This window comes from Toxotes jaculatrix, chromosome 4, assembly GCF_017976425.1.
Source record: "Toxotes jaculatrix isolate fToxJac2 chromosome 4, fToxJac2.pri, whole genome shotgun sequence".
NCBI classification, from domain to species: Eukaryota; Metazoa; Chordata; class Actinopteri; family Toxotidae; genus Toxotes; species Toxotes jaculatrix.
The window spans coordinates 24,727,431-24,949,470 of record NC_054397.1 but is presented as its reverse complement, the minus strand read 5'-3'; the positions used below and the strand labels follow the sequence as shown (position 1 = coordinate 24,949,470).

The window sequence follows — 222,040 nt, the reverse complement described above, 5'->3', positions numbered from 1 at the left end:
TGAGCTGATGTTCAGAGTCAGAGCCCGAAGGGGAGAGGGAACAGGCAATGTTTGATATGAATATTCCCGAGCAGATTTCTACTGGAGGGGAATCTGTGCAGGATCGAATCAATCAGTTTTCCCACAGGAGAAAAAAAAAGCACATGTAGAGGACAAAAGTTAGAAATATACCGCAGTAGATGTGTATGCGTGTGTTGTATGTGAGAGGAAAGAAGAGACAGGAGTGCTGCAGTATGTGTGTGTGTGTGTAAAGGAAGGACAGAGACGCTGCAGTGGATATGTATGCATACAGTATGTGTTTGTGTGGACAGAAAACAGGCTGAGTACCTGTTTAAGAGCCTGTGAGATGTGGAACAGAAGGGAAACGTTTGTGTATGTGTGTATGAAATAGCAGGAGGGTGTATCTGCAGGGTGTTGTCAGACCAGGCCAGAGCTGGAGCCCTGAGTGTGTGCACGTGCTCGTGCGTGTGTGTGTATATGTGTATAAATGCTCTATTTCTGGGCCAATTATTTATCTTAATTGGCCCAGATCTGCCATTCACTGAGGCTGGTTTCTCGCCCCTCTGTGTGGCCTCCAGGGAGAGAAGGAACATAAGTGACATATTAAGCTAGTACTCTTTCTCACACACACACACACACACTAACACACACAGTGACACACCTGCACACTCACCTTACCTCTATTTGGGAAGACTGCCAATGGATGTGCAAAGTAATTGGGTCAGCTGAGAATTGTTTAGCGCATATTCGCAGGTATACAGTATACACACACATACACACACACCTTCATGACATAACATTTTACCTGAATGCCTTTGAAACCATTTATTTGACTGCATGAATTTTCCATGATGGAAGTCAGAGGATAAAAACTTCATTGACAGTGAAGACAAATGATCGACGGTGTGTGGGACTCTTTGGTTTCATCACAGACACAGTCGTACACACCTGTCAGTAAGACTTAATGGTGTGGTGAGAACTTTGTCAGAATTGTCACCTGCATACATTGAAAATGAACTGTACATACATTCAATTCAAATCATGAACGCACAAACTTTCTCTCTCTCACACACTATGAGCTGTAAGCACTAGAAGCTGTACTTACACAATGGAAAGAAGACAAAGTATTGCCACAAATATTTTAAAAATTGCTCCACAAATTTACTATCACACCTGCATAAAACTGGAGGCCTTGCAAGAGAAAGCAGATCACACAGTGTGAAATAGGAGAGAATCTTGGTTCTGTCTCTGATTGTGTGACTGATGCCTGGTAAACAGCACTACAAAGAAATTAAACACACAATATCTACTCGCATCATCCATCTGCACATCAGTATGTTAACATCCTTACAATGACAATGCTAACATGCTGATGTTGAGCAGATGTGATGTTCAGCATGTTCACTGTTTTAGTTTAGCATGTTAGCATGTACCATTTGCTGTTTAGCACTAAAAAAAAGTACAGCAAAGGTTGATGGGGATGTCATTAGCTTTGGTATATGGATAAACAAAAGTATTGGACAAATTAAAATGTTTGACCTAATGATGGTGCTAGATGAAAAGTTAAGGGATCACCAAAGCTATTACAATTCTTCCTGGAGGGAACACAAATGTCTATACTAATAGTTGTTGAGATATTACAGTCTGGCTGTAGTATCCGAACATTTAAAAACTTTAATTTGCCTTTTTTCACTACACATCCCAGTTGGCTGGTTGTAAACGCAGGTTGCAGAAACAGTCACATTGAAAAAATTTGATGCTACTTTCTGGCACTGAAATTACTTTGAAACAGTCTTTTGTTGCCAAAGCTCTAAATCAGCCTCTGGACATGTCTCTCAGCGCATTCTAGGACTTCATTTGGACTGATGACCAAATATTTCACCCAGTTTCTTTAACAAATGAGCACTATTCCAAAAAATGGGTCCTGCATTTCCCATGACAGCTCAATAGCTTTTCTTAGTTAGACCCTCCCTACTTGTTAAACAGGCAGTGTCTTTCAAACACCATGTCCCCAGTCTGTCAGGCAGTCTCTCTCTTATGAATCTGTAGTTTAAGAGACGAAGATGAGAAAATAACCCTGATGACATCATCGGGGTTGTTTTCTATTTTTCTTATGCAAATCCAGTTTGGCCATTTAAACTGAACAGACGGTGCAGCATTTAACTGTGCAGCAACATCACGGCTGCAGATGCAACTCTAAATCAGACAGCTGTTGCTTTTAAATGGTGATGCAGAGCCAACAATTAGGGAAATGAAAGCAAAATCTCAGCCGCTGAATGAGCTTTGCTAAAAATTCTAACTGCATACTAGCAAGTTAAATCAAGTAAGCAAGAGCCAAGAGAGCTAGCTAGCACGCCAGTGTGGTAATAATGCTTAACTAAAGCCCTATTGTAATAACCAACACGATGCCGCTCATTAGTCGTGACAACTGCTTGGTTCAACATGATTCATCTCTGCATAAAGCCTTACTGGCAACGGTATTGTTTTGAGTGTTGCTACTGCAGCAAAAAAACATTACATAATATAACATATAAATAAGTTGGAATTACATAAGCAAGCACAGAGCAACTTTTTCTTGGATCAGCGGCTGGGGACTGAGAGCTGGCAGATGATGGAGGGAAACAGACAGAAAGAAGAGAATCAAAGCGATGATTCAGCAACTGAGTGAAAGCCAAGCAGAAGCCATGTGGTTGTGAAGCTCACGATGACAAGGCAGAGGGAGAACAGACTTCAAATGCAACCAGGAAGAAAGGACCCGGGTTCACCTCAGATAGATGGGTTTTGTGCTGAGAGGCTGATAGAACATGAGAGGACAGAAAATTAGGAGAAATGCAGAGATAAGGAAATGGGAGAAAAGAGCAGAGTCAGAGAAGGAGAATATGGGACGAGATAATCCATACTGATGGGTTTCTAATATCATGTGCTCACCTATGCATACTGTTCTGTAAACATTGTTGTTGCTGTCACATGGATGACAAGTTGATTTTGGGCAGAGGGAGGAAAGGGAAATAATTACAGGTTTTACAGTGAAGTCTCCTCCACTCCCTTACTTCTTCACAGATACACCACTGTAAGCTAAAGCATACTGTTTTCAAGAAGCTTGTGCCGTCCAGTCATTTATATTTATTATTTTTCCCGCATCTTTCAAAGCATTTCACAGCACTCACTCAGTTTTAATCTAAGTCTGATTATCACATCATGTTCTGCTTATTGTCAACAAATTACAGCAAAAGACCAAAACAATGAATTGATCGTGTTTTTATAAGCACTAACAAACCAGATATGTCTTATTCCTCTGTGCCATAGAGCTCCACTGTCCAAAAACTATTAAAAACTCTTCAGTGAGTCACACTGCTGCACTGGGAGACATGTTCCTAAACATGGGCATCGGAGTTCGAGTGAATCCCACATACACCAGCCTACTACTGTAAAAACCCACTAAAGAATCAAATGGACATTAATTTGAGTCTGAAGATAGTCCCAACAAATTCACTGTACTTCAAAGAAGACAGAGAACATGAAGAAGACAAAGAAAAAGCAGCTTGCACAAGGGCACCTCAGCTGTGGATGTTGTTCACGCCCCCCCCCCCCCCCCCCACGATCTTTCCTCCTGCTGGTCCAGGAATTCAAAGGGGTGACCTTTAGGCCCCAGGTCTGCTTCTCTAATCTCTAGTGATGTTTGCTAAAAACCCCAGAGCCCAACTATTTTTAGAAATCCTCTCGGCTTTTCTGAAAATTAAACTATAATGAAACTAACCATCTTGACCATTGTGGGCTGTGGGCTCAGTCAGAGTCAGAAGGGACTGGGAATATTACAGCTGTTGTAAGAAGCACATTCAAAACTGGACCCAGAACCCAGACACACAGGTAGGCTGACACAGGGAAGCTGTTTATAATGAAGAAATAACTTTACTGGCAGATGAGATGGCAAGATGGCAGGTAGGTATCCAGGAAGAAAGAAACAACAGGGAAATAAACACAGATTGCAGGTACAGAGGAAAACTCCATACAACACAGGAGGATCCTGAGGGGTCATAAACAGACAAACTGACGAGAGTGAGGGGAACACAGAGGCTACACAAGGACAGGAAGGGTAACTGGGAACAGGTGAATGTAAGTGGGGTGGGACAGACAATTAGAGAGGGAGGAATCATACAAAAGCAGGAAGTAAAACAACTTGTGATGCAAGCATTCGGTTCAGATTAAAAAGAAGTGGAATAATAAAAATGAGGAAAAACAGGCAGTCATGTTGCAGTTGTCCTTCAGGGAAAATGGAAGTGTTTTGATGCTGTGCAGCTGAATATGACCTCGTGAACTGGACACAGCTCCACGCGGAGTAAAGGCCGCCCAATTCCCCGTCAGTTTATCCCAGTCCCCCTTACCAATTACTGCCCTGATGTCCCAAGGAAAGACAACTTGAGCCCTACGCACACTGCAGAAATCCCTCGCCTCCCTCTAACCACACACAGGTAGCTCACAGACTCATTAAAAATCCTTCTCTCATGTGTAGGTCTCCCCTAAGAGACTTCTGAGAATCTCTTCTTGTCTCTTTTCCACTTAACTGGGCCTCAGACTGGCCGCTCACATAGATGAACAAGCAAAGAAGTGTCCTTATGAAGGTGTTCACCACCATTCCAGACACATTTTGTCATGTACTCTCTTGGCAGTGAAAATGTACTTTGCAACTGAATGCACTCTTTTGGAAAAATGAGCATGATCACCAAGAAAGAGAAACAGTATTAAAAAGTAATATGTGAAATAAGAAACCAAGATGAAAACTTGGCCAAAAATTTTCTGAATTTTCGATTTCATTTCAATAAAATCTCGCTCTGCTCTTTAATAATGGCCCAAAAAAAAACAAGCATCAGTGACAGATCTTTTACACAGCAGACATTTGTTGCTGTGACATATTATAGCAAGAAAAAAAAACATTAACATCAACTGTATTTCATTTATGTGAGTCATCTCTATGGTCCTAGTGTAGAGTATGCTTGCACCTTGTAATGACTTTCAAGGAGACATCACGGAGCAGAGCCATTGTTAATGTGATTAGTTACATTCATGCTTTCTCTGCTGTGACAAGTCAAATGTCTCCTGTGAACAAGGCTGTTGAATCAGGGTTTTACCTCAAAATGGTTTTCATAAGAAAAATAACAGCAATAGAGGCTTAACACATAACGACAAACCGAAAACTTGTTTTTAGAACCTTTTACAAATTTATCAAAAATCAAAAACTGAATAATCTCATTTACAGAATTACTGAGACCCTTCATTCAGTACTTTGTAGAAGAACCTTTGGCAGCAGTTACAGCTTTGAGTCTTCTTGGCTAAGTCTCTACAAGCTTTACTCACCTGGATTTGGGCAGTTTATCAAACTCTTCCTGGCAGATCCTCTCAGGCTCTGTTGGACTGAGTGGGAAGCCAGTTTCAGGTCCCTCCACGGATTCTCTATGGGGTTTAAGTTTGGGTTTCAGCTGGGCCACTCAAGGACGGTCACTGTCCAGTCAGGCTGTCATATGCCTTTTACTCAAAGTGGCTTCCATCAAGCCTCTCTGCCATAAAGGCTGATCTCTGCATTTACAACAAAAAATAAAGTGTGCAAAAAGTGAAGGGGTCTGAATATTTTCTGAAGCCACTGTACGATATGACTGAGGTTAGGGAAAGTTCATAATGAATGAACTGTGGGCAAGTTTAGGGAACTGTTCTTAGTAAAAGGGACAGCATGTAGGATTTAGGGGGATTTAGTGGCAGCAATAGAGGCATATAATGTTCATATTGTTTTGTATAATCAGCTGAAACTAAGAATCACTGTGTTTTCATTAGCTCTACATAGAGACCAGGTCCTCTTCCACGGACCCATCATATTGCACAGACAAATTTCTAGAGTAGCTCAGAACAGAAAACACAGTGGTTATGGAAACAAAAAGAACTGCAGGGTTGTGACAGTACACAAACTCAGGTGTTGTACAGGGCCTCATACAACCCTGACCTCCACACTCTTACCTTCACTACATAAGGGACACACAGCTTCCTTCCTTGGCACTTAATATTGGCATTGGCAAATCATGAGCTACAGAATTCAATATGGATGTAATTTCTAGTGATACTGGGCACGGAAAACAACACTGTCCTTCCAAAAGAGGCATCGGGCATCAGAGGGTAATTCCAAATGACGAGGACTTGTTGATTGCTTCTGTGGGTCAGAGGTCACTTTTAATGATGAAACAATGATGAATCATGAAAATCAATAATAAAAGATGATTTCCACATTCCAGTTCTGTTTGATTATCATTAAAATATCACTCTGTGAGACACAACTTACAAGTAAACAGCAGCATGGCAGCTCCACAGAGGTGAAAGAGGGGACACCACGAGACGGGACAAGGAGAGGACAGCGTCGGCCCGATGCAGATGAAACTCCTCACCAACACTGAAATTCCTGAAAGGACTTCTGCACGATTCCTTAGGGGATTCTCAACTGCTGCCAGCACACACACTAATACAAACAAACACATATTGACCTGTATGTATATGAGCACACAGTGTTACCTTCCGTCAGGAAGGCACAAAAGCGAGGAGGTGTGTTCTGTTCATCTTCTGTGTAGCTCTGTATGACGTGATTTCTGTCTTGGTCCCTTTAATCTGCAGCCAGCTGAAAACCACCACGAGGCCCAGGTATACTGTAGCTGCTCCAGGAGGAAGACACAGACAGATAGTTAATATTTTATGTCTGCAGAGATTTTCAGCTCAAGAAGAGCTGGGGACCACATGAAACACTGTTTGATGGTCAAACTAAGAAGTGAGAAATCAGCTGGATGAAACCCCCAGGATAAAAGGGACTGAAAGCACTTTATCTCTTCTTTCTCTTGGAAGTCATTCATCTGAGAGAATTGAAGATCGTTTTGGACCACAGAAAAAGCAAAGTGTAAATCTGTACCCGGTCCCTGTGATTCTGTGCAGGCGAATGTCTGTGACAGTGACAGCGAATCTGTCTACATACTCAGCTACGTATCAAGGCTGCCCTGTTTGTTTGTGTATATGAAACTTTTCAAACACGTAAATCTATGTCGGCTGCACAATGTAAAAGGCCTGGATATTTAGCAACGTGCTAAACAGAAGCAGAGATCTGAGACTCAGACTTGAGTTAAATTTCATTCACAAAAGTGAGGGTTTGAGACCTGACTGGGGTTTTACTGCTCAGAGACCTGAGTTGCCTCAGCTTAGACTTTTTAAGGACTTTACGTGACAGCAGAAACATCAAGCTCCATGTTTTGATCTAGTAAAATCTTGGAACGAGGCCTGTCTGACCTACATAGCCACATGGCTTGAATATTATTGAGCTCTTTCAGTACAGTAGGCCTATACTGTACTGAAAGAGCTCGGTCATAGCTGCACTAGCTGCTTTGATCACCGTCATTCAGAGTTTTAAAGAACTGCATGTTGACCTGTAGCTTACTTATGTAGACTTGTGATTTGACTTGGACGTGGGACCTTGGACAAACTCCTTCAAGCTTGGTTTGAATGACTTAGACCTGGACTTAAGTTGGACTAGCTTCAAATGACTTGAGACTTGGACTAGTCTTGAACAACTTGATTGTCTAAACTGATTTGGGACCTGATCTTGTGTCAGCTGATGTGGGACTTGACATGAACTGATGTTATTTGGAAGAAGATTTGATTGTAACTGGACTTGAACTTAAATCCTTCCGGACATATGCAAGAAAGTGTAAGAAAGCACAGACTGGTGTAGAAATAGATGAGACAAGTTAATACACAAAGAAAGTGAACTGCAACATTGATTACAAAGTACCTTCACTAACTCACTCCTCTGGAGGATTTGCTTTAAGCTCTCCTCCGTGTCTCTACATTATTGTTCTCTCTCTCTTCAAAGAGCCAAAGAAATTCATCAGCCTGCTGCCGACGCCTCTGCAGACCCTGGAACTCATCCACTCCACTCAAAAGAGAACTGAACATTTTGCTCTTCTCTTTACATCCTGCCACAGCGCTCACCACTGTCTCGCTCACCGTCCTTTGTTTGACTTCGCTGCAGCTCTGTTGAGAGAAATGTCTCAAGGGCAGCCATGTTTCTGGACACCTTCTCATTTGTCCTGGTCAGAATGTCAAGAGTTCGACAGATTGATTTTTTTTTTTTAAAGCTTTTCTCTGATTGTTGTTTCAGGCTTTCACAGATAGTTTCCATCATGATGTAAAGAATGACACAGAGAATACTGCTCCCCACTTTACAGACAATTATGGTGCCTTTCTGCACTGTTTTCTATCATTTCTTCTCCATGTCTTTTTTCTTACTCTTTTTTTTTTAAAAGTACACTTCATTATGTTTTTTTACTTGTTTTGCCATCTTTTGTTTTGTCTTAATGTCAATCACGTATCCTAACGAAGAGGACCCTATACAAACAGAGATAATTTAGCACTGAAAAATTAAGTTTACTAAGGATTTAGGATTATTTTATATTGTTGGCCTTTACTGTTTCGCTAATTTATTTTAGAAATAGAAATATCTGTGATTTCAACTCCAAACCCCAGCAACTAAAACTCTATTAAATGACTCTCAGTCTATTTTACATAAAGTTACAGAGATCAGGGGCACAGCCTTGTAAAACATGACATTGGAAATTATCAGCCACTAAAGTCTGAAAATTTCATTTTTCAACACCAACTGAAACGCAGGGAAAATGACAAGACAATTATAAAGCTGAGAAAAACCTTTAAAAATGTGAACAAGAAGATAAAAGGAGGTCATAGTTGATGGTGAGCCAAAACAAGCCAGCTTTTCTCCAAAAAGAACAAGGAAGAGAATGGAAGAGACGGAGGCCGCTGAGAGAACAGTGGCAGAACTGTCAGAGGAGGACAGCAGGACCGCTGCCTTCTGTCAGAGTCTTCAGGCTCTAAATAACCAAAAAGCAAAGATGTCCGCCAAAGTTTCAACTGCTCAGGGCTTCTGAAACTTAGAGAGCGAGAGGGGAGATGGAAGAAATATGTAGGGATTGCAGGCGGGAAAACTGCAGAGGAGGAAACTGTCAGATTGTCAGTTGCTCATGGACCAGAGAAGTTCATAATTAAAACAGAGATCCAAGTGAAAGGTCTAATGAAGGGATAGTATATCACAATTTAAATTTTAAATCCCGGAGCATTAATACTGATGAGCATGATGAGCTTTTTAAAACTTTTTGAAAACCTTTGAGAAAGAATGCTGAAGTAGTTTCAGTTGAAAATTTGAGCAGGTCTATTTGAGAAGTCTACAAGATCAGTGGTTACTGGCTAGAAATCAGATGCCTGCTTTTGTCTCTGTCTGTGGACGTAACAGTGAGGGAAAAAAATCATGCATCAGCTAAAGTACGGCTCACTCCTTTTGTGTGTAAAACCAGATTACAATGTTGGGTATTGGCTTTAAGCAAATAGGCCTTTAACATGTTTTCAACTGTCGATCAGAGCAAGAGAAACTGATCAGAGTATTCACTCCTTTCCACTTCATCAGTCACCAAACGTCTCATGTGACTCCATCACACTGTTTTATGGAGTGAGTGAGTGAGTGAGTGAGTGAGTGAGTGAGTGAGTGAGTGAGTAATGGCCTGCACTCTTTCCTCAGTTGTCACAGCCTGTCCATACTGTATCTGCAGTGTTTGCCCAGTGTCCTACACTCTGTACATCTCTCTGACGTGGGATCAGGCTGCGGTCTCCACCGGCTGATCCTCTGACCTCTCCTGCTGATCAATACTGCCCCATCTGACCAGTTCTATTTCTGGCCACCATCCCTGCAGAGTCAGCCCCCTTCCCCCTGCCCTTCTTTTCCGCTCGCCTCGCTGGGACCAGCCTGGCACAGCGGTGCCCGCTGCCAAGTCTGACTCATTTAAAGAGAGACACTCAGCGACAACACATTATACACAAGGCCTATGACTGTTTTTGTGTAACAGTATTTGCTGTTCCCATGTGCAGCCATATGGGAACAGCTCACTGTATTATTCAACATACAGCACAATTCACGCACCTCACAGATATTTACTGATGACCAGCACTCTGAAGAAGATCAGGGACATTTATGATTTATTTACAAGGCTCCCAGTGTAAAAAAGCTGAGTGACCCAAAATGTAATGAGAACAGTATATAAAAAGAACCAGTCTGACCCATATCCACTTTAAATATGGGGCGCGTGCATAAAAAGATACAGTTAATCTGACGGTGTCTTCTTGGCCCAGGCTAAAACAGCTGTGCTTTTAAAAGCACATGAAAGTTGATTTAGGGGCCTCCTGTACTGCTGGTGTTCAGCGTTCCTGAGGTCCTTTCTGGCATCATTCGCAACCTGAAGCAAGAGAAGAAGAGACAAAGAACAAACCTTTTATTGCAATAAAAATAACACAAAACCTATTTTACTGTGTCACCAGGGTTGAAAGACTAAAAGCAGCCACACTGCAAAGCTTTAAAGCATTTAAGTCAGAGTCATTTAGCATTCAGCAGCTGCTAAAAACACCAGGGATACACAAAGTCCAGTCTGAGTCTGTATTTATCAGGCATCTCAGAGTCACTCCTAGGAGTTGTGTTGAAAGTTACCCTAGGACTAACAACACTCCTACCTCAGAGTGTTATTTATGAGGTGTCCTACACTTACTGTCAGCAAGGAGAAGGACTGCTCCTCAGAGAGAGTATGACAGTGCTGTTTTACAACACTCAGAGCGGCAAAGTAGAAATTACGATGATGTGTTGTTCTCCGACAGTTGTGGTTTGAAATATTAGACGGTGCAAGAATTCAGACAATAAGGCAGTAAGATAATAAACACCCTTTTTATTATGTGTAGGTTTTACATGTACAGGTAAATCACTCGGGTAGCTTACCAAGGTTATATATACAAAAATGTAACGACAAAAGAATGACAAGTAAGTGTTGTCTATTGTGGAAATTAGAACAGCTAATTTGACTCAGCTGTGTGAAATCAGCCCCATCCAACCACACATTTCCAATAAGAGTATCTTATATAGCATCTTACACATTGTGCTACATTCCACAGGCACATTTTGCAAATCCTCTGTGAACTGTGACGCACCGCTCCATGAAGAACATCTCCTCCTCTGCTGTCCAATTCCTCTCTCAGCTACACCCGTTTTTAACTGTGTGCCCTACATGTACATGAGGACAACGTTACACAAGATATATGAAAATATTTTTTCAGTCACCTGTCACTAAGGACCAGTGCCGTGCACATTATCTTTAGGACATGCATTAGCATGACCATAACTGTGGCTATGATAGAATCATCACTGCAGTCGCACACCTGCATTTTCCCTGTTACAATAATGTGTAACATCGTGAGGACATGGGTTTCTGCAGGGACAGCATTCAGTCTCAAATATTATTCAGTTTTTTTCAATATACTCATAGTCACTGAGCATCCTCAAAAGTATCTCTCCTCTCATAGACTCCCTCTCTCTGCAGGAACACAATGTCCTGCCATCTCCCACCAGGTTAGGAAACCTCTGGAACACTCCTCAATATCAGCAGAGAGTCATTTTCTAAGTTAGGAAAATTTGTAAAACCCTTTTACTCCTGTTCTAAAAGTAGGACCAAAAATGTATCACTGACAATTTTTGGCTCGTTGATCTCTTTAGAGTGAGCTTCTCTAATACTACAGTATTAGTAAATACAGACCCCGATCAGTTACTGTGAATGCATTCAGGTGGTTCTGAAAAGGTGATAATTTACAGGTGAGTTTACACCGAGGGGGCTTCATCACACTGTATCGAACACATTACACTATCATGCCACTATTTCTGTGCTGTAACAGCAAAAACTGGAGCCTTGCGGTGAGACCCATTAGCAGACTCCGTCATTATTTTTCCCCCAAACAGTGGAGGCCTCAGCCTGCCTCCCCAGTCCAGTTAGTTTGGGCCCTAAAGCAACACAACATGAAGCAATTTGCTGTGAATATCCACCCAGGACATTTTCAGTGCATTACAGAGGCAATCAGCATCAGCAAGTAAACTAGAGGAGAATGGCACTGAGCGACAGAGCAGTGGAGAGAAAGGAGGATCAGAGACTGTGGGAGAACGACTGATAAAGAAAAAGAAGAAAACAAAAGAGAGCCAGATGGAGGAGAGAGAGAGAGAGAGAGAGAGAGAGAGAGAGAGAGACAGAGCTGTTATCATGTTACAGGCGGCCACAGTGCCGGTCAAGGTGCTGAATGGGCAATAAAAGGGCAACATAATGGAGTTGTAATGGCAAGAGAGCAGACACTACATAAAGCTGACCCAGGGTCAGTGTTAGAAGAAAGAAGAAGAGGACTCCTCTGAGTCACAGCAGCCAGAAGGTGGCTGTCAGTGGACCTGATGCTAACATACAGCAACCATATAGTTTTCTGTTAAATCATCTTTGCAGGTTGATGTCTATCAAACACACTCAGCACCACTGAGTACACAACAGGAAGTAGCAGGACTTGTTTCTCCTCTTTTGTTGCAACTAGAAGCTTTGCAGAGAAAAATATTATGTACAAGTATTATAATTAGTATTGTTCCATCTTGTATACCATGCAGGTCAGTAGGTAGGTCTGGGTACTATCAGGATTACAGGATGATTTCAGTTTACTGCAACCTGGGTCTTATTTTTGTAGCTCTGACCATCATTTGTATCAGTAATAAAAAAACACTGTACTCATCAAGGTAATTGCTGAGAATGTGGAAATCAGATGAGACCAAACACACGAGCAGACGTTCAGACAGATTTAAAACTGAACACAGGTTTGAGAAGCATCTGAACAAATGGAATAAATTGGATTTCTCAGCATGAAGACAGTAAAAAAAAAAAAAAAAAAAAAAAAAATTCTAAATCATCTTGTTTTGAGCAAAACATGAACACAACATTTTCTGCCAAAGTTAGAAAAGTTCTGGGTAGATATTTGGTGTATTTATGTATTTATTTATTTATTTTGTTTGATTTAGGTACTGAAGTTAGGCCACATATAAATACGTTTAATGATATTAAAAGATATATGTAATATTTGAAACAAAGTTTTCAGGGACCTTAATATAGAAATTAACAGCTTTCAGAGCTTATTAATAATTATGTAATGTAGTAACAGAAGTGAATTACTGTGTTACAGTTCCCCAAAAGCTTCCTGCAGGAGAGCAAAGAGGAAAACAAAGAAAAAGCCATCACTTGCTGCTCTTCTTCTACAGAGTATCAACCCAACAATGAGCGTGGATCATACAGAAAAGGACGTGTTTAGAGATGTGTCATTGAGGAACAGCATTTCTTGATTTGTTTTTCTACTCAGTAGGTTGTAACAGGTGTAAAGTGGACTTGTAAAGTCAGACGTGCTGTGCTGCAAATCTCTGCTTTTATTTATTATTTATTTTATTAAATGTGAGGCGCAGACAATGTCAGATTGACCCTGAAAAGCGGAAAACTATTTTTTAATTTTCCCACTGTCCCATCTGGTCTTTCTTAAAATACACACTACTAACAGAAAAAATATCCCCACTGTCGAGTGTGGCCTCATTCTCCCTTAGACACGTGCTTACGGAAACACACTTTGACTTTGCATGTGTTTCTGCAAAAAAGGTCATTGTTAATAAAAGACACATGATGAGTGTTGTTTTGTGGACACAAACACCTTTTTAAAGTGCACAGTAGGGCTTTGATAGCTTATGGCTCAGGCAATTAGAGTTGGGGAGTGTTACTCTAATAGGCTATTATGCATCTTTTCTAATTAGATATAAGACATGATGATACATGAGGGGATTTTACAGGGATGCAGCTCTAATTATAAACAGGGAACATTTTAATTTATATAAATATATCCAAGGAGTGTGTATTTACAAACACACAAACATGAATTTTAGTTACTTTGAGAGGTTTTTTTCAGTCCTAATGGAGGACTGCGGTCCAAAATCCATGTTTTGTAGGAGTGTGCAGGCTCAGATTCAGCTAGCAGCCTTAGGTTTCTTCACTCCCTGCTCTGCTGTCAGACACACCATGAACTGTGTGTCGTGCAATACTGTACCCATCCTTCAAAAAGGAAAGCCTCAGGTTCTTTGAAGGATGAAGGAACTGGAAATCTTGTGAGTCCAAAATTATTGATGCTACAGGTAACCTCTGAAATTAAACTGAAAAATAGCAAACAGCTGGAACACATTGTCCTGGCAGAGCACCCCCTTTAATGCAAAAATCACTCTGAATCTGATCGTCTTCAACCTGCAGCTTTGTTATGGTTTATTCATATGCAATAAAGCAAAGAGCTGAACCATATGGTCTCAGTGTTCTCTGCCTAACAAGTTAAAAAGAGCACAATCACCAGTACCAATGCCAAGCTCCATCTGAAATGTTGACACAGACTTATACAAAAGGAAAATGTTTTCTTTACCCCTGAGTCTCGACTGGAACTCCACCATCAAACTTGGTGACTTCCATTCTGATAAATATGACATGTTATACAATGGGGGGTTGCACAGGGATCCATTCTTAGCCCACTTCTGTTCAGCTGTTTACCTTTGATGGTAAACAATGAACAAAGTGATATTTTTTATTGAGACTTTTGATCATTTTGGTAAATGCTGTGTCTGCACTGAAAAAGCAGCCACAGCCTCACAGTCTGTGTCCTGCTCTGGCAAGATTCTCACCTTTTCCCACCTCCGCAGCTTCTATACATTACCAAACTAAGATATGCTGATTGAAATGGAAACATAACAACCTTAAACATTATTAAAAACTCACTTGAGCACTGTGTGAAAAAAGTTTAGCTTGCATTAAGTAGGGTGGGTGGAGACTGACAGACACATTCTTCCCTTTAGCCTTTTAGTGATATGCACTTGCTGCTGAGATCAGTCAGCACTACAAACCCGTACTCTTGACTGGACTCGGCTGCTGCTGATTACTGCCCTCGACACCTCCTGTACATGTTAAACTGCTGTCAGTATGCAGAAGAATATCTGCTGCATGAAAAACTCGAAAGTTTGAAGCCTAACCTTCCTATTTTCCAGCACTTATTTGTACGTGCTAATCCCTGGATACCTTCCTAATGCTGACAACATCCAACTTTTCATTAAACTCCTAATCATAAGAATCCAAAGAAACTCTGATCAGCTGCTAACACATCTGTAGTTGTGGTTACAGAGACTCAATGACAGCGAACATAGTGAAGTAAAATGACCAGTTTAAACATTTCGGGGTTGTTGATGTGAACTTTCATGAACACATTACAGCATCACTGCAAAGAAGATCAGAGGTTTTCAGGTTTTACATCCTAGTCTGACTATGAAACCTCTTACACGCCTATTATGAATAAGCTGGAGTACTGCATTTCCCCCTTAATTGGATTTCCTACTAAAACCACTCATGGGCTGCAGCTCATTTCGACCTATCCTCAGATACCTGTCTTGGCTATTTGTTACCCTCAGTATTCAGAATTCAATTCAATTCAAGATCCTCTTTGCTGTCTCCAAACCTCTTAACAGCTTGTCTCTACACCACATATCAGACATGCTTTTAGTTAAAACCTGCCAGACCTCTCAGGTCTCAAGCCACGTGTGTCCTTCATTTTCCCAGAGCTTTCTCCAAATCAGGAGAGAACATTTAGCATTTATGCATCTAAAACAGTGAGCCTGCTGATCTGATGCTTCGACAGGCACTGTTAAAATGCCTGATACGTCTAACATTTTCTCACAGAGAGCAGTTTCAAAGGCTCAGCTTGGTTCTTTTCAATTCTCTGTGTGAAGAGTTTGAGTTTCTCCCCTGTGGATGGAGTTTTAGACCATAAAAGGCTAGTTTGTATGTACAGTGTTTATTTTTATTTTTTCTTATGTTGACGCTGTGTTCCTTTTTAACTAAATTCGTTGTCCTCATAAAGTGCTGTAAGCATTTTTGTCCATGTATATCATGTTTCTGATGCCTGTGCTCTCCTCTCCTTTTCCACTTTTTTCCAGTCTTTTATTGCTCTCTAATGCATTTGTATTATGTTGCCTTAAAAATAAACTCCAACAAGGACTCAATCTTAAATTAAAGGGTAGTGTTAAACCAGGCCAGGAGAGTTTCAGATACTTGGGGGGATTAGAGCTAACTTTTATGAAGCAATTCTGGAGCTTTACAGAGGGAGAGGAAGAGATGAAAGGGTTGGCCTTCGACCTGCAGTAGCTTTGACCACCATCATATCTGCCCACCTGTCTGACCTGTGTGTTTGTGCTGGACAGTCAGCAGCCTGCCACATTCAAACTGTCTGTCAGACACACAACATGGACATAAAACAGAGAGAGAGAGAGAGAGAGAAGCAGGAAGCGAGGGAGGATCTGTGTGTGTCACTGAAAGCTGATGGAAAAAGTTTTATATGGATGTTACACACAAACTTTTTCTTTAAGACTTTAAAACGCTTTTCTTTAATTTGATCTGACAACACTTCGATAAAACATGTGTAGCCATCTTTAATCTTTATCCTGGAGTGTGGATGTAGGGATGCAAATGTCCGTCAGTTGGTCCACCACTTTGGTCCAGACTAAAATACAGTGGAGACGCTACAGGATAAACTGACACCAAACACAGTGCAGACATTCATGGCTCCCAAAGGATGAAGCCGATTAACTTTGACGATCATCTAACTGTTCCTCTCTAGCACCACCATGAGGTGGACATTTTTGGATTTATACTTCTGTATTAAAGCTGCTTGTGTTTTCACCTACATGTTTCTGATGCTGGTGGATTAAAGTGAAGTTAAACAAAGACTCAGTAGTCTCCTTTTTTCGGTAACAGGCGTCTAACAAAGCGATTACACTGCAGACCTTCTGCTCACTGTGACAGCTACTCTGTATGAATGAAAGAACAAACGTACACACAGCAGTGGTAGCCTCCTGTACAGTGACGACACACAGTGAAATAACACTGTAAGTTAACTATATGTAACTACAGTCACTGTGGCTCTGTATCACAGAGCAAACAAGCGAATGTAAAACTGTGAGGAATATAAAGCACAATACAGCCTGATCATACAACAACACAACAACATGAACTCCAATGCTCAACCATAAATCAAAACCGACAGTGGGACTCCCATTAACCCCTTCTGTTTAACCTCTGAGTCATGGCTGTGGACTCTTAGTCTTGTTTTTATTTTTTTCATCTTTAGTTACTTAATAGATTTTATCTTTTTTTTTTTTTTTATCTTTTGATATGTGGTTGCTTTGATACAGATCTATTAAACAATTCACAAATTTCACAGCCAAATTCAAATCTCACTATGCTGCTTAGAATAAAGGGATGTTATATTCATTCAAACAGGATTTCATTACGACTTCCACACATTTTGGTGCTTTAGCTGCATCAGATTTCATCTTTAAGAATTTATGCAAATCAGATTTTGACATTAACGCCCTCAGAGAGAGGACACTGCACATCCCTTCTTGCTCCATTTACATGCACACACTGCAATCACAGCAACTGATCTGAGCACTTGTTCAATATCTTTATGCTAATTTAAGGGGATTGGTGAACTGAGTGCAGTCTCGATATAGATGCCCCTACCCTGCAACTCATTAGGAAATAATGAGACTGACCTATAATTTACATGATATGTGCTAATAGGTTTTCATTTAGACTAGCATATTAGTCAGCTTCCCTCTCACTTAGCAGAGTTACTGATCAGAGCAGCATTATGATTGTGCCTCTTTGGAACTATACTTTTAACAGGCCTCAGTCTGAGTTTGGTCAGAACAGAAGAAGTGAAGCCAAGAAACAGACAGAGAAGAAGAAAGAAACATAAAGAAACACTGTACAGCCTTCAACAACAGCTGACTCCTGGATTTATTGATGTGCAAAAATAAATTTACACATGATGACACACCCATGGCGACACAACACACACACACACACACACACACACACACACACACACACACACACACACACACACACACACACACACACACACACACATCTATAAATAAAGACACACACACACACACACACACACACACACACACACACACACACACACACACACACACACACACACACACACACACACAGGTACTCCTGCAAATGCATGCATACAGAAACATTTGCACACGAAACCACCTGAAGTCAGCACATTTCTAGATGGTAAACAAGCCTGGGAGCTGCTTAGCCATGCTGGTCAGGCTTCAGGCATTACTAGTGCACATAACATGAACCCACACACACCACACACACACACACACACATACACTCAGGGCTGTAAACATTAGCAATATTTTCCCATTTCCTCTGCAGGGCAGACGGGAGAGCAGTAGATCTTCAGGGGGGCTGAGCCCTTCACTAGTAATAATCTCCTTTACACTTCACACTGCCAGGGAGATGAATCATGGTGGATGGGGTCACTGCGTGTGAGAGAGGGAAGGGGGCCCTGATGTGCCATGGGAAGGCTGGCTGTGTGTGTGTGTGTGTGTGTGTGTGTGTGTGTGTGTGTGTGTGTGTGTGTGTGTGTGTGTGTATTCAGAGGGGCAGAGGGAGGCCAAGGATCCTGGTCACATATTGTCAGCAGAGAACAGGTAAAGGGCTGTTTTCAATGATGCGGGTTGCCTGGATTCACAGAGTATGACCATGAAGAGAAGGAATACCACAAAAACAATCACACTCTTATTTGTTTAACAGCTTTTCTCACTTTTTCAGGCTGACAAACACTGTACTTTTCTCATAAAGGACATTAAGTGTGGACATATGTCTCTGGAAATACAGTATTTTAAAGAATCTGAAGGTTATGAGATAAAAATATTGATCTCCCTCACTGAGATGCATATAGATACAACAGATACTGCATATAAACTTAAAGTATATCGCTGGCTGCTGGCATAATTACATTTACATTACACTGTGTTTTGTTGTCGTTATGCGTTTTTGAGGCCTCTGCCACCCACACATCTTTCCCTTTTCTGGAGCAGATGATATACAGAAATCATATTAGCTATCTCTGGGGGACAGAACTCATCTGAACTGCTGAAAAGAACAGTTTGACATTTTGGGAAATATGCTGATTTGCTTTTTTTTTTTGCTGAGAGTTAGATGAGAATATTGATATCACTCTCATATCACTCTCATATCTGCACAGTGCCCTCACATTATTGCATGTTTTGTGTCTGTGATGTATCTGTATGGCCGCCACAACCCAGAAGCTAAAATAACATATATTAACCTCCTCTTAGGGAACTGGACCAGTCTAAGCAGCAGAAATTAACCTCTGTCAGGACAATTAAAAGTATTAAAGAGCTAGGCATGTTGAAAATATAGATGCATGTGTTCCATCATAAAGAAAATCGATAACAAATCCAGCTGAATCCCTTTAGACTGGAACTGTGAGTTGCATTTACCTGAGAGCTCAATATTCAATATCAATAAACACTGTTATTACTATCGTCTTACTGCTCGTGTTGCATTTCCTGTGAGGAGCATGACGATTTTAACTACACGGGACATTCAATAAGAGTCAGATATGATAAAACAGAATTTGCCGCATATGAGCTGTTGCAGTATCGGAGCTTCACCGTGTGGCGTTAGCAGTGACCTGACTGATGAGGACATGGCAGTGTGACAGAGAGATAGAGGCACCTGGCACCAAGCTGGTCCCTAGGAGATGCTCACTACCTACGTAAACCGCTGACCGACTTGTGGACCAAAAAAAAAAACAGAAACACCTAAATTTATGTGGGCGACATCTGCGGTGCAGTGACAGGCCACAAGTCAAGATCAGAGGCTGAGGGTCTAAGAACTTGTACCGTCATGATTCAAAATGACATCCACAACATATTTCACAGGAGGTGACATTTTTGCCAAATACTTATGACAGACACTTGTAGACGCAGTAACACAAGTGGTAGCAACAGATGTAAGTACACAAAAAGCAGGAGGTACTTGTAATTTACCTGAGTATTTAGCATTTATTTTATGCTACTTTACAGTTTTAGTCCACTGCAAGTGTTTGACAGATACAGTATAGTTACTAGTTATTTTGTAGATTTGGCTGAAACTTATTTAGTGAAGTGCTTGATTTTAAAGTCATCTTAAAGGCTGTAATTTGAGCTGCTGTTGGACTGTATTGCATTGAACTGTGAGCTGTTTCTAATATTTAGTCAGCCCTCACTGATACAAATGAGGTGGCCAAAATATTAAAGAGACTACAAAAGAGTGCATGTTACATGTGCATGAGAAACAAATCCTATAATATAATTCATAGTTTGTAACACCCTGAGGACATGCTGGTACACACTTCAGTACATTTTACTGATAATACTATAACTGAAGTCAATCTGACTGAAGGATTTAACAGAGAATCTGACACGGTGGTTGTGTTGCTCCTGAATTAAAGGCTCTCAGTTCTTCTTACAAAGGGTCTTACAGTTAATCCTGTGGAGAACATAAACGTGTGCACCAAAGTTCACAGCAACATATTACTCAACAACACTTATTGAGATATTTCACAGCAAAATTATCAATCTCAAGGTGGAAAAAGAGAAAAAGTCAGAGGATCAGAGTCTGGCTTTACTCTTGAAAACAAAACGATGCCTCGCATTGGACTCATCACAAGAAGATTTGCTCAATAGTAGTCGGTACAATAACATGCTACTGATACAATAGCAGAATCAGTGAGGGATAGACAGTAAAGGTAATAATAATGCATAGACTTCACAGGAGAAAAGCATGACTGCACAGTATTTCATACTAATTCACCAAACTCAAAGTCAGCAGCAGAGACTGGATTTTGCAGTGTTAACATCAACAGCTTGGCCTTTGAAGTGCACTACATCCTTGGATCATGGATGTTCATGGAGGTTCATACTATTTCAACCTTGATCTGAATCTTTACAGAGGGACCTGGATGACTGAGAATCTTCACAGATGTATTCCCCTGCTCTAAAACCTTCGTCAGAGTCATTTCTCTAATGGTATCCACGCACTTCACACCTACCCTGCCTCATTTGAGTGAACGGCCCCTTTAAAAACACCTACAGCATCCTGACTAATCAGGAATTCCAAGCAGAGAAAAAAATCAGTGAGCAGTGAGAAGTTCAGTCCCTGTTGCCTCTCGGGTGTCTATCTATATATCTGTCTCTTTCTCTCTGTCTGTCTGTCTGTCTCTCCCTGGTTTCTGCTCCAGAGCAGCTGCTTACCAATAGCCGACAATCACTTTGAAGAGATACCCACTCAAACTGAATTCTGAATGGGTCAGTGCGATACGATTCACTGCCATGTCTGACAGCTGTGTACCAGAGTGAGAAGTTGATGGAGGGGAGGCAAAGATGGAGAGACGGCCTGGGCGGGAGAGATGAGAAAAGAGGGAGGCAGAGGCAGATGAACAGAAAAGAGGAAAGAAGAGCGAGAACAGAAAACAGTGCACAGAAGTGGAGGAAGAAAGGAAACTGGAAAAGGGATGCTCAGAGAAAGAGGGGGGGCAAAGGGGGAGATGTAGAAAGAGAAAGACGGGCTGTTCGAAGCTGCCTGTCTGACTTTAAAGTACAGGGTTTATAAGGCAGTTGTGCCTTGATATGGAAGGATAGGATGAGGAGGAGCAGGAGCAGGAGGAGGAGGAGGAGGAGGAGGAGGAGGAGGAGGAGGAGGAGTGAAGGGTCTCTCTCTTACACCCCGTCGATGAAAAGAACTGACATAACAAATTGTACAATCTGTGCATCTAACAATCTGCACCCCTGCCTTTCAGCAGCCATGATTTAGCACCACGTACAGTATGTGCTACATGCTCTGTAAGTATGTAGCATTATACCAGCGTGTCATTCATAAATTTATGAACACAGCAGATGTTTGCATGCACAGAGAGAAAAAAAACACATTTGTGTGACATTTGAGTTTGAAGTCAAATATCAACATCATTGATTCACTGCTCATCTCTCCTACAAATCACACTCTCACCTCGCCTGTAGTAAAACACCATATTACTCTGATGCAAATGAGCTGTAGTGGGCGCGATGCATGGAAGTGGATGTAGAGGAAAGTCTCAGGCGATACAAGCGGCCACCACTCATGTTGATCTACTCCACACCAACACGTACATTACGACTTATGAATGGCCCGGGAGACGAGGTTTTACGGTGGGCTGTGGTGAAAGAGCCCAGAGGCCACGGGTTCTTCATAGTGAGTAATGATGTGTGCGAACAAGGGGAGGAGGTGTGCGTTTGTGTGTGTGTGTGTACGCAGAGCAGCCTCTGGTTTTCCCACAGTAACGACTGAGCATTATGGTATATTACAGGAAACAAAAAAAGAAAACAACACATACTCGTGAGCACAAACAAACATGAAGAGAGCATCTCAGGGGAAGCAGAGTGAAATGTGAGCGAATAAGCACACATGTGTGAGAGGGATAATGACACTGGAGCTCCTGATGAGACGTCAGGGCTCAGATGAGAGGCTGATGCTGCAGATCAGCATGCGATTATTTCAGGGGCTTGAACCTGTGAGCTGCATCCATAATTTCCTCAGGGGTTGGGATGAGTGTATGTGAGCGTAAGTGTGTGTGGACGAGTAACAGGAAGAGAGAGCGCATACAGTAAAGTGTGTGGGTGTATCTGTGAATTAACACGACAGACAGTCAGACAGAATGGCCGGACAGCGAGAATAACTGACAACTGACAAATGACAACGCTGTGGCTGGGTTTTCTTCTGAGTCAACAATGCACTGCTCCCCTGAAAGGTCCTGATCCGACACTAAAAATAACGTATCAATGTTCAAATTATTTGGACTCTATTCAAGTTGCCTGTTCCAGGATAAAATTTTATTGTAATTTTTATTTTTTACATCTTCACCACACTGTCACACTGAAATAAAATCCTGGGAAGGAATTCCCAGGCTGTCCTCAGTCCATACGTATATTTCATATACATAGAATCAATATAGCTAACCATGTATTACTGCTGCTGTATGATGTCCTCAGTAGTAGCTATGACCTGACAGTTTACTAGAAATATAGCTAGACCGGTGGAAGAGTTCCTGCAGAGAGCGGGTGTCGTGCCGTCATGTCCGGGCTGGACTCTTGACGCACCAGCTTCTGCAGGACAATGTCTCATTCAGTCATTCAGCATTTCTTTCATCAGCCTGCATTTTTATCTAAAGGCTAAATTTACTGGCCACTGTGGTCAGTAGGACATGCAACAGGTCAAGCTGACAGTATCTTTTAATAGAGCCCCCTACTGGACCCCAGAGCAAATTACCTTGGTATGTTTATCTTCAGTAAATTTTGAATTCCAACAGGTCATTGAATTTATTTTGAATTCAGATGAAACCTTAGTGATTTAACTGCTTTTCAAAAACACTGTACACTTTTCAGTCATTTCTGTCCTCCTGTCATCACAGACATGTCCGTAGCAGTCAACTGACTCATGGAGTTAAACCCTTACTGCACTGACAGAAAGACAGAAATCTCAGCAGCTAGAAGAACAGACAGACAGATCCTCGTTCGGTGAGTAATGCTTGGCTGAGTTTATTGTGATGAGGTGCACTGAAGTGCTCTGAGCGGTGTCTATCCAATCCTCTCAGCAGGATTATTCATTTTGGCATCATCCAACTCTGATCAATTGCACAAAGACACAAAGACGCTCACACGGACGTATATGCACAGTTAAACAAACAAAAGACATTAATCTTTCCAGGTATTATTCCTCAAGATCTCAGGACAGCAGCGATGTGAAAGAGCCCACACTCTGCCTGTGAGTCTCAAAGATAAGCTGATTACTTTTCCTGGAGAAAAAACAGAGTAAACAGGGCTTTGAAGAAGCCTGAGCCATCGTAATGGAACATGTTGTCTGGTTATTTTGAAAGGTGTACACTGGAATATTAAAGTAGTTTGAGGGAGCGAGGGTGAAAGACTGAAAGGGTGAAAGCTACATGTCAGAGTATACTTACTATACAACCCCTCTACCTTTGAGCCTTACAAGTAATGAAAAATTACAAGGTTTTCCTGAGGTGATAATGAGTTTTGCTGCTGCTGACGGAGCTGCACAGAGAGGGGAGGGTTAGTAGGAACCTGGCAGTTCATTTTCTCAGCCCCTAATGGGCTAATCCAGCCATGGGGACATTTTTATCTCTGAACCAAAGTACTGAACATTTGGACTCATCGCTGTTGGGCCAACAGACCGCGTATACAACAGGCAGTGAAGTTAACTTTCTGATCAGGGATACCGCAGACATCTGGCAAAGATCTCCTGAATAGTTTAACACACAGTTCAATGTTACACAACAAAGCTAAGGTGGGAATCTCATTAATGTCTAAAACCTCCAGTCAGTGGAAAGGGCTTCTGAGAGCGTTAATCCCACTCCTGAAGAAGTCGAGCATCGCTGCTGACTGAAGCACCTTACAAGCGGGAGCGCAGCGGCCCACTGGCAGCGACGATTGAGTTACTAAGCAGGGGTGGACTTCATATAACAGCCACTCAATGAAAACAAAAGCCCTGGCCCCGTCTGCTGAGCCTCTCTCTTCCCCTAGTCAGGAAAATCTAATAACCGATGTTCGCAGCATCTCCTCTGCCTCGTCCAAGGCTGACGCGTCCTTATTACAATAGATTGGCCTCAATTGATTTGTCTTTAGAAGCCTCAGGGAAAAAAAAAAACAAAAAAAAACGCCCAATTGATTTTCTTGGTTTACAGCTGGGGCATGTGAGAAGTTTGCGCTTTTGATGAGGTGGATGGCAAGACACCTGGACAGCTGGTGTACACATGCATGCAGTGTGTGTGTAAAGGTGTGGATACACAGGTGAGTAGGTGGGGTGCTGGTGTGAGTGGGTGTGGGTGAGCTTAATACCACGGCTTCTACTGCAGATAAACAAGGCCATTTGTCTGATACTGCAGCAGCTCACCTGTCAGTTTAACTCAAGTGTCAGGCGACGTTGGTTCAATCACTCACACACGCACACGGACACACACACACACACACTAACATCAGGATGCCACAACAGAACAACAGGCCGCTGGACACATAACAATCAAGCCACTACTGCATACAAGCAAATTCAATTTCTTCGTTCATGTTGCCTGTAGTTGTGTTTACATGTAAATGTTTGAACAAGCTTTACTGTGAGCAAATTTCAGAAATGTATGCAAAATGTGAATCGGTGCATTTCCATCAATCCATAACCAGTCACATTCCCTTGACGCTTCACACCTCAGACAACATTTATGCTTTTTCTAATGCTTTTTCAGTCCATGTGTTGCTTTTGTCAGCAGAGACAGGTACGTCAACGTGTATTTGAAAAACCTGGCCCTCCTTTATCACTTCTTCTTTATTCCTATATGCTATTTTTTTCCACCTCAGCCAGGTGTAAAAACTTTTTTTGCAATATTCTAGTTTTTCCCCTGAGTTTCTGTGGTCTGTATTCAGGTTTATTTCATGGACAAACTGAAAATGTGCATGAAGACAGGTCAGTAGCAACATGTGTGATGGAAAGATGCTCTTGCCTTCATGCAGTATACGTCCACCTTCAACCTTCTTTCCACGCAGTGATTTGTAAGAGTGGTTCATCAGTGTATAAACTCCCAGACTAACTATGGTTACTTCTCACTGACATCATCCACCAGGAGAAGAAACAGTTGCAGGAAAAGGTCAAAGCATGATGGGAGCAAAGAGAAGCAGACAAGCGAATATTCCATTGATTAACTCGTCTATATGTCTTCCCACAGCTTTGAGTTACCTCCAGACCTTTCTCCCGCTCCAGTATCCTCTGAACACAGCAGTATCCTGCATCAATCTATGGCGTGACTCAACCCCTCCGACTCAACTGCCTCAGGCTGTGATTTACGGTCACACAGCTGCTGGAAATGACAGTATCGTTACGACAGGGTGTTGGTGAGTATCTAAATCGTTGTTTGTGAGCCTCCTGATGTAGTGACACTGTTAAAATTCACAGCTGCCGAGCAGCTAAAGGGATTTTTTGCCACTCCTGCTCTCCACCTTTTTCATTCCTGTGCGTCACTGTGTTCCTGGGTTGACTGAAATCATCCCGAAGCCATGAAAGTATCTGCTGTGGATTCAGAACAGTCAGTAAACTGAAAACGTGCACATTGTTTTAACCAAACTAAATCAAAACCAGTTGCAAAGAGCAACAGTGGTTTTCACTTTGTTCAACTAAAATAAAACGGAGCTCTTGCTCTTCAGCACACACTGATTTCTTGTCACTGGCGAGCTCTGTCCCTACCTGCCTGTCAAGAACTAAATGAAGCGATGTTTGCTGCCGCTTGTTTTCTTCATCTGCCCCCACCCCGGACCCCACCCACTTATCCCCCCTGCTCATTTGCCCTTTCCCTCTGTCTGCCCATCTCTCATTCCTGGGGCTCAGCGTTTGTTCTTGTTATCGCTGAGGAGTGCACAGGGGTTTTGTGTCAGTGTGTTTGACGATGAGGTGGCGGTGGTGAAAAATGAGGCAGGTGGTGGCAATTTATCAACACTCGAGCAGCACATGGCGGCATCCTGGCAGAGGGAGGCGAGGCGGCGCAAAACGCGGCACTGAGGGTTTTTCTGTGTGAGGCCGGGCATGATGAAATGGATGCGGTTTCTCCTCTGCTGCATCACACAGACAGGGGGGAGGATGGATAAAGAGAGGAAGAGGGAGAGGGAGGGGGGAGGGAAGAGGGAAGGGTCTTTCCTCTATCTGCAGGCTTCCACTCCCACATCAAGCATCGGCTTTTCTCCCTCAGCAACTCCCTCCACATCATCCCCATCACCACCCTCTTCCTCTCAGCCCAGGGAGTCCGTCTTCAAGGGTTTGATCTACAAATATGCAACGCGCATTTTTTTTCTTTCCTATGCAATTTGTATCTCTGTTGGCGTGGAAACAGATGACAGAATACCAACAGAAACAGGGAGTGAACAGGGAGAGAAACTCTTTCACAGTCCAGTGATGCCATGTCAACTCTCCCTCTTGCTCCTACCCAGCCTTTAACTTTCAAACCATCTCTTGATTTATCTCCCTCCCTGTCATCTCTCTCTCTCTCTCTCTCAACCACCTAAATCAGCATGTAAACACACACACACACACGAACACACACACACACACACACACACACACACACACACACACACACACACACACACACACACACACACACACCCTTGGTATTATTACACTTTCTGACCTTTTTGCAATTTTCTTCCCTATCTTATCTTCCCATAATGCTCCACTTCAATGCATAAACACACAAGTACACGCAGATACTGTACACACACACAGTTAGTGTACTACGTTGGCCCCGCTCAATGCCTGCAGCTGCCTCAGGCACACTGTGCAATCTCACTGGGAGGGATGCAGGGAGGGAAAGACGCATCGAGGTGATGGAGGGTCAAGTGATAAAAAGCAGCAGAAACAGACAGCAAACACTGGAGAGTCAATTAACAAAAAAAAAAAAATCTTGGCTGAAGGTTGTCCTTCACTTGTTCAAAATTACTAATGACTCCATCTGTTAATATCTCAACAAAAAGCAGAATGTGCCAGTGATTTCATCTTCCTGCCAGATAAGGGAGGAGTCACACAAAACAGATTAGAGAGAGCTGAATTTATACGAAGCACAAACAAATTTTCATGAAGCCGAGCCAGCGAAAGTAGAACAAATGAGGAAACAATATGTGGGGATGGTGAAACAAGGACAAATAAGAGGAAACAAGAGAGCAATAGAAGAAACGCCTTCGGGAATTCTTAAATGGAGAAAAATAGCTTTATCATAACTCCGGCTTCGATTTCGACATCAAATTGAACAGAGAGCATTTTCTGTTTTATGTTCATACTTCATGCACACAAAGGCAGAGAGAGGGCGAAGACAAACTGTGGAAGAAACAGTGCAGCAAACAGCAGTGACGCAGAGACATTTGAATTACTTTGCTCTATCACATGCTGTTTGCACAAACAGCATGTGATAAAAATGTTTTTTGATGCAATAATTCAGAGGATACGGCAAACACCTGCTGCTACTGGCCAAAAGTACTGATCTACAACAATCAGGAACTGCCACTAAACAAGCTTCAGTAGCTGCACAACAATCACACACATCTTACATAAGAAGGTGTTAGCCAACAGCTGTCTATTTACACATCGAGCAGGAGCTGTTTCTGACCAGCTGACAAATTTAAGTCCAATATTCACAATCTTTTCATATATAAATACAAATACAACACACTCACATGTGTGTGTGTGTGTGTAGCTTTAAAGGATAAATCTGATTTTAGCTCTTGCTGCACTCATCAAAATAACTGCTAAGATGTGGGACTGTGGCACTACAATGAGCTCTAACAGGGAAAGTGACATAAGCAGATATACAACGAGACAGGTAATAAACAAGTCAACTGTTTAGTCAAACTACCAGACACCTGAAATAATGGCAATAACTCCCAGCTGCACCTGAAAACTGTGCATGGATGCTAAATCATTCTGGCTGGTCTGGGGGTTTTGTTTCAAACCTGCCTCCTTGCCCAACTGCTTGCGTTTCTTGCCCCCACTTCATTTTGCCATGTTCCCAAAACTCAGCTGTTAACATAGTGTTATCCTTTAATTAGAATAAATAGGAGGCAAAGTCACACAGGTCAGTGTGTACCACTGTAAATGGAGTGGCAGATAGAGGGCAGTGTGCTTTGTCCTCATATTTCTCCACCCTCTAACAATCAATTCATCTTAATTCTCTACATTAACATAACTGATTTTCTGAATTCACTGTGTGTGTGTGTGTGTGTGTGTGAGAGAGAGAGAGAGAGAGAGAGGGAGATAAAGAACAAGAGAGAGACACGGAGCCAGAGACAGACGGAGAGAAAAAAAATATCATTAAAGCTTTGTGCCCCTGACTCACCTTAACATGTTTTATTTACTGTCCCTTAGAAGCAGAGTTGGCATGAGAACTGTTTGCTGCACGGTCTGGGTCAGATTGGGCCGAGCACCTGATACACACAGCCACAGGCTACAGTCCTTCAGGACACACTTGAGTCACACATGCACACACACACACACACAGACAGACACAGACGTACTTGTCCTTCTGTCCTTGTGAGGACCAGTTTGAGATATAGACCTTCTGGAGAGAATACACTTTCTCTGGTCCTCACTTTCTGACACACCGTCCAAGGGCTATCTGAGGATTAAGACTTGGTTTTACAGTTCAGATTAGAACTGGTTCAGGTTGTGGTGAGGGGCTAAGGAATTCATTATGTCAATGAGTGTCCTCACAGAGACAGCAGTACCAGTATGTGTGCACACACACACTGATTGAGCAAACTTTGGGATGTTATGTTGACTTACAGACAGATGCAAGCAAATGAGAAATAACACATTTCTCCTCTTACAAAACAAAAGTTGAACATATAAGCAATAAAACGTGCCCTTACTCAAATCAATACACTCAGGGCTTTTGCTGCTACAGCCTTACTTTGTCTCATATGACCAGCGATAACTGTAACTAACACTGCTGAGTCAGTTCTCTGACTTCATGACTCTTCTCTTCTTGTGCTAATGTCTGAACTACATTTTAGCTTTTGGCATCATCCTGCTTGCCACTTGTTGCCACCTGCCCGTTTTTGACAGGTGTCAAACTGGGGACATGAACTTAATTCTTGACTGAACGAGCCACCTGAAGTCCAAACCATCACGACCGATGACAGGAACACGTGCACACACAGCACCACACACAGACGCCCAATTTGTCCATAGATCACCCTTTAAAAGTTCATCTGAATCTGTCGGGTGAGGTGGGATAATGGTGTTTAAAAAATGTCAGGCCCACAGTCAGTGATATACAGTGGAACTGCTGTTTCTGAGAGGACGAATGAGGCGAAGGGGGGTGATGAAACATTGACTGCCTCTGCAGCTCAGTCCTCCAGTTAATACTGACGCTGAATGGTACCTCCAGCAACAAGCTGTGTCCTTGTACCAGTATAACTTTTTAATGAGAGCGGCTGCTCCCAGCAGAGCGCATTGGTCCGAGCTTGGGCCGACTGTCTCCACAACATTTTCCATGACATTTTAGAAATGCGTTTGAAAAGGGCAGTAAAGTTTGCATAACAGCGTGAAGTTGATTGAAACAATCTCCATAACTGAAACTGAACGGTTTCCTGATGACTTATTGATGATTTGGGACTACGGCGTTACAACGGTATTAAAAGATCTGAGACAATAAACCATAAATATAACTCACACATAGAAGCATTGATAATTATTTAAAAAGCAGTAATTACAGTTATTGTCTTCAGTAGGGATCTTGCATATCAGCAGGACCATGCTCCGCTCCCTGTTTCAAACTGCAAACATCAGCTGGTTCCAGCTTCTCATGTGCGGATTTGATGCTTTTCTCTGTTTTCTATCCCTGTAAACAGAATATCTTCGAAAGTAAGTGTGATTTGCAAAACCAGCCACAATAACTCTCATCAAACTGATTAACCATTAAACCCAGTGTGACATGAAAGGACATGAAAATCAGAGTAAAAGTGGAAATAAAGAGATGAATTAAGTACTGGCCTTCTATAGTTCAGACATAAGTTCTACTGCCATACAGCAATGAAATCAACAGCAGAACACACAAGGAGTTAAATCCAGAAACAACCAAGCTGTCACTCTGTCACTCTAACCACTGATAAGTTTTTATCCTCTTGCTTAGACTTCTTTCTTTTCTTTCTTTTTCTGTCTTACACAGCCATTGATTTCCCCCCCCCACACCCCTGTTGTTTCCCTCCTCTGTTCGGATCTCTTCATCTCCTCTCCTGCCACTCCATCTTTCATGTCTCTCTCCTCTTTCTTTGAGAGAAACAGAAACTCTATTTCTCTTGCTCTGCCACCCAGGGACAAAGACCACAGCCTGCTGTCGAGCCGCTGGCTGCCTGAGCCTGAGCCTGTCTGCAGGTGAACGCTGGAAGCAGCTCAGCCGTGTACTGGAGAGCTCGGAGCTAAAGGCTAATTTTCAACCTTCTCATTCTTGACAAGGGTATGTGTCTTAAATCAGACAGAGCTACTAACCTGCTTTCACACTGTGTCCAAAACCAGAGACTCATTTCAAACTATCTTGAAGACAAAAGATAAACAAAACAGACTGATGGTGTATTGGACACATTAACAGTTATTACCTGGCTGCATAAAGAGAGCTGAAGAGGAATTTTCTCACCTTTCAAACTGTTTAAGCAACTATTTTTCAGACCATTAAAACAGGTTCATATCTTCCATCAGAAACATTTTACTGTTGCTGTTTCAGACTTAGTGTCTTCAGGTGCTAGAGACTTGAACATCTCAAACATTATGTGAAAACTAAAAAGCCCTCAGAGAGTACACACTTGGTGGTACACCATCAAGGCCACATAGCACACAAGTAATTTTAATAACAGAAAATGTTGAGCAACACTGAATCTGTAAGTGATGAATGGATCTGCATTGAAATATATTCAGTGACAGACAAACATACTCATAATGTGATGTTCAGGGATTTTGCTGCATTCAAGTCACATCTCACTGATCGCAGAGGGAAAGCTGTTTGTCATCCTCCCTCTGTGTCCAAGCTATCACAAATTTCTCACAACTGTAAAATCTGTCATATGTATACAGTATATATTCAAAATGCAGGATCCCATTGCACTTAGAGACCTTTAGTCCAGCCATGATTTTTACCCTGAGACAGACCCTCTTTCCTCAGAATAACAATCTGACTTCTGTCACTTTCACTTAGTTGTAATGCCATTTTTCCACTATCACAAAGCTGCTTCGTGAGCAATGATCTGTGGCCTTATTGGCCTTATTTATAACAGGTGAAAAATGACACTGGTCTAAGACCCAAATTAGCTTCAGTCTGTTTGCTGAATTAGAAAAGAACAGAATCTTAAATGTTTCTTTTTTATATATATATATTTATTTATTTATTAACATTTTATATGACATAACTTCTTGTGTTTCTGAATCCTCAAACTCTCTGATTGTTTCAGAATGTTGGTATTATTTCACATGTTGGTACTACCTGAAAACAACAATACCCACATTTAATGACATCGTCTTTGGCTCATGGCCACTTTCCACTACCCATCAAATCTCAAAGCAAACAGCAGTGATGCTCAGATACAAATTATAGCCCTGCTAAAACGTAATTATGAGAAATTATGGGATCACGTGCCTGAAGCCACACAGCTCACCAGCTCTAGCTGCTTATGTACAGTGTGTCTGATTAAATGTGCCTGCAGCCTGTTGAGTGAGTGAGAGGGTAAAGCTGGGTTAAGGCCTCGAGGAACCTGCTACAGCCCTGCCTACTCAGCACAAACCCTCTCTCCCTGTCTCAGTCTCTTTATAGAGAGGCTGATCAAAGACAGGAGCGCACTCAGAGGATTCACCACGTCAGGGAGCTTCTGAGCGGATCAACACGGACACCCCATTATGTTTCCCAGTGGGATACACCGAGCGATGTGAGAGCCGCACACACCCTCGTGCGGCTGCGGGTGAGCAGCTGTGGATGAACATATGAGAGCGAGCTCACAGGAGCAGCTGCACTTGGGTGCCGAATGTTCAATTCTGTGCATGTTTGAAAATACTTTCGGGGGAGAAGGGGAATGAAGATCGAGTTCTTGAAGCATCTGAGCGTGCTAACGGTCTGCAGCTTTGATCGGTAATGAGGAAGACGGGGCCGGACTGAGCAGCGCAGCCTGTAATTTTAGATGAGAATCACAGGATCAAAGGCTTTTTCTCTCCTCATCGTTGCCTCTCTGCCTTATGTGTCTCTGCTTAACCTCAGGCGTCCTTGGCTCACCTCTGCCCCATCCACACCCCTCTGAAAACCCAGAGAACCTGTCAAAGGCTCTTAAGCTCTTACATTTTCCACGTCTTCTTGCAGCAGAACCCAGCTGTGCACTGTCACAGAGACAGGGCACCTCAGTTCAAGCTCCCATCTTAAAGCAAAACAATGAATCCCTACCAGCTACAGGAGTGTTTCCATGTGACCTCTGACCTCCTTGCTGACGGGGGGGGCATACAGCTAAAAAATGCCCATGCCAGCATGCCATGTAGGCTACAATATTTTCATGGGTTTGGTTTAAACTCTCTTTTCATCCTTCCTTTGTCCCCTACTGTAGCCCTGCTAATGAGGCAGAAAGATGATATTTAGATTAAAAAATGATTTTCTAGGAAATTATGCAAGAATCTTTCTTTATTAATCAGTTATCTGAAGATGCCAGAGTATTTATCCTCCTCGGCAATAAATTTTCTTAAACAGCAAATTAGATGAGAATGATTAAGTTTTCTACCAACAAACTTGGCTTTGCTTTAGGATTTGGGGAAATTCCTCAATGAGCCGCTTGCTGTGGCTTTTAATCCTATTTTAAGACTGTGTGGATCACTCTTCTCACCGTGTCCCAACATACCACACGAACAAGCTATTTGTGTAGTTGTATGTGTTAATGTGTGCACTGAACTGTGAGACCGCAAACTTGTATGATGAGTATTTTGTCACTTACCTCATTCTTTGATTCCCGCACTTTCAGCTGGGAAGTGTTTGCGAAGGTATTCTCTGGAGCGACAGTCGGCCTGTGGATGAGGACAGGAAGAACAGAGGTGGCGGGAGAGAGACAGAAAGAAAGCAAGAGACAGGGGGAGAGAGAGAGAAAGAGGGAGAGAGATTCCACATTTCACAAGTTGTCACAAACTGTTTTCAGTTGCTGAGCTGCGATCAGAGGTGAGCGGGAACGCCCTCACACACCGAACACGTTCTTCTGCGGTTTGAAATTAAAATGAAGTGCCTTGATGCTGACTTTACACAGAGCAAACTGAGCCCTTGTGTTCGCTGCCAAATCTGACAATATAAGTCAATAACTAACACAGTTAGGTGTTTGTACAAATGTCTCAGAGCATCTCCATCTAAACATCATTAGGATATTATAGAGCCACTACACAGGTTTTTTATGATGTCCTCTTAAGATCCACAAAGAGACAAAAATCCAACATTTATTTATTGAAGTGATGCTGTGGGTTACTCTCTCCACATAGCAGCTCCCATAACAAACCAGATCTCATCCTGTGAAGATGAAGAGGATCCGTACATTCAAGATGACATGAAAGTTGAGCTGGTGACCCACGCGTCAAAATGTGAGTTAAGTTCAATAAGGGAGACGACTCACAAATTCACCCTTCACCTGTTCATTTGGTGCTTATGATCCAATCAGCTGACGCCTCAAGAAGTTGCCACAACTTTAGTTTGTATCATCATTCAGGGACTATGGAACATGAGCGTCAGGATATTAGTGGTGTGCCTCGAGGCTAAATATTAGGGCTTTAGATAAATGATATGGCAGATGCAGCAGGGCCATTCCTGGACATTTTGATGCCGCAGGCCTGCGGACATCCACTGCTGCCTCTGAGGGAGCAGATCCTTTTATTGCCATATAATAACAGTTCACTTTATTTTAACTTTATTCAGCTTCACTCAGCTTCACTCAGCTTATCCTGATTTTAAGCATGGCTACATTTCACAAATCCAATATTTTATGCAAGTCTATTTAAATTACACATCTTCCAGTGTAGTCTGCATTAGGCTCGCAACAGTAGTGAAGCAACTTGGATTTTTGACAGCTTAATAGCTCTGCATTAAGAAAAATTAGCCCACATCACAGCTTTTCTTTGATGGTTTCCTTTAATATTTTGTATCATGACCTGCCACTCAATCTTATTGGCAACTAAGAGGAAGTTGCAAAGGAAAAATTGTGTGTCACAGAATTGAAATTGTATCCCACACATCAGTCACATGTTTAGGAATAATACAGCACCAGTCACTCTGGTTTGACTCTGTTGTTGCAGTAAGGTTTCCACAGAATTTCACCGTTCTTCAACCTAATCATTGACAAAATGATAAACTTTCTGACTGACAGCAGCTGATTAGACGTGTGGTTCACCTGCAAAATGTCACTAAAAGCACAAAGAGATGCAAAACAACTGTTTTGGAAACTCAAAGCAACTCTGCTGGCATGACTCGTGTCATTAATTGTGATACCATTAACAGAATTTGCTGGCTGCACCTTTACTTTACAAGTTGCGGTTCACTCCCTCACTGCTTGGTCAATGTTTTAACAGAGCACAAGTGGATGCTGTCGACAGCTGTCAGTCCAGGATCTGGCTTTCCATCAGCTGGAGGCGCCGTAGGCAACTGCCTGGCTCAACAATGCCTAAAAACGCCCTGAACTGCAGTTGAATGAGAGCTTCTGCTCTATGGCTTCTGTTACCACTTTCTGGGAAAGATATCAATGAGACTGGGATGTGTAAGAGAGCAGCTCATAGATAATCTGTTTTCAGCACATTTGAGTATAACTGACTTAGTCATATTTGCAATTAAGAGGAAGCTGCAAAGGACGAACATTAAAAAATGTGAGGCACAGAAATGAAATAAATTGTATCTCTGTTATTCCTGATCTGCTGGTGTGACCATCTAAATGCAGGTAAAATCACTTTCCTGGTCATTTACTGAATGCATCTCCTCAAGCTCGTGCTGGTAGTGATGAAGCGAGAAGTGTGGCCTGTACAGCTCTGGGCAGAACAACCGAAGCTGCATCATATGTACAATATCATCAGTGGGCCGAATATTTGCATTGCACAGAAAACAACGGGCCATACTCTGACACCAGGACCAGTGTGTGTTCATGTATACTGCCTCCACTAAATACTGTAGCCACGCTACTGTAGTAACGCTCTTTCTGTATACTGGTGCCATACTGTGGCAAAAATAAAGAGGGACAGCTCAGAGCTTATTTATGGAGTAGGGTGAAATTCATGAAATGTATGTTACATGTTTTACATGTCTGACTGTTGATCGTGTTACAAATAAATGTTCTCACTTTAGCAAATATCCCTTGGATTTGTGTGTTTTGTAGATCCATAAATAAATAAATAAATCACATCTCTGCTCGCTGGAGGAAGGAGACACTCTGCTACTATTAATTGTCATTATGACAAAAACTAGAAGAAATAAGACCCAGTGTGATTATTTTTGGCCAATTTGTGCTGGCACCAACTTCTGATCAATGCTTTGAAAGCATCCGCTCTTCTCTGACTGGAAATATTGAATTATATTCATTATGCTACCTATTTCTTGTAAGCTTCTTGCCATAAAGTGCCTGTGGGGATCTGAATTAGTGTGGAAAACCATGTTAAATCTGCAATGGCTAACAAGCTAAGCCGCTGTACTGGGGTTTTTTTGTGTCCCTGCATCGCAGCTCCCTGCCTAGTGGGTAAAAATACTCTAAGTTGAGAGGCAGATTCAGGCAAAAGCTATAGCTGGAGAAATGTTGAAAACCCCAAAACAGAACAGAACAGAACAGCAGGTTTGAGACTCCTCATTTACATAGAGCCATAAAAAAAAATTCCCCATAACTGCTTGAGCTGTGCTTATATGCAGACACACACAAACAGAGCAACAACAGTAAAACAGGGCCATCCACCTCATCATTAGGTCTACTGGATGGATCACCATGACAGTCTGTACAGACATTCATGTTCCCCTCAGGACTGTAACAAGCTCAGTGACCCCTTAACTTCTCGTTTAACACCTTTATCAGGTCAGATGTTTAATTTGTCTTTGGTTTATGACCCAACACTAAAAACTAATGCCACATTAAATGTCTTTGTGTACTTTGCTGTACTTTGTGTTTACTGCTATTTAGAAAACCTCAACATGCTACAATTATGACTGTAATGTTTCTAAAGCCCCACCCTGCAATTTTAGTCCACTTCTGGTTCAGTGCGTCAATCATAGAGCCAGATAAGAGACTGATGGGCCACTGTGACTTGCAAGGTTAGCTGAAGGCATTAGTAGGCTCTTAATTCTTTCTCTTACAAATGAAAAATTGAGCCCTTGAATGATTAAACACACACTTGCTCAATTCAGCTTGGATTTTGCTGCCACAGCCTTCCTTGGTCTGGTACGACCAGTAGCTTATGCAGGCTAATGTTAGCAAACCATAGCTCCATACTGTTGTGTAACAGTGAGTAAAATCACCAACTTAACAATTCTCTCTTCTTGTGTTATACATTATTTTACATGATGTTTTTACATTTACCATTATCTCATAACTGTCACATGAAGCCACAGTGGCCACAGAGTTACACAGTCTCATTTTCATGTGTGAAAGTGGTTTAAAAACCTTCTGCAAGAAAGCAAAGAAGCCCATTTCCCACAATGTCAGACTATTCATTTAAAGCAAGAGGGAATGTCATTGAAGACACTGCAAAAGAGGAACCTAATATTTAAAACCCAAACTTTTAGACTGGCAAGCTGACAAAAATCTGTCCTATAAACCAGCCAGTTCTTAGCTCCTGCAACATTTATTTGCAAACTTGGTTTGGTTGTAATTAGGCAGCATGAAGCCAAACAAACTTTATAAAAATGCAACAGAAAAGAAATTTTCTCACTCCTGTTTTGTAGCACCATAAATTATCACACTGTGTGTACCTGACAGAGAGGAAAGTGGAGGGAAAGTAACTGTGGTAAACTGAAGAGAATGTGACAGCTGCGCTGTTGCAGAGCAAAGAAAACCCTCGGCTGAATTCTCATCCATTCAGAGCTGGTTTCCTCTGGCCACAGTCCATGGCAGGGTGGGAATGCACAGGTGAACAGATGTGGACTGCTGGCTCTCTGCTGGGTTTTTGGTACATTCAGGCCACACACACACACATGCACGCACGCACGCACGCATGCACGCACACACACACACACACACAGAGGTGTCTGAGTCCTGGCTTTGGTCCAGTGGCCTGGGGCAGGTCTTTATCCTCCAGCACCCCCAAAGCCCCTTAAGCCCTGCAGCTATGCCAGCCTGCTCTACCCCTTCTTCCTTTCTATATCTCACCTTCCCTTTCCAAAAATGTATATATTTCTCCTTCTAGCTGGAATCCAACTTCCCTTGCTTACTTTTCCAAGACAAATCCCATTCATCACTCTAATCATTACACTTTTTCCTCCAGATCTCCCTCCTTCCTTTTCTCTCCCCCTTCCTCAGACCTCTGCCTCACCTCTCATCTACACCTCCTTCTCATATCCAGCCCAGGGCTGCTCTTTCGTCTCTCTCCAACCTTCCTCCAATCCCTCTGTGGAGGTCCAGAGTCCAGTGGCTGCAGCACCAGACAGAATGTCAGACAGCCATATATTAACATTTAGACAGCCTCTGGGCCCAAAGGGGAGCTCCACTTTAATTCAGTCACATCCTCTCAGCACATCCAGAAAAGTTCCACAGACCTACTGGTACAGCTGGCACCAGCAGAGTGCTGCTGTCAATCTTCACAGATGTTTTACCCTTTTAGTTGTTCAACATGACTGTTTTATGGCTGTGTAAGTTTCTCTTTCTCACACAAAGCTCAACTATTCCCTTCAAATTCCACTAAACACTGTGTAGTGGTGCCAAAGGTGATATCCTCCGATTGCTTGTTTTGTCTGACCAACCGTCCAAAAACCCAAAGATGTTCAATTAAAAAAAGAGAAAACATAAAAGAGAAAATATAAAAAAGAGAAACCCCTACATTCTCACATTTGAGAGCCCAGGGCAATGTCAGTCAGTCAAATTCTCAGTCCACCACCATGGTCCAGAGTGAAATATCTCCATAAATATTGGATGAAATTTGGTGCACAGAAGATGAATCATAATGACTTTGGTGATCTCCAGACCTTTCTGCTCTTGCTTCCAGCAGATCAAAATCCCAGTTTTGTCCAATACTTTCGTTTATAGCCAAAGACTTACAAAACTAATGACACTCCCATCAGCCTCGGCTGTACTGTGTTAGTGCCCATTACAAATTGTTAGTTTGCTAACTATTGGTAAACTAAGATGGTGAACACGGTAGACATTTTAGCTGCTAAACATCAGCATGTTAACATTGTCATTATGAACATTTGCCATGCCAACGTTCTCTCTTTGAAAATTGAATCGAAGGCAACTGGACATGTTTGTCTGGGAAGACGTTTCGCCTCTTATCCAAGGGGCTTCATCAGTTCATACGCATCGGTCTATCTAGTCCGCACTAGTCTGACCTCAGACTCGATTCAATTTTCAAAGAGAGAACTATGACCTGGATGAATGAGAACATTCACAGACATGCCAACGTTAGCATGTAGCTGAAAGTTTAAAGTGCTACTAGTGAGGAATTTGTTGTTTGCTAGTTGACAAACCAAAAAATCAGGTATCAAAACTGTCATTGATTAATCACCAGTCGACCAAACTTTGGCCAAAGACTCATTACATATTTCCAACACATGAACTGTTCTGGAGATATTTTTGTCAGCTTTGTATATCCTGTGTAGATAACTTATAATTTCATTACTTTATGAAGAAGCCAATCATTGATTCCTGGCCTAAAGGCTCTGCTGTTTCTGAACACATCAGGCAGCTGCTTTTGCTTAAACAAATAAGCTCTGATAAACTGACTGTGTGTTATTTGCCCTGTATCAAACTAAAGAGATTAGTTAGCTGGTTAGTTAGTGACTACCTGGTGAAGTATAGTGGATCATTTAGCTGCTTAAGACTAAGGTATGTTTCTCAGCAGTTGGTGGAGACCAAAACTAAACTAAAAGGAAGGTGAATATTGGATGTACATATCTCATGACAACCAATAATACAACTTCAAATGAATGAAATTGTTGCTGTGTGTGTTCTGGAATACATTTGCTATCACAGCTTTATTAGGTGATGTCAGTGTTGTGTTTTCAGATTATTCTGCTGTCCCCAAGTGGCCCCAAAAAAAATCCATTAATGACTTAATGCAGCTTTAAGAGAAGCATTTGTTGATGCCTGATGGCCAGTGGATGCAGTGGAGCCTGGGGGTTTTCTATACTAAAATGTTTTTAGCGTTGTCTACAGATTCAAAACTGGCCTTTAACTAGTATGTAAATGTGCTGCTGTCTTCAGCAGATTTTACAGGCTGCTTAATGTTAGATTCTCGATCTCAATGGGAATAATGAAGATAAATAATGATTAAATTAATAAAAACCAGAGTGTGGCTCATAATGACTCGCAAATTTATTCCAGGAACTGCCTAAACACAAAAGTCAGCACAGAGGGATCCATGTGACCCACAATAAGGACTGGAAGTCACGTCTTCCCTCACACGTTACTCTGCAGACAAACTTTGTGTAATTCTGGAAGAAATGAGGCATTTTACTAGTCATTGCTGGGATAGCAGCGCAGAGACGGGGAGGACCACAGTGATGGTGTGAAATCCCTGTAAGGATAATTCTTGGTAGTTAGTCTCGGCAGCCTCACTGACTCTGGTACTTTTCTGTTGCTGTCGGCAGCTTTGTTTTGCGTGAATCTGCATGTGTGTGTGTGTGTGTGTGCGTGCGCTGGCAGGTCTGCATGCATGTGTGTGTACGTGCTCATTGGTATGGGTGGTGTTTGCGTTGCTGCAGAGGTGACAACAACCAAAAATACACTAGCTCTGCAGGCCTGAATTATTCAAGGAATGGAGATGGAGCAGCAGGGGGTGGGGTGGAGATAGATGGATGGATGAGAGACGGCGGCGAGAGAAGAGAAAAACAGTACAGTGAGGACGAACAAAGTCCGGGAGAAGAAGGAGGTGAGAGGAAGTTGAAAAAGTGGGGACAGCAAAAGCCATACGCACCAGACTCACACAAGCTGGTGACATGAGAGAGAACACACACACACACACACATACAGAAAAACAAACATTTTGTTAAGGCCTGCTGGGGTTCAGGATATATTCCTGCATCTGAAGAATGTTGCACCAAAATAAATAAATAAACAAACAAATAAACATATCCTAGTCTTCAATATCTGCACACAAAACACACATCAGCGATATCTCTCTCCCAAGCACACACAAACACAAACACGCTGCAATCCTTCTCCTCCATACCCACATACACAATGCATTCCTCAATCTCTTCTATTCTATGCATGCAGGCTCCCCATCGCCTTTCACTCACATTGAAATTCCATCTGTTTTCGCAATCTGGGAGTGCAGCTGTGGAGCCTTCACATTTCCCGTCTTCCTGCCCAGCACAGGGAGGGGAATGCATGGAAACCCAAAATGGAGCCTGAAGTGTGGAGCCACATTTCTTGCCTCTTAGCAGAGAAACTGAATACATCCGATATCCAAAGAGCCTTCCAGTGGTGTAAAGGAGGATGCTTTTAGCACTGGTGGCTCTGCAGGGAGATTGTTTCATGTAGCGACGGAGAAATGTCACAAACACAGAAATGCAAGTTAAACCCCTCTGATACTTCCAGGAAACAGTTTGCTCGACAAACTTTAGACAGCGACTTTTTACAGTCATAAATGAACTGATTTCATGGAAGTGAAAGGCACACAGGACAGCACTGAGAGAGTCAGCAGTGAACAGGTGACTGCTGTAGAAGGACGTAATTAGTGACTTCCGCTCAGTGCAAAGCACTCAGACAGAGAGGAGAGGTCTGGAAATAAGCTGTAACTGTACGTCTCAGCCAGCTCCTCAGAGTCCCATTACCAGTGGATGTCTTCCCATCAGAGTATGTGGAGGAGGAGGAGGAGGGGGATGTTGGGTGGGGGGGGGCAGGCTGGCTAGTAATGGATTTTAGCCTGGAGTGAACGACTGATGGACCAAATGTGGGCCAAGACTACACACATGACACAACAGTGTACACAATCCTACTGAGCGAAAACCCGCATCACACTTGTCCATGAGGTTTCTCAGTCAATCAGATGAGAAGATGTATAGAAGTAATGAGATTTACTGTTGTAGTCCTGATGGTGTTTTCCACTCATCAAAGAAGCCTTATCAATTCTTCAACATGTTGAAGCTTCTGGGACAAATGACGAAATGTCTTTACATTTAAAGGTTTCTGAGATGTTTTTCATGCACACTGACTCTTTTTTTTCCAAGTCCAGTGAATGCTCAATTCAGTATGAAAGTATGAAGACTCAAAGTGAAAGTATTTGCACTACAAAATAAAATGTGCCCTCAAATAGTGAGGATTCTGTCATTTGGCAGATTTGAAACTGTAACCCTTCACGACCGTGCTCTATTGGCCATATTTCTCTCTACCTGTCTCCTCAAGAGCCAACAGACAGGCCTGCTAATCCTGACAGGATACCAGTGTGTTTGTCAAGGAACATTAGCTTGAGAAAAATTAGGTTTCAGTTCTACTGCTGTCCATTAGAGCTTTTAACTGACTGCTGAAGGAGAGGAAGGAAGGAGCTGTAGATGTGCCTGTGTGTCTGTATGTGTGTGTGCACTGTGTGTGTACTGTGTGTACACCGTGCTACAGTGTGTGTGAGCTGAGAGGTCAGAAGAGTGAGCCTCTGGCCAAAGAGCTGCATGTTTCAAAGTCGAACATGTGGGAGGGAAAAGTGAAAAGTTACTCTGCTGATCACGTTTTATTTTAGCCATCATTTCCATCCGTTATTTCCAGATAATGTTGTGAAAATTCCCTGAAAAGTGTGTAATTTGGTGCTAATTAAAAGGAGAAATAAAGAGGCTTTTATGTAGTTTAGTTGTGTTGAGTTTACAGGCAGGAATTCTCTTACGAAACTAAAATAATAATTAAAAAAAAGAAAAACATGAATGTGTGACAGGTCTGAGGACAGTGCAACTCATATAAAAGTGAAAAAAAAATTCTGTCTACACAACCTTCATAAAGTATATGACTAAGCATTACAACTGTCCCTTATATAAACACAGATGCTACACAGAAATTACCTTGGTGAATGAAACACCTTGAGTGAACACACAAATGATCGTAAATAGGTGAACAGTTTTCTTTAAAAAATGATCTATGAAACATCAAACTGAAAAGGCTGGAAAAGCACAAACTGAAAAAATGTTCCTCATACACAAACAGAGCTTTATAACAGTGTCCACAGAACCACATCCAAACCTCAAAGAATCAGAAAAAAAACACAAGGTCCCTGACAACAAATGGACACTATTTAATTTATTCATCTATTAATGAATGGATGTTTTCTTCTCTTCCACAAAATTATCTCAACAGGACCAGGATTATTACCTCCACCAAGGAGGTTATGTTCTGTTTGTTGGTTGGTTTGTTTATTTGTCAGCACAATTCCACAAACAGTACTGAACCAACTGACACCAACTGGGTGGAGGGATGGGACGTGGGCCAGGGAAGAACCCATTAAAGTTTGGTGGGGAACCAGTTAACAAGGTGGATCCATCACTCCAGTTATACTTGCTGTCAGTTGTCAGATCTTGATGTAAAGAATCAAACATATTTATTGTTTTGAGATCTATGAGTTTGTATAATTCAGTGCTGATCATGACAATAGATCTGTTGCAAGAAAATTCTCAATCATCATGAACATGTTTATATTCATCATCATTCATATTATCAGACTACTTGCTTTTTCCTTTTATTATTTTATTAAAAAAGTCAGACAGACGTGTAGGCTTGTTTGGCCTTGGTGGCAGTATGAGATCTAAAGAGTGTCACAGCTTTTTATTATGCATTAATAATTTATTATTAAGAAGATTTTTCTCTCCATAAATGCTTTAGTCCATAAAATGTCAGTGACAAGTATCTATCATTTCCTCAGAGCCCAGTGTCTGTCCAACCAGACCCAGAGATATTCAGTTTACAATGATATAAAACCGAGAAGACGAGCGATGTGCTGGAATTTGAAGCAATTTGAAATTGAAAATTATTTAAACATTTGATCTACAGTATCATCAAAGCAGCTGACAGCTCTCTCTGTTGACTGACTTATCATTTCAACTCTAAACTCCACACTTTACAAAGGCAGAGAAAATTGGAACATTTCATCGTCCTCTCATTAGATAAATTTATCCAGCATCTATCTGTCCAGTACATAAGGATCTCCTGTGATGCTTGTCAGTTTTTGTTTTTCACTTTGACTGAGATGAATTTCTGTTCATGTAAAAAGTTATTCATGATTAATTTCTCTTTGGAAATATTATCCCTCATATATGTTGAACTTCATACATTCCTACAGACAAACATTTTGTCCATGTTCAACTGATTGGCTGTGCATCGACTATAAAGCACTCTGGGTTACACTAGATTAATAGTTCACTGGAATCAAGCCAAAGTGTGTGTTACATAGCTCTTTCCACAACACTTGACCAACAACACAACCCCCCAGCTTTTGTCATATGGAGGCAGCTAGGAATATGAGGTACTGTAACACTGTGCCAAGCTTTAAGTCAACTCTTCAAATTAGAATTAACACATCAACACAAGAGTCAGTCCCACCTCAGGTGATGGCAACATAGTTTCTATGGGAAAATGAAAAGTTCCTACAGGGATGAGATCAGTGAGTTTTTGGTCTGGTCGCTGATGTAACATCCCTCTGGTGCGTCAGCTTCCTGTCTCTGACCGCTACTTGTCAGTCTCTCACTGTCACATTGACCGCAGAGTAAAGAGAGAGAGGAGAGGTGAGGCAGGTGTCTGCTTCCCTTCTACTTCCCATCACATGTTCTCTTAGGCTTCATCAAGTGAAGCGTGGGATACAGAAGGAGTGTGAGAATTTAATGGTGTTATGGAGCAAGACTGAGATGGGGCGTGAATTAGACTGAGCTCCTGTGTGCGTGTGTGTGTGTGTGTGTGTGTGTTCTAGTTTTTCATTGTGGTACATTTGTGGTAAGATTGTGCTGCAGTGCATTCACACATCAGCCCTCACTGCAGAGTCCAACCATGATGTCATCTTTCTCTTTCATCTTTCTCTCTCTGAAGCTCTCAGGCTGTGGAAGGAGGGGTTTCTTTGAGCCATGATGTAAGGTGAGAGGATCTTATTAGATGGTGGAGAGAAGGGCGGAGAATAAGGGGGAAAGGAAACAGCAGAGGAAAGGGGTTCATTTATAGATTTAGGACATGGACACCCAGCGGAAGGGTGAGGAAGCAGTTGATCACTCTCCCTCTGTCCGTCACAGTGACTGAGTATTAAAACTGTAAGTAACATCTGACACTCTGCACTAATCCAAAACATAACTTATCTTCTACAAAATCTAATTGGATTTTGCTCATTTTCAGCTGAAATGTAATAAATCTCCACCATGGTTGAATATTAAGAACAAGGTCTTCTCTGAAACAATTAGTGCTGAAAGAATTATTTAGCTAACTGATGAACTGATCAATGAAAAACACTGATAATGGATTAATGGAGTTTCTCATTTGTCATTTTTCAGATTTTTGTTTCCAGTTTGTCAAATATAAGGATTTGCTTTCTTCCATGTTAATGATCATTTAATATGAATAAAAAAATTGGCTTTATTGGTGGCGTTTCATCTTTAAATCTCAATCAGGTAAACATCACATAGATAAACACTGCTGGTAACATATACAATATATGGAATACATGGAAACACACTTGATGAATTTCACAATAAAGGTCTGTGGAGAAAAGCTCATTAATAGGATGAGTTTAAGTTTAAATTCTAAGAATAACTTTAGGTTTTGATAGAGTAGCTGGTGATGACCATTTGACATCCTTATGGACATTTTTTACACTTCAGGGATTAACTAATTAAAGGGGGACTCCTGCGTTAGTATTATACTTCCATTAAGTTGGAGGACTCAAGAGACAGATTAAACTAAAAGAGGATCAAAACTGATGCAGCAGACAGAGGCAGAGATATTCCAATTTTTAGTCAAAATCCTCCACTTCTCCTAACCACCAACTGGTGTAGTATGTTTTCCTTAAGCTCTGGACTCTCCAGGATTTAAAATGTCAACGTTTCGAGGTGATCAGAGGATCAGTAAAAACGGACAAATACCACTTTTGAACAAACTGTCTGAACTTATTGTGCAATTAGCAAGCTCGTTAGCTCGCAGAGCTTTATTTTTCCTATTAAGCTTTTTATTGAACAAAATGCCAGGGGAAGTAAAGAGATCAGCAGAGAGAGAAAACAGAGTGAAGCTCTGGGAGCTGTAGTGACTGACTAGTGCCAGCCCGGGGCTGAGTTGGCTAGCAGGTTAATGGTGAGATAACCAGGGTCCAGCTGATCATTAACTAGCCTGGGACATCACCAAGATTCCTGCTGTGGTTATTTTGTGTGGACGAGCAAATATCACACTGCAGTGTGTCCACACTCAGAGCTCAGTCTGAGATGATGACGTTATCTGACCTAACCTTTACATGTAAAATAAGTGGCGTGCCCCTTTAATCTGAACACTCACTGGTCCAATAGAAAAACTGAAAAACAAATGCACCAGGAACAAGTCAGAGAAATGGAACAATTTCCCTTAATAATGAGCATGCTATGCATGGTTCTTGGCTTCGATTTAATACACACACAGTACTATTTAATACATACAATCTGTTTTCTCTGTTTTCTCTGTTTCTGTTTCATACAGATGGATGAGCTCAGATGAAGCCTACATTCAAAACAACACCTAAATCTGCTAAACTAGATGATGAAAGAGACAAGTGATAAATCCACAGAAAAAAAACCCAGAAAAACAAAAAACATCGGCAAACCAAACATAACAAATGCAGATGTGTCTATACAGGACACGAGGGCTCACTGAACTGTTTGATGAGAGTGATGTGAATTATTTATGTACTTTGGCCGACGCACTCACCAGATCTCTTCCTAGTTGAATGACTGACTGATGGGCTCTCTACTTCCATCACCACAACACTGAATGAGCAAATACCTTTCAGGAAAATGCTGCTCATCCCTTCAGAGGTTTGGTATATCCATGGAAGGAGCACTGAAGCTACAGGTATCAGCATCAGCTGTACTATTCTCTTTATATTTCTACCTCTGTCTCTCCATGTTATCTCCATATCTGCTACACAACCTTTTCCTCCAGCCTCCCGTTGAAGCCATTTAACACTCACAGTGTTTCTCTCCTGAATACATAAACTGTTTCTGTGCCTTTTTCTGACAAACCCCATCCCTGCCCTGCGAGTACCCCGGCGGTGAACCACAACTAAACACAAACCACAACACAGTGTCTGCCACAGAGACCCCGGCAACCTTTAGCTGCTGAGTCCAGTCAAGTGTGTCCGAGGGTACGTGTGTGTGTGTACAACTGACACAGAGATATTTTTGTCTGAGTGTGGACAATTATATACTTGCATATATATAATCTGTCTGGCTTGTTCCTGTCCTTGTCCATGATGAGTGGAAGATACCAGACGGAGGGGAAGATACCGCAGCCCGTCTCTCACTGTCTTCAAAGTTCAAAAAGACAGCTGTTACATAATTCAGAGAGTCTACCTGTCAGATTTACAGCTTTTTGGTATTTTTCTCCACAAAATGTGACTGAGGTTTCAGAGGCCTGAGGGACGTGAGTCTCGCTCTGCCCACGAAAGTGCAACGTAAACACAGAGCTGAACTCTGAATATGACACTCACCAGAACGGATCTGGATCTGGATTTTTTTTTTCCTGTGATGTCAGTAATAAAGAGAATAGAAAATGTCTGTGAGACAGACAGAGACAGAGAGAGACAGAAAGAGACAGACAGAAAAAAGGGAATGTTGACGTCAGAGAAAGAAAAACAGTTGGACAGAGAGAAAGATAAAGACAGAGGTGGACACAGGAAGGTGAGAGTGTCCCTGGTTCCCTCTGATGTCCACATTCAGTCCCTGCTGCCTCCTCCTCCTCCTCCTCCTCCTCCCACCAGCCAAACACATCGCACTCACACTTTGATGAAATAAACACACACACAGGAGGGGATGGGTAAGCCGCTGCTACCGCAGCTCCCTTGGTGAAAAACTGATTTTGAGATGTGTGTGTGCGTGTGTATGAGTGTGTGTTTCCTGTGCAGTGGAAGTAAAAGCATGTTGAAGAGCAGAAGCACAGCACAGCCTAGTGGCAGAAAGAAAAAAAAAGCCTGAGGGAGGAGGAGGACGGATCAGTTAAGGTCAGGTTTTTCTTTTTCTTTCTTCCCCAAAATGACAGTCAGTGGGTGTTTTTATGTTTTAAGATGAAAACTTAGACGAAACTTTTTATGAGCTTTTTTTTTTTTAAATAAAATACAAAATGTTGCCCAATGTTACTTATCTGACAGGACTAGTGAAAGCTGTAAAATTACCCCCTAAGACATTAGTTTTTTATGCCACCTTATCCTGTTAACAACCTTAAGATGCACTTGGAAGGAGGAGTACATTTGATTTATCCGATTTCTCACAGAGGGCTTTATACAACATTTTTCACATGTGCAGTATAACTAACCAAAACCTGGAAAGACATTTGAATGTACATTCACTTTAAGACGTGTACGCATGATTAGGGATTAGGGACCCCGATTGTAAAAAGGAGTCACAGCGGAGAGGAAGTGACAGTCTAAAGCTTGGCTTCATTTCCCAAAGAAAGATGACTGTTAAAACTAGTGAAAGTAAAACACAACTTTTCTCAACAGCTACAGAACTGTAGGAGCTGTCACAGACACCAAGCAGTACCCAAGGCAAATGAATAACTGGGGATTTTGTCTTTTCCTGATCAATAGCTGCTACAATTGTGCAAAAAATATAGATAGTTAAAAAAAAATTAAAATAAATCTGAACGTTTTCTCCAATTAGCTCAACAGTTCCAAACCTTCACTCGTCTAAGTGTGACAGCAGCAGCAGCAGCAGCAGCAGCATGGGTAATATACCCCTCAGCAGAAAAAAACTGTGTTTGGCTGCTTTGGAGCTAAAAAAAAAAAAATCTTCATTGTCACACTGCATCTTGGACCAGTCCTTAAAAGTTGGCATCCTATTGTTGTCTGAAACTGTTTGTATAGTTATCAACACAGGTTCTCAAAGAAAAAGAAACAAAAAGCTCCCAAAAAATAGGATCATCCCTCATTTGGCTGCATATGTTATTCCCTCCATTTATCCCAGGCCCTTCTGTGCACAGCGTGACGATCACACCTCCCCGTCTCACAGCAGGACGGTGTTACACAAGTGATGAGCGTTGCTCGCTCTCCAACACAGTGCTCTGCCTCGCAGCTGAGGAGTTCAACTTTTGTTTCATCTGATCACAAAATCTTTTGAATTTGCCTTTTTTCCAAGACAAGCTTCCTTTCAGCTGCTCTGCTGCAGAGTCCAGATTGGTGCAGTCACTGTTGACTGGAAGTGTGTGTGTGTGTGTGTGCATGTACCTGTCTGATGGGCTCGGGGACCCGGTAGCGGCAGCAGGTGTGTGTGAGGCGTACAGCTGTGTCCAGACTGATCTTGTGGCCCACGGACACGTACACCGGCTTAGAGCTCTGGTCAGAGCTACGCAGCGCCTGGACACAAAGAGTTTCACGTAACTTCTCAAGATTCACCTCGCTCCCTGATTGTGCACGTCATGCACTTTTTGTGGAGCTGGACTTTTAGCTGGGTGTGTGTTCTTTGAAGTCGGCAGCAACAAAACAACACCTTTGTGAAAACTGTTTGTTTCTATTTTGTGCATGTGTCCTTTGCCGCACCTTTCCGAGCACTTTGCCTGAGGCGGCTGTGAGTGGGAAGCTGTCTCCTCCTTTCTGCAGAGCAGCTATCTGCGGAGGCAAGGAAACAAAAATCAAAGTCAAAAAAAGGTGAACAGCACGGCAGAGCAAACAGCAGCAAGCTGAAACAAACTATTAACCTGCCGGAGAGGCTTCACACTCTCTTTTCTTTCTCTTTAACCTCTGTGTGTCTTCACTTTCATGTCCAATTGCAGTTCTGTTTCAAACTTCTAAACTGGGAACAAACTAGGCTTTTTAAAAAATGGTGTCTTCTTCCACTGACAAAATCCAAACAGTCACATTCACGGTCTGAATACATTCAAAATTCTTACTGAAATTATTCCAAGGATAAAGTCAGAATGTTGTTAAGCTGGTGGAAACGTTGCACAAAAACTTCTCTCCGTGTGAGTCAGTGTTTTTTGTCCCCTCTATTTCAAGATTTTTGTTAAAAAAAAAAAAAAGAAAGAAAGAAAAAGATTTTTAGACAAAATGGGTTTTTTGTCAAAACAAAATTTTGGGAATAAAATAATTATTAACAAAAAACCTTCTGTTCATGCTGACAGAAACATCAATGTCTTACATTAAACAAGAAGCCTAATACAATCATTTAAACACTGAATAAACCAGCTGCACCCTTAAGCAGAGCAAAGGTACTCCAATTAATAATGATCCATACAGTTAGTACCATGTGGTATAACTTCTGTGGTACTGAATCACTGAAATTACAGGATGTGTCTTCCCATGAGATCCAGAAGTTTGTTTACTGGGAAATATTACAGCTGCTGGTGTACGAGTAAGAAACATTAAAAAAAAAGTTTATAGAAACAGCTTCACTAGAAAGAGCACAGGAATGACATGGAGGTGAGATTCCCATCTCCTTATAATGCCATGGTTTTTTGGAAATGAATAAAAATGAATGAGAGGTTACGCACCACCTGAAAAGGCCATGCAGCCTCTCACAAAGGGATACAACATATTTGTAAAAATATGGCAGCTTTATCTGAACAATGCAGACACACTGCCAATGTCAGTGTCAGATCTGATGCTAAACTATGATTTCTAATAATTCAAGATTATCCTCATCGATCCCTGAGAGGTTTTTTTTTCGGTTGTTTTTTCATGGTAATGATTTCATATTCCTCTGGTATAAAATCAATCATACAAAGAAAAAACAAACTAATCTTTGATATTTAATAACAGCCCAAACTAGACAAGACACAGTGTTTAAAATCCTTTTAAAAACGACCTCTTTGTTTTCTTCTATAGGAACTAAAGTTTCTCTCTCACAGTCAAAGAGACAGTGCAAAGTCAGACACAGTGATGTGGGCTGCTGTTGACAGGTGTGCTGTGGGTTATGGGCCAGAGCCATGAAGGGAGCTTAGCCTCCATGATGGATGGGGTGTCCACTCCTCTATGACTGATTACACCAAGCAGCCAGCGGGGAGACAGGAGGGGCCACACGCGGCCTCCGATCCCAGCTGGGATGAGGCCAACGGTGTGTGAGAGTGTGTGTGTGTGTGTGTGTGTGTGTGTGTGTGTGTGTGTGTGCGCATGTTTGTACGGGAGGAAGAGATTTGGCTCCTACGAAGCAAGTGTAGGGACTACAGCCAGAACAGCAGAAAGACAGAGCAAGTCATCAATAACACACCAGTTTGAGTTACAGCCAGTCTATCAGAGACAAAGAGAGACAGAGAGGGGGAAAAAGAAAAAGAGATGAGATGGGAGGAAAATAAAGTGAGAGGAGGAAAGAGGATGGAGTCGGAGAGGAGGAGAGCCACACTGCAGGTAAAAAGAGAGGTAAGATCAGAAGGACGCTGAGCAACAAGGACATCATTCTCCATCCAGAAGTGAATTAAGGACAAAAGGGAAGAAAGGAAACATTTTCTCTCCTCTTTCATCCGTTCTGTTTTGTCTGAGCCTCAGCACAGACAAAAACACACTGCACTCCCTCGTCTCTGTTCACACACGGACACATTACATTTACATCTTGTGGGAACTCAGCTGCAAGTAACACAGAGCGACGAGAGAGCAGGTAGAGATGAAGGGTTTTGTTCAAGGACACTTCAACAGGAGGCATGTATGTCCTCTAATGGACACGCTGGCTGGGGGGACGACACTGCAAAGGGTCTCCATCTGAACAAGTCATTTGGTCCATTATTTAGTGGTAAAGAAAAAAGAAAAATCCATTTTCATCTAACTGGAATAACTGTGTGTTCTCAAACTACTGCTTGTTTGTTTTTGTTTTTTTGCTTTTTTTTAACGATTTAAAAGAATACTTCAACTTCTTGGAAAATTCACTTTTTGTTTTTTTTTTTTGTTTTTTTCCAGAGTGAGAAGAGAAGATCGATACTTCTCTGCCGTTAATGCTGTATTCGTGTCACTGTTTAAACCGTAATAAAGAACAACCTGAACTGGGAAAACCGTTCATGTCAGTCTGCCAGTGATTTCTGACAGTTACTGCAATTCCCACATGGTGAGAAGAGTGTCAACAAAATGGTGGCACAACGGCCTCAAAGCCTCCATCCCTGGCAGCTAAACACACTCAGTGTTATCATTTCACTCCTGGAACTAAAGGACATAAGCATAAGCACATGTTTTAGTATTAGTCTGTGTTTATGTACAATGGAAAACCTCAGTGTGACAGCAAGACTTCACAAAGTCTTCACCAACTGCCAGTCACCTCCAGGCTCCAGCTCTGTAATAATGATGCTCTAATATCAGACTGATATTGAACTTCTCACTCTCACTGTCGATAAAGAATAAAGTATATTTTCAAAATCTTGAGCTATTTCTTAAAGAACCTCTTAAAAGCTTAATATGACAATGAACTTGATATCAAGATAAACCTGTTATACAATATACGTGTTACGTTACGGACGCAGGACAATGTCTCTAACCACAGGACCATCCTTTATTTGTACTAAACAACCACACAGCTTTAAAGTATTTTATTTTCACATCAGTTCCTTCAGGGACCTGTGCACCTGTGTCTTATAAAGACACACACACACACACACACACACATACTTTACTCTGTAGGCCCACACATTTAATTACTGCGACAGAGAGGAAGTTCTGTGTGGACCCATCAGAGACACTCCTCAGACTGAATATTGGTTTTTAGAAAACTCTCAATGTGCTGGAAATGTTTTTGGATACGCTCTGTGGCATCTAATTGAGCATGGCGGCGTATCACTTGTCAGTGGTATGCGGCAGTGTGCGTGTAGACCCAGTAATGACTAATCTTTTTTTTTTTAAACAGCTAATTTTCTGAAATTTAGTAAGGAGCCTGATATGGCTTGCATTTCACAGATTACTTCAAAGCTAATTTCCCACCAAGCGATCAAACAGCAAATCTGGTATTGACTCGAGGTGTCGCAATTCTGCGCGTGCCTGTAGACAAATCAGACGGAGCCCCAGAGATCGGCAATTACATCAATATGGACGGGAAGGGAGCTCTAACATTTCATGCACAGCATATGATCCAAAGTTAATTGCTTGAGCCCAAAGACGCAGCATGGGCGTGTAATGCAGATGCTACCTGATACCTAAAGCGAACATATCCGAGCCAGATCGTATCAGTGGATGTGTGCCACTGCATACTCAGAGGTGACCGTGCTCTGTGTAAACAAAGAGATCGGATTCCTTCCCACAGCAGAGACAAACCAACATCTTCTGACGCCAAAGCCACTAGTGCTAATTGAGGGAGATGGCTACACTCCTGCAGAGAATTGAATTAGCATGTTACAGCACTACATGAAGACTTTTGGGGTTATAAACAGAGTGTGCAGTGCCTGCTAATTGAGTTAGCAGTGGATCAGATGATTGCCAGAGCGGTCCACTCTGGCTCCCTTTAGAAAACCACTTGTCATCAGCATTACAGGAAATGGCCATCACTGCTCTGCTACGGACTGAAAGCATCTACAAAGAATCTGCATAGAAATGTTCCTCATGGAGAACGACTGAGCTCACTTATTATCACTGCCACATCAGAGAGAGAAAGAAAAAAAAAAGAAAGACCCTCTTAATGAGAGTTTGCATGTTCTTGCCATGTTTGGGATGTTATGTAGGTTGTGTGTCTGGTTACACAGCCTCAGGTCCCACTTTTAACCATCATCCAGAGCAGAGGTTTTACACACGGCTGATTTTTATGTCTATAGTAAAGACAAAGGTGAAAAACAATCCAGTCACACTTCATAACATTCTGGATGCAGGTTTATTTTTTATAATGTGATTTTTCTGTTTGTTTGTTTTTTCACAACAGGATATTTCTCCTAAACCCTCCTAAAATATTTACTATGTTTATCTTACAATATTAGCCAATATTTCAGACAGCAGCCAGACGCCTGTTCATCAGGTAGAAGTAACTTTTTTTGTTGTTGTTGTTGTTCTTTCCTCAGCAGGTCACTGAGGCTTCAGGCTGAAACAAAGTGAACATTTGCATATTAATGAAATCCAGATTTTTCTGTCCCACAGGTATACTTTGACCAACAGGTGTTTGTTCCAGCTTGATTTGTATTCAAATAGTCACATTAGCATTGGCAACACAAGGAGGCCTTGGCTTTGCAGTAAAAGTCACACTGTCAAAACGAGGTACACACCAACACACACACTTGCATGCGTGTGCAGACGTGTGAGTTCACATGCACACACACACACACAAGCCGACACAAGATTGGAGAAAAAAGTGATTACACTTTGAAAACTTAAATAATTCATCCGTTGACTCTTGTCAAGGTTGGTGGCTTTTTTTTTGGTTACAGGAGAGGCATTTGTACACATCTAACAGAAACATTAAATATGAAGCAGCACAACAGCTTTTCAGCATCTTTGTTATACTGATGTGAAGACAAACCACAGAGCGACAAACCTCCACAGCACAGAAAGGAGCTGGAATTACTGCCTCACGGTTGTTTGGCACCACCAACCAAACAGGTTGCAGTTTGCAGACTCATATGATATATGAAGTGAAGACTATTGCTGGCACAGAGGTATATGTAAGATATGTAAGTGTAAGTAAGGTTATAAGTGGTCTAACATTAAAGAGGTGACAGTCTCTCACCTGTGACTGGTGCTCCTCACTCTTGTACACGCCTTGCACCTGCAGCAGGTTCTTGGCCACGCCCACACACGGCAGCCCTGACAGCACTCCCAGGTGACACGCCAGGCCGAACTCTGCAGGGTCCAGACAGTGATCAGAACAAAAACTGAGTCAACACTGGTATAAAACAGATTAGAGTCCAGTCACAGTTCATCCAGTCTCATAATAAAATTAGACAGCTTGCAAAACTGATCCAACACAACTCCATATGGGCTCACTTTTTCTTTTTAAAACAGCTGGAGTGGACCTGAATTTAAATATAAGATTTAATGAAATTACATCACTGCACAGACAGACAAAATATTTGTCAGGTCTCTCCTGCAGATGTTTTGAAAATAAGGTGAGCCTGACTTGGCCTTGTCCCTCCCTCTCCAAGTCCCTGCTATGAAACTGCTTAAAGAAACAGTGCAACATTTATGAGAAACATGTTCACTTAATGAAAGTTACCAGTAAATCCTATGAAAAGACAAAAACCAACACTGCACTACTCTGTCTCTGAATACTTCCTTCATTTCACCCTCAGCCCTAAGTCCACTGGTCCCTATGGAAGTATATAGTTTAATTTGTTCGAAAATAAATGGAACTGAAATTCCCTAACAGGTGTGGACCGTGGTTTTAACAAGAATTACTCAAACAGAAATACTTAGTACATTTTGGGGACTAATTTCAGCTGCGGCTGAATACACATTTGGTGCTCTGGTGAGTATCTCTGGCACAAGGATGGTGCATGAGGGACTGACTCAAAATAAACTACAATGTGTGTGTGTGTGTGTGTGTGTGTGTGTCAGCCAGTGTGGCTCCCTGATATGTTTTTAATATTTTAAGACAATAATGGAGCTCTACAGCACAGAGCTGTCTCAGGCTTTAGATACACAGGCAGTAGTAGTTAGTATCAGTTTACAGTTGCTTTTGGTCAAAACAGAATATCACCAGCCTTAATTATTTAAACACAGAGCTCAAGTCAGGACACAGTTAGCTTAGACTGGCACAAAGACTGGAAACAGGGAGAACTGAAAAAATATGGCTATCAAAACTAAAGCTGACTCGACGTATTATATCTTGTTTGTTAACTCTTAAAGAGAAATGTAGCCATATGGAACTGTAGAGGGAGCTGAAGTGTGTGACTTTAAGCTAAGTAACTCCAGCTCTGTACTTAACACACAGACATGAGATTCATATTGATCTTTTCATTCAACTCCTGCAAAGAAAGCAAATGAGCGTATTTTTTCAAAATAAGACTGTTTAGGCCACTAAGGTTGTTAACACAATGTGAACATCTTTCTCAGATGACTCTGGAGCTCTGATAGCAACAGATCTTTCTCACAGCAGACATTTTGACTCGTCAGAGCAGGAAAAGCCAGTGTAATTAAGTTTATTAATTATAGCTCAGTTCCATTAAGTGTTCTTGTAAGACATTACAGTGAGCCAACAGACTTACAGATGTTCAGGAAATGGCGACTGCAGAAATGGAACGCAGTTCTTATTTATGTTATTAGTTACTCCTGAGCTTATCTTGCCATGAAAGGTCAAAACGTCTGTTACAGTATAGGCCAGCTTGACTTACCTCTGTAGTGGAAGAGTCCATTCCCATCCACAAACACCACCTGCTGACAGGACACACACCACACACACAACTGAAATTCATTTATCTATAGCACCAAACATCATAAATCACCATGAACAGAAAGTAAAACACGAGCTGTTGTGCCTCGGTTCAGGCAGTTTTTCATGCACACGCTGTTCCAGGGTTGTAGGCCTTTTGTACAGCAGACATTTGACACGTCATAGCAGGAAATGCACAAGTGTCTCTTCAGTGGAGCAGAGGCATTGTTAATGTTATTAGGTCCACCTGTTCTCCCTCTGATATTACAAGTTAAAATGCTTGCAGAGAAACTTTTTCTCTGTTAATCTATATTCTTTGGTCACAACTGCAATGACTGTCTGATACAGTGTCAGGTGTAGAGTGAGAAAGCAGAGTGTCTTCATCCTGGACTTCAAAAGTTAAAAGTTGCTCAGACACAAGATCCTCAAACGCTCCGACACACCACTGAACTCTTGAAGTCAAAGCTGATTCTGCAGACTTTTTTTTTTTCCTGCAGTGAATCGTAAGTCACAGGAAAAACTTCAAAGGTTGCAGATAAAGGGACTGTAGTGGAGGTAAAACTGATTATGTGCCTGTGTGTGTGTGTATGTGTGCGTGTGGTGGGCAAAAGTGTGTATGTGTCTGCACACCTGTGTGTGTGGGACGGAGAGGCAGAGTGGGAGTGAGTGGGGGGGGCGGCATACGGGCTACAACAAACACAACTGAGTGGGTGGAGATGAATTAGAGGTGATGGAGAACAGAGGAGCTTCATCATAGTAACTGGAAACGTATTCAGTGTGTGTGTAATGAGCATGAAGTAAGGTAAGATCTACACCATTAAAACACGCTCAGAGACGTCAGAGAGATGTCAGCTTTGTTGGGTGTGTAACTACGGACGTATGTGACAACAGATACCAGGTTGGACAGAACACCGGCCCTCTCTGTGTACCTGTCATTAGGTGTACACATGAAAGCCAGTGAGCCCAGTCTTGGTACATGTGCCTACAAGACTGGGCTCACTGGTCATTCCAGCCACTGCTAGTGGAGCTGCAGACTTTCAGGAACTGGTTTAACACAAGTAAAAGGAAAGAATTAAAAATGAAGAAAGCTGCACACCAAAACCTGACTGAAGAACACAGGGGGGAGCATCTTTCACGTGTGATTCAAGGACTCACATAGGGAACAAATGATAGGTGTAATATAGAGGACACAAATCATGACTAATACCTCACAATATTTACAACTATATCAACTACTTGAAGTCAATTATTTTTTTAAGAAACAACAAAGTATGTACACAGAAGCTGACCTGAGGGAGAAGTCCAGGCCAGTTCCTCTGTAGCCGCTGCAGAGCCTCCAGGAGGAAGGGGGTTTCTCTGAAGGCCAGGAAGCCAGCTATGTAGGGGGCTGTCAGGGCCACCATCTGACTGTCCTCATACAGCACCTGGGAGGAGGGGGAACAAAAAAAACAATGGTTTTGTTTCTGACTTTTCTTTAAGGCAGCATGGTGGCTGAGCAGCTGTAGACTCTCTGGTCTTCAAAAACTTTCTTCACGTGTCCTTCTGCATCCATTTATGTCCTGTAAACTGTACTGGTATCACTGGTTCACTCACTGTGATTCACCCTTTGTAACTGAGACAGTTCACTGTAAGAGCAGCTCTGGGTCTGGATACAGAAATCTGTGGTCCTGACTGGAGCTCAGACAGCGACACTGTCAGGGATCAGGTGCTGCATGCTTCGGACAAATGCGTGCACCCCAGTGTGAGTGTGTTAGGGCAAGTCCACAGACACACTCACAAGCTGTGCAAGATGATCACTAACATCCCCCATCTGGCACAAAACGAAACATCTGTTACTTCTTGTTGATTAAATGCTGCAAACATATTTTGAACATCAGACAAAGTTATTCTATTTACTTCTACATATCTGCTTCTATTTCTGTGTTCAGAAGATGAGACTGTACAGCTTTAAACTTAAACTGAAATGAAACTGCATGGTTTTGTCTGCTGCAGCATACATGTCTCCTCATCTACAAGCACACACGTCTCAAGTTGCATCTCAGCCTGCTGAACTAGCTCCCGAACAAACATCAACCTGAGCGAGGCAGGCTAGTTCGCTAACAAGCTAACTAACGGGTCCAACATCACTGTCTGTCCTGAGTTTGATTACACTGTGTCTCCATGCTGCTGACTGTGGTCAATCAAACAGGACAAAAAGGAGCATTTCTAATATTTATGTTCATTTTTTCCTTTAATGGATGAGGTCTGAACTCAAAGACACTAAACTGGTTGGGGATATATATAAAAAGCTGTTAAACAAAAATACTATGGCCATTTTCTAAGCCTACAATCAGACTGCCAAATTGTTAAGACTCTATCCCTTGCTACCATTTACTCATGTCTTTACAACCTACAGTCTTCTGGCTGAAAACAGACTGAACAGAGCAAACGCCAACACAATCCATGTATGTCAGTATGTACATGCATTTTGTAAGATATTGACCAGAGTAAACAGCTTTTTGTAAATTAGTGAAAACCAGCTTGCTATGAAGTTAAGGTAACGTCTCTCCAACTGAGTCTTTGAACTCAGCTTTTAAAATAATAATAGGGTTCAGGAGAGCAGAAGCTGCAACGCTCTGGTGCTCAAGTTGCCCAATTACTTTCTGACCAGTGTGAAAATTTTTTCTGCTCACAGTGAGAGGACAAGGTCTCAGACGCTGTAACATTAAACACAAACACCCTCTGTCAAGGCTTAGAGCAGCGGCTGCAAATGAAACATGCAAAAGCTCACGACTGTGCACAGCGACAAGCTCACGGAGCCTTGACACAAGGGTGCTTGGATGTTTTCTGAATAGACTTCGCTATCAGAAATGTCAGCTACCTTTCAGGATATGCCTGTGTTGTATTTTTGACAGCAGTGACCTTCATCCCCTTTTGAAAAAGAGCGGTGATAAAACGTTGCCTCTTGGTGCGCTGGAAAGTGTTGTTGACAAGAATTTCAATAACCAGGGCTGTTTGTGTGGAAAGGATATTTATTCTAATTTACAGTTTAAAAAAAGTGAGAAAACTTTTGCCTTTTCTCTGTAAGATAATCAGCAGCAGTGGACACACTGTGCATTGAGTTATTGGTATCACTTTGTGTCACAGACGGCCGTAGGTGGCAGTGTTAGAGTAAATTAAAAGCAAGCAGGAAACATAATCACATTATTGGACAGCATTTCTGAGCAGCGTTTCATTAGCCTTATTAAGCCCATGTATCAACAACGTACAGCAACAAATGTCATTAATTATAACGGGTTATATAACGGGAAGGTGCCAGTAGGCCTCGTTAATGCACAGATACACAGCAGGAAAGAGGAGCAGCGTTTGTCAAAGGCTGCCCAGAGAAGTAAATGAAATGAAAATTAGGATCACCAAGGTCACTGTAACAACACCTGGTTTAACAAGACACAACCTTGAGCTGTTGTGTATTTTAAACCAAAGCTCTGCTGCGTTGCTTTCTCTGTTTGACAAGTCTACCTTAAGTGCTCGGGTTGACTTGAAAATTTTAATTTAAATTGGACATCCACCACATTATTAGTAAAGAATATTAAAATCCTTTGTACTCAGAGGAGGCACAGGTCAAGTCATTAAAAGATAGTTTTACAAAATGAATCAAGAAGTCCCTTTTCAGTTTGGCTGTTTTTTTTTGTTTTTGTTTTTTTTGATCCTAGGTGATGATATTGTAGGGAACATTTAGTATTACTGTATATTTTTACTGTATTTCTTTAGCATTATACTACAACCAACAGTCACTATCTGTTAAGACCAGAACACTTGTCTTGATTTTATATTGCTGATCCTCCTCTTCTCCTCATACAATGGCCAAAATACAACTTATACAAGATGGAAAAATAACGCAAATATGGGTTAAATGTAAAGCTGCTTTTAATCAATGGATCAGATGACCAGGCATAATGTGACAGCTGTCACTGGATGTTGCTTAAGGACGTCTGGAAGTAAATGAAGCTGACAGGATTAATTATCTAAGGCAGGGATGTAGGTTTGGTTTGATCTTTGGTAGTGACATTTTTTGTCAGTTGGCCAAAAAAACATACACACTTGTTCTTCGTCTGTCTTTTCTCATTCATATGCAGCATGTGCACACACACATACTCACATAAGGAGCCTGACTCTGCAGAAAGTTTACTTGAATTGAATAAATATTGGCTGATGCAACTTGCCTGGAACTGAACCTGTAACATTTATTTTTCTTTGATATTAAACAAACACAAACACTTTTTTAAATAAACAGAAATCTTGACATGATAGATTTTCAAGAAATAAACCCTGCAGGTGGTGTGCCTCTCTGTTTGAACCAACTCTGAGAGCCATTTTCACATCTCAGACTCTGTGGCTCTGTCCTTTATTCACTTTGTTGACACAACTCAAGAGCTTCGGGACAGAGTCACAGCGATGCGATCTTTCAAATTATTTTTCATTCAGCTCCTGAACTTGCCAGACATTAACAAACAAATCAGTCAAACAAGCTGTGGATAATTTACCTTATAAATAATATTCATGTCTTAATGACCCTCACGAAGTAAGAACTCTGCTCCCCTCATGGAAAGAGGGAGGCATTAAATAGTACATGTTTTTCCAGTTCATTTCAAAGAAGATAAATGTTTGATCACAGAACTGTCTTATTAGCTTTTAGAGAAAATCCACAAATCTGGCAACCCATAGTTGCTGCATAGATCTTACTGGTAACACAGAGCTGAGTTGAAATGGAAAGATTGTTTGAGATGGGTCAGAATATTGACAGGGACAATTCAGCAACACCTTGGCATTGATAGAGTCCTGCTGTCCATATACAAATCTACACCTATGATCTAAGGTGATGACATTTAACATCATTTCAGTCGTTGCTAAAAGCAAACACAGCCTTGGTGAAAGGACAACTATTTTGCTGAAGTCAGTTCATACTCCACATGAAGAATCATAAAAAAGCAGTGAACTTAGCAAAGCACCTACTGAGACCTTGTATTCAACTGTTCAAAGTTAGTGAGGCTACATTTAAGGGATGATAACTGTCTTCAGACAACTGTCTTCTCCTTTTTTACTCTATGATGTGTTACATTTTCATTATATGTGTGCGTTTAATACATTCAGCTGACTTTTTCTGGTGAGAGGCTGTGCCAAAGACCTGTGTTCTGTTGCTGCTTTTCCCCACTTTCACCACTAAAGGTCGACAAAGCTCACAGATTCCTGAGTTCATCTGTAATTACTGGGTGCAGAGAGGCGACAGCTCACCTCCAGGTCGGGGTAGCTGAGCACCACAAGCTGGGCACAGGCGTTGATGTCATCCCCTTTAATGAAGGAGAGGTCCACTCCACCAACTCTCTCCAGGCCCGAGAAGTCTGGACTCATCTGCCAGTCTTCAGTGTCCTCCTCCACCACCTGCTGCCTCAGACGGGCCTGCTCACTGCACAATGAGCAGTAGTATTAGTGTAGTCAGTGAGTCTAGTTGTGCAGCCACACAATCAGGTACAAATACACACACATGCTAAATATACCCCTTTGATTACATTAGTGATATCAGTAAGAGTCAACCACAGAAATATTATTTTTAATTATGATCCACTGGAAGACACATCACAGGTAGATGTTTCATTATTAAGACAGGAGCTATCATTCAGAACTCCAAGGACATGTCCTCTGTGATATTTAAGAGAATTTGTGTGTGTAATTATGTGAAGAGGAGCTTATATTCTAACCTTACACTTACTGTGTTTGTTTTTTCAACTAAATGTGACAATTTTTAGACCAAACAATTACATAGATTAACTACTACATAAACAAAAAGTATTCAGTATTTTATTCATCACAATTCCATATCTGGCTCTACACCATAATGTAGACAGACAGCTATGATAAAGATGTAATTTAAAACTGAATTTAAAAAATAAGTAACAATTAAAAAAAAAACTGAGACTGAACAGCCTGTAAAATAAACTAAGCTCAGGGCTCACACACAAAAGATACTTCTCTCAGTTGGACTTTAGCAGTTACCCACACACACACACACACACACAAATCTGAGCTGGAGATAGCAGGCGGGATAAGGACACAATACGGAATCATGGTGTTATCACTGGCCTTGTCATTACAAACTCACAAATCAATGGCTGCTGAGGAGTAGTGATGGCACAGGTCCAGAGCTGCTGGCAGGCAGAGTTACAACAGGACACAGACTAATGCAGTAACATCTGTCAGCACCTTATGGACCATGGTTTGTTTTTTTAACGAGCTCCTACTTCAAGCTAGCAAATAATAACAAGTGGCTGCGCTGTTGAGAATAAGTGCCGCTCATATTAAATGGACTGTGAGTAGTTAGCTGATTATAGTTCAGGTTTATAAATGACAGCAACGTCTGACCTTTCCCACTCTTTGATCAGATCTTCAGGAGGAGGAGGAGGAGCAGACATCTGTGTGTGAGCCTGACGGACTCACTCCGATGTTTCCTGAAGCGAAATTAAACTAACAGAAAAAACGTGAGGACCAAACAGGCTGCTACTTCCGTGTACTGGCGTCACGGGGAGGGCGGGGCCTGCGTGCAGCGTCAGTGTGGTGTCAGCTGTTATGCGGGTGAATGCTGACATCTAGTGGTTCAAAGGGCGAATGACACGTCGATCTGGATCAGGACCAGAGGTCAGGCCCAGTAAGACTCCAAAATGTGATCCTTGGACTGATCTGGGACAAGGAGAATATAGTGACATACAGATAAATGATCACTGCGGTTTGCCATCAGAGACAGATGACATAACTAAAATAAATAATCAGACAATAACAGGACATTTACTTTTCAGTGGAACATGTTACACTTGACTCCACTGCAAGTAAAATCCCCAGATGGATGATCCATAGTGTCTTAGAAAATCAGTAGGACTGCCCTTTTCCCACCTGTAACCTGAGAGAAAAATACAGACTGGAAAACTAGTTTGCAAAAAGGAAATTAAGGTCAGTGGGGATAGATCATTGTTGGAAGTCAGTGATGTAGCAAACATGAAACTCATTTTTTTAAAAAGATGAAGGCAGCCGGTGGCACAGTCATTACTAAGTGTAGAGACAATGACACAATTTTGTGCAATATACTGCATGTCATCAGACAATGCACACAACAAAAGAGTCCAGGTTTGGTAATGGGTGCATCGTGTTATTTTTAGTCAAAGTTAAGCAGGAAGTAACACATAATCAGAAGCAGTCATTTTATACTATACTCATCTGAAAGATAATATGCAGGCTACACTACTTCATGATCACATAATGAAAACTAGCAAAGTCACAGTGCAAATGGAAATGAATTTGACACACACAGGTATTTTCTCATAATTCAAGTTTAATGTTTTCAAAACATGTAAAGGCGCCGTATTCTCATTAATCCAAACATGTACTTTTATACATAATTTCTCACATCAAGGTAAAGAAAGATATGCAACGATGTCAGAAAAGGAAGCAGTGAGACAGACAAATGTGTTGAACGGTCAAGACAAACAGTTATAGCCCTCATTTCTCAATGAGATCTTGATGAAACGTGTTCAGTATTTATGCCTATGGCTTCAGTCAAAGGTCCACTCTGCTTTCTAAGAAATACACAAGGAAAAGTGCTTGAAAGCAAAACTGCAAAAATGGAGTGTACAAGTGACAAAGAGCAGACAGAGAGAAAGAGAGAGAGAAAGAAAAGGAAATATAAGAGGAGTTCGGTCCAAACTAATGCTGCGTGTTGTTTCACCAGTTGAACCACTGAAGAAATGGAAATCAAGTTTCCTGAAGAAATAAACAGGGGAGGGAAGGTTAGCTGTGTGGTTCGAGACATGCTTCAGAGGGTGAGAGGAGGCTGGGTAGAGAAACACACCTGCCCTACAGGTCAGAGGGAGTGTTTACACACATTTTACAGGCATTTCTTTTATGCCACTGTTCCTAACATTCATTCGTTTACACCATCATACACACCTAACAATAACACCCCCGTCTGAGGAGGTCCTTTTTTTTTTTTTAAATCAGTAAAGCATTTCATGTTATTGCAGTTAATGACATATATTTACCACACGTTAAACCTTGACCTTTCATTTACAGTTAAAAACAGTTTCATGTATCAAAAACAACAACAGGCAAGGGCCAGTATTTTCATCTAGACCTGTTTTTTTTTTTTTTTTAAGTTTCTCTCTGCTGTCAGCTGCACTCGGTTACCATGGCAACAGCACCCAACGACTCTTGGCAACAGTGATCATTTCTGCCCTCTGCAAGGGAGTCTGATCTGTGTGAAGTCATCAGTGCTTATTAACCAAATAAACTGTATTTAAAAAGTTGCATGGATGTGTTGCATTTAGAAATGTTCATTCAGTTCACAATCGCTCCTCTATTACAGTGGTGACCTTTAATTAAAAAAAAAAAAAAAAAAAAAAAAAAAGCAGGTACGATTCTAAGTGAGGCTTACAAATGCTAAAATGGTATTTATTGACACATGGCTCTTAGAATGGCTATTTCTTAATCATTAAATAATCTGTAAGCCCAATCACCACATGAGCATGCAGCAACACACCACACGGCTTCACCCCATCAAGCACTCATCTTCAGAAAAAAAAAAAAACAGTAACAAACTCCAGCCAACACTAGCAACATGTACAGTTTCAACATGTGGTCTACTGGCGTGCCGTCAAATGATAATCACAAAGTAACATTCATCCCTAATGCACACTGAAATCTACGTCACTCTGAAAAAGAAGTCCAGAATGATGGCAGCTCTGCCCGATTACACCACAACCCTCCAAATTCAGGCATTTCATTGGTTAAGCGAGCGCTAACCAATCAGTAGCACATTCACAAATCAGTGACAAGGCATCTCCTTGACGACTTGATTTTGACTTGAGTTCCTCAATCGTGCAGACGCTGGACATGAAGCAAACTAACTGTGGTCATCTGTTGTCATGATTACTGAGTTTTTTCGGTGTATGAGGATAATAAACCGTGCTGAGGAGAAAATCTGGTGAGTTATTTTTGTTTCTCTCCAAACATAATGGTAACAGAGACAGTAACTGATAATGTTGATGCCACAGAGTTTAGCGGTTTACTGGCTCAGTTTGCCTGTCTGCCTGTACACAACAAAAACGTCACCTGCAATCAGCACCCACGATCCTCCGCATACATCTTCATGATAAATAGAAATATTTCACACAGTAGAAAGTCAAACTTGTGTTATTGCTTCTAGCGGAGTTCTTCACTAAGAGTCGGACCCAGGTCAAATGGTCAAATGCTTTTCAAGGTGTGATAAAGCCCTCGTGAGACAGACGGGTGGGCTTTGCCACTTAAGACAGCAAAATGAATGCCGGAAAGCTCCCACAGACACAGAGCAGCTCAATTTTCCTGTCACCTGGCACCTTTGCTAACACCACCTGTATTGTCATGATTCAGTGAGCTCCACCCACACCACTGACTCCATACAGTTTGGAGGAAAAAAAACAAAAAACATTTGACCCAGGTCTACTTAAGAGTTTACCCCACCTACCCACACTTGACCTATAAACAGTTCACCAGACTGAACAAACCACTCTGGTAACAATATGGCAAACACTGTAAATTTTTGCAAGTCATCAAACGTCCGTGTGCATGTTCGTGTGTTGTTGTGTGTTTTCTGTATGTAACAGCTCATCCAGTCTTTTCAGCCAACGCACGTGAATGAGGTATGCATCGACTTAGTACTACGGATGTGAGTGTACATGTAAATGCATATACGTAACAGCGCCTCCAGTGTGGTCATCCAGTCCCGTCGCTCCGAGAATGAGGATATTGCTTTCTTTCAGCTTCCGGTGCCACAAAAAGGCACCTCAACCCAACTCTCGACCTTTAACCTTTCCAGCCTGCACATGACATGATGCAAACAAACATTCAGCTAATGTTCTGATTCAAACTGCTGCCTAGCACAGATGCCAGACATGAGAAATATATGACCTTTGTGCAAAAATCAGCCCTTTAAATTGTCTCAGTTTTTTTTCCTTTTTGCCTCAGATTTTTTTTAATTCTTTGTCTTCTGTTTGTGTGCATGCTTCAGTTCCATAGAGACTGGCTGTGCAATAGGAACAGAGTCCAGAGACAAGGGGGCGGGGGGGTAGGGGGGTAGGAGAAGAGCTGACTTCAGTGTTGATGGTAAGGGTAGTGGCGTTGGAGGTTGTGGGGACTGAAGTCCTCTGCTTCCATTCTCTACCTGGAGATCATTGAGCTGGACTGTGATTGGCTAGAGGAGGTGGTGGCGGCGCTGAGCTGAGAGAAGCCGCTGTGGCTCGACTCCAGGCTGGTCATCGAACCCCTGAGAGAAAGAACAGAGATAAACGTGTGAGGGGACACACACTTGTGATGATTTGTATGCAACACCTGAGCAACCCCAGTCTGCCGACAAACTGAATGCGCTCTGTGTGCACAACTCGTGCTCATGATGCAGAACCATGCAGCCAAACCAAACCTACTGGAGGGAAAATAATTCACACTGTGTGGCACATCTCTGCTCTGCCATAGGCTGCAACAACCAACAGTGTCCAGAAAAGAGAATGACAGTATGTGTGAGAGGACAGAAAAATGCAAACTACTTTGCTTCTTCGAGTTGAGTATTTTTTTTTCAAGAACACTTTCTGGGAAAAGGGTTCTCACTGAAGTTCAGGGTGTTTTGTTGAGGACAGAAGCAGATTCACTCTGTCTCACATGCTGTTATGGCTGCCTTGCACGTTTGAAGGCTTGGCTGCCTATGGCAAAGCATGAACTATTTTCTTTTTTGTGTCTTTGTACATGAACTTCTGAATGAATAAGTAAAAACAAGTTTTATCAAAGTAGTAGGAGGCTGCTTGGTGCATCTGCTTGAATCAAAAAGTCAATGTGAAGTCAACATGTACATTTTACCAATACTTTCTATGAATCCCATGTCTACAACGTATCATATACAATCAGTTGGCAGTTTATTAGGTACACCTAACTAAAACAAATGCAGTGTAATACTACAGTCCTGCTGCACTTTGTAGTGCTGTTGAATTGCGCTTACACGGACAAATGTTTGTTTTTTGCCCCCCCCCACCCCCCTTTATGTAAGTGAGGGTAAGAGAACAAGAAAACTGCAATACAGTTCACAGCAGCACAAACTGCTGAATCAGCATCTCACTAAAACAATCCCAATAAAAACTGAACATTATAACTTTCATGGAAGAAGGATTTCTTGCAGGATTGTTGTATTAGACTAGATTTGTTTTAGCTAAGTGTACCTAATAAACTGCCAACTGGGTGTAAACCTACATAACGCATGAGAACAGAGTATAATGCATCAGGATTTCTCGTATTAACAATAGAAAGGAAAGAGAAATGTACTTATAATACTTCAAAAAGTCAAATATGGCAGTATTTATAATATATTTTATATTATCATAGCATAATAACTTTCGTCATTTTGTATTAAAGGTTGTTAAGTCTCACAGGAGAGCAGTATAAGAAGCTATATTCCCACTCTCATTATATTTAAAGAAAGCACCATGATGTTGGTAAGACTTTCTAATCTTGAAAGTAAACAGCTTAAGTGATTATGTGTAACTGTGATACTTAACCTTGGAAAAGGCCATGTAGAGCGGCAACTACATTTATATTGGAATTATCAGTCGTAATTGAATGAGTCAATAAATTATCAGAAAATAGTACATTTAAAAAAAAATCCACTGAATGTTTAAACAGTACAAAACTTTAAATTCGAAATTATATAAAACCACAAAAACAATATCAGTAGACCATCACACCTGAGGAGCCAGAACCATAAATGACTTAAATGATTACGTGTTTCTGGGAACTCAATTTCAGTCATATGACTCATCATTTCAGGAGCAGTATTATGATCATACTTGTAATTCTTTGTTGTTATTAGCCATCCTGTTAGAGCGGTTCTGACCTGGGGGCAAGGAGCCAGTATGGGGTTACCAGTTGCTTATTACATAATCAAAATCTTGTTTTTTAAATTGGGTAACACTTAATACTTTTACCTCTTTGTGATTCTCAAAATCCTTCAAATCTAACAGGTCATTACAGTTCAAAGGTTCTTAACTATGTCCATACTAATGCAATGTGGACACCTTAAATGAAGTTTTAAGGAGTCACAAGCAAAACCAATCCCATTGCATTACAAATGCCTGGCATGTGTTAGGTTATATATAGGTTGGTATGTAGATACCTATAATACATTACAGACATGGCAAAAGAAAGCTACATACATCTGATGTTTACTTAGTTTGGGTTGGTGTTTCAGATACTTGAATGTCAACCAAATGTGTAAACCACTGGTAAATCATCCTGTTAAATACTGCTAGAATGAGTTAGATGGTGACCTCAAGTCTGTTTTAGAAAGCAAAGTAAAATGACACAGCAGATAAACTGAAAGCAGAGTGAGATTCAGTAGGTTGGTAGTAAAACAAGTATGAATGCCAGGAAATGCCTTTGCATGTGGGTAAACAAGTGCATGTGTTGGTGTGTGTGTGTGTGTGTGTGTGTGTGTGTGTGTGTGTATGTGTGTGTGTTTTGATGTACAGAAGTTGACCACAAGTGTGCTGAACATAATCCAATCTAAGATTCCTATTATTGTTACTCATGCAAGCAGGGTGACTGAAGCCAGCCAAGTTAGACTGCAGTCTCAGTGCAAGGACACTTTCTTCAGAGTGAATAAAGCAGCGTACTGTTAGCCAACGCTAAAAACTGGAAATTGAGAGTGAGAACAGATGCAAACAAGTATCTCTCTGCTGCATCAAAAGCATGACTGCCATGGGCTTCTCCATGTATGCTTTTTGCATTAAGCAGCCGAAAGCAGTGATGATAATGAGCTAGTGCTAAAGGAAAAGGGGCAAACACTGAGCCACTTACAAACTCTGCACATCACAGCAAGCGGTTCTTCACAGGAAGAAGACAGAGCGGGAGGAGGAGGAGGAGGAGGAGGAGGAGAAGGAGGGGGTTGTGAGAGATAGAACAGGAGCGGGTAGGACAGAAAAAGTTGGATTAAAGGAGTTTCCAAGGAAGGGAAGCATCCTCATTTCAAAACTCTGGGCCTAAAAAAAAAAAACTCATGATGCTCTTAAGGCATTTCATACGATCATTTTAGCAACATTACAGACTTCATCATACGTCATACGTGTCACTATGTGGTAGGTTGTAGAGGGGGAAAACTGAAAGAAGACAGGAGCGAAAAAAATGAGCAATCATGAAGGAATAATGTTTGAAATTAAAACTATCACATCATGGTAAAACACCTTAACAGCAAAAAATATGGACACATACACACACTACGCTTGTATAGCATGGACACAAATGTATGTAAATCTTTCACTTGCACTCAAACAGCCCTTTAAAGTTGTAAGGACAGACCAAAATGTCCCCATTTTCCTAAAATGTCCTCACGCCGCAAGGCTTGTTTTTGGTCCTCACAAAGATAAATGTACAAGTACACACACACACACACACACACACACACACACACGCTCAAGAGTTACCAACCTGAAGTCCTCAGAGCCCAACACCTCGGTGTAGTACATGACTTTACACTTGTGCGAGGAGACCTGCAGAGTGGCCAGCACGTCGTCCACTCGGGGCAGGTTGGTGGCTGAGCAGGCTGGCATGTTGTGGAACTTCCACTGGAGGATGTAGAAACCTGGCCATCGTGTTATATGGGAGCCCTGAGGTGAGGATATCAACGAAGTCGATGACTGACAAGCCTTGGCGTTAAACATATTTTAATAAAATTAATGTTGTTCACCATCCTTGGTGCTTACCTGCACGCTCTCTCCCTCCTTGCAGGTGAGTGGGGACTCCACCATACTGTAATCTTGCCCCAGCGTCCATGACTTGTCGATAAGCTGGACGTTGTTACCGCCGGGAGACGTGATGCCGTGGGCTCCCAGGGGGTCTTTGCGCGGCGGCTGGGGGGCGCGCTTGGAGTGGTAGATGTTGAAAACAACGTCACCTTTGCACACATCAAAGTCCCAGGTGATAACTGAAGAGGCATCGATGATTTCTATCAACAGCTGGTTGGAGGAAAGAGGAGAGGGAGGGAAGACAGCAACTGTAATTAAGAGATGCTTCAGAAGACAAAGACAAGAACCAAACAAAAGTAGGACATTTTAGAGAGACATTTTACCACTCTCCACTGTTCTCTGCTGTTGTTTTCATTGTTTCTTTGACAGGAATAATGCCAAAGAACAATGGCGATGAACCTTGAACTCTTTGTTACTGCCGTTAATACCACTGGTGTACTGGAAGAAATAAAACTCCTATTGTTCTATTCTTTTCATGTTGCTGTATATCTGCAAAGCAGCTAAATGTGGCAAACCAGAGAAATCAGTGAGAAAGCTGTGAACATCTGTTTGTGATGGTTACAGGCTCACGACCATGAAATCCAAACTGCTCCCAGAAGGAGGATGATGTATGAGGATGCATCTCTCCCCTCGGTATAGATTGTGTAACATGACAGTAACAGCAGATTATGTTTCAAAGCCGTGCAACATTTGGTCCACATCTGAGCTCAGAAATCATTCAGACGTCATCGACATGCTACAACCACTAGGTGGCAGAGCTTTCAACAAAGATTCCATCAGAGACACCATGCAGCTCTCTGTTGTCCTGCCCTACATTCATGTAAGACATCACCACAGGTTTATCATCTCTACTTCTCACCTCGTGTGGAGCTCCCTTGAAGATGCTGGCGCTTTGATAGATTGTCTCTGTCCACAGGCGGACGTCCTCATTCTCGAGCTCCTCGGCTGTGCGGTACATCGACTTGGGAACCAGGCCGCCTTCTGGCACCTCACACTGCAGAGATAAAGTATGCATGTGTATTCATGCGCAGAGGCAAAAACACACATGGAATTGGGTCAGTAAAGGAGATACCAGTGTAGGTGGTGGTGTGACCTAGAAAGAATTAAATTATTATAAGATGTGTAAATCTTCATCAGACACTCACCATACACTCTCCTCCCAGGAAGTCAGGGATGATCTCCTTGTCGATGTAGTCCACCAGACCTCCAGGACCCTGGTAGTCATTGCCTGCATAGATGAGGAACTTCTTGCGGGTGTTTTCATCTATGAAAGGACTCACCTAAGGCCAGAGGCAGAAATGGATATGGGTCATGGACACATGGACACAAAAATATGTCCTTTTACAGCAAAAACGAGAGCAGAGCAGAAAGCGTTTGTGTGTTTGAACGCAGAGTTACCAGCTTTTGAAGCTTGTGTTTGGTAACAGAGACATGGCTCTTTTTAAGGCAACAGGGCTGTTATAGTGTGCTGTGATGTGGGGATGTTCATGGCGTTCTCCATGTAAGAAAACACAGTACTGTGAGAGGAGAGCAACATATTGTTTGATCTATCGCTCCTCTGTATCCCTCCTGGTTCTCACCAGTGTCCAGAGGACAGGGAAGACTCTGGGGGCTCTCAGGATAAGCAGCCGTCCCAGAGTCTCTGGGTAGTTGGCCTCCACGACCTCGATGATCCTCAGCAGTGCCTTCACTCCTGGTCGCCACAGGTGACGCATGTTCAGCCCCTCCAGATCTACCAGACATGTCCAACAGCTACAGAAGAGGAAGCGAGAAGATTAGCGTGTGGATAAAGGCACGCCACAAACACACACTCACACTCACACACACACACACACACACACACACACAACTGGGCTACAGCCTTTTCTCTGACCACTTAGCACCTGTCACCCTGAAGTGAAGCTTAAGTGGTGAATGCAATTCTTGCTAATTCTGGATCCCCCCCACCCCCCCGCCCCAGCCATTCATAGCTCACATGCCTTCCTGCGTGGCTCTTATCCCAGCCACCTCCTCCTGTGTGAGCGGGCTGACAGATGACAGATTCCATCTCCGTTCCCTCTCTCTCACCCTCTCCATCACCATCTGAATCAGTGCACTCACAAACTAACCTCGTGCATACTTTCCATTCTGGGGGAGATAACACTCTTCCGGACTCACTCATGGTGTGTGGGGGTGTTTGAGTGAACCTGTGTCCAGGCTACGACCACTGAACTGAATCCAAATAGCGAGTATGCTATGCAAGCTTATAATCTATTTTAACTGATATTTATTAAGTTATTAGATATAGTAACAAATCCCCAAATCTGAGAAAGAGGAACTAGAGAATGTGAACATTTTTGATTGATAAATGACTGGACTGATGAACAGATTATCAAAATTGCTGCAAACTAATTTTCTGTCGATTCCCTGACTCCTTTCCTTTTCCAGCTTTTTTATATCTGTGTTGAAGGTTTACCTGATGGGTCGACCAAACACCTTGGTGTTCTCCTCGCAGCGTCTCAGACCCTCCTCATTGATAGACAGCACCTAAAAATGACACCATATAAACTCAGTGGTCTATTGTGTTTTTACATTTCAGGAATTTGGCTCTGACACCTGAGAGTGCAGCAGCGTAAATAAGCAGACTATTTATACATTGCCTGCATGTTATATATCCTGGTGTTAATACACAAGTGAGGACATGCCACTGAACATTAACTCCCAAACCTGTAATCCAACCTCTAACTGCCTGACCTATAAACGTATTAACCCAAACTGATACATGCAAACTTAAAGTGCAGCTTGTGTTACGCACATGTCTTAGCAGAGACTCCTCTCCAAGAGCACGGACCAGTCCTTTGGTGTCCATCTGGCCCAGCCTCAGGATGTACAAAGGACGACCGTCTAAAGGAATAAAACAAATATTTACATGATTTATCACACTGTTTACATTCTGCAAGTCTGCATGATAAGTGGAAAGGCCTGCATTATTTGCCTGCCTGTTATTATGTTGTGTAAGACAATGAGTGAATGTGTGCACAAAGAAATGCTTTCATGTTTTGTTCCTGTTGATGCCGTACAAACACTGAAATATAAAATAAAACACAGACTGAAATGAGAAGATTAACTGTTCACTGATGTGGGAACATAAAAGCCACTTAAATATGATTTATACTGTCAAAAGTCTGTTGTAAATAAGCAATCCACAGGAAACACCCAAATGAAGAATGTGACTGTGTGTGAGTGTGTATACAAAATATCTGTGTAACCAAAGAGTGCCAGCAAATTGGCCTCATGTGTAATTCATGTCCATGGCTGAAGGCTGTGGGCTGCTAAGAATGACTTTGGTGTGTTTATATGTATGTGCGTCTGTGTGTGTGTGTGTTTGTGTGTGTAACTTGAGAATTGAAGAAACTGGAGAACTGGGATCTCCTTCTAGTTAACAGTGCAACCATATCCAGCTCCAAGATGGATGTGTTTTTGCATGTGTATGCACACGTTAGCAGGCAGCATGTTTTCTTGAATGTGGTTGCAGATACAAACCTACCTCTGTCATGGTGGTGCCAGCCCCCGGTGTAGTAGTCCTGGAGGACCTGCGGTGAACTCCAGGTCTCCAGCAGGTAGTCCACCTGGTGCTGCTTCCTCCAGGTCAGTGACTGACACAGGATCTCACGGGCCTTGTCCATGTTGAAGTCCCTGGCCCTCAAGAAGCGCAGGATGTGCTCGTCCTTAGGGATCTGGGTGGTAAAGAAGAAAAAAACCATTCGCACGTAAAAAGGTAGCTGGTAGCTGTCAGACTAGAGTATGAGTCAAAATCTACAACTTTATTCTATACCTCTGCAGATGTCCCTGACAAAGATAAAACTCTGGAGGTTAAAAAATGGGGCATCACCTTTCCCTTGTGCGTCTCCTGCAGCCATTTGCGAAGTCTGATCAGACAGCTCTCCTGCAGGGGGGTCAGGTCGCCTAGGTAACGTTTGATATAGTCGGCATCCAGCTTGTCTGCAACACAAAAATATAACACCTCCAATATAAAATAATTCAGGCAAACGCAGTAAATTGACCCCACCGTCAAATCATACGCCAACCACCTTTACTGAAACCAAAACCCAATAATATCTTGTCAATTCTATGCACATTTCCTCAACGGTTTTTTTTATTACTTTCTAAATTTGCTTTGCTGCCAAGATTGTGACTATTATAAAAAAAGTAATAACAAGTGCTGGCATCCATTGTTCAATCATCTGTAGGAACAGACCTTCAGGTGTACCAGCCAGGATCTCAGTTAGGCTGTCTGCCTGAAGAGCACTGCTGTCCTGCTTGGCATCCTGAGAGATGCTGTCCTTGGCGTTGGCGGGCAGTGGAACAGAAACGGCAGGTGTGACCGTGAGCTCGGGGAGGTCAGGTGGGCTGGTGGAGAGGCTGGTGGGCCTGGGGGGAGGCAGGGAAAGTGAGGAAGGAGTCCAGCGGGGTACGTGGGTGATCCCCTCGTTTTCTAGCTCCCTCAGGTAGTACTCAATGATTTCTTTTCCCTGTGAGGAACACACATGAAGAAAAGAGGTGTGAGAATCACGGCGAGAAAAGGAGAAGAGACTGTGAATTCAATGTGATTTAACAGAGGAGTTCGGAATGAGGCTTTGCATATTCAATCAATATTTCCAACTGAAGAATCATGAGATGGAAACAGAGGAGAGAAATAAAAGCTATGCATTGATACTAAATGAAGGCAGATGACTCACTGGGTTCACAACAGAAGACCCCTGTCCACTCTACGAGATTATACAAGCTCATTTCTGCAATTACAGCTTGTGATGGACTGACTGACTCATGCTCCAGAAACCTCTTTACACCAAACTTCACATAATAAATTAATGAGAGTTCTGTATTATCCAAACAGCACAGTGGGTGCTGCATCTTCCAATGAGCTGTTGTGAACTTATGTTTCTGTGCATACAAAGAAAGCAAAAAGGAAATATGTACATGTTATTATTAGACGTATGATGCCCTTATAAGATGTAACACACACACACACACACACCTTGTTGATACTGCTGGCATATTGCTTCATTGCAATCTTTTCCACCGTGCTCTCAAAGCCGAAGAATGACTTGATGTCAAGGCTGGCAGACTGCTCGAAGCACGTCCAGGCCTCATTCTCCGGGTGAACCTGTACCAACACAAGCAGGCACATACTGTAGTTTATACTGTATACATACGCAGAAACAGGATGACCATGTTACTATGGCAACCACACACCCAGTTTCACTAGATGATGACGCACACAGAAAGCAATCTTCACACTGTGCACTGTCGGTGGGAGTGTGTGTGTGTGTGTGTGTGTCAGTCTGTCCTTATAAAATTAGCCAGCCCTTTACACATCAACAGTATGGAGTAAAAATAACAGCATGCGAACATACATGTAACACACATTTGTGGGGGTGCGATGTAAAGGTTATGAAAGGCAATCTGAAACACACTTTCAGATAGAACTGGAGGAAATCGTCAGCATTTGCTGGTCAGTATCCTGCACTGTGAGGCACAACTATTTTCCATCTATGATTCTAGCCCTTCTGTGGCAGCTCTACAAGGGTGGTGCTTGAGATGAAAAAAAAAAAAACACCATAGAAACACTTCAACTATCATTTTGGTATATTTAGTGTTTATCTTAACAAACTGTGAAAGTTAAATTCATTTTGATTCAGGCTGCAGCGTTTGGGACGAAGTCGAGAGCTTCCTGAAGGCAGTGTTCTGGTAGCTTTGTTACCCATGGCTACCAAAATATTTCAGCTTTAGCCAGGTCCATTAGCTCAGTCTAACTGAGCTGTCCACCCCCGTTACTGTTAGCACAGTGCGCTAAAGCACACAATAAGAACCTCTGTGCGGCCTCGGACCTAAAATTAGCACACTAGTTGGTTGGAGGCTAATACAATGTGCTTGACCTCATTAACTCAGAGCACATTCGCTCATGTACAGGCAGATCTGGATGCAGTGCACAGACGCGGAGCCGGTAAAAAGAGGAAGACATGCTGGTTTCAGATCAGTATTTGAGAGCGTTCAGCCAGAATGTAGAGGACTGAATAATTCACACAGAGATATGGGCTGCAATAGCTAGCAACATGCTGAGTGCTAGTCTAAACATGGCTTTCTTTCTGCTGGGAAGCAGGGAAGAGATTAGAGGAAGCACAAACATTCACATGAGTGTGATGGCAGCTGCTTGCCATTCAGCAGGTGAACAACAGCTTTACAGAACGCGTGCGTGTTTGCTTGTTTGTCGGTGTAGATAAGTGATCCTGTATAACACAAGGGGTTGAGCATGTTACAGGATCAGGGTTTGATTTTCTCTCTAGGGCCACCGGTGCTAAAAATATACACACTTCTGCACTGTAATCTGCTTTTGAATAACAGCGCAGCGGTGTGTATGCTACTCACCGAATAGCAGCAGGTCTCATGGATGATGACCCTGTTGGAGAAGGTCTCATTATGGGATTCAATGTGCAGCGTCCTCTCCTTACGGTTCAGTGTGTTTTTCTGGATGAAGTAGACGTAGTCGACACCAGCAATCTGTGAACCACACACACACACACACAACCCATGTTACAAGAAATGAGACAGCAAATTTATACGTAAGGTTTCAGATTAACAAATGAATAAAAAATAAAATTTAATTTAATACTCTCAAGCTGTGAGGAGGAGCTGGTAAAAATCCCAACAACCACAATCCATTGTACTTTTACATGCACATTCAATCTGATGCACAACGCACCCTTTTGAGCAGGCGTGGGGCGTCCACATCCAAGGCACAGCGGCGCTCGATCCTGTGGGTGGATCCGTCTTCGCTGGTCTCCTCATCCACCACGTCACTCGCCACAAACATGGGGATGAGGTGACAGGTAGGGAATCTGCGCTCGTAGGCCTGAAAAGGAAATAGAAACATAGCTGTCAGTTTACACTTTCAGTCTGAGAAGATATCTTTGACGTTTCAGGTTTCATTCTAGTGAATTAAACCGGAGGAAAAGAATAGAAATTTTTTTTAAAATTCCAGTGTCAGTTCTCTGCATGCTGTGCAACAGGCAGACAATGAAAATCTGAAGGAAGTGGTTGAGACAACAGCGTTATTACAAAGGGCTTACTGTGTGTTGTCTTCAGTAGATGAATGGGTTTTAAATAAAGCATGCAGCTAAATGTTTCCATGTTTTCTCCAGTGTCACAGTAGTTATCACATTTCTCCAGGAAAGTTACCTTTAACATAATGAGAAAATGCTTGGCTGAAAACCAAACTAGCTGGCTGGTGACAGACATCATATTGTGTCCCATTAAAACTATACACTTTTTTGAAGGAGTTGTTGAAGGGAGCAGAGTTTTGTTGAATCCTAAACATGATATCCCTGTGTAGGGCTCTGACATTTTCAGTATTTGGGAAAAGTTTAATTTAGAAACACTGATGTTATTTTCAATAAACATGACAAAGGCTCAGAATAAATGCAATACCACAATGCTACAAGGGGCCTTGTACTTCCAGCTTATATAAAATTCATTAGAAAAGAGTTAAGAATGTAAGTACTGAGCTATGAGGGCCTGAAGAATAAGAGAATCAGAGAACAGCTCTGTGAAGCAAACAAGTGCGAGGCCAAACAAAAGCTCCTTAAACTTTGCACTGATGAAAACTTCTCACTTGAGTTAAGCTGCAGCAGAAGCACTTTTAAATTCCTTTACAACAAAGGGCTCAATACACAATAACAGACTCTGTGCCCAAGGGCAACACTGTCTCCAAATTATGTGTTCTCATAAATGCAAAACACAGGCAAACTCAGCTCTTGTACAGAGGCCAGCCAGCAGTTATGCAACTGGGCTGTGGCTGGCACAGCAGCAGCACCTATTTGTTCCTTTTCTTTATCGCCATCGTTCTCCCATCTGGGATCTGACTGGCGTGGCTGCATAACTTGCAAGTCTAAACAGACTGATGTTCACGATAAAGTTAGTCATAACACTGAGCCAGTCTGAGACTGTTATGTCATGTATCCTTGCTGCATAAACCAGAAGGATATTTCCTCATTTTAATAGCTTATGAAAATCCACCCTAAAGCTTAGTAAGTATCCAGGATACGAAGGAAAGCATTTATCTGTGAGGGAATGAGCACATGAGTGAAGGACAGAGATTATAAAAAAAAGGATCAGGGAAGCAAAGATGGACATAAAGAAAGACAATAAAGATAAGATGTACTGTAGGAAATGCTGCATCGCAGACCTAGCATCTCCGAATCTACCACTTCATCTGAGGCTGAGATTTAAGCGTGAGTGGGGACAGACTGTGCAACTCAAAGAGCGGGTGCTTCTCACGAGACTTTTCGAGTTGGCCGGGTTAGTGTCAGCTGAGCCTTGTTGATAAAGGAACTGTGTTCTGTGGAGCGTAGGACAACTCATATGTCCTTGTCCAAACCCAGAGATCAGTGCGAGAGAAAAAAAAAATTTAAACAAAATCTGAACACAAACTTTTCTTCTTTCTTTCTATGTTCTTGCCCACAGCCTTTTGTGATGACTGATCCATTTGCAAGTCACTGTTAATATAAATGTTTCATCTTCAGGACCAGTTCAAACACAATTGCCTTGTTCAGAACATTTCCACACAAAGAAACAAACACAAGAGTAGGTTTAGACCGTTTGCTGTGCTGAGCAGCAGCAGCCATTGTTTTGTGTCAGAGTAGGCGGTCAGTAGGGTTCAGCGGCTCCTGGCATTCTGCTGTCAGGGGCTGCTGAGCCACTCGGCTGCCTACTGTCCACTGACTGAGTGAATTCTGAGCTCTGTTTTCCAGCCCTGATGCTCTGGAACACTGGGTGCAGGCTTTGTACTGCCGTCAGCACAACAGCCCTGACAGTAAACATTACTTTCACCCATTAACAACAACCAGACGTCAACAAAAAAAAAAAAACTCAACCACAAATGCCACGTCAAAAACACCACTACTTTTCACTCAAACAACAGGCGCACATACTGTATAAAAACACATGGTTTACTTTACAGTAGTTAGAAACAGCCAAGAGGAACAAAAACCGTCTGCCAGAGCCTTCTTCTGCTTCATGAAAACACACAAAACTAAACAAACAGCACCACTTCTATCACACCCCTGTGCATAGAAAATCTGACTGTTTTGGTATTAAAAACAGGAAATGGGAAGGTCATGAAACGAGGTTATACTTGAAAGAGGGAACGTGTGGGAATGCTGCTTGGTTTTTTAAAATACACAGAGATCCAATCTGCTCACATCTGATCATCTGACTAGCTCCCACTCTTACCAATAAACTATTATCATACTGAACATTTTGAACATTATGGGAACAAAACATCAATTCAGGAAGTTTTCATGTGAATAAATTGTGGGTTTCAAGTTTATAATCTATTCATTGCGATTAGAGTCACAACCATACATACAATAAATGACTTTTGTACCAAATATGATACTAATATTGAAACCTAACTACAATAATTGAAAAATCATGCCTGTTAACAAACATACATTGTCACATCAATGTCTGAAATTCTTCTTCAACCTTAGCAACCAAATACCAGTATGTGAGTGGCTGTTTGCATAAGGCCTTGCTTTAGTTAACAAACCCTGAAGCTTGTCTTTCCAGGATGTGTCAACTCGCCTCCAACAGGATCCCATCTACATTCATACGTTGATACTGTATAATGACCCTCCTTCTCTCGTCATGTTATGAAGTGTTCTGGAGATATGACCCACAACACACAGTTAGACACAAGTAAAACAACTCTGAGTCAATATTCAGGTCTTTTGGCATTTATCCAGACAATTACTTAAGTCTATACTGACCTACAACTGAACGCTGGCAAACTGTGTGTCAGTGTCTAACACTTACAGAGTATTCAATTAGGATATCTTTTCATTATTTTCTCCTCTTCCACACTATTATAGAAGAGGAGTGGTGCTAGTAACTGGGAAGACAGCATACAGCCCTCAAACCTGCTGCTGCTGCTATTGAATTCAACAACAGACAATAGATCCAACCTTACAAGCCAGGTGTGCCTAAAATACACAATACGCTGTATAGCTGACATCTGCAATGCTCTATTCACTTCCATCTATCATTTAAACCAGATTTCTGGGTAACTTCTAAGTAAGCAGCAGTTTAACAACAAACATTCATGGTTATACATAACACCACCCTTTCATGTAGACAGTCTTTGGGATAAGGAACAGGCATTGATGACATATCAGCTCAAACAACCATGGCAACCAAACTCCACCACAGTAAATAGTCATTTGTCCCTCGCTTCAACTCTTTCCTGGAACGTTTTAGCACACTGAGACAATAAAAAAGGAATACAGCAAAAGAAAAGCTATCCCAGTTTCCAGACTAGCTAAAAAAAAAAACAAAAAAAAAAAAAAAACCAAACAGTGCGTGTGTAAAGACTGGGAGAACATCGTCTTCCAGTCTCCATGGTGCTAGGATATGTTCGGACACACCTTAAATGGCCAAGTCATGAGTAACGGTTTCTGGAATTTGGCTGGAGATTTTATGTGCTTTCCAGGAGCGTATGAGAGAAAATATAAAAACAATGCATGGGTCCTTAAACCCTTCCTGCATACACAGAAAACCCTTTCCCTTTGGAAAACAGGCAGTGTGGAAAAGGGCACGGGTATGGAAAACAAGACTTGTTCTGCTCAGGAAGGGAGATTCAGGAAATCCAGTAGTTCCGATGGGATGCACTGTCACTACAAAGGGCCGCACTGTGCACGTATACATGTATAACGTGCTACAGGGCAAGAAAACAAGAGTACTGGCAAGCAGCCCAGCCATTATCTGGCCTGAACTTCTGGCAGAAAAAACAAACTTAAATATAGCTGCAAGCACAATCCAAACAAATACAGGAAAAAGAGCTCTCTGGGACATACCAAGCTTTTTTTAATCTAACTTTTTTTAAAAGTTTGACTGTCATATCTCAACAGCAATCACAACTTCAAATTCATACAAATTAAGTACCTGACAATCTAAGCAGACGTGAAAAATTAGTAAATTAAATGATTAGACAATTGAAAGTAAATTAACCTGAAGCTATATTTATGATCATTTAAAACATTTTTCTAGGACAAAAGCCAAACGCTCCCTAGTTACAGCATCTGGTTTTGTTAAGAAGGTTTGAGAATGAAAATGGCTGAGACACTCTAATATCACGTTGCAAGATCGCTCCATTTATCAAGTGAAGTCAATGTACAGAAATAATGACAACGATGCAGAGTCAATAACCACAACACAATAACAGTCAGTTCAGTCATTCAATGCACAGGAACCAACATTTACGGAAAATAAGAAGAGCAACATTTGCTGTAAAATACATGGAGCACTCTGTCGCTGCACATTGAGGTGTTAAAACAAAGAACATGACTGTGGTTAGAGAAGGGAGGTGGTGTAAGCCCACCAATGTACTTCAACACGTTAACACAAAGTAGTCGTACTGGACTGGATAGAAAATAAACAAACCCCAAAGGCTAGGCTGTTGTAACATAGCAGCAGCTCTGATGCAACATTTCCAGCTGTTCTCAAGAACTAGAGGGAGCTGCAACTTGCAGAAGACATGAACTGACTTGATGAAATTTTTTCTAATAGGTCTAGGTTTTAATCTGCCCTCAAAACTTCAGTTAAACAGCTAAGGACAAAATGCCACAAACGCCACTGCCAAACAACAGGAGGCTTTAAAAAACCTTTAGTTCCACTTCTTGGGTTTATTACATGTTAGATAAAGCCATTTGCTTATATAGTCAATCCTCAAAGTGAGAGACGGGTTCCTCTGCTCCGGGTGAGATGAAAATCCTTGGCCTATAGGTCTCCTGGGTGCAACACTCTGACTGGAGAACACTTCCGACTCCCTCAGTAGCGGTGTCACATCTCTGCAGCTTATGAAAATGGTTGTGTAATAGAGACGACCATCGCCCAGAGGTCAACCTCTGCTATTTTTATCAGCTGGCTTTTCTGGTGGCTGGGAAAATGGGAACATTTTGGTCGGGGGCACTTTTAAGATTAAGATACTCAATGGGGACGGCTTAGAGATGAAGTGAAAACACACAAGTACACAAAGGCTCAGACGCAACAGTCAATCTGGATGTATTTTCTAAGTACTCATGGGAAATTCACAAGAAGGACAAGTGGTCAACTGCAGCATGATTTAAGAAACAGTTGACATGTTCTATTGATGAGTTTATTTATTCTAATGTATAAATAGCAAATTATGCCTGTTGTTTCTCTTTTAATAAACAAATGAGTAGCATGACTTGCACATTTGGTCTCAGTTATAAACCAGCAGCATACATGTACTGTATAGCAGGATAACCAGCATGTGTCAGCAAGTGCTTCCTAAGACACTAAAAGGTTTCCTCTATCATTTCAGCGTCCCACGCCCTGATAAATGGGGCCCAGTGTCAGACCGCTAACAACAGGCTACAGTATTGAGAGTGCTGCCACGCTTCAGTCTTTCTCTGAAGCTGCTCTCCTTTGTTTCCTCTTAAAAGACCCAATACATATTGTTTAATGACTACACACCACGTTTGACGTCAACCAAACACAGCTCTGAGGGATGGTCACTGGCAGGGGTGTGGCGTCATTTAGCCAATGTTTGGTGGCAAAAATCATTACGAGTTCCCACCCACCACCCAGGGCAATCCTAGGTCCTGACCAGTTGGGGACGTCATCACAGGGGTTAAGATCTATCCATCATGTGCACAGCGATAATTAACTGACCTGACTGGGTCACATTTGATGTTGATCGCAAAGAGGAGTTAGGATGCTGTCTGGTGGACAGCTGGGGTCACAAAAACTGTGCAGCTGTTAGGCCTACAGATTAGAGATTCACTCTGATGGCCTGATAAGAAAATGTTTTGCCAAGCTTTGGCTTTGTGTTTTTGCAATTTTGGCTTTGGCAAGACATAATTTGTCCCTGTAGTTGTTCTCATATGGTGAGACTGTCTATCTCTCACCAAATGGAGTCAGTCATAATAGCTTGTAGTTGTTTCTTATGATGTATATTGCAACATCCAGTCAAAAGGCTTTTGTTAATGGTGTCATTCACAGTCAACCACCCCAGAGTACTATGTAATTCAGTCACTGGGGTGTCATACGCACAACTCAAAAAAATCCTATCCTTATTCTGTGCCTTTTAGAGCCAGCTTCATTGACTCAGTAGCTGACTTCACTGCCAATTAAGTGCTTGGGTTTACTGTTTCAGTACCTCCATAGGCAAATAGCCAGCTATCTGTCAAATCACACACAATGTGCTAGTGATCTTTTTTTGATGAGTGACTAATATTATGAAGAGTCCATGATAAATGATTAGCTAAATGAATGCCCTAAAGTTTAATAACTCAAATCTGTTCAATGAGTTCCCCCCTCAGAAAATACCTATCTATTCAAGCCCCTTTCCCCAAGCACCAAAGGTTTGGTCTTCCTGGCATCCAGGACAAGTTTGTTGCTACAGACACAGTATGTAATATTTATTTATTTATATATTTAATATTATTATTTCTATTTTCAGAAATGACAAGTCAGTTGAGCGTACCGCTTTCCTACTTGACTTTGACATCATGAGTCCAGAGCTAAAACCAATCCTCACTGATCTAGAATAATCACAGAGTAACTCCCGAGTCCCTATACAACTGGTTGTTTATTTTCAACTGTTCATAAATTGCCACACAGCAGATTCACAATCTGTTGGTGTCTTCTGGGAGAGTATCCAGAGAACACAATACTGTCTCTTATGGAGCAGCACTGAAGGTCCAGCTGGGTTTCTCTTAGCTGCTAGTTCTCCATTTCAACAGGAGCTACTTTATTCTCAACAGTCAGCATTGAGCCTTGTAGCACCACATTATTACATTATTACATTATGATTTCAGTTATGATAGGCTAAACAGGTTTTTCTGGGCACCAGTGATGATCAGGAAGAATGAAATATCATCCTTAGTGGCACAATAGTGAAACCAAGAAGAGAGAAATCCGAGACTGGATTTTATTTCCTTATATTACATTTAGGTGATTACTACAAGTTCTCCAGAGATGTCTGGGTAATCTGACTCTAACACCAAAACCACTGCAATGATTGTAATTAAGATATTTATTCCTAATACATTCTTAGAGAATGAAATACTTCTCTTGCAAAACCAAGTTTGGCTATATGTTTTTTTGAATGTCAGTGTCAGTCACTTATTACATTTTTGATGAGGAAAATCATTAACCATGATGAACTGACACATTTATCCATGCCACAGTCTTTAGGATCCAAACAATGGTGGTAAAACATTGGTTTGGTCCAACAGGGTTTTCAACGAGACCGGTTTCACTATGACTCATCTCACCTTTTGAATCAATGCACAGACACTGAGCATTTGAATAGGTGAAACCCCTCTTTGGAAAAGATCCTGCAGCGTATCAAGATCTTCCCATGCTCTCCATGGCAGGGCCAACCAGTTAAACAGCTTTACACTGTAATGCTACAGGGATGCTGTGGACACAGCCTCCTGTGTTGGTATACTCCTAATACTGCTTAATACAGTATTTCCTGTATTCTAACAGAGGAGTTTAAAGATTTTGAGCCACTGTCATTTCTAAAGATAGACAACTCGAGATGTAGGAGAGTGTGATGTAAAATGTTCCTCAGGGCTAACCAAGTGTAATCACAAAATTATCAAAAGACAGCCAAGAATACAATAAGAGTTTCTCCACCCATCAGGTCCAAAAGAATCCGAGCTTAGGTGTAGACTGGATGTGGAGTAGGAGAGAGAACAATCTCCTGATTGAAAAGATTCAACAATAGAGCCTTTGGTCTCTGCATGCCATACCACCCACTTCTCTCCTTCCACTGATCTCACAGTGTGCATTGTAATGGCAGAACTGCCTGGAACGACCAACTCGTAGGGAGGAGGGGGACAATCTGCCAAGTACACAGACCTTATATAAATGTCAGGTCCTAAATATTTGGTAGGCCGTGCAAAATGCTAAACTGTATTGCTAGGTTATGCACGCATGACTGGATATATGTGTGCACCAGGGAACAGAAAGCAGCAGGACGGCCATCTGTCGGCCATCAAAAAGTCATCGCAGTAAGAGCGAGAAATGCTGGACTACACACATTTCCACCGGCGTAAGGCTGACTGAGACATAACTCTGTCAAAGTAAGCTCCAGCTCTGTCAGCTCATTAAAAAAAAACACACAGAAACTGCTGAGACGACGATTCTCCAACATGATGCAATGGACCAATTTCTGAGGACACATTTTAGTGGGAGTAAGTTGCATTAAAAACAAAAGATTAACAGGGATAAAACTGCACACCACAAGTTAGGGTCTTAGTGAATTCTGACTACAACAGGAAATTACGCAATAAAACTGTTAAGACTGAGTGATAGCATCTCGGCCTTTTGCGAGACGTGTTAACCATTTTGACAGCCCCTGTCAACACCCTGACTGTTCTCTACACGTAAACCATTGCATGTACAGCTAGGTCTCTGAGGATTCCTCATGAGCAACAAGTTACCGGAAATTGTTCAATTATTAATATGCTACTTTACAGTAAAGAGAAGTGCTGGCAAGGCACATTCACTGCCTGCTCGGCCACCGCTATTACAAGATGGTAACAGTAAGTACTGTTGGAGCTTCCTGACCATCTGAGTTCTTCCAGCTGACAGCTGAGGGGAGAGAGGGCACACAGTGACTGGTGATTTCTGATCACTGCTCTTTAGAGATTAATGGACTCTTGTGTGTGTGTGAGTACGGGATGTTAGAATGCATAAGTAGTTTGTTGTCCACCATTCACACAGAGTCGTATCAAAGATCTGAGAGCAGAATGATCCATTCTTTTTGCCACTAATTGCACTCAGGCCAACAGGCCAATCTGGCCCTGCTACACAGCTCACATACTTAAGCTGATGGTGAGAATAAAGAGGCCAGTTCAAAACACGACCACATGCTGCCAGAAAAACGTGGTGGCAAACATTCACATGAAGGCAGAGGACTGTCACAATATACTGTATACATTCCTATTAACGTCACATAGCTGCTGCATAGATCTGAGTCACTATCCACCACCCCACTGTAGCATGACTGCAGAGCAAAATACGCTAAAGGGTCATTGTGTAAGAGTATGTGCGTACACATTCATCTGTGTCTAGCAGAGCGAAGCAGAGCGGGGGGAGGGGAGCTACTGGGGCAGCATCTCGACCTTGCAGCAGCAAAGAGGGTGAATGAGTGTCCTGGTGATCAGTGAATGAAATCAGCTCCAGAGTTTTCTCATAGGTTCCCACAGTCACGTGGTGCTGGCGGCAGAGTCCTCCGTTTGAAGCAGCAATCCGGTCGATAAGCTCCTCTCCCCAAGGCAGCCCATAACTCTTCATTGTTTTTGGCAAACAGCATCTAGCCGAGTAAGTGAATTAGACACTGCAGGCAAAGCTCTGACAGATTCATTCAGAAGAGTGGACGGGAATCCTCTGAATCAGAACAGACAGGTGCAATGCAGGGAAAAGCTAATGAGAAAAGAATACATTAACAGCCAGATCAGCAAACTCTGATCTCACTGAAGCGGGCATACTAAATTTCCTTCCTGACATTAAATCGCCCCTGAGGAGCTCAGACTGAATAACTAGTATGAATGAAGTGGAATCAGGTTTCATTCTATTTGTCTGTGCTCTCTATTTCAATGGACCACATTTCCATTATAAAAAAGACTATGTGAATTAATAAAATGACCCAGTTCCTCTTAAGGAGACTCTTTGCTAGTATTAGTTGACGCTTGTAGACCTCACACCACTAAGTGATATGACAGACAGACAAGCCAGCAGCTCGCAGACGGATTACAACAACACAGTAAAGCCTGGGATACTCTGGTGCAAGAGAATTGGGCTGCAAAAGCCTTAACCAGACCTGACCATAAGTGGGTCAGGACATGGTGGGACAGGATGTCATCCTGGTAGGGCTGCTTTGCACTGAGCCAGGCTAGACACAGAGAGAAGGGGGACAGCAGAATGAGCCAAGTTTAGAAACACTGGCCCGGCAGTAAACAGGCACAAAAACAATGTGCTGGCAGCCTGACGCTTGGAAAAACGTGCGAGGGATGACCCACATTTAGACAGTTACAGGAGGCTCAAAGTAGTTCTCTCTTTGCAGAAAACCAGACCTGGTAACACAAAACATTTCATGACCAACAGTGTCTCTTCTCTTCAATTCTTTACTCTTTGCAGCATGAACAATGTGAGCTCTGTTATCTAAAAGACCTGGGTTTTTGGTGCACTTATCTCACTAACCAACAGGCAAAATAGACTCTGATAGGACAGCACTGCTGATAGGAATCAAACGCAAAACTGGTAATACTGTATGTCTGCCACTCAGAGCTGGTGATGCACAGTGAGGCCCCCTGCCAACTACCACAGGCATCCACGGGAGGAGGACTCATCAGATTAGGCAGGCCAAACCTGTTCAAACACTTAAATGGGTTGCAGTGCTGGTCCCATTTCATTCACCTGCAAAAAAACCCATGTATGTCAGTCATACACTGAGGGCCTCATTTAATGAGCCTCTGAAACAACGTGGTACAGAACAAACAAGGGCCAGTCTAATTCTGTGAAATGATATGTCTGAGCAGGAGTTGTGTGCAGTGCAATCGTTTGCACCCTTTGCTCTCAGCGGAGTGTGTGGGCCCTACAGAAAGGAAAGCGAAACTCTGAAAACTGAATTTGAAAGGTTGTAGTCTACATAAGAAGCAGCTACCACAGTCTGGGTCAATCTGTCTCTCCCTTTCATTCTCTTCCCCTTTGTCTGTCTTCTTGCGGCATTTCTGTTTAGACCCATAAGTTCTACTGAACACAGCTCTGTTTCCTCATCTTTTAGCCAGTTCCTTTTATTAGTGTTCTCTGGTTACTGCACTGAAAATCCAGTTTTCTTCTGAAACTCAGTCTGTTGCCTAGCAAACATTTACTATCTGAAGTGTACAGTATTTGTTTGTTTTGCTGCCCCTGATTAAAAAAAAAGGATTTAGTCACAAAGAAGAAAATGTCCCCTGACATTGATGGTGCCGACAAGTCCAGCGGGCATTACGCTAGCATGGCACATCCTGTTCCTTCCTCTGTAGAAACTCTACTGGGACAGGGGCAGGACCAAAGAGCTTTGTCCTCATGGATTAGCTACAGACCCATACGTTTCCATGGAGCAGGTTAGGCTTTGACTCGCTTAATACCCTCTCTCTGTAGCATTAGAACTAATCTGAGAGTCCAGAGATTTTAGGGATAGTTATTGTCTTTTAAGATCAACTATAACAGACATAATCAAGTTAGCAGTTATTTACTATTCCAGCTTCAACCAGGTTTTTATTCCTTATGTGGCTACAGAAGTCATTCTTCATCGTTGGATGTTCGCCAGATGCAACTGTCCCTTCAGGCCTGAAACAACAGCGAGAGCGGTATTGTGTTGTGCTTTAGACATTCCTCTTTGACTCCCTGAGGACAGACTAGAGGCTCTGAGACTGGACTGCTGCGATAAGAGCAGCAACAGCATCAACTACGTTTCCTGTTATTTATATGCAGCCACAGACTCAAGGGACCACTGTGTTTGAAGGTGATTTCAGAAGAAAAAGGAACTGGCGTCTTTTCTTCGGTGATACTGCCAAATGCCACCCACCCCCCCAAAAAAAGAAGAAGCAAACTTTGTGGAGTGATAAGAAGGCTATCAAGGTCAAAGCTAATACACATCAGTGTTTGTGTTCTTTTGGGCAACATAAACAAACCCCGGTCAGCTGTTGTTGGTACAAAACAACCCATGGGCAAGGCTTTCAGAAGGATGAGAGCGTTGTTGACTGAGTTTACTTATCTTACTTACAGTTTATCTACAAGCGAAGTTCAGAGTTTCCTTTCAGGGCACATACTGAAGATGCTGTGGTGTACGTTTCACTCTGGCGCCGTCCTAATCTAGTCAGTACTTTCAGGCGCTGGTCTCTGTGACAAGCAATCCTCAACATAGTAGCTGCAAAAAAATCACTCAGTGAAACATTACAGCACTGTCTTCAATTAAGTGTCAAGTCTAGTCCTGTCAGATTTACTTGTGCAGCTCTTCATTAGAGTTGCAATCTCAAAGGGCTTCACAATACCCTCAAGCCAAAGTCCAAACAAGTAAAACAACAACACCCAACAATACACAATATTACACTAACATTTTTCTTGGTATTGATGGCCAGATTTCAGTATGTGTGAGTGACTTCATTCTTAAAAACAAATTTAATTACCATTAAGCTCAGTGCTGTATTGGTACATTCTGTTCTAGGCCATGTATGTTATAATCGTTGGAGTAAAGGGTGCAGACTGTAAAACCATCAGATTGGACCTTCAACTGCCAATTTAATGAGAGGAGTGTCAAATCTGCCAAAAAGCTGTCAACACCAGGAATACTGAAAATACTACATTCAAAGCTGGGTACAGTAACCGCTGCAGAACAAAAACAGCTGAGGGGGATCTGAGATCCAGGCCTGCCTTATGCAACAGCACATTCAAGCCACAGAAGTGCTAGCCAGAGGTCGAAATACTTTGATAGCACCTGCCTCAAGGCCAAGCGAGGAGAGGCTGTATTTCATCTAGACTAAAGGAATGCATTTAAAAGCTTTAACAGAGGAATGTAGAGCCTTGGTTTTTACTCTCACAAGAGCAGATGGGTATTTCAAAGAACTGACAGTATCCAAACAACAGAGTGGAGAAGAAAGAGTACACCAAATTCCTCAAAAGAAAATGTAAAATATAATCCCCTCACAGGCGAAAGGGAGATGCCTTTACTGGCAAATATTTCAGATGCCTCTGACTGAAGAACTCCAGAGAGAAATAACAAGAACTAAAGCTGTGGCCCACTTCAGCAGTGTGTGTATTATTCTGAAGTGCTCTGCATAATGCCTAGCCCAGCCTGCACAATATGTGCACCTAATACACACCGAAAAGCAAAAGTACCTGACATAAAGAAATAAAGAAGCTGATTCTTGTTGACGTAGTAGATAAACAGCCCACTGTTCCAATGCTTCGTGACAATTTCCCACTGACGCAAGATGTTGTTATACGTTACCAAGCTGCAATGGTGACAACCCTGCTATAGAGGAAGTGAGAGGGAAGAGATTTCAATGAATTTTCAATAAAAAGAGCCAGCGAGTGTTGTGACGCACCATTAGGCCTGCTCTGCAGTGTCTGCAAAAATACTCACTGCAGAGACAAGGGACAAAAAGGGAAAAGGATCCGAATGCACCAAACTCAGCTGCAAACAGATTTAAATGTACATTTTAGCCACTTACTGACTCAAATATTCACTACAGATTCTGACCACATTGCTGGCATCTTAACCATTATATCATAGAATATGAAGCAAGCAAATGTGGCCTAGTTTAAATGCACCCAGGGCAGCTCCATTAGTTTTCCAAAGGTAAGCCTGTCCCATCGGCAGGAAGCCCACGAGGTGGGTCATCTCCAGCTTACAAATCACTTTAAGTCTGCTTTGCCATTATTACTATTGGCGACTTTGGCTGCATGTGTAGACCCAGGTGTAGATACCAGCCCTCTATTTATAGCCATCTGTTTGCCCGGTGCTCAATCCAGTCTGTGCTAAGGAGATTTAGTCTTCCTGCATCCTCCTTCATGCCGGTGTAGAAAGCTGATTTCCATTTAAAGAAAACAGCACCTGTCTGGAACTCGATGCACAAAAAAGACGACAGGCTGTGAAAAGAAAGTAATTCCCAGCTAACTTCCTGTCATTTAAATGAGTGAAGCAGGAACACAGTGCAGAAATGATCAGCTCAGCAATAAAGCATCTGGGACTAGTTCAACTGTTTGGCTGAAATTGACAGTTGTATAATCAGGCCAGGACTGTGCAGGAGTGCGCTAACACCACATCACTGACAAACAGCAGCTGAGGTCAAAACATGGCTGAGTAAACCGTCCATCCAGTGTGTGATTACAGGCCTCAGTGTAGAATGCTTCAGCTTCTTTTTCTACCACTGTTTTTATAAGAGAAAATAGATTTCACTATTTATCAATACAGAGACACTACACTACGTGGAATCAATCAGTTAGTGTTTTCCATGCACTGGCTGCTGAAGGATTTAGCGAGTGCATCTTCTCTGACTTCCACCCACCCCCATTCCTGCAGCACAGAGGTACAGGCTGACTGGCAGCCACACATGGAAAACTAGGTACAGAAAAAGGGAAATTAACCCATATTCCAAAATTTACAGACAGAAAACACAGATGGCACCAGGAATGCTTCTGGGAAGTCCACTTAAAACATGCAAATCCACACTTTCTCTGCACTCAACACGGGCACTCAAGCTTGAAAGAGAGCGAAAACATACAGTCAGACAGTCGCTTACTAAAAGCCTTGCTAAGCACTGAATTTTTTACAGTGCAAATGTACCTACTACCGCCAGGTCTGTGATGGAGCCTCTGTTTGACACAGCAGTGCAGCTATGTTGTATATTCAGATGCTGACTGTGTGGATGTAGAGCACAATGGCTCAACACCACATACCCCAGCGCCAGTTCGGAGCCAGTGCCTAATCTCGAACCAGTTCTACGTGTTTCACCAGCCAAAGAACTGGCTCTCAGTCAGGAAAACTGGTTCCAGAACGGCTCCAAATCTTTGCCGGTCTAGAACTAAGAACCACCAACAACACCAATTATTGCCAAACATTGTGACCATCATTTTTTAAAAAAAACAAGAGCTAGTGTAGTGTCTAGTGTGCCTAACCCGAAGAAGAAGAAGAAAAAAACATATGGACATGAAACTGAAGCAAAACACTTGTAAAGAGACAGTGTAGTCCACTATACAGATGTACACAGTGACATAAGGACGTGGCTGTACAGTGGCCCTCTAACCTGTAGAAAAGCAAACCGGTTCTTCGAAGGTTCCCAAGTTGAAACAAGTTGCACCGACTTTGAGCCAGCACTAGCACCAGCTCACAACTAGCACTAGGTTCATGCAACAGGAAGCTAGATGGAGAAGGTCAGTGGTTTCAGTAGCCCACGTGACATGAGTGTCTGTAGTATGTTGCAAAGGTATAACCTGATTCCAGTGAATAAACCACTGGTTTTAGGCTATTCCCAGTGTATTCACACAGTAAGCAGTGAACAGTAAACAATTCAGCTTCAGCTCTGTTTCTACAACAAAGCACATTAGCAGTGAAGGGTGTTTTATCTGACACACGTTTATGCTGTCACCGCTGGTCGGAAACCTCTCTCATTGTGTAATGGTGATGTGGGAACATGAAGTAAACTGTGTGCGCTGCCGTCTACCTTTAGCAACAGCATTTGAATCTGTGAGAAAACAACATGCAAGGTGGGTAATTCAATGACTACCCTCTGAGGGTGACCTCAAAGCGCCCACCCACCAGCATTACATAACTCTGCATCTGTGGCATGCAATTTTCATGTGGACAGAGGGCTGACTGCAACTACAGGTAAAAACACTTACCGCCATCACCAGCTCAAAGGGATGCTTGTACACCCGCACAGGTGACTGGTACTTCTGCACCATGATGGGGATTACAGTAACACCAACAACCTGAAGAACAAACCAATCAGAAAAGGAAGAGTAAGCTATGATCACAGGCATTTGTGAAAGAAAGAATATAGGGCTGCATTTCATTCCTTCTTGGCATCATCACAATTACTGAGCTGAGTGTCAAAATTACACCATTATGGCAGCATCTGGCCTTACAACAGGAGACTTGGCATGTAATTCAGTAAAGGTGTGTTTTGGCCGACTTGAAGCTTGTGTGCGCCTTGTGTGTTGGCAAGCAGCCCCAAGCTAGGAACTAAAACTCATGAAAATCATGTATAGAGATGGAGTGCAGAAGGGAACTCTCCAGAGCCTTGACTGAGGATCTCTGTGATGAGTGGATGCAGCATTTCCTGCTCATTTATCAAACAGAGACCACTGCAATGGTTTTTCACTGTAAACTATTGGGGATATAACTAAGCTAAGTCCAACTACTGTCTCTGCAGAAGCTCAGGTCTCAGCTATATACGTCACTTCACCTAACAATGAAAAACACTGGAGCATTTCACAAGAAGCTAGGAAACAGGATGAGACTGAGGGAAACCATATCAACAATAAAATGAATGTAGTCACTTGAAAATTACCAGCAGCAGTAAAAGGCATTAGTTTTCATAAACCAAACAAACTGTGATGCAAAACTGTTTACTCCTGGTCATTTCGCAGAAGTGCCATGTGTGGCTTGAACTTCACGTTCTGTTAGTTCAGCATGTGGATACACGTTTCTAACTCCTGCTACGCTGTGATGGGAACATAGCTGCGAGGAGGGGTGTAAGCTGAAGTCCCAGCGCTACTTTCAGAGGGATCAGGACAGGCAGACTAATAATAACCGGGCTAGGGCAGACAGAGCACAAACAGGTCGCCACAGTATGGCTCTCTACACAACACGATTGCTATTGCCATGTATAATTACCGTCATGCTTCAGGATCGGTCAGCAACTTCAAAGACACGTCAAAACAAAACATTAACATGTTTTATTAAGAGACTTCAGATGACACACTTACAAACTCAGAATAGCAACATTTATATTTAATCGTTTGGCAGCTGCTATTTAAGACTCAAGTCTAATCGTCTTCTCAAATGTCTGTGTATAACGGGTGTTATTTGTGTGCACTTTCACATGTTTTCGTTTTGGATCACTTAGCTAACACCTCGTATTTTGCTTTGGTTTATTTTATTTTATGTTATTAATTAATTAATTTATTTCTTATTTGTTTTAGTCTTGTGAATCGCTTTGATTTCTCTGTAACAGGATGTCGGCTTTAACGTCAACGTTTGACAGTTTAAACGGAGCCACACCTGGACAAAGAAGATGTTTTGAATCACCAAATGTTACGTTCCGAGTTAAAAATAAAATGTAAACTAAGACTCAATCGCAGGTTTTGTTATTTCAACACAATCGCCTCGATGGTGTGTAAAATATGCCACGCCAACTTGTTAGCGTTAGCTTACACCACAGAGGTGGCTAACTGAGACCAGCTTGGATGATAGCGCTAACTTTACAAATCGCTGTTAACTTGACATAAACCTTATAACTGGTACTTACCGGTGACTCAGAGAACTAAAGAAATCTGGTCTCGATGGGTCTGGTTAGTAGCTGTTTCTTCTGAAGAGGCTATCCGGGCGAACTCTTGCCATTCCCCTCCTCGGCTCTTTACTTTGCCGGGTCCGTGTATTGAGCTGAAGCCAGCAGCTAACAATAGTTAGCTTTATTGTGCTAGCTGGCCATGTAGCCGAAGTAAGCAGCCAACAAGCTAACCGTCGGACAAGTCTCACAGACCGGCACTCATGGGCATAGTAAGAGCGACGAACTGAATATCGTAGACAGTCCCCAGCGTAATCGCGGATACACAGATGAAGTGTGGACAGAGGAGGACTGTATCCCTCTCTCAGTCATCTCCTCCTCTCTCGGTCATGCCTGTGATGCCGTCGCTCCTCCCCCTAAGCCCAGTTTTTTTCCACCTCTCAGAGAAACGCAGTGCTGCGTTCATAAAAACCCACCGCCTGACCACATCTGTTCAAGGGAAGGACAAACACCGGAGCACAGTCATCTGTGAGCAATGCGGATAATTACGCCACAACAAAATTTAGTGCTGAAGTCGTGGCATCGTTGTTTTATTTCAAAGAACTGGCCATGAATTACACCGCAGTCATAAGTGACACAATGCACAGCTTTTATGCAACCAGCTCAGCAATGGTTATCAGATTAGTACCGTATGTGCCCAGTGCAGTGTTGTGTGTGTGTGTGTGTGTGTGTTATGCGTTAGGTAACAGATTCATGTGTAGCCAACATTTTTCTATTGTCAACGAGGATAAAATATATTAAGAATGACATTTAACCAAAAGGATCTATACACTATCAGGCTGTGGCTTAATAGTAGGTTGGGGATGACTTGAAGTTGACCAGCTTACTTAAAGGATACTGCAGTAGTATAGTATGGTCCTTCTATAAAGTTGGGAGACTCATAAGATAAGATAAGATAAGATAAGATAAGATAAGATAGACTTTATTCATCCCACAACGGGGAAATTCAATTGTTACAGCAGCATATAGAAAAAGGTAGAAACGGCAGTAAAAGAAAATATAAAAAATAACAATATACAATCCAAAACACAATGGAGAAAAACAAAGGCAAAAGTACTCAGATTATAAATATTATATACTATATACAAAAGGTGCTTGAGTCTTTATAGTGAAAGTGACTGGTGATACATGTATGTAAACATAAAAACAGAATTATGGCAGTGCTGAGCAGTAGTAATATGTAACGTTGTTTCATTATGTGTTGGCATTGTACAAAGAGTCATATTTTGGAAAGACTGGCCCAAATTGAAGCATCAGAGACCAAAATATACAGAATTTGAGATGGGAGTGTGGGGATAGCTCCCCTGATGACACCATGAGGGTTAATTCCTCACACATGTGAAAAGCTCCTACAGAGCCACAGAGCATATTATTATGACTGGTATACTGTGTGGAAATTGATGTACAACAAAACAATACAAAACACTGAACCCACTGAAGTGCTTCACTCGTTAGTGATCAATTATACAATGTACTTACCATTACAAGTACATAATTTATGTTTCACTGAAACATTTGTTGAAAAATTACCTTCATTTCAAGCTCATGTGTTTCATACACGAGTTTCTTTCCTCAGTTAAGCACAAATATGTCTGGACTGTGGCCTGTGAGCTTCTGTTTAGAGTTAAATACACTCACATCCTAATTATGTAAGAGGTTTAGCAGCCATGGTGGTGGATGATTGCATTAAGGCGATTGTGTTTCAAAGGGCAGGCTAGTTGAGTTACACCAAGGTCTGCCCCTACACCAAATGTTAAAGAACAAGTAATTATACTAAAAAAGACTAAAAAAAATATTGTATGGCCTCATAATGTTTGGCTGCAGAATTTGTTTGGGGGGAATGTGGTCCATTGTGAATCCATTACAACAAAGTAATACACCATTCATTGCTTTAGCATGAAAACAGGATGTAGCAGTGAACACCGCAGCTTTGGTTCCTATTCAGTCAAGGTCGTTGCAAAAGGTCGTCACGTTGTGTGTCGTTCAGTGGTTCAGCATGGGGGAACAGCACGTTCAGTGAGACAGAGACAGACAAAAACACAACAAAGCCATCATTAAGCAAGGTGTACAGTGGGCTCGGCAGACTGAAGGTAAATACTGTTACTGTGATGTCCTAGATTCAAGTCTGGCAGGGGTGAAACCATTGCTGATACTTTGTCAGTCTCATTAGCTGTGCAGAGTTTGACCAAGAGCACATGTTCTTACTGAAATATACGACAGTAGCACCTGAGGCTAATGGTGAAACACCACATTGGATCAACCACTGATGACAGAAAATACTGTATGTTACTACAGAAACAGAAAAGATCTGCTTTATGACTTGAGAACATTTTCAATAGATGTGCAGTGTCCTCTACTGGGCACTGACCGTAGCTGCAACAAGTAGCTTTCTCGGAGGCAAAGAGAGGAGGTAAAATAACCACCAGCTCATTTAATTTCATTTAAACACATTACAATGATGGTGTTTTATTACAAACTTTTTTCTGTAAGTTGAAGTTTAAGCAATAATATAGCTTCTCCAGAGTGTACAGGACGGACATGGTAACATCTTATCTATAGCCAGAGCAATCAGATACACAAGATTAAACCCAGCTGCAGTTTTTATTTGCTGATGTTTTTCTCTGTATTCATATTCTACAGTAGTCACAAAGATAAAGTTAATAAATATAACAGGTGACATTTTGTGGTAAAGTCTTAAGAGATCAACCCATTTATATTTTAGCGGCAGAGTGCATAATGCCAAGAGGATAAAACTTAAAGACTTTGGTGATACCCAGGCTTTTCTTCTGGCGCCACCAGCTGGTCAAAGTTTTAATTTGTTCAGATAAATATATCAAACTGTAACAAATGCAATGGCCCAAAATATTGTACAGACATTCATGGTTCACTGACAATGTCCTCTCATATAGATGTAAAATGCAGAGTGCTGCAGTGGATTCAGCAACCCACTGTCCACTTATATTTTGCTATCAGACAACAACTGACATTAGCGGTGACATCTCACCCCACTGGAGCACAGAAATATCTTGCAGGTGTGTACGAGAAGAGAGCAGCATGAGTGCAGGAAGTGGTTTTCAGAGTCAGACAAACCGATCTGGGCAGGAAATGAAGCCTCGCTTTGACAGGAAACTGATGTTAACAGTCAACAGTCCATACTCCCACAGGTATCTGATAACAGATGGATACTGTCAACTCTGCTTTTTTTTGATCCTGGTCTTAATGGTCATAGTCAAACGGAGTCTACGCCTTTCTGTGCAAAAGTTCATTTTATTATTATATTATCATTTTATTCTTATTTTTCTTAAAGAAAATAGATTTGATTATTTATATCATTCTAGTTCCCGCAAGTATACTTCTAAACATAGGAACATAAATCTCAGTTACTGCATTTGAATGATTTATTTACAAGATTCTTTCAGTTATTAAGTATCTTGGTAAATAAGAGAAGACAGAGAGTAACTATCAGACTGTCCTTCAAACTCCATCATTTAAATGAACTCAGAATGTTAAACCATATTTCTCGTACTCATACTGAAACCAGCTAAGCAACTCAATAACTGACAGACGGACACGTTTCCTTTGAGGTGAAGGTGGAGCTACCTACAGAAGGCATACATCTAATTGCACTTTGAGTTGAGTTAGTGCCCACAAAAAGGCAGATTTCTTCAGAAATCCTGGGTCATATGTCAAGTTTAAGGGGACATTAGAGAGAGTTTCATTTGGAAGAAAACCTAAGGCATAAAAGCAGAACAGGAAGTGAAGAAGCAGGGAAGTTTTAAATGAAAACATAAAGAGCAAAACAAAATAGCGAGATTTCTGTAAATAGGTGAACTTCTCTGTGTCATTTCAGGAGGAAGCAAAACGCCCATGAATAAGAGGAGTTGGGCACGGCAGCAAAGCAACCACAGACAGAGCACAGTCTCATGTTGTTGCCGGATGACGTTTTGCAAGACAGGAAACTAGAGAAGCAGAGAGTCAGAGCAAGTGCAGGCGCGGACAACTTTGTCATCTTGAAGACAAACAAGATTGTCTAAGATAGTCATAAGGGAAACACAAGAGGTCTCCTGTGAAGGTATTTGAATTTTGTTTGATGCCACCTTGAAAGAGGAGACAAAACTTGAGTCACACAGCCTACAAATCTGAAATGGGCACTGAGGAGAAAGATTCTGAGCCTGCAGCTCAACAAGTACTAAAGGAACAGCAATCACCAGAGAAGGAAAAGGAATCTTCCGTTGAGCCTCCTCCAGGGCAAATATCTGAGCCCACTGACCCGCTTAATACCTACAAGTGGCATACCGGCTCCAAGGGAACACTCAATGAGGTAAAAGATGAAGAAGAAGGGGCAGCTTGTTCAACATCTACGATCGATAGGATCCACAAGGCCTCCACCAACAAATGGAACAAGATGCAGAACTGGCGTAAGGCCCTGAGCGAGGAAACAGGAGATAAAAATTCATCCAGTGGGAAAGGTGGAGAGGGAGCCAAGCCAGATAAAGGCACCAGTGGAACCAGGAAAAACCCCTTCAGAAGGGCCCTGTCCGAGCCTCCGGGGTCACTGTTTGCAGCTCGGTCCCCTTCCTCCAGTGCAGCCAGCTCAGCAAATGCATCTTCATCTTCGACCGCTGCAGAGGCCTCAGGGGTCTCCTCCACAGACCCTTCACAGAAAGGAGGTGGAGGGGCACTCCTAAAAAAGTACCTGAGGACTGTTTCCCAGAAGCTCAAGAGGCCCAAGCTGCAGAGTCGGAGCAGTACACCGACATTACTACCAGGTAATGCCACGTAATCTGAAAGTACTTATATGTACTCTCAAACTATTTTAACTTTATTAGTCTTCCACATTCATGCTTGGGATTAGCACAGTAATTGTCCTTTATAATGTGGGATGATGTAAAAATGTCATTTAAACAAGTGGTTTAGTATTTGGAATGATGAATTTTGATATAATGAACACATCAAACTATGATAAAATGTGAGAAGCACTAAGCAACATTTTGTTTCCATGCATCAAAATGGTTACCCCATGAGGTTTGAGCGTGATTTCCTTTTACTGTATGCAGTATCAGTGACACACATGACTATGTGGGGTGCGTGTGACTTCGCAATGACACATGATAAAGGGTAATGTATTACTGTTAAAAGTATTTCAGCATCTAGGGTCCTTGGACAAACTCAATCATGAAAGCAAATGTCAAGTATGGTGAGTTTTATTTCATTTGGGTCGTCGCTGTAAGTTGGAGTGACGGTGTGATCACACCTGACAACAAATCTGAGTATGATGACCATATAAAGGAATCTGTGTCAGTGATAACCTGAAGAAGGTACTTACCAGTATTCTCAACTAAAGGTTTATAGACTTCAAGATATGATTAATCCCCCCCCCCCACCCCCCCAACACCCTGATCTGTACCATCAAAATAACTAGAAAAGTAAAGCCAAAATAAATGTTTTTATTGAGTTATTAAAAATGTATTTTGATTCAATCTGGCATAAATTATTATTTTGTAAACTAACTGAATATCACTCTATTAGGGAGTTTTTTTAGTGGTATGTATGAACATCAAATTGGATGTCAAAATTTCAAATTGGTCAAAAAGAGTTTTGTGTGGATGTATGAAAACAAGAATGGAGGCATTAGGTGAGGCTGAAATATCAGACCTACCCTTTTCAAATGATTGTAAATGAACAGATGACATTACTGGACCTGACATTTTTAGACACAGAAACTAAGTGTCTGATTAATGCAGACAATCTGGTCATTGTTTCTCCTGCTAAAAAGACTTTAGCAGGACCCAGGCCTTCTTTTATTAGTGCTGTCAGACCCTCACAGTGAACAAACATCAAAACATCACTTCCCAAAAAATGTAAAAGCTGCAGTAAACAAAGATCAACAAACCAACTGCCATGCTTACCTAGATTTACAAACCACTCCCACAGGAAACTTCTGCTCTGCTAAAAAGGAACTCAAAGCTAAAACAATATGGGTTAGAACAACTATGAATTTGTTCTTGAACCAAATGCACCGCACTGTTTTAGCACTAAGGTGTGTGGCTCCTCGTAACAAAATGGTCACTTAAAAGAGAAGTGCAGAAATCCAACTGAAACCCCACACACACACTTCTCAGGTGTACAAAGAAAAACAAAACATCCATTCAATATTATTTGCTTTTAAGCATCCATAAAAGAGAGCTCAGTAAATACCTGTTGCCTACCAATACAACAGCAGAAAATAAAAAGGAGTTATTTCAGCCAGCTGGTACTAAGACTGGCTGACCTTTTATCTGCTGACATCAGAAACCCCAGCCAACTTCTGAACAGCTTCAGAGAATTACACCTGACCAAAGTTCACACACACCAAAAAAACCTTGAAACACATTTCGGTGTCAGCTGACAGTATACTATGGTAGACTGACGACAGAAAGAGAAAAACAATGTCAACATGCAGACTGAATCACAATCATCTCACTGTCGAAGAGGGAAAGGCAGATATGGCTGCCCAGAGAAGATCCTGGATTTTATAAATTAATGAACAAGGAGAAAATCTCATTCACTGCATAGAATATCGCTTCTGACCACCATCTCTGTATCTTTTCTTTTAGAATAATGGCTGTTTTATTGTTGAAATATTTTATTACCTGTTAATCCTATGCTCTCCAATAGAAACACTTCATTGATCATAGTATTTATTTAATTTCTTTGTAAATCTATACATTGCTGTGCTTTAGTAAAATACATAAAATATCATGGCAATAAAGTCTATTAAAAAGGAAAAAATTTAAATCTGAAACACCATCCAAAATTATGTTGAAAGACACGTATATCAAGGCAAAACTACTGAGAAACCACAGGAAGTGTGTGGCTCATCGTAGTGTGTCATGAAAAGAGCGTGATAGCATCAGAAGCCCAAGCAGCTCCACAAATGGGAGTAGCCAAGTGCTGTGGGAGATAAGTGCCATCATGCCATAATTGCAAAAAAAAAAACAAACAAACAAACATGGGCCAGCACGTGACTGCAATTATACTCCAATACGGCAATATTCATATATTATAAAGGATATTTGGTTCCCCAAATAAGAGAAGTTGTTTTCTTATTATTTGTCTTGCAGATTGTATTTAGTATGAAATGATGAATTTACAGCAGAGTCATATGTCTGCAAGCTGTGCAGTGATGAATATCAATGTATGTGTGGGTACGTGTCCGCTTATGTGGCAGATGTGGGGGAGGTTGAAGTTACACCAGCTGCACACACTGAACTGCCACGACAACACTGGGTCCCGCCTCAGGAGGTCCCCTTATGGGACATTAGCAACTGCATCCTCGAAGATGGACAGATTCTCATATCCCCAGATGAAGAGGTACTAACACACACGTACACACCACTTGCCAACTCCCCATGATACAATAAAAGTCTATTATACCTGCAGACAGAATGCAAAGATTAAAACCAACTCATTTCCCCTGGAAAGTGCACAAGAGTATTTTGAATGACAAAATGTCCGTGTGTGTTTTTCTCAGCCAACAATGTGGACCCGAAACCGTGTCAGCAGCTGCCTCTCCAACCTCAGCATGCAGAACCTTGCAGATATCGACACAGGTTAACACATCACACACACACACACACACACACACACACACACACACACACACACACACACACACACACACACACACACACAGTATGTATATATATGTACAAATCAAGAAAAGTAAAGAACAAATTTATGTGTTCTAAAATGCAGTGAACATTAAGCAAAACCATCAGGAACTGGACAAGAATGACAGGAGTAACAGCTACTGACATCACATCCACACTAACTATAATTCTGCAGACAGTCACAGAGGAAATAGCTGAATGTTTATGCGTGCAAGTCACTGACAAATTGCTTCCTCTATGTTTTTCGGGGAAGATAACATCGCGCCTGGGTGTTCTACCAGTCCAGCAATAGCTTGTAGAGAGAGAGAGGGCACAGTCGGTATCTGCTTCCATTCAGCTCTGCCATTTTGCTCAGAGACTGCGCTGTGGATGTGACTTATGCTGTACTGATTCTGGCTGGTTGCCTGGTTGGCTGGGTGTCACCGTCAACATATGTTAATGAAGAAAGGAGAGCAATGTTAACGGGGCAAAGATTGAAGTAACAAGACTGTGGCACACCTGCAGACTAAATGATGGGATTTAGACGCTGGCTTGTTTGTGGTGGGGCTTTGGGTAAGCAAAAAAGAGAGAAAATCTATCTGACAGTGGTCTGTGCTGTAAACTTGTACATTCGATCTTTGACTTTAAAGACGTCTTTACTTTGTAACTGAATGGCTAAAAATAGTAAAACTGAAGACCCAAGTCAGGGGAAATCACAAGAGAATGTGATTTTTCTATTTTTATTGTCTGAAAAGTTTTAAGTAACTAATATGAATTTCTGCGAGCAAAGTATGTACAATTAGTAAACTTCAGCTCCAGCTGAAAACCACATCCTGTATGGGCTAATCTGATTGTATTTGCTAATAGAGAGTGCAATCTTTCTTTAGTTGAGACACATGAGTTCTGCCTGTGGAGTCAGCGCAGTTTGGATTTTTACACAGAAAAAAATAATAGAAAGACACAAAATGTTGACCACATACCCTACATGGAAAGAAACTGTGTCTTAGGCTAATGTGTGTTACAAATCGGAAAAGATTGACATAAAAGTGACTTTTCCAGTTTATTGTCAATATCAAAGTGTTTGTTTCATCCTTCCAATCCTTTCACACTTAGAATGTAGCCCTGACCATGTGGGCCTGTCAGGTGGCTCTCGACCAAAGAGCCAAGATGGTGGTGTAAGGGTAAGTAATTTATACACAAGAGATAAAAAATCTTTCTGCTACCCCCACGTTTCCTGTTGATGTAATACATAATTGCCCTCAAACACAACACTTGCCTTCTTCACCCCTAGGCACTGATCAAGCGACGTCTGGATAAAGAGGCCAAGAGGAACAGCAACACCCAACTAAACCGAATGGGCCAAAACAAAGGGAGCAGGTACAGTAAAACACAATTCATTACGTTACCATCGACAAATCATGGTATTCTACATTTTACTTTTTTTTCGTTTCCATTGTGACTGACTTTTTCCACTTTTTTCCATTTTTAAGGCACTATGGTTCCCGGGAGTCTCTGTCAATTCCAGTCAGGGCAGTGGAGAGTCTAGATCTGAGTGCAGACACTAGCACTGTCATCAGGCCTGTCCACAGCTCCATTCTGGGGGAGAAATACTGCTTTGAGGTAGATTTTGACTTGTGCTTTGTCCTTCAGGTTCCCAAGGGAGCATCATATGGTTCCCTCAATTGTGTCAAACAAAAGAAACTTCCCATCCGAGTAAGGCTAACAGCGTCTTTTTGGTTTCAATGGACCTACAGGTGATAAACTCTGAGAACACTCACTGCTTTGGCTGCTCCTCAGCTGCCGAACGTGACCGCTGGATTGAGGACCTGAGGCGGGCTGCCCAGCCCAATAAGGTAAGTCTTATTAGCCATTTGTTCTGAAGATGTGTCATGCAAAATCAAAATGTTACTAAAAAGATCTAACCGCATCAATGTTCACAGGATAATATTGAGCGGACAGAGAACTCCCTGAGTCTGTGGGTAAATGAAGCTAAGGATCTGGCACCCAAAAAGCGTTATTACTGTGAGGTACACCTGGACGGGACCCTGTTCGCCCGCACTAGCAGCAGAGCTGTCGGCAAGCCGTCTGACCGCTCCAGCATGGCAGGGGACAGCTCCACTGGGTCTTCAGGAGTCCTGGGGGCCAGTGGAGGTGTGGCTGGAGGGTGTCAACTATTCTGGGGTGAATTCTTTGAGCTAGACAACCTGCCCTGCATTTCCCAAATCACCTTGCACCTCTTCCGTGAAGAGGATCCCAAGAAAAAGCGCCACTCTCGAGACGACTCCAGCCTGTACCCACTGGGTAGTGTGGCCATACCTTTGGCTGATATCCGAGGGAGGACCTATCAGGAAAAGTGGTATCCAATAACTCCATACAAGGCCTCAAGCGCAGCGGGGAAGAAAGAGCTGCTGGGGCCACAGGCATCACTACGCATCAAGGCCCGTTTCCAGAATCTGCAAGTGTTGCCAATGGAGAAATACAAAGAGTTTGCTGAGTATGTGACGGTTGATTATGTGGAAATGTGCAGAAGTCTGGAGCCACTCCTGAATGTCAAGGAGAAGGAAGAGCTGGCAGGGGCTCTGGTCCATGTACTGCAGAGTATCGGAAAAGCCAAGGTGAATGAGCTGACTGCATTGTAATTTTGAAATCCCACAATGGGAAAACACCATTCAAACAAAATCTGAAAAAATACAACAAAAAGAACTAAGAATAAGAATAAGAATATGTGTTCCTAACTCAATGTGTATGCTTCAGGAGTTCCTCATTGATTTGGGTAGTGCAGAGGTGGAGCGTCTTGGAGAGAAGGAGGCACTGATCTTCAGAGAGAACACACTGGCCACTAAAGCCATAGATGAATATATGAAGCTCGTGGGCCAGAAGTACCTCATTGACACACTAGGTGAGATAGCTCAGTAGTATTAAAAAAAAAAAGCCTCTGATAATTGGTATTGGTTGGGGCTTTGCTTTTGCCAAACTCTGTGCTTTTCTTTTTCACTGCAGGAGACTTTATCACCCGTCTGTATGCCTCTGTGGAGAACTGTGAAGTTGATCCTCGTAAATGCCCTGCCTCTGAACTGTCAAACAGCCAGAAGCACTTGAGGGAAACCTGTGAGGAGGTAGTGAGGAAGATTATTGAGATCCATGGGTGAGAGAAGAGAGCTCATCATAGAAAAAGACTTAAATAGTAAATGTTGAGGCTACCAGTGGTGTCTGAGCAGAATTCACAGAGCTGATTCTTGACATGTTTCTTGCCCTCAGACCCTTTCCTGAAGAGTTAAACAAGATCTTCTCCAGCTGGGTGGAGCTGTGCGAAGACCAGGGCAAACCAGAGATTGGCCAGCGTCTCATCTCTGCGTCCCTCTTCCTTCGCTTCTTATGTCCTGCTATCCTCAGTCCTTCTCTTTTTGGTCTGGCACAGTCTTATCCAGAGCCAAACACCCTGCGTACCCTCACCTTAACTGCCAAAGTCATCCAGAATTTGGCCAACTTCACCCTGTGAGCTCCTACTTAACTGCATAGACAAAGTCAAATTCAAATTTGTACCAGAGCAAAATACCTTTTGACGTAATGAGAATGATGACATCTTTTTAGTTTACCTGAAGTGGCTGAAGTAAATTAAATCTTTTGTTCTGATTCAGGTTTGGTGAGAAGGAAGAGTACATGCTCTTCATGAATGAATTCCTGGAGCAGCACTGGGATGGAATGAGGAGTTTTCTACAAACAGTGTCAAGTCTAGACTCAGAAATCCCAATGACTTCCTTTGATGGTTATGTGGATCTGCCTCTACGTTTAGCTGTGCTTCACGGCCTGCTGGTGGATATCATCCATCAAAGGGACCAGGTAGGAGAGAAAACCAATGGGTCCAGTTTGGTAGTTAGCTGTAAATGTTTGTGCAACTCTCATAGTATTAATAATTTGTGAGCACTTTAAGCTTGTGCATGATCGAACATCAGACTGTTCAGTATAGTGCATAGTTTCCAATGTCCGTGGGATAATTTGGAATAGGCATGAAATACAGCAACCTCAATCAACCTTGGCTCAGCTGCTGTGCCTCCGAACCCTTTTGGTCTGGTTATGCTAGAAAAGAACGAGTTTGTATGACACGCTGTCCAAGCACATCCAAATGGCCACACGTGAAGGTGGAGTGAGCGGCGATACACACTAATCATTTACATATGGGGATGACACCTTTTCAGACATTCTCCAGATATTATTAGGATAAAGATCTAGTTTGAAATTAGACATTTTCATTTCAACCAGCCAGACTAGCTCCAGTTTCACTGATTGGTTGATTCTGATTGGTTTCTGATTGATGTTTGCATGTACAGCTAATTGCTCAAAAATAATAATTGCTAATAAATAATAACTACAGCTAATAATTACATTTTTCTAATCCATACAAGGTGTTAAGATACTGATGACATGTGTAATGACTCTAAACAGGGCCTAACATTCAGCTTGGTTCTTTCTCAGGACACAATTGACAAGCTGCACCCTCTGCCTTCGATTCTCAACCAGATAACAGAGTCACTCAGTCCTGAAGCACCTCGCATCACAGTTAGCAGGTATGTTGAAGGCCTATGTCCTACTTGACCTGTTAGCAATACGTGATGTATTACGAACTTGAACATGGTGTTGTTACATGTTACTTACGCAGGCTCTTTCTTGCAGCCAAAAGGGACAAGTCAAGCCAGTGTATGTTCCTCCTAAAGACTTGCACAACTACAGCCCTCTCCAGTCATCCCTCCAGCAGCTTCCTGTGGACTCCAAAGGCCTGCGAGAAGGGTATGATAGTTGTACATGTGTTACTGGGCACAGTGTTGCTTTTTGGATGGAGAAGGAGATTTCTGACTGCCCCCTAAGATTTTGGACCAGTGATCCATCCATTTATCCATTTAATTTCTGACAGTCATGGAGTATGTCTTGTAGTTTGACATTCTTAGATGCTAGACCTCTAGTTATGTCCTCCAGATCCTTTTGGAAAATCCAGAGGTACTGCAAACCCAGATGGGACATCTAATCCCTCTAGCAAGCTCTGGGTCTGCCTAGGGGTCTCCTCTCAGTTGGATCTGGTAGATCGTGTACCATTATGGTTGAGTCCTTACTACTGAATCTGGTCTGGGCACTGTGCTGCATAACTTTCCTATGTCTCTCTAACTGTTATTATGTAAATAAAGGCAAAAAATCTCAAAAATAACTTAAAAAGGAGCTGTCAGGGATTCATCCTGTACCATGTAAACTTAACTTGATTACTTTCTGGCTGAACTCTTTCTACATGTGCCCCCCATCTTAATGTAAATGTGTGGGGACATCCCATTCACCACCTTCCAAAAAAATGCATCTCCCAAGCTGAACTGGTCCTCAAGGGTGAGACTGTTTTTAATACAAACTCTTAAACAACTAAACATTATTGAATGCCTCGACAGTAAAGAGATAAGACAGCCACTGAGGAAGACAAATGTTTGACATGATCACTGCTTTTGTGCATGTCATATAGCTCCTCTGATTAAATGAGTCAGCTCATGTAACGCCAAATGACCATACTGATTCACAGCCCATGACAAGTTTTCAAATGCCATCATTTCATGTATGGCATTTCAATAATTATTACATTTTTTCATTCACTGAACAGGGAAGGCAGGACTCGGAGGGGTGTGAAAGAGAGGAAGCCAGTCACCAGAACTCAGAGTGCTCCACACAGACGTCCTGGTCAAGCAAAACAAGCCTTGAAGAGACAGACAAGTTCTGAAGCTCTGCCAACACCCAACGATGAACAAGAGATGGAAACCAAAGAGCCACTTATCTCATCACCAAATACTGTGAGTACAAAGAGGAACTGTGAGCACTGCTTGGCTATTTTGGCTGCTGCTCTCAGCAGATCATGTGCTCATTACACTACAAATACAAATACTTCATCTTTTTCTAGCAGGCTATATTGAAATATTGCATGGTGTAAAATCCTAAACATAGCTTTGTCTGGTGAATTAGAGGGAATCATTTCTTCTTGTTTCAGACTGCCAGTATCAAACGTCCACCTGCACCAGTTCCCTGGATCAAAGTCACTCCCAACAGAGAGCAAAGTGAGATGAAGCCTGAGAATGAGGAGCTCAACTTACTTGATAGGGTATGTCAAACCGATGTCCCACTAAAATGACCTAATTCTGGCTGTGTAGTGTGAGATTTCATTGTCACATTTCATAAATTGTCCTTTTACACACCAGCATGCTCAGGAACTGTCAGAGCTTCGTCTGGGAATAGAGCAGGTGACGGAGCGTGAGCTGGACATGGCAAAGCGCCTGGAGGACTTCATCATCCAAAGCCAGGACCAGAATGCAATTCTGCAGGCTGAGGTGAACGAGCTCCGAAATCTGCTAGCTGTGCGAGAGGAGCAGCTTGCCAGCGCCACCTTCAGGTAACACTGTGGAGTTTAACAGTGATGTACATGCTCCACTTGCCAGCAAATGTATTCACTATTCAAGCAAAATATAATTCATGTTGAGATCAATCTGTTATTACTAATTACATCATACATTATTTTATGCTTAAATATCATGAGTAACTTAAGTGTTCTGTTCTTGTCTATCTGTGTGTGTCACAGGCTGGGTGTAATTGAGGAAGAAAGGGAGGAAGATGAGAGGAAGCTAAGTGTTGCCATTGCAGCAGCTGAGCGAATGAACGTACTGGTAAGAAAAACTGATCATCAAGCAGGGATGAAGTGAAATGTTACCTCTAAAGCTTTGTTATAGGAGTAGTTTACATCACAATTAACTTTTTTTCTAGTCAACTTCATGTCAGTCAAAATTGAACTTCGTAAAACCATAAAACACTGAGCCTATTTGTGTAATTCATTACTATACACAGCCTAACTTGTAACTGTTAAGTCTGATGGGGTCATTTTTACACCTTAATTTTAAATTTCAAAGACAGTTATGCACAAACAGATGTGCCTCTGCTTTATTATTTGGGACAATTTGGTAGGCAATGAGACAGATAGAAAACATTATTGTTATAATTTGAGACAGTTGTTTTATGCTCTTTTAAATGTTTCACTTGGCCCGTGGTTGATAAGGTAATGGAGTACATTTAAATTTGGATTTCACTATCAGTTCACATTGTTTTAAACAGTTCACATTCAATGCAGCTTTTCCATAACACCGAGGCATTTACTGTGTCCAAGTTCAGCATGTAGAAATGAGATGAATAAAACATGTTGATGGTTGTTTTCTGTGTGCTCACAGGAGGAGCAGTTTGCAAACCTGATGAGGGACCTTCAGCAGCTCAGTGAGGCCTACAACAGTGCCCAAAACAACATACAGCATCCTGAAAAGCCACACATTAACAGCAGTTGAACCAGCTTTAGTTTCAGTTTCGCATATTTACATATACACACTTCATGCAGAAATCACTGCCTTAGGTCGCAGTGTTGGTTTCCTGGTTAGATGTAAGTAGATTATACAAGCATATTCTAAATGGACAGTAGTGGGCAAACTCCGACTGTGAATATGAAACCTACAGAATCTGTCTGCATTTTTAGCTTTTACTGTATCTCAGCTACAAATGCATTTGACTTTGACCTTTCTCATAAATAAAAGAAATACAACCTGAAGTGCTTCTCTCAGTGCATTCAACAGTGCTTTGAGGTACTTGCAGATTATTTTAATTTAGAGTTGTCATTATAATTTATACTTCTACTCCACAACATTTCAGAGGGAAATGTTACATTTTATACTCCATTACATTTTTAGGTAACTACAATTACTTTGCAAACTATGACTTCTCATGAACATATATGATCAGCTTATAAAATATGATATTAAATGTGTATATATATATGTGTATATGATATTAAACTGTCTAAAAGTCTAGCATCAGTCTCAGCTGTTATGAGTTATGAAAATGAGTTATTCCTCCTACTTACAATTAGAGAAATTAGAATGCTGCTTACACATGAATGTATCAGCAATATAAATCCTATAATACTGTCAAGGCTGGATCACTGCTCATTACACTAACTAAGACTGAGTGTGTGTGAGGAAGGAGAGAGAGCAGGGGTGTCATGCAAACCAAAATTCTGGAGGGGAACACAAATGTCCTTCCCCAGAAAAGAAAGAAATATTATAATAGTTGCATTTCTTCAGTTGGACATGTGTATATTCAAAGGCTTTGCAGAGTTTGTTCTAAAAACTCCACTAAATCAGTTTTTGTGCCTCAGCAATATCCCATTTTATATTAGGTTAAATACTCACTTCTACACTTTTCCTAAACACAGCAAAACCTTGTCTGCTTCACCCAAAAAAAAAAAAAAAAAAAAAAAAAAAAAAAAAAAATATATATATATATATATATATATATATATTAAAGGGAGTAATTTCACATATAAAAACTATATCCACAATGCAAATTAATTTAGAGAACTTAAATAATAAAACCAGAGATGACCTCACATAGCAGTGTCCGCTCCGTTGTAAATGAAAGCTCCGACTGAGCAGCAGTAACCTCTTTCCAAACTACTCAGCTTCCTTGAAAGCTCCATCATCACCAGTAGCCTAAGTACATATAACCTGTAACCACACCTACACACACTGATATAACTGCAGGGGGACCTTGATTGCAATGACCATCACATCAGCTGTTCTTCCTTGCAACTGCCTGGTCTGTGGTCTGTTCTTGATGAATTTAAAAGAAGAGAAGCGTCTTTCATTGCTGCATAATATGACTGGGAGCGTGATGATGAGCTAGCAGAGCTTGCTGATCTCAAGAAGATTATTCTCAACCACGAACTGGTAAAAAGGCATCACCTTACTAGGTGGCGTTCGTCTTTTCTCTGGAGCCTGTGTATCAAGAGATTGTACTCCGTTTGAGCTTGTTTTGAATTAACATCCCCACAATAGTATGAGTTCAGATGTTGATGGTCATGGATCTTCTCTAGTAACGTATGTCTTTCTGCACCCCAGAGGTATTTTGAGAGAATACCAGTCACTGTGGGAGTTCTGCTCAAGGCCACCAGATGGAGACAGAACTGAATTTTTTTCTCAAAGCCATTGCAGTTCCTGATGTGCCATGGTCAGATGCATCACTGGTCTGAATCTGGTCCAGTGTCCAGTGTGGTCCACAGAATCCATGGTAATGAGAAGGACTCTACAGTTGCCAAGTCATACTGCCCATCTTGTGAGCCTTCAGTGTGCTGGGTCCCTTGGGGTCATTCTCCATCAGCTCCTTTTGCACGTCAGTGAACAAGCCATCAAGGAGTAGAGTTACTCAGTGACACCAAAGAAGTTGCATGAGGCTATGCTCTTACAACACATATTAGTCACAACTAGGTTCAATCGATGTGCATAGCAATGCACAAAGTGAGCCACTGCTCTGTTTTATGGTGGCTTGCACACCCCTGATGAAAACCACATCAAGGCCACATTTTTCCATTGTCACCATGGGATTACTGACATGACCAGCCCCAGTAGTGTCTTTGGCATGCACTAAATCAATTAGGCACTCCTGTATCTTAGCTGCTTTGTCAACAAATCAAATTCTAATCTCTAAACTTCCTTCTAAAGAAAACTTCCTGTAATAGTTTGAAGCGAGTTCAAAAACCAAAAGCTGCATCTGTAACCACTGGTACTATGAGCAGGGCTTGGGTTTAGTGAGGTAATTTCAGGTTTAACGCTCTTGTAGCCACATTTGTGAGTGAACCAGTTCATAACCAGCTTTGTGATAAAGATTATCCAGTACCAGTGGTACCAGTACCAGTATCCAGTGTTATGCTCAGTGAAGTCAGAAAACTAAAAGATATCATGAATATGTTGAACTTTATTTGTGGTACAGGCCCCAGGTGTGACTGAAGCTCCTATACTTCCATAGTGGGCCCTGTCCTTATGTAGCTGTCTCCTGCCAGATGCTCACTTGGAATAATTAAATCAGCATCTTCTGCTGAAAGGTAGAAAATGTTTAATTACACACTATGTAGAATATAATGTTTGCATCATGTATCAAACTATGTCACAAAAAGAACAGTCCTGACTCTCCTCTCCGACATGATTACCTACTATCTCACTGCTTTAACTGTGATTAACATTTGTGGAGGAATGTGGGGAGTTCTCAATGGCCTTCTCTGAATCATGTGAAATTCCTTGCATAGTTCTAATTGCTAAAATTTGTTTATGTGGCATCAGATTATTAAACCACTTCATTTTGTTCCCTCACCACCAAATAGGCTAGTTGACTGCCTCTTACACAGTACCTTGACAACATTATTATTAGTAGTAGTAGGCAGGGCTGGGGCTTTTTACTGTTTCTATTTTTATTTATTTATTTATTTTTAAGAATGATGAGATTTTCTTCTGCATCTTGGAGATATCCAAAGAAATTCAGTGGTTTGTTAACTATAATCTGTGATAGTGGTGATGATTCACACAGCTCGCATTTACCAATGTTAAATAAGATGCTACGCTGTCACGACAAGTTATGCCTCTCAAAGGAGCCAGAGGGTTAAACAACCGGACAGCGGGATGGCTCTCAACTTTAGCGGATACTAGCCAATTATCATGCAAAGCAAACTATGCTTATACTTCTAAAATTAAGTTATGTGCGTATAACCAATTAAATTTCATTTTCACGCGTCTGAAAAACAAAACAAAGAAAAAAAACGGACTGATGCTGTAATCAGCCACGTGTCAGTATCACTCCGTTAAGGTGTGGATAACATCTCCTCATGTGACTCAGTTCTGATGCGCAGCAGACAGCAATGCGAGCGCGCGCTGTGTACCTGCGTACGCAAACCTATTTCATCAGGCAACTTCTGGACGAAACCAATAGGGAGTCAGAGTGTGTGACTTTATTACATGAATAAATGAATACGTTTGACTCATTATATAAAATGTTCACAACTACAATTTATTTAAAAAATATAATATAATATAATATAATATAATATAATATAATATATAATAAATAGTAAAAAATATTGAAAAAAAATCCAGATATCAAAATAGTGGTGGGGATGTGCCGGGGGCCGGACACGGACTATTGATCCTGGGTCAAAGTGCTCAACCCGCTGAGAGAGGATAAGAAGGCAGGTATTGGCTGGACTGTTGTCTCCTGCATTTACCGTGCACCTGAGGACTCAAGGTACTGTGGCAGATTTATCATATATCATATATCATATATCACATATATGTGTGTTTTAAAGCTTTTCACTTGCCGAATTCCTCGTTCGTGTTTATAAATGTGTTAATCAGTGTGAATGCCTCTGCGTCGCGCTGACTGCTGAAACCTGGTCTTAGAAACGTTAGGCTTTTTGCAGTTTTATTTATAACACGGCTATTCTGCGCACAAAATACGCCAAATTAGGAAAAAGCAAGTCAACCGTAAGACTAGATTTTACTTTAGAATTCACTCTGTACTTTCGTTTTCATTCACTCCTCGAGATAAGTTTCGTTTCTCCCTCCCAGCTTTATCTGAGGTTTCAACATGGCCGAAATAGACGAGACTCAGTTTTCTCTGATGAGTCTGGAGGATGAACTGACCTGCAGCATCTGTCTCAGTACCTTTGACTGTCCGGTGACCATCCCCTGCGGCCACAACTTCTGCCAGGACTGTCTCCTCGCCACCTGGAAGGACACCTACAGCTGTCCTCAGTGTCGGACCCACTTCGCCACCAAACCGGAACTGAAGAAAAACACGGTCCTCAGCACCGTCGTGCAGACCTTCAACTTGAGGTCAAGCAAGAGCGAGGGCAACCTGTTCGGAGAGGAGAAAAAAGCCGAGGAAAAGGATGTTATCCGCTGTGATACATGTATGGAAGCAGAGGCGTCTCAGACCTGCCTCACCTGCATGGCCTCTTTCTGTGAGGAGCACCTGCGGCCTCACCGGGAAAACCCAATTTTCCGTGTCCACCAGCTGAGTGAGCCCGTCGGTGACCTGTCGGAGCGCATCTGCCCGGATCACCACAAGCTGATGGAGCTCTTCTGCAGCCAGCACGGCCGTCCAATCTGCAGCCTCTGTCTCCAAAATGTCCACAAAGGCTGCTCCTTCACGTCTCCTGAGGAGCAGAGGACCCAAAAAGAGGTGTGTGTGTGTGTGTGTCAGTCAGTGAACATGTGATAAAAAGAAAATCTAGATAGTTTGCTATATTTCTCAGTTTTTAATCCACCCCTGGAAGCCCCCCCACAAAAAAAAATAAATAAATATGGGTGACTGTATTTTTGTTTGTGCTGAAAATTTATAAGAAAATCAATCAAAGAAAAATCAGTACCGACTTGTTTTCTAGGAAGGGTGTGCTTAATGAACTGAGCACCACCCGGTGATCTAAAACAACATTCGTCAACTGCAAACTCAGGATTAAACCCGAAGTGTGCACCTGCCCAATAATCAGCCAGGGCTCTGTGAATGAAGCGTGAAGCTTTGTTTGAGTGAACTGAATGTATCATACTTCTCTGTTTGTAGACCGACCTGAGAGTCAAGTTAGGCTTGCTGGATGGGAAGATTAGGAAGAATGAAGCTGTTATTTGTCAAATGCAGGACATGCAGAACAAGTTGAAGGTAAGGTTGTTTTGAAATCTACTGTACGCTAATCCACGTAAACAGTTACCTGTGGGAGACTTAGAGGCCCGACAGTCCAAAAGCGTAGATAATTAAATTATATCTTGATATCTTAAGTTAAGATCTATCTTTATTAATCCCTGTAGGAGAAATTCAATTTGACACAGCAGCTCCAGGGAATGTGGCCAACATCAAAGAAAGAATTATCCATAAATACATATATATCAGAAATAAATAAAATATTAAATAGAATAAGACAAAATATGAATAATAGACACAATAAAATAAATGTGTGTGTGTACATATGTAGTATTAGTGCGTAGTAGTATTAGTACAAGGCAGTTGTATTTTAATATATTTCCGTTATTTTGTCTGACCACTGTATTCACCTGTCTTGCCACTAATCTGTTCATGGATCCTCTCATGGCCCCTCCCCTAGGACTCAGCGACCAACAGGAAAAAAGCTGTGGCAGCTGAGTATCATCAGATGCGGGAAATGTTGCTTCGACAGGAGCGTGATGCTCTGAATGCAGTCGATCGAGAGATGGAGAGTGGTCAGACCAAACTCAGGGTTTTCATGAAGAAGCTAACTGAGAACGTTAATAACATGAGCAAAGCTAAAGAAGATATCCACAGTCTGCTGAGTCAGTCCCAAACGCTGGCCTTCCTACAGGTGAGACAACACAGCTGCGTTACCACACAGAGACAGTATCACCTGTTCAACAGTTAAAGCAGACATGATGCCCACATACTGCTATGTAAGTGTCTGGAAACTGATCTGAATAATTTATCAAGGAAAGCAAAAGCTGCCAAGATGTAAAACAAGACAACATGCTTTGGAGAAGGGTTAGCGATTAAATGTGATCTGATGCTCTGCACAGGTGTAAAATTATTGTCTGAGCCTGAGCCACGAAACCAGATTCTAAGCTAAGTCTGATCTTAATCCGTTAGACTCAGATCCTTGTAACATAGGATGCACCTGCACACACTGACACACACTCACACAATCTTACTGCAATACTCACATACTTACATGTAAATGTGTTGTTGGTAGCCTATTTTTTACAGGTAAAATGTTCTTATTTTTCATCTTTTCAAAATGAAATTCCCTCTTGCTTGCACGGGGCCTGTAGTTCCAAAACTCAGAGCATAATTATCCTGTAAAAAAAACATGTAGTGACCTTGCAAAAAAAAGGAGTGCAACCCAAGTAAGGGGTTAAGATGTACTTGAAAAAAACTTAACTATCCTTTAAAAGAGCCAGCAGTTGTACAAAGATGCAAACCATACTGCCAGTTTAATATATTATAATGTAACACCATATATTATAAGTCATAGATATCTGAATTCCAAATCAGGCCAGGTGTTTTTATTCAGAAATGAGGCCCAAGTCCTCCAACAGGATCAGCTCCTGTTGGGGCTCTGTATGGCTCTGGTGGCAGACCTCTCATGTATTTTGTACTAAACGCCAGCATGAATTTCAAATAAACAAAAAAAGGTCTGCACGTATAAAATGATATAGCTTTGCCTTGACCTTTTTGAATAAAACCTTGTCCCACCAAAGAAAGCAACACTGTATTCCTCTCCTCACAGGCGTCAGTTAACCTGCCCCCAGCTGTAAACTTTGACCCTTATGCCCCTCGAATCAGCGTGGACTCCAAGACGGTCATAGCGACACACGCCTCTGCTGCTGCCCTAAAGGACTATCTGGCAGAGCTCTTTAAACAGCCTGTTGAGGCCAGACTGCAAATGATTAAACCAGGTGAATATGCAGGTACATTTCTAAATAGGAGATTTAACAGTTAAAGATGCGTTAAGACAGTAAAGTGATCTCAGTCATGTCCATTTTGGGGGAACTGGTGCAAACAGAAATCGAATAAAAACAATAATCTAAAGATATTCTTAAAATTGGTGCTGAAAGGTGTGGTGGTGGGATATTGGTGTAAATCAATCCCCAATCATAGCTAAAAACTAAGAATAAAAAGAAGATTGGCATGTTCTCAGGTCAAAGTTCAGCTTCTGCCTCAGGATTTACACCTTTGAACACTGGACCTTACCAGGAATCTGGTATGTTCATCTTTCCTGCACAAAAAAAAAGTGACAAAGATTTTAGAAAATGTGACAAAAGACAGTTAAAGAATAAAATGCCCTTTCTTTTTTATATTCATATTTCAGAGCTGAAAGTGCCTCAAGAGCAACAGAGACTTCCTAGGTCCCATAGTCCAGGTCCAGGTGCCCAACCCAAAGCAGGCCCAAAGAAGAAAGCTCCAAGTAAGAAAATGTCCATTTCTTTAATTAGTCTGCAGTTATCTGTCAGATAACACATAAAGCCCCTGAAAACTTCAGCTTCTCTCCATGAGCAGTGGGATCTTACATGAACACACTGTTCTCAATCAAAGCTACAACAGTTTTTTGTTTTTTCATGTGACAGATTTCTTCATCCCTGCTTATGTCACTGGGTTGAAGCTGGTGGGACTGAGTTGTGTGTACTAGTCATTTAAGCAACATCTGAATCAAAATGTGACGACAGGTGTTATTTGTCCCGACTGTCAAATCTGATGAAACCATAAGGACGTAGTCCTGATGATGCACGTCTGTGTTTTTGACTGTTAAACTCTAAATAAATCTTTTTTCCTTTAACTTTGATTTTTCACTTAACTTTGATTGTTGCTTGTTTTTATATAAACATGTAAAATTATAATAAAATACTTCAATTTTGAAACAAAGCACTGACAAGCCTTAACAGATCTTCAGAATTTATACTTAAGCTGTAAAACTAACTTCTTTTTTTTTCTAGAACAAACCAAAAAACCTTCCCAATCCACTGAGGACGTTTTGGGAAATGAGAATCTAACCAGATTGAAGGAAAAACTGGACAAACTCAAAGGCTGTCCTCCTGCAGGTGAACCCACTCACAAACCAGGTAGACACCATCTACGTTGAATAAATAACACAAAAAACATCAGTAGTAGCAACTGGACATGGCATTTTTATGGGTTTGACTTGCCTTCCTGAAAATGAAAACCTGGCGCCCACAGACTCGGTGGAAGGTGATGTTGCTTATGATATGGTAAACCCAGTCAGAATCTATTTTTCAGCATAGAGTCCTCCTACATTCACACACTTTGTCCATCTGTCGTGGAGCATACTCCAGAAAGTGTCAACAGCAGCGATAACGTCATTATTATTGTCAAAATGGCGACCACTGAGCTCCTTCTTCATCTTGGGGAGGAGGTAGTAGCTTGAGGGTGGAATGACCTCATGTTTAAAGTCAATAAGGAACCAATCAGGTTCCTTGCATGGAAATGGAGAGGAGTATTCAGCCTTGGGCATCTTCTCATTTGCAGCTCTCTCATGACCAAACAAACAAACCGAACAAACATATAATGTAACCCACCACTGTCACTACCAGTACATACAGCTGCCAGACCATAAAAACAGATCCATTACTTCCACAACATCACTCCTCCATTACAACTAAAACTATGTTCATTTCAAATTGAAATCACAGATTTACAAACTGTTTTCTCGCCACGACAAAACTGTTTCAGTACTAAGAGACAAATGGACATCAGACTTGAATATACATCAAGCAGACGTCCATGTCATATAGCTCAAAAATTCAGTGAATTCAATCAAAGGTCCTAGAGAAAGTCGACTTTCACAAAACGTATCATATGGGCTTCACAGACACTAACACCTGCACGACACTAACCACTGCAATACACAACCACTTCAATACATCTGTTCTACACACCAGCTTGGCGGTTTTGGTCGAAGGTCGAGGAAAAGTTGTCCGAGAACTCAGCATCCCATTATTATATACTGTTAATTTCATAACGCTGGTGTTTTGTTAAGACTGTAAACAAAACTTCTGTTATTCACCTGTGAGAAAAAAACGACTCCCTAAATCAAGTTCCTCCATTTCTTTAAAGCTTCTGTGTGTAAATCTCTGAGCCTGCTGACAAATTACTTTTTTTATCTTCTTCTTTTGTAGAAACTTCAGACCTTTCCCCGAACGTAACATCTGCTGAAAAAAGAAGTGAACTTCTGAAATGTAAGTGTGTGAGCGTAGCAGGTATCTTTCTCTCGTATGGTAACAATAACTATGTTTGTTATTTGAACGATCCTTCTTTCTCCTGCACCTTCTAGATGGCACAGTACTCACTTTTGATCCAAAGACAGCTCACAAACGCATCATACTGACTGAGGACTTCACAAAGGCCTCTGTGTCAGATGAGCACGCAGACTACCCCGACTGCCCTGAACGCTTCGCCGTCTGCTCCCAGGTGCTCACCTCCAAGGGTTTCTCCAGAGGACGCCATTACTGGGAAGTCCGACTGAGCAGCAACAACTTTGTCGGCATAGGCTTGGCTTACAGCAGCATTGACCGCAAAGGTCCCTCCAGTCGACTGGGCCGCAACAACCAGTCCTGGTGTGTCGAGTGGTTTAATGTCAAGCTGTCAGCTTGGCATAACAGCAGTGAAACCGTTCTGGCCAATCCCAGTCCAAAGCGCGTAGGTGTGCTGTTGGACTGTGAGGCGGGCATGGCTACGTTCTATAACGTGGCAGACAGGGCGTATCCCTTCCACTCCTTTGTGTTCCCCTTTGCTGCTGCTGTGTATCCAGCTTTCTGGATTTTCTCAAGTGGCTCATCCATTTCTTTGTGCAAGCTGCAGGCATGAGGGGCATATGCACATACAACTGCATATGCAGCAACACACACACACCAAAACACACATACAGTCAGCCCTTCTGTTTACTAATATTAAGAATGTAAAAAGAAATTTAAACTGCCTCAGCAGGTTTCTCAAAACTGCAGAAAAGACAAATAACTTTCATAAACTGTTTCATAAACAAATCGCAGGTGACTGTGATGCAATTATGTGTATGTGTTACAGTTAGAACACACATAAGTCACTGTACACTTACTGTGCAGCGTGTTTTGATAAGAAGTCAGCACATCAAAAATGTATGATTGTGAATTGGGTTGTGGCTATCATATGACTATAGTCGTCAGGCAGGGGGATAAAAACATTTTTGTCACAATAACTTTCTTCATACCATATCAATATTGGGGTGTGTCACGATGTGAGTTATTTCCGATGAGTGTAAAGATTCAGATTGTGAAAATGACTAAGAACTGTGTGGACAGCAAACAGAAAAAGGCTTAAATCATGTCAGTATAAACGCTTATAAATCCTGCATGTAAAGTCCTTATAGCAGTGGAGCTGTCTCTCTCTTTGATGACTCTCAAAGTTTCCTCTGAAGGGGCGCTCATTCATTCCATCTATCTATCTATACAACATTTGATAACACAACAACTGCATGTTTTGTGTTAGTTATCCCTGTTTGTGCATTTGTCCTTTCCTAAAGGACTGCCATGTTGTTGGATAGAAAAAGCTCTGTGATGCTATCCAGTGTACCCAACCAGTGTACTCTACAGACGATGTATGTGTCTCATTTTCACGTCATTTTATCGTATCAATTTTGTAATTGGGCTAACTGAATATATCGTTTGTATCACCCAGCTCTGTATGTGCACTCCCACAACTTTTTTTCAGGTCTGCTGATGAGAACAGATGTCACATAGACTCTGTTTTTATCATGTTCTGAGCCTGTGTGTGTGTTAGTGTTTGGAGTTTGGCTGGTATTACATGTGTCTGCCTGTCACAATCTTTACAGAGCTTTTCACGAAATTTTACAGACCTGTAGTTGAGATCAAAATAAAGGCCCAGTCTGTAGATGGGTGTCATCCGTCCCATGAGTTCTGAGTACTTATGTAATAATGTAGTAATGACTTCTGAGTGCTCATGGGTCGGAACGACAATGTTTTGATGGGTGCTATCGCTGGTGTGATCACAAGATGGCCTCTGGTTTGTTTTTCTTTTGTTTTTTATTCATGGGATTTTTTCATGGGATCTTTATTGATGTAGTTTGAATCAGGAAATAATAGGGAGAGAGAGGAAGGGATGAAATGCATGACCCTTGGCCTGATTTGAACCTGGGATGTCATGCTTGCATGGTATACCCCGTAGAAAGAAACTGCTACACTGTTTTAACCATTAAACCAAGAAGCCATCAGAATGCTCTGTTGGCTTTTCATTGGGTGGCAGGAAGGTAGAAAGATGTATAGTTTGTGCTTCCTGAAACGCACTGGTGATAATGGTTAGAGTGGCCTGATGTGGCAGTGCTGGAGTCCATTAGGTGGTCAAGCGGTATGGTCAGTGTGTATACTGATCACTTTCAATCAGACTCACAATGAGCATGCTCATCCTGCAGATGTTAGAAGATGTGAAATGACAAACCATGTGGGTGTCACGCAGCAGAGATCTGTCTGCACAATATAAAGCATATGAACAGTGAAGTTAGGTGTTTGAACATGGTTCTCCTGGCTCTTTTGACAAAGGTAGCCAAAGTACTAACATCACAGCATTAAAGAGGCTCAGAAGACACTGTTGTCCAGAGGGACTTAAATGATAAGTTAGCAGAGGTTCAGACATGATGACTGCTGTGCTGGACCAATCAGCTCTTAACTGCTGGTTAAGAGAAGAAATCTCTGGGAGGCATTTGTGCCAGTGCACCTCGGGTATGGGCCTTATATATGAGGTTACATGTTGGCATTAAGAGGCACAATGCATCCCTGCACAGACAGTGTGAACCTGTACAGTAAAATCTGCAGCTTTTACTATCTGCCATTACTTATCTTGACAGTGGAAGTTTTGGTTTGGGACAGGTAGCTCTGTGAACCATAATGAGTGCCTAAGTCCTGATGTTGTGCTGACACTTGTTTACTCTACCAAGCTCAAATAACATCATAGGGCTGTCTGTTCTTAGCCGAATCAAGGAAGAGTTATGTTTCTTTGCAACATTTGACCTTACTGCAGACTACAGGTGCTCACAGATGATTTTTACCAGCTGTGACTGTGTGGCTGGTTTTGTTTTCACCTTGTGAGTCTCTGTGTGTGTGTCATCATGGCAAAATGTGTTCCTGGAGAGACACCAGCTGTAGCAGGAACTACCACACAGGTGGTTTTGAGTACTTTAGCAGGTGTTCATACGTCCGTCTGTGGACAGTTTTTCTTCGCCATCATAATGTCACAGTTGTGGAACTCACACTCACGAAACTTTACAGGTGTGTTGTTGAAATTGAAATGAAGGCAGAGTTTGAAAATGAGTGTGATCCGACTCATGAGTATTGGGTACTAATGCATTCGTGTAGTAATAACTGCTGACTGCTCATGTAGTGATGCAGTAGTGACTTCTGAATACTCATGGGTTGGAATGTCAACATGCTGACGGGTGTCGCAGCTGTTGTAATCCCATCACAAGGTGGTCTATAGCGTTGATCTGTTGGTGATTGGTGGTTGTTTAGTGCTGATCTTTAGCTGATATGTTGTTCATTATTCTTTTCATCAAATATTTTCAAGTGTCTGAGCACATTGGATTTTACTCTGTGTGATTTCAGAGGTTAACACTGAACCATCCTTCGTGTAATCCTTTATTCAGTGTACCCAACAGGAGAACATATTTATGTGACTGTCTTAATAATTAAAAAAAAAAAAAAGATTATCACTGTAAAATCTGTGTAACAAATTAGCCAATGACTGCTTTTAATAAATGTTGATTACCTCTACCAAGGAGTTTGCTTATTGTTTTATTTGACGGCAGGATTACACAGAAAAGTTTTTGTTGAGTGTTTGGGAGGCTGTGGTTGCTGCTTCAGCGAAAGTTGATCAACAAACTGACAGACTGACATGAATGGAAGGCTCACTGCAGTTATTGAAAAGACGGGTGGCTGTATTCGTCATTGAATTATTATTTTTTTTGTTAAGCATTCATCTTTGACATTCAATAACGTGTTGGATTGGCTGAGAGCAATGTATTTGTTATACAATAAAATAAAGTCTACGTAATACAATTTGCCTAATAATTGTGCGCGCAGTGTAAGTTATAGTTATGAGCAAACAACCTATTGTTGTGTTGTTCTTGTCCATACTGAATACACCATTCAAACATTCACGGTGTAGGGTGGAAAACTTATGTGAGCCCCTCGACTAATGACATCAACAAAAGGTAACTGGAGTCAGGAGGTGTGGGTTAGAGTGACTATGACTGATCAAACACTGTTCACAAGCAGAATCTGCTGATGTGAACCAGGCCTCACAAACAACACATCTCAGGAGACTGGACATGAAAAACTCCTGGTAGCAAAGGTTACAGAGTCAACTCAGAGGGTTCAGACGTTCATCAGTCCACAGTCACACAAACTATACCAATGGAGACGATTTAGTTCTGTCACCACTCTCCTGAAAGCTGAAGCTCAGCAGCAGCTGAGTGATGCAGCAGGAAAATGAATCTACTACAGAATGATTTCAAAGAAAATCCACCTTTTGGAGCCAGATCCCAGTCCTTAACTGTACCAAGGTGCTGAGGAATGAGCTCAGAGAGCCGTTCACAGCAGACATCCTCTGCTCTGTGAGGAGGGATGGTTTATCATTCCTCCTGAATGTTGTGCAGGTCTGATCAGCTGCTGCTGGAAACTCGTTTGTTTGTTTGTTTGTTTTCAGCCAAAAGACATCTGACCAGTTATTACATCAAAGGGTTCATTGACTTTGTCAACATTGCGAATGTATAATAGGTGTTTTGAGTAAAGGCATGCAGGATTATAATTGTAAGTTATTAGCTGAAACACACTGTGCCTATCTAAGGTAAGACGGAGGAACAACGACTGCGGTGTTTAAAGTTCAGTGTTTATGATTCTGTAACCTTTTTACATGAAGTCTGACTCTGACCAGGAGGAGGTTGGCGTTTAATACGAACACTCCCTCTTTAGGTTTCGTTTCTCCCTCCCAGCTTTATCTGAGGTTTCAACATGGCCGAAATAGACGAGACTCAGTTTTCTCTGATGAGTCTGGAGGATGAACTGACCTGCAGCATCTGTCTCAGTACCTTTGACTGTCCGGTGACCATCCCCTGCGGCCACAACTTCTGCCAGGACTGTCTCCTCGCCACCTGGAAGGACACCTACAGCTGTCCTCAGTGTCTGACGCACTTCGCCACCAAACCGGAACTGAAGAAAAACACGGTCCTCAGCACCGTCGTGCAGACCTTCAACTTGAGGTCAAGCAAGAGCGAGAGCAACCTGTTCGGAGAGGAGAAAAAAGCCGAGGAAAAGGATGTTATCCGCTGTGATACATGTATGGAAGCAGAGGCGTCTCAGACCTGCCTCACCTGCATGGCCTCTTTCTGTGAGGAGCACCTGCGGCCTCACCGGGAAAACCCAAATTTCGCTGTCCACCAGCTGAGTGAGCCCGTCGGTGACCTGTCGGAGCGCATCTGCCCGGATCACCACAAGCTGATGGAGCTCTTCTGCAGCCAGCACGGCCGTCCAATCTGCAGCCTCTGTCTCCAAAATGTCCACAAAGGCTGCTCCTTCACGTCTCTTGAGGAGCAGAGGACTCTGAAAGAGGTCTGTGTGCATCATGAGTCTTATGCATTTTGAGAAATACACATACTAATTTCTTGTTTCTTCTTTTTCTCCATGTAATTGTGCTAAATGAAGCTAAGTGGATGCTCCGGCTACATACATTAAAACATAAACTTAACTTGAATAGACCATAAAAGAGAAATCAGTTTCTAATGTTAGAGTCATTCAAGACCATTAGGCAAGACTGCTCTAAAATAAATTCACACAAATCTTAAAATGCACAGTTCATTAACACTGGCTGCATCACTCATGACTATGTTGCATGAGTGATGCAGATGGCGGATGTGAACATTTAAAAGCATAGTCCTAGGCCCCTCCATAGAGTTTGTACCAAACATAACAATTCTCTGTGTACTGGAACTGTGTTTTATATCTTATCTTTGCAGTCTGAACTCCAAGAGAAGTTGGGTTTGCTGGACAGGAAGATTGAGAAGACTGAGACTGTTTTGTTTCAAATGAACGACGTGCAGAGCAAGCTGAAGGTAATTTTTACAGATTACTTTTCCCGTGTTTCACAGGAATTGCTACGAAGAGGACTCTAATGAATTATTTGTTTACACAGGAAAATGTAATGGCAGTTATATAATGTCAGTTTGCCTTTATATCTGTTTATCTATGGCTCTTTTCATGGTCCTTGATCAGGAGGGAGCAGCCAAAAGAAAGACAGCATTAGCAGCTATGTATCAGCAGATGCGGGACATGTTGGCCCAAGAGGAACGCGAGGCCCAAAATGAGGTGGACCGCGAGCTGGAGCTTGGTCAGACGAAACTTCGGGACATCACAAAGAAGTTAACTGACAAATCTGCGATGATGAGAAAGGCCAGAGGAGATATTGACGGTCTGCTGAGTCAACCCCAAACCACTGCCTTTCTGCAGGTTCCAATGACCATTATCAAAGAAAGATAAAACAGAGGAGAGGGAAAGGAAGGAAAATTGCTGTTTAGCCTTAAGACAAAGGGGACAGAATAGACTGTGCACAGAGAGATTGCAGTTGATGTTGTCTTGCTGTTGTACACACATGGAATACTCTCCTCTTTGAGGAACATTGAGGAATTGACCTGTATGTTATTTGGGTATACATCACATTTCATCTCCACAATTCACATGAAAGCAAATTTTAGCATTTTCACTCATTTCCAACAATTTGTCGATTAGTTGAGCAACAGAAAATTAATCAGCAGTTATGCTGATAAGCAAATTGTTTTAGTCTTTTTCTTTTTAGCAAAATAAAACAATAAATAAAGATGAAAAAAGCAATTATATCCAATTTCATTGAGATTTTATCATCAAATTAATTAACTGAGAAAGTTATCAGTAAACTACTTGATATTGAAAATAATCATAAATTGTAGCTCTAATTTTTAACATTTCTGATTTGTGGTATTATCAAAAAAAAAAAGGAGAGCAATCCATGCTGTGACAGTCTATACCTATTACAGCCATGTCTTGGAAAAAAAAAACATGTCCCATTAAAAGCTATTTCTTCTCCCTTGTTCCCCTCAGGCCTCATATGACTTGCTTTGGGTTGTAAACTTTGAACCTTACACGCCTCGAATCAACCTGGACTCCAAGAAGGTGACAGCAACACAGGCCTTTGCTGGTGCATTGAAGGAGTATCTGACAGACACCTTTAAACAGCCGGTTGAGGCCAGACTACCACTAATCAAACCAGGTGAATGCGCAGGTACAATTTCAGAGGGAGATTTTGTGTTTGAAGTTGTTTTGTGAAAATATAACAACGCCAATCATGTCCAGTTTCACTGCACAACTGAATACTGGCCGCAATGCGTCTGGTGAGTCTGTGTCATGTGGGAGGTATCAGAAATCAAATCAAATGTTGACTTAATTGGTGTTTTGCGATGGTGGGCCGACTGATATTCAGCCAATGTACCAGGGATCTGAGTCTCAGCATCAGCTAAATGCAGGGTTAATAGCTCTTGCTGGCTTACTGCCATCGGTGTGTGTGTGTGTGTGTACTTCTTTCTTTGTGAGGACCAGTTTGAGCATAGACCTTATGGAGTGAGGACAGTTTTGACATTACTCACAACTTTAAAGAACTGTTTGAGGGTTAAGACTTGGTTTCAGGGTTAAGGGTAGAGTCAGGGAGTAAGGGTTAGTCAGGGTCTAAGTAATGTATTATGTCAAGAAGGGTCCTCACAAAGATATAAGTACAAGTGTATGTGTGAGAAAGACAAACTGTAAAGCTCTATACAAATACAGTGCATTTACCATTCACAGGTGACAAAGCAAATCCTGTCTCAGGACCTGCAGATACTGAAAGGACTGGATCTCAGACAGAATCTGGTATGTTCATCTCCACTACCAACTGTATCAAAACATCTAAGTTCAGTAGCTATAAACACACAAGCAGATATTTGAGCATGTAGATTTTTTTTATCAGTGAGTAAATGTTCTGAACTTCACAGTAAACAAAGCAGAGGTATTCAGTGCATACCTATTTCCCCAAAAATGTCCTCAGTGAGGTTAGATATCACACATGCCCTTCACTCTGTTACATTATAAAACTGCCTTAGCAGCTTAACTGTGGTATATAGTAATTATTAGGATGCCAGTTGACATGTGATATGTTAAAAAAAAATAGATGGTGGGTCCACTGAATGGACCCCATGTTTTTCTGTGGTGAACTAGTTCCTATATTCTGTCCAGTGCTGGATGCTCATTGATTGTTATCTATCTGATGGCCTTGGCAGGTACAACACTTACAAATACTGCACGATTGTGACACGGCTGATGACCAGACAGTCCAATGTTGTGTCTTTTGTAAGTAAAGTTATTTTCTTCCCTATGAAAAAAATGACTTCTCATTGCATCCTTTCTGTTTCAGAGCGACCACAGCCTCCAGAGCAGATAAAACAACCCCAGAGTCTAGGCTGTCCACCCGTCCAGCAATTCTTCCAGCCAGTTCATGTACCTTATTTTTCCCATATGGGCTCACAGGCAGGCTGGAATTCCCAGTATTCATTTGGAATGCCACCGGTCACTCAAAGGGGTCCTCCATTTATGGGAGGACAAAAGAAACGTAAGTAAAAACCTGCTATCTTACACACAATATACTTGCACTCATATTTACAATGACAGTATGATTTATACATTCATAGAGATGGTGTAGCGGGCGAAAGTAGAGGTAGAAGGTAGAGGTGAAATAATGGGCTGCGACTGCGGCACATAGACTACATCAGTCTTGCAGTCTCCTTTAGTCTGTTTGCTTTTTATACACGATGATAGTATGGAACAAACTGGGGCTTTCAGAGAAGATTTCAGAACATGTGTTCATGCTTAGTGGTGTCTTGCCTTGCACATAGTTTTGGTTTTATTTTTCCACATTTTGAGAAAATCTGTCTCTGATATTTCTGATATTTTCTATTACAATGGAGCTGAATATTTTAGGAATGTTCACAAGCTGAACATTAACAAGTATCTCAACACAGGTGCAAGTAAAACTAAGACTTAGCAATGGCAGGTATTAGAATCCTTATAGATAAGAATCAAAACTTTCAAAAGTTTTTGTGTGGTGCTTGAATGAAACACCTTCTCTAACTTTTCGGTTGTTTAAGTGAAACATACCACTGGCCACATAAATGTGTTCTGAAATGGAAGCACGTTCTATATTTGTATAATCATTTGTGATTTATCCTTATGGGTGTGTGCCTGACTTTTTAAATAGAAATTGTTGTTATAGTGACCTCTGTGTGGGCAGGGCTAGTTTGAGGTATGTTGTTTTATTGCAAATGCAATGACTTGCTCAGATAAAGATGTCATATCAGTTTATTACGCCCAGTAGTTATTGTGTAACAGGTCATATGTAACAGGTGTAACAGGCCCTGCAGCCCTCCCTAGTACAGCAGTAGAGTCATGTGGCACGGACTGAAATTCAGTTCAGGGAACTTAACCAAGAACATGGTGAACAAACTATTTTCTTTCAGAACAAGACAAAAAGCAACCCAGTACTCCAGGTAGGAGTAATCCAGGCACACCACGACCTGACTTCACGAAGAAAGATAATCCCAAAAGCCACCCTCCTTCAGGGAAATCAACTCAACACCATCCTCCTTCTGAGAAGTCAACTAAACACCATCCTCCTTCAGATAAGTCAACTAAACACCATCCACGACCAAAGAAAAATAACTAGATACAGCAGCAGCAGATGTATTCCCCTCTACAGTCCTGATGATCCTGAGACACTGTAAGATCTTACTATGGATATTTGAGATTGTATTGTAATGCTTCATATAGTGTGGTAGCAGTTATTAGGAAATGAACACAACATCCAGTATTCAGCTGTCTTGCGCTGTGTTACACTGGTAAATGATTAACACATCCCGACATGATGACATCAGTGTAAAAGCTTTAAGTATTATCTCATTAAAACACAGAGACATGTGGCTTATATATGAAAATATTTATGGGAATGTCTTCAAATTCAAAAGATGGCTTCATTACATTCACTTCAATCAAAATCAGTTTTTGTCACCTGTAGTTGCAAATTCACCAAAACCTTCCTATCGTTTCTGTAAACAGCTATGACTTATATGATTGTTACCAATAAAAACTTACTTTCTCCCAGACACAGTTTCTCTGCAGTTTCATGTGTTTAGCAGGGGCCTCTTCTTAGAACCATGGTCATAGTCAAAATGAAATGATGTTTTTATGTTTTCTGCACATTCTTATCAGCCTTTAGGGTTCTCTTATTATTATTATTATTTTTTTTTTACAGATAATTGACAGCAAAGAAAGTAAGCATATTCAAATACATTAATAAGGAAAGCGTTTTGGTAAACACAACATAGTGAAATGTGAAAGGACCAACTGAACTTTGAATGCAGAAGCCCAGCGCTCATAATCTCAGTCGAAGTCAGTCAGCAGAGCTACGTGACACAGTTGAACTCATTCCTGCCAAACCGAGTCTATAAAAATACAGTTTTATATCTGCCGAGGTTTAACAAACAGCACACTGACAACTGGGAGCTGGGAGAATTCAAAAGAACCAACAGCATCACAGTCATTATCCCTCCACACCTCACAATAAAACAAGTACAAGTTATTAGCCACGCTAGCAACCCTCAGTGTAGTCATTACACACCAGAGGTTTAAGAGACCACTATCATTGATTCCTTATCAGTACTGGGGCAAAAAAAAAAAAAAAAAAAAAAAAAGGTTGATGGCGGTGTCATAGAAAAGATGGTGTTCTGTAAATCAAAAGGGTTGTCCTCCATGTTTTTGCACACCTCCCACTCAGCTTGCTTTGACTTTTACATATTACTGCCTTATAAAGTTGGCATGCCAAATGTGTCAGCAAAAAAAAAAAGCCTTCACACTAACAGCAGATGCAGGCAAGTATTATGTAATAAACTGAAGTGTTTGACAAGCACAAATAATCTAAATCAATACTCAGAAGATCAACTAAATCTTTAGGATTCATTCATCAGAACAATCAGTCCTGCAGTTACTGAGATATTTCTCCCTAAAACAGTGTTTTGAAGTATGGCCATGCTGCTAGCGTGGATAAAAACATGCCAATAAACCCTAGTAACATTTATGCAAATTCAAAGAAGCAGCACAACACACAAACATGTCTGGTAAACATGGATGATAAGGTACAAAAAAAAATCAAACAGGTGTCCTTGAGCAAGAAGACATTCACCAAACAAACAGGGGGTGATGAAACCATGAAGCTTGGTTAACTGCCAAGGAGCTGCATATTCAACAAAAACACAGGCGTCACACGGCTAGAAACTGATCCCTGTTCAGCCTTATGAGCAGCAAGCTGGCTCCAGGTTCATTAGAAAGCATAAACTAACATCCTACAGACTTTTCTCATTTGGCTGTGAGCACAGGAATCCTGCAAGAATAAACAAGACCACCGCAAATGGCAAAATGAATGTCCCTGCAGCAGGGCTGCTTTACAGACACACGAACGACCTCTTGCACACATTATATGGAATACAGGGGAAAAAAATGCAACCAGTAACAATCAAACAGGTAGACTGATCTCACGTGAACACTACACAGAACAGTACATGCAAGTGAGGGTATTAATACTGAACTGTAGAGGCTTGAACCTGTCCACAGAAAATACTGTCCTTAGTCTGCCACCTTGAGGTGACTATTTGGTAAAACACAAATGTTGGGATGCAAGAGGACTTGTTGAATAATGTAAATGAACACCACCACACAGTATAATCTCATCAGCAGTTATCACTATGGGCAGTAACATTAAAGTCGACATTATGGTTTCATGAATGTAACTTGCGCCCTCAGGAGTGTAAGGTATTTATCAGTGTAAGTGCCAAAACAGTGCAACGTAAAATATGTCAACAGAAAGAACTCTGGAAAGAGGAGGAAAGAAAAAAAGTCTTACATGTAGGCAAAATGGATCCTCTACAGATACTTGGCAGTATTTTCAAAATAAACTTAAACAAGTCGACCTGTTTCCTGTGGCTCTCACAGGAAAGCTAAATCTAGTTTCTAGACTGTATCTTAGTACAATCCAGCAGTTTGGCGAACTACGTGAGACAGTGCATCATGAAGTAAACAAACCAACATGGATGTCCAGTGACTGACAGCACATTCCAGGTGTAACGGAGCCCCTGCTCCGTCGAGATGCAGAGGCCTTTTGGCCCACGCACACATTTCAAAGCCTCACCTTGGGTGACAAGTCCAGGAGACACTGCAGGACATGACAGTACTGTATTACTACGTCACCACCTGCTGTTGATTTAAACATGGCTTTGAGGGGCTTTTGTCAATTGAACCTGGGCAACTTGTTAAAAATGGCTCACCGATACCTGCAGGGTTGCACTGGGCATTCAGCTGTAAATACAGTATAATAAATACAGTATAGTCGACTATAGATATCTATGGCACGAGGGATCAGTGCAAATAAATAGCAATCTTTCTCCGTAACATTCACCTCCTGACTGCCCCACCTGTGGAGGGGGGACTGCCTGAGCTCTGGGTTATAATATACGTGGAGTGTGGAGGTAAAGGACCAAAAAACAAACCAGCCCAGTTCCAAACTAACCTTTCTAAGTCCTGCAATCCCTCTGAAAAGATCTCAAATGATTACACATGAAAATTAACATCTATTCTCATCAACATGACTTGAGATAAAGTGTATTCAAATATTCTTACTGCAGGACGACTAAGTGCCAGTGCAAACGAGGGATTAATTGAAACTGGGCAGAAGAAAGAAGACAGTAACAGAAAGACGAGAAGAGCTTCACTTCACACGATGTCTGGGGTGGGTCATGCACGAGCGGAGGCTGTCCCCGGGGGCCTGGGTGAGTCGTGAGGGGTGTTGCTCTCTGTCTCTGAGGCGCTGGATTCGTCTTCGTCCTCGTCTGTCTGCTCTGCGCTGTGATACAGCATGAGGGCCTGGGTTTTATGGGTGATGGTGATGGTGCAGGGGCCCTGGGCCCACGGCTCCCCGTCCACCTGCATGGGCATCTTGGAGCTCTTGAGGACCAGCTGGAGAAGTATGGCATACAGTATACCATATCACTAAGTGTCTCGCAAATGATATCAGCCATTACCACAACATTTCCCCTCATGTGATGCTCCTGTTCTGTATCTTGCCTTCCAACAGCTGGATGAAATTCTGATGCCATGGCTGCTACTACATCCAGCTCTGTCCATCCTTTACCATACACAACACACACAGCTATCCAACTCATCTTCAACATGTAACATTTTAAATTGCTTTATTAAAAGCTTTGTTTAAAAAAGGAAGCACTGGGCTGAAATTAAACACAATTTAATATAAAATCATTCTAATTATGTTTTAATTTACATACGATGTGGTGTGGTGTTAATATTATCCTAAAGACTCCTAAAACTGCACATCAATGATCTGTGGTCTGTATCAGTGAATCCAAATGTGACAGAATTTTCAGAGGGGTCAGGACAGAAATGTACGCAGCATTATGGAGGGCTTGAAGACCAATTTCATGATAAAGTATTACTTACTAATCTGATAAAGAACCATGGAAGGTATTCAAATACCAGTAAAATGAGTTCCTGCACCTTTGTCCTGTAGCACGTGCTGTGGTTGCTATGGTCACACCCAGGAGGCAGTGGCAAAGACAGGATGGCTGCCATATTTAGTGAGAGCATAAGGGTGGATTTCTTTATGCAATTTCCCCACTGAGGGACTAATAAAGGATTTCTTATTTATTATTATTTCTTATTCTTTCCCTAAAGGCTTAAGATACCACGTAAAGAACAAGGTGGTCTCAAAACAAGCAAAGAATATGAGCACGTGCAGGAGCCAAGTGGTGCATGTTTAATCAGATTAGTCCAAATTAGATTCTCAAGTGCTGTGACGAGTTTAATGGCAGTGAAAACTAATTTGTCCCCCTCACTGTCTTTCTCCATATCCACTTACAGAGGTAAACAGGAAGCACAGTTGCAGAACTCTGAGTGTGTGTGTGTGTTTGTGTTTGTGTGTGTGTGTATATTATTGCCTCACCCTGACAGTGTGGGCCTGTCCCAGCCGTACAGGGTTGGCCAGCTTGACCTGGATCTGCGCACAGTGGAAGGAGCCAAACACACCCACCACCTCCAGCAGGCCGTCGTCCAGTCTGCAGGGTGAGGACGGAAACAACACGGCTGCTCACTGTTAGTTGCCATGGTAACTTGGAGCCCTTGATATAAACACTCCGGTAAGAAAGTCAAAGCATTAGTTAAAACTAGTGGTGAATTCTTGCTTCTGGGGAACACTGGACATTTTTATGACTCTGTTGTATGTGCAGGTCTCACCGTGTGGGGGGGCAGGGTTCATCCCCCATACCCTCCCAGAGTCTGCAGCCTCCACCCCAGTAGCCAATGTTGCAAACTATGATGCCCTCCAGACTGGGCAGCACCACCCTCTCCCCATCCATCTCCAACTGTGGCAGAAACACACACACACACTGCTGACAGAAGCACGACTCTCTCCCATTTCTCAGGCGGTAACTTGCCTAGAGATTAAAGCCTGACAGAAGGTGGATTTTTGAAGCTAATATCAATATTATATATACATACATATAATATACCATTTGGAGAGCTAGGGCCAGGATTCAATTAGCTTAGCTTAGCTAAATTTAGCATAAAGACTGGCTCTTACCAAAGTTCAAAAATACTTCTTCAGCACCTCTCATGGTCATGAATTAACAATTTTACCGCATGTGATTAATGCTGTAAATGTCCAGACAGAATAAGAAAATTCCTAAAGAATATTGCAATTTTTTTCTTTACTATAGTTTGTTTAGACCATTTTAACCAAGTCAAACAACAACGCGCTCACTTGTAGAGTGACAGCTCTGCAAGAAGCACAGAGCCCAGGACAGGCGTCAGTGATTCTCAGCCAAGAACACAACAAAGAGTGAAAACAATGGCTGATTCTCTTAATGAAACGCAATGGTAAAAACAGAATTAGAGTGAAGCTCTACTGAACAAGGCTACTGTACCTCAATCCTCTTATCCAGATCCTTACATTCCTGCACTAAACAATCTTTGGTGCCATACAGGAAATACACAGCCTGAGGAAAGAGAAACATAAACATTAATACAAGCACTTTGTTTCTCTGATGTTTCTGACCAAAAGGAAACAGGCAGGTAACATAATCAGACGCCATGCCTTATTGATATTCAAATTCAAATGCAGTGGAAATTTGCAAAAGGCTTCACGTTTAATTCAAATGAAGTGGGTCAGACCTTGTTGATGATGCGGCTGGAGAAGAAGGATGGCGTTTTCTCACGGTGTGCGTGGAAGTTGAGTGCCATCAGAGCGTCAGGCCCCACGGAGAAGTAGTTGTTCATAGACAGAACCTGAGGAAGACATGCAGTTTTATATGTACTGCTAAGCACGTCAATGGGCCAACTGTGATCAACCGCACAGCAAATCCCAACACATAAAGCTTTAACGACATTACAATAAAATATAAAGACTCAACAGAGATCAAACTCACCTTTGGTTTACGAAAGTAGATGCCTTTTGAAGCCACCTGCACTTTCCATCTGAAAATGATTACGTAGGTAATTAGCTGGTACAAAAGAAACACGCGTCTCCTTCACCACCACCCACATCTGTTGTGTATATCCATTGGGCTTGGTTGAGGAATAGAACCGGCGACCGTCGCACTCTTAACTCTCTTAACTCTTCATGTGGCACGGCCGCCCATTTATTCTATTGTATTTTCTATCATTTCTATTTCCCTAAGTGTAGGAAAACAATTCTGTAGGGGGAAATAATTTGTTAATTCCTTTTTTTGGTGGGCTGAAGGTAGTAAAATTTATACCGAGTTTAAAAACACTGTAATCAACCTGTAAAATAACCACTGTGTATAAAAGAAACCTTCTCACTGGACCCCAAAAAAAATGTCAGATCCCAAGAAAAAAATTGAAGGGAATATGACTTCAGTGTCTGCTACAACTGTGAGCACAAATGACATGAACACAAACAAATTGTGGGGAGCTCCTTCCAAATCAGTTTAAGACTTTTTGAAGCCTTTGAAGAACACTGCAACACTGAAAATACTATTAAAGCCCCACCTGTCCATTTTGACCACCTCAGCATCGAGGATGTTACGAAGAACTTGTTCCACAGGGATCTCTCCAGCGTACCCAGCACCCCAGCCCAACGTGTTGGAAAGGTCATTTCCTGTCCCCAGGGGCAGGATGGTCACCCTAGGCATAAACTGGTCTTGGCCCTGACACAGCAGAATACAAGAGCAGCAGGTATGTTATTAACTTTGCACAGAGAGGTGGTGCAGGTACACAGATGGAGACAATGAGTCTGCTCCAAATGCCCACACCTGCAGTCCTGAGTGTTTAAGAGAGTTCACACACTGTCAGGCAGAAAGCAAGTGTGTCTCAGGGAACTCTGATAAACTTCCACATGCTTGCAGTCTTCATGAGCAGCTGACCACTGTAGTAATTACCGAAAATATATGACACTCGACTACTCACTAATACAAGTGTAGATATTGGGACGGACCCAAAAAGAAAGAGGCAAAGCAACAGTGCAAAGCTTAAAAAAATGATCAAATTAAATTAAATTTCCTCATGTCTTACCTTTAGCTTCATACTATCAATGGCATCCAGCACCCAGCCCACCGTGCCATCACCTCCACACACCAGCACCCGGACACTGCCAGGGGGCAGGAGGGTGCACAGCTGGAGGGCTTTGGAAGGAGTCAGCTCAGACAAGTCAAACACCTGGAAGACAGATGAGAGGGAAGACCGGTTTCAGTCAAGTTTGGTGCAGAAACAATAAAGACTCAGACCCCAGGCTTTGTAAAACTAAATAAATATAAACACATGACAACTAAAAGGAGAAAGGAATTCAGTGTAACTGTCACAAGCTGCAGACTGACCTGCACTGGGTTGAGGAGGGTGCGAAATTCTCCCAGCAGAGCCTCCCCCATGTTGTTACCGCTACGTGTGTTAGCCAAGACCAACACCGGAGTCCAGCCACTGCCGCAGGAAGACGCCAGCTACAGAAACACAAGCACACAACACCAACATTGCTTATAACAGTTCTCACACATCATATGAGCAGACTGTGGCACCAGACAGCCGCGCCATATCTTCAGCACCTTGCTGTACTCGTCGGGGTGCCTGCGACGGAGTTTGTTGACACGGTAGAGGTAGTGAGGGGGGATGATGAGGTTGTGGAACTCGCCCAAGTCACACTGGTCTGCATCCTCCAAGCTGTCCATGCAGTCGTCGTGCACTGTGGCCTGACACCACACACACCTGCAGGAGGGACAGAGGGACAGCAAACTCTTAAAGAGGAAGGAAAATACACAAAAGCAGTTCTTGCTGAAGGGAGCAAGACCCTGAGTCTTTACTCGCTGCAGGGGTAGCTGGTCTGCGCCTGACACTGACCTCTGACCTGTGAAGATGGGCGTGGTAGAAGGGTCACTATGAGGGTTAGCAGTCATTTATCTGACAGTGTGAGATTATACCAGCTTGTGCCTGCTCTCGCAGCGGACAGCAGCGGTCCATTAGAGCAAATTAAAGACAGATTAAAATGAAAGGTCTCTGAGCAGCATTATGAAATGATCCTATGATGCTGAAGTGTACAGCAGCCTTTCAAACAGGCTACTGGATCATTGTTTCCGTTATGTTTCACTTAAATGTTGATGTGTTGGTAACCATCTGTCTATCAACTCATGAGCCTGCAAAAATACCAAAACCATCATGTTTTTACGCACAAATACAGCTTCAGAACTGATGGACACACACTGAAGTGTGTCTCCTTCACCAACTCTACCTGAAGTCGCAAAGCTTCGGCTGGGTTCCACACTGCTGTTTGCAAACAGCACAGTAACTCGCGAGGGGGACGTTTCCGCGCACCCAGCGGTGCTCCATGGCTCCGTCGGGGCCGGAGGGGGCCATGATCTCCTTGCACGACAGGCTCCGGTCGGCCCGGCGCAGGCACTGCTCGTCGGCGCACACGCCGCAGCAGTCGCAGAAAGCCCCTTGCAAGATGTGCTGGGAACAGACGCAGCAGTAGGTGGGCTTGTTGAACAGGTCCGTGTAGTGCCAGCCGTGCTTGCTCTTGCGAAAGAAATCCTTCATGTGCGTTTTCCGCTTGGAGCGCTGGGCGCTGCACCACAGCGTGATGATGACCGGGACGACGACGGCCAGGGAGGTCCAGAACAGCAGCGTCCACTCCTCCCGGGAGCCGCAGTCGTCCTGCGCCTCGTCTCCCTCCTTGTACATCGCTGCTGGACGGTGATGCTAACGAGCGGAAATCAGTAAAAAGCAGAGCTCTGTAAACAGCACGGACTGCAGACAGCACCCGGTTTGACCCGCGACACTCATGGTGACAGACACCAACAGGGCGCTGGCACTAACCTGGCCTCAAATATGAACATTTCATGTAAAACTAGCTGTAAACAAGGAGGCGGCGATGCGACGTTGAGCCCATCAGCTACCTCGCTAACTTAGCTTCAGCAGAGAGTATTTAAATAGTAAGATAACTCACCCACAGGGGGAACGCGCATGCGCTCAACTGTGAGCCCCTTCAAAGCGTCACTAAGTGAATCTGACAGGTCATGAGATGGCTGATGGGGCAGGAGATAAGAAGAAGAAGAAGAAGAAGAAAACAAGTTCTGATGAACTGTGAAAAACTTTACTGTAATCTTTGCTCTCTTTTTTTATTAAAACATCTGAGGGGCCCAGTAGACACTGATTTTTAAGGGTCTGTGTTATAAGCTTAAGTTATGTTTGCAATGCAAAATCTTTATAAATCTTTACGTATAAAATAGCAAACAATGGAAATAAATAAAATACATTAATATTGTGCTGAAGTCAATAATACTACAGTACTGAATTGCCTTGGTGAATGTACCTAATTACTTTCCAGCACTGGTACAAGGGCCACGTGCATTTACATCTAATGTAGGGCATTTGTTTAACGTTGTCAGTACAGCTGCTGGTGACAGATGTTTTGCAGATCAGCCTGTACGTGTTCATAAATTCTGTCAGGCACAGCTGCAATCCATAGACGCCTGCAAACCTCCATCAGCTGCAGTGTAACAAAATACAGGCTTATAAAACTCAAAAACGCTTTTTCTTTCAACTGAAAATGTCTGAGGAACAAAGGACGAGGTGCCAAACGTAGCCAGCGAACACGGAAGTAACTACAGGTTAAATCTCACTGTTTTTTCATCATCTCTGATTCAGAGCGCCTGATGTGCAGGCTGCTGCTGCTGCTGCACAGTGCGCATGCGCCGTGAGCTACATTGCGACCTCAATAATCACGCGAGGGAATAAAAAAAATCTCTCTCTCTCTCTCTGTGGCCCAGGAATGAATCAAAGCAAAATTATCATTAAATCCCACACGGTGCTGCAGACACGTGCGTGAAGCACGAGGGACGGTGAGAGGCGGAAAAGGAAAGAATGACTCACAGTGACGTCTTCCCTCGGATGTCACTGCGGTGGAGGCTCGCCAATTCATTTGTGAAATAAATAAATCATGAAATCAAATTATCCTTGTAATGTGGAAGCAAATATACCCTGAAATAATGATGTTGAGACTTTCAAATTAATAGAGTTAATAACAGAAGCTGTTAATGTGGTAACTCCCCACTGACACAGTGTTTCCACAAACTGAATACTTTCTTACTCTTATTATTTCTCTGACCTTCTGGGGGATGTAAGCCAGGTTAAAAAAAAAAGAAAGGTCAAAATGAAAGCAGCAAACGTTAAGACTGGCATTTGGTCTCTTGTGTGGGTAAAGTTCCCAAAGCACAGGATGCCACACTTCCAAACATCCTACACCATGTTCATGAGACATTGTTGAAGCTGCAGTTTGCACCGCCATCTAGTGGACAGCATGCTACCTGCCTCAATAGACCTCAGACAGTTGGTGCTCTAAAGTGTTCCTCTTCTGTCATTTTATGATTTTAGAGGTATAATATGAATCTATATTAATTATATTTCAGTGTTAGTACATGCATCACCACTGATATCCATTTACTTCTCACATATCTCCTCAGTAACCCGAGCAGATATGTGACAGTTTGTGGGTGACGTGCAGGAGGAGGAGGAGAATTTTCCCCTTCACCCCCTCTGGACTCTGGTCAGGACCTCAGAGCAGAGAGGGCTCAGGCAGAGAAAACAAGAGCAGAAGATGAAGAAGCTGGTGGTGTTTTTGCTCTGCCTGGTCCTGCTGACCATTTACACAGGTAGGAAACTCTCGGGGATTTGCCTGAGGAGAACAATATGCTGTCACAATGATTTATGGAGTGAAATTTTAATCAGAGGAATACCCTTCTGTTCTCTGCTGCCTGTTTTTGTAACAGTGAATGAGTCAGTACATTTAGGTCAGTAAAGGACACAGAAGAACAGTGAATAACAGAGGAAACTGTGCTCTCATTTAGGATAGTTTTGCATGAATTCAGTGCATCTTTCCTTTGTTGCATGACTATATTGTGCTTGCTGAATTCAGAGAGCGAAATGAGGTTTCATTATTGTTCTTACTTTGATGTTTGCTGCATTTTGCAACTATTCTTTTGCACCCGTTTTACATTTTACAGCCACCGCATTTCCATGTGTAACTGATGTGTCTTCAGCGTGCGTTCTTGCTTCAGACATAAAACAAACCTGCACAGATCTTCACACTGTCTCATTTATCTGAAAATCAAAAAAACAAAAAAACAAAACAATCTTTCTGAATAAGACAGCTGGAGACTGTGTTAGGTGTTTTGCCACGTCGATGTGAGGGCCCAGGCAGCAGCAGCAGCTCTGGCCTAGTGTTGACAGAGCTGGGTTCATTTCCACAGTGTTTCCCTCTGACAGGAGTGGAGGAGAGAGCCAGCCTGGCTGCTTGCTGGGGTCACGTGCTGCACGGGCCCGACTCCCTGGGGAGCCAGGAGGATGAATGGGCACTTTGTTACCTTCCAAAAAATATTCTGCCTCCCAATACAGGCCTGGGTTTAGAGAGGGGGGACACAGAGGCAGAAAGCCCTCGCTTTGCAGAAGCCAGTGTGTGTGTGTGTGTGTGTGTGTGTGTGTGTGTGTGTGTGTGTGTGTGTGTGTGTGTGTGTGTGTGTGTGTGTGTGTGTGTGTGAGAGAGAGAGAGAGAGAGAGAGAGAGAGAGAGAGAGAGTGAAAGAGAGAGAGAGACAGCAGCTCCCTTGGGGCTAGCGTTGGGGAATAAACAGCCTCACATGGACTAGCTAAACAGATCAGGTCAGCCACAGCCCATCAGCAGCAGATAGTGGTGAGAGGTTTATTCATGGGTCTGAACACAGCTTTCAGTCAGAGGAATGTTATTCTGATTAGCCAATAGCCAGCCACCAAGCAAACAGCTGTTATGTTCATAGGAAAAACAAAATAACTCAAAGGTCAAACTTATAACAGAGACTCTTAGTTTCCGAGTCTCTTGTAAAGAGGAAGTTTAAAAAAATAGAGGAAACTGCCAACATACACATTCACATCTACATGATCAGAACACAAGTATAGTCTTTTATCTCTTTGCTGTGCAATGTATCAACTCTACTGAATCATTTCCCCTGCTCCAGTAGAAGAATCAGATGTGTGTATCACAAGACATATGAGCAAACATTTTTATCTCTTTGCAGTCAAACTCTTATCTTTGTCTCTGCCTCAGATGCCAGCCCTATCATCAAGGAGAGCTTTGCTAAGCAGCTGCTCCGCAGTAAGAGGCAGGAGCGGCCAAGGAAGCCCGGCTACCCCGATGAGCCAATGAGGGTAAGGTTCATTCAGAGCAAAGAGCACAGACACACATTATACAAGGCAGCGATTAACCTGCTACTATTGATCATTCTGACTTCTATAGCTTTCTAACTAATACTTATTTTAACCCCTTCTATGTAGCATTTGTGAGCACGATATGAGCACGTCATAAATGCTGGACTGTAGCTGTAAACAAATATAAGGCTCTTTAAAATGTTTATTCATGTTGTTCACAATTATATTTTCTCATGTGAAGCATACATCACAGTATAACATAGCTGCATTCATTTATAATAGTGCATTGGGGTCTAAAGGTCTGAGACCACTCTCCTATTAGGAAACAAGCATTCATTAACTGTTTATACACATGTGCAGGCAGTTTAAAAACAGTTTAGAATTATGTTGAAATCACATTAAAGGGGTATGAATACGTATGACTATGACTACTATGTCATCAAGCATTCATTATTTGTCCAAATGCATTAATTACTACTTAAAAATGTCCTTACATCTACATTATAAAGTGTTATTTTATATATATAACTTTAAGTGTTTATATAGTGCAAGAATTACAGTGTAGAAATTAACATCAGCATCAGATCAACAGAGTTAAGCAACATGTCACAGCAAAAGTAGAATAACTGTGCTTCTTAATAATAATTAAGAAGCACAGAAGTTCCATGAGTGATTATTGATCTAGAACAGCCACAGAGCTGTTATGAAAAATAAAACTTCGATATTTCATGGTTGAAATGAAACTTAGAAATGAGTTAGATATCTGTAATGCGCTATGGTCATGATGGATTTGGAGAGAACTTCAGCTGACCACACGTTATTTCTCTACATGATGTAGGAGTACATTTACATATTTAGGGTAAAGTGTGTGTCTCTCTGGAGCTTGCCTCTGAACTCACAGCAGAGTCTTATTGACCAACTGTAGAAAACATCTGCCCTAAAACTTTAGCACTCCCTTCTAATGAAAAGGAAAATTTTTAAAGTATGTTTGTTGAATGATGATTTGAACCACCTCATGAAATTTAGCAGAATAGTAAATGAAAGATCAGCCTTTGTCACTGTACTTGGTTATTTCTTCTATTTCCCTTCTGAGCTGAGCAAAATGTAACTAAAGCAGCAGTTCTCATAAAGTAATTGTTCCCCGTCTGTTTGTGCATTGTAATGCTTTGAATGCAGCACTGTTCATCACTGTTTAAGTCCAAGTTTCCCTCTGTTTAGCTCTGTTCATCTCTGTAATTTTATTTTGATTGTGCTGTCATGGTGTCATGGTGAAAATGAAAGCAGAGCAGCAGAGTTAGTGCAGCAGAGTTAGTGCAGTTTTATTCTGACTCGGTGATTCCCCCGTTCAGCAATCGTTTTCATTTGTGCAAATGTGGGTAGCAAACCGTGTGCTGTTTCTTTCAGTTTATTTTCATCTGTATTTGCCTTCTGCTCATCCCACCGTGCTCATCTCTCCCCAGGAGCATCTGCTCCACATGCAGGCTCTGGATCAGAGGGCCCAGGAGACTAACATGGAGCACTGGCTGAACCCTCACTGCTACCCTCGCTGTGACAGGAACTACGGTCACCCCGTTTAAAGATAACGACAAAGGTCACCGCAAGTCTCCACTTTCACCTCAAACCCCAACTGCACACTGTACATGCCTCTACACGGCAACATAACCATGAGTTTTCAGATTTTACTAACAGGCAGAGGTGGAATCTTTTTTTCACACTTACACAAACATTTGTTTTTCTCATTTGCATAATGACTGGTCTGTGTCTCTAGTGGAAATTTCTCACTGCTGTTGTGTTATTTCTCTTCCTGTTTTTTTGTGATTTTATCACAACTGTTCGGCACAACACTAACCTCAGAAACCTGTCAAACAGTTTCAGAGTCAGGCTCATATTGTGTAATATTTTTCACTGTCAGTTATCTTCTTTAAATAACATAGAACTCAAACTGGCTTAAAATCATGAATATTTCATTAACAGACGTGCACAGTAGTACAGTAAAGATAATTCAACAATTTAGGGTAGTTTTGAGTCACATCAACCCTGTTAACCCCTGAATGTCCCCTGAAAAATCAGCACTTATTAACAAAAAGAGAAAAACACGAGCAACGTGATGCTGGGGTTGTTTTATGAAGCAGGATTAGGATCACAGCAATAGCTTCTCAGTAGAATCTAAAATAAAACTTAGATTTTAGGTCTCAGAGTAAGACATTATTATTGTTGTTATTATTAGTATTGTTATTATAATAAAATGGATAAATCTAAGGAAATTTTTAATAACTCTTTTCAAATGTTTCTATCTAGATGAGCCAGTTGTAAAATGGTCCATTGTAAAACACCACACTGATACAGACACACACTATCATACTGTCACTGTCTGTTTGGTATATTTGATTTGACATGATCATTTTCCAATATTTGAACTATTTATTTACTTTATTCTCTTCGCAGTGAAAGGACAGGAGGTGACAACATGGGCTCAACAACGACAACAGTGGAAAACAGAAGGAGGGACAGACCTTGTCCCTGTGTCTCCTGAAGTATAATGACCTGAATGAAGGCTCACGCCTGGATAATCTTACTGTATTACAGCTGTGTAGTTTGCTGAATAGTTTCTCGGTAGTTTCTACATTTATTATCTAAGCTGTGTATCACACCATCATCACAGACTGAAATGTGTTAGAAGTTAATGTAATAAAATAAATCAATCAGAATGCACGGCTGCTTTTAGTGGGTAACAATGGTGGTGTTATTTTAATTCTTTTTTTTTTTTCGTTTGTTTGTTTCGTTGACATGAACTGAGGGTGAAAGCAGCAGAGCTTAACTATGAGTCAACGCTTTCTGCTTTGTTTTCCTGAGGGAGACAGCGGTGTGTGAGATCCAGTTTTTAGTCAGCTGCCGCCTCATATGTGAATGTGAAACTCCATTTACATAGATGACGGCGCTGCGGCTGTTTTTAACCCCTCAGTTAAAAAAAAAAAAAAAACACGTCCAATTTCATCTTCTCTAAATTTGCCTGAGTATCACTTCTGATCCGCCTCTCAGAGCAGACCAGGGCCAGGTCTGGAATTAATAAATGGTTCAAGCGCACATTTTCTATAGCTCATGTCATTTAGGGGTAATCCTACACATGTAATGTGTGTCGTGAATAAATGACTCGGCTTTTAAGCTCATTGGATCCACACAGAGCCGCGCCTTCGCAGGGCGGTAAAAGGTCGGTCCATCAGACGGTGCTGCTCACTCAGGAAACAATACACAGATATACAAATGTTCCTAAAAGGCCCGATTAGAATAAATAAATAAATAAATATATAAATAGATAGATAGTCTATTTAACATGTTCTCACAGGTGTGGATTTTAAAAGCCCACCCAGGGACGAGCCGTGCGAACCAGCTTAGGTTATACATGATGTGGAGTGTGGCGCTGGTTCGTTTATACATGTTCCTCTAGAAATAAAACAACAGAATAATAATAAAACAAGAGAATCGAAGCTTTTTCTCAAACGATAGAACCTGAAGGAAAAAGAACAAAACCAAGCAGTGTGGACCTATGAGAATGGACCTTTTGGTCTTTTTTTTTTTTTTGGTCATTCATTCAAACATGTCTGAACTTAATCAGACACGAGATGCGCGAAACAGACATTAAAATTAAATAAGCTACGCACAGCAGGTGTATGGGCTCATGGGGCTGCTGTGTTGTTTGCTCTGCTAGCAGCAGAAATGAATGCAGGCCTACAGGAGCTAAATTAACAGACGTGTTTTGGTCCAGGCCTGAGGCCTTTCACTCATACTGCAATAACAGGAGACTCTGGGTTTAGCTTGTAGGAATTAAAAACGGCGCACCTTTTCATTTATTATGTCAGCGATCTATTACAAAATTTTAATTAACTGAAACATAAAAAATAAAATACTCCTAACGTTTTAGATGCTGACCTAAAAGCCTACCGGCGTTATGATGTTGGATTAAATCCAGAATTTCACTGGAGGGTTTAAGCGTTGCGTTCAAGGCCTACGGCGCAATAATAAGAGCTGACAACAAAGGCACGACAGACATTAAAACACGACCAAATGAGAAAATTCAAAGTATTTATTGAAAAGCGTCTAAAAAGCAATTTGACACCAACTCTGTAATTGCCTTATTACATCAAAGCTTCGTGAACGTTTTCTATGAAAATGTAAAATATAGGCCTAATGTAGAATATGCGCCTCGGGAAAACTCTTAAAGTGTCCGTGTTGAATTTATTAATTTAGCTTACAGTTAGAAATGTTAGACATTACAAACGCGGAGACACACTCATCTTTAAACACAACAAAAACGGATCATTTCTTAATACTTTTGAATTCAAAGTGCTTGAGTTTTTTTTTTTTTAAATATATACCTTATTGAAATGAACTGGGTATCTTCAGTCTAATCAGTTCAAATTATAGAGAAATATTCAAACCACAGATCGGATTGAACATCCAAGCCTCCTCACTTCTCAAAACTTACTAGCACGAGCTCAGGCTGAAGGATAAGAGAGTGAAAAAAATACATTCTAGTTAGTTATATTTGCAAAATAGTAAAATTAACAAGCTCTGTACAGAAAGTAGCCAGCTGCTGCAAAGGAAACATGCAACTCGTTCACGTTCACCAATGCATGAAGTAAAATGGACTTCATTTGATTTGGTCAATACATTAAATAGACGTCCAACTTTATAATATATACACATATGCACATTATGTAATTTGCCTTTATACATTACATACAAAAAAACGGCTTTGTTTTATAATCACACTATGTCCTATAAACATCAGATTCTGATGCAAGTCAGAGAAAACAGTGTGACATTTAAAAAAAAAAAAGAAGCAGTGAAACAATCATCTTTTGTCTTTGAAGAAGCCTTTAGAGGTGCTGCTCTCCTTGATGGTGACGGTCAGGAAGTTGGTGGTCACGTCCGTCACCAGGACCTTTTCCACGCTGCCCAGAGACGGCCTCCACGACACTTCATCCAAGTCGTCATCGAGCCTGGCTGGAGACGGCCTGTCCAAGAAGTAAGGCTTTTCCATCAGTGGAAGTTCAGCCGGGCGACTCAGGCTCTGGCTCATTTTGGGCTGGTGCTTGAAGTGTGCCGGTGCCAAGTAGCTGGATCCTTCCTTAGTCCTGTGTGTGTCCATGTCTGTCCTGTGCGGGTGCAGGCTGCGGTCTGAGTAGAGCTGCTTGTAGGAGCTTCCACTGGAGAGTTCCCTGTTGTGTTGGTGATGATGATGGTGATGGTGGTGGTGGTGATGGTGGTGTTTATGGCTGTGACCGTGGCTCTCTGGATGTCGGTGGGCCACTTTGAACAGCCTCATGTCTTCAGCCCCCTGGAACTTGGCCAGTTTGTGAGGACCGTGGCTCACCTGCTCCTCTGCTTTCCTCTTGTGGGGCTCAGAGGCCACAGGGCTGCAGCTGCTGTCCTTGAAGCGGGGCTTAGGCTTCGGGCCTCTTTTTTTGGGTACGTGGATAAGACCGCCTGGACCAATTTGCTGAAGGGAAGGCTGCTGGTGATCACGGGTGCTAAGTTCTGGTGGTCGGACACGTACGCTTTCTCCACGGTTGACAGTACTGGGTGGGAAGATGGTGGGAACAACAGCTCTAAGGCCCTCTCTAGCCCTGGGGGTGACAACCGGCTCTGGGGTTGGGTAGCTGATGTGCATCCCTCGGACTGCATCACTCCTGAACTCATAGGATTTGGCTTTAACTTTTGCCTGAGCCTATTAGAAAATAAGATAACGACAGTGAAATTATTACTCAGGATTCTGCTAAAAAAAAAAATTAAATAAATTAAAAAAACTGTTTCATGTTTTTTAGCCCACTTATCAGGCCTTTTTCACAGCTGGCATTTTGACTTGTTATAGCAGGGCAGCCATGGGCTGTATGGTAACAATACATATCATGTGACTGTAAGAAAGTCTAGAAAAGTTGCAAATCACACTCTTTAAGGCAATCCTTTTTGTCACTTGAACAACGCGTAGCTTTCTTCCGCACAACACAGGTGCAGGCAGGAAATGTGCATGAAGACAATCCACACAAACATGGAGGAGAGTGGATGTGATGCAGAATGGGGTAATTCCCAACAGAAAGGCTCCAAGCAGCCAGAACAAAACGTGGAGCTCGTACCTAAAAGAGGGACTAGTTCCACTGTTAAAGAGGATTATAAGTTTGATTTTGATATTTTTAACCATATTCACATTTTAGGCCTAAATTCATTTTGTTTGCAACTACAGTTGAAAAGTGTTTTCTATTTACTGTTTTTTATATTTTATACATTTTATTTTGTTGCATGTCTATTTGATTTTTTTCACAAAGTCTCTAAAAAAAAGGAGAAAAATAATGAAATATATATAAGTACCTTTCATTTGTTGAGTATATAATTGAAAATGTAACAAGAAAGGGGCCTTTCCATGTGGTCATTTTACATAAACTATTCATTCATTGAGTTTACAGGAAATGTGCTATATTGTGATATGCATCATAATGGGATGAGAGATTTTGGTTATGACACAGCCATGACAGTGTGACAGTGAGCCACCATGCATAATACCAGGGTCCCTGAAGCAGGTAAATGTAATTCAACCATTACTGATAGTATTATTTACAACTCTACTGTCCCTACTCACTTATCAAAATGAAAAGGGTCTACTGTTTCAATTATTGCCCGTGCCTATTACATCCAATTTACCTCCATTTTTTAAAGGTGAAATGGAGTTGCAAACATAAACTAACAGGTTTTAACATCTAGAACAAAAAAATAATAATAATTTCTGCCAAACCACAGTATTTTTCTGTGAAATTCCACCACCTCATTTTAAACAACAGTCCTGTCAGAGGAGACTCTGGTATTTAGTTCAGGATAAACTGTCGGTTATTTAGCCATTTTCACGGTTCACTGTCCTGAAAAGCTGAAACCTATTGCTGACTGCATCAGGCTACGAGGCTTTACTCGACCCATTTGATTCACATACGGTGGGAACGTTTTAGCATCTGAATTCAATGACGGGTTTAGTAACAAAAACGGATTTTACAGAGAGATTAAGTATTTTTAGCAGGTCGTTTCAACGCCAGCTTCTGAACAGGACTGGCTGTTTGTTTGCTAAGCTATTCCAAACACCTTTTAGCATGTCAACAGTTCCTCATTAGCTAATACACAAGCTGAATACACACCCATTAATGTGTGCGCTGTTTTGAATATGCACACTGAGCACCCATAAAGAAGCCGTGCGCATTTCTGTGAAATACAGTGAGGCCGAAATTAATTTGCAAGTGCTTTAAATTGACAGTTAACAACCAAGAATACACATTATACAGACAAGAAAGCATGCGTAAGAATTTGACGTGATAATGTCGGTCGCGTTATTAGTCGTGAGCATGCAATTCATTCCGAAAAGACTCAACAGCGTGGCTAAATTTACCTTGAGCAGAAATGTCTTGGGTTTTGGTCCTCTCTTTTTGGGCCCATAGAGCTCCCTTTCACGCTCCCTGTGAAGAATATTGTAGCAGACTCACATTTTGAATGTCACGGAGCAAAGTGCACCGAGGACACCATATATTTATTGGACATGTTAACATTCAGTGGCTCTGCCCATAAAGGCCAGCCCAGACATCTTACCTCTGCTCAAAAGCGGCAAACAGGCGGGAGTCCAAAATATTCTCCTCTGGCTCCCAAGTGCTGTATCTGTGAATTAAAACATTAAGTTAGACAGAGGAAGCGAGCGGTGACAAACAGAATGTGGATCTCCATAGCGTTAGCCTGCGAGCTAAAATCTCCATCGTGCTGTACACTTCAGTTTTAATCCGGCTGTCTCGCTAGCTGTGGCGAGCTAACGACAGCCACAACCGAGACAGTACAGACACCACAGCCGCGGGTTGAAAACATGCAAGAGACACAATGAAGCAGCACTTACTTGGGAGACCAGCCCTTCCATTTCACAAGATATTCAATCCGACCCTGCATGCCATCAGAAACAAACAGAAATGAGTTCGTTAGCTTGCAGGGCAAACAGTAGTATTTGAGTGCGGTGGTGGTGCATTATTCAGCGCTCTCGGAGAAAAAGGGCATGTTACATCTCACGCCTACCTTCCTTATCCTCCGTTTGATGATAGACTCGGCAGCGAAAACCCTCTCCCCGACGGCAGACAGCTCCATGTTTACTCCAGTGCTACCTACCGTTAGCTCCGTGGACGCTAACGTTAGCAGAGCAGATATTTTTCTCCAGTCCCAGCCACTCTGAATTCCCGACAGACCATAATACTCCTGAACAGAATGGACGTCAGCGCAATTTTTTTCAAGGCGTTGCTAAGGAACCGCAGTCGGTGGAACCACTAGAAGGGCGCCTATTGGTCCAACCGTTGCTACGTGCTCGGGTTGCTAAGTGAGGGGAGGAGCGTGCGCCTGTGTGAATTCTTTCGGGGGGGAAAATGGTGGCTTTTTTCCCCGCGCGGCGAGTGAATCATTTCGCGCAAGTTATGTGAGACATTCAAAAATGCACGTGGTATCAAAAGTTGTCCAGTTACACACGCGCGAGAGTGTCACCACGCAAATAGAGATTAGAAATAACAGTGCGGTTAAGTTTATGCGCGCTCGAGAAACAAATGAAAAACAATCATATGAGACATTCCTCTTTTTCTTTTAGAGTATCCAGCGATGTAGCTCTTTATCAGCTGATGCAGAGCTTATTATTTTAGTCCATACGCACACAGGCTGTGACAGTCTGTGATCCCGTTACAAATTTATCGCCTGCCCGCCTTCGTTAGGTTTGTCCTTGCTGTGTCAGGTTAAACACAGAGGATCAATGCGCTATTCCTGTCAGGCAAAAATGTAGGCTATTTATATTCCTATTCTTTAATCTAAACACCACTTGTGTGTTAACTCCGAAGACAACGTTTTAAGTAATTTGTATTTAATTTTTTCCCCCAATCTTTATGGTTAGTTGTGTAACATATCTTCGCACTAAGCTGTACGTTTAAGTCAAAGACCTGTCAACAGAGATGTGGGTGAACTTAAAAAAAACCCCATCCTTAGTCAGGTGACAGGACAGTCCGAGGGATTTCTGTCACTGCCCATTATACAAGATGTTTAGTGAGTGTGATTCATAAAATGTTAGAAAAACTAAGCGGATGCGTGTAGATATCAGGAAACGGCTTTGCTCCATGTTGGCGAGGATCCGACCAAAGTCAGCGGTCACCTCCCTCCCTGTAACCTCCCTGAGTGATCAGTCCTACAAAACATATGCGCTTCGCTTCTGTGATATCGGAACTGTCCACATGTTTTGTGTCGCTATGTTGTTTTTGTTTGTTTGTTTGTTTGTTTGTTTTCTCGAGCAATGGTATTACTCAACCAAAGAAATCTGCAAATGTGGAAAAGATCTGCGCAGGCTTTCACTGGATCTTCTGTTTTAAATGCGCATTTAAGTGGCCAGGCAAGAATACCACAACACACCAGAGAAATTACAATATTGTTTTAGCATCTAAAACTCCGACGTTCTAGTCAGATTGAAAACAACAGAACAAAAATATCTAAAATCAAATAAAAAATCCTACATACTTATTATTTTATTGTGGACAAAAAGAAAACCAAAAAACAAAAAATTCAAAGCAATCCACAGGCCGACAGGTAAATATACAGATTGAAAATAAAGATTAAAATATATACTTTATATATATATATATAAAGTATATATATATATATATATATATATATATATATATATATATATATATATATATATATATATATATACTTTTTCACGTGGTCAAGAGCCATTCTCTACATCAGTTATACTCAGAATAAAATAAATAATAATAATTAATTAATAAGAATAGCGAGTATTATTATTATTATTATTATTATTATTATTATTATTATTATTATTATTATTATTCCGTGTCACTAAATTTAATTTCATTGGCACTGGCACCTTAATTGTTTTAGTCCAACAAGGTTGTTAATGATTAGACTGCGAATAATAAAACAAAGGTCTGGCATTTCTGTTGATCCTGGTGATAAAAATCCTTAAATCTTTAAACTATTCGTTTTTCTTTCCTTCATTTGTTAATTTCCTTTCTATAAACTGAGGCAAACAGATGACGGAAAGAGAAAATCAAGTCGAATTAAGCGTGTTCTTGATGATACCTGTCCTCACTTTTTTTGTGATTGAAAAAAATGAGTCCATCTGATATAATCAGCTAATAAGATACTCGTCTATTTCAAGAGCTCCAATCATTTGCGCTCAGTTTTTTTTTCACTTTTTCCGGCCTCTATACTCATAAAATCATTATTTTATTATTATTATTATTCATTTTATTTTATTATCATTATTTTCTACACAGATTAATAGTGATAGGCTAATTTTAGCTTGTATATATGCGACGTGTCTAATGAGGGTTCATTCAGAATAAGACAAACTGAAATGTCTTTAAACCCTGGAGCCTGTTGAGAAGCTTAATCACAGCGTCCATAAAAGAATACATGAAGTATATAATTAAGAATAAGACCAATATCCGAAACCTGTCTATTTAAATGCTCTAATTCCTTTTCCCTCTGGCTGCTGTGTGTGGAGAGCTGGAGGCTGGTTCACTGAATTCCACACTGCACATCATATGCTCAGACAGTCAGCCACTGAAGACCGAAGTCACAGTGCAGCTTCATGGGCTAAACAGCTTAATAAGTATAACTGGTCTTTGCTGATGTTTGTCACGAGGATATTAACACGCATTTTATGAGAACCAATGAAATCAGTGCTTTCAACGAATGATAAAGTCTTTGACCAGATGAAACCACAGATGGGAACATTACTTTACATTAAATTTAAGACAAGAACAACCGGCACTGATCCTATTTACAGGATTTGATTTAATGAACCGCTGTGAGAGAAAACAGAGCCTGTAAATGTGCAGATCTCCCAGAAGTCTTAACTCAGACGCGACTATTAATCCCAAATTAGAGCTATTTGCCTGGTTGAATGATTGATTGATTGATTGGTTGATTCGTTTCCAATCAGGATGAATCACTTCAAACTCCCGCACCATTCGTTTGCAGACAGTAAAGCGACAGCCTGGGATAAGCACAGACTGTGTCTCCACTCATCATAGTCTCTGTTGGTTTGTTTCATGCCTGCACAGGAAGACTCGACTGTTTGCCAAATAATCCCGACTATTTTACTCAGGCAGAACTTTGGTCTATGGAAGGAAATGTCACGGGAAAGGAGAATAAATCCCATCTAAACCCATCTGAGCACACATTTCATATTTGGATGATACATTTTCAAATGTTTTACAGTGAAACTATAAGGTGTCGGCTACAGATTGTCATAACAAATGGCAGTATGGATATCTGATGTGCTTTTAGAAGCCTGTTCGCAATGAAAGAAGACCTGTCTGGTGTGATTTTAAATTATTTTAGATACGGATTATCCACTTTATAATTTTTTGCTGCTTTTCCTCAGCGCATTTTTCGGTGCACAGCCTAAACACACACTCAGCACAGACAGGAAGGGAAGATGGGCGCACCTCAGACTCTGGATGCGATTGGTCTCGGCGCGCCTGCAGTGCAGCAGTGCTGCCGCCGTTAAAACACTATTGGTTGGCTTGTATCCGGGCAAGACGCGGGCTCCTGGTGTTCGCACAAACGGGAGAGCCGCGGCACAAAGGCAGGAATAGGAAATACAGAGATAGAGAGAGCCGGAGAAAACCGGCTCATTACGCCAGTTTGATCAGGATCTGATTGAGAGCGATGGGATAATTAACGGTTAAGGTGTAACGTTCATGATATGGCACAACCAACACCAAAAATTAAAGGCTATTCCTCTTTTTTTCTTTCCTTCTAAGGTTCCCTTTATTTCGTTTGTTCATAGAAAATAAGCAACTAATGGGAAGGTGAGACAGGACAGTTTCATCAGTCAGGGTCTCGTGTCATACACACAGGTAATCATCGCTCTTCGCTATTCGCTATTTGCAATTGGGTTTTACGCAGAGATTTATTTCCCAGAATCCTCCCTGTGCCTCACTCAAATTGAGATACCCTCGTGAATTTCCTGTCCTCAGACAACAGGCTGTTCTGTATAGGTAGCTCATGTCCCCCGCGCTAAAACCACTGTAGGTGGACTGAATAACCCTGGTCCCCCAAAGACACATACAGGCCTGTGGACGTGGACTGAGGTCAGCACTGATGCATCAGTCACTGCTGGATGACTCGAGGTTTACTCACTTGTTTGTTTGTCAGTAAATTGGATAAAAGTGAGTGATCCCAGCAGGTCAGTCAGTCAGTCAGTCAGTGTACATGAAGCTTTTAAAGTCTGGCATCACGAGCACAGCCCTGTTTGTTGTATCCACCTGTTATTAACAAGGCGGAAGAGTGAAATGCGTACGCGCTGGATCTTTGGCTTTTGGCGTGTTTTCCTCCCTAACGCTGTAAATCTGCAGTGAACGTGCAGCTTATTACTGAATTTGAAAGGAACATTTCGCGTAATTTTCCCATAATGAACCTATATGGTGGATTTGTGGCAGCGACCCTCAGCTGCTTTTTTCTTTTTTTTCTTTTGCAGAAATGAATGAGCTCCATGTCTTATGGTTTAAACAGCTGAGTTCACAATTTAAGCTGTTGTTTTTTTTTTTGCACTTGTGCGTTGTCACCACTTCACAGAGGCAGAGGCTATTTTGCGATCAGTTCTTTACAGTTAAACTGACTGTAGTCTGCTCATAATTAAACCGCCTGAAACACGCCTTGTACACTGTGGCTGCTGCAAATGCTGTTTCGGTCTCCGTCCTTATTCAGCGGCTGTGACTTGGTTTAGAAATCAGTGATGCAGTTTAAAATCTGCAATGCGTCCACTTTATATTTCTGAGTTTGTGTGGAGGGGGAAACTATGTAACGTTAAAGCACCAGCCTGAATATATCTGTGATTCTGGGAATGAACAGCACGGATCCCTGTGAGTTTACAGTTTAAAAGCCACTCTGTCAGGCAACATCTACAGGCCTCACTCAGTCATGCATGCATTCAGCATGAGCAGGCACATAAGAGGAAGAGGAAAAAGAGGGAGGATCATGAAGAAGATGTGTTATTACACCATTTTAAACAGTTCCTTTTTTTTTAATTTAAGGTTGTATTTAACCAGCTTGCTCAGTTCCGTGTTTTGCCCAGATGAAAGCAAACACGCCATAAGATGCTCAGAGGAGATGATGTCCTCAGTCCTGAGGGGAATTTCCCGCTTGATGCTTCTTGGCTGAAACGTTGTCGCAGTTATTTGTAGCAGCTGCGAGGCGTCTCAGAGAGCCGTGGCACAGAGGACAGTGAGGACAGAGACTTTCACTTCTGCCCTTGATCGCTTTAACGCCTTTTATTGGCGGGAAGGGTCCAAAGCTGCTGTCTCTGTCTTTTCGGTCGCCGAAATACACCGAGTCACGAGTGTACAGCGTCGGAACAGGCGAATTTACCCCCATAAAACACAGCAGGCACAGGTTAGATTCAACTGACAGATTAAAAAAAAAAAAAAGACAGGTTTGTATGGAGCAGGAGAGGACTGATCTCCCCTGCACAGCTTTAATTCAAAGCGCCCTTCAGTAATTCAGAGGAACAGCAACTGCTTGTCTCAGTGTGTGAGCGGCTGAAGCGTCAGACACATGAAAGAAACGCAGAAACATGGAAACAACAGCGTTATGTCATTTTAAACGCGACCTGCGGGTCAAACGGAGGAATCAGCCAGCTCCTGCTGCGCGGCTCTCAGCGTGTCAGGAGGATTTATTCAAGAAACATCTGACACGAACAGCTGTTCAGGTCAAAACTAGGAGCCTGAAACCAACACTGTCCCCTTCAAAGACACATTTAGGTGTCAGTTAAACCGCAAAGCAGCTCACAACACACACTTAACCTATGGCAAAGTCTTTATTAAGCTTTTATTGAATGAAGAAGTAGCAGTTACACACACACACACACACGCATATATAATAGTTGTATAACAAGAACCGTTTTGTGTTACATTTTACCAGATTACCAGTGGCTTATGAAGGTCTGAATGTAACCTTCATGTAACCTTTTCAGTCGCTTTGAACTGAATTTGTTTAAATGAATGAAACACACTGATTTCCACATGTGGCAGTAAAAGCAGGCCTGACCTGTGGGCACAGTGTGGATACAGCCTGCAGGGTTAAATGATGCCTGTCTGAAAATAAACTCACGGGCTCTGGAATAATCCTCACGGTCCTCACACACTCACACACACACACAGCCACAAATAGAGCCATGTACAGATTTAGTATCTTCTGAGGTAAGGTTAGCCATTTAAGTGCATCATAGCAGCCGCCTATTCTTGCTAAAATCTTAAATTCCCCGTGGGAAGGTTACACACGCGATGTAGGATATAGCAGCTATAAGAGGTTTCTGCTTTTGAGGTTGGTGTGGTGTGTGGTGTTATATAAGTGCACAGAAAGAGACAGCCCATGTATCAACTGCAAACAATTTTATTATTGCAAAACGTATCATAGGAAGCCTTCACTTTTCAGTCTGCAGATAAAACATCGAAAGTGCATCTCATCAATGTTCTCACAGTTCACTGCACCTCAGATCACATAGTGCTGGAAGGGATCTCTTCAACAAGGAGAGGAGGCCTGTGTGACATAAGGCAACAGATCCGATCATGACAAGAACATGTGCTTTTACATAGTTTTACTTACCAATCTGTTGGAAAAGTTAAATAAAATATGACACAAATATTTTATATCTTCTTATGAAAACCGCATTTAGTCTCCTCACATAACTGTGTATCATACACAGGTCAAGGTGCCAGAGAATGGGAGAAGGTTGATTCATGGAGCTGGTGATACTAGTCTGTTGGATTACACAGCTCAGCTGGCAGAGATAACACGGGTTAGAGACAGATATCATTCAGTATAATGAAAAAAAAGCCATTTCAGTTTTTCACTACACTGTTGCAAAATATGAAAATAAATATGATCATATGGTTGTATATCAACTGTCTTAATGGAAATGACTTGTGCTCAATGTTAGATCTCGAGATGCGTGAGTCAGAAATCACTTTGAACAGAGACCAGATAACAGGCGCATACATGAAACATTAATAATCTTCTAAAAACCACCTCATCCCTTTCAACGCAAATCACATTTATTGACAAAGGCGCTTTATTTTTCTTTATCTGCCTGTTTAAGCATGTCTAACGGCATAATCTGTCCAAGCAGCACATAGCCTTGTTTAAACCTGTCCATCACACACACACACAATCACACACACACTCACACACACACACAGACAGACACAGTGTAATTTACCATAAGTCAATATAATTTTTCTTCCTTACAAAATTCTTCATATAGCCTACATTTTTAACCTTATCTGAGATGTAGACAGTTGAGTGTATAAATCAAATTACATCCATAGAAAAGTGAAGAGTATTTACAGGAGTTAAGTGCATCTTCAATTAAAGTTCCAACATCTATTTGATCTAATTTTGCTTTTTAAACTAAGATCGAAATTGCTGAAATTAGATACTGCGTGTGATAAAATCTCCAGATTTAACAACAGGTAGAGCTTATAAGAAGAAATACGCAAATAATGCAATAAAAGATCAATTCTTTTATCTGAACTATACAAAATGAAAACGACATCAAGGGTTCATTTGTACATTCAAGCATCTGAAAATCAAATATTTCCCATGTACATTTATACAGTTACACAGTTGGTATCCAGCTCTGTTACACTGTTACGTATTCCTTAAAGGTAACGGTGAGGCAGTTCGTCGTGATGTCTGTGATCACTATATTCCCAAGGAAAGGTTGGAAGGAGGGAAACGTCTCCTCCTTTTTCTTTTCGTTGTTAGAAACAGACAGTGAGTCAACTTTCACCTTCTCTGCAGCTTTTTGCGTTTCAGTCTGGGGCTGTGTGTCTGTTTCTGCGTCCACCTGTGTTTGTGTTTCAGCTTGTGCGTCTGTATCATCTTGCCCGTGTGTTAGAGTTTCAGCTTGGGTGTGTCTTTCAGGCTGGGTCACTGTGGAAGCTGCAGCTTTAGACCTGGATTTGACAATACTCAAGTCGATGGGCTCCTCTTGGTCTGCATACCCACAGACCTGCAGTCCAATGTGACTCCTGTGTCCATTTTGGTCGATGCTGATGCTTTGGGTGGGTGAAGATCCCGTGTTTGGAACACTGATACTCCTGGAGCTCAAAAACCTCTTACTGCTCCCATGCTCTTCACAGTCCGTGTCAGAGAGGTGTCGCTTTAGTCCTTGAAATCCACCTTGGGTTCCTCTGTTGTCCAGAGCGATGGGGACTCTGCTATCCAAAGGCAGGGTGAGCAGATTAGGCTTGGTTGTCAATTGTAAAGGCTGATCCGTTGGAAGCTGCCCCTGACCCTTGACCCCGACATGTTTATCCTGTTCCGTCACAGTTGGCTCCCTTTTGGGGGACTGTTGCTTTTCTTTGGGGCAATCTAAGTTAAATCCAGAATTTGGAACAGTTGGTTTGTCTTTGGGGTTTTTTGTAAATCCATTCATGAGGCTGAGCTTCTTGACAAGTTTCATCTTTTCGAGGTTGTTCTCTGCGCTGTTGTCCGTTCCTTGCGGCGGCTTTTCAGCAGTTTCAGAATCACCATTTTTAATTTTAGCTGCTTGCATCCCGTTTTCCATGTACTTGCTCATGACAATAACAATCCGTCCGTTCTTGTTTTTGTTCTTCACTATCTTTAGCTTGCTGCTGCTAACACCATTAGATTGTGGCAAAGCATCCTCTTTGGGTTTTACCTTCTCTGGCTCTTTATGCCCGTTGAGGTCAGCTGGAAGTTTCTTCAGCTCCATAGTGATATCCTTCACTTTGGTCAGGCAGCCTGAGTCTTTGTCCCGAAACCACTTTTGCTGCACTACTGGAGGAACATTGTGCCCTTGGTTGGGCAGCTCTGGGGCTTTGATGTCTCGGGGCTTAGCAAAGATGGGCTCATGCACCATGAAGTCCGGCTGGTAGTGGTGGTGCTTCTTGCTGTTGAGTTGATAGTAGAACTTCTTGCCGTTGGTCTGCTGCTCGGCATCACGCTCCCTGCTCAGTGGCTGGTACTGGTGGTGCTTCTTGCTGTTCAGCTGGTACTGCTGGCCCTGGGGACGGAGCATTTGGATAGGGTTGGACTTCTGACAGCTGTCCTCGTCCAGAGACACCTCATGAAGGTCGGCCAGAATATTGGATCTTCGGGCAAATGAGGGGACCTGTGAAACAAGAGAGTAATTATTGTAAAAAAAGCATACAATTATATCTCAGTGAATATTACATGAAGAATTAGGGGGTTTCTGGTGGTTACAAGAGTATTTAAAATAAAGGACGTCCCTTTGAGCAGATAATTTGATTAATGGTGTAACTCTCTACAGTATCTATACATGTGTCTGTGTCATGCTACAACAAAAACCCACGGTTCACTGAGGCCCATGAGCTGAGCTGTGCTTGGAATGTGTGAAGGGGCCCTTCTGAGGCCTGAACGGGCACAGTTTATTTCAGGGGCCTTGGTCCATGTTCACACAGCCCTCCTACAGTTCCTGTGCAGCTCTTTGAGCCACCGGCCTGGGCATCAGAGTGATATTTCCAAGTGTCTCCTGTGGTTGTGACCTCAGCTCGGAGGAATGTCACTGGCTGCTTTGTGTCCCGTCATTGACTTTATCCCATGTATTAGCAGCAACACCCTCCGGAGAGGAACAAAAACACTCTTGAGGGATCCCCCTGGCCTTTTGGACTGGTGATTGATGCACTAAATGTACAATTCACAGTCATTTAGCCACAGCTGTTAGGTCAGGGAACTTGGCCCTATACATTCAAATGCAGATAATATAATTTATTATTTGTAATAAACATTTTAATTTTCATTAAGCCAGCACTCCCAACACCTAGTTTAAAGGGGAACCCTATCGATTTTAAACATGAAGATCAGTTATCTCATCATGGGTGTTCTGCTCAGCCCGTTAAAAACAGTTAAATAATGTCCTCTGTGGCTTTTGAGGGAGCTGTTTACAGTCTGACAAAATAAGCCTAATGATCTCTGCTCGGACTTCATTTGCAACTGAAAGCTTACGTTACAAACTGGAAGTGCTAAGGGTGTTTACCATGCAGGGAAGGTCCAACAAAAGATGATTATGAGTTGCATTATGGAAAATGCAGGACCCAAATGTTTGGCCCATCCTATGGCCTGAAAGTCAGGATATGTATTTGGCCTTCAGCTGATTATTTCTTAAATGTCTCTGTTCTGAGTCCCTTCGCTTTATGAACGCGCAACATTAAATTCCTGGAGTGCCCATTTACATCTGGCTTTTTAAAGAAATGAACATTTTTATATTGCTTCCTTGTATTTCCTGGGATCTTAGAGGGAAGGGTTAAGGATCATTGTTTTCTTACCTGAACCAGTAGGTGCTTGGGCTTGGGTCCTCTCTTGCGATATCCCATCATCTGCTCTTGACGTTCTCTGTGGGAGAGGAAAACAGCAGCCAATCAGTGAAACCATCTCGCGGAGATGAGTCGCCGTTGCATGGCAACACAGTGTCACTGGTGTCCTCCTCGGGCTCAGTTAGAAAACACTGAGCCCATGTTACAGGTTGGAGTTACACTCCTGATGCAAAGTGACATTCATTCAACACATATTAAAGGGCTGTTGCCTTTATTTTATCGCCATGTATTTACCTTTTCACAGCATTCTAACATTTTTATACAGCATCAAATGTTTAATACACATTACACTTGTTCTGCATTGCTACAAAAGGCTAAACAGTGGCTACAACTGAGGTTTCTTCTTCCCTAAATAACATTCAATATCTCCTATAATGTCTGTGTCCACAACAGAAGATAAAGGCCTCTCTCCTCTCTGACTTTCCTTAGCTTTCCTCAGTCTCCATGCAAGTCTCTCCAAGGCAGTAACTCAATACCGCAGACAGGCAGTGATGTCAGTCCCCTCCCCCACCCTCCTCCCTCACATCTAATTACAATGACGACTCAGTGTATTTTCATAGCCTGGCATTCAGACGATTTGGCTCCCCGGAGAGACACGCAATTAGTTTCAATAAAATCTCTCTCCTTTAGAGAGAGAGAGGTAATTGCAAAAACAGACGCAGAGTGATGTCGATGTTTTGCTTTAACGTGTGACCTGCGCCTGAAAGGTTGCTGTAAGCAAAAGCTGAGGGGAGGCTCAGAGAAAAGCCAGTGACAGTTTAACACGCCATGCTTCTAAGAAATTCAATTACACTGTCCTTCATGTGGAGCTGTCTGGTCAGTCACTCAGCAAACTATTTAGGAATTAGCCGAGCAGCAAATTTGACCATGGTAGCCCACTTTGAAAACCACGGCCACAGGGCCCTTTACTAACAAAGAACATGAGGAAGTTTCTCTGGTTTAAATTTTGAGACGGTGCCTGCGCCTCTGATTTATAGCAATTACTAAGCTACTATTTAGTTCCCTGCTTACTTTAATCTTCATTTCCTCGTGCCTTTCCACTACATCATGAGCAGATTAAGAAAAAACGTGAACCATAATTTAAACCTCCCTCCACGCAAAAATGGGTTTTTCCTGTGCCTACATCGTTTGACCTTCACTGTGCAGAATGATGAATGTGCAGAGGATTGTGTTCACATTCATCTGTTGAAGGAAGAAAGCTTTCACCTTAAATCTTAGTTTAAATGCAGGTACAACCAAGAATTTATGAGATCATAAGTGGTTTAGCAGCCAAACATGGCCAAGTGTGCAAGAGTGATGTGGAAACTTGAAGCCTGCAACACACATTTCCTGAGAATGGACTTTCCTCTAAGGTAGGAGACATCTTGTGTCCAGCACTTAAACTTATGAAATGATCAATATTTTTCATATTCTTGGATTCTGGATTATTCTTTTTTTTTTTTAATGGGGAGAAAATGTCATTTTGAATTTTTTGAGTTTTTATTTTTTGTGGTAACAGCATATCAGACACATTATTATTCAAAGAAGATTTTTTAAAATGTTTGTTTTAGAAAGTTTATCCTTTTGCATAATCACTAATATCCGGGTTATTGGCTAATGTACTTGTTTGCTGTGTCCTGTGGAAGATGACACAGGTGCATCTGGTGACTACATGGTGGGACAGCAGGCAGCACTTGAACATGATAACCTGATGCTGACACTCAAATAACTATCAGGTGACAAAAAGTAGCTGCTTGACAAAGTGTCACAGTTTGCTCTAGTAACCCTGACCTTAGTTTAACCCTAACCCGACCCACTGATGTCACCAGTGTTAATCTTAATCCGACCCCCAGGCATTGAATTTCTGCACCTTTGACTGGCGCATTATGTAGACAGTTTATTATCAACATGGGATTATCCACGCAGTGTGACCAGGCTGCATAGCTCCTGACCATAGGCATACAAAGAGTTCTTACTTGGGAAATGTGGATGAGTTGAAGAATATTTATGTATGGAGTAAAGAACTGGAACCGTAGGAAATGGTAAATCTAAACCTGTTCGGTCTTGTTATTCTGTGATTTATTTTGTGGATAAACCAGCCTCACCACATGTGATTCCACACTTACCTGTCTTGGAAAGCATCAAGCAGTCTGGGGTCCAAAATGTTTTCCTCTGGTTCCCAAGTGTTGTATCTGTTCAGAGAGGAGAACATGAACAGTGAGGACACACTGGCCTGTCAGAAGTGGGTGATATTAACAAGCAATGGCTGAAGACAGCAGATGTTTTCTGCACCAAAACGACCCTCCACTGGCCCTGATCCTGTCTTTAATCTACTAATTCTTCCTCAGCTCATATTTGTAGTAGTGTACATGTGTCAACTACAAACTGAGACACTTGCACTCTCCGTGAACGCACGTGTAATAAATCATGAGTAACTTTTACGCACGGGTGTAGAGGGGGAGGGGATACAATGGTCCAGCCTCCACTCAACTGTAGATATATGAGGTTTTCTTAAACATCGAGTTCAATTACAGACACAACTTCCTTTAATTGGAACACTGGGGATTGCATACATTCTAAAACCACATCCATCATCGAGGCCAACGCATCGAGCGCCCAAAGCAAGAACGCGCAACCGCCCATATGCGCGCCCACGCTCATACGGACACACACATCAACACACACACACACACACACACACACTTCTGTTTTGAATGCTGTGTTATCATTATGAGCATTATTGTTATGTTGTACAAGGGCACTTACTTTGGAGACCATCCCCGCCACTTGACCAGATACTCAACCCTCCCCTGTGAAGGGAGAGAAACGGGAGAATCAGCTTAACGTTACTTTACGCAGCAAAATGCACTTTGCATTTTGCCGTCATCTTAGAAATTATTTAATAATAATAATAAAAAAAAAACATATGATCCATCAGAAAGAGAAATCATCCTCATTTCTATGTGCATGTGTGTGGAAATGTCCTTCGGTGCTCTGGTGACATACCTTTCTGCTGCGCTTCTTCTCGATGCTCTCCACCGCAAAGACGTGCTCTCCCGCGGCGGGTAGCTCCATTTTCCGATACAAGAGAAGCGGCTCTTCTGTTTTTTTCCCCTCTGCTTTAGGTACCTGACACCTTCTCCTCGCTTTCAGACCGTTTTTCCCCACACTGTGCTCCTCTGATGTGAAACACAAGAGCCCCCCTCCTCTTATTTTCACTGCGCCTCTTCCCTCGCTTTGCCCCTCGGAGAGACTCGCTCTGCAGCCGAGTTGAAGCTGCAGCAACAAAACACTTCATGCAAATAGCCGTTGGCGTGACGTCAGACGAGGGGGAGGTGATAGGGGAGGGGGTTGTTCCCGTGCTGAGTTCAGCTGCTGTCGGAAAAAGCGTCCTCGAACATATGACAAGTGTGCAAATAAACATGATGTAGAAAAAAGTCCGCTTTTTCTTCCTTTAAAGCCGATGAAGTGAATGTAACATTTAGTGAGAAATACAGAAACCATGGCAACGGTTTAAGTGCGAGTTGTATTATTGTGGGTTAATTTATAGTTTGACCTTTTTGAAGGTTAAGCTGTTTAACTCCTTGTTTAACCTTTACTAAGTCTTTCTACTTAAAGAGAACATTGACGTTAACACACAGCTTAAATGGCAACAGAACACACTATGCACGCTGCCTCTGCTGTTGGAGTGCAACACTATAAGAAAACACAACCGTCACAATAATTTTCCCTCCACAACAGAGATTTTAGACTTGTAGGATACCATGAAATCATGTGAAGTTTTTTATTTTTTACTCCGGCTGATTTGACTAGGTCTTCCTTCTCTGAATGTGAGTTACCACTCATTACCACACAGATAATAATCATACATAACAGCCTTTATAATGTCCAACCAGACGCAAGTAAATTTGCAACAACTGAAAGTGTGACTGCGATTCTCAAAAGTACGAGCTGAGATGAGACCCTGAAGGCAACATCTCTCCCTCCTGTGTCACTGGATGTGAAGCGAGATCTAACTGCAAGAGGGTGCTATGAAAGAGGAGAGCGTCCTTATCCAGAGCCGAGATGGCCTGAATGTGCTGCTCACCGACCCTTCAGCAGCACAGAAAGGCCCGTTTCTCTTCATAATGTATTTTCAGTGACAACACACCATAGCCTGGGTTCGTTATGGATGCTGATGCCTCTGTGCGCCACAGTCCGCCGCTAACAGAGGCATCCAAATTGTGAACCGGGGTACATGATCCATTTGGGTTTACTTGTATTTATAAGACAACCAATATCATAAACGAATTCCCGCTCATAGGCCCAACCAACGTCAAGGCCACGGTCTGTTTGACATTGATTTATCTCCACCAGCATAACAAGGCCTCTTCGATTACGGGAATCCTGCAGAAATAGGAAAACAAATTCACATCCGATGCTCTTGGAGTGCTGGGCAGAGCGTCTTCCTCTGAGGGAGATAATGCGGGATGAGTCAGTGCCTGTCTAAAGTTAAATTGCAGGCAGAGCCCAGCCGCTGTTATGCGCATTACAATGAATGGATTTCTATATCCTCTCTGAGTCAAGGTCACACGACGAGATGACATTTCAGACGGCACCGTGTCGCGGGGATTTTCTGGTGGATTTTCACGGTGTTAACAGATAGCCCCTGGTTGTGTGGCAGTCGATGTAGGTCAGCATCTTCTGCCCCTCCGGCTTTAACTCCAGGAGGGTTATTTCTGACTGCGGAGCCCCCCGACAGGACAGGCACCAGCCGGTGCCGTTAACACTTGGCACTTAGAGCATGCACGCAAGACCTATACGTTATGAAGCAGCTCCGGCCTGACGGGGACACACCGACCTCTGGCACCAAGGCTAGAATTCCGCCTGGAAATGGCTGTGCCCAAGGTTGGACCTAAATGAAGGCTGACATTTTTGATATAACTGGACAGAAAGAGCGCTGCAAATCACACATCCAGTTGTTAACTGCCATTGTTTCGTGTATTCGGCCGTTTATTGTTATTTATGACATTTCGATCTAAAGCAGGGATGGTTTTTCGATGCATTTCACCCCAAATAAAAACGTCCAAGTGTCTTACGCAGCCATCCTTGCATTGTTTCGGGCGGTCGGACCAAATAAAATTCAGCAGTGAAAGGGTTAAAGTGCAGGGTTTCCAGGCTGCAGCGCTCGGCCTATTGCAGAGAGGCACGACTGTCTTTCCTTATAAGGCAATGAGTGCAAATCGGCGGTGAAATAATACATGAAATGAACGATCGTAGCACTTGTCTATTTGCCTCAGATACCCTTTTGCAAGCACGGTGAAAGTCAAACCGTCCATCAGTCTTCACCGGCTCCTTCTCGGCGGCGCCGCGGGGCTTGTGCGCAGCGTGCAGCAGCCTCAGCGCGCGCAGCGCCACGCACCGCGTCTGTTAATTCAGCTGCGTCATTTCTAAATTAACGACGAGCAAAAGAAACACGATCGTCAATTAGAGGCTAAGGAGCTGGTGGAAGGTGTTACTGTCAAGTAATAATGGCCAGGAAGCCTCTATGAGGCGACCACGAGACCGTCCAAAATGTCACCTGTCTGCTCCTGCAACGTGATGGTCTCACACACAGCTAACCGTATTGATCAGATATTATATTCAGGCTGATCAGGTATTATGTATAAGCAGTGGAACAATGGCTGGTGATGCCAGAGGCTGATATGCACAGCGCCCATGCGACAGTTTTGTCTACAGCTTTGGAACATGGCACGTGCTACAGGGGCGGATGGAATGTGATGCCGCACGTGCGTGTGTTATTAATGGTTGCCGTGCGCACAGAAACTTCACCTGCACAGCAGCAGCACACGGGATCCCGCTTCCAGCCCACAGAGTATCATACATTAGGATTTTCAGAAGGAGACGAACGAAAATGAGCTCAGACATCGACATTCAGATCCAAACCAGTCTGCAGCTGTTTCAAACTCATTTCATTTCATGAAAGATGAAGCGCAGTGTGCAGGGAAAATTGTTTATAAACAAGCAAACAAATGCCAAAAATGTGACGCACAAGCGAACAAACAGGTCTGGTGTCTTTTGAGCAGAGCTGAAAAAAAAAAAAAAATTCCGATGTAAAACCGCATTGGTTTTTTATCTACATCTAAACTCCTCCTCAGGTTGTCTTCCTATAAAAATAGAAATTCAAGGGTGCGGTGAAGTTGCTGTCAATTTCTCAGAGAAAAGAAAAAAATATAATGATCTCTTTCTGACTTCTCTGTCTTCATTGTTTAATTTATGGACACGAAATTGTCTTTGTTAAGTTGATTATGAAAAGACGTTACCTCAGTAAATGTGACACGTGTGAGAAGAGAAATCCACAGGAAATAACAGAGGAAGGAGCTTATTTTAAAGATTCTTTATACCCTGGGATTTACACTCAGTCAACCTATGAAGGAAAATAAATAACTGTTGATTAGGCAGGTGAGTTTTTCCATTAGTAGCTCTTCTGTAATCGTTTTCAGCGTTCAGTCTTAAATAAATAAACTTTACACCTGCAACTTGTACAAGTCAGATAAGTCACTGACTTATTCATTACCTCACCTCTACTAACTAACTAATCTGAGGCACATGATTGCTGTGAAAGTCTTTATGTGATTCAAGGAGAAGTGTGAAGGGTAAAAGTGATTATTTTCAACAGTGACACAGTGAGCGGAGGAGAGAAGTTGGTGATGACCTTACTGGAAAGATGACTGAAATACACAAAGATTAACTGGTATTTTTTTGCTGCCTTAAAAAAATGTAATCCCCTTGTCAGAGGTCAACTCAAGACAGTTTTGTTCACTACGTCACATACAGAGCATTAATTTACAGTAAACATGTTGTGCTGGAAAAGTCCACAAGCACATTGTTCTACATAAAGAGGAACTGAAAATCCTCGAGGGTGTTAATGAAGAACTATTAAAGGGGATTTTTTTTTACTGTAAAGACAGGGAGGAGGAGCACCAGGTGAGGACCAGAGCTTATGTTTACGGGCAAGAAGGCCTGGATGCATGAATCCGATGACGCCGATGCTCTTTCTGTGAGTGAGGACACCTGATTAAGATGACATTTCTAAGTAGGAAGAAATGACGCTCTGCCTGCGTCACAGAGCCGGAGTACAGATCAAATGACAGCAGAGGAAAAACCGGAGGATGGAAGGGAGACAAGGTGTCATAAAACAAAGTCCAGGGGAAAGGATGTGATTAATAACAGTACACAATGCACAGTGGATGTGTACGATCAAATCACCTAGACGGTTTAAAGAAACTCCCTCCAGAGAGAGGGAAAGGAGACTCTCACTGTCTAAAGCATAAAGTTCCCACTAATGAATCGTCTGACCTTAGTGATTCATTAAGAGGGGAATTTACTCAGGTGGCATTTGGCAATCCTACATGAAGATTTACTGTTATCAAAGATCAGTTATAATCCCCTGCAGGATATTTTTTTTACTGCAAACAAGTGAGTACAAAGCTCAGCCAGCTATTGCTGCTGACATCCTTTAAGGATGTCTACGTACAGGAAAAGAAAAGGCTGTCGTGGTACTAAGAGCTTATAATTCAAGCAGTTTAAAGGTTTCTTTAAATGATCCATAATATGGCAGGACAGTGGTTGATCACAGACAATCTGACTGAGTACCTGAGGTAAAACAAAGTATCAAGGACTTAGTTATCCAAACCAAATAATTCAATTATTTTAAAACAAGCTGAAAGATCATATTGTTCCTTTTTAAAGAAACCTGTTGAAAACCTGTTAAATAAACTCAGTGATTATAAGCAGAAGTGGTGTGGTGAGTGAACACACTCCTCTCACATCTCACTTCAGAGATCTGTCTTTGTATGAGCCATAAAAGAAAAACGCAATCCGATTTTCCACAGCGCGTTGGCGCGTGACAAATGTTTTTAACCTGCCGAGGTGACAGAGTCAATTCTTTGGGATTCATGAAGTCACACTCATTATCTCGTCCTTTGAGGATAATTCAAAAGGTTTTAGAGATGCACAAAGCAACTCCTGTTCATAAATCACCAGCACGCAATTAGAGATTCAAGACGCAGTCCTGATATTGAAGTTATTTTTATCTGGAATGAAATGACGTAGAAGTTAATGGGTGCACATGACTCATAGGTGAAGTGAGTCTCACGGGAGGTCTGCTGAGCTCTCTAAAGAGTCCTCCTGCTTACGTCTACAGCGCTCCTGCTCACGACACAAGCTGTCCGCGTCTCCTGCGCATTTAGAGTGAGTGGAGAAAAGTGTCCTGGCATCACAGTGACTCAGACTCCCATCTAGACATGCAACTGATGAAGATGTGAGTGTGTGTGTGTGTGTGTGTGTACGTCAGAGGCAGGTAGCAGTCACGACTGTCTGAGCAGTGACCGCTGTGCTGGGTGACTCACAGGAGAAAGGTCTACATAATGGATCTTGTGCTGATAGTGACGTGGGTTACATCCCCCTCATGCACCATGCAAAAGCACATGAATTGAAACTATTAATCAAATCTGTGACTTTTCCAATGATATGCGGCCAATCTGCCGTAAACACTGCCTCTCCCACTTTGTCTGACTCACTCACAATCAGCTGTGCGGGATAATGTGAGCTCATAAATGTGAATATTGACTTCAGTGTTTGGTTTATGACATCAGCCAGCTGCAGTTTCCATTACCAGCTCAGCTCCTGGCACACAAAATGAAAACAAGAAGTCAAGCAGACAACAACACGCTGAACCACAAACTGGTTCGTACTGGCTTGTTTTTATCTCACCAAATGGCACCTGGGAGCTGTAGTTTTGAGCAGTAGCATTGTACCTCCTGGTTCTTTATCCACTGCACCTCTGATGCCAACAGTGCCAATAGAAAGCAGCATAATTAAGTATCTGGCAGGGACTGGTGGACTGGCGACATCAGTGTTGTTGGTGGGGAGGCTGGAAGGGAGACAGAGACAACAGTCAAACGGAGCAGGCTGGAGCCTGGCTTTGGAGCGGACGCATAGTTTCATGTGACAGTAAGGTCAGCAGGTCAAGAGGGGAGCAGACGTGTCCATGCACTGTACAGACAAACCCATACACAAGACGCACACGTGCACAGGCAGAACAGGCGGGGAATTCATTTCACTGGCAGAAATCCTGGAAAAAAAAAAAAAAAAAGAAAGGCACGTGAAGAGATGCCAAGCAAAACACAGGCAAGAACTCGAGTCTGTGCGTGTATCTGTGTTCACTCAGGATCCTAAAAAGATTATAAATGTCATAAAACCATCAAAATGAAATTGGGCCTATATTTTTCATTAGCCATGACATGAATTCTTTATTGTTTTAACAGGACTGTAAGACAACCGTGGAGGACATGGCCACTGGACAACTGAAGAAAATAAAATTCTTCAGAGGGAACTCTTCGTGTGGGGAAGGAAGTGCCGGAGGCAGAGCGCAGGAAAACTTTACAGGAGGTGGGGGAGAAAGATGAACAGATCTCCACCCTTCAAGAAAACCCTCACTCTCAGGGTATTTGGATCAACAAAATTTGGATTGAATGGTTTACGAAACTATGCCAGGAAAATGAAAACGAGAGGAAAAGGACAGAAGAACAGTTCATCCTCCCGAAGGTCACAGAGAGAGAAAACAGCAGGTTGAAGGCCCCCGCTGGAAAAGACTGGTGAGAAGCCGCCCAGCAGCAGAAGGTGGAGGACAGGCTGCGGTATTAGATGAGCCACCTTGAGGAACGGCTAAATGTGAAACAGAAGGACCTCAAGAGGGTGGAAAAACTGCTGGAAGCTCGCACAAAAGCCCACCATCAGGACCCGGCCTTTCTGAGCCAAAAGACAGAGGCTCTGAACTGGAGGACGTGTGGAAAACCAAACCTGATGCTCTGCAGAGAGGCTTCCTGAGAGAGCTGAGCTGTCTGCAGAGAGGAAGCCTTCAAAAAAGCTGCCCTCCCTAAAGAAGGATGTGTTCAAAAGAAAAGAAGCTCTCTAACCCTAACCCTTATAGAAAAACATCCTGAAAAAGGTTTGGGAGAGTGTCATCATGTAACACCACACGGCTCTACAGCAGCACTGTGGTCAACTCCTATTACATCATGTTATGGTTTGGTCTGTAGCAGGGTGGTTAGCACTGGCTTGCAGGGGTTGATCGGTAGTATTGAAAAACCTGGGCAGCTCGGTTCAGAGTTTCTTAACACTGACTGTCTGTGGTACTGACGATGACGCTGAGTATGTTTTAAAGTAACTTTACATTTTTCTGTGTGCAATCGCACATTAAGAAGCATAAATGTAAATTAATAAGTAAACTTTGATTGCTGTTTGCTGCTGCTTGACGCAGACGTTGCTCTTAAACTCATATTAAACCTGAAAAGAAACAGTGACGATTGCCATAAGTTTCATAAATACTAATGTCATTCATTCTTTCTGTCATTATTTAAGTGTATGGCAAACAATATACTCACCATAAATAAAAACAAAAGCTAAGATATGGGATCTGAAAATATCCCTTCAGTAAAGTGGTATTTCAGCAAGAAGAGATAATGCAAGAAAAATAACAAAACAAAACTGAACTAATTGTTGAATTAATTGTTATTCTTATTATTCTGTTATTATTCTGTTATTCTTATTGTTTAATTTAAGCATCAAATTAAATATCACTAGAGAAGCAGAGCAGGTAAACACAGTATTTAATGAGCACAACAGTAAAGACCTGTCACTTGTTACTGAAACCACTGTGTGTTTTCATGTGAAAGAGATGGAGAAAGTGTTGATTAATGCGGCACTCCAGATGTCCCGACCTTTAGTCCCTATTGTAGATAAAAATCTGGAAATGCTGGATCCTACAGTTCCCATAATGCAACTTTACATTCAACTTTTTGCTGGACTTCTTCTCCCTGGTAAATACCCTTGTCTTTCACACTCAACGCATCCATCCAGTCTTTCTATCAACTATTTGTCCAAGCCTGAGCTAAGATCATGGCCAGATTAACCTGTTAGGACAAACCATTTAACTGTTGGTTTTGGCCTGGTGTTCAAAGACAGCTGATGCTATCTGTTTCAGGTGTCTATTCAGTCTCTTGTCTCGGGTTCTTGGGGTTTCACTGATGTATTGCTCCCCACAGTTTTTGCATTTGATGTCATAGATCACTCCAGCCTTCCTCCACGTAGGCACCCTGTATACCAGCAGAGGCCTTCAGGGAAACACCTTTCACATAAGTTCAATATTTCACTTTTATAAATTTGATAAATACAGGACATGGTTGCTTGAGGCTATTCTTAGTGAAGGAATTGGTTTCTCTGACTTGTTGACTGCATGAAATGCTGAAGGTCACTGCAGCGTTGGAGGAAGGAGCTCTGGTCTTTGATTCAGAGGGACTGACACATAAACTTAATGTCTCTTGTTAAGGTTTAAAGATGTTTAAAAATGTCTGTGCAGTCATATTCAATTGCAGTTGCACTGGAATTATCTTAGTGTCACATACATCTTTAGAACGGTGAACATTTTGCTCAAATCTGCACCACTGTGAGACTCTTAAAATGAATGCCAACCACTGTGTGTGTGTGTGTGTGTAGACTTGACTGAAAGCTTGCCTGAGAGGAACCTTGAAGCAGGCCACATGAGAGGATGCTGATATAGGAGAGGCCTCCCTCACAGCTCCTCTAGCAGCCTTCTCCCCTGTCGGAGCTGCTGCTGAGACAGCTGGAAGCCAGAGCTGCTGATGAGACTCCAGCCTGGAGATAACGGCAGGACGGCACTGTGTGAGGAGACGGAGGATGAGGAGAAGGAGGAGGAGGAGGACTGCCTCCCTCAAACCCTTAGGGCACAGCCGCATCCCACTGAATCTGTCCAAGGTGACAGCAAGAGAAGTGGTGGTGTGTGGAGGGCCTTGGGCAGAAGCTAGAAGCTGAAAGATGAGAAAACAGAGAAGTGAGAGGAGATTTTCTCACTTATTGGCTCGTGTTTATTGTGCGTGCGTGTGTGATCATGTGGTGCAAATGTTAAGAGCGACCTGCAGCCATGCTGACAGTGCACTGCAGGGGGTGATTAGTGCTGTGCCATCCATCTCACAGGCTGACTACAGCAGCAGTGCGGCAGCGGCAGCAGTGGTGGAGGTGGCTGAGGGAGAGAAGGGGCCTGTTTGGAAGACATGACGGAAAGGGGGGGTGGTGGGTGGGGGGTTACTAGCCAACACTGATTAGCTGGCAGCTTAACGACACGCTGTGTTTTCCATCTCATCGTCAGCACATGACCTGGGGCTGACTGGTGGAAATGGTATTTCTGATTATTTGTAGAGGGAGAGAAAGTGGAGACGGGCTGGTAGCTGGCACATGAATATTCACTTCAGGCAATTACAAGATGTCCTACTTGGAGAAGAACAAGTGAAGTGACACTGTGCTGCCGCGAACACAGTCATTTTTGTGTTACTCTAAATTCAATATCTTGAATGATTGGTTTATGAGTAAATGACTTGTATTTAATGTACAATGCACAGCAACATAATGAGTCTAATATTGTAAATATACATTTAAAAACTCCTGACTTGTCAAGTTTTAAATACAAACATGGCAGCTGAGACAGATCACTGTGTATCCTTCATAAAAAGAAACATATGTCATGTGAACTGGATCTTTTTAAATGTCCTCTTTTTAAATTAGGGATACTGGATTTTTTTATGTGATCTTGGCTGTTGTTGTCTTGTGTCATTTAAGCCCATAAAGGCTGGATATCATGTGGTGCAGGACACTTCAATTAATCAATCAATTGGACATTACATATTATTTATTATCATTTTTAAAAATAATATGAACAAGAATATATTATTCTATTAAATAAGTATCAGTATGAGTCATGTAGGAGAGGACGGCACAAGGCCTATCACACAATCCCAGTTCACTTCTCTGTTATTTTTATGAATATGTGTCACTGCATTCAAAATGGCTGTTTTTGTAATACGAGGGTTCTGCCGTACATACTATTAAGTCAGTGCTGTTCCCTCAGAGATGAATGTGATTGTGGTGTGGTGGTGACAGAGTGTCGTGCTTAGGAGGATGAATGGCAGAGGCAGCTCTGCGTTTTCTGGCTCATTGCTTTGAAATGACTCTCCCAGTGTCATTGTCAACGAGTGCTGGGAGCGGGAGGATCTTTATCTTTTCTCTTTCCTTCTCCTTCTCTCTCTCTCTCTCTCTCTCTCTCTCTCTCTCTCTCTCTCTCAGGCTTTCTGTCCATGCCTCTGTCTGTCTCCCTCTGTTCTCAAAGCAGGGAGCCCCCACGTCACTGCTTCCCTGGAGCTGCTGGAGTGGGGGATGGGACAGAGGGAGGAGGAGGGAAGGGAGGGAGGTAGGGAGGAAAAGAAGGAGGAGGGAAGGGAGTGTGAACAGATAGTCTGCCAGGCTCGTGGGGAGGCGGTGGAATTCTGCAGGTTGCCACGGTGAGCCAGTCGATAGCACATTGAGCCACTTAGCTGCCGCGTGCACAAACTCTTTCTCTGCTCTTCACCTGCTAGACAGAGGAGGAAGACAGGAGTGTGTGTGTGGTGTGTAGCTGTAACGTTTACTAGGCCACACCTCCCTTAGTTACTGTTGCTACGGCCATCAAACTTTCCTCTCTGGAACAGCACGTATGCAGCGAACAGTGAAAACAGTGGCAGATCTATCATTCAAAGTTCACAGTAACTTTTGAAACGAGTCCTTGATTTAGACAGAGACAGACAAAAGCAAACTTCTCCTTTGTAGCCAGCAACTGTTGATTTTGCCGACTGAAATAACATCTGTTGCTGGCAGATTTTATCATTAACTCCCAGAGTTAGTTGGTTTTTTCCGACATTATGCCAAAGAAGAAACCCCCGAAGAAGCAGCACAAAAATGAAATGTATGCTTCACTGTTAAGTGCTTTCAAGTAAATATGGTTCATTTTTTATTACAAAAATTCCCTGAATCTGTTAAAGTTCAAGACAGAGCTGCTAACGTTTTCCTAAACTCTGATACAGTAAACTGGCTTCAACACAGTGGCTGTGCCTGTCTCAAATTAGGCTTTTCATATTTGACCTGTAATGGGTGCAAACACACACTGATGGTGTATGAGACACACACAAACACCTGCACACTGACTGCATCTTGAAGTATCATCATGTCCTCAATCCATCAGGATATGCTACTGTCCTCCTGCCCTTTGCCAAGCAGCAGCTACCTTTATATTTGCTGCCGTATGTGTGTGGATGACTCGTAGGGTGTGCACTATGGGCATCAATTACCGCACACAAAATGATGCTCCATGATGCACCATGACACAGCAAGCGTAAGCTGCACTTAATCTCACAAAATAATTTTACCCCTTGGTACTGAGAGTACCACGAGGTTGCCAGTGTCATTAGTAAGGTAGTTAGCTTCTGATCTTGTGATTTTTGGTTTTGGAAAGGCTAAACACATACCAAACTCTTGGCATACTAAATATCGCTCTGACTACAGCCCTATGCACAACGCAACACTGTTGTGTTGAAAACTTCAAAGCTGGACAGACGTGCTGTCCCTAGTCACTGACATTAAGCTATGACTGGCCGATTGCTGTTTGGGGGAGGAGTTTAGCGAACGCTAAATTACACAGCACTCATAAACAAACCAACATCCGCCCACCAGCAGCAGCAGACAGCAACCAGAGCACGTCAGGGCTGCAGTAAGTTGGATTAATGTTCAGTGGAAACTTCACAACTATGTGTCATAAGAACAACCTGCCTCTGTTTGTGTGGTGTTTTTTTCTCTCTCTCACTGCGAGTGTGAGCGTGAGCCCACGTGTGCCTGTATTGTGCCTGTGTGAATATCCTTGTCTTTTGTCTGATATGGAGTGTGTGATCATAATATGCATGCAACTGTGTTTGTTGCTATGTATGAGAGAGAGAGAGAGAGAGAGAGAGAGAGAGAGAGAGAGAGAGAGAGAGAGACTTGTCCAATGTCATGCAAATTACCAGCTCCAGGCCTGTGTTGAGGGAACAAGGCCATTGATTGGAGTACCTTGCACCACTCGATGTCCTGTGGGGGAGCAAATTTGCTTATTGTGATTGAATTTTAATTTTTTTTCTTTTTTTTTGGATGGTGCTGCGTGGTGTGGGGAACTGAAAAGACACTGACAGGAGAGAAGGAGGAGAGAAACAACACAAGGACTCTGAATGAGAGAAGGAAAATGGCTGCCGCTGAGAGGGATTTTGAGAGCCATTTTATGGAGAAGGGTTTTTGTAATATCAGTTTTTTTCACTGGTTATTGAACAACTGATTTTTTTCCAGTGCAAAAGGAGAAAATAGTTATTATACTCCCCTCACAGAATTGTTGATGTATATTTTTCCCATAAATAAAATATTTTAAAGCTAAGACTGAAGATATATTATATTTTTCTTACTGTCAAAAAAAAAAATCACATGGAAAGACTTCAAAGCATGAAAACTTGATCCTGCTGTGTCTGTGTGTCCACATCCTGATGCAGTGCATTCCTCTGTGTTGTACTAAAACAATAAAAAACACATCAGGGCTCAATTAGGGCTCATGTACTGTTGGTTTTGACCTTTTCATATGAATTAACAACAACAGAATAACACCACCTCTAAATGTAAAATGTAGTAGTTTCTTTATGACAATAAATAAAAAATCTTGCTGTGTTCTGTTAGTATGTGGTAATACTCATTAAAACACAAATTTAAAGCATTTACACCCAATGCATTTATCGTTCATATCAAAACCTGTTTACGTTTCTGTGGGCGTTAGACAGGCTCCAGCATTAAAACCACAGATGTAACAAAAATGAAAGTGATGCCAAAATATTGAAAGAGAGGTGATAAGAGAAGTGCCTTTATTTCCAAGAGGAAATAAAGGACAGAGCAGTGTGTTATTAGTTCCCACTCTCAGTGGCCTTTCAGCGCTGCCGCCTCTCGGCTGCCGGTATTAATCACCGTTCTTCACAGCTCTGCCCTCACCCCTTTCTCCTCACCCACTGTATTCAACTTGACCTTTTCCTTCTCTTGGCCGCTTCCACTCAGAACCCAAGAACCCAGGAGCCTTTTGATATGTGGGAACATTTTCTCTGACCAGACATCTTGCACCCATGGTTACACACACGGAGGAGAGGATGGGGGGAGAAAAGGGTGATGGGGGGTGGGTGAGAGATAAAGAGCGAGTGAGACAAAAAGAAAGTGTGAGGTGGGAAACAACAGAGAAGAAGAAAGTGAGACAAGCAGAGTGAAAATCTGTTTGAAGACAAACTGGTGTGAGAGATGTTAGTCTGAATTTAAACATTTTACTCCCAGAGTAATGTAAAAAATAATCAGCTAAATGAAATAAAATCATGTTCATCAGAGACGCTGTTTCTGCAAAGATCTGCAAACGTCCCTCTTTTTCACAACATACTGATAATTCCTTTTTCAGTCCTGCTCACACCATCTGCTGCAGAAACAGGAATACATAGATAAGAAAGGGATGGATACCCAGAGAGAGAGAGAGAGATCACCAGAGAGAAAATAAAGCATTAGATCTTTTTAAATACACATTACTGTGAGAGATGGTGAGAAAAATTAGATTTGATTCAGTGGGAGATTTTAAAATTACACTTGAATTTCACTCTGGGTAAAAGAGCTGCAGAGATATAAGAGAGGTGGAGAAGAAGGAGATGGGATTGAAGCATTAATGCCAAATTAGCAGGAGTGGACCTGAGAGAAATTAGATTTGATTCAGAGGCTGAGGGAGGAAAAATTGGAATTATCCCCCAGATCTGTGGAAAGTATTGGGTATGGAAGAGTGAGAAATAGAAAAGGGAACAAAAAAAAAGGAGGCGGGGGGGGGGGGGGGGGGGGGGGGGGGGTGAGGTGGGGGGAGGCTGCAAGAATGAGAAGGAATTTTGTAAAGAGAGAGAGACGGAGAAAAGCTGCTCTGCTTTGGCAGTGACTCTGTTGAATGAGCCGTCCTCTCCATCCAACACTCTGCTCACCTCTCCAGCCCTCCTCCCTGTCCCCTCAGTGTGTTAAAGACCCCATAAATAACACACAGTGCCATCCACACACACAAAAGACAACAAGACGCTCTCCTGCTGCTGTTTCAATTCAATGCTCTGTGGTCTGTGCTGCTGTATGGAGTCAGTCGTAGGCTGAAAAACATCATTAAAAACCAATAGCTTCCTTTTGACGTGCACTCCATCCTCTGCCCCCCCCCCACCCCTCACATTGTTGTGTGTTAATTATGTTAAACAACACAGTGTTTGGCTACAACACGTTCCCCATAGGCCCAGAACAGGTGGCCATTAACAGGGGTCAGGCTCATTTGGGGATCAAAAGCTCGTTAAGTGCGAGTTTAGTGAGTGTGTTGTTGAGGAACATAAAAACGACACGAGTGTGGAGAAAAGGACACAAATAAACATCTGAGTGAGGACACGAGCGCAAAAAAAATAAAGGCAAAATATGGACATACACAAACAAGTGCATGTGATGCATGTAAACACACCTACACACACACAAGCACACACGACTGAATGCTCTGCATGTACAAAAGCCAAGTGGCAGAGTGGAGAGTTGGTGAGGGGCCAGAGAGGGAGGACTGTCTGCAGATTCAGAACTTAGAGGCCTTGTGCAAGTCCACAGAGCCCAGAGAGAGACAAGAGGCCAATCTGGCAGTGAGAGACAGCGGCACACATTTACAGGACACACGCACACACACACATGCATACGCACACACACACACATGCACACAAACATGCACACAAACATTAACACACTTAACAAACACAGATAAAAACGCACATGCTTGTGAGAGCACACCCAGGAATGAACATTCAGAGGCAGCCATAAATATGGACAGACACACACACACACACACACACACACTCTCTCTCTCTCACACACACACGCACTCACTCACTCTCACACAGTGAGGGAGAGAGGGTGGCGTGGGACCAGGAGGTCTTGGCTGTGTCTGCTCCACGTGTCTGAGCTGTCCCTCAGTTTCCGGCCCTCTCAGAGAGCCTGCTGATTTATGAGACGGATCACTGTGTCTGTGTGTAAGAGTGTGTGTGTGTGTGTGTGTGTGTGTAGGTGTGTATGCATGCGTTTCAGGTTGTTTGAGGGAAAGTGTGTGTGTGTGTGTGTGTGAGATGAATATACTACATTATGCAAACAGAAAGTATACAGTATATACTTCACATATCTCGTAGCTGTAGTAATGGTAACAGGAGCAGAGCAGGAAGGTGATGTACACAGATCGACAAGGTCTGTGTTAGGATGGTGTGGATCAACAAATCACAAAACACACAGGAGACCACTGTTCACTTCCCATGTGAAACAGAAAGTCAGCATTGCTGCTTTTATCCATGACCATCTCACAACCTTACCTGCGTGATTATCATGGTAACCATGACTACAGAGAACTTCTAACCTTATGGAACTACTTATTTTAACCCCAAACAGGACCTTTCCTAAATCAAACCAAGTCATTTAAGTGCCTAAATGTTTTTGTACCAAATGGTGTGTTTATCATTGTGGCCATGATGACTAAAACTCTGGTACGCCTGTCCCTGAAGCGTTCGTACAGTTCATATCAGAGGGGACGGATAAATGACATTTATCATTGTTTAGGTTGGAGGACATGCTGAAAATAACCAGGCCAAGGATAATGCTGCTTTATTACAGTTTGGGCACTGACAAAAACACTGTCACATGGTCCATTAGTAACCATAGTAGTGGGTCTGGAGCTTTTAATTGTATCACATGATCTTCTTCAGCAAATGGATCTCAACTTTTTTCATGAACTCAGAAAAACTGGACATCTGAACATTACAACTGGACAACATCTGCTGATGAAGACTGTGTGAAGCTCTAGAGCAGCTTTGGAGTGAACTGTGTGGTGAGATCTTATTTTTTGCAGTTTTGGCCATAATTTTAACATCATATGTACACAATATGTACAGCCTGATGGGAAAAAACTATGAGAAGAACAAACAGGTACTAAACAAGCTGTTAAGTCAGATTATCTAAACCATATTATTCTGAGGTAAAACTAAAAGTGAGCACAACCAAAGCACAAAGTCTGTAATAATCCCTCATTACACAGAAAAGCTGTGGACACATCTACAGTAAGTACAACAAACCAAAGCTGTAAGAGGAAGTTGGTGTGTAATAGATGATGTTTACATTTGCCTCCGTTCCAAATAAGTCTGAATACCCTGAGGCTTAGTTTAAAAAGTGAAGACAGATCTTATTTTAATTTGGAATTTAAGGCTAAAACCACAAAAAGATGATCCAAGTTGGAATAATTTTAAGAGAAAGAGATGTCTGCTTTGTTACAAAATAGTCCTTCACATCCAGACCACAGGCTGACTTCTATCACATATACTGATTATCACAGAAGACATTTTGACATGTCACTGTGTAAATAATAAAATGAATGATGTCTAAATTCTGTTGAGCTGATTCAGTTTCAGGATCCTGTCTTTGATTGTCAGCGGGGATTTTTTTTTTTTTCATACATACCATTTAAAAAAGAATTTAAACATCAAATTAGCCTTTACTCTGTGTTACAGAAAAACACATTCTGGCAAAACCTCCTACTTTGAACCAGCTTTGGTGTGATTTTTTTTAGCGTACTGAATTTATCCCAAATGACATGCACACCCAGCGGGTTTGGACAGAGTAGGCTGTACTTTACATGCATGTTAATTTGTGTGCCATGGATTTCTCTTTGATATATTGGTATTTCTCATGTGCAGCATGCGTCAGTGGAAATCTTTCTTTAATTTGCATACAGTATCATTAAAATAATTTCTGCTGCTTTGCATACAGAACCATTAAAATGAGCAACTATTTTCATAAGAGTGTAATGTGCGGTGTACGCATGTAAATAAGATGTGTGTTTGGAAGAGTGTGTGATATTATGTGTGTAAAGGCTCAACCATATGTTTGTTAGTATTTTTCCACAAGGGGTTTGCATCTGCATTCAGACACCCCCCGCTCGCTCGCTCGCTCACTCACTCACTCACACACACACACACACACACACACCCACACACACACACACACAGAGGCCTGCAGAGGGAGAAATGGTGGGAGACGAGAGAGGGAGCGGAGCAGTGAAGCGTGAATTATGGATTTTGAAGGATTTCCCATTGCTGCAGGAGTGTGGATACAGTGAGAGAGAGAGAAGGGGAGAGAGAGGTTAAGCCAGAGGAAAAAAAGGCAAGAAAGAGAAAGACAGAGACAGTGGTGAAAGTAGAAATAAAGCAAATGTCTGTGTAAGCTGAACCAAAAAAAAAAAAAAAAAAAAACCTGGAAGGGATAAAGCGATTCAGTGTGTTTGCTTCAGGGAGCTCCGGGGGCAGGTAAGAGCGAGCGGGGAGGTGAGGGGCAGGCACGCCTGACCAGTTCAACACCTCTTTTTCCACAACTTGGACTTTCTCTTGCACTGCCTCTCTCTGTCTTTTTCCCCCAGGCTGCTGTGTGAAACGAAGCAGAGTCAGGTGGTGAATGCTTAACCATGTGTGGCAGCGGATCAAAACATTTTTTTGGTGGAAGCGCTTTAACACAGGCAGTAAAACTGGATAGCTGATAACCTCCTGCACGTCTACACACACATACCGTGTGTGCACATACATCTGTTAAAGTTCACACATACCAACATGCACACACGTACATATCAGAGGTGTTGCCGGTGAGATTTAGTGCCGTATGTTAACTGCCACTCTAAACACGTCCCACTCTTCACTGTTGTTCTGTTCTCTTTCACTTTTCTCTACTATTTTCTGCTTTACTTCAACTGCACCTCCCAAACTGTGCCAACACACACACACGCACACACACACACACACACACAGACACACACACACACAGGTCTCTCCTTACAGTCACGCTCAAGGCCTGGCAATACATCAGGGTGTCACTGCTGCTTCATAGCAGCAGGTTATCCCCAAGACACACACACCACACACACACACACAGCCCATGAGGATTGTTTATGTCCTTAACAGCTGTCTGCAGGGCTGCTGCATATTTTAGTAACTGTCTCTGCTGAAGGACACAGCCCATGACGTCTATGAAACAATTAAATATGTTGTTGCTTTTGATCGAGTTTCCAGCAAAAAGTCAGAGTGAACTGACTCATTAGAACTGAATGGAAGTCGGCTAATTCACTGAGGAAGAGTGAAACTGTAGAGTGAGACTGAAGAGTGAGACTGAGTTTTCAGGTGGCCAGTTACTCACCCACATGTATTGTGTGCATCCTTCAGGTCTGACAAAAGTGTTCAATATTTTTCCCTCCTCATAAAATATTTTCAAAGCAGATTCTGTAAGTATTTTAAATTAGTGTGAAACCTTTGGCAGGACTGTGCATCACGTGCATGTGCAGATGAAACAAACATAATACAACTAGTTAACTACCGAGCTTCAGAGCTGATGCCTCTGCAGTGCCAGGCTAGCTGCTTCTTCCTGCTTCCAGTCATTATGCAAAGCTAAGGTAATTGTCAGACTGATCTTCTAATGTTGTTCTCACAAAGGAAAAAACAAATCTGCCAGTTTATTTTCTAATATGTAAACTGATTTAACACTGGACTGTGCATAGTCAAATATTGCTTAAATAGTCGGTTTAATCAGTTTGGCCCTGGAGAAAAATTGATTATGGGCCCCTGCTGAGCTGCCCCTCCTGTATCCTGTCATCTTTAAAGTAAACAAATTGTACAGAGATCTTTTTTTTAACATGTAGTTCTACAAACAACGGGCTGATTCACTGTTCAGCTGACTGACAATTTTGATAACTGATGAATCATTTAAGTCAAGCAATAAATAAATAAATGAATAAATAATCCTCTCAATTATGAGAATGATCTCTTCTCCTCTGTTTTATGTCGCTGCACACTGGACATGTGAAGCACAGACAGGGACACTGAAGTTATGCTTTCATTAACTCACTGGCATCAGCTGTTTCACTCATACTTTAAAATCACCAGCTCATCCATCAGATGTGTGGTCCCTACATTTTTCTGCAGATGTGACACTCCGCTCCCTCTAACACCCCAGCCTCCTCCTTATGTGCTGTTTTTTATTACCTCTGCTAAGGAGGTTATGATTTCACCTGTGTCTGTTTATTGGTTTGTTTGTTCATTTGTCAGCAGGATAACACAAAAAGTACTGAACTCATTTGCACCAAACTTGTTGGCAGTTCTCCAGCAGCAGAAGCCTCATTGCTGTGAGACCTTTCTGCCACATCGACCTCTACGGTCAGTTCCCTGACATTAGCATCTCTGACTCAACTTTAGGTTTTGAACTGTGGGACAGCAGCCCAGTTTCCACAGCTGATAATCCAGCTTTGCCACGCAGGAACATCAACGTGACAAGCGTAAAAACTTCAACATATTCATATCCACCAGCTGAACTGGTGCATCCATATGCATGAAATCCTTACGTATTGTTTTTCGACACTGGTATTATTGCTGGAATGTGGTTTGGTTTTCTTCCACAGCGTTCCACTGGCTCCAAACCTACAGTGGACAGGAAACTGTAACAGAGAGCCTGTAAAAATATATTCCTACATCCTCCAGTGAGTGGCACAGCATAGCACAACCATCAGCAGGCGTTGTAACATTTCTCCCAATAGCACTTTAGCAACAGCAGCACACATCTCTCACACACGCACACGTGCACGCAGACACCCACACACACACACTGAGGCAGACAGAAACGCACAATGTTTGTTCTGTTAACAAAGTTGCATGGACAAAATGTGTCACTGTTTCCCACAACTGATCCAGTGTCACTCAGTACACAGACTCTTACATGCACACATGCACGCACACACACACACACACGCACACACACACATATTTTTAAGTGGCATTTATATGTGCAAGTCTGGGAAATGTGTATATGTACAGTCTATTTAAAGAGTAACACTGCAGTGGGCACAATGTAAGATGATATATTTTTTTCTAGATGTACGTTTCAAAAAGCGGTGGTTGTATTCTTTCAACGTGCATTACAGAGTGCACCTGTTACATCAACACAGTGCCTCATATCTGTTTATCATGCGTCTCAAGTCTTTAGAAAACCCACTTTAGCCTATGAGAGTTTCTGGTGTAACTGAGGAAATAAATTCCTGTTGAGCTGAAATGAGTTGAAAATGTCACTCAGCCTTTTTTCATGCAGAAGCCAGGGAGCTGTTCATTTGTCACGCAGACAAAGGCCCCTCGAAAACCCAAACGATTCATGCAATTTACATCTTAGTGAATTTTTGTCTGAGTTTTAACAGAAGCACAAAAACAAGGCCTCAAATGTAGCTAAGGAATCCATACAAGATTCCTTATTGAATTTTAGGTTTGACAGCAGCAAAGAACCATTATGACAGATGAGCGTCACACCCGAGTGAGGAGTGACAGGATGAAACAATCAACATGAAGCTATGGGATGGATTATCAATAACAACAACAAAAGCCTTAATGCACCATCAAAACACACAGTGTACAGGACACTGCCTGTGTTGTTTTTTTGTCACGCAACAAACCATCAAAGACGTAACATTCCTGGTCTTGTGAGCCCTTGAAATCAACAGAGCTTGTGTGTGTGTGTGTGTGTGTGTGTGTGTGTGTGTGTGTGTGTGTGTGTGTGTGTGTGTGTGTGTGTGTGTGTGTGTGTGTGTGTGTGTGTGTGTGTGTGTGGCAGGTAGGACAAACAGCGGAGCACTGTCAGAGTAAGCACAGGTCTGGATCAAACTGACCTGAGGCAATGTTAAACCGCAGTGAGCACAGTCATCGACTGCAGCCTTCATACTGGATGAGTCCCCAGCTCGACTGAGGCTCTCCAGAGAAGAGTGTGTGGTTTGTGTGTGTGTGTGTGTGTGTGTGTGTGTGTAGTGGAGAATAATAATCATAGCCCCTTAGATACACTCCAAACTCAGCCAGACGTGACTTCCCTAAACCACATAGAAAAGTGTGTACATGTGTGTCTGACTTAGTGTGTGTGTGTGTGGACATGATGGGGGAGGTGGAGAGGAGTGTGAGTGGCGTTCAACGTCTCTCTGTCAGAGTCCCTGGGAGAAAAAGACTGCACTCACAGCTGGGGAAAACATTGGACAGGTGTGTGTGTGTTGGAGCGTGTGCATGAACGTCTGTGTGCGTGATTCACATGTGTCCTCCCTCCTTCCTCTCTGCTTTGTTTACTTCTCTCTGTGGACCAACACATCATCCACAGAGCATGAGTCACATGACTCTGCCGGTTGGAGTCCACAGCGAGTCAACACGGGCTGTTACGTGAACCTCGTGTGCAGCGGATTCTTATCTCAATCAACTGGCTTTAAAAAGAGTTTTATCTCTAATCCACACCACACCCCATCCTGATGCTGAGAACAAATCTGCTGACAGCACTTTGTTTGTTGGAGGGATAAAGGTGAACGACATGGTGGGAATCAGGAGGCGGAAAGAAGAGACAAAGGTCACGGCAAAGCTGCAGCATGTTTTTGATTGAACACATCAAAATAAATGATAATGTGATACTCTACTGATCATGGTGAGGAAATAGGGCACGACGACCGTAATCCACAGGGAATCAATCTGCATCCATCCTACAGATGGAAATAAAACCTCTTTCTTCATTTGAACATTATTTTGTAAAAACAAAGCATCTATGAAGCATCTTCACATTTTTACACATCTGCCTCTCACAATGTAAATTATCCAGATGTGAGAATCCCTTCAGAGATTTTTCAACTGTCAGAAATTCACAAAAAAGAGAATTTATCTCAGATGTGATAAACTGCAATAATACAGGCTCAAATGATTTTCAGATAGTTCACAGGACATCACTTTTATAAAGTAAAGTTAAATAAATCAGCAGAAACAGAATTTCCCGTGTGGTAAATACACATATGGACAAATTTCACATTTGGATTATTATATTTCACATGGTATTTGGCTGAGGAGATTTAATGTGGAATATGGTTTCATGTTGTTTTTGATCAGTCAGAGTTCAATAACTGAATGTGTCTTATGTTCTATAATCACTGGTTGGTTGGACAACTGGTGGAATTTTTTCCTGCCTGAAGTCATGAGTGGAGTTACAGTGCTGAACTTTCAATCAACCTAACTCATATTTTAAAGTTGAATATTATTTAATCTTCTTTGAGTCACATTTGCTTCTATTCTTAATATACTGTGTTTAAACCAGGTCTACTCTGAGTAATTATAGTTAAGTTGATAAAGCACAGAAACACATGCAGTGGCTGCAGGTGCAGAGTGGAGCCACACAGTTCTCTGACTGTGCTGGGAAACGTATGGATAATTCTGTGGACCAAACAGTGGCTTTTTCTGCTGAACTATTTTTCATTTTCACTTAGTGAAATGATGGAAATGAGGGAAAATGGATGAGTGAACTCTTTTTTTTTTTTGCTTTCAATTAAAAGAGGAGTCAGGGTGATCTGCGTGGATATAGAATAATAAATATGTCAGGTTAAGGTTTATACACGTTTTGGATCCTATGCAACTATTTCAACAATCTGCATGAAGCAGTGTAAAGATGACTTGTTTAAATGGGTTATTTATAGCTGCATTCATTTTATTTATTGTTTGGCTTCATAAACTTAAGAGTTGCCTATTTATACATCCAGAAGACGCATAGCAACAGCAGCATTCATTTGGACTTGTGTTTCTGTCCACCTCAGTCCCATATTCACTCTCTGTTTTAGCTTTATTTTGGTTATATCTGGGTCTTTAGCTGCTTACTTGTTTGACTTTCTTCATCAGCTAGTTGCTAACAAGCTTTCTGTCTCTGCTGTTTGCTGCTGAGCAGGTAGGCTGGGTTGTGGGTTTATCAGAGATGGTTTGCTGCGGCTGGAAACAAGGTTGATTGTTGTTGGGTTAAAGAGGCCATAAAGCTCTGCAGAGCTGTGGACGTGGGGGATTCTTCTCTGTTTGTCATCACTATGAACAACAGCTATCACATCACATACAATCAATGGATGTAAAGGTGAATATACAGATTGGTGCAGCTTTAACTTCAGCTTGTTAAGGTTCTAGGTACCAGGTTACCAACAAAAAAACACATTCAGTCAACTTCTGGACTTCACATATACACAACTGTGCTCAGTGACACTGAGACTGAGGAGACAGCTGGTTGAAGGACAGTCTTCCTACTCACTGGAGCACTGCACAAACAAACACACTGTGCGTGCTCAGTGGGAAATCATACTCAAACACATAAACACACCCTCTACACTGCGGTCGGTGCAGAATCACATGTGCACTCTCACACTCGTGGCTGTTTTCTGAAACAACACTGATGTGTGAAGGGAGTTGTGTTTGACTCCACTATTCCCTCCTTCTCTAAATCACATTAACTTCTCCCTCTATCCCTCCATCGTTGTTAGTGATGACTCAGGAGCGGTGAGTCACTGCATCCTCCAGGTCTTACAAACACACACACGCACACACACACACTTGCACACACAACCTTTAACACCCTTCTGTCTTTTTACTGGAAGCAGGTTCCCCTTTTCAGTCAGAGAAATATTTTTGTTTTCCTTCCCTGGTTCCCTTTGCTCCCCTGGACTCTCTGGGGTGCCGTGTATGTTTTTGTGTGCCTGTTAGTGCACACATGTCTGTGTGTGTCTGTGTGCAGCTGTGTGTGAGTCTCTGTCTGTGTGTGTGTTTGTGTTTGTAGTTAATTAAAGTTGGGAGGAGAGCTTTGGAGGAGTGAGCTGCCAAAGGCTGTTGCATAAAGTAAACAGGCAGACGCACAGTCACATGCAGACAGCGCATGCACACATATGTACACACACACACACACACACTGCAAAACTCCTCCATATTTTAACCCACTGTAAGTACCGTGTAAGCCTGATTTACTGCATTGAGACAGTTCAGATCAGTCATATAAGTAAATATATAAGTAAAATAAGTAAAATATAACACAACATTTCTACCTCTCGATCTGTCCTTCCCCTCTCCTCTGTATCTCACCTTTTAAAAGTCAAACCTGAAAAAGATTTAATAATTTCCAGCCTTTAAAGCATTTTTTACATTTTCTGGCACAGCTGACAGACTGAAGGTGTAAACTCTGTCTGAGCGTTGTCGACCACAGATGAGTGGTTGTCTTGTAGCCAGCACGGTAAACAGTCGCACCAGTGCGGCAGCTGTTCTGCTGCAAATTTTTTCCCTTTTTTCGAGAGATGACTTTTCAGAAAACTTAGGTCTTAACATTTTCCGCCATGGAAACTCCTGCAGTATCTGGCTTCATGTTTTTATTAAGGCATGAAAAAGAAAAACTGCGCTCTGCTGGAAAAACATGAGATAGCTGAAACAGCCCGGTTGCCAGAGTTAAATCACTTCAACCATGAACACCAGACAATCAGCCAACACTCCCTCGAGAGGCGATCGGTTTGACCACAAACCTCAAAAATGTTGGGGGAATCATAATGTGTAAACCATTTTAATGAAATATACCACACCAAACACCCATATATCACAGACATGCTAAGGGACCTCAACCTCAAAGTGAATCTTACAGAAAGCAGTTATGTGGTGTAATCTCCATTTTGAAGACAACACAAAAACCTGCAAGTCTGGCCATTTGCACATTTTACTTGAGGGTTCACATGTTCGCTAAGTAAAGCAAGCTTCAAGGTCTTGGCAGAAGCCTCAGCAAGAGTAATGATACAATTTTGAGAATGCGTGGTTATAAATCTGAAATTAAATCTGTTTCTTAATTCCTGAAAGGATATTGAAGATAGATGGCTCTCATCCTACACCAGAAATTCCCCTTCTCAAGTGTCTCCCCTCTGCTCTCACTCTATTATTTCCATCTCACCCTGCAGGCTTTCAGCCATTTGTTTCAAACTGGTGCTTCATGTACTTGGACTACAGGTCTGCTTCACTCCAAAGGAGTGCGATTATGCATTCAAGCCCTGTAAAGTGTGGGATACGGTGTGTGTGTGTGTGTGTGTGTGTGCACGGTGAGCCACTCAGCTTTCAGTGAGAAAAAAAAACTGAGAGGGAGAGAAAAGGGGCTTTAACATGCAAATCCCTCCTACTTCTTTATCTGCCTCCTCTCATATCGTCCATAGCAACACGGATATGGGCCGTAATGAGGAGGACATACAGGTTAACAGCACTGAGCTGTCTCAATGGGTGTAGTTGACACGTCCTTCATGTGCAAACACACACACACTCACACACACACACACACAAGCCAAACAGCAATGTGTTATCACAGAGAAATCAAGGAGGTATATGTGTTAGCTTACAGCTATAAACAGACAGCAGCAGGACAGGATGATTCAGCTGATAAGCCTTGTTGGACTCTTGGCAGCCTGAGACTTTAAACACTCACTCACACACAAACACACACACACACGCACGCACACTCACTCACTCACACACGACCTCTCTCCCCCTCTTTTATGTGACACTGCTTGGCTGATTTCGATTTATGAGCGTATTAGCGCCATTACCCGAACACGTGTCAAGGCGCTGCTTTACTAAGGAAGCGGAGGGTCACGTTTGACTGCACTTACACATACGTAGACACACAAACACACGCACACCTACACACAGCGCAGTGGTTGAATGAGAAAGAGGGTGAATGGTGTTTTTATTTGGATCGATTGTGGCTCAGTTGTAAAAAGGCCAACAATAGTCAACAAGGTTATTTTTAACACCTATTTGTGTTTGTGTTTGTGCTTGCAGTCAGACTTTGGCGAAATTGAGCAAAAGAAATGAGTAATGTAATGTGTAAGTCTGAATTACTGTAAGAGACAACAAGGCCCAAGGTTACACTGGTTACACTGGTTTCACTTGTGTGGAATACGCATGCATTTTATGTGTGCAAAACATATAGAGGGTTCATCATTGCTGAACAGTGGACCTATTCACATGCTACTTTTTATTTTTTTGGTAACTGGATTCTTGTTTTAGTTTTTGTAAAATCTTTAATGTGAAGTGGTTTTTAATGCCCTGTTTCTGTTCTGTCTACAGGATTAATTTATTTACCAGGTAATTTAGGAATTATTAAAGGAATTATAAACAACAACAATGGTCTTTTATAATACTTAAAATAATGACACAAATTCAAAATTATTATAAGTCAGTTTTGAAAATTGGAAGTCAAAATGATGAAACTGAAAATTTTGCCTTGTCATCTCATAAATGAAATTTAAGATTTTAAAAGTCAGTGTTGTTGTTTCAGAGTTTTTACTTACGTTATATCTTATTCTAACTTACAATCATAAGTTAGTACGACCTGGACAACCATTAGTTTACCATCCTTTTATATTCTGTGAATATTTGTATTTTAGATAATTTATGTATCAACTCCACTGTGAGCCAAGGTAACAGAATTTCTTTTAATACACCGACGGTGTGTCTAAGTTTGGCATATCCATTGTTTAGATTTTGTAAATTAAGTTCTGTCAATTCAGGAAGTCTCTCTGAGATCAAGACCTCTTTTAAATTACTTATAAACAAGGTTATGGCAAGTTGAGTCAGTCTCACTAAACCCTTACTGTCTCTCTCTCGCTCTCTCTCTCGCTCTCTCTCTCTCTCTCTCTCTCTCTCTCTCTCACACACACACACACACAGCTGTGGCTTGTTACTACAGTTTTACTATTTTTATTTTTGTCATTTCTAATATTTCATCTATAATTATGATAAATGATAATCATAACTTTACAAAAAGCAAATAATAAAAGCGCACAACACACAAGATATAAAGCATATGCAGATTTCAAGTATTCAGCGTTCAACTTTTGAGTAAAACTAAATGTGAAGTCTCTAAACAAAGTTGGTGGTGTGATTTCAGCTATGAGAAAGAAAAGGCTGATCCCCTAGTCTAGTGTAGCTGTCTGTAGTTTTCCTCACACATTTTGTCAGAATGAAAGATGCAAGATTGTTAAGTATTTTAAAACCTAGCATGTGCCGTCTTTGCTGTTTTCCTTAATACCTCTAATGTTAATGTTTGCCCACATTAAGTAGTTTTACTATTCTATTTTTAACAAAACTTCTGCTGGTGGAAACTGCAGTGAATGCATTACTTCCTGTGAGCCAAAGATATTCTACTGGAAACCCCCTCCTGTGTTCAGAACTTGCACACATGGCCTCACATGGTTTCATGGTCTGTATGCATTCATTTATACGAAAAGGTTTTCGATTAGTACTTTAAAAATTCAGTATCTGAATAAGTTTTATCATTTTGCACGTTTTCAGTGTGGCAGATGCCTCATCTTTGAGTGAAAACAAATATACTTAACACTCGAAGAACACAATCACTTTTTACAGCTCTGTCAGTTGCCTCTGCCCACATTCAGAATATTAAAACATCAAACATCCAGACCATGACAGGCACACACTGGATACACACCACACAGTCTCAGTCATGTACACGCTGAAACAACAGTGTGGCAGCTAGAGACCACCATGCTGGTGATAATGAGGGTGCAGAGTGCTGCCTCGGGCTGTCCCTCCAGCCTTGGGATGGGTTGGTGGGTTGGGTGGGGTGGGTGGGGGTTAGGTCTGGCTGTGGCTCCCTCAGTGCGTGGGGATGCATCACTGGAATCATTTAATTCATACCATAAACGTGACAGGGTTAATGAGTGGCAAAGAGAGCCTAGGGACCAAGGGAGGGGGCTGCATAGGGGGTAGAGTGTGTGTGTGTGTGAGGGTTGATGGGTATAATATTTGTGTGTTTGTTGTAGGAACGGTGTTAACATGATAGGCTGAGGCCAGGGTGATGTACCCTGCAGTCATAACTAATGCTCTTTAATTCTGAGTCTGGATGTTCCAACTCCTGGAAAATGGCCGAATGGCAGCATTAGTGGTATATCTGGGAGTGTGTGTGTGATAGGTGTGTGTGATGTTGAGAGGGAGAAAGGAGGAGACAGAGGTGGCTCAGGAGTATCAGGTTAAGGGGGAGACAGATGGCAAAGCCTGGGTGTAGTCTTTGTTTTGTTTTTTTTGTTTTTTGTTTTTTTGTTTTTTTTGGTCGTCACTGGTTCTTATTACCAGCAGAATCCAGAAACACACACAGACACACATCAGCACACATATGTTCACTTTTTACATGTATTCAAAACCAAAGACTGCATTCACACAGGCAGAAAAGGGAAAGGCAGCAGGAGCACACACTCGGCAGTGTCATTCACTCTCCAACAACAGACTGCTCGAATTTTGTGATCAGACACCGGCAGAGAGCAGAGCGCGGGCGAGGGAAAGAGAGGTTGGTATGGAGGACAAAAGCACGGCGCTCTGCGGAGGAGAGAAAAATGAGTGAGGACTAAATTGGCTGGGTGGAGTGATGGAAGATGGAAAGGAGAGGAGAGTGTGAGGCGATGGTGATGGATGAGCAAATGGTGGGTGCGTGATGGGGGAACAAAGGGGGGCAAAGGAGGGGAGGAGGCGATGGGATTCGTGGGTCGGAAGCACCAGGAAAAAAAATTTAAAAAAACCTCCCCTCCCCATTTCTCCATTAACACACTGTGCACTTGCACTTATTGTCTGTGAGGCGTGCAGTTTACACTTGCCTTTGCCCCAGACAATTAAATCTGGCATCAACTCACTGAACTGCTTCCACTGTGTCGGTGCACATGATGCTTTCCCCTCTCCTGGACGAGGTGTCAGCCTCTGTCTAAAAGGCAGAAAATCAGGCTTTGTTAACCGTTTGTGTTACCACTCAGCTTCCACTCTGTGCAAAATTCTTGAAAAGAACAAAAGAAATGGTTGTAAGACTCAAATTGCTGGGATGCCGCATAAGCCGTCTGTGTTTCATTTAAACTGTATCATAATGCAGATTTTTTTTTCTCCTGGGACCCAATAACAAACCCTGTGTGCTTCACCAGAGCTCAGACTACACTGACATTAAGGCTTCCAGTAGGAAAACAAAGGCCTCCCCCCTTCTCAGGCTTCTCCCTCCATCCCTCAGTCCCTGGGGACATTATCAGGACATGGAAAGGTCAGGGGTCTGGTAGCACCGCAGTAACCACAGACACACACACACACACACACACACACACACACACACATTGAGACACACAGATCTACCTGCTCACACAAAGCACCTGCAGACAAAAACAATCATTTCTGGTTGTGTTACGTTTTGACTGATCAATAAAAAAATAGCCCTAATTGAAACTGTTGGTAACTGACAAGGTTCATCAATAAGTCAGTTTGACCTTTCTAAGGTGTTTTCACTTACTGGTTTGTCTTCCCACTCTTTCAGTAACAGCAAGACAACTGACACCATTTTCATTTTTTCCACTTATTTACTTTACAGTTGAACATGTAGTTTCCAAACCAAACTCAAGTCACCATGTTCACCTTTGAAAAAGAAACAGAGTTTACTGTAAACAGGTTTTTTGGATGAAAAAAAAAAAATTAAATCCCTTAATGCAATTGGTATGTGTTTATATCTGGTATAATAATGAGTCTTACTTGAACTTGTGTTTGATGAATCTTACTCTGGAGTGAACAGAACAGTGAGTCAGAGCTCAGGTCTCATGAATTACCATTACATTCCAGTCATAGAACTAAACATCCATTTTCCTGAGAAATACTGTAAAGACCCAACAATCTTTGCAAAACCCAGAAAGTAATTTAACAACTGTTCTGAAAGTATTTCCCGAATCCTCAAAGTTTCTTGTAACTGTCAGGATGAAAAAATATCCCATCGGCTACACAGTGAAAGAACATTTTTAACATTTTTTCTTATCCATGCGACCAGAAATGACCTCTCCTCTTGCTTGTTTTTTTACAACACCAGAAAGACAGACAGACGTTATTCTGAGCAAACAGACTGAGCAAAGATATATGTCATTTACTAACTTTTGGATTAGGAAACAAATATTTTTCCATTCGGATTGTTAGAAGAGATGATTAGAAAACCTTCAGAACTGCAGCAAAAAAAATTGCTAGGTATTTATTTTTCAAGAAATCAGACAGCTGTGATACTTGAAGGTCACGGTAATACACGAGTCTCCAGTATCTCTTTGGGGAGAGGTCAAACAAGAGAGAGGTGCACGATTACTAAAGGCATGAGGGTTCAACTTGTCAATAAAAGCCAAGAAAAAAATATAATCCCCTAACGGTAGAAATCCCTCTCCTGCATGAACACGCCCAGGGGAAAACACAGCAGTAATTTCAAATGGTCAGAGAGGGACAGACTGGATCGGTTCGTAAAACCTGCATCTCACATCTCAGCAGCTGCATTCCCTCCGACCATTTTCCAAAACCAATTCCAGACTTATGACTTTCAGGAGTGTAGAGAGGAGCTTGGAAAGAACTGGTCATTGGTTTTTACTGTCTACAATTTATGACACACATACATTAAATTAAATTCAGTATAATGGGAAGTTAAAAACTCTATGGTTACTAGCAGTATGTCGACCTTTTGCATCCATACAATGTTTCTAAATTTCAGTAGCATGATCAAGACTCATTGTTTCATCGTTGTCTCTCTGTGGAGCTTTTTGTTGCTTTAACGTACATGAATTTCTTTCACACTGTGCTGTACAGTTACTGAAAGTGTTCATTATAAAATCTATTTCTGTAGTTTTGTTCTGTGAATCCATTAGTGTGTGTGCATGTGTGAGATTAGTGATAAAAATCTCTCTCTCTCTCTCTCTCTCTCTCTCTCTCGCTCTCTCTCTCTCTGTTGTATACTGGCTCAGGAGGAACAGGTCCCCCCTATGATACAGTATCTACTTAAATAACACATCTCATTAAGCCTGCTGACTAATGAGGTGATTAGCCTCCGCTACCAATAACTAGCGTTAGCCTAGCGTAGCGTTAGGGGCTCTCTCCGAGGATTTTAGCACAGTGATTCAGATGGAATGGCTAATATGGCTGGTGGTTCAGGCTTTTAATTGCCTGAGAGCTATTAGAACTAATGTGCAGATAGCCTATGTGAAGGACAAATTACTTTAATTAGCCTCTGTTAATGTGTTTGCTCGCAGAAATATAGGCACATAACGTCAGCAGGAGGAAACGCAGAGAAGCAAAGAAAGGCTGGGTGCCCTGCTTTGGATTAGGGGTGGAGAGCCTAAGTGTGTGTGTGTGTGTGTGTGTGTGTGTGTATGTGTGTGTGTGCGTGTTAGGAGCTCTTTGGGAAGGGCAGGGGGGCCTCAGCAGCAGTGAAGTGTGCCACAGCTATTTATAGGCCCAGTTGATTGCAGATTTATTCTCCTGGGAGGGAGTAACTTGGAATAGTGTGTGTGTGTGTGTGTGTGTGTGTCGTGGGGAGGTGCAGGTTATGAAGAAGACCCACTGTGGGAGGAACAGCTGTCTGTCAGGAGGAATCCGTCGGTTAATTTCCTTTGGGGAAGAGGCAGAATTGAAGCCTGAGATGAGACGTCTCTGGCTGCAAAAGCTGATAGTTTTTCTTATTTTGATCGGATAAGATCAAATATCTTTACATTTGGGTTATAAAGTATTTAATTTTCAATTAGATACAACTTTCATCTGCAAAATGTCAAATTAGGACCTTAGGTTTAGATTGATGATGCATTTTTTTTTTTACAAGTTAGCAGATGAAGGAGCTTTATGGGTAAAAGCATTATGAAACTCCCACGTGAAACTATTAAATTAAAACTCTTCAAATGAAATCACACTAAATTATTGGATCTTTATATACTTAATAACAAAATAAAGGTCTTCTTTTCCATGAAAAGGAAAGGAGACAGTTAAAGATAACTTGAACTTAAGCAATCTTGCTTCAACTGTCTGAAAATAAGACAAGAAAACAAACATTATGCTAAATGAGTTTCAGCTCAGTATTAAAAGGTGGTGTTACCACTTAGCACACTGTGTTCCTACACAGATTTGTGTTTGTCTGCGCTGTGGTCAGGGCTGCATGTGTATGTCGAGGAGGAAGAATAAAGCAACAGAGTAAACAAGGAGGTGCATGAGGCTGGATATGGCTCTGTTTTGACAGGGGGATGGGAAATACTGCGGCTGGCGCTGTGAATTAGATGAATTCCTGACTGCTGGCATTTATGGCGCAGACAAAAGTGGGCAGGGCGGGGGAGGGAAAACTAAAGCTGATGTTGACAGTAAATAAAAGCAACGTATACACGGACGGACACATGCCCATGTCCTCCTGTCAGTGGCATGTTCAGGCCGATGTGATTGTTACTTAATGATTGTGTGTTTTTGTGAGCGAGTCCTCTTACTTCTCCTGACATCTCTCTCTGCTTCTTATTTATTTCTCGCAGCATTTCAGCAGACGAAAGCTGATCTAACAGAAACAAAGAGCCAACAACAGCCTCAGACTTGTTTGACTGCTTTCAGCGTGGCTCAATGACAAAAGTGTTTCAGGCTTAACCCCGTCTCTTCCTGAACTCCGCGGACCGAGTGGCAGACGGACGGTGCCAAAAAATGCGAACAATGCCAGTGAGCTCAGCGCTGAGTTAAATGAGCCATTCAGAGGACGGAGGCAGTTAAAATTAAAGATCGGAGCCTTATTCACAGTGTGACACAATATGCTCTTTTGTGGCGTTTTATAAGAGCGATTAAGGTTTTCTTCACAATGAAATTAATTGCTTTAGCTTTTGATACAGACCATCTGTAAAGGCTAAATAAAAGCTGTAAGTATGTTGATGCTGACAAAGCTTTGTTTGTAATATCTGTAAAAAAGTGAACAAAATGCACTTGAATTTTGGGTTATGGCCAGTTGGAACATTTCTGAAAACTTTATTTTTAAGATGTTTTTAGATTCTCAGTTATGAAGGTCAGGATAATCCAAGAAGAACTGAACCTTAGTTCTGTTTCTTTAAGACGTTTCAGCTCATCCATGAGGCTTCTTCAGTTCTTTATCTTTAAGATACTAGACATTTTAAAGTAAATGAAAAACACGCAAGCACACAAAATGTAGATATGATCCTGAATCAGAGAGAGTTTAAGCTGCAATAGTAATGAGCCCTTGCTGACCTGTAAAAACACACACCACTGTGGCTTGTGGGAGGACAAAAACAGTGCTGTTTACACTGACAATGAGATGACTAACAGGGTTACTGAGCTCCACACACACACACACTATACGCTACACCCTGATGCTGTCCAAGAGGACCAGGCCTGTGGCTGAGAGCAGGATCGTGTGTGCTGAGGCCTGCCTGGCATCTATGGTGGTGATGCATAGCGTGAGGCTGGCAGAGGCTCCTCACAGTGGAGTGATATGCCAGCCGACACGCTGCCAACAAAGGCAGCGTTACAAATACCTCACATTAGGGGAATTATGTCTTTATGCACCATCCAAACGGGCACAGGCCGAGACAATGGTGTGAGGGAGATGGTGCTTCCGTCACAATTAGCTGCATGTTAATCTGTTTTTCCCCATCTTTTTCTCCTCTCTGTCTTCGTGCCCTGTGGGCATTAGCGCACAAAAACAAGAACACATTGTAACCAAAGTACTGTCTGCAATATTCTGAAAAACAAAAAGGCTCTGTGAAATAACATAAATCTGTGTTACAGAATGACTGGGGGGGGTGAGCAGACACTGAACTGTATGTCTGTACAATGACTATCTGTAAGATCCCCTCGGTATTTAGAAATGTCTGGAGATGTTATCTTTGCAAATGTCTAAGCTCAGTCTTTCATAAGCTTGCAAGAACTGGGATGTACTGTAATAACAGACATGTACACAGACACAGGATATTCCCAAATAAACGAGTGTAGGTGAAGGTTTCTCACCCTTCGCTTGAACGCACAAAAAAGACCTGCTGCCCTTTAAAACACAATTTCCTGAAACAAGACGCATGGACCAAATTGGGCCGTGTTTTTTTCCTCCTCTGCCTGCCTATTACTGCTTGTAGAGCTCTGTGAAAGCCCCGGCCAGGCTTTCCGCAGGCACTTTGGCAAGCATGAGCATCCAGTCTATTTTTCTCGGATAAGGAGGAGGAGGGGGTGGTGGTGAGGGTGGTGTTTTTGTCTGCCCGTGTGAGAGGGGAGGAGGAGGAGGAGGAGGAGGAGGAGAGAAATTAGAGGAGGGGTGGATAGAGAGAAAGATAGAGGTAGGTTAGAAGGAAAATAAGTACGCAATGTGGGAGTGGGGTGATTGTAGGAGAAAGAGATGTAAACAGCTAATCAATCAGCACAGAACAGAGACAGGGATACAGACAGCAGAGTGGAGATGGAAAGGGAGGGCGGGTCTCTTCTTCCTCTCTCTGCACAGCTGGCTGTGGCTGGGGGGATGCCAGCTCTTCGTACACACCGCTGTCCTCTCCCCTCTCCCCCCTCCCCCTGGATGTCCTATCTGCCTGTCTGCATGTCTATCTGGGCCTTGGTGTGGGCTTTAGGTGATGCAGGGACATAAGCTCAAACATCCTCGGAGTGGTCCTCCTTTGCAATTTGAACTCCCACTGGAGTCTATCTATTTTTTTTTCTTTTTTAGGTTGGGGGTCCCAGTGGAGGGAAGGTGAGGGTGAAATAATGGAGAAGTAATCTCTCAGTGCAGCTCAGGTGCTCCCCACAGACAGGAAAACACACCTGTGTACATCTTTTTTTTTTTTTTTTTTTTTTTTTAAACCACAGTAATATGACACAACAAATTAAGAGACTTTTCTCTACAAATGATCATCTATACAGTCTGATCCCTTAAAGATACATTCTGGTGAGTGTTAGTCTTTGTTTGAGGTTTTGAAAGGTTTTTCTTTCAGAGAAGGAAACATGACCTTTAACATGGCTGCATCCTCTCCTGCTGCTCTCAGAGAGCACACTGACTGAAAGCCCAGTGGACTTTTATAGCCTGAAGAGCTTCTATTTTTGCAAGCTAAATTAGGAAGCCAAAAATGGCATGAGGGGCTGTATTATTGTCCCATTTTTCCTACAATAACATTTCTTCTTTGTCCTTTGAATTCTCAAAATTCTCTCACAGTTCACAGATACAAAACTTCATTAACCTGTCCTTCATTGTGCAAGTGCAGTCCTGTTGTTTCTGCAGCACATGAAGTGGCACCAACGCACAGGACATTTCACAATGAGACGCTTCCTTCCTTTACCGCATTTGATGAGAGAGATACCTCTGATGCCAAAGAGGTTAAACACTGCCCTGTGATACACACTGTGAGATAACTCTGTACAGACTAAGTATAAAGTGTAACTGACACCTCACATGGTGCCACATCCCGATGACTCAGCAGTAAATTTACTGCACTCCAAGTCTGACTTATTCAAATGAATGTGTCGAAAATACACTCAGCCTGTTAAAGAAAAAGCTAATGAAAGTTTGACAAACAGAACAGACACAGCAGACAAACTCAATGTAATACAATAATTTTAAACAGTGTGTGTCCTTATGCCAACATCTAAACACCGTCCTTCCTTAGAGTTCAACTTGTTCTGTAATTGGATTTTTCTTTTGTTAATTTAACAAAGCACAGAATGGGATTTCCTTTCCCTTTGAAACTTTAAATATCTGTTAACAGTTATCAGCTACTCTGCAAAGATTTTTGGTTTAATTTATGACCAAGAAAATATAAATTAAAACTGATATTTTCAGATGAATAAAACTCTAATACAGGATAACATCTGATGCTGTGATAGAGATTATTTGTTAAATTATGAACAAAATCATTTCAATTGAATTGCTTTCTATCTTAACCTATGTATATTTGCTTTACAGTTGCAACGCAAATGTTTAAAAATACACCAAACAATAGAAACAAACAAAGCAACTCAAGAAAAAAATAAGACAAATGCTTAGTTCATCTTTAAATATATTGTCAGAAAAAAATATAACACTTAGATGAAAATTGCACTTTCATTCCAAAGGCCACATAGGTAAAGTAATTTAATAATCTCTCTCTCCTCTACAGACTTCAGTGGACTTCACTCTAAAATCAGCCTGACCTCTGTAGAGCCTGAGGAACATTAATCCCTTCTGGAAACGTCTTGAAGCTGTGGGAACATGCATGGCCAAAAGCTTCAAGTGTCGGACTCTATCGGGACAAACTATTATTCTGAATATCAAACTGACAAAGATACTGGAAATTTATTCACTTAATACATACTGAAGGGTAAAACCACCTTAACCCAGTTTACGCACAGAGCTCATTTAGTCTCAGTCTGAGGTTGGGGAATATCTTTTTCATTTAGTGCTTCATAATGTGGCAGCTGTGAAGCCTTGTGAGACTGAAATTGAATACAGGCTATTGAAATAACACACAACTTTATTTCAGGCCCCCAAGGACTTGAAAATACACAGGAACTCCAACTCATTTTTGTTTCTTCTGGCAGTGTTTTATTTATTTATTTATTTATTTAACAGACTGGTGATCAGGGTTTACCTGCCTCTTTATCTGCCACTGTATCACTGCACCGGAGCAGATTTACAACAGGTGGGGCGGCTTGTCTGGACCTGGCACGGTGCCTGGTCAGGTTGATGGTACATGTGACAAAGCAGAATGCGGCTGCCTCTCGGTCACGTTGGCTGCACCACATTTCAATTTGCACAGTTAGTGAAAACAAACATTTAGCAGAGCTACTTCATGTCTGCTCATTACTTCTTGGATGGTGTCACCCTGATAATATGCCTCTACATGAAAATGTGACATTATATTGCCCCGTGGCTGTTACAGCCTTTTTCTAATTCAGTAATTTACTTGTATGCTGGTGCAGAGGCCATGATTATTTCTGTTTATTTTTCACATTTCCCCTCCAGGAGACATTTAATGCGTCTCCTCTCCTAAAAGGGAAAATAGGATGTGATTGCTGGCTGCGTTTTAGGAACTGCTCTCATGTGTCATGCAGTGAAATGACAAAGGGAAGCTCTCACTGTCCCGTTGCGCTTTCCTCTGATGGCATTTACATGTCAGCCAAATAAAATAGGCTATTTACATGTGAGCACTGCTGACATAATGTCATGTGGCATCTCTTCATAGGCACAGTAGGCAGGCACAGTGATTTGCTGGCTGCATGTCCTGAGAGGCAGTGCATTCAAATCTTTATTTCATGTGGAGTAATCCCAACATTTTGAACATCCATTTATGCAAATGAAGCTTTTTATTTTCACAGAAAAAATATTTAAAGACAGCTGATTCTTTTTTTTTTCATTATCAGAAATGTATTTTTTAAATAAAAAAATAGGGATATCAAAATACGCAAAAACACAATACTTTGAACTCCCACTATTTCTATTCTTTCAGGTAACCTTTTCACTGTCAAGCTTCTTATAAATAAGATATTAAAAAACTGGAGTATCCTGGCTGGACAGCGGACTGGCTGACTAACAGCTCCAGTCTCATTAACAATCAGTTCTCTCAGAAATCAACAGATGCCTGCCTGCCTACTGCTCCTGGAATAACCAAAAGGAAAGCACACAAGAGTTAGCTCTATGGATACCTGCACACACATTAAACTTAGATTAATGGATTTTTTTTCCCCTCTACTGTAAAATCATCCATTAGGGTTTTCTTTTGTTTCAGATTTAGAGATTAGATTTTTTTCACCAGTTAAATTGATGTACTGCAGCGAAAATATGGACATAAAAGGAACGACACAACCCAAAAAAAAAAAGCTGCAAAATATTCAGAATACTGATATGCTGTGAAAGAATGGGTACACTTTCAAATGGATTAGCTGACAGCTTCAAAGATGACCCCCTCAGTAAATACAGACACTGTTTGTCTGTGCGACCACAGTCCCTTGTGAGTGTGTTTCTGTGTGTGTGTGTCTTTGCGTGCTTTGTGTCTGTAGGGATGGTTGTAGCTAATGTGCGTGGGATGCAAAGTGAGCAAGAAAATACATGAGAGAGATAAAAAAAAAAAAAGATGATGAGGGGATCAAGATGGAATGGAGAAAAGGGAAAAGAGAGAAGAGGGAGGGATGGTGGCTTTTCTTTTGTCTTGAGCTGCAGCCTGTTTCATTAGCACACCAGCCGGCTCCCCTCCTCCTTTCCTCCTCTCCTTCTCCTCCTCCTCGCTGGCTCCTTAGCCCCAGACAGAGAGCCCGGTTACTGTCCTAATGGCAGCTCTGTATTCATTATCACCTCCGCATACGCCTCCAACCCCCCAGCCCCTCTGCCCAGGATGGGGGACTGCCGTAATTGATAATTAAAGAGCAATAACACAGCGGTCAATGCAATCTCACCACAGGAGCGCCTGAGACCCCCACCCCACACATACAAACACACACACACAAACGTACACGGAACACAAGAAGAAGGTTGCACTAATCACTGCGGTTAACCCACAGACAACCTGTATATGCTCGCTCACACACACAGAAATATATCTTCTCTTGCGCAAATGCTGAGAACACTAGAAAATGTCTGTGCACAAGTTTCCATATAAAGGCAAATAAACAGACGCCTACACACACACCCTGTGGCCATATTCAAACCCATGATCACACACACAGAAACACCGAGGAAAAACAAGCAGGGAAGCACTGAAGACCAGAACCTTAGGAGGAAAAAACACAACAAAACAAAGACATGCATGTTAATACAGCAGCGCAGGCAGATCAATACACAGACGTGGAGGCGAGGCCGCAGCACTACTGATTATGAACGGGGACTATTCTCCTCCACTGGCAGCGCCGGTGTCTGAATAGAGCTAATTAACATCTCGTTAGTCAGCATATTTCAGGAGCCACAAATACCTCCAACAATTGCTGCTAATTAAAACACTGCTCACATTCATTCAGGACACAACAAAATATTCAAAACTGAATTTCTGTCAAAGGTAATAAACACATAATAAGCACCAATGCTGTGATCAGACATAATGTCTGTGTACATTTGGTGTCAAGGTGTGAGCCCATGTGTCAACGAGTGTGTTTGTTTGATCAAGCCGTCATATAAAAAACCCCATTCTGCCACGCACACAGTGACAGAGAGACAACTGGGACGAGAGACAGACAGAATTCATTACAGAGGATGAGATCTTTCTGTCTCTCTAAATCTTTCTTCTTGAAACTCGTTTAGCGCGGCGATGAGGATTCAATCTGCTGCTTGATGCAGTACGTGGGATGTAATTACAGAAGGAAAGAATGAGGCAGAGCTTCCACTGATTAGAGACAGAGAGAGAGAACTAATGATTATGTATGTACTGTATGCGTCTGTGTGGGAGACACATACAGGTGACGTTTCCTCTGCACTGCGAACACTGTGCACTTCTGTCTAATGTAAAATAAACAAACCATTTTTACATCAGTGTGTAAGCACTGTTCTTGTGTTCCTACAGGGCGTCCTTATTTACAGCAGATCAGCTAAAAGCTCTTTGTTTTCCTGAATCTGCCCTTAACTTATATGTTTGCACTCCTTTATTTTGGCTGATGGAATCAGTTTTTTTTTTTTCTTTTGTTAAAGACCAAGATCAGTCCATATCCTTGTAAAGGGAATCTCCATGCATCAGCTGACCTGGAATTTATAACTGGTGTGTCAACAGACAGGGAGACAAGGAGATAAGATATGCACAGGTATAATTTGGTGCACAGGGTAATGACTGAAGCTTTTAATAAGCTGCAGAAAATAATCTCTGGAAAAAAAAGCATGTCCTTATCAGAATAAGAGGAGGCCATGATATCACCAATGTGTAAAAGGCTAAGAGCTGCATCCCATGGGACAGATGGGTACATGTCTTACATCTCTTACACCATGTTAAGACATATGTATTTAAATATTAAAAACAGTAACAACAATATTGTAGAAAATAAGATGAAATAAGATGGAGTCTACATTTAGTCGATATGGTTCAACTGTCTTAAATGTGTCCAGTCACAGTACCTTCATTCATAATGTCACCTGATCTGAGGAACAGGTAAAGGTTTCTAATACTCCGTAATATGAGGATGGAGGCAGATTCATAATTTTCCTTAATTCCTTAATGACCAGGCCACTGTATAATTCACTTTCCTGTTGTGAACAGCCATCTTAGAACTGAGGGTCTAATTACAATGCAACTACTGTTTCATGGAACAACGCAAACACCTCGAGGCTGAATAACCAAACTGTACCAGTGGCTGAATCTTCCACTTGTATGAGACAAAACCGGGCAGAGAAAGCAAAAGAGGCTGACAAATCAAATCAAATAATGTGTGGTGGCATGACATTTCACAATGATTGACAGCTTAGGAATCCCTGACTGACAGCCAGTTCAGCCAATCAAAAGGTCAGAGGAAACAACAAAAGACAGAGACGAAAACTTCCCAGCCCGGCCTTGTTCAGCTAAAACCTTACTCCACGGCATCTTGATGTTTTAAAGTCTAGAGAGAGGGTTTTCACCTGCTTTCCCTTCCCATTTTTACCAGAGATTCACAGTCACCCTTCTCCATCTTGTTACTTTTTCATAACTAGCTCATTTAAATGCATGTGACTTGGCTAGGTGCTATTTTAATGAAGACACACAATGAACGAAGAGCTTATAAACAGCTGCAGAGAGGAGAAGAGTATGAGCAAACACATATAGCAGCACATGTATAGGCACTTGTGTGGGAGGGCCATATGCTGTGAAATGACAGCACAGAGGGGGTGAGAGACTGATAGAGTGAGAACTTGAAAGAGAGAAGAAGAGTGTGTACAAGTGAGAAAGAGAGAACAACACGGGAGGAGAAAGAGTGTGCGTGACTATATCAGAGATAGTTTTAAGACTAGATCGAGTGCAGCAGAGCTGTCAGAGCGCTGTGTGTCACACAGGGCAGATGAAGCCTGACATACTCCGGCTATCGCCCACTCCCCCCTCCATCACTCTCTCTGCCGGAGAGCGTCCCTCTCAGCCCTTTTCTGGAGACTGGTATTGACTGCATTGGTTCGATGCTGGCTATTTCCATTTTCTCCTGCGGGGAAAGAGGAGACAAAGCAATAGAAAGTGGATTTCACTCTCACCACAGCCAAGGCTGACACCAGGAACACATCAGTCACTGTGACACTCTCCATCTATTCACTTTCCCCACTTTGCCTTGCTCTTTCACTCCTCTGTATGAGAGACACATGAAACAGCTTCCAACACACACACACACACACACACACACACACACACACACACACACACACACACACACACACACACACACACACACACACACACACACACACACACACACACAGACACACACACAGACACACAGACACACAGACACACAGACACACAGACACAGACACACACAGACACACCTCAAAAAGAGGCCCAAAGCACTGCAGTGCTCTCTGTGGTTCATTCCCAAGAGGAGTCTAGGTTGGAAGAGGGCATAAAAAAGCCAAGTACAGCAGTCCATCTTTACCTCACACACATACACACACACACACACACACACACACGTGCATAACATATAAAACACGTGCAGATTAAGAGATGTATTGACACACATGCATTATGTGCACAAATGCAAACAAATTAACATATAACATTTACATGCAGACAAACACAGGTTTACTTAAACACCCACACACACAAGCACACACACCTCTGTGCTCAGCTGTGTGGAACGAGGCCACTTTGAAGTACTTAAAAACGTCCTCCCTCCATCTCCACTGCTATCTGCTCCCTACGGGATGTCTGCTATGGCAACAAACACCACACACACACTTACACATACTCTCCTTACTTTTGGTCATTACATGCATGAATCTAAACACGCAGGACACTGTGTGACCACAGCACTGAAATCACTGTGTTCTGATCATATAGCATCTGACAGGAAAATACACACACACACACACACACACACACACACACACACACACACACACACACACACACACACACACACACACACACACACACACACACACACATACACACACACACACAAACAACTTCACTTTCAGCCTTGAGTACATGATAACAAACATGTGGAGCAATGCAATGAAATGATTATAGGTTCTTTGGTACAAAATTAAGTGTGGCAAACGGGGGGGGGGGGGGGGGGGGGGGGGGGGGCAGGGGGTTGAAGAGGAAATTGAGGGAATAAGAGAGTTCAGGGAATAAAAGCTTTAGAATGATGGTTTTCATTCAGCATGTTAGGATGTGGACTAAAGACAAGGTCAGAAAAATGAGACAGGCAGTGATTTTCATTCGTATTATCCACTGGCAACGAAATAACGTAAGACTTTGTTCAACCAAATTACACAAATTCATTTACCTCTAGTGTGGTCTAGCCATAAATAATTATTGATTTATTTCAAAACCTAGCCTCAAAAGAATCACAAAACAATGTAGGTGAAAGTAATTTTATGTGTGGTGTATACAACATTGAAAAATGACATTTAAAAAATTTAACACGTGTGTCCAGAAACAGTGTCCCTGTTATTCTGGATAATCCACAGAACATAGTGTGAACAGTTTTCAAAGGGACTATTTCTTCTTTAAACAAGACTGGGTCAAAACCTACTGTATGGATGGACCACGTACAGTAGCTTTGGAACTGCTGTAAAGAACTACTTTCACTGGAAAGTACCTAAATCCTGCTCGAAAGGATGCTAAATGTTGATAGATGATGAAATACACTAATTAGCATATTCATGATGTTACCACGCAGTGTTTGGTTCTAAGTTAAAGACAGTGGCTGTGCTGTAACTATATTTACCTGTAAAATGATCAGAGAAAACGTTAAAAGCTCATTCATGTCAGCTGCTGTGCAGTCAGTGAATGAGGTACATAGTGAGGTGTGCCTGCAGAGGGAGAGCCCGACTTCGCACTCGTGGGCCAATACTGGTGACTCTACCCTACGGAAAGTAGCTAAAGTATGTCCAAAAAGTCAATAGATTTGTAGAAGTCAGTAAATTTAGAGACAAAGGAGCTAAGTTGGCAAAACTGCCTGGAAACGCTGCCTTGTAATAAATAAACTGTTGGCGTGATCTGTTTTTGTAAGAGCAACAGTCAACAGGGAGGCTCCAAAACGCTGCAGGCCAACCTATGGTGTAGCTTTGTCATCCAGTCAGTCAGTCAGTGAAATACATTCATGCTTATAGGGCTGTAAACATTAAAAACTGGCTCAGCTTAAAAAAACAAACTGTGCTGAGAATCTTTATTTTTACAGGAATAAATTACAATTCTAATATACTGTATATATTTTTCTATTGCTGTCACAAATAACCACTTCCCATGTTTATATATTTGGCATTTAGCAAATTGAATCCAACAACTGGTTTTCATCTGGACTTCTGACATTCAGTGTGCAGGGCCTCCTTGCAAAACGCGTGACCCCCCCAGCTGGTCTAGTCCAGCTTTCAGGACATCACTCGGTCTTAACTCACACAACATTGCCCTGGTTTTGATCTCTGCCATTTGCAGTGTGATCAAACCTTGTGTCCCCGTACACACATTCCTTCCTAACAAGCAAGCGGAGGTCGATACTACATCCTCTAATTCTAGCCCACAGGCACACGCCACGCCCGGCCCCCAAATCTAATTTTGCCCCAGGCTTTTTTGTGGGCCACGTCTGTCAGAGCAGGCAGCTAGTCGCCTCTATTTCACAGGTAATCTCTCCTGTATTGACTTAATGGGTTCAGGCTCTGTAATAGAGGTCATTTAGTGCTATGGTTTAGTGCTGTGGAACATTATGGGTGAGAGTGGGGCTTACCAATCCTAATGTTACATTTTAGCTGCAATTTGGGGATATTTACGCTTTTCCTTCAATCCCCGAACCCCCGTGGTCACCCCCTCCCAAAAACGCCTGGAATAGCACTCAAACAGCCCCTCGAGACCGCAGATTTACAGGATCATCTTCCCATGTGTGTGTATGTGTGAGCATAGAGTGGTTTGTGGATGGCTGAGGGGTATAGATTGATTTGGTTTTGTTAGGCAGAGAGGATTTGCACCGCACTGAAGCTTTAGCTCTTTTAAAGTCTCTTTCTCTCTCTCTCTCGATTTCCCTCTCACTCTCTTCCTCTTCAATAGGGACGGGGAAGTAATTAACAGCTACTTAAATTCCCTTGATGGATTTTGTGGACAGAGGAGAGAGGGGAAGGGGTGGTGTGGTGAAAGACATGCTCTATCCTCTGAAGCTTAATGCCACCATTTTCAGAGAGTTCTTTTTTCTCCAAGAGAATGTTTTTTTTTTTAGATTCGTTGAAAAAAAAAAATCTATTTCCTGATGTAGCATTATTCAGTAATGAAGCAGAATAATACAAGGAGCTGCTAATGCATTATGAAAACCTCTTTGCATTTTTGCCCACTGCCATTGATTGCATCAAAATTTCAACTCCCTCTCCTGTCCGAGAGTGGTTCAGCATAGAGCTGCCTTGTCTCTCATACATGCTTTTAATGCTAATCAATTCCCTCCCTGCATGTTCCATAAGTCAAACTCTATTTCCTTTTGTTTACTCTCCAACTAATCAACCCAATTAAAGCTTAACTGCTGACTCTCCTCCTGTTGTTACAAAGTAAAATCAATCCTCAACACCTTTAATGATTCACACCACGAACTTCCTGTTTACATGTCCCTACTTGTCAGCAGGAAGTCAACAAAGTCTTTGTTCCTGTCTACCACTTTTTTAACGTAAAGTCAATCACACGTGCATTTCACTCCTGCAATCAAACAGTAGTCCACAGATGGAAATGGCAGCACTTCCTGTCAAGATTGGTTCAGCTTCCTCTCTGGTCCCCCTGTGCTAACGGCTGTGTCATGTGTGTCAGGGCTGCCAGATCAGATGTCCCGTGTCCTGCGCGGATATCAAACCAGACAATGGACCTCCTGCTGCAGGCAGAGAGACCGGCGTCTACCCAGAAAGCATTCATTTCCCTTCTCGGCCTAATCCTCCATCCCAGGAGAGGCGAGCAGGAGGCTAATGAATACAGAGGAGGAAATGTGAGTCTGCAAGGCGCTGCGTGCTCCGCGCCATCAAACACACACTGCCTTTATACACAAATACACACGTTGTTTGGATAGATTCATGATGCAACAACACAACCACATATATACACGGTTTTGTACTTATGAACGTTGGTCAGAAGTATAAATATTCAATGCAATGAAAGGGGAAAAGCTTGAAAGCACACGTGCACGCACGCCCGCACGCACGCACACAGTTTATTTGCTGTGTAAAACCTTACCAAGAAGGGATCAGCGGTTAGGTAAGTCTCATTATGAAAGAGTGTGATTATGGAACTAACACGGCCTACTTTCCACACAGGTGAGTGTGTGTGTGTGTGTGTGTGTGTGTGTGTTTGTAAGTTGCATAACCATGCCAATGAAATATTCACTGTCCATCAACCTCAGCTAACCTCATGCTGTTCTGCAGGCAAGGGTCAGACACACTGATTTGTCCATCAAGATACTTTTTTGTTTATGTTTGTTACAGTGTTTGGTTTACATGAGGTTTATTACAAGTTTCTTGCATAGATCCAATATATCCTCACACTGCTTTATAACATTATGATCATAAACTTTATTTTTCTGTTTTTACTTTTCCAGGACACAAAACAACAGAACATGAGCCTGATGAATTTACTGAATACTAACTAAAAACTTCACAGGCTTGCAAGGATGAAGCCAAAATCAGTGATGCCATAAAAAAAATGAACTAAACAAAATTATGTAGCTTGGTTGTAATAAAATGATTGAAGATATGCATAAATCTCTAATACTTCAGTCTTTGATGAAGCCAGTTCTATTTTAGCCAGTATAGAAATTAAATTAGACTTAATAATATTCATTGTTACCTTTTTCCTCATCTAATCTTACTGTTGATTCACTGTTCATCATCTCTATTCTGCACTGCTGCAGTGATCCGTTTCCAAAAATTCCCCCAGAGTGCAACACCAATCACTTCTGTGAGTGTGCATCTCTCTGAGCCTGCAACACACTGAATTTATTTATGTCTGTCCTTTACCAGAAAAAATAAGCTTGTCTCACACCGGTCTGGTGATATCATGGTATTAGCTGTAATGTGAGGTGGCAGAAAAAGGAAAGAGTCTTGATTTTGTAAAAGAGGGGGCTGACACCTCTATAGCTACCTGTCCAGCTACAAGCCTGTAATCTGCCGCCATCAGATGTCTGATAGCTCTGGATATAAATACCCACCATTACTCAGAGCCTGGTAGGGGACTGATCGAATGCAGGTTAGAGCTGTGGCCCTCCTCACAAACACACACACACACACACACACACACACACACACACAAAAAAGAATATCACCTCCTCAACTGGTAATCACAAATTACAAAATAGAAGTGATAACTTCTACTCAAAGCCAATATATAGATTTAGTGAAGTGTAAAAGGCCTTGGTAATGCTTTTAGGCCCTAACTCTCCCACACAACTGATGTGTGTGTGGGAGAGTACCAGGGCCATCTCAAGCTGAGGGACAGATGCCTCCCAACTGCCCTTCCCCTGAATCGATAGCCCTCACTCTAGGTTTTAATTAGCTAATCAGTGGAACATGGGCTTTTAAGCGTGGTGGGAGAACGTGGCTAAAACCTGGCGTCAATAGCTATTAAAATGGCTGCCTCAGCTGTGGCTGCACAGGCAAGGCCATCGACTCAAACCCATTGTCTTTTATGGCATTCGAACCAGCTTACTGCTGTAATGAAACTCAATGAAAAGCTAGAAGGGCAGGATGAGTGAAACAGCAGAGAATGTATTTAAAACTGTACAGAGGTGTCTGTTCATGGGTGTATCATAAACCTGCGTTACTCTCCATTATTTAGGACTTATTTTATTATGTTTTTCTGCAGAGTGTGCACTGAGAAAAATTATATATTTTGCACATAAAAAAAAGCTTTTGCTGTTATCAGTGACGTCACGTCTCTTCTACTCATTCCTTTACATTTTACCCATCAATCCGATCATCCATTTGTGGCTTTCTTTTGACATTAATTTCCATCAAACTGGCACAGATATGTTGACATTTGTGTAGTAACAACTGGTCAGCTTACAAAAACAATGCTACACCTTAAAATTAGTAACACAGCTGCACGCAATGAGGATGTCTGATGGCTTAGAAAACAAAGAGAAAAAGCAAAACCACGCCCTGTGAATCCTGGCTGGATCGCTCCCTGACCGGTCGCTGTGTGCACTTGTCACATGCTGTAAATACCACAGGGATTAAGATTGAGTGACACACCGCCAAGAGACAGGCCGAGGGTTCAGCAGCCACTATAAACTGTTTGGTATATATGCTGCTGTGTGTGTGTGTGTATGAATGTATGTGTGTGTGTGTGTGTGTGTGTGTGTGTCTGTGTGTGTGTGTGTGTGTGTGTGTGTGTGTGTGTGTGTGTATCAGAGGTCGCGGAGGGGATGAGCATGTGTGTTCATGAGTTGGGGTGACATGTTTGCTTTGTGTCCTTATGCTCACATATGTGTGTGTCAGTGAATGTGAACATCCACGTCATAAACCTTAATTTATGAGTTTACCGGGCATGTCAGCAGACTGACTATGCATGACTTTGCGCCATGTATTTGTATATGCATAATGACTGCGTGTGTGTGCGCATGTGTGAGCGTGTGTGCGTGCTGGCGACATTTATGTTTACCTTGAGCTGAAGCCTGGAGGTGGTGTCTGAGTTTGGATGACAACATACCGGTGGTTTTCCAGAGCTGAGCCGTCACCTGTGGTCACCAGTCAACTTCCAGGACAGTACAGGGGCCTCCGGATGAAAACACTCTGACTGGAGGGTGAGGGGAAGAAACAGAGAGGTTATTAGAAGATCTGTAAAGCAGGAACTGTTTATTGCAGCTGATATAACTAAAGAATTAAAAAAAAAAGAAAAGAGGAACAGTAAGGAAAGATCAGTAAGATCCAGAGCTGAGCAACCAGGCTGCGTTACCTGTGTGACATTTTCTGTTTCCTCTGTGTTTAACCACTGACTATCTCTGGGACAACTCCCATGTAGCCATCAGTGGCCTGTAATTAGGACTTTAGTTTGATTTAGCACCACTGTCATGATATGGTGCAGAGTTAGAAAAACACAACTGATGCAACCCAGAGCAACTGTTTAGTCTCTCACTGTTCAGAGACCATCTGCATTCCCAGCTACAACTGAAACCAGCTTTGCTTCCAAACGCATACTGTGTATGCTCCTGCATATGTGTGTATGTACACATAAATACACACAGCTACTAGTCTGGTACCTCTGCTACAGAAGATGTCTCAAGGAACATAAGATAACCTGCTTTAGACAGCCTATAAAAAAACACCACTGTAAAATACACTGCAACTGAAATAACATTTAACCAGTACATAACAAGTGCACTGATCAGGTGTGTCCAGTTTAAAACCATCATGTGTTATTGATTTTCCTTTTACCTTTTTTTTTAAAATAACCATTTAGATTCCAAAAAAAGTGTTTTTATTATACATACAATTTATGTAAACACAAAGGCAATACAGTGAAGTGAATGTACCATATTGTCAAATGCTTCCTCATAACAGGGTGTTACTATGTGATTACAACATCAGCGTAAGGCCATCAGTCCATCAGCTGCTGAAGCTGCTGAGTTTTACCCTGTGTGTCATCATTGCTTCCCAAAGCACAAAGTACAGACGGAGCCACTGTGGAAATCCCAGTTTTATTATGAGCCTTCAAACAAACAAGGCACTGTCACTGTGAAACTTAAATAAGAATCAAACCTTTGGACTCTGCTGTCACAAAACACTGCGGTGTACTGGCTTGAGTTTTGCTTCAAACATTGCAGAGAAATGTCTGTGGCATTAATCTGAGATAAAGAATATTTCTGCAATATCTACAAATGTTTAATCCAACACCAGTAACAAACGAAACTTGGTTAGCAAAAATATTTTAAAGGTCTTGTCTTAGCGAGCTAATTACAATGTTCTTGTTGGATTAAATCCTTTTCCCCAAAGCAGTAACAGCTTAAGCAGGAGGTTTTGCAAAAAGGCTTATACTGCCTTTTGTAGCCTGAGAAGAAATGTTTCTCATTTGACAAATCCACTTTCTTGTCATGAAGATAAGTGACCTTCAAATGCTATGATTTTAGTCACACAGTCCATGGAGTCCATGGAGGTATTTTGCCTGAAATCCCTGCAGCTCTTTGTTATCACTAATAGCTTCAAAAGCTGACAGTGATGTAGTTTATTTAGCCAAATAAAATGAGAAGGGAATTTTCAAAAAGTAAAGCGTTTTGTCACAGCTGTTTTAATTATGACTGAATTAATTTAGGTTTGTTGTCATGGTACCATACCATGCACAGATAGGACCACACACAGAGACTGATCATACTATAATATAAATAACCTAAAATTAATTATCTGAACTCTGAATTCTGTATTATATGTATGTATTCATAAGCAGTCAATTATAGTATGACATTTTACAACTCAAGAAAAATATTAAAAAAAAGAATTTAACTCCATTTCTATTACTATACTAACACCACAGTATATTCTGCAGGCATGCACACTGTTTGCTCCACCACAAACATCCACCTGCCACAGTGCATTAGATCACCAACACATTACTGCTTTACAAATCCACAGCTGCTTTTATGAGGTGCGATTGCCTGGCCCTGAGCTCTCGGGGGAATGCAATATTTTTTCAAAAGGTATAATACACACAGGTATCGGCCAATAAAAGAAAGAACAACAAAAGTGTCTATTTTCACTAGAAAAGCAGGAGTGAAGCAGGAGGAATATGAGGGAATTGGTCAGAGGGAGGAGACGGGAGAGTCAGTGTGTCTGAGAGCAAGTGTGTGTGTGAGATAGAGAGAGAGTGTGTGTGTGTGCGTGCGTGCAGGGGAATCATTCAGTGCTTTAATATGATGACACAAGGCTGGCCGAGGCCATTATCAGCCTTGTAGACTGCTCTGAACACAGACAGAGAGACAGAAAGAGAGAGCACCCCCACTTTAATAAAAGGGGCCCTTTGCTGTTGTCTGATTAGAAATATCATTTCCTGATGCCCGTCTTTTCCCCTCCAATAAATTGGTCAGAGCTGAGCAAGGATAGACTGTATATAATAATCTGCAGGGAAGGAGGACTGTAAAATAACTGAGGTGATAGACAGGAACGGCTGCGCTGCCTGCTGCCTCACACAGGTTAACAGGCACACAAACACATACACACGTTTGTGCACACGCATCTACACACTGTTGTGCACTTGCTAAACCTGGTGAGGTTCGGGCACTTTAATCTAAATCGTCTGCCTCTGCTTTGATTTGCCTCCATGAGTTTAATCTCCTGCCTCTTCAGCCTGTCCCTCAAAGGAAACACAGGCATAAATAAAACAGCAGCTTTCAGCGGTACAACACACACACACACACACACACACACACACACACACACACACACACACACACACACACACACACACACACACACACACACACACACACACACACACACATCAGCTGACCCACATAACAAAAACCTGATCACCATCATTAACTGCAGTATCCTCTGGTATTTTGCGTCAGTGTAAATTACATTATTCATGCATTCACTGAGATGATTGCACTGTAAAGTGTATTCCTGTGTGACATCAAGCAGTCGTCTTCCATTGCTATTACTATGACTGTTACTATCAATTAGTATCATCATAATTATTCATGAGGCTAATTATCATGTCATTTTTCACATGTGTATGTCAGCATCACTGCCACAGCAAATAGATAACGATTACTGTTATTAAATGGCTCATCTCCGTATGTGCGTGTGTACGTCTGTGCATGATTACATTATCATTGTGAGGAGAAACGCTCGTTTTGGAATGAAACAGACACTCCTTCCCAGCTGAGTGAGGGAGATGGCCTGATAAGTGGGGAGGTAATAAATAGCCTGATCCTGTTGTGAACAGCACGCAGACATCCATGCTCACACACACACACACACACACACACACACACACACACACACACACACACACACACACACACACACACACACACACACACACACACACACACACACACACACACACACACACACACACACACACACACACACACTTTCTCTTTTTCCTTTCCTCTCTTGCTCTCGCTGTCTCTCTCCCTGTTCGGCCCCTGTGGCCAAAAAGGCATCTGCTGCTCATGCTGATGTCATCTGGAGATAATAACCAGGCCCAGCATGGCACCGGGCCACAGCCAGCGTCTCAGACCCCCTCCACCCTGCATGGGTTTACTACGATCTGGCAACCCGCATCTGGGGGGACTGAGGACCTGGCAACCCACAGCTGGGGCGGGGGGTGGGTGTTAGTGGGGAGATGAGAGGGTGGAGGTGTTGGAGACATGCAAAGTGTAGCCGCTGGGCTGTGGGGGCACCAACAGTGATCGGTTAACAAGTTACTCTGGATGTGTTCAGGGTCTGGCAGCCCACAACTGGAGCGGATATACAGTTTCCTCCCCTGCTACGAGCCCGACAGCCACAGCAACTGTACAGCTGAGAAAGCAGCTCCGCCTGCAGCTGAGGGAAATATTTTACAAACAACGGGGACTGTAAACCAGCACTGAGGCCAAGATGTAGCCACAGTGCTCCAATGAACACAAGGTGGACTGTTGCCTTTGGGTGTAGACTGCGCTATGCTGTGTGAGTGTGCGGGGAAGTCACGGAGGGAGGTGCACAGGTGAAGTGATTGTGTATATATGGTGTGTTTGCTAGCTGAGCAAGTCTTTTTAAATTTTATTTTCAGTTTCCAAGTGCTTTATTGCCATGGTGCTGCATTTCCACACACTGCACTGTCAAAGATGACAAGATGTCACAGTCAATGCAGAAAATCCAAATATTAGTAATTCAATGCCAGTTGTTTTTCATGGTGTGACAAATGTGTATTTTGCCATTGATGATATTGTTTATTTATGAATAATATTAATGTTTATTCCCCCCCCCCCCCACAGATATTTAAGTATTTATATAAGTATAAACTGGGGAGCGTATTCAGGGTGTATCTTGCTATTTTTTTGTGTACTTGCTAATTTTTTTCACAATATTTTGTGATTACACTGCAACGAGAAGTCCGATTCTTCTCTTTGACTGCTCCTTGATGATAGAATGGATAAAATGTCTATATTTGGAGAGATTCAAGAAGCTTAAAGATACAGAGTTGGTGCAGCAGAGGTTCTATAATATGTGAATATAAATGCAACAGTCTGGCTATCAACTATCCAAACAGTTAACACTGAAAATATATTTAACCCCCTGAAATTCAGTCATCCCCCATTGCCTTTTCAACCTGTGGCTTTAATGAGGATAGAACCATCTTATTCCACACTGTCAGACGGGTATTATATATTTTCTTTATCAGCTTCTTCCAACTCTCCATTTAATCTATATGATCCATTAAAGCTACTGAATGAAACATTCAAATCCAACACTCCATGCAACCTTATATATACCCCTCTGACTACTATTTCTAGATATGCGTATATATTCTGTGTATCTATGAGTGTCTGTGGTCCAATGGAAGGTTTAGGGTTTTAAGGTGTGTGTTACAATAAATAACATCATTAGACTTATCAATTTTTCCAAATACAGTATAATGTTGTAGCTCATCCAGGATATCTCACTTCCATACTCCCCTTTAGTAAAGCACATACACACACAGGACCACACAACACACAGCCTCATGATGTGTGCACAGTACACAAACACACACACACACACAACAACACTGTTATGTTCATAATTCACAAAATGTACAGTACCCACAGACACACTCACAACTCAAACTGATTTTACATTACCACAAGGTCGGCCACTCTTGCCATAATTCACCTTGCCAGAGTCCTCTGTGGGTTAGTAAATGTATCTGTGCACATGAGCACGGCGAGGTAAGAGCACAGTATCTGCTCACCGCCCTGATGTGCTGAAAGGGGCTGAAACGAGAGAACAGAACTGAGGAATTGAGTTACTTTGGACGGGATGGCTCCCTTTCCCACCACCCATCTAAACTGTGCTCCATTATAGGAGCTATTAAAGGAGCTAACAGGCGTCAATCTGCCCATTTGGACAGCAGTGAGTGGGTGGACTATTAAGTGGCTGCCTGGATGGCCTCTCCTATTGTTTTCCTTTGTTTCTCTCCCACTGACACAGTCAACCTTTTGCCTGCTTTGTTTTTTTCTGCTCTGGTGTCTTTTCCCCCGATTGTTCTTTCTTTTTTACTCCAATCTTGATCACCTGGCAACTTATTTCTTGTATGTTTCAAAGTACACTCTTTAATTCTATCTATATCTTCATCTCTTTATCACTCTTTACCGTCATGTGCTCCTCTCTCTGTCTGTTTCTATCTGTGTCTCCTCCTCCTCTCGGACCTGCTTGTCTGCTGTCTGTGAGCATCAAACCCTGTGCTGCCTGTGTCTGTGGAGGATAAGGAAGCCTTGAAGACGAAGAAATCAAATTGTCTGCTAGCATCTAATTCCCCCCGACATCCACTTCAGCCTGGCTGTCTTTGCCCGCATCCTGGAGGGAGGAGAGGGGATGGGGTGGAGGATGCAGGGGGAGGCTGTGTAGGTAGTAAATGAAGGAGTGAGGGGGAATGTGTGTGTGAAGAAGAGAAAGTGTGTGTGGGAGGGCAGCTGGCTGCAGGCGGATCTTGACTCCCTGTGCTTCTTGTCAGATCGACCGTGGATCAACCTGAGGCTCAGACCTCACCTCAATTTACAACACATGTGCACACCTGCACACACACACACATACTGCACACACCACTCCTGCACACACTTCTTCACAACTTGGTCTGGACAGGCTTTCAAACAGGTCTTCAAAGTAAAAAGTCCTGGATCCTTCTCTCACAGCTGCACATGGACCCTTCAGATTAAAAATGCAACAGGAAGAGTTTTGTGAATCATAGCAAGGATTCACAAAATCACAGAGGTTCCTGGTGAATACAAATCAAATTAGACATGAATGGGTGGAGGTTAAATACTGTTATATGTAGAGACAGTAAGGGCCTTTTGGTTTTACTGTCTTTAAGACTGTTAAACATAATGCTCCTTTATCTTTATATTTAACAGGAATCTGTTTAGCTTCTGTTGAGTTCATTAAGAACACAACACAAAATACAAATCAAATTATTCATCATAAGCAACAAACCAAATGTTGTAAATATACAATCTCAGTTTAGCTAAAATGCTGTCTAACACACACTGAAGAGACAGTTTCCTTGAACTGAAGAATAACATGTTCGCTGGAATGTAAAAAAAAGAAACAGACGCCTCCTTCAGTGCATTACTGCAGCACTAGCCCCAAGAAAGTGCTTGAGGTTTTAGAGAACTCTGCAGCATGTTAATTGCGTGTCACAGATGTGCAGACTGAGCGGAGTCTGTTAAGTAAATATGGTAACTGTTCTACATGCAAATATACTGAATCAAGTACATTCTCTTAGTTAGTGCTTATTAATGCACAGTATGTGTATTGTTCTCCTTATATTCAGCGTCAGCATAAAACCCAAATATCCAGTATTCAAACCCAGTTGGTCTGTGGATCTCAATAAGCCTGTACTTGTTGCTTTTGGATAATTAAATTTAACAAGACTCATCAATTACATGTTCCCACATTATGGACAAAAGTCTTTGTCTGAAGGATTCGATTCAGGCTGATTCTGTAACAGACTCCTCTACAGGCTACAAAGAGGGTTCATGTAATGTTTGATCCCTGCATTGAGACAAAAGCCATGAAATGAGGTAATAACAGGAGACCTCCAGTCTCGTCATTATCTTCGGTTTACTGTGAGTAAATGACATCATTATCAACGGGTATTGATTGTCTTCTGCCGGGGTGACAGCAGGTCAGCTAATAGATGGTGCTTATTCTAACCGAGGCTATGTTTATGGACTGGAGAGAGCTGAAGACCGACACATTAACACTTCAGTGGAGATGGGCAGTAAACACAAAGACGTGATTATCGAACATAACATCGACATTATGTCTCCTCTTTATATAAAGACTTTCTGAAGAAATGAAGGCATCTCTGCCTGCATTGCAGCACTCAGCTATTACTGTGACAGCCACAGCCTGCACGTGCACACACAGACACCCCTATACCCACACACATCTACACAAACATATATACCCACACACACTCCATTTAAACATGAGCCTTTACCACTGAACAGGATATTTTAACATGATTCACCTCCCTGTGGTGTTTGCTGGGTGTTACTGTCGTGGTAAACAGCACGTACACAAAGAATAAATTATGTAAAAGACCATAAAACCTAACTTCTGAAATATCATCAATGTCCTATTTTTAATTTTACTCGATCAAAAGCAGACTCTACCAAACTTTATCTGCTAGTCTCACCTTTATGTCATACCTCCTCATCATTTCTGAGAGCTATACTGAGATTTTATTTCTGGCTGTTATTCTGTGTCGGGTTAACGCTTTCTCCTTTGCTCTTCGTATTCACTCCTCTTTCCTCATCCCTCTCTCTTTCCCTTAATCCTTCCTTCCCTAACTGTGGTTTATCTGGCTCAGTAGAACGGTGCTGCCGAGTGGTTGGGCCATCACTGCAGTGACTCTGACCCTGGCATTGTGTATCTCTGACTCTCCCTGACCTCTGGGCACAATGGCTCCACTCACAGCCAGTGGAAGGGAGGGGGAGAAAAGAGCATGTGATGGGGAGGGGAGGGGGGCAGGGTGGGAGGAGGGTAAAAGGGGGGGGGGGGGGGGGTGATAGCATGCGTGTGTCTGTGTGTGAACATCCATAATAAGCCAGGTACAGTGATACGGTGCAGTCCTATTGCTTCACTTACAATATCACGTGTATGTATCAGATACCATTCGCCCTCTGTTCTCCTGTGAAGTTATATCACACTTACAGCTGCTGAAATACTAACAGAGCAGGCAGCACTTTCCTGGATGCTTTTATACATCAGATGGAAAATTCTAGATGACTTTGTGTCTCATTTTATGAACATTTCCCTGTAATTCACTTTTTCTAAAAAGGCTGGGATCATGACTAAAATTTAAAATAATCTTCTGTGGCTCTGGAAAAGAAAATGTGCAGATAAATTTGTAGCAAATGATCTGTGATGACGAGGAAGAGACAAAAAACATCTGCCTATTTTCTGTCTTGTTCATTTTTTCTTTTTTTTTTTTTTGGACCTTACACTTACACCAATTTGATTCCTGAGGGTTTTTAAAACTGGCGTCCTTAATGATTCTTAAGTAATAAATGATAATGTATCTGTGTGCTGGAGTATTATTCAGAAAACAAACCAGCCGCTTCATTAGCCTTTTGTTCCTAAGAAAAGCTGAGGGGCTTGTTCTGGCAGGTCCAAGGTGAAGATTCAAATACAATCCATTCAAATAAGGTGGTGAGCCAGAGGCTACACTTCACACCATGTAAACAGACAGGAAGCCCAGTGTCACACTTTGATATCTGGTGCATTTGATACATATTTGTGTGTGGTGACATGCTGAGAGTTACAGCTTTCAGCGTTAAACGGCTGTAACATAATTACTGGTCTGATGGTAAATTATGTCTATAGTTCCTTTAACAGCAGAATACAGAGGGGTTTTTTTATTATTAAGATGAAGCACTGATACAGTGTAACTGATACCAACGTTTTAGCATGTGCATCAAAACTAAAGTCTATTTTAATATATAGTTCTAGTTGATGACCCATGCACCTTGGATGATTTTATATGGTGCACACACTCCCAAAGGAACAGAGTATATTTATTGGAAAACACTACCGAACAATAATCATCCTACTGGCAATTACAACAGTAATGCAAATAAACATGTAACCACACACCCTGCACAGCCGTGATAATCCATTTTACATGTGGTAAGATGATTGAGGGGTGGTGAACGGAAATAAGGAAAAAGCAACTGATTAAGAAGTAACACGACCAACTTGGCTATGCTTAATAACAGAGTCCCCTAAGGCCAAAGCACATGAACAGATAAAGCACAAACATCAGCTAGATGAGCTCCAAATAAGGAAATATTGCAAATATTAAACCACCATAGTTGCTGTTTGTTAACAAGCATCCCTAACTGCTGTGGTAGTAATATTAGCAGGTAAGGTAGTTGCTGCTGTTGTGTATTAACCTCTTATAACGTCTAATTGTAACCCTTGGCTCTTAGCTTTGTTTCTTTCTGCTATGTTTAACTGAGTCCTCAAGCTTCAGAATCCCTGCTTTTGAAAAATCCACACACTTACGTTTTGTAAGTGGTTTTTATTTGCATTCTGAGTTGCATCAGGCACTTTGGTGTTTGGCTTCTCTCCTCTCACATTCCTGTCGTTTATGTTTCGATATTTGCAGCATGGCTAGTTTTTAGGGGATGTTAGTTTTTGTGTTTTTACTCTTGTATGTGTTTTGATACATGTGCTTTTAGATTTTCAGTGCATGTTTCCTGACACTGTACACCAGGTGTACGCATGTTGTGACTAGTCTTTACCATAACTCTTTACTATAACTTTAGTACTACGTATAACACTACTCTGATGAGCAATACTAAAGCAGAATCACATAGAATGAAGCCTTCACCTCAGCGCTGCGTCCTTCATGTTGATACTTCGACATTTCAACTTCAGTTTCATGACATTTACCTGTCTGATCATACATAAGGTTACATCATACAAAATGAGGCCGCGTGCCTGTGTCCTGAGGCTCTGTGCCTGTCTTTCAGGGTTCAAGAAGAAACCACTGCTGAAAGATGGTGGATTAGCTGTTGATAATACAGTTGTGTACTATGAAACTGTTGAGTGATCACAGTTCTCATGAGGGCGTAAACCATGCTGGTGCACAAAGAGGCAGGGCTGCCCTCAAGGTGAGCTCTGAGTGTGAGTGTGTGTGTGTGAGACAGAAGACAGACAGATGACTGCCTCAGGACACTCACAAGCATGCGTCTGCGGCCACTCCTATGTGACATGTTTCACACCATCGCAGGGTCATCACAGGGTCAGCGCTCTGCAAGAAGAGAGGAAGGTATTTCTATTTCAGTTTTAAAAAGTAACTTAACACTACATACACTTTCCTGAGTAAGTAAATTACATGTAATATTATTACAAACAGAAGAATATACCATAGCTATGGTGAAGAAAGCTGAAGGATGAGGACGATATGTGACCTTGAACTTAAAACGCCCGTCACTTCATTTTCCATCATTCTGACTGATTATGCCTCTGCTTTTGCTGTGTCCGTGACACATGAGATGGGTGGTAGAGATAGGAAAGACAGTATTAACTCTATATCCATTAAATTTGGGTTTAATTATGTTGAACGACAGACTTTGCCTGATGAAAAGTGCCCATGTTTTCAGACACTTCCATATTATAAAGTGTAGAGTGAGCTGTATCTGAGTTTCCCAGTTGTAATTATGACTTTAATGCTGATGTGAACTGTATTTACAGGCAATTACAATACCAACAAGAAAGAATAATCAAGGACACATACATTCATTTCCCCAGATATAAAAGACACTCGACAGTTTGTGCTACAGTGAGCAGTAAACTGAGATGCCAGACACTATGATTCATCATCATTTGTATGGTCAGTGACAGGTGTAGTGTCGAACAAACAAAACTGTCTATGAAATGCGTGGGACTGTTAGCAGAAAGTAATGCAAATTCCATGGACACACCTTTTTTTTTTTTTTCCTTAGTAGGAATTTATGAAGGCACTATTTAGTGCTTTCATTTCACACAACAGTCTCTTTTCACGGTAGAAAAAAACACAGGAATAAATGATAAAAACAACGAGAGATGAATTTAATTTAGCTTCTTCAGCCTCAGAGTCCTGGTATTATTCGCGCTTGCTTACTGTCACACTGTCAAAGGTTATTGGGGCACTTGAAACGAACAGAGGCGCCGTTAACGTTCTTAGTAACACCTGTGCTTTCTCTGCGGTGACAAGTCAAAATTACACAGTAAAAAGGGTGTCAGCCATGGACATGTCTCATCCCACACAGTCCTGAAAAGAGCTCTAATCTAATAAGCAAAAAGACGTGTGTGGTTGGACTGTGGTCATGGACTGACCAAAGAAAAAGAGAAAATGATTATGAGCTAATTATTATGTAATAAAACCCAAAGCATTAATGTTTGTTTATCATTTGACATTGTGCTGTTGGAATCTATATTTAGTGTGTGGGTGTTATTTTGTCCACACACTCACTTGCAGGTTCATGAACTTTGCAGTGTTCAGTTTTTGATGAATCTGTTTCAGAGAGGTGTTGATTCAACTTTATCACTGTCACTCTGAGGCTGAAATATCTGCTTCGACTGAAGTGTACTGTATTATTCTGAGATGTTTTTCTAATATCCAGTCCATCCTCATCGTTATAAATGGAGTGGACAAAATATTAGAAACACCATGAGGCAAAGGTCATTTTTATGATACTGCCCCCGTAAAATTCTTACATTCAAATGTACTGTGAATCACAGCTTTCTTCTCAAAATTTGAACAGTTACAAGCCCGTGCACTGGTGAGCAGAGCTCGTGACGGCCCTATTGTTTTTAATTAATGTGACAGTTTAACTCTCACATCAAGGAGAGAAGAATCTGGCAGTGAAAGGCGTTTCTGACCGTAGTATGAAACTGTTCACACGTACACTACTCACAGACACAACTCCTGGCAGTAAAGCTCACACAGACAGACACCCAGAAAAACACACACTCATGCACGCGTACACACACGCGCGCGCACACAGACGCACACACACTGTGATTTAGGATAATTGCAAATAACAAGCCCTCAGCTCTGACATCCAAACTCTATCAATTAAACATCAAATATTCTCCCCAACAGTTTTGCTGCCAAACACATTCTTCATTCCTTTAATCCCAAAAGCTAAAACTCAACCCAGTTAAAATGCCAACGGAGAGCGAGTGAGCAAAGGAGGAAGAGAGAGAGAGAGAGAGCAAGAAAGAAAAGAGAGAGAGGGACGGGGGATAGACGGGGAAATCAAAGCATATTAATCGAGCCCTACAGAACAGTATGCAGTGTGTGTGTGTGTGTGTGACAGAGAAACAGTGCCAGAGCCAGAGTAGATGAGAAGATGTTCATATAATATTTTTTCTTTTTGAACCCCCAACTCTCTCTCTTTTTTCCCCTTCTCTCCAGCCAAGTTTTCTCCCTCTCTCTCTTTCTCTCTCTCTCCCTCTCTTTCCATGTCACTGTCTATAATGCACTCTGACAACACACAAATCACTGGAGTGGTTTCCCAGCAACAGGAGGGAGGGCTGGGGTTTTGGACCCTGATGGAGCCAAAAACGTCTTCCAGGAGAGGAAATTGATTCAGTGGAAGTCTTTAAAAAAATCCTTCAGATCCAGTCAATAATCGCCACTAGATTTAAAAAAAAAAAAAAAAAAAAAAGGCGCGGGGGGGGGGGTTTATGGTTGTAGGGGGGCATTGATTACCCTTGTTTTCTGCTACCCAGTACACACAGGCAGTAAAAATCAAGAACTGGGAAACAGCCAACGAAACAGCATGACAGTCTGATGAAAGACTGTGGTGCTCAGGGCTTGTGGTCAGAAATCAAAGTGTCCCTTCTCATCTCTCCCTGCTTTTCCCTCACTCAGTAGGAACCATGTTTTCCTCTCCAAACCACTCCCTCCATTCCGCACATTCGTTTCTCTCTGGCTCCCCCCTGTGGCAGCTAAAGGCCATGGCTTTTACCCATTTCCAACCAGTAAGCCTGAACTGCCACTGATTAGACGGCTTCTTGGCTTTTTGAGACCCAAGCATTAATTATTTCCTCCATGTGGTACCACTTTACAGTGAGGCACACTTACAAGGCTCTTAAATTTCACTAATGTATTTAGCTTTAATCTCTTGCGGATTAATAATAATCCTCATGTATAAATAAAACACTGCCAAATTGTGATCACAATGTTTGATGAAGGATCGATTAACCGCATCATAAAAAGGCAACCTAACACGTTTTAATTCATTTTCTCTAAGCTTGGGGCTATGAAAAAAAGTAAGTTTATATAATTGATTACACATTGAATGAGAAT

The 222,040-nt window shown here is 42.0% G+C and overlaps 9 protein-coding genes across 19 annotated transcripts; 4 read left to right on the top strand and 5 right to left on the bottom strand.

The window, feature by feature from the left end:
• Positions 1-10,034: 10,034 nt before the first annotated feature.
• LOC121180686 (endonuclease V-like) lies at positions 10,035-62,560 on the bottom strand. 2 transcript variants are annotated; one of them, XM_041036299.1, is made up of 9 exons: positions 62,425-62,560; positions 61,300-61,471; positions 57,318-57,452; positions 55,991-56,033; positions 54,388-54,500; positions 49,308-49,376; positions 48,996-49,124; positions 33,413-33,482; positions 10,035-10,319 (listed from the first exon to the last, which is right to left on the bottom strand). In XM_041036299.1, exons 1-8 carry the CDS (start codon positions 62,472-62,474, stop codon positions 33,414-33,416), a joined length of 780 nt encoding a protein of 259 aa, XP_040892233.1. In that variant the 5' UTR covers positions 62,475-62,560; the 3' UTR covers positions 10,035-10,319; position 33,413. The 2 variants fall into 2 exon arrangements, with proteins under 2 accessions (XP_040892233.1, XP_040892234.1); XM_041036300.1 differs by having other exon boundaries at positions 55,991-56,030; positions 62,425-62,539.
• An 812-nt stretch (positions 62,561-63,372) lies between these two features.
• si:dkey-237i9.1 (SEC14-like protein 1) lies at positions 63,373-94,305 on the bottom strand. 2 transcript variants are annotated; one of them, XM_041035579.1, is made up of 17 exons: positions 93,959-94,305; positions 92,328-92,417; positions 76,609-76,758; positions 76,275-76,406; positions 74,884-75,012; positions 74,104-74,377; positions 73,738-73,847; positions 73,393-73,582; positions 72,661-72,749; positions 72,322-72,392; positions 71,447-71,618; positions 71,012-71,146; positions 70,726-70,860; positions 69,825-70,076; positions 69,550-69,728; positions 68,923-68,949; positions 63,373-66,349 (listed from the first exon to the last, which is right to left on the bottom strand). In XM_041035579.1, the coding sequence occupies exons 2-17, from the start codon at positions 92,388-92,390 to the stop codon at positions 66,244-66,246; spliced, it is 2,214 nt and encodes a 737-aa protein (XP_040891513.1). In that variant the 5' UTR covers positions 92,391-92,417; positions 93,959-94,305; the 3' UTR covers positions 63,373-66,243. The 2 variants fall into 2 exon arrangements, with proteins under 2 accessions (XP_040891513.1, XP_040891514.1); XM_041035580.1 differs by lacking the exon at positions 68,923-68,949.
• Positions 94,306-97,866: 3,561 nt separating this feature from the next.
• rasal3 (RAS protein activator like 3) lies at positions 97,867-109,234 on the top strand. Of its 2 annotated transcripts, XM_041035710.1 has the most exons (19): positions 97,867-98,766; positions 101,208-101,350; positions 101,511-101,589; positions 102,742-102,809; positions 102,920-103,005; positions 103,119-103,248; positions 103,383-103,481; positions 103,569-104,243; positions 104,383-104,527; positions 104,629-104,773; positions 104,887-105,123; positions 105,267-105,468; positions 106,102-106,193; positions 106,300-106,413; positions 107,261-107,447; positions 107,642-107,752; positions 107,850-108,040; positions 108,227-108,311; positions 108,867-109,234. In XM_041035710.1, the coding sequence occupies exons 1-19, from the start codon at positions 98,142-98,144 to the stop codon at positions 108,975-108,977; spliced, it is 3,525 nt and encodes a 1,174-aa protein (XP_040891644.1). In that variant the 5' UTR covers positions 97,867-98,141; the 3' UTR covers positions 108,978-109,234. The 2 variants fall into 2 exon arrangements, with proteins under 2 accessions (XP_040891644.1, XP_040891645.1); XM_041035711.1 differs by lacking the exons at positions 97,867-98,766; positions 101,208-101,350; positions 101,511-101,589 and adding an exon at positions 101,680-102,201.
• A 3,860-nt stretch (positions 109,235-113,094) lies between these two features.
• trim25 (tripartite motif containing 25) lies at positions 113,095-121,799 on the top strand. 7 transcript variants are annotated; one of them, XM_041035717.1, is made up of 9 exons: positions 113,095-113,691; positions 114,070-114,165; positions 114,605-114,838; positions 115,757-115,925; positions 116,168-116,230; positions 116,339-116,434; positions 116,961-117,086; positions 118,161-118,220; positions 118,316-121,799. In XM_041035717.1, exons 1-9 carry the CDS (start codon positions 113,095-113,097, stop codon positions 118,846-118,848), a joined length of 1,974 nt encoding a protein of 657 aa, XP_040891651.1. In that variant the 3' UTR covers positions 118,849-121,799. The 7 variants fall into 7 exon arrangements, with proteins under 7 accessions (XP_040891651.1, XP_040891650.1, XP_040891653.1 ...); XM_041035716.1 differs by having other exon boundaries at positions 115,757-115,937; XM_041035719.1 differs by lacking the exon at positions 116,168-116,230.
• A 1,200-nt stretch (positions 121,800-122,999) lies between these two features.
• On the top strand, positions 123,000-128,239 carry LOC121180367 (E3 ubiquitin/ISG15 ligase TRIM25-like). Of its 2 annotated transcripts, none has more exons than XM_041035722.1 (7): positions 123,000-123,635; positions 124,040-124,135; positions 124,296-124,529; positions 125,157-125,325; positions 125,892-125,957; positions 126,499-126,693; positions 127,598-128,239. In XM_041035722.1, exons 1-7 carry the CDS (start codon positions 123,039-123,041, stop codon positions 127,801-127,803), a joined length of 1,563 nt encoding a protein of 520 aa, XP_040891656.1. In that variant the 5' UTR covers positions 123,000-123,038; the 3' UTR covers positions 127,804-128,239. The 2 variants fall into 2 exon arrangements, with proteins under 2 accessions (XP_040891656.1, XP_040891655.1); XM_041035721.1 differs by having other exon boundaries at positions 125,157-125,337.
• An 85-nt stretch (positions 128,240-128,324) lies between these two features.
• Positions 128,325-136,605, bottom strand: dgke (diacylglycerol kinase, epsilon). The gene is made up of 11 exons (XM_041035720.1): positions 135,931-136,605; positions 135,251-135,410; positions 135,029-135,148; positions 134,727-134,870; positions 134,205-134,362; positions 133,622-133,670; positions 133,368-133,481; positions 133,121-133,192; positions 132,432-132,559; positions 132,142-132,253; positions 128,325-131,141 (listed from the first exon to the last, which is right to left on the bottom strand). The coding sequence occupies exons 1-11, from the start codon at positions 136,380-136,382 to the stop codon at positions 130,920-130,922; spliced, it is 1,731 nt and encodes a 576-aa protein (XP_040891654.1). The 5' UTR covers positions 136,383-136,605; the 3' UTR covers positions 128,325-130,919.
• A 1,651-nt stretch (positions 136,606-138,256) lies between these two features.
• c4h17orf67 (chromosome 4 C17orf67 homolog) lies at positions 138,257-142,604 on the top strand. The gene is made up of 4 exons (XM_041035723.1): positions 138,257-138,352; positions 139,779-139,879; positions 141,340-141,470; positions 142,325-142,604. Exons 1-3 carry the CDS (start codon positions 138,298-138,300, stop codon positions 141,454-141,456), a joined length of 273 nt encoding a protein of 90 aa, XP_040891657.1. The 5' UTR covers positions 138,257-138,297; the 3' UTR covers positions 141,457-141,470; positions 142,325-142,604.
• A 1,608-nt stretch (positions 142,605-144,212) lies between these two features.
• cbx8b (chromobox homolog 8b) lies at positions 144,213-148,126 on the bottom strand. Its single transcript, XM_041037082.1, has 5 exons — positions 147,971-148,126; positions 147,798-147,841; positions 147,503-147,568; positions 147,306-147,372; positions 144,213-145,607 (listed from the first exon to the last, which is right to left on the bottom strand). The coding sequence occupies exons 1-5, from the start codon at positions 148,037-148,039 to the stop codon at positions 144,732-144,734; spliced, it is 1,122 nt and encodes a 373-aa protein (XP_040893016.1). The 5' UTR covers positions 148,040-148,126; the 3' UTR covers positions 144,213-144,731.
• Positions 148,127-154,332: 6,206 nt separating this feature from the next.
• On the bottom strand, positions 154,333-161,566 carry LOC121181292 (E3 SUMO-protein ligase CBX4-like). The gene is made up of 5 exons (XM_041037177.1): positions 161,302-161,566; positions 161,062-161,105; positions 160,422-160,487; positions 158,269-158,335; positions 154,333-157,094 (listed from the first exon to the last, which is right to left on the bottom strand). The coding sequence occupies exons 1-5, from the start codon at positions 161,368-161,370 to the stop codon at positions 155,598-155,600; spliced, it is 1,743 nt and encodes a 580-aa protein (XP_040893111.1). The 5' UTR covers positions 161,371-161,566; the 3' UTR covers positions 154,333-155,597.
• Positions 161,567-222,040: the final 60,474 nt, after the last annotated feature.

Coding starts and splice junctions, on each gene's coding strand:
- trim25 (XM_041035712.1), top strand. CDS start 113,095: ATGGCCGAAATAGACGAGACTCAGTTTTCTCTGATGAGTCTGGAGGAT. Junction 114,166..114,604: donor ACATGCAGAACAAGTTGAAG/GTAAGGTTGTTT, acceptor CCCCTCCCCTAG/GACTCAGCGACCAACAGGAA. Junction 116,435..116,960: donor CCCAAAGAAGAAAGCTCCAA/GTAAGAAAATGT, acceptor TTTTTTTTCTAG/AACAAACCAAAAAACCTTCC.
- cbx8b (XM_041037082.1), bottom strand. CDS start 148,039: ATGGAGCTGTCTGCCGTCGGGGAGAGGGTTTTCGCTGCCGAGTCTATC. Junction 147,373..147,502: donor TTTGCCGCTTTTGAGCAGAG/GTAAGATGTCTG, acceptor TATTCTTCACAG/GGAGCGTGAAAGGGAGCTCT. Junction 145,608..147,305: donor CCAAGACATTTCTGCTCAAG/GTAAATTTAGCC, acceptor ATTTTCTAATAG/GCTCAGGCAAAAGTTAAAGC.
- LOC121180367 (XM_041035721.1), top strand. CDS start 123,039: ATGGCCGAAATAGACGAGACTCAGTTTTCTCTGATGAGTCTGGAGGAT. Junction 123,636..124,039: donor AGCAGAGGACTCTGAAAGAG/GTCTGTGTGCAT, acceptor TTATCTTTGCAG/TCTGAACTCCAAGAGAAGTT. Junction 125,958..126,498: donor TGGATCTCAGACAGAATCTG/GTATGTTCATCT, acceptor TTTCTGTTTCAG/AGCGACCACAGCCTCCAGAG.
- rasal3 (XM_041035710.1), top strand. CDS start 98,142: ATGGGCACTGAGGAGAAAGATTCTGAGCCTGCAGCTCAACAAGTACTA. Junction 104,528..104,628: donor GTACCTCATTGACACACTAG/GTGAGATAGCTC, acceptor TTTTCACTGCAG/GAGACTTTATCACCCGTCTG. Junction 107,448..107,641: donor TTATCTCATCACCAAATACT/GTGAGTACAAAG, acceptor TTCTTGTTTCAG/ACTGCCAGTATCAAACGTCC.
- LOC121180686 (XM_041036299.1), bottom strand. CDS start 62,474: ATGTCTGCTCCTCCTCCTCCTCCTGAAGATCTGATCAAAGAGTGGGAA. Junction 57,453..61,299: donor TCAGCTACCCCGACCTGGAG/GTGAGCTGTCGC, acceptor CCCTCCTCCCAG/GTGCTGTATGAGGACAGTCA. Junction 33,483..48,995: donor TCCCCGAGCCCATCAGACAG/GTACATGCACAC, acceptor CCTCATCCACAG/GCCGACTGTCGCTCCAGAGA.
- si:dkey-237i9.1 (XM_041035579.1), bottom strand. CDS start 92,390: ATGGTGCAGAAGTACCAGTCACCTGTGCGGGTGTACAAGCATCCCTTT. Junction 74,378..74,883: donor ATGCCAGCAGTATCAACAAG/GTGTGTGTGTGT, acceptor TGTTCCTCACAG/GGAAAAGAAATCATTGAGTA. Junction 71,619..72,321: donor GTGTTTGGTCGACCCATCAG/GTAAACCTTCAA, acceptor CCTCTTCTGTAG/CTGTTGGACATGTCTGGTAG.
- LOC121181292 (XM_041037177.1), bottom strand. CDS start 161,370: ATGGAGCTACCCGCCGCGGGAGAGCACGTCTTTGCGGTGGAGAGCATC. Junction 161,106..161,301: donor AGAAGAAGCGCAGCAGAAAG/GTATGTCACCAG, acceptor CTCCCTTCACAG/GGGAGGGTTGAGTATCTGGT. Junction 158,336..160,421: donor CTTGATGCTTTCCAAGACAG/GTAAGTGTGGAA, acceptor CCTCTCCCACAG/AGAACGTCAAGAGCAGATGA.
- c4h17orf67 (XM_041035723.1), top strand. CDS start 138,298: ATGAAGAAGCTGGTGGTGTTTTTGCTCTGCCTGGTCCTGCTGACCATT. Junction 138,353..139,778: donor CCTGCTGACCATTTACACAG/GTAGGAAACTCT, acceptor TCTCTGCCTCAG/ATGCCAGCCCTATCATCAAG. Junction 139,880..141,339: donor ACCCCGATGAGCCAATGAGG/GTAAGGTTCATT, acceptor ATCTCTCCCCAG/GAGCATCTGCTCCACATGCA.
- dgke (XM_041035720.1), bottom strand. CDS start 136,382: ATGTACAAGGAGGGAGACGAGGCGCAGGACGACTGCGGCTCCCGGGAG. Junction 133,482..133,621: donor TCTACTTTCGTAAACCAAAG/GTGAGTTTGATC, acceptor TGTCTTCCTCAG/GTTCTGTCTATGAACAACTA. Junction 132,560..133,120: donor ATCTGGATAAGAGGATTGAG/GTACAGTAGCCT, acceptor TTTCTGCCACAG/TTGGAGATGGATGGGGAGAG.